We start from the raw sequence: 288,358 nt of genomic DNA, 5'->3' as shown, positions 1-288,358 counted from the left end.
TCACAAAGCATATAGTCACTTTTAAGTATATCTGACAAGTGCAGCTGTTTCTCAGATTGGCTCTCAGCAGATCGTGGTTCCATGCTTGAGTTGGAAGTCTAGTCCCTCAGCATTGCGTTTGGATATTGAGATGTTTCATTCAATTATGAAAACCTCATTGCTCACATAAAACATCCATAAATTCAATCACAGTCTGTCTTTAGGTTGTGTTGCACTACATCAATGCACTGAGACAGTTTTTTCTTATTCAATGGGTTGTTTGATCGAAAAAAGAATAGTCAAGAATAATATCTAAGCAGAGACATCCACAGGGGAAGAAGGAGACTTCGTATCTGAGCCACACTGGGACGCATAAATAAATTAGTAAATCGGCTCCAACTGTATAATTGGGATACAATGATATTCCCTTATCCAACCAATTCTCTGAAGAATTCCTAGAATCCATACTCATGGATATGGACTTGTTTTGAGCCGCAGAATAAATACACATTGAATAAATATGCCAATTTAAACAAAAAATATGAGGATAGAAAAAATCTATATATGTAAGTATTTATCTTATGATCAAAATAAGATTTTTAAATCTATAACGGTTACATCAGCTTCAGATGAAGTAACTTGACGCAAGGTGGGTGTCCCCAGGCTCATGCTCACAGATAAAACACTGAGTATACACAAAACAAATGTGTATACTCAGTCCATGCAAATAGATTAGGTGATTGTGACTTTAAAGATTTAATTTATTACAGATTGACCTTTAACTTCACTACACGGTTGAGGAGCTTCACCAAGAGGGCAACTAGCAGGAGTTTCTAGTACAACAACAGGGTCATGGTAGTTGACACTTGGCCTTCACTGGCTCATTTAGTTATGTCACTCTGCATTCATATCCCTGTAAAATTACTTAAAGGGGGAAAAAACAGAAGAAACTTACTGACCACTCACTGGTTTTCAAGCCATGAACACTATGTTTATAATGGGCAAGTACTTCTGGATCACTGTGGTTGGTTAATATCTGCCCCTGAGTCGTCCATGTACCCCACGACTAATATTTTTATAGAGGTATTTTAATCATTTTGGAGAAATATGTCAATGGCTCAAAATACCCAACCCGCACCTGAACGCATTTGGGTTCAGGTTAAGGTAAAAGGAGAATGTCTTTGTTGTTGTTAGTTAGGCATTATTTATTCAGGGATTCTCTGTGAGATCAAGATGCCTTATGTATTTACCTGAATGGCACTCCAGTAGACATCATCCAGCAGCACGAGCATATAGGATATCTACATAAGCCCATCCAGATTATTACCTTTTATTTTAAAAATGACATGGGGAAAGAAAACCTTTGTTCTACTGTGGTGATGATGAATTAACAACAAATCACTAAATTAGTGACGATGAAAGTGTTATAGTTGCATGTGTCTTTGTAGTTGGCATTTACTTAGCGATTTACCATTATAGACTTAGACTTAGACTTTAGACTTAGACTTTTCTTTATTTGATGCCCCATAGGGGGAAATTCTCATGTTACAGCAGCAACAATAGAACAGGGAGAGTGAAAAGAAGCAATAGTAGAAGAAAAAATAGCAATAGCAAAATAAATATAAATATAAATATATGGCTGTGATGAAATAAATATTTACACTATGGGATATTTACACTTTGGTTCAGAAATGTACAGGTATGGACAGGAATGAAGGAATGGAATGACATGAACTTATACTTAATATAGCACAAAAAGTATGATATAATTGTAGAGGCTGCCTAACATTAGTCTGTAATTATTAAATAAGGCAAATAACAGTTAGTTTAAAACTGAGTTTATAGTGAACCTGTTGAGTCTACAGTTCATATTTTTTCCTGTCTTTTTTTACATGTTGACCATACACTTAAATTGCCTCATGCGAATTGATTCCAGTGCAGCAGCACAAAAAGCCTGAGCGGAATGGTCCAGCTACAATATGCTTGAAAGATGAGTAACTCACCCTTTTCCAGCCATTTACTGCAAAACCTTTTCTACAAAGTGCTCCAAACGGAGCCATTACACGACTGAGGTGAAAATATTTGCTTTTATCACCCATCTATTTGAACACTGGCCACATTCCCAGCCAGCAAAATGCTCAGTGTGCAGCAATCAAAGTCTTGCTTTGCATGTCATCATTTCCAAATAATTTACCCGCTGCAATTAGCTGACTCTAGTTGTCATCCCAGTGCTTTGTGAACTCTTTGGAAGCGGAGTTAATGTATTGAAGAGACTAAAATAAAAGTCTTCATTAAAAAGTGTATATGCACATACAGTCTATATATGCATCACTGATGATTGCACATACCAATTGAAAATAAAAATGACCTCCGTCTGACAAATTAGAAATAAACCTGTTTGACAGGCCCCGTTTGGTTAGAACAAATGTGAGACATGAAAAATTGTTTGACACACTTTCATAAAAGCAAGTGGCGGCAGCCCATCCTTTAGCATGTGGTAATGGCCTCTCGTTGTTAGATTCAATGGAAAAAGCTATTCATACTGTTATGTGATTGAAAAGAAAATTGAATCCTTTTGATGTTATAAATGTGTCTATTACCGCATTTGCACACAAAATTTCTATGGAAATTATAGAGAAAGGAGTGATTCTCTGGAGGAAATGTTTGGGAATGACATATTGAATTCTATTCCTGCCTGAATATCAATATAGTGTATGCGTTATAAAACAACTTCAAAACTATATGATTTTTCACTGGGCTGAAAGGCTAAAATTACTATACTATATACATGAAAAAAGGTTAATGGTTAGATATTTCTTATGTTCTAATGAACGGCCTCTTCAGTTTACTGCTGAAGTTATGAGAAAGTTTCTACCTCTTTTACATGATGAGGTTTATCTGCAGCTACTGTTTGGGTTCAGAAAAGGTTCATACGAAGGATGGGTCAACTTGATGTTTGGTGCCTGAAAAATGATTTCAAAAAGAAATAATCCTTTAGGGTGAGAGGGTCTGCACACAGTAAGATAGAGCCATCGGAAGGGTTATTCAGAAAGTATCCGTCACTTGCCCCGAGTCTTGTGCTGGAGCCCGTTCCAGATGAATTGGATATGAAGATGTAAACAGGATTTGTTTCTATTAAGTTATGGATCCATTTATTTACCAAGAGTAGGTTTACTGAGTAGGTTGTTTTGGTATTGCCTTGTTGGCAGTACATTATTGCACACAGGGAAGTCTTATACTGCTGGCCACTGAGCAGCTCTACTAGAACAGTTGGGGTTTAAGTGCCTTGTTCAAGAACCTTCCAGTGGTGAGTGCTGAGTGTTATTCATTCACTTCTCCACACGGATATTTTCCTCTGGGTTGAGAGTCTGGACAGGTTAGCTTCCAATATCAGTTTAACAGTTTAGTTTTTAATTTTGCAGTAGACATGACTGTGGCCTTGCATGTACTACGTCAAAAAAAATGGTCCAGGGCTGCAACTACTTATTATTTTCAGCATGGATTCATCTGGTAATTATATTCCTGATTATAGATTTATTGTTTTGTCCATATCACATCAGCAAATGGGCCCACGATAATTTCCCAGAGCAGCTGGTGACGTTGTCAAATTGTTATATCTGACAAACAGTCCAAAGCTCAAAGGTTTTTATACTTTTAAGACAACGTAGTGAAATACTAACATTTAAGAAGATGGATGCATGGACGTTTGGCATTTTTGTTTGAAAACTGAAACTATACAATAGAAATAAAATGGAACATCAAAATTATTACTGGTTGTATTCTGTTGCTTAATCAGTTAATCATTTGAACTATTTATATGAAATGGTTCCTCCAGAGGTAAAAGAAATACTGACAAAGCCAAAGATATTATTTGTCAAAACTGCGTGTGATTAAGATGAAGGATTGGGGATATAGAGCAAGCTTATAGTAGTCAGACAAAGGCAAAGACAAAGGTATAAATATCTACTTATTTGTTGTCTCTATTGTCACAATTTTATATTCGTATGTAACTTTGATTATAGTGTATAGACTAGTTTAATGTTGATGTCTCATGTATGTGCTCATCTGTTTCAACTTGTACTATATGTATAAAAACTTCAAATTAGCACAGCATTTCAAAAATTGATAAATTAATAAATTATTAACAAAAGGGGAAAAAATATTTTTGCTCATAAATTAACCATTGCAGTTAGAAAAACTAGGAACATTAGGTAAGTGAGCATAATTCAGCACATGGTGATGCTAATTTCATACTGTACCATACAGTATGTCGAGCTATATTCCAAATTCCAGGCGGTATTACTAAATAATGTGCATTATAACTCCCCTCATGGACGATGGTGAAGCACTGACATCGTCTGACTATGAACAGAGTCGAGGGGGTCACCAAAGCTTTTAGCTTTTAATTTCTCCTCATAGCAGATAGAGGGAATGTTCAGTTCATATCTGAATGTGTATTTAATTTCACATAATTTAGACATTAATCTACCATTTTAAGATCTTGCAAATGGATAAGGTTATTGATTTGCTTGAATGTAAATTTCGGTCACAGTCTCTCATGATAAAGAACTCAATGCAATTCGTTTTATTTAATTTCCATTCATCCCTTTTACTGTCAATAACCCTCAGTCAACCTTCTTTAATAAAGTTCCTGGAGAAACCTTTCTAGAGTGTTTTTAATAGTGTGTGTAAAGCAATATGTGTCACATGTCGCAAAACTACTGACAAAACACACAAGAAACTAAAAAGGAATCTGTATTCAAGGTGGAACACCTCATAATTTAACCAGTCGTTGAACACAAGCTGCTTTCTGATCACTACACCACAACATTATTCAATTGCCTTAATGAGTGCATTTAAAGACTTTTCAGCTATGCTCATATTTGATGTTTCGGGCCTGTTGTAAAACATTTTGAAGTCTCAGCAAATGGTTGTAATAGCTTCCTTTCAAAATGGTGATAATGATTATGGATGTATTCAAATTAAATTAAATCTCAAAGACTGTGATGCAAGTCACTGTGACTAACTCAGGCGCATCAATCATTTTCATGAAGCTTACAGGAACACTGTCAATTCACTCGGAGGTACTTTTGATGTCAGACACAAAGGAATAATAATTGCTTTAATTCAAAGGTACACTTTATACTCACAATTTCAATCAAATTTCAATCTAGGATCAAAAGGATATGTTTGCATTATGCTCCGGAGCAATCCAATCCCCGAGTTTGAGGACAGATTTTCCCAGAATGTTTAGTAAATAGAAAAGCAGATGGCAGTTCGTTTTTTTTCTGCACTCATTACATTAAAAAGATGCACAAAGTTTCCACCCCAAAGGACATAAAACCAAAACATCATGATTAAAAAAGAGTATGTTATATGAGAGGTAGGGAATATAGCCTCTGATTAGTAATTTCAAATTAAAAATATGCACCAATTTTGGTCATTTGCGAGAGCATTTGATCAAAAGTGGTATGACGCCAACAGAAAACCTTTCAGGGCTGGACAGAAGCGGGCACTGCACTGCACATACACGGCGTCAAAACTGTCATACGTTTTCCAGATTGTCACAGAAATGGCGAGGAAGTCAAGCAAAGTGGTGGATTTTGTTGTTAACGTGATGGATGTGATCCGAGGACAACGGGATATTAATTTGCATGTGATTAGCAAGACTGTGATTGAGTGGATACAGAAGTGGCATGCTGTGGTGTGTTGTTGTAGTGTCATGAGGTTGTCATCCGGTGCATGTGTGCGTGTGCGCGCAAGAGAACGTGTACTGTATGTGTGCATGTGTGTGTCTGTGTGTTTGAGTGTAAAACAAGCTCAGTGGCTGCAGGTGTGAAAGTAGCCCAGGCTGTGAACTCCACACACTCCCTCATCCTCTCTCACTTCCTCTCCCACTCATTTATTTTTCTTTTTCTCTGATTTGGTTTTACACTGCTGCACTCTCCTCATTTGCATCTGCTCCTGACACCCTTGTTCCAGTCACAAGCAGCCCTTTCAACACACACACACACACACACACACACACACAAACATTAAAACTACTATCATCATTTACAACTTGTCCCATCTTCAGAGTGTGATGAGGAAGAAACTCATGGTAAAATGTGTGTGAACTGGTGCACTTTCTGGTGGCTCAGAGGTTTCTGTTGGAATTTAGACTCACAATTTATGCAACTTGTATGAATATTCATTATGAAATGATTGGTTAAAGAAAGTTTCCATACAAGTGTGAATAGGATCTATGGTTTGTGGTGTAAATACCAGAAGAACTTTTAAGAGCTTGTGGGCTTCTTTTGTCTTTTATTCAGCCTGCTGAGTCTGTGTTTGTTGGGGCGAGGGAGTTGGAAACATATGTTTGTATTTATACCAATGTGTTTACGGCAAAGATTCAAGCATGGATGCACAAAGGAACTGATAATCAAATCTTTAATCCAATTAATTTATCCAAGCAGCAGAATGAGCTGAATATATCAGGCGGCTCTGGTCATGGAGCTGTGCTGTTGAGAGCGCTGTGATGAAGTTCAATTAAGACACAATATAATAATTATAAACTGACTCGAGAGACAAGGCAGGGTTCATTTCTCCAAGCGCCATTCTTCTGAGAAACAGCCTGTTTTGTTAATCACAACTTATTGGATAAGTAGGCACAGAGATCTGCCTTCAAGCTTTGCCCACTGGCTTTTGTAAAGTAAATGAACTGTTCCTATTTAAAATGTTTTTCAATGCCACAAAACATTCTGCGCAGTAACATGAGATAACACAGAGGCAAACGAGTATCAAATTAGATTTAATATGTTATAAAGCCTGCTCTGTTTCTCATGCACTTCTATAATCCTGAAAAGCTTTGTTTCATTAGGACCTATTTTAATTGAATTTTGCCAGTAAATTTATAACTGTTACTATGAACAAAGGATTCTGACTGTGCTTTGGTACCTATAAATTACTAATGATGCTTATAAAGCATCTAATTTCTTATTTTAATATACGATGATTTAATTACACCAAGAAACTATAAGCTGTCTTAAGCTCCTCTCAAACATTGCATTGCATAGCGTTTGAGAAAATGGTTAAAGTAACAGTGCGGAACAATCCTAAGCATTTGCAAGTCACAGGTCAGGCTAATTATGTCGTCTCATGAAAAATAAGCCTGACCCTGTGCAATTCATACAATCATGCATTGATTTTCTAAAGAGAGCGCATTTAATAAATTTAGCTACAGTAGCAGGACCAGGTGGTCAATCATTGTCCCATTCTCAAAGCCCTTGATGAGCGCCGAGAAAGATGGCAGAAATAATACATCATTGTTCTGCCTAATTACAGCATGTCACAGACAAGAGAGGATTTACATTTTAAACAAGGTTGATTGTTGATTGAGGAACAATTGTTATATATTTCATTAAACGTGCGCCATGTAGAGGGCAGCACACTCCCTGCAAACATGCTTTACAGCTACAAGAGATGAAACCCACAAAGCATGTTCCATCGGCGGTTCAAGATATACTTTAATATATGTTTGTTTGTTTTCATTTCTTTTACACTTATGCATACTTTAGTGATATTTTTCCTCCCACCAACGATTAATTTAATCTCGCAGCCTTCTTCAAGGTCTTTTTTTCTATCCCCCCACTCCCAGTTCAAGCAGAAATGAGAGAGGGTCTGAGGAGAAAGGGAGAGGAAGAAGAACTAAAACAAGATGCGAGAATCAAATGCGCTTTAACAGTTTTTGACTGCTTTTGCACTATTTTCTTAGAGTGGATTTGAAGCAGGGCTGGGCTGCTTCCTGAATATCTTACAGCCTCCTCAGTGTCTTTATCTACAATTCCACTTATTTACAGATCACTGGAGGAACATCTGCTCCAACACTTGCCCCAAATCTAAGAAGTGATGTTTTGCAATATACCATTTAATTTTTAATGCAGAAATTCAGTTCTCCTTCAAAACAGAAGAACTTTCATAGATAAGCTCCTTTTGATGACAACTAAACAACATCCAATAGCCTGGAAATATACTGGAATTCAAGGGATAAACAAAACTGTGGCAAACAAACAACTACAGTAACTGTAAACACTGCAAAAGTTGACAATATCACTGCAACATAAAAGTGGCACCACTGTTTTATCTTAGTTATAAACAAGTCTAAATGTAGCTCATCAAATGGGATGCGTCACAATGTGTCAGAGAATGCACAACAAATAAAAATAAAAGATGAAAAATATGTTGTTTTTTATGGAATTTCCTAACAATGATAGGTCATGAATGCTCCAGTATGTTCAAAAAATCAACCAGAAATATTCAAAATGTAATACAAATAGGAGTTTCTAAGCAAGTGTAGGCTCAGAACACCTGCTTCACAGAGAGGTTCAGAGCGAGCCATCTTGTACAATTACTCTGAAGTAGATGCCTGCCATTGTTGCTGATCCATTTTGTTGCCCTGACAGGCACAAGGAAGTTGTGATGCACCTGCATCTGTTCATTTGTACAGCAATACAGGCTGGCCTCATGCCAGCACTCCCCACTCCAGCTACTGCCAGATACTACACATATTTGATTTGCAATACAGCATAATAGGCCATCAGCTTAATTATTACTGCGGAGTTATCATCCCGAAGCTTTCTGTGCAGAATTGCAGGAACGACAAAGAATGGATCATAATGCCAACATTTACATGTGGTTCAACAACAATGTAGTTTTTTCTGCTGCCCATTGAGAACATACTTCAGTTTTCTTTCTTCAAAAATGTTAAATCTATTATATTTGTGAATGCAAGCGAGGAACTAGACTGCAAGGAGCACAACAGTTTCACAGACATTTACACAGTATCTGGGAACAACTGCACTGGGGTGCATTGATAATCCTCAGCAGGCATATCTTACAATATGCTGCACTAATTACTGCCTCTGTGATAATAATTACATTATATTATTTAGGGTAGAAATCTATACTCAGATCTTATGATATCGTACCATGCTTTCCTTAAGTCAAACAAAGAACCCTTAATCTATGGGGAACTTTCACTCATATCAGATCATATCAGAGTACATGTATATGGAGTAGATGTACACTGTTGCCCATAAAGTTGGAATAATTGTTCAATACCCCCAATTTTGTTAAAGCCTGAATACACAGTTTGCAAAGGTTAATTGTGGTTTAAGTTTCACTGTGATATGTTTGGAAGTCGAGAAGATATCCACTTTATTTATCAAGAATAAATCACATTGTCACAATCATTTCATGAGAAGAGGTAAAAAAACATTTTATTCCAACTTTATTGGCTACAGTGTATATGGCTGAAGGAAATTTGGAAGCAATGTATAGCAGATGGGGAAAGAATGACAGTGAAGTGAGAGAAATGATCAAACCATAACTTCTTAACTGGACAGAAAAAGACACCAAATCAGCATTTATATGCTACCACATTAAATATAGTCAACACATAGTCATTATTATTTTGTGATCGTTCTCAGTGGAGCAATTAGCCTACTGTTTTACCAAATGAGTCCAAATCAATGATTCTGCACAAAATGTAATGAGAAACAAACACAAAACAGTTATTGAAATATATATATTTTTTGCATAAAAAGATACACTTGTAATGTAATGTGACATTGGTTTATCAATTTTGTAAACTTTTGCTTATATCAGGAAAATATTTCTAATTATTTAATACATTATTGGAAAAAAGTACAAAAAAGACAATTTAGCTTAGAAATAAACAAATATCTGATGTGAAATCATTAAAAACATTATTAAAATGTTCTGCCAGCTATTTATTGGTTCTATTTATTGATATAATAAATTGTCCATTAATTACTGTATGGCCCTGTTGTTTTTTTAACACACCTTTGCAAAAAACTCAAAGTTGTGTATGGCATAGTAACCTACTTTTTAAACAGTTTACCAGTCAGATCTAATGTTATTGTATGGTGTGAGTCAGGAGTTACACCCTGACCAAACTGAAACAGTGAATAACGTCCTTAGACTAAAGTCTGCCAAGCATGTATGGGACTGTTTGTATTGGATGCAGGTCGTGGAACTGATTTCATAACAACACGCAGTCTGTGCACAGCACAGTGCGCTGTTTCTTCTACTAAATGTGATCATCATGCCCAGTTTGACTACAATTCAACAGCATTTATATTTGGACCAGAGCATTTTCAAACTGCAATATATTAGTGCCAAATAATACATGTTCCCAACAGCTGTTTTATGTCGATATGGTACCATGAACCTTAATCCTGTTGTTCAATCGTCATTTTGTTGTCGTAAGTAATCCGAGTAGCCTTCTGACACAACATGAAAGGTTCACCTCTGTTTATGAACTACAACTAACCACTACGAATACTATCACTACTATCAGGTAGTCTGATGTGATCTATATTTCTGCTTTATTCCTGGCATTTAAAACCTCTCTAAACCCCATTTTTACCACTGTCAATTACTGATTTCTGCAACCTTTGGCTGTAGAAAGGGCGACTTTGAATGGGTGACAGTTTTTTTTCATTTGTTCGCAAACAGTGCAGTAATTTTCCAAAGAAATTAGCTTCATAATCATGCATATTCCCATGCAAATGAGCATTTCAGAACCCAGAGATTCTTTCCTTCTACTTCTGCCTTGTAAGATCTAAGCACAAGTCAGCCCATTCCCACTGTACCTGCCCCAGCCTGGCCTTCTCACATGTTTTAGTTGGCACAGCTCAGACAGTATATCCATCATAGTTGCTGTTCTCTGACTGTAGTTATGTAGAGGAAAAGTTGTCAAAATAAAGACTAATGGGTTGTCCACACCAGGAAAGATGACTATACTTTTAACAATCGTTCTAACTTAAGTGGATGTCCACACCACAACTATGGCGACAACGCCAGTAGCGCCAATATTAACGATAGAAACACCGACAGCCAATCAAAATCCTTCCAACTTCACAAGGCGTCACGGTAAACGCTTATAGGCTGCAAATTACACATACAAAACATAATTCTTCCTGAGACATACTGCCAGACGGTTTTTGACACTGATGGGATCTCATGTCAGATTGCAAGATTTTCCTAACTCCTCTCGTCTTTGAAGAATTTTGTGAAACCGCTCACTTCTGGTATCCACTTCACTAAGCTGCAGACACAGCGTCACCGTTTACAGGATGTTATCATTTATCAGCGTGAATGCTCACATCGTCATTGTTATCGTTATTCTTATAGTTAAAGTTATCCTACAGTTTGGGGGTTTCTAGCTGTTGTGGTGGCAAGTTTACTGACACTATTCACTAATCAGTATGTTTCACACCAAAATCAAAATCTTTTCCTCCAACTTATGCCACCTTAAGCTATCAAGTACCACTGTATTGAAGGAAATGCAGATATCTATACAGCTTGTATCTCCAAAACTCTGAAACTCACATCAAAACTGAGATAAATGGATAAATATCATTACAGGTAAATGGAAAAGTGGTCACAGGTGTTTCTGTAGCATATCTGTAAAGAAAAATGTTGTCAAATAAAATGTCGGAAATGATCACAACACCCATAAAGAAACTAACTGTGTACTTAAATTTGCTTGTCCTGTCTCATACGTTATGATTGTGACCTCCATTCGACCTCTATATGTCTGACATGAAACACACGATGGTTCATCGCTCCAAAAGAGTTGCATTATGTTATCATCTACACATTGCTATAAAACATTTAACATGAATGGTTGTGTGACACAATACTACAAATTACTGGAAGAGATTTACACAGTTTACACAATGAACATTCAACAAAATGTGACACTGTGACACTTCAGTAGTATTTTTGTCACAGTTTTCTGCTTAAACACACTGGGCTTGTTGCAAAAAAAAAAAACGTCTGAGTTTGGATTAACCGAAGAAATCTTCCTGGACTATAAGTGCAGTTTAACTTTTGTGGAATGAGAAAAAGTCACTGCTTAAATAGCACAGACTGAGACATTTTTACATCAACTCAGAGAAATCACAGTAAGCTCTCAGTCTGTTTATACAGACCACCATACACAGATACTTGCATATAAACATACAGTGCTTTCTAAAGGCTGCCTCTCTGTGGTCCTATTTCTCAATGAATACACATCAGCAGTCTTGCTCACTCTCTGGCTGTGAGTGATGTCATTGTCAAGTGCCTCATGTTGCTTTGACAGCTCCTAATGACACGTCTTGTGTTGTGGGGACTAGACATTCGACATTGCAACAACACTGCTTCTTCTATCTGTCAATCACTGTCAGTGGGTGATACTTTCCCCGGGGTGTGGTTGTCCATCAGGCCACGGCTGGTCACCATGTTCACATGTGTCCCATCCACCTCTTTTAGATTGATACCATACAAACCTGACTGGCCCTTCAGTTTTTTTTTTCCTCACTTCGGTTCAGCTCCATCAGACTTGCCAGGAATAGGCTGCCGGCCTTGTATTGACAATGCAACAACATGATTCAAACAAAAAACCCAAGTCTTTCTACTTTCTCTTTTTTCAGAAAGTGGGATCAATATATTGTGCAGCAGAAGTTGCTCCCACAAAGGCAAGAATATGTAAACTTTTGTTTTACACTCTCTGTCTTTGGAAAAAACTTCAAATAGAGGATACATCAAACAGAGAACCAGAACACTTTGATCTCACTTTGAATGCAATGAAGTTATGTTTCATTAAAATTTAAGAACTGGACTTGAAAATAGAATACTGTAGAGAAACCTGTATAGTAAGAGACCTGTGTATTGAAAAGAATATTGTACAGTACTTTTGGAGAAGGCAACCTTCAATAAAACCCTTGTATCTTTAGATGATAAATTGTGGACAGATTCACCCCAAGGTCCTGAGAGGTGAGAGTCGAGGTCGGAGACCAAATTTTGATAACGGTCTCCATAAGACAAGCCTTTATAATTATGTATTTCAGCGTTGCAATGTTTTAATTGGTCTACATGGATAACACAGTGTTTTTTAAAAAGTCACATTGCACTTCAAGTGTAAAGACCAATAAAAAGAACAATGGTCAGACCTTTTGATATGAAAACATCCAGAGAAGCTATCGAAGCAACAATGTTCTTACCTCCGCTGCTTGCTGCAAGCATCAGTATGCGCTGACAAATGACCATCGCAGGCAGGACAGTATAATTTACCACTGATTAAACAGCAGGGCTCTTAACAGAGCCAAGGTTCATACAGTTAACACAACTCATCTTTATGCAAGCATATTTTATTATATATTTATTACGTTACACGATTGACATGCCCCAGCTGCAAGCACAAGTAAATACAGTTTTTTTTGTTTTTTTTTTTCTGTCAAAGGGATGAAGCATATATTGCAATTATCAAATCAAAACACAATAAGGAAAACGGCAGAGAAGTGGAGATGCTACAGATAACATAGAATTCTGACTAGTGTAAATCAGTCTTCACACATCAAACAGCTGAGACACAATAAACATCATGAGAAAATGCTATAGTAAAAAAGAAATCCCTCTAAAATAATATCACTATCACCCAACTTCATTTCATGTACTGTACACTGTGCTTTTCTTCACTGTCAGATTAATTTGAATCAATTTTTTTTAAATGCACTTTGAAAGTACCAGTTTACTGATTGAAAAACTGCCTGCGCTAATTAATTCCTTTGTAATTCTCATATGTATGTATTTAACAAAATATATTTGTGACTAGTAAATCGATTGCTCTTGAACAGTTACAGTATTAGATCAAATCTTCCACTGCCCTACGTACAGCAGCTAAGGTGAAAGGCAGGACAGGCACACTAACTGTATGAAGTTTACAGTTACAGCTGTTAACATATTTGAAAATTATTAAGTTTGGAGGTGGGTCTATATTTGGGGTGGAGATCTTTTCCATTAGGGGATGATTAAATAATGATAAGCTTGTGAATATTTACTGTGATATTACAGTGAATGTAGCGTGTGACCCACTTTAGACTTTCACATCTGAAAAGGATAAACCCTTTGATAATTCTTTGACTGCAGACACTATTTGACAGTCAGTTTTGGGTAATAAAATATGCTTCTTCCCTGTTTTTCCCCCCCTCCTATCTTAGTTCTGTTGAAGATGCACTTGTGTTAGGCCATGAGATGTGCAATGTGAGGTAAATGTGACTGAGTGATGTGTCATATAATCTCTTGGACATATCTAGAAGACGTTATTCCAGGAGAGGATATGGGGGCTGCCTCATGAAACATTTATCTGGAAAGAGTAGCATAGCGATGGCAGAGAGATGGAGTGACAGAATGGAATGAGGTAGAGAGGGGAGAATAACAAGGAAAGCGTTTGTATGCGCATCTGTCCATGTGTCTGTCTCTGTCATCCCGTTTAACTGGTAAAGGTAGAGATACTATGGAAAACATACATATTTTTGCCACTGCAAACCTAATTTACATTGAAAATGAACAATCTTACACCCAGTGGACTAGTATATACATCAACAGATGATAGAAACATATATACTTCACAAGTACTCACACACACATACACACACAGTTTTGAACATGCTCAGAGAGCTTAGAGAGGCTTTGAGCGTGATAACTCCTAACAAAAACCCTGAGGCTGCGCTCTGACACAAAGCTTATAATCTGGCCAAGTGTTCCAGCGGTCAAACTTAGATAGATCACTGAGGAACAAAATACAGCAATGGACATATGTTGTTCTACAGCTCACTTTACAGCTCATTCTTCATAAGTGACTGATCCATCTTATAGTGACCAGAAATGTCACGTGGCAGAGTAATGTTTGAGTCATTTACAGTGATAAACAACTATATTAATCCCCCAAGGCAACAATTTTAATGATTGTTTGCTTCAGCCGTTCATCAGGCAAAAATAGTCCTACCAAATATTTAGCTTATTCCAACTTTTCCATTAAGAATGGTGGTGTTCTTCTGTGGTTTATATTATTGTGAAGTGAATATCTTTGGGTTTTTTACTGTTCAGACAAAGTAAGCAATTTGAGGATGTGACCTCGGGCTCTCAAAACCTGTGATGGGCATTTTTACACCAATTAATAAAAAAAATACGTTCTCAACAGATTATTTGATAATGAAAAGAATTGGTAGTGTCATCCCTACTTATTTCCCTGATTTAAAGGTAAAGTAAAATTTGTCTTTTGCGTGTTCATTTGACACTTTTAGTACTTGTCCAGTATAGACCAGGACTTTGAATTAAATGACTGTGGGCAAAGGACCCTGGGAAAGATTGTTCATCGTTCTCTGTGCTCCCAGCAACTCTTGGTTGTGCTTGGCTGGCCTGCTGCTGTGCTACAGCACTGGATCTTCAGAGGCTGACAGATACCAGGGCCTAGTGGGAGCCCGGTGGAGTGGCCTCTCTCAGAAGGAGGAAAGCTGCTCCCACCCAGACAAGGTCATGCTGGCCTCTTGTCATTATCCTCTGAACAGACAGGGGAAAAGCATTCCTATCCAGCGGCCATTAGTGCCAGGCAGAGACCAATTACCACCAGTCAAAGGGCAAACAGTAAGCAGACATGAATGAAGCCAGATGGGTCAGAATGGTCATACATAGCAAAGGTCAGTGTTGTCATAATTTCAGACAAGTCTAAACTGTAAATAGCTCCGCAGATAAATACATGAGCAAGAAGGGTTAAATTAAGTACACATTTCCTGAGTGCAATAATGCTGTCCATTAGGGATCTTCACTGCCGTAGAAGAGCATTATTGTCATTATCTGAATTGTCTTTCTCTAATCTCATCATCAAAATTCTTTTGCATTAGCAATTTATCATACAATAATGAGTTGTAGATCAATAGGAGCCTTTATTATTAAGATATGGTTGACATTCTCCTTGAATTCACAAAGGGGTCATAGGATATCTTAAGAAAACATTCCGAATGGCTTAAAATATATTCTTTACTCAGCATAAGTGATAGCCATAGCCAACACATTTATATCAGACCTTTCCCAGAGTGTGTTGAAATACAGGAAGTTCTGCAGAGCCTCTATACAGTATGCACTCTATGCACATAGCAGTCACACCTCTCAAAAGGCTTCCTTTGTGATGTACACATGTACTTATATTCTTCTTGCAACGTAGAAATACAAACTAGAAATACTGAATTTTTGACACGCAGCACTTTGGGTCACTTTGGGCAGGAAATAAAATTATTTTTTTCAATATACAAGGGTCCTTGCTCTTGGCTGTGGGATGCTCCAGAGAAATGATAGTGTTTTTCCCAACTCCTCCTTATTTAAACTATCCTGAAGTGGGGAAAATTTTCCACATCTCCAGGAAATGCTCGGTAAATCTCCTGCTGTTTCACAACTCTAATCCTGTCAGCAGTGGCATGTTGTCACTTACACGTTGTTGGGTTTGCAGGATATTCCCCAGGTCTTTGTTACTGTTAAGTCACAGTGGGAAAAAAGGTGGAATTATGTTCAACAGTCTGTTAATGATATGCATTAAACATCTTGCCCACCAGCTTCCATGTATATGCTCTGCGTACTCTCTGCCGCTCTTGGAATACAAAAAATCAGTGGCCAGATGCATCACGCACAATTGCAGTATGCACTCTTTTCTTCAGATTTACTAAGACATTAAGACACTGTATTTGTCATCATAGGCTTACAATGAAATTATAGAGAGACCAGCAGGAATAGAACACAAGATGAAAACAAGATAACTATAAAACAAGACAAATACGATGAGAGATCCTTGTGATGTGGCAGGTAAACAGTGACAGTGCAGTATAAATGGGTATTGCACAACAAATTAAGTGGTTAAAAACAACACAGTCTTAAGTGCTCAATAGCTTTGGAAGCGTGTGTGGGGGGGGTGGAGGCAACAGCTCAGGGAAGAAGCTGTTCTTCAGTCTGTTAGTTAGGGCTTTGATGGCTCTATATCTCTTCCCCATTGACAAGGAGACAAACAGACCATGACTTGGATGGGTTGGGTCCGTACCGATGCCACCCGGACCAAGTCCTGTGCCGTTCTCGTCAGTGCTGCTTATGAAGCTCTGCAAGGTTGCATTTAATAAATGTCAGTCTCTGTGAAATCGTGCATATGCACAATGATTAATTCCACTACAACAATTACCCTTCAATGGAATTAGGAACATTCAATCAACTGTTTGCCATTATTGACAGGTGTCAACAAAGGTACTGCGCATGCAAAGAAATTACTTTTGCAGTGCCAAGATCCTTCACCTACTCCCGAGTAACCATTCTTATACGAGGCCATGGTTATTTTGTAGCCCTCATAGTGTCATTAATTTGTTACACATGCACTTGTAAACCATCAGAGGCGGTGATGACTGATGACACTCATGAAACATCAGAAATTTTGATTTACAGCGTTGTTATAAAACAGTTACTGTCACTATCCTTCTTGGATGAAGGCACTACTTATTGGCTTCATCTGAAATTTGTTGAAGTCATTTAGGGTAGTAACTAGGGTTGGGAGATATGTTGAAATTTTCCAATCAGCTACCATCAGGCCAACAACTGTTATTACACTTGTGCAGGTCTGTGTGCAGACACTCACTGCCAAAAAGAATACAAATTCCCCTGCCCCTACCCCTTGCCTGTTGGAGACGTATAACTGGGGAAACCCAAATGATAAATAAATTTAAAAAATATATTACGGTATATTACAACAAAGTGAAACACAGAAATTAAAGCGTTATTAGTGGTGCCTTGGACACTTTCGGCCACTGCCTCTTATGATTGTTGTCGTCGTCATTACTGCATTGCATTGTGAGTTATGCTGGTCCAGTGCTTGCGTACTGTAATATTTCCATGCAAATACAATGCATTTCACATAATAAGGTTTTGGACATTCTATAATATATATCATATTCTATTTTAGAGTACTAAATCGCATGTTGATATGGAATTTTGGATGCAGCCTTTGTTTTAAATCAGACACAACTGGCAAGCTGAAGGGCCTTAATACAACAATTTGCCATCAAGAAATTAGGCTCTAAAGGTTAATTATTTAATGAATAATTAATGTTTGAATTCTCCAAGAGGCAGACCATTAAATTAGCAAAATAAAATGACAAAAATCGCCCCCCCCCCCTTCCAAAAAAAAAAACAAGGAGCAAAAATCCATTGACTTCAGAGAAGCTGAGCAAGCGCTTACAAATGTTCTCGCTTTTTTGTTTTATCAGTACCAACTGTTCAGTTGGAACTGTTTCAATTGGACCGTTATTAATTGAATTAAAAGAAACATGCAAAAAGAGAATTTGTGGGCTCACTCTACTAATTTGTAAAACAGAAATGTCCAATTCAAAAGACAAAAGTATTATAAAACTGAAGTAAATTCATTTTCCAAGATTGCATATGCATAGTTACTGTGCATAAGCAGCATTTCTACATCTGGCCTACCTGGTTTGATGTCAATGGCTTAAGCATCCAAGTATGAACGCCCACCCCCGCCAGTTGGGACAGAGGGAAGAAAGTGAAGAAAACGCAGGAGATTATCTTCTAGAAAGAGGGACCAAACTCCATGAATCTATGATCTTAATGCATTTGGTGAATTTTCATCCCCTCCTTAGTGTTAGATGTGTAACTAGAAATTTTCACACACCTCCTCCCACTCTGTACTTTCATGCCACACAGGGGTGATCAGCTGGAGGAAATCAAGCCCCTCTCTAAATTTCCTCTCAACTGATTAAGATAAACTGCTTTTCAGCCATGGTTACCCCCCCAACCAATCAATTAAAGTAATCAATTAAAGGCCTGCCGGCTGAGCCTTTGGTAATTGAGGGTTGAATAAACACAGGCTGCTGATACTGATGATGAAGCCGTAACAAAACCATGGGCATGAAAAGGGCTAGAAAAATGTAATTTCTGGGATTTTAGCTAGCCTTAATTGTAAGATATCTAAGGGAAGCTATGTTTAGTTATTTATTTCATTTCATACCAACACAGTCCTGGCTGTTTATCCCGCGCTGCCAGAGATTCTGCCCTAGGACGTTAAATATTGAATAAAATCATAAGCCAGGCCTTTCCAATTGGCTGTGGCTACTATTTGAAAAAAGTGCCAGTAGAATTCAAACATGGCACTGTGTTCCAGCATGTCCTCCAGTGAAAACAAATCCTCAGAGGAGGGTGAAAGAGACTCTTTGGACAGGCTTGGCCTCTCCACTGCTGGCTTCAGGACCAAGAGGTGAGGAGGCTGTCTGTACTTCAGGGATCCTAAAATATATCCACAAAGGGCTCACTGACTGAGCCACTTTCACTTAAATATGCATTTTCGTCTGTCTTCTATTTAAAAATTTAAATTAGATTTTGATTCATAGACATTGCGAACTTGGCACGTCAAGATAAATAAAAATTTTGATACAAACTGGACATATCAACAAGAATCATTAAACCTCCTTGCAGCATTGATCCTGTTCTCAACAGTTTTGGGATTTTTTAATTTTTTTACAAACTCTCTCTCCTGCAGGAGGGCTTATAACAAGTATGCTGTCCATTTGGTTTGAATCAGTCTGCTTTTGTTGAGGTGAGGTGACTGTCAGTCTAAATCAGACGAGCTCCTCCTTCTCTGTCTGGCTTTGTGAGGTGCTTGTCTGCTGGGCTCCTCACTAGAGAGTAGGGGCATCACAGACGGTGTGATAGGTCCCTCTTTAAGATTTGTGTGACCCCGCGTCTTTACGAGGTCACCATTTACATGTGTGCACTGTCGGAGCACGGATCTAATAACTTTGCTGGTTGTGAAGTCAGGCTTCCATGTTTTGATGACTCACAGCACGACATGTGGCCTGGAGTCTGTGTGTAAGACAAAAAAAAAGTACAAACTTGTAATAAATGAAATGAAAAAAACAAAACAAAAACTAAAGAAATAGACGCAAAACACAAGAACAAAAAGATGATATGAGACATAGAACGGCAGTCTTTTTAAACACGCTCCTGGGTGTGAAAACCACAGGAAAAAAAAGTGTTCTCCCTTTCTAAGGTGTGAACAACATTTATAGTTTATGTATGGGCTGTGCATGGAGGGAAGTGCTATGCCTGCTCCAGCTCATTATCTAACAGCCACATAACATAATTTAACATTTCCTTTGTGTTCAGGGACACCACGGCAATTAGCTAACAAGTGGGTCATCCATTAACCAGGCCCATGGCCCTGGGAGAGATATAAGCCTCCAGGGCAACACTCAACAATTCTCTGTAATAGAATGGCTAAGAGAGAGAGTCCATTAGTAAACATTTAGGAAATCAGTGAGAAGGCAGGTCTCCACGGGTAATTATATTACTGATTATTTACAACAAATACACTCTCCAGTTTATTGTATTTTGTCCCTTTATCTTTTTCACGATGTTGTTTTCAACTTTGTTCTTCTACCATTCGCAGGTTCACCTTAATGAACCAGGAGGTCATAAATAAAAGTTTGTTGCCTCTTATGTTGAGACTGAAGCCCGATCCTACATACAATTTTTAACTGAAATACAGAATTCTCGCCTCCGCTTATTTGAATGACATAAATAATGAAAGCCTGTTGATTTTCCAGAGGTTGCAATTGTATGATCATGCAGTCAGAGGATTCAGACTGCTCTATTTAGGAGCCCGCCTCAGAGCCTAAAGCACTGGTGGACGCTTCCTGCTATTGAGGTCCTCCTTAACTGTGATTCCTCTCTCTCAGCCCCAAACTGTAGGTATACACAAAGAATAGGCTACACTGTTAGACCACGATCTCAACAGGGATGATATAGTATGGACACCCCTTTGAAATAGTTTACTTCAAAATAAATACTTAATGCAGCGTGCTTTTTCTGATGAAATAATTCATTGAACACACTAACATTTGTAATAGCTAACCAGCCCCTCACAACGGTGTTAGAGTAAGACTCAAGGTTGATCAATAGAGGCCTTAGGGGTTTTATTTTCTGTTCCTTGATCAAGGCTGTCAGATTAGTATAGGTACAGTGTAAATAGGACCGCTCCTTGAGCATAGGCGGCGGCTCTGCAGCACAGGTCGGAGCATCGCTCCCTCATTAATATGATTAGGAAAACAGCCTTCGGGCAGTGAGGATGCAGAGCAGCCCTCACCGAGGCTTAGTGGGTACCGACAACGATACAGAGGCACAATGGCAGTGTCAGTGTGTTTTTCATGACCCTTCTTCTGCAAAACAACTAAACTGAACATAATGTGTACAGAAAATGGAGCACAAAAAGAAAAGACATTTCTATGACCATGGCCCCGAGTGAGATTTTATTCCTTTAATTGCATAATTGGTTGATGTTGTCTGGTCTGTGTCGTGGAATTTAATCACTGCAAGGAGCAAAGAATTGGATATTTTCTGAAATCTAGCAAATTCACATTTTAGTTATTGATTCATCATTTTAGTATGTGAACAGCATTGTTTAATTAGTTTTGTCCTTTGCCTCTCTCTGTCTCTGTCTCTGTCTCCCTGTCTCTCTGTCATTGTATCGCCATCTCACTTACCAAGCCAGTCTCTTTCGCAGCATTCACTAAAACCTTCCATGTTGTGAAGCTTGTGTCATATCAGTTTCAGGGTGTGAGATGTGGGTGTGAGAATTAGGGACATTCCTGCCACTCTTTAAGCATAGATTTTGTTTTTCTTTTGCTTCATTAATTTTTAGAAATTAGCAAAGTTGTTTGGCATATTTTTTTAAGTCAGGGGAGTGAAATAAAGTGAAATACGAGTGATAATATAATTGATTAGTCGTAGTAATGCTTCATTTCTCATCTGATTTGCAATCCATTTAGTTTTGGAAATCACCAGACAAGGTTTTTGCTTTTTTTTTTTTTTTTCACAGTAGCTGTCATCTAGTGAGTAATTATCATTGGTCTGTGTGTCATAAGCCAAGAAGGATAGTGACACTTCTACTGATCTATTCATCTTTTAGTGCCGATGACATCTCCCTCCCGGCTTCAGAAACAGGTTGTCACCTCCTCAATCCAACAGACAGACAACACAAGTGTTATTAGTATGTGTTCCATATTCAGCAAAATAGGTGAAAGTGAAAACGGGCTTTACTGCTTAAATGGGCAAGTCACCTTTTGACGGCAGTAATTATGGTCAATCATAAAAGGACAATCTTGTTGATAATAAACAACATTTTAATGTTATTTCCGGGATAACATTTAAATAACTTGCATAGAAATAATGTTCCAACGTAAGTCAACATGAGTTTCTCTAAGTAAAGAGTCACTGTGTATTTATTATTATTATTATTATTATTACCAATAATAATAATTATATATATATCTATATATTAATTGGAATTATGATTTTGTACTGTAGTGCAGTATCTCTGTCTGGTAAAGTTGATGGATTTTATTTAGTAAAAATTTTAGTTTAGTGAAAATTTACAATGTATTTTCAGGATTTTTATTGTCTTTCAGCCCTTGTGTACCGAGAGTAATCATAGTGAGTCGTCTTGTCACACCCAACAGCACAAGTACAAAAAAACCCCACCAACAATACAGCAGTTTTCGTTTCTCTCACCAGAGTAAACACTTAACTTCACTCAGGCATGAATTTAACTGTGACTCCTTAATACAAGAGATGCTAGAGACTGAGTTCAAATTCTGCTCCATCACAAATTAATGCCTTTCAACTGTCAGATCAACTGTCAGTTCAACTATATTTTGATTTGTTACGATGAACATAATTTGCATTGTACACAAGTTAAGGATCTAAATTTGAATCTCCACAGAGGGTGGTTTTAAAAGTGCATAGTTGCTGTGGTTTGTCTCCTTGTGTCTGCTTTAAGAGACTACCATCTGATGACCTGCAGGAGCAGATTAGATGTGACTGTACGCAAGTGGCTGAGATGAAGCTGTTGGTCGTGTATCCAGTACCACAGACCGCCAGTAGATGGTACTCTACTGTGGGGCTAAGCAGGAAAATGCTAGTGTACACTACTGGTGTGAAAAGGGAAGGATAGGTCTGAGTCTGAATCGTATTAACTATCACAAGGTCATTACATAGAGCACATTTAAGGGGATTCTTAAAGAACCACCGCAATTCCCCACAGTGCACACATGTAATTTTTACAGAATATGCATATATAATGAGCAATGAAAAGCTGTGAAGTGACAACAAAAACTCAAGAATCAGTTTATGTAGAGGTTATCACAGGTGTACTTCCCCATACATGTCCAGTGCTGTGTGTAACAGACAACAGCAGATGGCACATGGCTGGCTCCCTGCATGGCCTCGTCAGCAAGAATGTTAGGTGGAGGTTACTTCGGTGGGTGATGGAAAAGCCAGATTATTCCTGTCAAAAAGAAGGCAACAATGCAGCCTGGTGCTTTGTTTCCCCATTTTCAAAGGCATTTGTTCTTTGATAAGGTACCGGAAACAGTTAGCGACATGCTGGTGGGAACCTATGGAAAAGAATACAGTTTCTATCAATTGTGTTTTCCTTATCCCCTGGTGCCGTTTGCTGGGTGTGGGAATAGGCAGCATTCTGGGCACTGCTGCTCTGAGATAGCATTCACAGACCAGAGCACAAGAACAGGTTGCATTCAGCCTGGGGAACCAGGGGCCCTCCGCTGCAGAATTGTACACAGGGATGGACAATGTACACTATCTTTGGGTTGGACACAAAAGAACCAAGGAAAGATTTTATTGTAAGGTTTGGCAGGTCTTGTTTGCAGACCCGCTCTCTCGTGCTCGCTCGGTCTCTCTATTTACTTGCTTGCCTTCTCGTAGCAGCAGTCTCATTATGTATGTATTATTTTACATTTTATGACTAGTTTGCTAAATGACAGATAGAATGGTAACTACTTACTCCACTCTCTCTCCCTCTCACCTTTTAAATACACTTTTTTTTCTCTTGATATTCTCACTTCTTACTGACACGCTTCCCCACATCATGCCTTTGTCCACGAATTCAGTCACTGCGCCCAATCTCTATCACCGAATTTGTGAAAATCTGGCACAAAGTGAAAGCTTTTTGTTTCTTTTAAAATGAGGAGATAAAATGAAAAACATATCTGCAGTAATTTTTTTGGGGGGGGGCTTTTTTGATACTCAGTCAAATGGTAAAAGTGAACATTTGTGCGGCACATGCTCTGAAACAAGCAGCAAAACATTGATATGATGATATTGGTGTAATTGTTTCTTGTTAATAATTGGCATTTCTGCGTGCTGAATGTCTCCACTGATTTGCAATCCATTCAGTACTGGAGCTCATCAGATGATGTGAAGGCTAAGCGTTTTTAATAGAAGTTGGACCCACTGCTGCCTCCCACAGAGCCACCACATTGCATTGGGTAAATTAGTATTATGATTTTAAGGGATAAATACCCGTTCCACCTAATTAATCCACCACATCACAGGGGGATATGACACCATGAGCCCAAGAGATCAAGGACCTCAGATCAAAGGCACCACCACTGTTAGAATCCTACACAGGCAAGAAGAAGGTTTCTTGTTTATTTCTATATAAAGATGGCCAGTGAACTAATGACTAAAGAATACAGCAATATACGCAAATTTGTTTATTGGTTGTTGGCTGAATGATGGTATATCGTTGGTCTACCAATAAACATGTCTAATTGGCAGTGTGGTCTCAAAAATCAAGACTGAAATATTAAGGCTTGTTGAAATTCCTTGTTTTTGGGGAAAAAACCATCATTCTGTCATTAGCATAATGTATGATTTAAAGTGTGTGCTTTGAATTAAACTACCATTTGTAGTTCAGTTGCTTATGATCAATATGGAGACTGAGATCTGATCAATATGTTAATCAGAAAGCTCTGCATTTAAAAACTTTTTAATGGTTCACACTCAAAGCTGGTAAAAAATTGATTGTTTGGTCTGGCCTACAGCTAAGGGGTAAGGCTGGCGTTGGCAAGGAAATATGGACTGAAAAGATGAGTAAAGAGGACAATTAACAGTTGCCTACTCTGTGAATGAAATTGAAAAGTCCCGTGACAAGCTTTACTGCATTTATTGAGGATGGCAATGATGAAATACATGTTTTCTTAAAATTTCTGGTACCTTTTTGTGATAGCTTTCCTTTAATATTTTTTATTTAGCATTTATGCGCTGACAAGTAAATAAAACAAGTCATAACTGACCCTATAAAGGACCCAAACCAGCACTGTGAAGTTGCTGTGACATCTTGTTATGGTTCATAATATTCAGAGCAGTGCACACACTTTGGCCCGTCCTCAAGCTGACATAAGAAAGGAACTAGCAGGGCCCTCTCTTTATTTAACACACTGGCTGTGCTCTAAAAAATGTCAGTGTTCTGCCAAGTTTACCACATATTCACTGTTTACTGATGGGTGTTACACATGTGGTTTTTGCATATGCTCTCCTCTCCCACTTAAATCATCTGCGGTCCCTGGGCTTTCTTTTGACATGTGCAGCGTTGGTGCTGCCATTGCAGCTTAAATTTTTCAAGCAAAGAAAAGGCATTTGTATGAAATAATAATGACTGTTTCAGACATTTATATTTCCCGCATCTGTCTGTCATCTCTTCTTTTCTTTCTCCCTGTGTCCACCACAATATCCCAAACCTCCTACTCACATCTCCATCATAAATTTTTTGTTGTCTTTAGTGTAAAGTTTTTTGATGTTTCTGTTTATTTTGGCCGCACATGGGGTAGTGTGCGGCATTGGGGAAATAACTAATAAACTGAACACCTCGATTTTCAACATTCCTCCGATTCTTAATGACGTGCAAACTAAAATCTGCAACTGCAGCCTCCAACAAAGCTGGGCTATGGACCTCCTCTCTAGGGACACACTCCCCAATGTCAGAGATCCTGGGTTTACTGGACTGACTGACTGACTTGGGACTACGGTCTTGTCTTCAATAATTCATACAACAGTATCAAGTGCTTCATTAATATACTATTACATTCCATGTAAAAAAAAAAACAAGACAGTGTATCATACAAATGCTGTGCTTTTGAATTGAATTGTTTGTGTACTTTAAACATTCTGCATAATGCTGCTCAGAGAACACGTTTTATTGAGGACTTACAACACAGTGCTTTTGTTTAGCTTAATCTCTAAGTGCCACTCAAAACATTCTCCATAATTCATTGAAGGTAGCATTGTGAGAATGTGCCAGACTACATCAGTGTAAATGATGTACACACGTCTTGTGGCATAGAATCCTTTTCAAAAGAAAGGCACTATTTGTTTTGCTGCTGTTCCTTTGTGTAGGCACGCCTCGCCTACAGTCTCAGCAGAGTGTGGATGTCACAAAGCATTAGGAAGTATGAGATTCAGGATGTTTCATTTAATCGCCTTGACTTCCCCAGTTAGCAGAGGAGCCAAGCAGCAGCTGAGGGAGCCCCGGCATCCTGTAGAACAAAGCTGGCTGACACGATGTTTGCCTGAGGGGCCTGCACTGACTCTCTCACAGGCATAGTCTGCGAGCATGTAAAACAATGAGAAACCAGTCAGCTGACAGTTACACTAAGTCGCAGTCACTTTGAATGACAACAGCGCATGAGAGGAGCAGTGGCAGCGCCGGTCTGGGACTCAGTACAAATAGCTTTGCGAGCAGACAGAAGGCTCCATCAGAGCCATCCGTCAGACCTTCTTAGATCACGCTATTGTAGTTTATTGCAGTGTTGGAGCACTGCGGGCTCATCCCTTTTTTGTAGTGACAATATTTTGCCCCGAACAGCAGCAGCCTGTGGAGGGAATATCTGTCTACATATGTGACTCTGATGTGTTCTCCTTGAATACAAAGTAAAGCACAGTGGTCACTCTGATAACCCAGAGTGCTGTTGGCAACCTGGGGTTAAACAGGAGCAGATGAGTACTTGGACAGAAGGGTGAGTGACTCTCCTCAGCTCTACACCCCTCTCAAGCATCCCAGTTCAGTTTTCCCTCCGTGTAATAATGATCTGCGGCAAGACGACACGCTTGAACCCCCATGACCCCAAAGGGTATAGAAATTATAATCAAGGGAGTTATTTAGATTGACCTGATTTGATGCTCAGCTGACGGAAAGGCTCATCTGCGCTGTGTCAGTGCCACGTTGACCCTTTCCTGTTTGCCGCCAGCTTTGGAATCAGGTTACTGCTAAAGAAGTGATTGAATGTGATAGACATTCAAAAGGCCACCCTGTGCTGAGAATTATGAACATTTTCTGCAAGGAAAAACTTTACAAAAGAAACATGTTCAAGGATTGCCTCATCAGTTACCGAAAGTAGACACAAGTAAGGAGGAAACTGCTTTGACAGTTTTTACATCCCTCAAGAAATCCATGTATATTCTCTAAGAACCATGCTCAGTTGTCACAAATACATACACACACATACACACACATACACACACACTGTCCCATGGGTGTGCAGGCAGCAGCACTACTGCTCCCACTACAGGTAAAGAGGCCCACTCATAAGGGTCATATGACTCAGCCTTTGGCTTTTCTGCCCGTCCTCCTGTGCATCTCTGGGGTACATGAGACTCCTCGGCATCCACCACTTCTCTCATTAGCACATGCCAGGCTGCTAGTTGCTGTAGCTGAATCCAGGGCATGTCAGGAGCCATGTCTAGGAGCCACTTGAAATGACAAGATGAGAATGAGGGCCAGGGGCTGGCATATGGTGCTGATTAGCAGTCAAGTTTACAGGGGTTCTCTATCCACAGAACATAATCAGACCTACTGCCAGCATCCTGCCCACTGAACATCATCTCACACACATCGATCTCCCCATGATGCTACTGATCCCTCTGAAAAAGAAATTATATTCCATTATTTCAAACTTCTGCTCCAAGAGGAAACGGTGAAGTTATTTCTTTTAAACTGGGTTTTACTTGGCTGATACAAACATGTGTTTGATGATTTTCTCGTAAACAGGTCTTTTGGAATTAATGAAAATGAAAAGCAAGTTCTCAGGCTTACCCTGAGGGACCTTGTCAAATGCTGATGGTTTTCTGTGTGCACTGACAAGTAAAAACTAATATCTAGAAAATAAGAAATCACAAAACTATTCTACATATTAATGAGTGATTTCAAACAGTCTATGCCTGCACTGGATGCACCTCCCTGCCCACCAGGCACAGGGCATAACTCCCCTCAAACAAAACTTTCAGTGCCACAGTCGAAGCAGCAACATCTGGCTCCTCATGTAGGCGCTTATTAGGATCAAATTAAGTAGAAATGAATGGGATGATACATGACAGGGTGCAGATGTTCAAAGCCGTGGTGTGAAAATCTGAGGGCAGAAAACAGCTTAATGAATTCTGCGTCTTACAGCAGGGGTGAGGCTTTGGGTTCACAGGTTAAAAAAAAAAAAGGCTAATTAAATTCTGAAGCAGGCGCACAAGAAAATAAATGTTTGTTGCTTGTCACTCCCCTTATTTACCCGTGGCACGCTTAGGGACAATGTTATGATTTGCAGTTAATCAAGCAATACAGGGGAGTGTAAGTGAGTGGTCTGCTCTTTTGTGATTTATGAGCAGATGCACACAGACCTCGACTGTCCCTGGTGACGTGCCTCACACATTAGCTGAGCTGTCACTCACAGAGCAGGTTAGCATCACAAGTGATCGAACATGTGGCACTAGTTTCCTCACAGCTGATTTTATTCATAAGTAACACATGAGTTGGAGACATTTTTTATCAGTTTGGCATTTAAATTACCAGACTAAAAGATTAGTAATTGAATAAATAATTTAAACGTTTCAAACATTTGTACTGTTTGATTTATCACTGCTAAATCTTGATTTAAAAAAAAAAAAAAAAAAAAAATCTATAAATGTCCATGAATCACATAGTCTGAAATCCTTGAGTTTTATTGATGGGACGATTTAACGCAAATTCCAGGTATTGTTCCCATTTCTCCCTCAATCTAAACATAAACAGTATACAGAAATAACTTTGAGCCACCTCTGGCAGGTAGACGGGCACAAACTCACACTGTGCTTTCTTAGTGGATAGCACGTTTCTTCAGTCATACAACTTTACAGAGAAAACTCACTCGAACATAAATGATGTCATCACACGTCTAAATGTGACTTGTAGCTGGCTGTCGCGGCTGAGCGACTTAATAGTTACCTCATTGTTGAATCACAATCCTCTTAATTACATCCTTGAGATCTATTATTTGACTTTATTTTCCCTCTGTAGTGTGAGACTGCTTCTCCTCTAAATCACTGAGTCTCCACTTCCTCGTTAATGTCTCCTCAGCATGCGTTGCGTACTGAGCTCCAAAGCTGCACAGGGCCAAGTCTAATTTACACATTTTCACTGGCATAATGTTAAAGGGTGTTTTACCCCTACTGACATTGCAGCTTTTGTGTGCGTGTGTGTGAAAGAAACTTATGAGGTTGTAGATGACAACTCTAAACTAAGGTTTAAAAACAGATGCAGAGTCCTGTAACCGTCTTATGGTTTGTGATAGATAGTTCGCTGATTCCTTTTTGCAGACAGAAATAGATATAGATAAAGATAGATGTGGATGTTCCTCGATTTGGACTGGATATTTTGATTTTGTTTTGATTTTTCTTTGCAACAAATTTCAATGCATCAATGAACAATACCTGTAACAGTAAGAACAGTAACAGAAAACATATGATTGTAATAGCAGGAGCACATGGAAAATTAACAGAATAGTTTAACTCAACAACTTATTAAAAAATTGTTATTTAATAACAATACATTTTTATTTGTGGTTGCCGGCACCATTTTAAGCACAGAAAACTAAGATAAGGGGGGAGAGATACTGGCACTTCAGGTCAACACTTGAGAAAATTCAAATTCAAATATTCTGTTTGCTCCCGCCCCTCCAGACCACACTGTAATTTCTACTTGTTTGTGTTATTCTACAACAAACATCTCCTTTTGAGACCTTACCTGTGATCACAAAAAATGTGTCTTTTATATCCACACCTTTCGTGATTCAGAATACAGTTCTGTATTGACCCGAGCATAATGCAAAACAAATATTAGGCTGTTTCCAAGGCCTTTCTATTGGTGGCATCCAGAGGGAGCAATTCTTTTTACAATTCCAAGTAGAGGGCAGGTGAGTTATTTCTTTGGCTGTGTTTTACGCATGACTGTGTTCATGCATAGCATAGAGCACCCTATAAAAATTTTAAGTGCAAACCCACTTCCCAGCACAGGAGATGTATCATACTTTGTTCCAAGTGTTCTGACACATAAACGCACAATTTTGGTAATTCACAGCTAAGGAAATTACCATTTCTTCTGTTTCTATAGCAGTATATATATACAGTACCAGCAGATGAGAGGAAATGCAGGTCATCAGAAAAAGTGGTGGTGCTCATGTACAGTACACACTAACATATACTGTACAGATAGACACACACACTTCTCTGACTTTGCAAGCACTCTCAATCTTTCTGGGCTGGCACTTCCAACAGGAAACTGACAGTATTATGTGACACCATGGAATGTTCTAGGGAGCAGCAGACTAGCAGCACTGACCTACACCCAACAACAATACCTCTTTTTGTCCTGCCTTTCCCTCAAATGCAGGTGTGGTGCTCTGCAATATATAAGCATTTTTTTTTTTTTTTCAACAGGCATAATTAAAAGAAATGAAGTCAGTGTTCCTTTGCAAATCAGAGGACACAGGGGAATGACACAATTCTTTCTGTACAGGGATTTACAAGAACAGCATGCTACGGTACATGCCAACTCTCAAGTAAGTTGATCGAAAATAGAATTTGATTGGCGAACCAATAAAATGGGGGGAGGAGTGCTGGAAAATAAGTGGGTTTAGGCATTTACTCAGAGTACAGACAAGTATGACAGAATTTTGGTTCCAGTGAGATCCTGCAGTATGTCTCAGTAACATTTACAATACACTGAATTAATAATTTTGGCTTCTCCATGGAAATTGTAAAATGTTTATTATGAAGTACTGTAGCAGGATGCTGCCCATCCAGCAGACTTTAAAGATCAAATGCAGTGGAAAAAATCAACCTAAAAGATGGCATATCACTAATTCATATTTTATTCCCTAATTATATTATGAACACTAATAATAAGCAAAAGCATATGTTGAGGGGTAAATGTGTTTAACCTAACTGCACGATAAATTAGTTGTAATTGTTTCATCTCAAATGAAATTATTGTCAAATATTCTCTCTGCGAACAGTAATTGAATTACAATAAAGTAACAGTAGATTGTAATTGTTTTCGATGTGTTATCTTTTTCCAAGTATTTTACCCTACTTCCCTGGAGTTTTAGAAAGAGGTTTAGCTTGGAGGTCAGTAAGCGTGACACTCTGCCAAGTTGCATGGGGTTTGAAGACCAATCTTCGTTCTTTGGAAACTTGAATTGCATCAGTCAGTTCCAAAAGCTGCACCAACGTCAAAACGGTTGTGCAGATTTCACAGCAGTGAGGTGCTGTCTTTAGATTGTGAGTGAATTATGATGAAACGTTTTCTTTTGAAATGATTCATATACTGTATGGCCAAAACTAAGACTTTGTTGGGCTCAAAACCTATACATGCAGAAAAAGTATCCCTCAGCCTTTAAGTAACCCATTTGGAAAGCTGTGTATGTATGTTTTCCTTGATTTATGCACTTTGAGGCCCATTCTGTCGCTTAGTTCCCAGTATTTCCCAGCAGCGAGTATACATCTTATGAAGTCTGTTCTTATGTAGTCAAATACAGATCTTGCACATTTATCTTTCACCACTTAACCATAAAGTAATCAAAAGGAAATGGAAAGTGTTACACATATTTTTAACAGTTGTTATACCTACAAACAATAGTTTACTTTATCAATTCAGTAATGTAACTATGCTATTTATAATGTGATTGAGCTGTATTTTCCTGTTAGTCCTGATGTGGGGGATTTGAGGCTTGCCATGGCTTCATTGGGGTTTCAGCCACACAGCAGGAAGAAGATAAAAAGGGGGGCTTTGGAAAAAGAAAAAAAATCACAGCGCATTAAAAACAAATCTACTGGGGGATCCACCAGCAGCTTAAGTGAGCCAAGATGATTAAAGGGTCAGTGGTCATAGACTGCAGGTTGAACATACCTGATGCCTCTAACCTTGGTCCACAAGAGGGTTTGCCAAAACCAATCTCTCAAAATCAAAAACATACACAGGAGACACAGTGAAGGTCAATTCAAAGTTACAGTAGATAATGACAACTAGCGCAGCCAATGTCTTGGCTTGTTCAGTCATTCTTGCTGTCTTCTGGAGCATTTTAGATATCTGAATTGTTTTTCCTAACCTCTAGACAGCCATTACTTTTCACTATGAAAATAAACATTGAGCTATCTTACTGTTGTATGTTAAAGTAGTTATATAAACAGATTGATTTGAAATGTCTGCATTGCATTAACACACAATGATAATGTCAAAAAATGCGGCTCACCGTCCAAGTTTTAAGTCTGCCATTTGATTTTCATATTCTACTGACATGAAAAGAAACAAATGGCTGCCTGAACTTAGATCAGATGTTTGCAAGTCAAACATGCGAGACTGAAATTATGTAGACTGTGCACTAAATGGGCAGTAAAATATGGAATGTCTTGATGACTGCCATGATTCTCTTCTTGAGCTCAGCAATCAATTCAACTCTGAAACACAAAACATGTATTTTATACATACCTAGCTTTAGTTTCTTCTTAATAGAGAAATAAGATAAATGATACAATCGAATGAGGCCTCTACAGAGACAGTAACGTTGTTGTAGCAATGTGGAGGATTTATGTTTGATTGCTAGGCCCGTTTGTGCGGAGTTAACATGTTCTCCAGAAGTGTTCCAAAGCTGCTTGTCAGGTGAGCTGAAGACTTAAAAGCAGTGCATATGTGAATTTGTTGTCTAACTGTAAGGTCTAAAACTCCAGATGGGTCATGTCAGTAGTGACCCTTCTCCTCCTCTAAACCCTTCTGCCTTGCTTAATTTTGAGGCCCTTTCACTGTGTGAAGCCCTTCAGATTTTATGCCTGCCAGCTTTCTCAAGGAGGTTTTTTAACAGTGTTGGTGCTGCTATTTAACCTATTGTAAATAGCTCTTCTCTGGCTGTGTTCCCTCCTGCCTTAAGCATACAACAGTGCACCCACTTCTTAATAAAAAAAACCTAGCCTTGACCCTACAGATTTAAAAATTTTAGAATATAGGAATAATAGAATTTCTAAATTACCATTTTTAATCAAAAGGTTTTTGTTTTTGTATCAAAGGAAGATTGTCTACCTGAAGGTGAGTTTTCCAGTCAGGTTTCCACGCACGTCATAGCAATGAAACTGGTTTGATTAAAGTGACAAACAACCTTTTACATTCACCTGATGCAGGTGATCATTGGATTGGGAAAACTGGGTTTGAAGCAGGGATGCTGCTCTAGACTGCTTTAAATCCTATTTATCAAACAGAACAGTAGTCACGGGTAATGCATGCTCTTATGCGGCCCCTTTGACCTGCAGTGTTCCTCATGGCTCCGTCCATGACCCCTTATTGCTCTGTGCATAAATAAACTCAAAATGGAATACTTTGTACGGTTGCAAATGACACACAAATCTGTGTCTCATTTAAGTAAAACAAACAAAAAAAAATTAAAAGAAAAACTTATATATTATCTTGCCTGTCAGAAATAAAGTACAGGATGTCCCAAAACATTCTCAAATCAGTCATAAAAAACAAAAACAAATCAGGAACAATTCTCCTGGTCCTCAGAAGTCCATCCTTGTTTTACAAAAACATCTTGGTTCCCTCTCTACAAATATCAAACCTGCAGCCAGAAACCCGTAGCTTAGTGTCTGAGTGTGACCTTTCATATGAAAAACAAATGACTAAAGTTCAATTATGTCTTTATCAATTAAGGAGCATCTCAAAAATCAGGTCTTTCTCAACCTGATCTTGAGAAGGTCATTCATGCTTTCATTTCATCTTGGCTAGATTATTGTAATTCAAAGTATTCAGGGTTAAGACACATCACATTTAAAGCATTTCATGGTTCACCTCCCAGTTACATTGCTGTATTATTGCTATAGTCATTATTGTTGATAGTAATGATAAGAATACTTTTATTATTATTATTAATCACCATCAGGTTTTTACAATGCCTGCACAGGCTACAGTTAAGGGACTATTTTTTACTGCAATACTACTGTATTCTTGTTTTACTATAAAGTTAAAAATCACTGAAGAACCCTGTAGAGTAGACATTTCCCTTTGGACTATTTCTTTTAGTGAAACACAGAGGGTGGACTGCAGTGACTCAACATTTCGCCGTATCAATAAGGGCCTCTCTCTTTCCTCTGTCTGGTGTCACTAGTGGTGACTCTGAGTGGCTCCCCAGCCAAAGACCTGCTTTATCAAGCAGCCAATTTAACAAGACAGCTCCTTTCATGCTTGTTGGCTTCTCCAGTGGTAATGGATTTCCTCAATAAGTGTCTCTCTTTCTCCAGGTTTCACACTTTTCCCTCTGTACTGCTGGGCCCCACTCCAGATCAGATCTTTTGCCATTGACTTTGATTTCTTAAGGTAAGTGATCCATCGCTCCAGGCCTGACCAGCATTGCCTGAAATGTGGCCTCACTTTGGCTCCCCATGCCTGATATTGTACACTCTAATGCAAAGTGAAGTAGCACGTCTAAATAGCCTGTCACTCCACCCCTTGCCCCCCAACCCACCCACCTATGCCCACCCCACTTCCAAGTCTCTCGTCACCTACTTTTGTGTCTTAGCTGCGCAGCTGGGACTCATTTTCCAGTGTGTGGGGAGGAATGTAAGCGATACAGTGATATTAAGGGGCATTAAACAAGTTGATGACATTTTGGTCACATTAATGAAGACTGACACTTAAGACAGGGAGGAGGGAGACTGAGGGTCTGAACAGACAGCTTCTACTGTACATGATGTCATTCACCCGGGGGTCAAAAAATGCTGGAGGGTGCTTCTGAATAAACACTTGCCTTTCATTTGAATTCTGTAATGTGAAAACCAGTTTGTAGCTTTTGCATAATGAATTCCATATGCTCTTTGTTTCCAGCTCTAGACATATATATCCTATATCAGTCTTGTTCTTTCCTTTCCGTCAGTACACTCATAAATCTCCCCACCACTGTAGCTGATTTCAGCAATCATGGCTGCTGCATTAATTGTAAATGAAACTTGTGTGGTTTCCTGCCTAAATTTTGATCATTTTCAGAGCCTGCATTCTTCCTGTTAAGAAATGCAATCCAAGATGTGTGAAAACAGTGTGTACATTGGTGTTTAATTGGCCTGCACTGTGCTCATCCTGGGTGTAGGGCAGATGCTGCTAGTGGGTATGCGTTTCACACCCAACTCAAACTCCTGTACAAATGTAACTCATCCTGAGCAAAGGGCATAATGAAAGGGAAAGGAGGGACCACTCTGGTAGAAGGACAAGAGGCTAAATAACCTGTTGGACATAATGTGCACCATGCTGGAGGATTCTGTATAAAACCTTTCCTTTCCTTTGCATTCCAGCACAACATGGTAGTAAAACAGTGGAAGACCACCTTGGAGGTGTTCAGTTCCAGTAGATGTAAAAAAATATTGAAACATTTGAACTTCTCAGTGAACAACATCCCCAATCCTGGAGTAGAACAAACAAGCGATGGAAATTAATATCTGGCATGTTAGACTTGAATCTTAACTGTAAGAGAGGAGGGCTCCTGTACTTTCACTCAATAATAACCCAAGGGGAGATGCACAACTCCTTTCTATGCAACTCTTCACTGATACTAACCATTATAGTATAAAACCTCTTTATTATGTGGATGTCAAATCAATGTTGATTGATTGAACACAATAAATGCCTCAGTATGTGCTATCTTAACGGAGAAAACTGTTTTCTTGTTTTTTGCTGAGCCATGCCGAGAGTACCTACATGTTTCACCTTTTATAAAAAAAAAAAAAAAACAAACAGCCATGTGATCTTTAAGATTCATTTGATAATATCAAGGTCTGGTTCATAATATCAACCAGCTGTTTAAATATCTGGAACTCTTCACCAATACTAGAACCAATGAAGCCTCTTGGGGGAGCAGTGAAATGTCTTTAACTCTATAACAGTCTAGAGGAAAGTTAAATCTTCAACCATTTTGTATTGGGTGGGCTGTGAATTAGTATGCGATATGTAAACACCTCAAGTATTGGGCTGTTGACAGCTTTAGCTCAGTAGTAGACTGGGTCGTCCATAAATTGGAAGATCAGCAGTTGGATCCCTGGCTCCAGTCCACATGTCGAAGTGTCCTTGAGCAAGACACTGAACCCCAAATAGCTCCAGAAGCATAGCTTCAGTGTGTGAATGTGAGAATGTGAGAGTGGTGTTTAAGTGCTTTGAGTGGTCGAAAAGAATATAAAGGTGTTATACAAGTACAGTCCATTTACGATTTACCATTATTATATTATATATTGAAATGTGAAAGTCATTCACACAGCATTTCCAGGTTGTTATTGTAGAGACCTGGTCACAAAATCAACATAAATATGGCTAATGACAACAGCTGTGTATTATTATCCACAATGACATTTAACGTGATTACAGAGAAAGTTAATGAGAGTTTTCATCTAAACCTTGCTGCCACACAGCCACTGCCTGTGATGGGCAGGATACATACACAGCTGGTTACTTTGCAGAGTCCTAAGCAATTAGACCTCCTCTCTGGGATCACCTAAATCTTGTCATAATGTAGCCGTATGTACAATATACTGTAGATGTACACATTTTCCCATTTCCATGGAGAAAAATATAATTGTAGTCTTGATGAAAGGCTGAAATGATGCGTTTACAAATTTAACGGACTTAGTGTCAGAGTTATACCTCTGCCATGTTTGTGAAAACAGTGACGTTTCTCATGTTTGACCTAAGTGGATACCAACACCGTCTCTGCACCAACTAACTAACAAAAGCAGCACATTGTCTAGGCGACAGTAGCAGCTTCATTGTCTACACAGGATACGTTCAGGCACAGTTGGTCCAACACACAATCACTGCAGTTATGAGCTCAAACTTGAAGAAGCATAAAAGCGGCCATGGTTACGCACATGTAGTGTTATTCACTCACTGCATTGTCAACACGTTTTCCTCTTCTGCTCCATGTTCTTCTGTGTGTGCTTCTTGTGCTTCTTCAGTGAATGAATTAGTGTAGCAGTGGAATAATCATCAGCCCATCCACTGCAGCTCAAGAAGATGAACTAATGCACCCCCTACTCCCCATCAACCAATCCATTGTTAGGTAGAATTTCAGTCGACCAAGCTGTAGTCAACCGTCCTTTGGTCTATATTTGGTCAGCTATTTCAGGTGTCTTCAAAATCAGATTCCTTTGGTTTACTACCATTCACCACCATCCCTTGTCCTCCCAGTTAACGCCACACGAACATGTTCTTGGTATACCTCGTCAGAGTAAATGCGGTTGAGTGGAACACAAGCTCATGGTTTATGCTTCTTCTTTTCTAACTACAGGGTTTATTCAGTGCTAACCCTCCGCCCTGATACCCACTGAGTCAGGGAGGCAACATATACTTCTGTGTGGTTCTGAGACATGCATTACATCACACAGTTTCCACTGAATTTAATTATTTGCGCAAGAGTTTCTTTAATCAATCTAAGTGTCACTGGTTGTGGGAATGGGCTCACTGTGGACCGCAAGCAAGAGACCTATCCCAATGTGTGTCTTGATCTGAATCTCTTTTTGAGACAAAAGACAAATTGTTTTTTTTTAATATGTAAATATAACCAACAGTAATCTCATGACAATAAAATTTGGGCCCATATCGGTTTTGCTGAGGTGAAATCTGCAGCTAACAACTTCCATTTCCTTTCACATCTCACTCAGAATGGTCACTCATAATCATACTATGTGTGAGGCCTTGGATAGGAAAGCGAGTCACAAGAAACCAGATGACAACTGTTCTGGGGAGCCAACATTATATTTCAAACCACACACGATTACATCCTTAAGTGTAGGAGTAACATTGAGAACACAGGCTCTGGAAAAATTGCATTACAATTTAGCAGACTAGTTGAAAGCTTTTAAAACGAGAGTCTTAATATGAAACAGACAGCAAAGTTTGATTTTGCTACAGTGATTCCAGAAGCGAACATGTGTCTCAACAAGGTGCCAAATTTCTGACAACTTAGATATTCAGGGCTCCAACACCATTTATCCCCCGAATTAACAACATAAATGCACTGCAATAATTCATTCAAATCTTTTTTCCAGAGCTGAGTTACTTTTAAAAAAGCGAGTCAGATGATTTTTTCAGACAAGGGCTTTTACATCTTTTAAGCACAAAACCACAGAGGAGATAACCGCCAAATCCCCAAATGAAATACTCTGTACTTAACTGCAAAACCAATAAACTGATAAATTAATACTTTTCAGTATGATCTCAGTTCCCTCTTTCTCTTTTCATGCGTAATGCACATTAGATTTGAGAATGCCAACAGCCTAAATAAATGTGAAACTTTACTCTGATGTTTATTATAAAGAAATTGCTCCAGCCCTAGTCAATTGGCACAGCATGTCTTCCTTCTCCTTTTTTGTCCTCTCTTTCCTTTTTTCCTCTCATTCATTTTATTTTACAGTGTATTAATAATACACTAATAATAATCTGTCACTGTAAACATCTAATAACAAAGAACTTAGAATCCTCTGACTTTTTTCCTGCTTGATGTGTCTTTCTTTTGCACAATAACTAAATAGTACAATTAGTCTATTTTCATTCAGTATATTTTTCAGAATTTTTTTTTACAGTTGAAATACATTCTAAGCGAATATTTCCTTGTGTTGATGATAAGCTGAATCTAATGATGTGAACCACTGAGGGATGCCTTTATTCTAAGAATAATAATCACATACTGGACATTGGAATGAATTGTGTATTTCAGTGCAGATATATTTGAATGAATTGTAATTGCACATGGGGCATTAAGGCTAAGTATTCTGGACATTCCTGTGATCTTTCTCAGTGTATAAGATTTACTGGCCAGTACCGCGGCAGTGGTACATAATGAGACATATTAGAATCACAGTGGATATTTAAAAGGCAGGGCAAATCAAAAGGCTTTGCTACCTCTGGGTGGAGGGTAATTGAGCTAGCTGGCTGTAGTCTGAAGCTCTGTGGGACTGGGAGACAAAGCCATACTAATCATGCCACTATAATTGATACTTAGACTACTTTCTGCTCCATTGGTCATGCCACGGGCATTGCTGAAATACTAACAATGGCATTATTCACAACTCCTGTTGGTTCTTACAATTCCACCGGTTCAATGCACGTTGAATATGCCATCTAATTAGATGATGATATTAAAGATCATGGATTCAGTTCTGAGACTTAAACTCTAATCAGCTGTTGGAGCCAGTGGGGATTCTCACTTGGCCTTATTATACAGTAATTAAGCTCCTCCTCTTCTTTGCTGAGTCAAAGTCCATTGTACAAAATATATTTTCACTTGATGCCATATCTTAGATGTTCTCCTTCCTAGTGTGAGTCTTGTTACCCATTTGCTATACTTTATTTTTAAATATTTAGCATCTGCCAAGTAGTAATTATCTCTGTGTTGAAACATAAAATACCTACACACTCTTTGTTCATTCCCAGTTCTTGTAGGTATTTTTGAACACACAGATGGTATGACTTCAACTGCATTCGCATAAAAATCTTTGATGTGTCAGACTGTCAGACTTAACATTAAAAAAGACAATTTTTAGAGGAAGTCTTATGCCAACACTCCATTACATTGCGTAAAGATTGCATGCCCATCAAGCAGTGGGAAACCCCCCTGTCATAGTGTCTGATGAGTGGGTAGATCTTGTGATACATGCACATGTATTTATCTTTTTACATCTGTCCATTTTGTTATTATTTCTTACATGAAAAGAGTATTTTTGGGCCAATGTGTGTGATGTGATGCTGCAATACCGTCCGTGGCCACTATGCTAAAATCATCCAACAGTCCAGCAGTTGGTAGTTGTCCACCTTATCACCACTGAGCATTACCACTTAGCTTTCTATCTATTTGTTACCACAAATATTTTCAGCAAATCTTATTTCATCATGTGTTAGAAATGTTAGCTGTTAAAATCATCATCAACGTGTGCAGGTCCGACTACGGCAAATTTTTTCCCAAACTATATTTAGTCATAGTGATGATGTGCTGATGCTGATGTAGAGGATGTTTGCTGGAGTAGATACAATGTGCTTTAGCTGCCAGTTTCTAGATAAATTAATCCTTTCCTTTACATTAAAAAATGGATTTGTGTGCCCCTCCGCTATCAAATCAATACAGGGAGCACTGCTCACTTGGGGCTCCTATGATGCACCCTCTGTTAGTTTCTGCATTAATCTGCACGAATGTGGCTTTACTCAACTTTCATAAGATAACAAATTGTTATTTACTATCATAGGCAGCACCTCAAGGATGCTAGCAACGTCTGTGACATAGAAATAATTCAGAACCTCCTCTTGTCTCTGACAAAGGCTTACAAAGATGGCCATAGATACTGTTTTGTGGACCACGAACAAAGCATGATTATGCAAACTTGCTATGTGCTAATTAATAGATATGTGCCAGTGTAACAGTCATCAGTGCGAACATCCCCTTTGATGCCTCATCGAGCAGAAAGCTCTTAAACAAAATGTTTGAAGTGTCTGCCTATGTAAGAATGATTTATAATTCTCTTGAACTAATGCAAAATTTGCTGGTAAAATTTTTTTGAAATAAAAATAAATTGTGCCCGGAGGGTCAGGCCAAGATTCAAAAGATGATCACCCAAGAGCAGCAAATGATTTAATAAGCCACCAGCTCCACAAGGGCATGGAGACTCACAAAATGGAGAATTTCAAAGTGTGTCTAATTAACATCAGTTTATTACTATGTCAATCTCTTCAGCTAGAGCCTGAATGAGGGGAGGGTTTAGAAATGTAGAACTGCTTTGCTAAAACATATAGTATTACACTTAACTCCTTAAGTTAATATGAAAGTCTCAACCCGACCAGCACACTGAGTAAAATGCTTTTGCATGTTTCTACCTCATCACAGCCAGCCAAAATCTGAATCTCATCTCAGACAAGCCTTTTTAGCTTTGTTGAAAAATCATTAAAAATGGAAAACAACTTCCAAGATTTTTCCATCACCATTATTCCTCAAGGAACGAGTAAATGAATATTTAATATCACTTGCATCTATATGATTGCATAGTAATTATTGGACCCCAAATGCTTGACAAGCTTGGTGTAATATGATTTGTAATATGTTAAATTTGCAGGGGAGACAATGTTGAATTCCTCAGACACCATGTTTTAATCTTATGTTGGTTTTTCATCACCACCACCGTGTCTACAGAGATAAGAAGTGTCCCCAACAGAGGGGAGCAAATCCTAAAGAATCCCAAGTAAAAGCATTGAGCAACAGGAGCAATTAACAGGTCTCTTCTAACCAAAATACAGAAAACAAAATGGTTTCTCGTGTATCAATCTCCCTCTGTCCTCTGAAGGTTCAAAACGACCACAACCTCCTCTGAAACAGTTGCAACATGCTAGTGAGCATTAAAATCAAACTGCACATCTTATTCTTTAGTTTTATTCAGTTCGATAGATAAATAACAATGGACTTATCTAAGATTCAAACACAAACATATAGGTGCAGGTCAGTTTAAAACACATTGACAAATGCACACACACATACTATTCAATTATACAATAACCAAATGTGAGTTTTTGGATGCAAAACACAAGTTGGTAATCCATCAAAATCACAAGACTCGTCAGCGGATGTCTCTTTGGCTTCTTTTTCAGTCATTATATGCCAAAATTGTAACGGCGCTTCCATAAAGGCATAATTTACAGATTCTCATTTTTACAGTGTGATTTTCTCCAAAAGTCTCCTATATTATCTTGGCAACAAGTGACCCTTATATCTTGAGACGTAATGGCAACACAGCCATGGTGGTGCAAAGGGCTAGGATCTTGCATCAGTTTATGGTCTGGACATTAAGTCATTTGTAGAGTCACCCACGTGTTTCATAACACACTTGAGTACTGTAGGTAATTCATCCATGAAATCATAATTGAAATCATTGAAGAAGCTGCATTTAGCACTTGACTCATGATCAACAACAGCAAAGGGAAACGCCAAAAAGCACGTGCAGAACTGGGTCCTTTAGCTACCTGCCAGTGTTGGACTCATTATTCAGTCAAGTAATAATATATTAATCATTATTCATTACTCTTTTCAAAAGTAATTGCTTTACTTATGACTTGCTGAGAGCAAATCTGTTTAACAATTTTGTCATAATGTCTTAATGTTACACCCACATAACTGGATTAAATCTTAGCCTCAAACACAACATTATATTGTTTACCTCTCTCAGTTTGTGTGAATGTGCAAAGATAACCACGTGTTATTGATATACAGTTATTTACAATCAGCTGGCTTAGAGCTGATGATCAATTTTGATCAGGTATGTTTAGACTGATAATTGAAAATATACAAAATTAGTAACAAATCTGAGAGGGACTGAGCCATTGGCTCTTTCAGTAAATGGTCCACATGTCCATGTGAGTTGATTCGCTGTCATACCTCAGAGAACGCCTTGAGTGAAAGCATTAATCACCCCACACTCCACAACCCATTATTCCAAACAAATACAGTTATTTTTTCTAAATAATCCAGATGAATGCTTTAATGTAGCACTTTTGAATTTTAAAGTGGTGTACATTATTATGATGACACATTTTCCCCCCTCTATCCCTTGACACCCTTTCCTCTGACTACACTCATGTTTACAACAAAGAACCCCCAACCATTAACATAAATATATTTCTGCACCAATAGGGAGGCAGGAACTAAGTGGCTACATCTGTAAGGTAGCAGACTTTATATCCCCAACAGAAAAGGCAACATCCAAAGGTACTTCTGCCTCTATACCATGTTACATTTATGGTTCACCAATGTGCATGGGCCAGTGCTCACTGAAATACTGTATTTGGACTTGCTTTTGGTGGTGGTGGTGATGTACACATTTCCTGGATGTGGTGATGATTTAACAGACGGGCTCATTTAAAACCGACGCATCCAGGAATCCCCAAGACAGTACTGCTGTGCACAGTAGTGTATTCAATTCAGGTAAATCAAGATCAAGTAAGATGCACACACATTCATAGACACAGACAGTTAGAATAACTAAGCCCACTCTGTGGATGTATTGTGCTTTACTAGTGTGTTGGTAGTCATTTACTACTGCTAGTTAGGTAAAAGATGTACATTTTAATACTGAGTAACTGATTTGAAATTTAAGTTTGCACTACTGTAATGCCTGTTCAGGGTGTGGACATTTAGATCATGTGTTCGTTCGGATCAGGCCGATTGCTTGGTTCCCCAAAGTGCTACTTGCAGCTTTGTCAAGAACCACGTTGTGACTGCTTGCAGCGTTCTCGAGGACTGCTCATCCGATCGACTTCATACTCAATACGGCACTCGCTTGGGTCCCCAGCAATACATCCACCAAGTGTGAACTCAATCAAATGAATCTTGAGAAGGACAGACATACAGATACTAATACTAGACATGCTACTCCCTCCCTAAAGGAATTCGTAATCTTAAATTTGTAAAGAAACGCACACACAAGATTGTGAATGATTTGTATTAGATACTAAGTTTGACTACTCACCAAAATCTTGTTACACAAAATGTTTAAATTCTATGAATGCTGACTAATTTTGGCCGTTTGCTCCGTTCATCTCCTCTAATAGTCTTAACATTCTCATATTGGAACATTTTCACTGGAGAAAGATGTGCAAAACGTCTACGCAAGGTCATATGATGCTTCTGTAAGGCTTGTTGGGTGTGTAGCACTTGTGCAGGTTGACTTCACTTTGATATAGTGTGTTGCCTGAGATGTTCTTTTGAAATCTCATCACTTTCCTTCATGTCTATCTTAAAATTACCAAAACTCGAGTTATTATATCAAATAAAACATACTGAGAAAAATAATTTGAGACGCTTGCATTTTAATATTTCAACCAGAGTATAATAATGTAAGCAAACATCTACATGGAGAAATGCGCCCGTTAACATTATAAGTGCACTTGCAGATTCCAAGTAGAAATCCATAGATCATATTATGAGACAGCTGCAACGATACCGCCATAAAAAGCTACGCAAATCATATTCATTGAATTACACAAATTACAGATGTAGCTCAAAATCTCTGAAAACGTGATGATGAATCCCTTTTTTAACTTCTGGCTGATAATTCATCAGACTACACTGGCAAAGTATTGGGCTTGTGAAAAATGCATGAATTACTAATTAATGAGGCATTCTCGCAACATTTACATATTCATAAAGGTGTGTAATTCACATATGCATGAGAGAGCTGAGTGATAGCTTTGAGAGAATAACACATATTCCGAGAAAGAAACCTTTTATTTTGTTAAATTCCTCAAAAAGCTGAAGGGAGCAGAGATGCTTTTAAAAAAACATTACGCATTTATTCTTCCCCACAGAAATGCAGTCAAATGCTTTGGGAGACAAATGCACAGAGGAGATGCAGTGATGTGAAACAGTATGCAAAATTACATTTTCTGAAATATTGTCCCATGTGGATTTTCAAAAGTTCATTTAGCAACCCAGCACTCGTAACAACTGGGCTCAGAAAATCCGATTGATTTACATAGACAGAAATATATTTCAGTATCATCTCAATTCAGCAAGGAGATGTGCAATGCACACAGATAAAATAATCCATCACATTTATGGTTTTTTTTTCCTTTAATCCATTTTTTAAATAAAGCTGATGCTGATTTTTTTTCTGAGGTCACATATTAAGCCGAGTGTGACTGAGACATTACATTATTCAGCTGTTGTGTTATCTTTGTTAACATACAGTTATCTTGTCCTCTCTTGTTACCTTTTTTTGGTTTCAAATGGCATTTAAAAAAAAATGCTTACAGAGATTTCTTATGCTTAAAGTAATGATTTAATAACAATTGCTAATGGAGTTAGTCATTTTTATTGTTATACGTTTTCAGGATAGTTAAAATCAGCCAATAGCTGTGCCATGATGTCAGCCTTGGAGACAAACCATTTCAGTGAAGCAGGTCCAAGATGGTTTGGCCGGAGTCAAGGCCTGTCCCTCTTCTGAAAGCGCCTCTCCATTGTTTCAACCTTCTCACAAGGGCTTTGTGAAAGCTGTCCCAAATATGGGTCAAAAAAAGCACAAATAACATTCAGATGGTTCCTAGGCTTTCCTCGCAGCTATGCACCAAAGAATGACAAGTCCAACAAAACCATGTCGAGTTTTTCACCCTGTGCCATTGTCTTTCCACATTAACTCCAAGCTGGGCCTTTTCAGCCAGGCCAGAGTTTTGTCAGGCCTGCTCGGACACAGCCCAGCTCTAGCAGCAGGCTTGGCCTCTTTGAAATACCACGCAGAGCCTGATTCACTCCTTTATTCCATTACAAAAATGGCTCTTGGATGCATTGTGGAAAACGTCTAATGAGAAAGAACACAAAGTAACAAGTAAGAATAGTCTCTGTAGCCAAGTCGACACATCAATTTCAAAATAAAATCATTTGTGCTCCAGGGTATTGTTTCAGCCAAGAACAGGAAGCAAGAAAGTTATACTTCACAAGGCCACAAATTTCAAGCTAGAAAATAAGACAAATAACTAAACAAGCACATCTGATTTTAACTGAAAAAAGAAAATGTGGATAGACAAAGGACAATGTTTTTAGATACTGTAACCAGAAAATAGAATTTGAAAAGGGCCTTAAATGTCTTCCAAAACGAGGAGAATAAAAATATTTAGAGATTAATGACACATTAACTATATGAGACACAGAACAACAGAAAAGTGAAGTTCATTGAAGATGCGGTAAAGCTAACAACAAGGATGGCGTTTCAGGATGCTTAAGTTTGAGTTTAACCTTGCTGGACTTTTGGAAGGCACTTCTGAGCATCAGGCGCAGGGTTTTGGCAGCTGCACAGGGAGCCTGGTGGGTCAGCCCTTCTCCGGGAGCTGCTTCTCCACACTAATCTATTTTAAACCATCTGTGAAATTAGCAAGATTTCCTAAGTCCTTCACCTCCAAGGATTAAAACATTGCTAAGGGTCTAGGCTGTTCTTACACACTGTTCTTGTGTACATGTTTGATGACTCCTGAGATCAATCCCAAATCCTTTCTTTCACCTGTGCTAGGAATAGATTGAAATAAGCTGAAAGTTTCATGCATGTAAAGAATATTAAATATCTGAGAGGTGTTTCTACGAGTGTGGAAACAGAAATGGATGCAAATTTTATTCCACATAATTTTAACTGATGGCTGAAAATCAGAAAAAGAGAAAATAGACAGGTGTTACATGTTCTACACTCTGGAACATCAGGGAGACCAAGTCACAGCTGTTTTAAGGAGCTATACCTAGGCACTGCAGTACCTCTGCCAAAGCCAGCACAATGAAGTCATGAGTCAACTCTAATGAGAAAATCAGATAAATAGCAGCTGTTCTTGGGGAAATGGTGCCGTCTGACAGATTCACTGGGTGCAACGGCTGTAGCATTGAGCAGATCCAAATGAGTAAAATATTGTTCCAGACGCCCCTCACTGCTCTCCTTCCCATCGGTGTTTAGTCATCTGAGTTGTGAAATAGCAGTCATGCCGCTACACGACAGCATTGCTATATTAATTATTATCCGCTGTTCAAACATACACATCTTTGTACAACTGTGACAGTTCATCCAAACAGGCCACTTACAAACAGCAGCATTACTCCCCATAGCTCACCAGGACCCCAATTATTCACCCCGACCTCTTTATTTCATTCACACAGAAATCTATGGGCACTGTGTAAAGCAAAAGCAGCTCAAAGAGGATTAAAAAATGTCTCCCATATCACCAACTCAGCAGTGTTATAATTTTGTGCACTTACTTGCACAATAATGCACAGACAAATACACAAAGCACAGAGCTTTTCTCCATGCCATTAGTTGTCATGCAGGCTTGGAAAATTACTATACGATTTATTGTGCAGAGGTATATGTCTAGTTTTCCATCTACTGCTGGAGAGCACTTACACAGTCATCTATTACAGACACTGCAGTTAAATTGTACCTTTCATATGCTTATGGGAAGGCAACATACAGTACAATTGTAAAAGACTTAGTGATTGATGAGGTCAACAAACGAAACGTGTTCCCCAAATAGTTAAAAAGACTCTAGTTCCAGAAACTCTGTTTTTGGTTTCCTCTTCTCTAGATAAGTGCAGCATATACGCTAAGCCAGTAGAACTGTAAATCAGCAAAGTGTATGCTGACTTGTAATAACGCTGACACAAATTTTATTTCAAATGTTTTACGTCGTGTTCTTGCGTCAAGTAGGACATTATTTAAAAAGGAAGCAGGGTGTAGAACTCATAATAATTATGATGATAATGAGCAATAGATGGCAGAGATCCAAAGACGAATGATGGACATAGTCTGGGCTTACAACTCTCAAGATGACCTTTGGGTCTGGCACACACACACACATACCTGTATCAGTAAGTGCGCACACACACACACACACACACACACACACAGAAACTGCGCGTTTACTTCTGAATGTCTTCTTTCAGGAGGTCAAAGATCCTTGGGACGTGTGCTTGTGATCTCCTGGTGAGAAAATCCACCTATTCGCTTGAATCTGCTAAAACTGCATGTTGTGTCTATCAGAAAGCAATATCAATATCAAGGTGCTTTGCAGATAAAATTATAAATAGATAAAAACCTCTGCCACTTTGCAATGTTTGTCTTTTTCATTTTTCATATGTACGGTGGGCAAGGAGGGCAAGTGCGCTACAAAAACATTTCCATTAGGAGAAGCGCACTGCAGCCTCAGAAAAGAACAAATAAAAAAGACATGCCGCAGAAAACCAAATACATTAACAGCAAACATCCTGCAAATGCAAAATTAAAAACACACTAAAGAAAACAAATGCAACTGAAAAACAGTACAACACAACCGAAGTGCTCCAGGCCTCTAGGGGGAGTGCAAAGTGGAACAGTTCGATTTTCAAGAGCGGGAGAGACCAGATGAGAGAGTGTGTTTGTTTCTGAAGCAGGGAGAAAAGTGGAGTAAAAAGGGAGCATGTAAAAAAATAACATGTTTCTTTTTATATGTCGTTTTTACACAGCTTTTCCCCTACTGTATCACTTTTCTGTCACATTTGTTTTCAGGGTTTGCATGTTTTTGACTTTGCATCCGTTTCTGTTTGCTGTTAATGAAACGGTTTTGGTCTTCTGCAGCACGTTTTTCATTTGCAGCACGTTTTATTTACTTTAGATTAGTGTGTTTTTGGATCGGCATCATTTCTGAAGCTGAAGCATGTTTCTTCTAATGGAAACGTTTCCAGCGGTTGTAACGCGTTTGCCCGTGTCAGCCACCATACATATGTTATCCCTCTGCTATGCATTGCACCATGGTCGTACCGGTCACGTCACAAACTTAAGCTTTAAGTTTAAGTGTTTTAGCTCACTTGACAACTGCACATGGCATACGAATATAGAACAACTGCGTTAGTATAACTTAATTTCAGTAGCTACAGTTAACATGTTCCCAACAATTAGTAACACGTAGTTTCCATTGGCTCAGCAAGGGTCCCCATGCAGAAGTTTCTGGCAAAACGCCACAGATTCAATTTTTGTTGCAACGAAATGCAACTTTGTTAAGCAATGCTGTGTGCTGGCTATTCAAATATGTATAAAGACATGTTCCAGAGCTGTAATTCGACTGTTCACCTCACAGTTGTTGCGATGATGATAATGATTTTCACTGTGATAACTTTCCACAGTTACTTACAAGATCCTTTCTTACAATATTATAAACAATTATGTCGTGTTCTAGTTATGCAGTGACCTCTCTCTGAAACTGGCCTTCTTGGATCATATTTCATCTTCTCGCCAGTACCTGTAGCAGCACTTCCCCTTTAACCAAGCATTACTTTTGGTCTGCATGCCATATAACCACTGAAGCTGAGACCTCTGCCGCAGACAATGGACATGCATATGGTTCCGTTTATACTGCATCTGAAGTTTGCGTACGTGGTTTGTTGGTACATATGCTCTTTGCAGTTATAATTTGTAGGGTACATGTGGAGGTAATCACGCTGACCCTTGCAAACCCTCACAGTCAAGGCAGAAATTATAAATCAAGCATTAAGTTGTAGATTGTTTGTTCGCTTACACTTGTTTATTTCAGTGAACTTTGTAAAGCACTATGAGACACTCTGTTGTGATATTGGGCTATACAAATAAAATTGAATTGAATTGAATTGAATTGAATTGAATTGATATGACAGCAGTATGACTACTAGTAGAAATAAAGCTGAAAATATGTAAATCGTCCTTTTCAGTCCTATACTACCAGGTGTAAATATGCACTTTGCCTGATAAATCAAGCTACGGTAAATTACCAGGTTACTACCAATGTGCAGTTTAGTGTATGATCAGATTGTACTAACAGGTAACAAATAGAAACAGAAATCAAACTTGTGGAATTGAATAAAATATTGTTTCATGAATGTTAAACTACAGTAAGATATTGATCTTACACATGCCTTTTTCAGTGTGCTTGAAAATATAAAACATCACCTCTTTGAAGCATAAACTAAAAAGCCTCATTCAGGTGGTCTCCATCATGCTGGGAATAGATCATACATGGGTCCAAGGGATTTAATAGAAGAAACAACAACTGTCTATTCAGAAATTGTGTAAATTCAGTGTGTGTAGCTCTGCAGTGAAAATTGCAAGATATTATTTGGATCTAAATATAGAAAAGACTAACCGTATAAAGCCTAACCAGTGATCTTGGGGTAAACAGAAATATTAATTACCTGCAAATTTTCTGGGACTTTTTCTAAATTAACACTACAGTTATATAATAGTATTAATAACCTCTAAATATATGAATAACCTACTGTAATGTAATGATGACATTTTTTCAGAAACCAAGTTTTTAATAATGTTATAGTACTAAAAGTAAATATGTTTGTGCTAAGTTGACAGAGTAAGTGGAGATGGTTGCTTCATAAGCAATGTCTCTATTTCAGCCTCCTTAAAAATAATACAAGTTAATGAAGCTATTTGTATTCTGTGTTCATAACATGTTTCATGAGCTTTATGTTCACTTTTTGGTCAGTGGCAATATTTATGAGTGAGTCAATTAAAAGCTCGTAAAATGAGTAAAGTTCAGAAAGTCATTCCATCTTTAGGAAAAAGCTAAAAGAGTGCAAAAGTACGTTAAAGGATATTTTCATGAGAATTTTAATGCTGTTACAGTATCTCCATTGAGCAATACTACGTATGTGATGGGTTAATGTTTGACTTATACTTTTCCAAGTATAAACTGCACACACCTAAACAAGAGGAAATAATATGATGAATGTCCACGCAGTAAGAATAATTACTCAAATCGTAAAACAAAATGTCTCTTTAATTTGTAAGTGTCAACAGCAGTACAAAAGATGGAGTGATGGGAGAAGTTTTCTGTAACACAATTTCTGTCTCTTTACAGAAAAGGAGGAAATTCTTGAGGTAAATGAGCTTAAACAGGCAGTTATTCATCCCACTGTTGCATTGTTACAATGGACTGAGACATACAGAAAATGGTGTTACATTATAATATGCCTGAATTGATCCTGTGGGGATAATTTAATCATATACAGTATACACATTTCTGTGGTGCCTAGATGCACCCAAATGTGTCACTCATTGGTTTGTTTTTACTTGATATAGTGTATTAATACTACCAAAGCCGAGGAGATCACTCTCCACACACACCACTGTAAAATTATTCACCTTAAGTTTACCTCACGTCAATACTGCACATGGAAACCAAAGACTTGCTGGTGTACACTTTGAAGCCAAGCAAAACAAAACAAACATAAAAAATGTAGTAACATTTTCATTTTTTTCTTTTTAGCAATAATACCCCTAGCAAATAATTGATCTTTTGTACTGTATAAAGAAGAATGTGTGAACACAAATGTGATGGGAACATTTTTTTTTAAGTTGAATTAAAAACTTTACATTGGACTGTACAAGATATTATGATAAACTATTTACATATTCAGACATAAACTTTTTTAAAGCAGCAACAGACACTATGTATTTCATTTTCTCTAATAACACCCAAACAATACTTGCCATGGGCCTAGGTACCTGCCAGGAGAAAACAAAAAAAAAAGATTTCTATGCAGAAAATTGTATCAGGCTGCCAGCAATTTCAAAACAACGGCTCCAGTGATAGAAGAGCCACACACAGTGTTGCTTGAGAGACAACTCTAAAAAGCAAAGTACCAAAGACAACTATAAATGTTGCCCTGAACAACAAATTTTACACTTCTGAACAGCAGCTAGCATGTCAGTCCAGCATGTCAGTGAATTGTGCTGATTAAATTAACAAAGAGAACATTCCCACCATATACATCACAAAGTTCAGACAGAAAAAAAAAAATGAAATTACAGTAAGAATTGTTGAAACAGCATACAAGCTTTTGTCTTCAGTTGTTCATTCAAACCATTTGCATGTCTAACAAGTGGATTAAGAGAAAACAAGTGTGAGGGCTACATTTGCAGATGGCTGGATAGTCATGACCATGTTCATTAAAAATCAGCAACATACAAAACGATGGACAACAAGGAGAGAAATTAACTAAGAAGAATGCACAATGTCTATGCATTTTGCCACATTGAAATAAATATTTGCACACTCCCACCTTTCAAAAAAAAAAAAAAAAATCCCAAAACAACAATCATTCATGAAAAAACACCTGTTTACTATGATGTAATGTAATATGCAAGCCAAATGCATGCAGACTTTCTTTTTCGGATGATATCAGCCCCTCATTAGAAATTTGCCCCAAACTATGAGTGCTGTAATAAACACAAAACACTAGTGAGGCTATACAGCATACCACTTAGATTGTATCATGATTGGAAACAAATTATTGAATAATTCTTTCACATCAAGTGCTTGTTGTTTACATGAGTACCTTAATTGTAATGCCTCCTCTATGTTAAGTCAAATGAATATAGCTTTTATTTCGATTGGTTCTTTGAATAGCCCAGGGAAGATTATCAGAACGTAAGCAAGTGAGGTGCTTCTCTCTGTCTCAGGTCCAATACTGCTCTCTTCCAATAAGCAGAAAAACTCAGCATCTACATGAGGTACAGTGACTTGTCAGGCTTTTAAAAACATGAAACCACGTACAAAAATAAAACATTAAAAAAAAAGAGAAAATAAAATAGAACAGCCAAATACATAACTTATACTTCACTAATGAACAAAAATATATTTCCTATGTTATATTTACAATAAAATCTAAATGAGATGGTGAATTCACTGAAAACCATTTTTAGCTCCAATTCATCAAACCGTTTTGTTTTTTTTTTCTTTTCTATTTCGCTGATTGTCCGCGTTGTTTTATTACTGACAATTTTAGAGCCAGCAGTGGCTAATAATAAATACAATATGTTGATACTCTACAGTTTAAAATACAATATACAATGCACTGAAGTCTGACGTCTGGTGTTTGGCGGCTAACCGAGCCTGCTGTTGAATTTTCTGCTCACTTTCATTTTACTGAGTCTCTCCCTTAGGCAGCCCTGAAGCTTAAACAAAGTGTTCATTCATCACATGTGTCTTTGCATAAATAAACAAAATAAGTAGACAAAAAAATGACTCAAATCTGGCAACTGTGAGAGCAAACCCACTTGAGTCCAACTGGGGAATTTTGTTCATTCATGGTGTTTTTCCTCAAACAGCTTCACATTAATCAGAATTGATAAAAATACAATTTATATCCAGTGCTTATAACACTTATGAAACATCGTCTCCTCGTGAGTTCTTGTCATTTTTTTTCTTTCTTTTTTTGTCTTTTTTGCTATATAAGCACAGTCAAGTTTCAGTTCTGTGAAGAGTCCTTTTTAACTACCAGCCAACTCAAGCAGTGTGGCACGGTCATGAAAATATTTACAATCACATACAAATCAATCTAACCACCAACAAACAGGAGCAAACAGCTTAAAATACCCAACAGGTTGACTTGGAGGGAAATCCACTTGGGTTTGTGTGTAGGACAGCATCCTTAAAATGTCTTGTACCTCAGAATGAGAACAATGTAGAAAAGATGTGATGGGGAAAAAAAACAAAAGAGGAATTATTAATGGGGTGGTTTAAAAATCTACAAGACTTAATATAAATGCTTCCAAAAAGTAGAAACAATGCAAGCCAGCACTGACAGTAAGAGTAAGACAATAAGAGTACAGAGGATATGAGTGCTTAAGATATATCAAGAGCCATCTGTACCAATTAGAGCAAGGAGAAAAATGCAGTGACCAGCAGTGCTGATCTTGACCAGTTGAAGTCAGTAACCAGCAATTCGGATCCTTCAAAAAGCTCTGTGCCTATCTGAAATGGACAGGTTCAAGGGCAAGGCAGGGGAATAGCTGGACTCATGCATTAATAATGCTGTATTTCAGATGATACCCAGTCGTCAGTCATTTTAATAATCCCCCACAGCTTGATGTACTTGTTCCATCTGCTCGCCAGTGCCTGGTGATTGGACCAGGGTGGGAGCCCTGTTGAGGCCTTACTACCAGCACTTTGATGGAGAGCACAATGAGGGACACACACCCCATTTTTATTGTTTCCCATCCCTCCCTGGCGTTTTCTCCTTCCCTGAGCCAGATGGCGCCCCCTGGGTGCTGAGGTTGCCACGGGCAGGGGTCAGAGCAGGGCATGGCAGGGAGGGGAGCCACTTAGACCTTCTGCCCTGTAAAGAGGATTCGAGTCTCAACATCAAGGCCTCGCTTTATCTAGCTGCAGTCTCCAGAAGGTCACCACTTGTCAGCTGTTTAGCTGAAATTAGGATAGAGACTCTGTGCCCCTTGTTTCTGAGTCATTGCATGCATTCCAAAAGCTGATAAGATTATTACAAATAACAACATAAGGCTCAAGGGTGACAGAGGAAGATTTGTATAAGTGCACTAATGCAAAAATCAGTGTTTTAAGTTACCACTGTCATGTGTATATGACGAGGTAATTTAAGAAACAAACATATGATTTTAGCCTTTCTCATCCATATAAACTGTCACTCCTTTTAAGACTACGGCAGTAATCACCTCATTGCATCAACCCGATGTCCATGCTCTGCTTTAAGACTTCTTAGTGTCAATTTAAGATTTACAATGTCTAAAAAGAATTAAGATTGAAAAAAAAAATGAAGTTCTAAGACCCAAGACTTTAAACTTGCCATCCAAATGGGGCTAAAGCGTTTAACAGAATGTACTGTAGCTGCACATTGTACAACATCAATTTGAGATTGTAATGCCCCCAAAGCTGCCTTTCGCTGCTGTTCCAATCCCACAGATTGGAGGCCTTTGGCCCTTTAGCGTTCTGGCCTGATTACAATCACTCTGATTAAGAACTTGGTGAGTTAGACAGGGTTGCAGAGCTGGAAATGACTTAAAGATGCCACGGTGCTCCGTGTAGACTGGGATGAAGAAATGAAAAAGCTGGCCGGTTTCATTGATGATCACTGCATTGGGCTCCCTGGAGAACAGCTAGCATCACAAGCTACCACCCAAAGATGTCACATACTGTAACCTCCTGCAGTGCCTGCTGCCTCCAAGTTCCTGAGTTTCATTTGTTTATTCTAGTAGGGTAAATTAAAGAAAGACTGGATAATGAAGCTGTATTAAGAGATCAAGAGATTGTCCAAGACTCACGAAGCCTCTCCCAAAAGACTTTACAGATTTTAGAAACAACTTGAAATGTTTGGCACTCCTGCATTAAATGATGCAGTTTGTGTAACAATAACAACAAAAACACAAATAATAATAATAATAATAATAATAATAATGTCATTTCCCTCTGTAATAAGTTGGAATCACTCCATCTGAATTTTGAGATATTTTGTACTAGTAATAATTGACTCTTAATTAAAAACATTCACAAGCTGTTGGCTGGCACACTATACCTGAGTGAGAATAGTATTCCAATCTTTAACAGTTATGCAATATATCAAAATCTCCTAATTGAAGAGGAAAACAAGATAAATGACCGTAAGAATTAAAGGATCATATCAAATGTTCAATTTCAAGTTCCATCTTTTGTTCTAGGCAACAACCTAATTGTGTAAATGTCCATGATCACAATGAAAAAAAAAATAAACAATGAGATAAAAAAAAAAAAAAAAAAGATTACCACAACAAAACTGCTTCACACACTTGAAGAAACACTTAAGACCAAATAGCTTTTGATTCTGATGAAGCCACATCTGCATGCTGGCTCCTAAATGATACATCATTGTTATTATTATTTTTTTTAAACATTTTTAAACCTTTGTGGTGAAGTTTTGTTTTCTTTTGCTCTTTCACTCCCTCAGATCAGACCAGCCCTCTGGGCATCCTCCTGTATGAGTGTTGTGTCTGCATCGGCCTCTTCCATCAAAGAGGTCTCAGTTGGCGCTGACTGGCTCTTGTGTGTCATTTTCACTACTATAGTCTGATTTGGGCTCATCCTCGAAATCCTCGTACATGTCCATCTCATCCTCGCCATTGACTGGCTCGCTGTTGTTTCCCATGTTATTGGGCTCTAGCTTCATGTTGTAGGTGCTCTGAATGACAGGAATGGATGGCTCAGGACTCACTGAGGCACTTGAGCACTCTGATGTCATCTGAGGTGAGGGTGTGGTGGTCGCCATGGTTATGGCCCCAGGATAGACCATACTGGCGCTGGTGGTGATGGGAATCTGCGGTGGCTGTCTGGATGTGGTAGAACAACAGAAAAAAAACAATCAGTCTACACAGACTCTCTCATAACTTACTGTTGATACAAATATGACTTTCAAAAAATGCTTAAAGAACAGATGGAAGAAAACAAAGTGTTGCAGAAAGAGAGCAGTCGTCTCTTTCTGCTCTCTCTCTCTCTCTCTCTCTCTCTCTCCTTTATTTATATATATATTTCCCACAGCAGTCTGCTTTAAGCCAGCAGCTCTGTGAAAATGATTTGGGAAAAGGGAGGTTCTCCTGACAGCTCCCGTCTTGAGCTATTCAGAAACACTACCCAGTTTATTGGTGACATAAAACCAATGCGTGGTTAGTGCTGCTCTTGTCTGCTGTTGAGCTGGATGATTGATCCTCCAGCCAGTGAAGCTTATGACTGACATGGGAACACCTGGAGAGGGGTTCTCCTTCTAACCACACACAGTAAATTAAAGTGTTAAGCTTCAGACTGCTGCCCTCCAGGCTTCTGTAATTCTATACCTACAGCATATATCCTGTAATAATGCCTGCACTTCATGCTCCATTTGGAGAATGCTATTGTCCAAAATGATTAAAACACAGCTATTGAAAAGCATTTTATTTTAATGCGGATGTCAGGCCCTTGTCTTAAAACCACTACGGTAGAGGTTAACTCAACACTTTCCTTTAGAAATGGTGATTATATTGTATGGAAACAAGCTCAAGCTATAGTACAGTTAGGGTATGTGTGTGTTAGTGTGGTTTGTTGAGTGCCATTTGTGACTGCGCACCTACCCTACAGTAAAGAACTGCCTCATCTCTTGTCGCCGTGAGCGCATCATCTGCTTGTACTCTCCAATGCGGAGTTTTTTTCCGTCGATAATGCAGGTCCTCTTAGGCCGTGGCTTGTACTTGTAGTTTGGGTACTTCTCTAGGTGGAGCTTACTCAGACGTGCCTGCTCCTCGTAGTATGGCTGCTTGTCCTGGTTAGTCATGGACTTCCACCGAGAACCTACACAATGTAGTAGATTCAGATTTAAGTATTTGAACACAAGCAGGAACAAAAAAAAGCAGTTTTCATTCAGTTAGGATGTTATCTTAAAAATGACCAATTATGTAATAATAGAGTTTAAGACAGTCCACTTCACTTGCAGTGAAGCATTTAAATTACATATCACAATATGTATGTATGTATGTAATACTTAATAATTCCATGCCAGCCTTTTGATAGCTCCGCATATGCACATTAGCTGAGATGAGAGTCATGCTTTGATATCAAACAGTAAGAAACAACAAGCTAGTGTAGTAAATACAGCAGCTCTGTGAAGTGTCCTACTAGGTGCTGGATGACAGCACTTTTAACAGCTCTGATGGATGGACTCCAATGCTGAGGGGACAAGACCCATTTAGCCTCTGTCATTTTTCATGACAAACACTTATGGTAGTGATGGGCTATAAATCCATCTGTATGCTGAGGTGACCTGATGCACAGCGGCCTATGAGATAACACTCTCCACCTCCTTTAGATACTAGCTACTTTGTCAGATCAACTACACTTATAGGAGTGCAAAAAACCCATACATTAATGTCCAAGACTGAAAATACATGGTTAGTCTGCAACACATTTCTGAAATTCAGATGGATGAAGGAAAACAGAAAAAGTGAGCTCTGTCTTATAATACTGTTGTACACAGAGTTTTTAACCATGGGCTCTAAACACAGCACGTTTATCACTACTGTCAACAAACCCAGAGTTAAATGCTTCTGTTCAGCCGGGGGGGGTGAGAGGTACAGAGGCTGGAATGCAAGATGCCAAGTGGATGATGAATAATGCCGTTCGGTTCATGACAACACATTTCTGTTAACTTCATTTGCCAATGACATAAGTGCAGATAGTGATAGAAATGTATTTAACATGGATGATAAAGCATTGAAGCCCTTACCGGTGGCTTTACAAAAGCAGTTTCATTGTCTCAGGAGACTGATACTTTAAAATATTTCCTGGAGTGTCTTGATTTTGATTTAAAAGGTCTTACCCAAAATCTTGCTTATGTTGGAATTGTGCATATCCGGGAAGGCCTGGAGGATCTTGCGCCGCTCATCCTTGGCCCACACCATGAATGCATTCATTGGCCTTTTAATGTGCGGCTCGTTGTTGTTCCTTCCTCGGGTTTCCCTGAAGACTCGTGCCTCAGTGCTTCCAGCGCCTCCTGTTGGCCAACAATAATAGGGTTGGGGTTTAAATGCAGATCCAATTACTTCCTTGGACCCTGGAGTAGCCAGAGCAGCAACAAAGAGAGAGATCGAGCAAAGACATTGATTAAATAAGAAGCGATGTTCAAACTCTCCTTCATCTACTGTCAGCACCGCTATCATCATCATAAACATTGTTTCAGATGAGTGCAGAGCTACAGAGACTCCTAGAGAGGGTAGACTTTCTGTTGAGTGGAAAACCTGACTTGACAGGCTTAAGTGCTATAAAAGCGAATACAATGTCAATTTAAGGGAGAGCCGTGTTCCTCAAATTATGCTCAGGCCTATCCAAAACCAAAAGAAAAAAAGACTTGAACTTCAATGGCAGTTACATATTTTGTCTTCTTCTCTACTCAGCAACATGCATTTCAATTTGACATTCATAGTGTCCATAAAAAGTGCAAGAGTGCCAAGATGAATAACAAATATGTGACTTGAGGTAGTCTCTTAAAAAAAAAACACACACAGGGAGGAAAGCTCGAACTCATATTAATAAAGCATTCTGCCAAAGTATATTTTAAAACATACATATATGCACAAAAAAAATCAGGCACACCATTCCCCTGGTTTACTTTTTTTCCTCCCTTCTTCTTTCTTGCTCTGTTTCTCTCTCTGCTTCAAGCACACACACACACACACACACAAATAAACCGGGCACACATCTGCGATGAGAGACTGTGCCGATTCTGCAAAGTGCTGTTTCTCAATCAGGGCATTCACAATCAGCATAAGAGAGTTTCTCTCAGTATTAAACTGTACATCAGACTGATAATGATTTCTGTTTGCATGCGCATTTGCTTCCTTTTATATGTAAGATGTGAAAGAATTAAATAAAAGCAGTATGAATATTTAAACAAACAAAAACATGTTGATAAACAAGGCTTGAAAAATAAGACAAAAAAAGCCTTCCATATGCTACGATACATCTTTAATGATCTCAAATCTGGAAAAGAAAGCTTGGGATGACTCATGCATATTTCATCATCCACATGTGAAGCCTTCTCATTAGACCATTCCACTAGCAGCCTTGGCACACGTTACCTGGGGTTTGATTTCTATTATTATTTCAGTTGATAAACAAAATCAAACTCTTAATGAGTAATGGAGGGCTGTGCAGAGACATTAATTCCAAATCCACAGAAACCTAATTCTGCTCTAATCACTGAAGATGCTGCTGCACCATTTTCAGCCTCAAGACTTTGAGTGTCTTCACTTTGGAAAAGCATGTCATCTCTTCACAAATGTTATAGGACACGAGAAGTGAACAGGCTATACATGTAGTCACACATATGCTGTACTGAAGGAGCACACAGCCACCTCCAGTATAATAGAGATGAATTTTTGGTGGTTGTTAAATGCTCACAGAGAATGTCTGAGGTCCAGCTGCCCAACGGCACAGCACAAAGGCCCCACAAATCAATTCTCACCATTTTGTGTTTAACAGTCAAACATCCACATTTAGGATCCACAGTGCCTAGTCTTAATCTGGGTAAGAAGGAAACCTTCTTTTGATGTTAATTTCTATAAAATAGAGGTTAAAATCAATGTATGCCCTTTAGTTATTACTATAATTAATCACGAGATTGACATAATCTTGTGTCATTCAATCAAATATGAAGTATGACTTATTCACCAAATAGTATTCATAGAAATATACACATACAAACACACAATACCAAATCAAAATGTTAAAGAGGTGTTTTGTGTCATTTTCAATAACACTTTCCAACTCTCCGAACACCATCTCTTGTGTGTGTGTGTGTTTGCTTTTTCCTCCAGGGGGCTGTAGGCCCCAAAGCCATCATGGATTCAGAAATAATACACTACCTTTGCTGCCACCGAACCCCACAGTACGTTAATTTCATTTAGCATGCACTCACTGTACAGGATGAATTGATTTCACTTTGTTTGGTTTTGACAACCATGTTTATTGTGCAATGAAATGTTGTGTGGCGGAGGGCTGACAGTATCCATCAACGCGGGGCAATCTGCTGACTGCCGGGGCCAGATGAAGGTATTCATTAGCTCAGGAGCGCAGCGCTCACTCAGACACGACAGCCAGTGTCTGCGCCCTGGGATCGCTTGCTGTAATTTACGATGCCTCCCGTGCCATTACTCTATCACTGACACTGATTCAGCAATTTATATACTGGTGTGCATGCATACGGGCAGAGGTGAGCTTCTTACAGGGTGGGGGACAAAACAACTGCCTGCCATCAGCTAGTGCCACATCCATAGTTAGCCAGGAAACCAGCCACGTGACTTGGTTCATTGGAGGGAAGCCAGATGAAGCATGGTTTTTTGCTCACATGATGGCACATAGAAAAGTGCCTGTCTGCTCTGTCTGATGCTACAGAAAGCACTTGAAATGATCAAGTGTTACATCATCCTCACCCGTACTGAGGCAGGAGCTGTGGCAGGAGCTGTGGCCCTGGATTTGTAAAGAAGGAAGGCATCAAGCTGACTCAGATTTAAGGCTGCCTCTGGGCAATCAGCAGCCTAACACAGAGTTTGACCTTTGACCTGAAATAATATTGAAGTCTTCACTGCAAACTAATTACAGTACAGTTGGAAGAGTGACTTTCTGTAATACAAAAGCGTGTGAGGTGTCAGGGGTAGATGAGTTTGGCTGTGTATTCAGCCCCTGTAATATACTGTATATGACTTAATCAGAGGCAGCCCACACATTAGCAGCCGGTCTCAGCAAATCCCCAGAAACTGCAACATGCAATTTACTGCAACATTGTTTCTGTCTTTTCATTGGGAATCATGACACTGCTCTGACACTTTGCAAATGAGCATTAACTATTTTTTTCCTGGAGGTGCAGGACATTTAGGAATCAGTTAGTTAGGTGTGTGATTGTGTAAATAAACACAGATGTTTAGCGGTGACAGGGGCAGGCCCCCTGGGTGGTAGCTGGGGAGGGAGCGAAACAGAGGGAGTGCTGCTTAATAGAATTTATTGTGATTCATGAGGCCCGCAGCTCAAGTGTGACAGAGCGATATGAGATTCCCCTTTTAATTTGTCTCCCCTGGAAACATTGCAGATGAGCAGCATGAATTACAGTGAGAAAGAGTGATTGTGTGTGTGAATGAGAGGCGTGGGGGGGTGGGGGGCATATAAAAATATGGAAAAGGGAGAGTGGATAAGAATGGAGCAGAAAAAAAGGGAGAGAAAAAGGGAGAGAATTTAGTGAAGCCCAAAAGCCTATCACACCTGTGAGCTACAGGCTCAGACTCGACCATGTACCAAGCCAGAGGGTAGCACTGCCCCAGCCATCCCCTCTCCTCCCCCCTTTTCTCCTCCTTACTCATCTTTGTTCTGCGGGCAGACACATAATGTCACCCAGGAATCCGCTCAAGAGGATGAGCCTCAGTGAGCAGGCAACAATCACGCAAACCTGCCAAGCCCTCCCTGTTGGGATCAAATCTAACACCTCTGACTGAAGGCATTTACTGCTGACAATAGAGCCTCTCCCTCAGAGCAGGATCAGGCTAGATTAATGTGTATGGACAGACAGGACACAGTGCCCAGTGGCCCTGCTCTGCCCTGAGCTCATAGCATGTTAATTAAACCATTACAAATTACAAGTGATATAAGCCCTATTATGACATGTCAATCCCTTTTTTTCTTTTTTTTTTCTGGAGCACTTGTGTGTGTCTGTGTGTGTGTGTGTGTGTTAGTGTGTGAGTGTACACACATGGGAACTTGGGAACAAGCAGCCAACCTGTTTGAACATGCAGGCTATGGCTTTTACTTTTGTCTTCTCAATCCAGTCTCATATTCGGCTAAAATGCGGAGTCTAATCTTTCACCCCAGCTTCCCAGCATCCCGGCTTTGCACAGAAACTCACAGAAATGTGCGATATTGGGGGTAAATTTGAATTTGCCAACTTCAGACCGGAACTTTCTTATGATCATATTGACCTATTCTGCTATTGTTGTTGTGACTTGATAAATTATTATGCCTGAACGTCCTCATCTAAGCTTTCTTCTAAGAAAACTCCTCAGCAGAGCCTGATTCCCACGGCCTCACAGTGGAAGAAAAACAACAACAAAGGCCTCTTCAAACAATCAGTTCATATAAAAGTTCATAACAGCTCTGAGCTACCGATGTAAAAAACCCATCGCCAATGATCTGTAACAACAATGCAACACTACTGTTCTCTCATCCTATTCCATGAGGACTTTGTTAGACACTGCTTGGCTAAAGCCTCATCTTTTCTCACTCTGTGGTTGATATTATCACACTGGGCGTTTTAGATTAATTCTGTTTCCTGCCTCCACACATCTCTCAACAACCTCTTTGTTCTCTGCGGACCCTCAGTGATGGGGCCGGTTTAGACAAACACACAACCTCAGCTACACAGCAACTCCATACTGCCATGTGTGAATGAACAAAGGGCCTGGCTGGGCTGAGACCTTTGTGGTATTTGCTAATGTTTTCATCAGAGCCCAAAAAGACCTAATGAATTTGCAGTGGGTTCAAGCGTGTGGCTCGTGGCTTTGTAAAATGAAGGAAGTCCTATCTATTTCCATTCCTATGCCACTTTTTCCAAGTCGTTAGGACTTTGGTTGCTGCATGCTTTGCAAATATTAGCTTAAGCAACCTAAAGCTTTCTGTGAACTGCTATGATGACAGAAGTCCGCTGTACACTGGGCCTGCTCTATGTGGCTGCTCTGTTCTGGAGGGAAACCTGCTACACACCAAGGGCCTTTCACACCCCATGTAAGGGTTGGGAGGTACGCCCAGTAATTTTCCTTTTCAGGAAACAACCGAAGTATATGCAGTGTGTTATGAACTAGTTGAGGAAAAATGTGATGAAATGCAGAGGAGATTCCAAATTAAATTCCCCTCCCCCCCTTTTGCACTAAAATGGTCCCTGAAATGAATTACATTTATGGCTTTCAAATATTTCAGAAGTATTTGGGGAGCACTGATTTGGAAATTTGCAGGTAAAAAGGCATTCAGATGTCTGGATTCGAACTGGGCCTTTGTATGGTTGAAAGGTAAACACAAGAAAAAATGACTAACTACATGTGGAAATTGAATCTTTATATTTAAACAAATTTAATATTGTTTTAAAGTTTGTTTTACTTCACAGTAAAACAAACTTTAACCTGGTTTTAACCCTGACGCCTGCACGATCTTTGACCTGTAGAGCACGACTTTTAAGTTATTTAACAGAGCACAAATAGACTGCAATTAGAATACTGTTTATTTCTATATATCAAGGTAGGCTGGGGAGTCGAGCTTTGATTGCTTCAGGGAGTAGAAAATCCTCAAAACAAGGGTTTCAAAAGTAAACAAGTTCTCAGAGGAGAACCACTTTGTGGTTCACATCATAAAACCCTGCTTCACATCGTTCAACCGTATGTGTTTTGCTGTTGGTGAAGCTGAAAGAGACAGACAGATATATTTGTGGTGGAAGAGATGAAATGGTAACTGTGTGCTTTCGGTTATGTGTACTGTCTTGGCTCCCAGCCATTTCCCCCTGGGAAGAGGACCTCTCCTCTCCTCTAACCTCTGCTTGCTCCTAATCCATAGCCCGCTGGGAACACTGATGTGAGGCGTCTGGCGCAAGCCTTTCCCTCGGCCCTGTGCAGGACTTAAAAGGACACAACTGCCCTGGTGTGCGCTCTGTTTCGGTCCCGACTCCACAGTAGCCACAGAGGGAAGGTTCCCGCTGTGAGAATGAGCACTGGAAGCACATCTGTCCGAGGAGTCAGACGGGTGGGATGGGATCTGCTGCTGTGGCTCACATGGGAAACATGTCAATGAATCCACTAAATGCACTTCTAATTCTCATCCTTACGATTGGGTGTGATGTGAAACTAGACATGATCAAAATAAGACATTTGCTTTGCAGTTGGTAAACACTTTTTTTTTTATGGGAAGTGAAAAACATATTTTTGTAGAAGTCTATGTGAACCAATTATGCAAGAGCATTTCTTTCTAAAAAATTATGGGAAATGTGTCTAAGATGCTATTAAAAGATGTTGATGGGTTACATTGTCCTGAGAAATATCTATCCCTCTGCCCGAGACTCTTTGAGGCATCAAAGATGAGTCAGAACCATTTTCCTCTTTGCTCTGGCTCTGAAGTGCCATGGAAACTGCCACAAATATTTATGTCGGACACACAGTGGTGCACTGAGGTAGTCGTTGCTCCTGTGTAGGAGCCAGTGCCACAAAGGGAGATGACGCTTTGTCATAGTGGTGCAACCCGAATTTACACCCCTGTGCCCAGGACCTCAAACAAGCACAACAGCAACAGGAGCCGAGCTTGGAAAAAAGCCAGCTTTGTCCTCAGGCACCCTTGTCCTCTGCTCACCTACCTGTGAAAACCTCAGAGCCATGGCTCATTTCAAACGGCATTCACCCCAACCCCCACATCTCCCTTTCACACACGCACACATTTTTGCACACACCCTTCCAAACCTCGCTGAAACTGAGACGCATAGCTACACGCAGTAGCAGACTTCATCAGCCATCACGACCCCATTTGCTTCCAAAGTATAGAATTAGTCTAGAGTGTATAAGGAACCCACTCAACATTGTTAACTCTTAAGTAGAGAATTCACTGTAACTTTTAGTGAATCTGTGCATGCATTATAAGGACACAGAAAGGAAAGTCATCTGATGTACTTGCAGTCAATTCCAAATATGTGTGATAAAAGAACAAAAAAGTCAAAAATGATCTTACCATCTAGATCCTCTGGCCTGGTGAGGTCAATAACTCTGTGGCCGATCTTTCCTTCCTCACCCAACTTGCCAAGGTGGTGCCCGATGCCCTCAAAGTGCCCCCTTTCCTACAGGGAAATACAAACAGTCAGGTACACGAACAAGCACATACACACGTCTTTACAGTGATAGAATTGTAAAAATAACCCCATCAGGAATCTGAAATTTTGAAAAGAAAAAAAAGTGTCTTTGATAAATGGAGGTTCTTTTGAAGAGCTGCTCTTTTGACATGAGCTAGATGTAGCTTTTTCCTCTCTCATCTCTCTATTCAGCAGCTGCTATAATGGATGACAGGAGGCAGAGAGACAGTGAGGGCCAGGGGTGCTGTAAATAGATTTACAGAAGGATACTTTGTGATCCGAAGCACACAATGGGGCCGTGGCCCTCTTTGCAGTGCTCAGATTTTCCTCTGTAATCTTCTCCTTACATCCTCCCTTCCAGTCTACAGCGCCCAGAGCTCAGCGCCCATCATTTATTCAGAGTTCATGCTTTGGAGAACACACCGTGTTTTCCCGTTTGTCATGTCGCTTTGTGCTCAGATTAAACTTGGCATCATGTTGTACTTGACGCACAATGAAACCCTGTCATTCAGCGCTCCGTGACAATATTAAATGTCATGTCCGTGTGCATTTACAGAATAAAATAACAGCTTTCGGGGGGCCTCTGAATAGTTGCTGCACATTACACTTAATGTATTATGCAAGGGGAGAGTGCCGACTGCTGCTGGCTCCATTGTTGAATGACCTACTTCCTCAGTGAATACACAGGGCATTAGCAAAGGGCTGTCTTCCTCTCTAAAGACTCAACTAGGAGATGGACACTTTGACTCTGCATGATACAAATAATCTCTCCCCCCTAGGTTTCGCCTGGATGACACTAAAAGCAGGCATGTTGCCACCATTCAGAAAAAAAAAGCATTTGTTTTACTCCCAGGGTGACCATTCAATCTCTGCCAAAGATGTACTGTCTGCATTGACCTCTGTCTCTTTCTTTTCTCAACATGCCTATCACATGCAGTCTGAGCAGATTCTCAGGTAAAGTCCCAACACAATACTAACAGCTCCCCTGCCACACACACCGACACCAGCACACACATTAATCTTTTAGCCCCTTCTTTGTAGTGCTTGGCAGCATTTTGTTGTTTTTTCACTTTTCCCCCACAGGGAAGTTTTTCTTCCACTAATATGAGAAGGTGTTAAAAAATTAAGCAGCCCTAACTGTTGTAAGTGAAAATATTTACTTTTACAGATGAATTTATTTTTCTTTTCTTTACCTGACAAATAAAACGCTGGCAACAATAGGCACCAGTAATTACAGCACATTTTTGAAAAATAGATATGTCTAATATATTTTTCCTTTTGTATAATAGTTTTTCTTGAGGTTTGAAAAAAAAAAAAAAGATGACAAGATGAATGATGAAGACAGTTCAAGTCCATTTGAGGCCTTTCACAGTATTTTGATTTTCCCCATGCTTTTATTTATTCAAGAACTATTCCTCAAAAGAAAGGACTGCTTGAGACAGAAAGAGCACTGCAATTTACCATCATACTTGAAGGAGCAGTCATTATTTATGGCCAGCTGAGTGATTCTGATATACAATTAACCACTACCTGCTTATGGCCAGTGATTAGAGCCTGTCTATCTGACAGCCCTTTGCTTACTTAAGTGTTTTCTAATTATGACATATGTGTTGGTCCCTGCTGGGCAAGAGGACACTTTGTAAAGAGAAGATGGAGTATGGTGCCTTTCTCAGTGTCACATTCTGCGTTAAGCAACACGTACGCGAGCATGCACGCGCTCACAGAGCCGTATTCATCACCCAAACACATTATTGCTCTTAATGAAAGAAGCTAGCAGCCCAATGACAAAGTGACTGATGTGTGATTATCTGGATGGGCAATGGTGCTGCTTCAGACGCTGCTTGGACAGTCCACTAGGAAGACACAGCGTTCATGGGTACTGTACGTCTGTAATAAAGTAGTCATCTCGTCCCTCTTCTGCGCTTCGCTGGTCCCTCCTGATCAATCAAGTCCTTTTATAAACTCATGATCATTAAGCATCATGTTGCGCTGAGAAGGAGACAGAACAGGGGCCATCCATCAATGAATTTAATTAATAACAAGCTTGGTGTTGAACTTCTTTCTCCACCGCACAAAGTCATATGATTAGTGAACATCAGCACATTAGATAGCTTGGGGAAAGGCTGAATGAGGCTCTTATTGGAGGATTCTTTGTGAACTTCACTTCATTTGACATAAAAAGGATCACATGGTTTTTTTCATGGTGGTTATATAGAAAACAAACATACTTTGTATGAGCCAGCATTTTACATTTGATATAAAGGGGTAGTTGCTCGCACTTCCTTGTGTTAGCTATGCTAATTAAATTCAGACTATCTTTGCAATTTGGTACTACAAATTTTCATAAAATTTTATATACTGAGCTTAATATACTTATTAGTTATAGGTTTGGTAATTTATATCTGTGAATTAGAATTATAGTTGAAATTAGGGCCATAAATTATCTGCACAGCACCAGGGTTTTGTTTTAAGGCTTGAAAATATTCAGTGAACTAATGCTTCTATACTGCCCACGCATCAAGTGCTGTGATAAATTAATGGCACTTTTATTATTTTATAGTGTCATTAAATTTTTACTGATCACTCTGACACAGAGAAGTAGCAAAGGACATGCAGTATCTAGAGAGGCTGGCCATCCTGCCAGGAAAGGAGAGGGAGTAGTATATGGCTGATATAAAAAGGTATTTATAATGTGTGGTGCAAGGGAATGATAAAAGACTTTCAACACAAAAATATACAGAAAATGAACGCTGCTGTGACGACGTGAAGATAAAGAGACAGGAAACAAAAGATGTAACAGTACACATTATTCCCCTCCTGTTCTGACCACGACTGCTGGCAAGCAAGCGGTCCCTCCCTCAAATGACTTCAGCATGTAGCTCTCCACCCCACAACTAAAATTATAGCAATGCGCTCTGACTGTAGTGGAAAACTGCCACCCACAATAATCTCATCTGCCCTGCCTGTGTAGTCTTTTGTCTTTTAAAGTTTGGTAACGGATGCTCTTTGTTCAGTTGCACATGGCTGCCCCGTGAAGTCATGAACCACTCCAATGAAGTCATGAGTTACTGAGGAAGACAGAGAAGTAAAAAAGAGGATAGATAGATAGCAAAGTCTGTGCAACTTCTTGGGCGAGGAAACCCAAAAGGGCCCTTGTCAATGTTGTAAAGAGAGCTTTAATCTGGCCGGCCACAGAACATGTGCTGGAGGCCTGCTGCTCTGCCCACAGGGTGTATTTCTGGGCAGAGGCGGGTGGCGGACAGCCCTATGCATTGTGCCTACTCCTGCCCTATATTTAGGCAACAGATTGCCAATCCTGACACTCCTTCACTCTCTCCTTTGTAAATAGCTCTAGGCTATAGGCAAAACCATATGCCCTCAGATTGTTCAAATACAGATGAAAGAAAAATAAACAGAGGAATAAGGTAGACTGTGGTGAAGGACGGCGTGCAGGTTTTATTTTTATTTTTTAGAGATGTCTTCTTGAGTCAGTTTTAGATGTGAAATAAAATTGTCTAAATGGTTTTAAAGCTTTCATTAATCATAAGAAATTGATACACTAATTAAAACAACACAACGCATGGTGTTTGGTAGTGACTATGCTGTTGATTTAATGAAATATTGCCAAGGCGAAGAGAGGTTTAACTGCACCAGTCTTGGAGAGAGAGGTTTGGACATGCTTCTCCTCACTTCCACTGTTGTTAATACCTCGATCAAAGTACACAAAGCAGGTCTTGTTGTATTCCATATTACTAGACTTTGGGCTAGGTCCAAAACCTACTTAAGTTTATTTTGTTCTATTCTAATGTATCATTTAATACATAAATGAATGATAATTACTTGTCATAATTGGTATTAGTTAACCAATTATGCTTTTTAGTCGATTTTGAGAAGAAAATAATGTACCTCCGTGTTGAAAAAGGAATAAGGTAAACCAGATGATCCAAGCACAGATTAAGTTGGCATATTTTCTCGCCAAAACATTTTGACATCAGAATGATTATTTAAAGAGAAAATTGCTTCCTTTTTTTTTCAAGCAGCTGGCAGGCATGACATTTAATTCCTTCCAGAAATTACCAGTTGCCAATTTACAGTCATATAATAGTCTGGTTATTTTTTGGCCATACACGTATGTACTGTATACCCAATAAATTGCATGTTTAGCCTTTTTCTGTGAAATTTCACATCAGTGACTGCTTCACTATCCAAGATCTCCAAACTATTGGTAAAATCCCCTCCCCGTCTCCTTCACAGTGGAAAGTATATGATTGCATATGGTTAAAATTGATCATGATTGGAACCTTTAGCAGCTGCAGGACCCTAAACAGCCACTTATGTTTGATAATGTGCTGAACTGGCTCTGGTTATATCACACACCTGGTATGTGGCAAGTTGAAGGCAATGGCTCTCTGACCACAATACAAGGCTTTGTGTATCAAGTGTCAGTCATCAGTGTGGTCTGTGGCCCTCAGAGTCTTCTCTCTAAGGGTCTCACACTAAACCCCCCCCACCAATCTGTTCCAGCCCTCTTGGAGACAAAGACTGCACTTTAACATGGCTTCAGCGCCTCATCTGTTTTGTATTTTTATTGTAAACAGTTGCAATGTTATATATAAGTCTACAGCTTTCCAGTAGTTTTTGCTAGTTTTGAACCATTTAAATGTTAAGTACATCCAGCCATGCGGTAAACCCACAGTTCCTTTCATGCAGACTGTTGCTGTCTTTATACCCAGAGCTCTCCCTTTGCTAAGGCTAATGCAGGCAGCAGCAGAGTCAACAGTAGCAGCCACAAAAGACTGGCATCTGTGCTATAGTATCCTCGACATCACACAGCGCAGAGATGGCCAGCTATTCCAGTCCCATTTGTACTGCCAGGGCATCACCTCATTTGTTTAAAACAGAGGGAGGCAAGGCCTTTAATTAAATTAAGGAGCCCAAACTATGTTAAAAAAATGGTGAGGTAACCTTAATCTGGGCTTTGTGCCAGTTTAATGTTTATTGTTTGTTTTTAATAAAAGAATATGCTATCATTATTCAAGGGGAGTTATTTTTTGTTGGGAGGGAACACGAGTCAAACCCACAAAATGTGACCCTTCAGTGTCGAATTAAAATGTGCTTTTAGTCTACATCTCCGTGTCTACTTTGGGACATTGTGTGATCATTTCTAATACGTTACACATATTTTGTGAAACGCAAAATATGGCAAATGTGTGTTGTTTTCAATAACACTTGGATGTTTCATACTTTTAGGAGTGTGTAATATAGAATCTTCTCAGCGCTGTGAAAGATTCCTGACACAGTGTTGTGTTATGTTCTTCTCCACTTCACTGCTGAAATAGTTTGTGTTGACATCATGTACTTTTACGGGTTTCCAGTCCTCAATGATCCAGAACTGTTCAGTGGGTCCTCCAGGGAATGTTAAGTTGGGCTGAAATCTAGTGCCTTATCAAACACTCCAGGTTGCAAACAGCAGGATATTAGAAACTGCTGCAAACCTCTTTCACATATGGACAAAACCTCAAGACTTGTTGGACACTGGAGCCATTATGTGTCTACTGCAACAATACCATAGACTATAAATGGTCCTTTGTGGCCTATTCTTTCCTCATCCTTTGTTGAATGTGCCTTGTGGTGAGTGTGGTATCACAGGTCTTAGCCACGGGGGCCAGCAGCATTTCTGAGCAACTGCTGCAGGCCAGAAATTCACCATGTAAAATGACAACTGCAGAAAATAATGGAGCCACCACAGCCAAATGGCCCAACCAAGATGCAGTGTTGATGTCTTTCTGGGGAAGAGGCGGACAGAGCAAAAGACCTGACCTGGGAAAGCAGCCTGCAGACACACACACACACACACACACACAGCACAGGCACATATTATCCAAAGTCATACATTATTTTTATTCTTTTGGCAAACATGAACAATTGGACAAAGCATTAATGTAAGCAATCTTCACAATAGCACTTGCTGGCTACAGCCAGTGTCTGGGAGCTGAGCATAATCTAATTTGGATGGGCAAACCCTTGTATGCCAAGGATTTACATTGCAGCCAAAACGCCTTGGTTTGCAATTTCCAAGACAGCAGTCGAAAAGGAGCAGAAAATTGCTTCCAGGGCTGCAGACCAGACAAGATTATATTCAAAGTCTTTGTGAAGGCTTTGCCTGAATAGAACCCTGGCATCACATACACACACACACGTGCATGCACATGTATGCACGCACAAACACAAAATCACACACATGCTCACAGGAGGGAACAGTGTAACCATTATAACCAATAGGTTAGGAGTCTGGATTTTGTGGAGCACCAGTGTAAGCTCCATTTGAATATTTACAGGCTGAGCTTTGGGACATGGGAAATGGACAATTGTAGTCATCAATACTGAGGATAGGAGGTGTTGCAGGGCAGAAAAGGGCAGTTCAATAGGTTAATACACTGGCCTTTCACCTTTTGATTCCAGTTAGGGACATGTCAGCAGAAGAATATATTTTATCTCACATAACCTCCAGGGCATCACATATAAAGTGTGTCGGAACTAAAGTAGGAGAAACTGATGCATCAGTGTAGAAATCTGTCATACCTACAGAGTTCAACAAGGCTTGGCTAATGGCCTGGGGACAATAAACTGCAGATTTGGGCCAGATGGACTGTCTATCAGTGGCACAAAATGGGATAAGACTTATCTCTTTTTCTCTGCTTGGTGTGCTTTCAGACCAGTCACACAGGAAACCACCTCAGTCAGTTGCTTCGTAATACATGTTCAGGACAGATGAAGGCTGGAAGTTTGAAATATTATGTGAAACCACTTTTTGCACCTCCTTTTGTCACAGAGGCAGTAGTATAAAATTCTATCAACGCTCTGCTATTTGACTGCAGTTTCTGAATAAAAGGAATTAAGGTACTCATTTATAAGCGACTTGGAGTTTACAGACAAGTATAATATTAATGTCTCCAACAAGGTCTAGTGGCATCTATTTTGTGTTCTGGCTACACCTGACCAATTCTGTATTGATCAGATAGATAAAGGACTGAGCTGTTTAATATTAACTCTGACTTTTGCTGCTTATTATGGCTGGCAACATTTACAGTAAAACTTGTACAAGATGTACACGACCATTGGGTGACAGGGGCTAAGGGGCAACATTTTTTTCCTAAGTTAGTTAATTTTTACTTTTAGGTTTTTGAACAATTGTACAGTACATTGTTTAAATTTCTCTGAAAATAGCTGAGCCAGCGAATATTTATTACCAGGAAATACTACATCTCTGATCTCCTGGCCATATATTTCAGAAGGCCATAAATGTCGATGACAAGATGCTAACATGGTTGAGTGTCTGCATGGACCATCTGAGTGAAAACACACAGATACAGATACTTGATATTTATTCACCCGTGACCCTGAAAAACAGCATGTCCAGATATAGCTACAGTGCATAATAGAGGGAAACAATTCAAATGGTTACAAATGGATTCATATGTACTGTATTTGACTGTAGGCATGCTGGCGCATTCTAGGTAAAAGCTTCCACTGGGTGAGGAAGAAACGGTAAATAATGGAACAAAGTAATTGCCCTCTGCAGACAATAATACCTTTAGATAAATATTTCAAAAAGGTAAATTGTAGAAGGGTTGTAAAAGGTTTTATTGTACTGATGGGATATAGTAGAAACAGACAAATAAAAAGACAAGCAAGAAAATCCGTTCCTGTAAAGCATGAATATTTTACATGTCCTCAGGTTAAAGGCTTGTATACTGTTGAACAGAGAGTCTGGTCTACACCGTGTTCTCCTAGGTCAATAGCCAGGCAATGAGGGAGAGAGAGAGAGAGAGAAAGAGAGGGGGAGAGAGAGGGAGAAGGAGAGCGAGAGTGTCCTGGTGATAAAGGTTACAGAGGAATGCATTGTACTGTTCAGACACACTTTGTATGAAAAGATGAATTGATCCATCTGTAAGCAGCACTTAGACCCACTCCTCTGGCCGGTCATTACAGTGGGATAAATCAATATTTAATATCCCTTCTAACAGCCACACTGGATGATCTTAACCTCTCCTTAATCCCCTTTATGTTACCTTTCCAGAATATTCCTCATGTAAGCTCTCACTATGATAAACTTCCAAACAAGAGACTGGGAGGGGAGCTATTAAAGACCACACCATATTTATGTCAGGTGTGGTGCTTTCGTGAAATATTAATATTCTGAAACTGACCAAAGTGAAAGCTTTTATCTGGGGCATTCAAACCTTTCTAGTTAGTTGGCTTGTATCAGCAAAAGACTCCCTCTCCTTCCCTCTCATTTCACCGCTGAATTACAACCCACTGTTCTTTATTGCAGCCAAAGGATGAAGATGATCGGGCAATTCTTTTAGCTGACTTGATAAAGCGTGCCTCTCATTTCACACCATCCTAATAGGGCCAGTGTCACTGAAACTAAGAGGTGACAATATCTCACTATGATTTGCACGAGCCAGAGAGTCGAGCACTAGCTCGGTTGAGGTGTCATTCAACAAGACAATAAATGGTGTTGAAATGAATGAAAACAGATGCACATTACCTGAGGTGGTGCTTTCAATTATTGATATTAGATGTCTATGCAAGAAACATGCAGGCATGTGTGCACATTTTCCACCTGAGCTTACTCTAATTGTTATTAAGTATTTCATTTTTGTGTTGTCAATACTATGATCCTATTGCTGTTTCTCAAATAGTATTTAAAATTATGGGGCTTTTATCATTATTTCACATTCACTTATCCTGTTCCTCCAACAGACAGTCAGTCTCTCTCTCTCTCTCTCTCTCTCTTTTCTGTCTTTCTTTCTTTCTTAAAAACACACTCTCTCTCCTTAGGTGGCAAACTCAGACAAAAAGGTAGATTACAGGTGAGGAGTGACCGACTATTTCAAGCTGAAGAATTCTTTAGAAAAAGAGGAGAAACAACAATAAAGAGAAAGAGCATTCTCCTCGTCTGAGATGATTGCCGTAACATGGGTTGAACAGACAAGTCCAAAAACTAAATCCTACAAAAGACTAAGCAGGGAGCATAAAAGGCGTTAAGCTCTACCTGCTAAGGACAATGTAGCTGTAGGTGTGTGCCGCCTGTTGAAAATGGCTCTTCACGGGCATTGTTCAGTTGCTGCTTTCATGTCATGGCACATTCGGCTGCTTGGTTGACCACAGCCTCACCTTAGTTGGGAGACAGGAAGCCAGCTGTACCAGCTCGTGTGACTGAGACTGAAAAAAGGGTGCTTGCATACTTTTGCTAAAAGCTTCACATGCTCTGCTGTAACTAAACAAAGTAAAACAAAGCTTACAATTCAATTTTGTGCAAAATAATGGCTGTTTGCCAGTTGAAATCTGGGAGACATTGTCACATGGTACCTTTGTGAGAACTGTTCTAGGAGAAAAATAAAACTATGGATGGATTCTTTTTTGTTCAGGTTAGTAAGGCCTAAAGGGGAAGCTCTGTCTCTGTCCTCTCTGTGGGCTGCACCAATTTATTTGCTTCACTTCAGTAAGAGCATAGTTGATTGCCACCTGCATAGACAGTGATCTCTTCCAAACACCAAATTAGAGGGAAATCAAAATAGATATTCATTGACTTTTTTACATATACATTGACCTAGTTGAGGCTGTTGGTTGAAAGTGTCAGGTGCTGAAATATTAATGAGCATCGCTCCCAGTTCCTGCCTGCTCCTCACAGCCAACTGGCAACATGGCATCAAGCTGAAGAGAGGAGGACAGCTTTTTTCTCTCCTTGATTGACTCATCGATTGAAGATATTTTTAAAGGGAATCCCTGGGAGTGTGTGCTCCTGGTACAAAGCAGCCCCATCCCATGTCAGGGGACGGAGAGGGTTGCAAGTCTGCTTTAATTGGGCAGAGACTTCAGAGTCTTCTTAACCCACACTGGGCACCGCCATGGCCTGTCACGGCCCTCACACCAACATCAACAACACCAAACCCTCTAAACACACACACACAAACATATTCGTACTAATTTGAGTAAACACACATGTACACAGCGAACTATGCCAGCTCTTATCAATACGACCACCCTGGACATGGATTAAAGAAAGTCTTAAGAATTACTGCTATATAAAAAATCACCGTGTTCTACTTTCTTTCATAGTTTCTTTCCTCCACTACTGACAGAGAGACCCGAACACTCTATGTGGTCAACTGCTTGTTTTTTGCTTCATGGAAAAAGCTTGTAATAGAGAAGAACCTGTATCAGGGATAAAACAGAGATAGTATGATGGTAGTCCTTACCTTGTCAGCTCTGCAGTTGTTAAGGCCCACTGAAGCCAGGGAGGACAGCTTTGCCTCCATGCCCTGCTGGTGATGTTGCAGCTGTTCCCTCTGGATCTGCTCCCTCATTTTCCGAGCCTCCTGGATGGCCTTCAACACTGTGTCCTGGTCCCCGAATAACGCGGTAGAGTTTAGGCTGGACAGAATATCTATACACACACGTAGTGGGGAGTTTGGACAGCAAAATTAGTCCGCTAGAACACACATGGCCAAAAAAGAGAAACAGCTTCACACAACATCCTGAGAGAGACATTTATTTATGAGATATCAAATACCAAAACAGCAATAAAACATTACAATGTGGTCTCCAATGTGGATCTGAGCGCGTACTGTAAATGTGTGTTTGAACAGAGTAAATCTGTGTGAATGTTTGTGATGTTGTTGGTGAAGTGGAGACACTCTGAGGTCTTACCCAAAGATGAGCCCCGGCTCAGGCTTCCTCCGAGTGGGCTGGGGATACCACCCTTGCTTATGAGACTGTTTGCGCTGCTTTTACTGCCGAGGAACAGGTTCTGTGTCGGGGATGTGGGGGATTTGATCATATCTGTCGTCTTTGGCCGAGCAGACAGGTTGAGCGGCTGCGTTCCCTCCTCCTACAGAAGCAGAGAGAGGAGTGTGAGAGAAGACAGATGTGAATATTCAGCCCCCTCCCTCTCCTCCATTTTTGGGGGTGTTCAGGATTCCCAGACAGCACAGCTCTCCTCTGTTCCTGGTTAATTATAGGATCCCTGTCTTGACCCACACCTCCTCCCTGGTTCTCCTTTCCTCTCCTCTCCTCTCCTCTCCTTTCCTCTCCTCTCCTCTCCTCTCCTCTCCTCTCCTCTCCTCTCCTCCTCATCCATCCCACCTCAGGAGCTGTGCCACTGCGATCTTTCTCACAGTTGCCCAGCGCCTTTGTTCACACTAATTAAAGCAGATTCTGTCTCTCTGTACATCTTCATCTGTTCTCCCTCTCCTCCTCCCTGCTCTCTGTCTGCACTCTGGTTCGAAGAATAAATAATGACCAGATAACGGCGGTGCCAGTGATCAAAGACAGCTGTTCCATTCATCAGATGTCGACTTACATTATCTACTTCATTAACTTGTTTTCTAATTTCATTCCTCATTTGTGCATACTTGGTTTTATAATGTGCTTTGATACCCTGAATAGTGTAGTTCTGAGATGAGGTCAGAGGAGGATGCATGTGTTTAGTGCTTTATCTGTGCAGGTTGTAGCCTATAGAGCAGTTACTGTTGTGAGATGAAGAGCATTATTCTCCAAGGTGCCACCCTCAGCAGCTTGTCTACAGGGACCAAACATATTTTATCTATCTGCAGATAAACAATGGACAGCACAGGCGAGGTATTTTACAGCTTGCAACTTTGCTTAAAATGGTCAAAAACTCTTAACAGGAGGATTAATGCACATAAAACCAAAGTAACCTTTATGAGTTATTACTGACAAACCGTGCAAAGATGTTGTTTAAAAGAAACCGACTTAATCTTTTTATTGTTTTACAAATATTCAAATAAATGTTATATTTAATTAAATTAAAATATAATCAGAATTGAATCATTTGAAATATCACCAATCCACAGTTAAATATTTGATTACCGTAAGTATACAAATATACTAGAAGAAGCTATGACACACCAAAATCAACATGCACACTGGCTTTGCTTAAATACAATGTATTCTGAATAGAAACAACTCAAACATTCGCATCCCAGAAGAGATGCGTCACTCCGCACAGTATAAATCGCCCTGTGTATACAGCAGTCTTTTAAATCAGATTAGGGCATGCTGTAGTTAACAGTCTTTTTCAAAGCCCAAGTGTCTCCTTGTCCAAACATATGGCTCAAGCATAGACTGCCCCAAGGCCTTGTTATTGCTGTGCCAATAACAGTTTGTCATGCAGTGAAGCTGAAAGCAGACAAACAAAACTAAAGGCTGTCTGATTCCATTGGACTGTGGATACAGATGGGAGGATGCCAGTATGTGTTTGCTTTCCATTTATGTATAATTCATTTAATCTAAAGTCCTTCATTTTGTGATATTTGGCAATATTTGTAATATTTTGACAAGAATTAGTGTTGTGTTACTACTGGCCTAACTTCCACCCATCTAATTTGATAAATAGAGAATCATATGTGATGAAATGACACTGTTGAGTCGGAACGATGGCAATCCTTCAGCGGAAATCCCAGGTGGCAGGAGACCTGAATGATTGTGTGTGGGTGTGGGTGTGGGTGTGTGTGAAGAGAAGCCAGAGTACCTTCTTACCACTTCAAGACATGATTTATAGTCTTTCTCCATTGTGATATTATTAAACTAAACTACTCCAAATGGGCGCATGTTTGTGATTATGGCCTTAGTGAGTGCGGATGATGTATATGGCCTTTCCTCTGCATGGAGGTCTCGTGGAGTCATGCCATACAGCAGCAGAAAACACACATCCTGCATTTGGTTTGTTTACAAGCCAAAAAAAGTCATCAATCCTACTTTTTACCTCACTTTTTTCAGCATTTGTGCAGCACATTTGTAATGGTTTTATTCCATTTCAGTCACAAAAAAGAAGAAAAAAACTTTTCATTGTGAAAAAATTTTTTGAAGCCATGTGTTCCACAAATTACTGGCTTGGAGCAGCCATAGCCATAGCAACCATGTCCACAGAGTTCTGGTTAAGAGAGAGAGGGCCTTGTTAAAACCCCACAGATTGATGGCCTGTTAAAGGCTGGGCTCAGCACCGGCCGGCTGTAACATTGAATCTGTGAAAAGTATAGATGCTATTTTATTCAGATAACACCAACTAGACTAGGATAGGTCAAGTACCACTCAAGGCCTGAGCTGGTGGGTGGGCAGGTTGATGGAGTTAAGGGTTGTACCTTGATTTGAGTGATGGGGCTGGAGGAACTCTTGTCATTCTTCAGAGAGGAGGGAGAAATGGGCCCACTAGCATTGAGGGGCTGGGGGAGTGGAGGCATCTTGGCTCCAGGAGAGACCTGCATGCTGGCAAGCTGGGCGGCATACAGTTGCTGTAGGGAGGTGGAGAAACCCGCAAGGCGTTAACATCCAAATCCAGCAAACATTCAAAGTTTTATATTCTGTCTTTTCCTCTCCCTAGAACTCTCTCTGCTTCTGTGTCTGCCTTCATCTCCCCCTCTCTCTCTTTTACGTCTTTCCTCTCTTTCCATGAGGCTGGCAGAGAACCTCCATCAAAGGTCTTAACTGTATTTCAAAGGCTGAACCCAGAGAGAGACAGCAGTCTTAAAAACCACACAGAGATGGCTTTCATTCAAAATACTTGGAGCCCCTATTTTCCACTCATCACAGAGAAAAGTTTGCCGACTGGATGCAAGTGTGTTAGCAAAGATCTCTCATTTCTCTAGATCTACACAGCTTCCTATTGAAGTTTCTGGCCTGTGATTTGTCTCCATACAGCCATGTGAGACAGTCCCATTCCACAATGTTAGAAACCCAACCTCAGTTGGATTGCCATCACAGAATATGTTAAACACAAGCATTATTAAGGCTTAGAAACCTGCACAAAGAACACTGATGTAATCTCCAATATTTTCCTTGGCGTTAAATCAGTAAGATGTCCAACTATTGGTGACATTACCACACAAGAGGGTGGTTCAAATGACTGGCGAAGCACTCAATAACAGTTGTGCCTGTAACGGGGTTGAACTCTGAAAGCTCAATTTACATTTCCACCACTGTGCTGATTATGTGGCATATACTAGAAAGGGCGGTTAAAGACGTTGATATGAGGGTTTGGAAATATTTAAAAAAATTCTGGTGAGCCACAGTCTGCTAATTGTCTGTTGGATCCGATTTTTGACATAGTTATTCATCCTTTATCCTGGATAAAGTTACAGTTTCATGTCTTGACATTAAGTTGTGTGCCTATTTTTTTTTTCTATCAGTAAAACCTGAAACAAATAATGCCAGACTGATTTGATTTCATGATTATTTTTGTGCTTGTTTTTCTGTACCTACAGAGCCCAGCACTCCCGCACTGCTGAGACTTCTTTCCACCCCAGGTCTGTATTGATTGGCCTCCAGGTAAGTGATGAAATTGGCTTTTGTCTCCTGCTGCAAATGGCAGGGGTCTGTCAAATAGAGCTACTGTCTGCGAAATAGTGTTACTCCATGTAGCCTTAGACCTCACTTCATCAGACAGATAACACCCCTTAACTCCCCCACTGGCCAGCTATCCTCAGACTAAGTCAACCTCATGGTTTGTTGTGTTATTCAGTCAGATTGTGCTGTCAGGGAGAATCTAATTTCTCTTCCTCTGGCCAATCAGCAAAGCCTGTCTCATTTCCTGGTTTAACTGGCCACATACAGACATACATACGTACTGCATTTGTGTGGATGTGGAAAAAGTGACCTGGCCCCACTGCCCTCACCTTCAGCAGTGTTAATGCAGACTAAAGCCAAACAAAGCACTTTATGTCCATGCACACATCTCCAGATATAAACACATATGTGCTCCTGTAAGAAACTTTATCGCTGCCACATAAGCGGCAGTACAAAAGGTCCATTCTTCCAGAGGACCTGGGGATAACAACAACACATGGGTAGCGGAAATGACAGACTGATTATGTTCCCACAATGATAGCACTGCCCCCACCTCCCTCACAAACAGTCTTTTGTGTCCAACAGGAATGGACACAGGAGCAGACCCAACTCTATTTTCTTCTCATCTGAGCTAGACTTAGTTAATGTCAGTGGTAAAGGTACTCTGTGTGTCGGAGTGTGTCTGTGTGTGAAGGGGGTTAGAGACGGGGAGAGAAAAAACTGTGACAGAGAAAGAGAGAAGGGATTCTCCTTTCACTGCCTGCCACTCCAGGCTACACGCAAGTCTGAGTCTGTTGGACAGATGTTTGCTAACAGGCCTGTCGACGGGTATGTCACTGACCTTGAGTGAGTAGAATTTTATTGTCCCGGAAAAACGGCACAATTAGACTTTGCCTCAAATTAGACGCAATCAGGATGTCCCCTTTCAGCACTGATTAGCAGGTCAGTGCCATGGGGTGAGAAGCAGTGGTTACCCTTGTAACCAGGAACACTGTGCCTCCGTGAGCCAAAGAACAATAAATACAATCAGGGGAACAGACAGATGAAAGGTGTGCTAACCCACCATACACTGGTCAAGGACAGATACGAAATACCTCAGCGCTCAATGTGTGTAGTCTTAAGGCTTTTGCCTGTTTTAACCTCGGCATTACGGTACATTTGGGTAAAATACAAAAAATAAATATATTAAAAGACAATAACTTCACAATGGATTAAAAAAGTATCCTTTGACACCAAGCACATACTTAAGTGCGGAACTACAACCACAGTGCAGTACAGGGAGTTGTTAATATTAACAGGCATTGCGGTGTCAAAAGCTGAGGGATGATGCATCCTGCCAAGGCTGCTTTCCCTCAGCAGAAGACATCTGCCTGCTTTCCCCAGTTGACCATCTAATAGCCGCCTCCTCATATCTCCTTGCCAGGTGGGGGCAGCAATAGGTTCATGGCATTTAGGGTCAAGCTGAAAGTCATTGCTCCAACTCTGGAGTATTGGATGAGTAGTTGAAAGCCAGACTGGAGCTCGGGATTCCTTTGCTTTTCATTTTCTCTTCCTTTCTTTTCATATTTATTAACACTAATTGTTTTGCTTTATTTGATGAGGGGAAAAATACATCTTACAGTACACAAATAATATGTCTGCTCATGAAAAGCTATAGAGCAGCACACTAAGGCACAGCTTGTAGCATGGTAGACGAACATAATCGCTAATGGGACTGCAAAGTGGGTGTAAAGAGAAATCTGTCAAAAGAGAAATATGTGTATGTTTTCGCTTAGTTTGAAGGCAGGATGAACTTCATGTCATTTTGCATAATCAAAAGTGTGCATGTATAACTTACTAGTAGTACAATACAGTATCTGTTGCTTTTTTTTTTTTATTCCTTGGTGATTCGAAAGGTTTTGCCATTTTCCTAAAAACTGTACTATCTCTTAAAACAGAAACAACAAACAAATGAGGAGACACACAAACACAAAATCTAAGGTCTTCCTTCTGACCCCATCAGTCCCTGTTTCCCAGTAGAGCGGAGCAGATCTCAGCAAGCATGGATTCAAAGGGAGTGCAGCACGCCCAAGGTCAGCCTGTTAGCCTCTGGTAATTAAAAACAAGCCCTCTGGAGGCAGCAGAGGTTAAACGGGGAGGTTCACTTTTCTGCCTGCGACATTAAACTGAGATTACACACTCTGCTGATGATGTTAGACATCTCAGAAGTCTGATGGTGGGCAGCCTCTGTTTGTTTAGTAAAACAACAAAGCTGACAATACACAACATCATCAATTATGAGATAAACATTCATTTACTCAAAACTTCCACCTAGGATTTTTTTTTCTTCAAACACTGGAGCCTTGTAGTATAAAGAGAAACTTTCTGTGGAAAAACAAATATGCATCTTGTTTTTCCTAAAGAAAGGCAGAGTTGCAACATGGCATATGTGCTGGAAATTACAGTGGCAGATACTTGTCAGATTTCTTGCTGCCAGCAATGATGGTGCATTGCACATTTCGAAGTGGAGCCTGCAAAAATGTAAAATAAAGACAAACCAATTAACTTAAAACCCTAACAGTTCCTAAATCCAATTAATATCCTCAGCATTTTACATGAAGTGAGCGTTATCTGATGACTGCCACACTCTCTTAATTGCACTTGTATCTTTGTGTGTGAGTGTGTCTGTCTGTCAATGTCTCATTCACCTCTGCCTGGCCTGGGCGCTGAGCACTGGGCTGGATATGAGGGCATTAACTGTGCTTCAGTGCACCACACCATTTAAAAGGCAGCACAGCGCCAGCTCCGTTTGCCACAAGGCTTGTACAGGCTCATTGCCCAGGGCGACCAGGCAGGCTGACCCAGGCTAGGCCCAGATGTCAGGAGTGGAGGAAGGCGTCCTGGTGCACTGTGCCGATGCTTTCCAGTATGGCCCAACATCTGTCTCATCTGCTGGCACCCAACCTGCTCTGCTCCAACCCCTCCTCTTGCCTTTCTCTATCTTACATCTACAGTATATATATATTTAAGTCCTTCTCTATCAGTTTCACTTTCTGGCACACACACACACACACACACACAGCCTGTCTTGTGCAAGTGTGTGTGTGTGTGTGTGTGTGTGTGTGTGTGTGTGTGTGTGTTCTCCAGGCCCAGGGGCCCCAGAGCCAGCCCTCCCATTCAGTGCAGCTCACTGCATTATCCACTCTATCTGTCCATCTGTCCCTCTGTTCACCACTGCCTCTATCCAGCTGCTCACCTAGCCGTCCTATTAGCCAGCCTTCCACACACAGCTAGCATTGCTGCACTGCTCTGGGTTACCTTCAAAGACCAAGCTCCTCTGCTCATAAACACAGAAACAGCTGCTCTCTACAGTATGTCTGTTCTCTCTTCTCTGCCCTCCTCCTCCTCTCTCTCTTTCAAAGTCAAAAGTGCTTCACTTGTTAATGATGGAAGCCGTTTCTTCACATCTGTACTACACAGGCATTTACATCCAAACAAAAGATAATATGCGGTTTGCTGCTCTCCCACTTTCTTCCTGTTTGTCCCTGACTGTGTAACACTCTTTCTTATCACTCCAGTCGTCTAAGCCTCTGAGTACTCCTTCAGATGTGTCTGTCTGCTTGAGATCTGGTCCGGGTTGTCGCTGAGCATGTGGGCTGCTTTTCATCTTTGCAGTAGTAGCATGAGCTGAGGCTGGGCCCAGGTTTATCATGGGCCTAAAGAGATGCCATAGCAAATGTGGTGAATGGTAATTACAGCGTTGAATCTTAATTCAAGTGGCTCGACTTCCAGTACTGTAAAACATAAGGATGTGATGGGCATGGACAATTCAGGGGGAAAAAAAAGAGCATGAGTAACACACTGACAGAATGAAAAAAAAGAGGATGGGAGTAATTCAGAGCGAAATTCACATACTAAGACACTTAGAGATGGCTTAAAATGTGAATGGGAAATTGGAAAAGAAAGATAGTGAGGCAGAAAGAGATAGAAAATGGAGCTTTGACTGAGGGAAAACAGAGCGTTTCTATTTGTTTAGCCCTAACAGTGATGCTGCATACAGAGAACCCAGATGTTTGGTTTTATCCAATAATGCTTTCTTTAAAATGGCTTAAACCCCAAAGTCTGCTTCCAATGATAGAAAATAGGACTTTCTCAAAGGTCCTCCTCCTATTTAGTGGTTCTGTAAAAAGGACAGGTGATGTATATTAAGTTCATATTGACCTTAAGTAAACTGTTTTTCACTTGGCAACTGATGCAAGGTATAGTGTACAAGCAGCAAATTAAGTACCATCCCAAATAGAAAATTCTTTTGTGGAATTAGGGAAATTCCGGTCTTGTCTCATCACTCAATTGAATATAGTAGGTGTCCGGACAGATTGGGGCACAATCTGAGCACAATTTCCTCTGTTCGGTGAGAGGTGTCAGTTGTAATCAGGGAAGGACAGGCAGGGATGGAGCCATTGTTTCCAGCAGGTCCAGGGCTCATCCCGGCTCTGTGTGGCCACTAATGAAGAGGGGCATGTCGCGCTGGGATAGTTTACCCGCCTCCTCTCCTGTGAGTTGAGGACGAGAGCCAATCTGTCAGGAAAACATTGAGTGAAATTGCCCTCTGGTACAGCAATGCCTGGTGACAGCCACTTGCAGACTGCCAGCCACCAGAGTGATGCTACCACCCTGTATTGACAAGCAAATTACAGTCTCCAACACTCAAACGCATCCTGGTAGATTCATTTACATCCATCAGCTCTAAGCCTTTGTTACCTTGTTGGGTTTTCTTCTCTTAGAGAGAAAAGGTGGGTAATGGTGGGGGGTGGGAGATGGGGGGGATGTGGGTGGGGGTCCCAGACTGTTATGACAGAGGAGATTGTGAAGAGGCTGCACGGCCAACATTAAGACTGACGGAGCGGCTAGCCTATCTGACTGGATGGCTGATCACATTACCTCTGCAGCATTGTGGGAATTAATTCTTCCAATAAGATAATTTTTAAGGTTCATATATTGCACAATCTAAACTGAGTCAATTGGTGAAAATTATACCTTGCCATGCAGCTGACAGGAGGAGATATTTTAATTGGGGGACAGCCTATTCAGCCGTGCGTGTGGGATTTGGTACGTCTGCGTGTGAGAAAGATGAAGAATGGGCGTGGGGGTGGAACTGGAAAAGCTCTGGATAGTTTAAAGAGTTAGTGGAGTATTGTGCTTGGTGATGCATGAAGAACAAACTACTAATAGGTAATATTTGCAGACGAGCATCATTTTAACACTAGACATAACTAATAATTTTAGTAGCCGTCACATTTGTTACTACAGGAGTAGAACGCTAGCACATCTGGAGTAGAGCCACAGGTACTTCACTGCACTAATTAGAAAATTTCTCTTTATTTAATTTCAACTCAAACTGAATAACCCCCTCTCTTAGTTTGCTGTTCTCTTGTGATTTGTTTTTTTGTATATGAGAAGAACATTTTATCTGCTTCTTTTGTACTCACGACTCCTCTCCCCAACACACACATAGGCGCTGGAGTATACTTTTCAATAGTTTAATTTTGAAGAAGAAGAAGCAGGGTGCTGATGCTATTATTGCTCTAAAAGGAAGGAGACTATCCAAACTTAATTCCATGTCTGGATTGATATGATGTTTTTAATCATAGCAGACTCCCAGTGCTTTGTAGAGGAAGTGGTAGCAGTCACATGGTTTGTTGATCCCAGCTATGTAGAAAAGGGCATGTTTGACTTGCCTTGCTGTTTTAAGGGGAGTCTCTATGCAGAGTAAATAGCAGCCAGCAGGCGGAATATGTGACAGGCTGACAGACTTCAATTAATGGAAAATGCACCTCTTTTTGTTTACTGTGTTCTGTAAAGGTCAGCCAAGTCATGGTCTTGGAGGCACTGTTTTTGCCCATTCCCAGGGTTAGATACATAATCAGAATTAATCACCCTAGACCCGTCTCCCCTCCTCACCCCAACCTTCAGATATATGACTGTCTCATCTGACCTCATACACCGCTATAAATAGACGCAGCATGCCTGTCTGAACCACCACTCCTTTCCAATGGAGTTCTCCATGATACACAAACTACATGACACATATACACTCCAGGAACACATTCACTTATACAGCCTCCATCTTTTACTCTCACGGACACACGTTTTCAAACATGAGCAGACTCATTTAACAACTTACATGCTTCTTATAGCTCCTGTCATGGCTGTATAATGACGCACAGCTCTTCAGAGCCAGCTGCATGCATTGTTAGAACTTGCCAAGGCTCGTTAACACTGATAGTGGTAGCCTCAGAGGGACAAACGCCACATATATCAGTGTACAAAGAGTTCCCCCCTCAGTCTTGAGCTCTCTTGTTTAATCTCGACATATTTCTTTCTGCTTTCGAGCGTCACATGTTACAACTTTCAATAACTTTTCATTGTTGTTGATAAAGCAGCAGTGGCCACTTAACCATATGTTTGCAGAGATGCTTTTTAATCCTTTGTTTCCTTCTTTTGTTTCCAAAGAACAGTACTGATTTCTAGTTTCAAATGGATCTACAATTACTCAGAACTGCAAAGGAAACTGGTAATTAGAGAAGCAATGCGCAGCACTGCAGCTGAATAGATCTGGTTGTTAGTCAGCTTCCCATTGCCACTTAAATGTTTTTTTATGTAAATAAAAGTCAGTAAAAATTTAGCAAGGGCATCATTATCACCAATTTGGAAACAAGGATCATGCACGGGCTGAGAGAAGCCCTGGTAACAGTAGTATTTATAATAGTAACAGCTTGAAGGATAGAGTGCAGATAATTATCTATATTAAACATTATGGCCTCAGGTTAAGCCCTGACCTGGGTTCAGCTTATTTAAATGCTGTATGAGAAAAATCCTGGAGGAGCCCGTAGGGCTTGGAGCCTATCCCAACATTTTCTGTGCCTCAAAACCCCTACTCAGCCTCACTATGTATAGTGTACCATTAGCTTAAGAGATTTTCATCCATTCTTTCTTCTTATCCTCACAGAGACAAAAGAAATATTAAAGTGGGTCTGCTAGATAAAAGGAATAGGAAGGAAATTCTTTGCTTACATAGTCAACTGTCTTCTGATGAATTCACTGGCAGGTGATTAAGGCAACCAAAGTGATTCTCATTCCCTCTAATAACTATTATCTTCCTAACTCCTCTGTCTGGCAGAGCTAGTGGGGATAAATCCTCTATAAAACAGGATAAATTACATATGTAAGGTGATAAGCGTATGTGAGCTGGGGGCCTCCAGGATTATTTAGTGTTCAGCTCATTACTTAGCGTACAGCTGCTTAGCCATCCTTTCTGCCCTGGGCTTGGCGGGCGTCCCTAGCATTCTTTGTCATAGTACTGTACATACCTGAAGCTGGAGGGGGCTGAGTCCTGACGCTGCTGCAGCTGCCATTGTGGATGGAATGAACTGCACCGGGTAGTTATCACCTGTCAGAGAGAGAGCAACAATGCATACAGGTTCAGACAATGAGTCGGCCCACAGCGACCAGGCAAGTGCCAACACAGATCCTGGGCCCTCCACTACTTTGCCACAGCAATGTGGCACATTGCAACGAGCCCTCGGCTTCAAGCCCAAACATCTGCATTAACAAAAGGCTAAGCTGGTTTGACTCGAGCAGGATTACTTAGGAACGTTTCACACCATTCCCTCCTTCCTCCACCTGCACAGTGCTCCTCCTGGAAAATACCATGACAACAATAACTACTACACAGTTAAACAAGTTGGGAGCCCTTTCAAGGTTTTTTTTTTCCAAGGTGTGTGTGTGAGTGTTCAGAATAAATGCTAAATATCTCCCCTGCTATTCACTTAGTAATTATGTAAAGGGACCAGCATGTTCTCTCAGGCAGTTCATACAGCTGTAGACTTGTCTGGCTATTGTTCAACACTACATTGTTTGTTTCTGAGTGATAGCTTTGGCAGCAGAGCAAAAGCACTTGTGTGCGAACTGGTTTGGACAAGTGTGCAGTCACAATAACAAGGTTAAAAAATCCCACACATTTTTTATCTCACATGTCACTGTGATCAAGCAAGAAGAATTGATGTCCAAATAGCACCGCTATTCATTACTATTCACTACTGTTGGCCTGCCATCAGCAACGTTTGTCAGACAGGAATATAAAAATGGCTGTTGTATAAGCGATATCCGTGGGGTGTATAACTGAGAACCAGACGCTTTCACACACTCAACCATGTGTGTTCAGATGGACGGAACAGCCCCAGTGAGACGGGGCAGTCCAGCGCTCATAGAGGGGAGGTTGGTTTTGAAGCATGTGTCTGGAGGGAGGGGAGGTGGGGTGCACAGTGGGAGAGGGAGGGGGTATTTGGCCTTCGCTCAGACCCCACTTCTGCCTGTCACTTCTTCTCACAAACATATGGTGCCATTAAGCCACAAGACAAGGTAAATGTATATACCTTCTCTTTCACTTTGCCCTCGCCCGCTCCCCTCACTTTGCAATCTTGTACAGCACAGCACAATGTGATACAGGCCATGGAAATTCAATCCCCATTTAGTAGCAAATAAAATCACACAGCAGAAGTGGTTTCAAATAGTGCTGGGTTGGATATGTGGGGGTGTGCTGTGGTTATTTCTACTCCTCTACCGTTTCGTATCGTTTTCTCACTGTCCCTCTCTCTCTCTCTGTGCTGTCTGTGACGTAGGATTTGGGAATAATAAATGGCTAGATGTCTTTAGATGTCATGTGAAACCTGCGGAGGGTCATGTGCTAAGTGAACACACCACTACTACTGGGGGTTTTCGGGCTCCAAGGTCTGGGTCTTGGGTGACACAGTCTGTGTTGAGGAACCAGACTCCAGCAGAATGGGCGCAGTGCCAGGTTAGCGTCACCGGTGAAAGGGAATTACGTTTAAAACAGTGTTGTTTTTTTTTTGTTTTGTTTTTTTTAGGCTGGTCCCATGCCCAGAGCCTGGACTTTGAATGCTAAGAGGAGGGAGGGGGGGGGGGAGTGCAGGTGACGCCATGGTCACAACAGTCTATATTTCCCTGCTCATGTGGTGCCGTGAAATATAAGTCATAGTTCTGCTGAGGGTTGACAGATGTTATTGAGAACCTTCTTAGAAAAGATCAAATGATGATGAATGACGTATATAACTATAACCCTCAAACTTGATCTTCACATACACAGCGTTATCAGAGAATCAGCTTAAATGTGACAACTGAAATTTTGGAAAAAGTACAAGATAAAAAATGAAATAGCATGAGGAAACTGTCAACTGTCAGCAGGATGCCTATGAGAAAGAGTGGCAAAGGAACCCAAAGACTATGGGGTCATGCTGCAGGTCCATTAGAGGCACATCAGACAGAATGCTGCCACAGTATGTCTGTGTAAACAGTGTGAACAGACATCCAACATGTATCTATTTGTTTAAAAGATGAGTTGGTGCTTCTATGACTGGGCTCGTCAACCATGCAACACCAGGCCATTGAGCACAGCCAGTGGATGGGGTGATGACTTACCACTATGGTGCCAGAATGACTCTGTTGCCATGTGAGCACCACAGGGCTTGGGGTCATAAGCAGTGGTCCCTGGGAGCTGTCTCATAATGATAACATCAGATTAGTGTGCCTTAGTCTTGGAAGTGAATGCTTGGCCACCCACTTCATGGAAAAAGGACAAGGCAGCATCCTGTATACCCTGCAGGTGGTCGTGATAACATTGTACTCTCTGGATATATAGCGTATATTGTGTTGGAGAGGAGGAAATAATAGAGGTTTTGAAATACCTCTCTCGACTACAAGAGTCATTTTCAGACCCCCTTTGCTATTTCTTCATGAAGTCATGAATTATGCAGGAACCATACACATGGCGACCCCTGACCATGATTCCATAATAGCTCCTGTTATTTGAACTAAAACATTTTCCGTGTCAAACCTATTGCAGAAAGCACACTGGTAAAAGACTCCCCCTCAGGCACTTTGTTTAAGCTGTCATGGCTCCATAGTTCCAAAATAGCTGACTTTCTTTTTCATCCTGTGGTTTTATAGTTAATTCATTAACTGCGCTACCACACCTTTTAATGTTCTCCTGTGAACCTGCTGACTTCCCAGTGTTTCTTTTTCCATCTTCAGTCCTCTTCCTTGTTCTGGTGCTGTTTTACAACAGACAAGAGGACTTTCCTTTTTCTAGCAGACTCTCTTGACAGTGAGGTTTTCATCAACACGACACTGTCTCCTTCGGCAGTATTTACGTGGGTGGTGGAGAAAATAGGAAAACGTTGTAAAAAAAAAATGGTTTAATTTGATTGAATAAGTAATGGAGAAGTCTAAAAATTGCTTGGCCCTGGGACCAAGTAGGTCATGTGCGGTGAAAAGCTTAGACTGAGACACAGGGAGCAATTTAGGCCACAGATCTTTTTTTTCAAATTTAACATGAGCACTGTAATATGGTGGTGGTGGCTTATCTTTGATTTTCACAATGATGTATGAGGTTACTGGTTTGGCAGGGCATCAGTCAACATGTTGCAACATTTCTTCAATATTTATTTTAAAGACTGTCAAAGACTCTTTTTCTCAATTCAAAAGACAAAGGGAAGAGGCATGCTGTTACACGTAATGAAAACAGTTATAGGGGAAGGAAAACCTGTTTCTGATCATCCACAAACTGTTCATTTTATAATTGTTATTTAATGACTTACTTTCACTATCAAAAGACAATTATTTCTGACTAATAGGGGAGTTGCCTTTTATGCATATAACAATAGGAAGAGTTTTTATGCAGGGCTCATCTCCTTTGTTGGATCTTTGAGAATGGATACTTGAAAAACAATTACAGCCGGCAAGGTCTGGAAAGATACTTTCATGTTGAAGATATGTTTACATTCCTCTGCTTCTCTACCCATATCTATTGTTCCACATGGACAAGAACATTCACAGGCTTTGCTCTCAAAGCCAAGTTGAGACAGAGCTGAGCATGCCAGTGGCCTCAAGTATAAGTCAAGCATTCGTTTGTTGCTGCACTTTTGTTATGCAAGTTTAACAACTTTAAGCTTAAAGACCTTAGTTATGAGTAAAGGTGCGAGGGGAAAGACATGGCAAACAGAGAGACAGAGAGGGGGGAAGGACAAAATCAAGACTTAAGTTGTGAGCATACCTGGCTTATAAGACATTCCCGGAGGGAAGAGAAAGCCTTGCTGGGCGGCGGCTGCTGCTGCCAGAGTGCGTTGGTCGTGTGGAAAAATGGGGATCATGAGCGGAGGCATGTGACCCTGGACCTGCTGAACAGATAGGGAGTGGAGATCAGAGAGAGGCCTAAGCATAGTCATGGTACACAGAAACACAGAGCCCACTCAGGGGGGGGCCAGATCACAGCTCTTCCTAACGCATGCTGACAGGGGGCTCTGCGGCAACGACGGCCTTCGTGTGCTCACACAATACCTGGTCGAGCTACGCCTGCTCTTAATCCAAACCACAGTTTCACCTCTGTACATCAAAGGCCTCACATATGCACATTGCTCCAGCATCAGTTAGAGGAAGCGACACGCAGTAAATACAACATGTTAGCAAGAGGATTGCTGAATGTGTCAGAGCTTCAGGGAGAGAATTGATCAGCATGTACTTAAACACAAACACGCACACTCACCATTTATGATGATAAAAGCCTAAAGACAATGCAGTAATTCACTATAACCGTTTTCAGCAGAGGAAATATAATAGCAGGCGGTTGAAAAGTACTTGCTGCTTGCTGTATTTCATTTTAATGTCATTCTCTGACTGTCTGTTGCACTCACACATTAACCTTCATCATCGAGTCTGTTGCTGACTTGCCTACTGGGAATATCAGCACAAACTCCCTGCATGTGTATGTCAAGGGTGGTTGAGTAGCTTATGTCTCAAAAGTGGCGTGTGGGGGTTTTGCACACATGTTGCAAGGTCCAATCTTACTGTCATTCTCTGCTTCCTGAAACTCTATGACGGGGAGCAGCCCGGCTACCATGGGACTGCGAGGGTTAATCTAGCACTGAGCCAAGCCACCTCAGGGGAACCTGCCTGGAAAATGGGTTAATAAAGGTCATCCCCCAAAATAAACACTTTACAGAATGTTTCTCCATTCATCCCTCCTTAAAATCAACTCGCAATAAAACGGGTCTGGGTGCAATTACTGCTGCTGCATTGGGGCATGAAATCAACCTGCTCTGAGCAATGACTTTTCGCCCATGTTCTGGCTGAGGACTGCTATGATCTCCACTTTTTCAGCCTGTGCTGCTCCCCCTGTAGACTCTTTACCAGAGTAGCTGCACCCAGTTTCACTCACAGCTAGCATGCTAAACCTACTTAAAACTACTTTTATTGATCTGTCCAGAGGTGCAGAGCTAGACTGAAAACTAAATAAATAGAACCATTTTATGTCTACTGAGCTTTTACAGAAGTGCAAGTGCAGAAAGTGCATTATAGAAGAATACAAAAGTATGTAATTCTTCCAAAAGTAATTCTGTAAAATGTGCTGTTGCTGAAGAAAAATAAATGGCCAAGGAGACTGCGACAAATGACCTTAAATAAAACATTGCTTTATAGGGATTTGTGTTCCAAGTTTCCAGACTGAGTGGATGAAAGATGGATCTTGGCCTTGCATGTATGGAACATATGGAAAAACACAATAATTAATGTCACAACATGAGGTAGGGCTAGTGACAGGCGGGGGGGACACTGGGGAACACAGCTTTTCTCTGTCTGTGTATTTGGACTGTAAAACCAGATGGAGGCTGTTGCTGAATGTGCGGTAGTCACAGGGCAGAAAAGGGCTCCCTCAAGTCAACATCCCTCCAAGTGTAGTACGAGTGAATTCACTAACATGCATCAGCAGTAAATTAAAAGTTATGACTGTCAAAAAATTTTAGCTTAATAGATAAAACAAAAACATGCCTCACTCCATTTCTATACACAATCTTTTTTTTTTTTTAAGTTTTACATGTTAGCAAATCATTCACAGCTCTCTGTCTGTGTGTGTGTGTGTGTTTTATTGTATTGGTCTAATCTAAAGGATCCTTTTTAAAATCGTACCAGAAGAACAAACTGAACCACAACCAGAACAACAAACACGTGAGGGAGCAATCGTCATGATGCAACACAATGAAAATTTTAAACACAAAACCAGAATTCATTTGCTTTGGATTATATGAAAAGGCTTCTTTGAAAAGAGGAAATGTGGCTATATTAACTCATATATCTGAGCAAGATACATATACAGGCTATATACTGTATATATACTGTGAGACATCAGCAAAAGGCATCAGATACTTGGACGTATTTTTCTCTAGCACTAAATGTAAATTATATCTTTTCATTTCATCTGGGATATTAGCTTTTATTGCTATTATTATTTTAAAATATGGAAGAGAATATACAAGATTTACCGAGGCAAGACAGAGTGCGAACATTCGTTGAAGGGGAAATAAATGCATTGAGTTCGAATGGCTGTGATTTGCAGTAATGAGCTCCGCGCATTAAAGTTTAATTTACGGCAACTAATGTCAGAGAAAGGCAGATCAAATTTTGAGGAGCTTCAAGGTGGCAACAAATAGTGGAGGTTAGTTGAGCTGTCAATTAACAGTTGGCATAGTGGCTGAGCAGATTATAACATTTTCACAAGTGCTTCTATTTCCTGTGATTGTTAAGGTAAAGTAGGAGGAAAAAATAAAGAAGTGTATTTTAAAAAAACAGAGACAGGAAGAGATTGTGTACGTGTGTGTGTGTGGCTTCCACTCTCCTTCTGTAACTACAAACCCAACCCTCCCCTTTTAAGAGTTACCCTCAAGTTCATCTATGTATGGGCTGAGTGCCCAGGGTATTTCTATTGCCAAGATGATCTTGAGGAGTTGGAGAATGAAGTGGAGCAGATGTGAGCGGGGCACTTGGGCAGCGTCCTCCCTTCTCCTCGTAAATACAGCGGCATTGTTGTGCTGGCACTGCTCTTCCTTTGTCTTAGCACTGCTAAGTACTGGATAATGTCATTTCACACCATCTGCCCCCAGGCTTCATTAAAGATACATGAATGGGCTATCTTATGAGGAACAGGTGCTATTGTTTGTCCCTCAAGACCCGGCACTAAGGATCTGAATCGGAATACTTGAAGAGGAGCATCTGTAGTGATCAGTCAGACAGACTTGGCTGAGGCCCCCGTCTCTGCCAGCAAGCACTCCAACAGAGGTTTCTGGGGGAACTCAGCCGCCTTGCAACATGTATCATCAATTCAGATGACCTGATGAAGTCTGTATCAGGCCAGCACGCAATCTGTTTTCCTCTCAAGGAGACGCTGGTATTTGATAAATAGAACCACACTGCAGTTCTGCTGTGAGTAGGATACCATATAGATGCTATATTATCAGGCGTGCAAAACCGTGTAACCTTTTGGCAAAAGTCTCTTTTTTGGAATTTTTTTAATTGGTTGGGAGCCTGAACTATCCCCATTACTTATGTACCAGTGAGATTAAATGAACTCTTGGGTGAGTTTTTTCCTACATCCTCATGCTAAAATCATCTGTTAAGCCACATTTTAAAGCAGATATTTAAAAAAGATTTCCTTCCCTGTGGGGCATCACCCCGGGGTTGGCATCTACGTCGCCTTTTTCACCCCTGCTGAGTTTGCACACGTGGTTGTGGAAGAGCAAATTAGGTTCGCTCAGTCTTTTTTAAAGGAAGAATAATTATAGGGCAACAACATTATTAGTTTTGCAATATTTGGTTCAGTCACACCTTTGCTCTATTGTAGTTACACGATTTGACAATTTTGCGTCATTGTGTTTTACTCAGAAAGGCTTTATTCATCCTTCTAAATTGATCATTCATTTCAGAAAGTAAAATTAAAAAGAGCACGAATTAGCCAAATTTAACAAGAAAGCACTTACAGGACCTCAATTGACTGTACGATGGTTTATATCAGCCGCCCATCCCAGGGTCAGACTGCAAAGGACGAGTTAGACGGCTCAGACAGACTCTCATCTCTGATGTGTAAATATACAAGGTGCAAAAGATGGGGTAGACTTGAAAGAGCTCCCTTTATTTCTCCTAGCACTTACAGTACATGCAGTATGCACATACACACACACACACACACACGTATGTATACACTCTTTAATACTGCATTAACCCATGAATGATGTGCTTGTGCTGCTACTAGATTTCTGTTAAATTTTCCCTATAAGGGTTTCTTGTGTTGAAATACAGATAGCACATAATGTAATTTAGATAAAAGATGCGTTTAATAGTTATTTTAACAGGCTGTGTGATTTAAAAAAAAAAACACCTACAGACAAAAAATGTAGATAGAAATATTTCTGCAAACCTGTGTTAGGACCCTTAATGTAATATCACAAAGTATTTGTGCCGATGTCAAAAGTGAGTTGTTTTGTTTTTTATTGACATATAAGCATCCATCCTACAGCACACAAGCGGGCAGCTCCACAACATTGAGTGTAAATGGAGATGTACAGCGCATTACAGCACTCACTAGGGCCCCTGTCAACACCCATGTTCCTCACTGTCTGTTATAGCCTCTACAAAGCACCCAGGAGACCTGAAAACTCCCGCTGGTTTCCCTTCTGAACCCCCTTACACTTCCATGCACTGATCCACACACAAGTTTGCCACTCACTATGGGCCTATGCGCTGTGTGAGGGGAAACTGTTTGAGCTTTTGTTTTTACTGCCAGAATCAGTCAGTATTAACAAGATTAAAAGACAAAAGGGGCAAAAAAGACAAACGTCTAGCTCATTCTCACAGTGTTTCATGGTTATTAGCTTGAAAGGACCTGTGTGATCCTGGGTGCAATATCCTGATTAATTACTACTTGACACCTTTTAACACACCTCTCACACATGTGCGTATCTTGGATGTCATCTGCATTCATTTGCTTTGAGGAGCCTTGTAAAAAGTGAAACCTTTTCTTCTATGAAAATACAGACAACAATACGACCTTAAGTAGCCAAAGATTTCCGAGGAGCTCATGGTGATGATGTTCTTAATTCTGTACAATCATTCAGATTATGATAAGCGCCTTTCCCATTAGGAAAAGATCACAATCACCAGTAATCATTTAGAGGAGGACTCGCGTTTTACTGACATCTCATTTTAATAAAATTACTTCCACACTTTAGTAGCTGTCAGATCCGCAGCTCTCGCTAACCTTCTCTTTCACATTTTCTATAGGAGGGGTTCTGTAATTTCACCCACGGAGGATAGACTCCAGCTGTTGCTGTAAGAACTGATAGTTCACACTTCGTTCCCCCCCTGCTCTCCACTGAGCTGCACACCAAACGTCTGCGAGCAGAAATCGCCTTTTGTGATCCATTTAAAGGGAAAGTGATCTTGAGGAAGCTGGCAAGTCTGGCTACATCCCAGTAGCAGCACACACAGTAAAACTGACACTAGACAGCGGGATATGTTTAACACCCGCCACTGTGTACACAGCCCACTGGGTGTACACTGTACTGGAGCCTAACCAGGAGGAAAATCACTCAGTGGAAGCACTTCTGGGCTGTTGCTTCAGGATTCTTTTCCCCCATGAAACAATCAGCGTTTTTTAAGCACATAACACTCCTTTACTACAGGTCACTTATCAGCTGGTTTAACTACTGCTGTACACTGAACAGTTACATCACATGGCAGACACGCACATTGATCGAACTGAGATGTGATGGTGTTTGGATTTGTCTGTAGCTAATGGTAATCAGACAAATAGATCAATAGATTTGAAGCAGACTTTGATGCTGCAGACCTCTGCCTTTGAATGAAGGTCTACATATTACTACCCATTAGACTAAAGCACATTATTCATGCTTGTCTGCTCTGAAAGTGGGCGATGGAATGGGAAGGGCAAACACACTGGAGGGGTTCAGGTCACCAACAAAAGGCTCTTGTCTTGGCCAAGCCTCTAACCTTTCTCTTTACTTCCCTCCTGCATCTAAAATCCCTGTACAGCATCCTTTCCTACAAAAGTCAAAGGCACAAATCTAAAGCCAACGACCGACAGTATACAAGCACGGGCCTGAAAAAAATCTCATACTCTTTTCTTTCTTTTGAATTGTTGGGGTACAGCTCTACCGCTGACAGCAGGCGCTGTTTGTTCAGGTTTGAGCGTAACACTGCACATCAGTCATGCCTGTGTGTGTTATGCTGAGTGCTGTTCAGGATAAAGTGCAGCAAATCCAGACACTTGAGTGAGGTCAGGCCATCCAGAGGGAATTACCAATAGATGGCTTCTTGTTCCACTAATTCCTTACACAGTAAAACAAGCCTTCTTGGAAAACAGCCATTCCAATATGTCTATATTAAGTCGATGGGAGCTTGAAAGCAGGGTAGTCCAGCCCTCTGACTCGCCTAACACACCCCACCCCAAATCCCTCTACTCCAGCCCTGCTCCAGCTCATCGTTCCTCCTGGCTTCCTTGGAATTCTGGATAAAACTGCAGGCTACTGTTTGCTTAAACACACTGCCTGGCATTTACAGGATTTCTGCACACTGCTCTAATTTAATGTAGTTTCAGGAGAAAATGTAGGAAGAGTAACAAAAGCTGGACCTGAAATATGACGCAAAATGATAGAATAGGCAAACAAAATAACAGTTAAGTCATGCATTGATACAAAAACAACAAAGACATGATGTGTGATCTGTGTAGGGTTAGTACAACTGTGTGCATAGAGCAAATTCTGCTAAGAGATTGGATTTAGTCAAGCCTTAATGTAATGTATGTTTTCATTGATGTATGTTTACGTGATCTTTCATGCTACAGCCCTATTTTATGTGGCATTGTCTGTGTTTGATTCTGAACATACTAAAAGCACACATTTAGACATTAGATCTAGAAAAATAAAATGCATTCCTAAAAGCTGACACAATGTTGTGTGCGCACAGCAACACAATCCTGCATTACACACTTAAAATACATTTACTACTGTTCATTAAAACAAATTCAGTGTTATATTTCCAAAGAATATGAACTTTTTTTTTGTGGATGGAGGCATTCATGGAAGTAAGAATGATTTTTTTTTTTGGCCATAAAATTAAGTTTCACACTAAACTGAGAAAATCCATGGGGATGCCCTCAAACAGCATGTGTAATGATGGAAAAGAAGAGAACAGACATAAACACACAAGTGGGTTTGGGGCTGGCATCATTATCCTGCGTATACATCCTCGCTGTATGGAAATGGGAATGAGTGAAATGCCTCTGACCCTCATTGCAGGGGAACGAGTGAGGTTCTAAAGAACATTGGGCACGGGCTACTCAGATAGCCAGCTACATCCATGTGATTTGAACAGGGTAGGGGGGATGGGGAATAGAGGGATTTAAGTGTGTGAAGCTTATGAAATAATGAGGCTGTAAAGGTTTGAAATATCACGTCTTCAATGCTTTGAGTATGCAGAGAGACATAAATGCTCTGTCTGTCCATTAGTTAATGGATTTATGTATCAAATAATAATTGTGAAAACATATATGCCCTTTAAACTTATTTGTCATTGTTATTTTGTTAAGCCTTATTTGCACGGGACTGGTATGACCAGGGGACCACATGTGATTTAGAAATCACCCCCCACAGCTGCGTTTCATGTAGCGCATTTACATGGGACAAGCAAAGTCTGTATTTCACTTGAATTTACTGGCATTAACCCCATTAATGTCAAAGCTCTGCGTTCCGCCCGCATCTTGATGTGTAGCGAAATTAGCCTCCTGAATTTCCACCCAAAATGCTGTCAAAACTTTCATTTATAATTGCCAACACAGCCTCTATAATTCTAGCCAGGGAAAGAGGCAGGAAAAAAAATGTAGAAAAAAGATAATACCACCGTAAAACAATGGCGTGCTAATTGTTAGTATGGTGGGTAATGTGCAATGGAATTGTTACTTTAAGAATTATGTCAATGAAAGATTCGCAAAAGGATCAAGATCACAGACGACCTCCGGCGTTATTACAAATTACTAGAGATCCCCAGGTAATACTAGTCTCATGTGAAAAGGGATTTAGATTTCAATAAGAAACATGTTTAATTCTGTCATTAAACATTTATTTAGAATTTGAAGGAAAAACTTATTTTTCAGTTCTGTAGTTTATGAGAAAACGTATTGTGTCGTATGAGTGTGAAAAAGAAAACCATCCCGTATTTGTGTGATGCTATTGTCCACACTACGGCTGGTGTTTTCCCCTCTGTCCCAGCCTCCAATCATAAACTGAGGCTCTGTCTTCACTGTTACCTCCCAGCTGCTGGGGCCACAGAAAACAACAGAGCCCATTCTGTTGTCCTGTAGAGAGCAGGCCTGCCAGGAAGGGGCAACAGACACAAGCGCGATGGGCAAGGAAAACCATGGCATTTTAGGAAAGATCAAACATGAGAGGTAATATGATGACTTGTTTGAAAATCACTGATTGGATTATAAATAAGATTTAGCCATGAAATTAAGGAAATGTTTAAAAGAAGAAAATACTTATTTTGAAGAACTGAGTTATGGGAAAAACAAATAAAAACAATTCTGTGAACTGTAAAACGGCAGGACAAAATAGCTCATTCATTGTGTTCTGCTGGGGAATGCTTGGACTCTCCTCTGCCCCAAAAACAAAAAGCTCCTTTTTTGCATCGGCCATGGGCTGAATGCTTTGCTTTGCCACCCCAGCCCTAAGAAAACACGCGCCCCTTTCTCCCTGCCGGCTGCCCGCACACAGTAGAGCCTATTAATGCAGCTCCTTCTCCTTGTGAGAGTGCCCACTGCTGAGGACGATGGCCACGCAAAGCCAACGCAAAGACAAAACAGTTTGCACAACATTAGCAGTGAAAACACAGTCCATGCAGAGAGCGAGAGGAAACTAAATCAACATCACACAGGAGGATGTGTTCTCCCCTCAACTGATATTTTCCTTACGGGGGTTGGGGCACAATGGATGTTAAGTGTAGACGATCTGCCTTCATCCATTCGTGGAGCTCTAAACAGGTGCTTTATAGGGATATTCAGAGAGAAAATAAACATGCTTCATTCATTATATATATGTATGTAAAGAATAGATGTTCAGTTGTCAGGATTATTTAGCACCATGATTCATTTAAAAGGTAAATTCACGTTCCCCTATGACTGGTAATCTTCTGTCTTGTGTCGATTATTCTTGTCACTTGTGAGAGCTGACAGAGGGCTGGTGGTTGGTGTCATAAATTAACCCGTCCCATGGCTGCTTTACAAACCCCTCAGGTGACTAATTTTAAGTAGACCCTCAGGTGTGATTTCACACATTACAGCCGTTCATGTGGCACCTTTCAGATGGAACCTCTTAATTATCGCTGCTTAAACTGCTGAGGTGTTTGAATACAAAGGGCAATTACACAAAAGCATGGCTTTATTGTGTAATTTACATCAATAATGGAACCATGTTTGTCTACATTCCTACCTCATTGGCAAAGACACAGTTCAAGCAAGCATATGTTTTCATTTGATTGCCTGCGAAGAGACTCAGTAAAGCCAGTAATCAGTTGTTACACCTTGAGAAAGGAGGATGGATCTGTCCGCATTTGGTTATTTTTAACACAATCTACTCTCCTTAGTTTAAAGCAATTCAATTCAGTGCCTGTGCATCATAACATAACGCTTCACACATGTTAAGTAAATACAAAAAACCCCACAGACCCGAGACCATTTAAACAGCATCTACTGTTAACATTTCTAAAACAAGAATTTGTTTTAACAGACAAATGGAATTACATACCAACTGTTCATCCACTTAGCTTCATTTGCAGACCATCACTGCCATCGCTGAAGTTGTATCCATTACACCTTTTTGTGCATCATTAAGTTTTAACGGGGCCGTGATGGCTTTATTGTTTAAATTGCACATGACTTTGTTTAACGTCAGCATTTCTTCTGCTTCCTGACAAGAAGTCACATTTCATAACTAATTAAATTGATCCCTCCCTCCCCACCGATAGAGTCCACTAACTGGAATTATTTGTATCCAAGTGTCAATATATTAAATCACAGGGGCTAATGAGTCGGGTCACCGCTTTCTTTTATCTTTAGTCTTGCATGTGCACATCTTCATCAGCTAACAGTCTCCTTAAATGGAGGATGAACATGCTGGACTGAGCCTCCCAAGGCGAGAGCCAAGCCCGTCTGACTAGGCTGTTAATGCCCCCACATAATCCTACTAGCAGGCTAACACAGAGCCCTCCAACACAAGGGAAAGCACTGGCGAGACAGCCGCTGCACAGACACGCATGTGCACGTAGCGGCACACGCTTCCACACACAATCATTTGCCTGCTCTATTATTCTCTTATTATCATGCTAACAGTTCCAGTCTAGCTGTGCTAATTGGGTGACTTACACATTCTCTTTAACAATGTCTATTTTTGTGCTTTTTTTTTTTTGTTTTGCCAGTGCATTAATAAGAGTCTCACACTGAGAAAATCATTTGTGTCTGGGAGACAACAAAAGCATCTGAGAATACACAAATTAGCGCCATTATCTTTGTGCAATTACCATACAGCCCTGTGTTTATTTAAACTCATTTGATTGATTTAAAATATTTACCATAATGCTGTAGTTTTGGAGTCTTTGCTTCTCTAAATTGGTAACCAAACAGACTCAGTGTGTTAAATTACCGCATTGGATTGGATAATATGCATATTCCTTTTTACAATAATAAGTGATTACAAACCAGTACTATTAAAGTCAATTTATTATACAAACCAAACAGCGATTTGACCGAATTTGTTCTTACTCATGCTGTTAGATCTGGTTAGATAACCATTTGTACAGTACTAGATAAAGGTTTAACGCTTAAGCTGAAAAGCTCTACATGGCAATGGTAACACAGTCCCTGCTACAGAGCATAATGGGAGAAGCATCAGGCTGCGTGGGGCTTGTGAGAATGGAGGAAGCAGTTAATACAGTCAGACCAATTATTATGGGGAAACTGCTTCTCAGTGATAAAGACCCTACATTGGTTTAGTGATTTATGTATGCAACAGGATCCCAAGCATCCTAAACATCCAGCTGAATCACACTGGAATGGCATCACAACAAGGATGTGAAAGTCCTTGAATTAGCTACAGCAGGGGCTACATTTTACTGAAAATCTGTGGAATGACTTGATGATAGCTGCTGGTCAAGCAAGATGTGAGCCATGACAGATGTTTCACATCTAGCTTGACTAATCTTGACCACATCTGCACATAAAATCCAGATTTGACATTTAATACAGATGTTTCCAGGGAACTTCAAGTTTGGCTTCTGCCAAAATGGCTTCTTAAATAGATGTAGTTAGTCAGATGACGGTATTGTTGAAGGAGCAATTAACGGATAATTTGCTAATACAGCTTATGAATAGGTTTGTTGATAATGCAAACTAAAGCAACAGTGACCTATGCCATCATTGAGGAAAACAGTGTTTAACTGTGCCGACTCTACAGCCACTGAATACAGACGACCCTTACAGAGCTTCCCCTGTGAATTCTCTGGTTTCTTTGTAATGGATTGAAATGGCAAATCCATGTGCAGCTGACTAAAACACACTGCTGTCCAGATTTCCTGTTCTAAAAATATATTAACTCAAAGTAAACGACAACATGTAAGACATGTAATTCTGTCTGTGTTAAAACAAAAAATACAATCATAGACAAATAAGCATCTATTCAAATGTGCATGATTTAATTTGAAAATGTGCAAATTGTAAGAACCTTAAAATTCAGGGCTTTTCAATAACCAGCGTGCTACGTTGTGTTACACATGGACAAAAAAGGAAGTAGATGCACTGAAGTTGAGAGAGAGCTCTGTTAGTCTGTTGTGACCCCTTCACTGAGGTCCTGGCTTCAGTGTGAACTATATGAAGAATTACTTTAGATCTTTGATCTATGAGACCATATGTCTGTCTGTGTGCCGGTTGTCCTCTGACTCATCTCAAAATACATGCCATGCTAAATGCTGAGATAATTGAATTTCATCTTTAATCTCTGGACCTTTAGCATCTAACAATTGAACGTCGGCCTGTCCCCCACTGTTTCTTTCCACCATTGAAGGCACATGTGAGAAAGCCTCTAAGACTTTGAAGTGTGTAGGAGACAACGCTGTACTGGCCTTTTTCCCTTTTAATCTCTGGTTTCTCATTTTAAATGGAAGACGTTCTGCTTGCGTGTTTGTGTATCTTTGTGGACACAAGGTTAAAGGTAGGATGTTGAGGCACAAATAATGTGCGTGTACATGACGTGAGGTTGGAATTTGAAGACAGGCCACGTATAGGGAGGGGACAGGTCGAAGAGTGATAAATAGAACCACATCTGCTTGACGAACAGATCTTTCAAGGTTTCAAAAACAGGTGGGAAAAACATGGTAGACAATGGCCTCCACAGAAATGTATTATCTCTCAGATCTAGCATCTCACAGTGTACTCAGGGTTGGCACATCAATGCCACGGCCAATGACAAATGACAATGTCATGATATTGTGATATTTTAATGGATACAAAATTGAAATTAAATGTTTTGGATTAAAAGTGCCCCTCTGTTTCATCTGGTGAGCTCTGCTTTCTCCAGCCTGTTTGTGAAGATAAAGTTCACCCTGACCTTTCCACCAATATTTATTCTCTTGATGTGTGTATCAATGCGTGGGTCCCTTTGTGCTTGTGTACTGTACACACTCACCTCCATGCATGCGTATGAGTATCTGCGTGCGAGAGTCAAACCATGGTTTGTATCTAAACAGACCCATTCTTGAGGAATGTGTGAACTGGGGTCATTGCCGTGTGAGAGGTGAGCGCATGAGGGTGGCATGGCTATGCATAGTACTGTCATTTGAGTTTCACAGGGCTCTACATCTCACGAGGGCACTTTATTTTATATCAAGAAAGACTCTGATACGCTATTCTGCTGTACCTCTACTGCTGCTCACTTCTTAGTAACATGTGCGTTGCCTTTCGCCCTTGTGCACTGTAACTAGAAAATGCATATGAAAGAACATGCCCCAGCTACATAATCAACAATCTGATGATCAGTGTGATGCTGTTTAGCTGCTCATCTGCAGCAACTGCTCATCCATTAGGAGCAGGAGAAAGTGGGTGTGATTATGAAAGAGAAAGTCATGAAGAGGAGACTCAAATAATGCTCAGCCTGCTGAATGACGCTAAGCCAGAACAAATAAGAAAAACAGAGCACTGTGCTCATTAGTTCTTTTTTTTTTTGTAATCTTCCAGTGCCTACACACGGTCTCAGAGAGATAAGGAACTTATGGGAAAAAAACCTGTTCTCTGCTAATATATATGTTTAATTGTCACATGTGTCTTGGTGGTGTTTCAAATTTTCAACTAAATCAACTCAAGAGTTAATCTAATCCTGGGATTGAATTAGTGCCAAGATGATTTCAACGATGAGGATGGACTGAAAGAATACAAACAAGCTGAGGGAAAAACACACAAAGCCTTGAGCTTTAACTTTTGATAAGCCCCTAACACAGCAATCAAAACATCTGCTATCTTAAAACAAGTGACATTGTAATCCCAAAGGACAAAGACTAAATCTCTCTCCCTCTCTTGTAGGAATGGAGAGAAAGGATAAAAAGGGAGATGGCTATTCAAAAGGGAAACTTGATTAAACTGCGTGCTGCCTCGCTCCAGACTTCTCTAACTAAACCTCTGTAACTACACACTTCTGACGGATTCCTTCAATCCACATTCAAAAGCCCCTTGAAAGCACACACATAACATGCCAAGACCAGTCTCCAGTTGCAGTCCCCATGGTTTTATTGTTTGGACAGTTTACAATGTCCACTGATGTGATCAGTTACATCATCAATACCAGACCTTAGCAAGAGGCTTTCACCTGGTTTTCTCCCTGAAGCCAAAACAGAAGGACTTTGATGGCCAGTAGGGTCTCCAATAAAGTTTAGTGCTCTCCATGCTAATAGCAGAGTAACTCAATCCCCCAACACTGCTTACCACTTTGCTAAAAGTCTGTGACATACAGGCTGGAAGCTTGTTTACAGAACTAATTAAGTCAAAGCTGTTATATATTAAAATGGTCAGGGCATTTTAAGAGGCAGCAGTAATGAAAACAGAGTGGCAAAAAATGCTTCACTAACTTGCCCCGGACTCTCCTTTTTCTACTCTTTGCTACTCCAACTGGAGAGAAGTGGCCATCGCCGGGCTGGATATTTGGAGGAACTAGGGAGAGTGAACATCTTCTGCTTTAAAGGACTTGCTCTTGGTTAAACAATGTCACACACGATCAAACTTATCTAAGTCTATTCTAAGTATTGACAGTGATTCCTCTTTATTTTTGGGCTTGGCTCTGTCTGCAAAGTACCGCCGGCAGAGGCCGATGGGCAGTGGAACAGATGGTGTGAACGTGGGACTCTTTTGTTTAATTGTGGATGTGGCATTTTTTTTAATCAGGGAAGATCTGTGGCACATTTGGTCAAGGGAGAGGCCAGCTAACTGGGCTCTGCAAGAAAGGACTTTACTTGTATCTCTGTTCAAGTGTTTGAAATGGATATTTAGAAGTATGTTCCCATACACACTTGACACGCCCACCCTCTCTCAAAACTATGCATCAAGGGGAATTTTCAGGTATCATTTGCCTTTAACTTTGTGATGAAAGCAAGGGCCTCTAAAAGTGAGATGCATTAGGGCTGTGCCCTTATGCTCAATGAGCATAAGTAAAGGGCCCTCCATGATATGAGTATTACTAGCCCCTCAGTGGTGTATAAGGTACTTCATTTGGGAGTGTTTTCTAGACAGAGTGTCATGCTCTGTGCTTCTCTTCAGTTGAGTGTAATATGAAATTATTTTTCCAAAAGACTGTCCACTGTTGAAGTGAAAGGTCCAGGCTAGTGCTTCACAAGAACATATTGACAGTACGGCCTTTCTCGCGCAAAGAGATCTTGAAAGAGGTATTTTAATCTAATGGCAGCAATTCTGGTTGTACCACTAACTGCTGTTTGAAACCAGAAGTTTGCTTTGCCTATTGCAAGAACAAGCTCTTTGATGTAGGGCTGTGATGTCCCATATAATACTCATAAGGAGAAACTGCTCTTGAGCACAAAAACTCACATACGATGGGAGGAGTGAGGAGTGTTCACAGATGCTGTGGAACAATTTGTTGCAAGTGAATGTTTGAGTTTGGACGAAAAGGGGAAAATGAAAATAGAGGATGGGGAGTTGTCGGTTTGAAGAACAAGCAGAGGAGGAGGAGGTGAATGGAGAAGGATGTGCCTGACACCCAGCAGGATAACGTTTGCTTCACACAGGCAGCCAGGCTCACAGCCTTGACCACTGCTAGTGACCAACCCTGGATTACCCTGTACTATCTCACCACGTCTGGCTACATGCTGCTTGGGTGGTCTTTCACTGCACACTGTCTCACATAGAGTACACACAAACACATACACTGATAAAAATGATGATATCCGGAATAGGTTAAAAACTAGACCATCATATAAGAAGGAATAAGAAACAAAAACATAATGCTAGCCACATAGCATGACAATATAAGTTTCAGTAGTTCTTTTGCTATGTGAAATCATGCCACGTTGCCCGTCAGGGACCGACTCGTTTCATAGGCATTTACCAGCCTCTTTCATGTCCCCCACCTCCAGGCTCTTCGCCATCAACAGGACTCATTAGCTGTTGTTACACCCCACCCCACCCCCCACCCAACCCTTTTTTTTTTTGTTCATTAAGATGTGCTAATTATTCTCCTCCATATTTTAAAGCCCTCCCAATTACCAACAGGCAATTAACATTTGATGAGAGTGATGAATGTTAGTGTGACACAAAAATTAAAGATAAAAAGACAAGAAATACAAAAAAGATGAGAAGGAGAGAGCTAACAGAAGTTAGCAATGATATTTACTTTAATGTCTAATTTTATTGATCTGTGCCACTAAATCCAGGCATTGGGCTCATGGCGACAGCAGTGGCGTGCCAATTACACTGAAGAGGTAGAAATGTTGTAGTAATCACTGTGGAAGAAATGAGAGGTGTAAGCTGCTGAGTGTTAGAGAGCTAACAGAAACACATTCACTGACCTGGATCTGCTGCTGGAGGAGGTTGATTTTGTGCTGCTGCTGCAGAAGCTGCTGCTGTTGTCTTGCAATCTGGTTGGAAACATAAGTAAAGATGAGAAATTAAATGATTTCAAGTTGAACCGACACAAAGAAGAGTTGGAATTGAAGTCACGTAATACGTTTGTTCTGTTTTTGCTAGACAACATTATATAGGAACTGTGCTGCAACTGTCAGCATACAAGAGATACTGATACTGAGTGCTATCCAGGCCGGCTACAGTGTATTAGAAGTTAAAGGAGTGATTAAAGGAGTAAAGAAAGTAGTGGATTAATGATGGAGAACAATATTAATGCGATTTTCATTTACAAAATATGGTTTTATTCCTACATTTCTGAAAAAAATAAACATATATCCAATTTTCCAAATGAACATGAAATAAACTGCGCTGAACCACACAGTAAAACGCAGTGGTAAAAGAGAATAAATGATTTACAGGACAGAGGAACGTGGTTATGATGGAGATAACTGGTGCAGGCAGTCTATTGGTGACAGAGGTCCCTGCCGCCCCCGAGTGCACACCGCAATCCTTCTCATTCCAGCAGTTCCCCTTTCTACATGCCCACTTCATTGAGCATGACAACCTAGTTTTAAGTGTCATTTAATTTTCATTTTTAAATATAATTACAAAGTGTTCACTGTAAGATATCGGTCGTCTGCAAATGTGTCAAGATTAATTTGTGCTGGCTTCCTCACGAGTGTCAACAGTTAATTACTGTGTTGTATCTTGATGGCTTGATGACATTCTAGCTCTCAGCAGGCTCCCTCGCTCTCCCTCTCTCCCTGTCTTTCCCCCTCTCTCTCTCTCTTCCATTTTATTAATATTCTTCCATTTTAAAATAAGATCAAATAATAAAATATCACTGCTCATTTACGCTGCAATGTCTACAAAGCTCACAGAGTTGAATGTAGTTTGCAAATGAACACCATTGATTGAAAAAGAAATCAATACTGTTAATGTATTATTAGTGTACTATGACCAAATGCATCACTCCAAGGTATATGGTCTATCTCTTCATTTACCACATGAAGGTCTGAGAGTGTGCTGAGAAAACTCTGAGTGAACTCCTTGCTGATAATTGACTCATAGCCATTAGGGTGGCTGGTGATAATAAAAGTGTCACCCGTGTGGATAGTTTGTGTCCTTATTTCTTCCCAAACATTAACACACTTCATGGCCTCTGCTAATTTGCTGATTTGTACAATATGGCTCATTGGCCTGATTCGTGCTGCAAATCTAATGCCAGGCTTGTTCTAATAGGAGTCGATTTATAAGATATAGAGGACTTCCATGTTTAATATAACGTTTAATTCGCACATTCCCTCGCATTTGTTAGTACAAGTCATAATAACGTTTTTCCTGCCACACAGCATAAATGTGGGCAAGAGAGCATGACAGAAATATCTAAGGTAATATAGAATAGAACATCTCTTAAATCTAATATTACTCCAAATTCCTACCGAGGACTAGGATTTTATTGGCATATTTCACGCTTGAAATTGAATATGAAATAGAGTCATGTGACAATTTGTTATAAAAGAAAGAAAGAAAGAAAGACAGAAAGTAAAAGAAAAATGTGTAGGAAATATGGAATATGGTGAATGGAAATAAGGCTATTACCTGGGGTACAAAAAGAAACAAAGAGAGATACTGTGCATTTGAGAAAAGAAACAGTGAGCAGTTACCTGCTCCTGCTGCTGACGAGCTAACTCCATTTGCTGTCTCTGTTTCTCCATCTGTGAGGCAGCAAGCTTCTTCTGTTCGTCGTGGGCAGCCAGGAGCTGCTCTCGCAGGCTGATCAGCTGGGTGATCATTGTAGAGAGCTGGTGTTCCTTTTCTGCCAGGCTCTCTGGAGTACCTAGCGAGGGGAAAGAGACCGAGAGCAATGTCAGGAGTGAAAAGGATAAACACAAGGTGGAGAGCCTGAGTCATAAACACAGTTATAGGTATGTCTTGCACAAACCTGAAAGAAGAAAGAAGAAAAGTACACAAAATGTTTCATAGTGGCCATGATTAAATAACCAGGGTGTAGGCATTTGTAAGAACGCCAGCAGAAGGCCTTGGTCATTGTATACGGCTAAATATAGAAAAGTGACCATGCTGCACACACCGATCATCATATTGTGCTATAGTGCTGTACACAATGCATCATACAAAGAAAAACCACACAGGCAGCAACCAACTGCAGTGAATTCAGGAAGTGTTAAGGTCACACACAGCCTGGAGTTGTCTATTTTGCTGTAGCTGGTGTTCACAGCTTTCACAGAAAGAAAGGGAAAGGATTGTTCCCGGCGAATAGACAAAGAGCTGCGGGGAGCTGTCAAACTGAGGTGGCAGCTTATATCAGACTACCAGGGGTGAATATAAAGAAAGTGTTGAGAGTCTGCGTTTGCAATGACCTCAAAACTACGCAAGTTTTCCATTATGTGGCCATTCTGGCAACACAGCGGAGGGGGAACTCATTACAGAAGGATCGTGCAAACTTGTAAAAAAGATAAATAAATGCACAAAAAAATGTGCGCACACCAAAAATATGCCGTGAATGCTCTATGGGAGTCTTTACTAAACTGAGATTACATGTGCAGTTACTGTATGCGTACTTCAAAAAGAAAAGCAATGACAGGCCAGTAGCCTGTCTCTACAGTCACATGTCCACGCTGTGTGTGATAGAGAGAGCGGCTCCGCTGCACTGCTCTCTCCCTCCGCCTAATCAATGCTAAGTGATCCTACCATTGACTTACACCGCCAACATAATTGCCAGTGAGAGGCTAGACAGTAACTCACTCTCCTCCCACTGCACTCCTGTGTGACAAGCTGATCTGGGAGAACATACAGAAAAAGAGATGGGAAACCAACAGAGAGAGAGAGAGAGCCGGCAAGAGATAGATAGAGAGAGAGAGAGAGATGGATAAAAGCATAGAGATCCACATAACAGTACAGTGAAGTCTGGCCTGGGGCCAGCAGGAGCTGAATTCTTTCCTGGGTGTCTTCCTCTCGTCTCTTGCCACATCTGTCTTGAGTTTCTCCGAGAGCTCCCAGGGGCCCTCTCCACTCAAACTATTTTAATTTGACTAAACACCTGATTTATTTTATCTCTCCGATGAGGAAAGCCGTTTGTCTTAATAGGGCTTGTCAACCTCCAGAACCCATTCACTGCAATTTACTGGCAGGCTTGTCTGAACCTTGGTTCGCCTCGCTCTGCCTCCGCTGTCTGCTGCAATGGAAGAGAGCTGCAATTCTCCATTTATCCTCCTAACGAAAAAAGCACCTAAAAGCAGCTATTCATTGGGCCTGTGTGCAGTTCCCTAGGCCTGAATTGACTTCTTATTCACCCGACTACACTTGTTGTGAATGGCTTATCTGTAAAATTGATACAATCAGCACCAATTTTATTAACCTTTGGCTGTGTCCATGAAGAAGCTGTTTTTTACAGGTCACCAGCAAGATACATCAGTCGCTGTCACAACAAATCACTGCTATCAATACCGTGGTGGGAAGGAGGGAGGGACTTAAAGTGATAAAGAAAGGCAGAGAGAAAGGGAGAAGAAAAAGAGAAGAAAATATAAAGATCATCGTCCAGATGAAGGTGAGGGCCATCAGGCCTCGAGGCCAGCACAGATGACCTTGAGTTTGGAACCAAACATCTGGATTCAATGACGCCCTCTCAGCCTGCCTAATTACACTTTTCTGATGATCACTCACATGTTTTGGAAAGCAAACACTGTAAAAACAAAACACAAAATTATATAAATTAGCTGGAATGTGCAGCATATATATTTTATGTTTGTGCTAATGTGCAGGGGGACTGGTCCATAGAGAGATCTGATGAGCCAGTCTGAGTGTGGAGAGTTCAGTCCTGCCGGGACGCCAAAAGAATACTAACAGAGTTCCCATTGTTTTGATGTTGAGCTGAATTGTGGGAAGGCCAAACTGCCCTATGTGCTGCAATGTGGGTCTTCCTTCTATGCAGATTTTAATCCTAATTATCTAACACATTCTTTTCTGTAATTTTTTTGTCAAAATCAATGCTGAAGTATCGGGAAGAATTCCAGAATTATTCAGATTAGTGGTGAACGCTGAAGACGACCATTTTAATCACATCGCTTAGCATCTAAATATCCAAATATGAAAACGTGGTGGAAGAATTTCACCTTAAAGACTGTACACAGCTTAGTAGAAAATCGGGCGCATATGTTTTTTGTTGAGTGGACAGTGTTAAAATCTCTTTCTTCCTGCTTTAAATTATGGATCAGCTTTAAAATGCAGATAAAACTTTTATTGGGTGGTGCAGAAGAGGAGAGTCGTGGTCTGTGTCTGACCAGCCTGCTGACAAAAGAGGCCGTTTCCTGCATATTGCATGGCTTTTAACAGCGGTGGGGCTGGGGTCTGCCCGTTAACATGTCTCCTCACATTGCGCTTCCGATGGCAGACAGACAGCACAGAGATGCCTTGGCGCTACATAAACCCCAGCAGTCGGCCCAGACCTAACATGTTGTGACATCCTCCTGTTAGATGACTGAAGCTCAGTAGGACAATACCAGCCTGACACAGGAAGAGGATCCCAGGAGTGAGTGGTCACGCTGCGCTGGCACTTTTCTTGTTTTTTCTCAGGCCACCCTGTTAACTTCAGAGATGTTAGATTGACACATTGAAGTAGGAGATGGTAAAGCTGTGTTGTTCAGTTTCAGCCCATTCAGCATTCACCTTTTGAGATTCCTGCCTCTTTTAAACGTCACAAAGTAGGGCAGAAAACATCAACGGGTGACTAAATAAATGATAAGAGGAAAACAAGCAGAGCCATGGTTGCTTGGGGAGGGATGGGGGTATTTGAGCCTTGGGGTCTTTGGATAAAAGGCACTTTGTAGGGGTGCGATTTGTTCTGTCCAATACCCACATCTCCCTCTCTCTTGGCTCCCTCCTCTCTGCTCTAATCAAGCAGTCTCTAATTTGGGTTCCAAGTCCAGTACCGGGGAAAAAGAAGGAGGCTTGTTACTTTGAAGAGTCCCGAGTGAATAACACAGATAAAAGATTCAGGCACAAAAAAAGAAGAAAAGCAAGGGAGGGTGAGGGTGAAAAGGGGGAAAATCACAAGGCACCCTATTCTCTTCCCTTCCTTTGGTTACGACAGCTGAGCCATTATGACCAGATCTGAATTGAGTTTTTTAGCGCCAGAAGACTGGAATTTCTTTGTCTCTCTATCAGTCAGCTATTGTGGATGCTTCCATATGCTGCAAGCCCGTCCTTAGTAAATTAAGACTTGTCTAAATGCTACGTTTGTCTCAAGCTGTATCTGCACACAGACCGCACATTGCTTGAATGCCTTGCGTGCTGAGGCTCTCTCTGTCCGTTCTCTCCTAAAGTGTGTGTAAACGTAGACATGAGTGTGTACAGATGTGTGTTGCGTGCTGCTCCAATCGATAAAAGGTACATGCCTTTGAGTGAATGCACACGTGTATGAACTCTGCGGTCATCTGACCCTTTGTCCACTTTTTCTGAGAAAAACACAAAGAGCCGATTGAGTAGCAGCTAATGGCATCTATTGGTACCTTCTTTAGTGTTCAAAATAGGATTTTTCTGCTCACAGACCTTTGTTCAAAACCATAAAACTGCTTCAACAAAAGCATGACATGCAAGCCAATCTTTGTACCAAATTCACTTTTGTGATATTGAATATGGCTGAAACATTTCATCCTTTGGCCAGAAAAACACGTCTTATTGAGGCTGTACATTGGCAGAAAACCAAGCCAGAATAACTAGAGATAGTTTTATGGTATCCCCTTGCTTTTAACTACTACTGTATATAAACTTGTTCAGCAGTGCTACAAGGCCATATGTATTTCCAGTAATATGCTGTTAACGCGTCTCAATGCCCTACAACCAAGACAATATGAGCAACAGCTGTTTTACCTGGCTTGCTGCCTCTGCCATGATATAAAAGCTGTTAATCTTGCCAGTAAAACCCCATTAACAAGCATGAGCAATGACTCACAAGCTCATGTCATCCACTGGCAGCAAAGACTCTCAGTCCCCAAGCTTCCCTATTAGAACGTATAGACTCGTTCACACTGACAAACATCATAATCATAATTTTCTTCTAAAAATTTTAAAACCATCTATGTGCTTGAGACTTTGAACAGCTGACTTTTACTTACTTTTGAAAATGCTAATGACAGTTTGCTATTACAAGCTTCTTACAGTATGTCTATGTCTATCAACGTGTGCGTACATATTTGAGTATTGGCTGATGTGATTTTAAGACACTTACAGAATTCAAAATCATTCAAATGCATCAGCAGACAGTTTTTTTTCACAAATGCTCTGATTGGCATATAGAGAGGTTATTAATAAAAGCACTCTTCATCTACAGTGGTTTTACTGTTCATGCTGAACACTGATGGAGACTAATATTTTGATGATGGAGGAAGTGTCACTCTTCAGTATAATTATGCTAATGTGAAAGCTCCAGCACTTCACTGTCTATCCATGACACTGTACAAGGTACTTCATCAAAGCCAAGATAGAGGCTTGACCTGAACATATCATTCCACAGGCAATACCAGTGACCCTAAAATTCACATTGAAGATAAAAAATAACTTAACACAGAAACTTTACTTCCGTTCTTTCAATAACTGAATACATCATTCTTTGACGCTATTATACAGTGCGACAAACCAGAGATCTTGGCACCATGGAGGTGGTTGTATGTATGCAAGGCTGCATATTGCAAAGATCATTACAGGAAAACAAAGTTTGACTCCAATCCTTCTATTCATCTCCTGTGGTCTTTATGATGATGAGTTTGACCCGCGTGCCCTTAAAATAAAAAAGCATATGCTGTTTTCAAGGTCTCTCTCATATGAAGCACTTAAAGTCTGCAAGACAGTGATCAAGGCAACAGCTTACTGTTTGCAAAACCTTGGAAGTGAATTAGGAGTTAGACGTTATCTCATTCTTTTCACAAAACGTGTATTCATCGGTTTTACCTATACAGCTGATAATTAAAGAAGAATGCGCATGATTCCTTGGACGACGCAAAAGAGATCTTTCAAAAGACTTTCAGACTGTTGTCTTTGGTGGATAAGTGCATCAACAATGCCTGTGTTTTGTCTGGGTGTAATCCAGATCACAAGTGACAGACTGAAATAGCTGAACAGGAACCAAAGACAGCTGAGACCAGTACATGTAAATTAGTATACCCACTTCGTTCTCAAGCTGTCAAGATGGTTGTCACGTAGTCATAAGACCTTGGAAAAAATGAAGTCGGAATTTCTTTGCGCTACAATACTTGATTTTTCTTTAAGACCTGGATGCTGTGTATATATTGTATACGTGAGGAGGCCCAATTGAATGTAAAGTTGGTCTGAAAACAGTCTATAATAGCTCATTGGCCATACTGTTTATGAGAACCGTTATTGAGAACTGAGAAAGCTATTGACAAAAATCTCAAATGTTCTTTTGTTAATTTTGAATGCATTTTTGAGACGGTCTAACTCCGCCCTTTGGTTCCCCGTTTGCTTTTAAGTTGCGCAAAGGTACGAGGTTTGAATATCGGATCATGAGGTAAAACATCAGTGAAACACCAGTTATGCTTCATTCACATTTTTCTTTAAAGACTGGAAGTTGTGTATGATATAAGGAGGCTCTGATGAATATTAAGTTTTTCTGAAGAGTCAAAAAAGATACTGAGAAAAAACAGGCAACATTGCATGATTTAAAAAAATTGGAATGTGTGCATGCAATAGAAGAAGGTCCCACGTGAATATAAAGTTAGCTTGAAGTGTTATAAAAGATGAGAAAGTGCTTCCAAAAACCTCTCTTGGCCATTTTGCATGCGTTTTTGACACGTTCCCTACAATACAATTGCTCTCATCTCTTCCGAGTGCATTGCGTGCTCATATTTGAATAATATTTTTGTATTCATTTACATCCTTAGTACTAACATAGTTCGGCTTTTCAGCAGCTTTTCATGGCTTTGGCGATGCATTTTGCTTTTCTAAGGGAAAGCTGATGAATATATAATTTTCAAATTGCATAGGTGCGTTTTTGTCAGCTCTGTGAATATTTTAAATGCACTTGTTTGCACAAAATCTATTAAACAACACTAAAAGTCATTAGTTAAACCACTGGAATATAATTCAAAACACAAACAGAGAATTCTATCCCTATCACATACACACACACACGGACACATGAGGACAGCACTTTCTTTTTTACCTCCTTTGCCACAAGCTAAATTCCTCAATTCATTAGAGGAGAAAAACACACAGTCCAACACTCTCATACATTCATCTGGCAAATGTGGCCTGAGGAATAATGATTTACTGTGGCTCATATTTCACCTGAGTGCACAGGGCAAACAGTTGACTGAAGTGTTGTGGAGAAAATGCTAACTGAGGCATTTTTGACTGGAGCAACTGGACAGATACCGTTTTGTGCTGTTTGTGCAAGTGTTTTTGTATGTTTGAGTGAAACTAATATACATGATATTTATATAAAAGTCTTGAAGTCCACTATCCTCGATTCCTCTCCTACTGGTTTCTAAAGCGACATAAGTGAGTGTCGCTGGGAGATATGCGCGCAGATATTTCGCTGCGTATCTCCAGTGACATCAAAACCTCACTTTATGGAAGCCTTTAAGAATAAAGTTAAAGTGAATAATAATGTTTTGAAGCTAACCCATATGGCTGAACAATATGGCTTCTGTGCTCACACAGTGGACTCCTTTCTGTCTGTGCGGGAGTAAAGCCAGCACAGGTAGGGCCAGCATCAAATCAGTCTCAGCTGCCGCCCTGCCCTGCCCTGTGTTCTCCTCCTAAAGAGCTTCCGCTTATCTGCCTGCCACAGGACTGTCTGTGTACACCCGACCACTGTCATGTCGACACCATTCTTAAATTGATTGTAACAGTGCAAGAGCCCCAATTTTTCTGCTTCAGAATTCAAGCTGCAATTTCAACGCTAGTGTACAATGCTAAGCTTTTTTTCTTATTTTCATTTTTTTTTTTTTTTTTTAGCAAATTCCAAGAGAATGAATACAGCTTGTGTTCCAATTTAGTAACTACGTAGTTTCCTTCAGTTTGAGTAAATGCTTGAGCATTTTGCTTTTTTTTTTCTTTTTTTCCCCTCCCAACGGGGAGCCGGGAAACTGGCACTCAGCAGGGAAACTTAAACAGCTCTGTTGAGTATGACGCTCAAAGACCCTGCACAGAGCAAGCATGCAACAGAGAGGAACCTTATCTGCCATAGGACACTGTGTACTATTTTTATATACATTTGATATAATATATGTGTGTGTCTATGCATACCCACATATATACATAGTGCAATAATGTATGGTATAATAAGTGTCCTAAATCATGTGATGAATGGGGGCTTTTATAGGAGAAAAATCTCCTTATGGTATGTAATTATAACTGTTGAGTCTAAGTATCCACGTTTAAAATCTCTCTCTCTCTTTCTCTGGCTCTTTTTCTCTGTCTCCCTTTTTCACTCCTCCTTCCACCTTGCCTCCTATTATCTGCTACTTTCTGTGGTTTGGAGCCCTTCCAGCCGGCCTCCCTTTCTTGCTCTGTGGTTTTGTTCATGAGATTTCATCTCTCTCTCCTCATCGTTCCTGCAGATTGACAGCTACGCTCAGGTATGAAAACAAATAGTTAGCTCTGGAATTGATTGGTGAAAAGAAATCCACCTCTAATGCTCCTTCACAAACTCTCCTTTTTGCCTGCCCCTGCTGATGCTAAGCCCTACCGGCACACAAAAAAGGCAGATGGAGATCTGAAATCATTAAACCTCGATTCTACATGTCTTAAGCACAGCACCTCGACTAGATTATTGCGCTTGTTTCTACTGATTCTAAAACCCTAAAAAATGTCTTTGCCTCGGAAACAACGCATTATGTGGCGAAACACCCTCGTGTCAATAAGCTATAATTATAGTGTCATCTGTAAGAGACAAATAGCTGGTTGGGTTTGCAGACCTTGAAAAGCAAATCTCTGATGTTGTTGATACAATTGTTTTGCTTTGTTTGTTTTCTGTATGTGCCTGTTCACTTCAACAGGATAAAGTATTCTGGGCATGTTTGAACACCGCTGCAGCAAAAGAATGTCTTTCTTTTCACTGGTAGAGCCTCGGGTCATATTCTGCCACATCTATTGTTTTTCATTGTTATTTGTTTTCTGAGAGTCAGACACATTTTTTGCTCGCCAGTCAGATTACACCACTTGCAATATCACAATTACTTGTCTTTCAAGGCTCTGGAACAGTGTCAAAAGGTAGCCCAAAAGGTGCTCAGTATAATTGGTTGAGGGATTGGTGAGAGATCAGCATAGAATATACAAGGCCACTGTGCCAGTAGGTACTGTACTCTTTATCTGCATGTCAGCCCTTAGTCTCTACTTCTTTTCATTGATTTAAAACCTACGGGCATGCTTGCCTTTTGTACTGATTTTAACCTAACAATTAATGGAACCTCTGATTCATCATAACTCTTTAGATCTTAATCATAAGGTGTTTTCTGCTTGGTACCTTTGTTTTTGTTTTAATTAGGCGGACCTTGTGCATCTCCAACCCTGGGCTTCTTTTTAATTGCCCGTATTTACATCAGGCAGACATCAAACGCAGAGAGAGAGAGACATTTGTAAGGGGGAGCACAAAGCAGCCCTTTGAAATGTCTACAGTCATATGAAATGGCATGCTAATTAAAAATCTAAGGCTGCCACTGTGATAGGAGAAGCATTTATATTGGTAACTGTGGTGTATAGACTGTCTCCATAACTCATCAACAGACAGAGGCCATAGTGTTTATTATCAGACTCCCTACCTGTTTACAGACCACCAAGTAACCTTCCCGTTCCCATTCATCAAACAGAAAAAATGCCCTGCCTGTAATTTAACAGACCAGCTTTCAAAAGGCTAAATCATTTTAAACATTTTACCCAGTGCACTTTGATCTACAGTGGCATACAGTATACCAGGGCAGGTACAATGAATCTAGTTTACCAAGCAATGATTTATCCTTCAGTTCATTAAGGTTATTGCCAATGAATATACTTATTAGAACACTCAACAGCTTTTTTTCCCCTTTCCTCTTCAAGTGTAATTCAATAATTAAAACCAAACACTCGTTTAATTTATGTATGCCATCCATGTTTTATCAAAAAGAAACAATTAAGCAAATCAAAAAAAATCACCTGAGTGGCAGCAACATAAGATCTCTTTATAGGTTTGTGAAATGTAAATAAGAAACCTTTAAGTGTTATATTCAGAACACACTGACTTCCAACTGTTGAGGTGGTGGAAGTTGTCTAATGAAGGTAATCGGTGAGGGAGCTTGCAGGAGCCAGTGACAGCCTGGTGTTATCAGCCAGCTGGCATTGTGCTTTCCTGTGCTGTATAAACACACCAGCTCTCAGTAACAGTCAGTGCAAAGGACTAAGCAGCGGCCCTGCCCATCCTCGGCCCACCTTCACCCTGTCATAAACACAGATTTTGGGGGAGTGCTTTGACGTGCTGCACTTGATATGCTGCGCAGGGCGTTCCCTGTCAGAGTCAAGGCATTCCACTCAAAGGTAGGCTCACTGAGGAGACGACTCTCTGCGTCTCAGCACCACCTCCTCTCCTCTCCTTAAGGTCTCTCTCCTCTCAGCTCAGCAACGCTATGTTTACATCAAGCACACCGTGGCTTCAACAATTACCAGAGCGACATGAACGTACTGCATGTGCCAGAGCAAAGTCGCTAGGCTCAGGGCCATCGAAAGGGACAACAACAATAAACTGCTGACAAGCACAGAGGGTCTCAGAATGGGTTTAAATTGGCTGGAATTTTGAAGACAGCACTTTGGACAGAGCCGGGCATTCCAACAAAAGATAAGGGAGGAGAGAAATGAATGAGGAGGGCAGCCAAAGGCCTTTGTTTTATTTCAGAGTACAAGGCTGTTTCTGAGATTGTACAGTACACAGATAATGTATGTCTGATAGGAATGAGGGACTTGTTAACACAGCTTAAAGTGATGTTTGTGTGGTAAATCTGCTTGGTCTGATGCAGTCAAACAACTTGTAGTCCTACCTTTGACTTCTGCCAGCAGTTCACTGGTGTTGAGCCTTTCCATCTTTTCTTTCCAGTCTTTAGAAAGAAGCTTCTCCATGCATGAGGATTCTGCAAAGGGACGAATGAAAAAAAATAAGTATAAAGTAATTTGAATTAGAAAATAAGTCCCCTTTTTCATAAAGGCTATATTTGTAGATGTGATAAATCTCTAAATCTATTCACTTAAATGAAAATTAAAGAAAGTCAGTGTATCAGATGAAGGAGAGGTATTTTATTGCATAGCGAACATTAAAAGAGACTCAGTCTGACAGCTGAGAGATGAGCTAAGGGTGGAATGAGGAGGGAAGCAGGCATTGTGGGGATAGCGTAAGGGCAGAGACACACATTAAGTGGGAGGCAAGGAGTGAGACTGGGTACGTCCGAGCGTTCACATAGCTGCCAATGATGAAAACAATTAACATTTGTCCAGCAGACAATGAATCAGAGGAGGAATGGCTGCAATCTGCCATGCTGTCGCTGGGGTAGCTGATAAAGAACACACTGGGCCAGCTGACCCAGGCCTTCACCATCCCTGCGCTGCTTAGGGGTCAGCCTGTTCCCATCAAACACCAGCAGTACGAGCATGCCTCCACCTTGAGCCACTGTCTCCACAAAGTGCCTCCAATTTCAACCGCATCAAGACATGCAATGTCCACTGCTGTTGAGTCTGGTTAAACAAGCAGCAATGCCGCACAATCCAAACGAGGGCGAACAGTTAATGTACTGTTCTGTTTGATTAATATAAAACAGCTGTACTGATTCCTATAGAAATTGTCATCGGGTTGCATATAGTGCCTGAGGATGGTATCATTTTAAAATACATGTTTCTCTAGTTTTGGAGCAAAATGAAAATACACACTTGATCATTTATGAAGTTCTGACAACAAAAAGGACACAATTCATAAGTGTGGTCATTTTTCAAATGATGCCACAGAGGAGGTTTGTCTCAGTTTGATGTAGCTGACATGTGTTTTTGATTCCAGGTTACACATAATGTGAAAGACTGAGAGAGACCTGTCACATGCAGTATTTTTGACTTTTCCAGTTTCACTATTATCATCCTTGACATCAAACAGAGAGGAGACACAGTTTAGAATGTATACAGATGTTGTCTCCTTTTATCCATCTGTTACATGGCTTCCCCTCTGCTTCCACAAACCAAACACCGTTGCTCCCTCTCACAAACACACCAACTTCAGAGGAACTGGGAGTAACGGGGAGTCAGTAGTTCTTGTGGCCTTGTTTAAGGATGGCTTTCAAGAGAGATCAAGCAGAGTGACCATTTTGTTTGATTGTCCACTTCCTCCAATGTGATGGGGGTCGACAGGACATCTTCAGCTCAGGGTCATTATAACATTACTTCTGCTTTATTGACTTTCCAATTCCCAACTCACAGTTTGTCCCCTTGACCCTAAGAGATGGAGAGAGAAAAGGCTGTGTGTGTTGTGTGTGTTAACTCCCTCCGTGGCACAAAGATCACAGATCTTAAAACAGGGGTTAAGGGCAGGGGGGAGTAGCAGAGCTCAGCTCTTCTTCCCTGCACCTCACCCCTGGGTGAGACAGCTTCCTCTCCTGGAACAACAAACTCCCCTTGAATCATAATCCTGAGACAGACAGAACAACATCAGTGCATGACTTTTTTTCCCCCTAAAGCACAGAAAAGGCTTATTTTGGAAGTGGTGTAAAGGGGAATTAAACAAACACAGTGAACATATGTTAATATGCACACATATGCTCCCTCTCTCTCACACACACTCGCATACATACACACACACACACACACTGTAATCACAGATGCTGCTCTAGCACTTGATCATTAAGGAATGCACCAACTGTTGGAGATAATATGGTGCCAGCTTCCATTCTACTCCAGTCCTCCCCCTCCTTCCCACCTCCCTCCCAGGAGAGCTGCCGCTCCCTCACTTCTCCATCCCCTCCGCTGGGCCAGACACGACCTGCCAAGTCCTCCAACAGGAGAGACTACAGCTGGAATGCACCGCTGTCCTCCCTGCCTTCCACCTGGGAGAGGTGAATAATGACCTGGATTAGTCTATAAAATAACTCTCAAACATCTTTCAGGGTTCGAACAACGTGGACAAAACAGGCAACCAAAAATGGATTTGGTGAAAGCAGAGTAACTGTTGCACAGGCGTACTCGACGAAAACAGTAAATGAGTCAGATGTCTGGCTTTTTTCAACGCACCCTTCTACAGCCTATTTTTTAAAAGAATTTAGATTAACAGAAGGAATGCTATTTCACTTTCTAAAATGCCTGTCTGTTTTTTTATGGAGAAATTGTAGATGCCAATGGAAACACTGGTTAGGATCAACATAATAATTACTGTCAGGTTATGACACAGAGAATGTCAAAAATTGATACACACTGTATTCACCATTAAATAACAAATTATTTCTGATAAATGATTCACACTTTGCTGCTTCCTCTGGATATCAAGTGCTGTGGATTTGTAAGTGAAAGGCAAACATAATTGTTTCAGACAGTTGGTGCAGAACTTCTGAAGTTCTCAGTGGACTTTTCGGCTCTTGTCCTTTTTAAAGTAGGACATCACAAACTGGGGAATTAGCTTAAACAAGAGAAGAGTCCAGTGAGTTTATTTTTATTTTCCTATGGGGGCTCTTAAATCTCTCACACCCCCACCCCTTCCATTTCTTTCCCTCCCCCTCTCGAGATAAAATGCTCTGTGGCTGGGGAGCAGGCCATTCAGCTGGGATGAGAATGGAATGAAAACAATAGCCCTTATCAGGCTCTTATTTACATTTTCCCAGCGTCCCTGCAGTAGACAGCTTGGCTTGCCACCAAGCCCAGATCGCCCCACTGGACCCAGACCAACTTCCTCCAGCCCCAGCGATTCCAAAGGTCCCTATGGACCCTTGCCTGGCACATACTCCCTCCACTCTGCAGCTAGCACAGATAGCAACATACAAGACAAAACTACTCGAGTGTGTGTCCAAGACATGTTCCCATTGAGAGAGGAATGGTTTCTGGACTACTAAGCCTGTCTGGGTCTCATTGTTTCTTTCCTGGGGCTGGTGCTGTATAGCTGGAAAAATGCCCTGAACCCTTTCCCGTGATTTTGTTTTGAGAGTTTCCAAGTGGCACTCAGAAGAAAGTGAATAGTCATCACTAATTCAATACTGCCAAATTCAATATGTTTATCTCTTATCAGCGCTGTCATCTCTGGGATACAGCTTTTCCCATGCAGGTATTCTGTGATATTATTGATGTGGGTGAACAGGCGCAGGGATTGAGACACCTAAAGCTAAGATGAGTTGGCTAGATAAGGCCACAGGTTTTTTTGGTTTTACTGTATTAAACAAAAAGCTAATGATCCTCATAAATCTCAACAAAGGAATGTTTCTAGGTTGATGTGTGACATAAACAAAGCTTTCAGCACCTGGCAGTCAGTGCTGCCAGACTATCATGTTCAGTATAAACCACAGAGCTAAAGTTAAGAGGCAGATTACCACTAACTATCTGTCCTGACACAGACTGACTCCTTGACAGTCTTTAAGGAACATTTCTTTCCCTCTCATATTTCGTACAGTATGCACTCGCAGTTGTTTCTCTCTGGTGTTCTAGTGCAGTAACTAATAATTACAATTTATTTTTTATTGTTCACACTGTAAGACAAAATGCTTTCATTAAATTGAGTGCTAGTTAGCTATAAATGCCTGTGGTTGAGAAGTGAAGGTAGGGGAAAGTCATTTGGTAATTTATGTTTTTATTGCTGCTCTAAACAGAATAGTTCATTCAAACGATCAGTGCAAACTGTAAAAAAAAAAAAAAAGGCTCAAATCACTGAGTGGAACACCAAATAGACAAATAAGCACAGCTTTAAACAAATCAAATCTTGTCACTTTAGAATTGGATTGGACAGTAATAAAGCAGATCTTAAAAATTCATGACACACTAATTTTCAAATGGCTCTCCAGATTTCCATGGAGATATGAAGTCCAGTGTTTATAAAAGACAGCAAATATACCAGCACTGCTTTGGCAAAAAAAAAGGGCCATCTCTCCTTTTACATGTCAATGTTTTCAATCTCCAAAAGGTTTAATTTACTAAATTTGTTGATGCAACAAAACACGTTTCAAAAGGCAGTGGCGGCCTCAAAGCTCAAAATGGTTTGTTACAACATGCAGCAATTGGTATTTTATTACCCTGTGTTGTCAGCAATGAAATCGTTTCAACTGTCTGCCACCACATTCTGGGCTTCTCTGTGTGCACTATTCTCCCGGGAGAAAGATGATACTTGTTTGAGTGTTTGTTGTGTTGAAAAGCCGTTGGCAGAGAAAAGAGGGCTATCCAGGAGAGTCAAATTAGCCGTAAGTCATGGATAACAGAAAGAGACTTCCCCTTTAGCATTGGCCTTGTATATCAGTTGTCCCAGCCTCAAGGGAAACATGTAATTACCAAATCAATGATCAACTGACACTGACCATATAAATAATTTCCTCCCAGAATGCAGAGGCCCGTACAGTGAAGCAAATCAGAAACAAATCAGTCTCTAAACAAGCTTCAGCTTGAATGGAGCACATTTATTCCAATTTGTCATAATCCAGTTATAGTTAGCCATAACCTCCACAGAACACTAAACCAGGCATTAGGAAGATATATGAACTGCAATAACAAAACTGAGAAGTGCACATTATGTCAAAGAAATAAAAAGTGGTTCTAAGCAGCAACGTCAAATAGAGATCATTTCTTGTTGGGGCGTAAACATATAGAATAGCTGCTCAAAATGTAACAAGATATCAGCGTTAAAACTACATTTGAAAAAAGAAATAATACAACTATGTAATACTGTGTAAGAGAGAATTGTATGAAGCCTGACCTACCAGTAACAATCATTTTCTTAAACAAGCTTTTTTACTGTTGTATGCTAAAGGCTGGAGGTCAGTAAGCTTATGAAAATGCTTACGCTTTGCTTGCTCCAACCAAACATACCTCAAGTGAGAATATCTTGAGAAAGGCTTTAGGCTGCACAGTCAGCTCAACACAGACAGATTTTTGGTTAATATCATGTCCTGTCACTAATTAATCACAATAATTATGTTGGTAAAATATGTAAGAAATCACACAAAAAAAAAAATTCCAGGAAATATAGTTGTGTATTACAATTTGTTGATGATTGTAGCAAAGCTGATGCTTAGCTAAAAAGTGTAATGAAGCAAGCAATGGAGGGAGGAGAATGCTCTGTTACTTAGTTTGAAAATTACACAAATCACTGTTATTTTGCAGTGATTTACATAGTCAAATCATGCATTAATGACTCCTCTATATGATATTAGTGCTTTTGATTTACTTCATTATATTGACTGTATCATGTGATTACACATGTAAAAATTATGCATCTAAATTCTAAGAGATGAAGATGAACTGGAATGTCTTAAATAGCTTTGGGGGAAAAAAGCTCTTAAATTTGACTGCCACATTCAGTGTTAGGTACAGTATATTTCTTTAATTCAGGCATAAATTTCTATCTCAGACATAAAACTCTCATCTCAGTCAGACAATGATGGGCTGACGTCTAATTTCCCATCCACTCTGCACTGCACGGGAAACAAATCAAAAGTCGAGTTTGATAAAAAAGAAAATGACTGTGACACACTCCAAGGAGTCCTTTGAATATCTTAATCACAGACACACTAAAAACAAGACCCCATCATCACACCAAATAAAACATAATAATTACAAGAGGCAGGCAGGGAAGTGAAATGCAGAGAGAAAACATGTTTTTGTCATTCAGCCGGTAGTCCCTGAGACAACAGCTGTTGGATGCTGCAAATACTCCTGAAGTCTCCATAATCATGGCGTTATTGAAGTGAGGACAAAAAGGGCACTAATTGCAAGGGAGCAATCGGAACGCAATAGGTTACACACCCGGGTGATGCTGCACAATACAAACGCTAAAGAGGGAGCTGGGGGGAAAAAAACATTCCGAGCACAACAGTGCGTTGTCGCTCATTTTAGGGCAATTACCTTTCCTCGTTGTCAACAGTTTTAATAACCTCTACCATTTCTGGAAGACTTTTCGGTGCAGTTAAATAATTCCAGCTTTTTAATATGTAATTGCTAGTGCTGGCATGCATAAATAAAAAGGTCCAGACATGTCAGTGTATTGTGAAGCACCTGCACCTCGTGGTGGGCTTTCTTTAACTGACACCTAATCATTATTCCACTTGGTGAACATCTCTGTTAGTCACCTTCAGACTGTCCCGTTTGGCCATGTAAACAGTTGCTATAAATACACTGTATGTAACCTGGATGAGATTTGCTTCATCTGAGGTTCTGACACATCTCCTCCCTCGTTGCCTTTTCCTTCCATCCTTATTTCCTTACTTCTGTGATGGGAATTTGCATGTCAGAAGACAAAGAAATGTAAATTCACAGTTTGATCCACCAGGGTGTGTCCCGACCAGACCGCAGAAGAAAGAGGTGTTAAAACTTTTGGTCTGTCAGGATGCATCCCGGCCAGGTATGAAACAAAAGAGGTGTTAAAGTAGCGTCTGATCAACCGGATGTGTATTCCCTTGCATATCCCAAGTCTACAGGCAGGCACCCAAACGCCTGCAGGTAAACCCCAGTTGACCCACCCCATAAATACCAAGAGACAGAGAAGGTCGGGGAACTCTGTTTCAGAACTGTTAGACTGCGTGACTGTCTCTGTAACAGCTGTTCCTTTTTGCAAAAATAAATGCGCACAAGAACTCCATGCAGCAGACTTTATCTCCTAGAAATTTCCACAACAATTTGGTGTCAGAAGTGGGATTCCACGAGCAATCGTCTGGGACGGAGCGCGGACAGTGACAGGCCATCCTGGAAGGACAAAGATTTCCAGCCTCCAACCTCAAAAAACTCCTTATGAAAGGAGGACTGCCCGCGGCCGCACCGGATCATTGCCGCTGGAATTCCAAGAACGCAATTCAGCAAAATTCATCTGGTGAGATATTGACATTTGAACCTTTTCTTCTTTAAAATTTGGGTTGTAATTTGGCATAACAAGTTCTTTTCTCATGAGACCCACAATCGATCTGCTTTTGTCACTTGTAGCCTAAAACGAAGTGACCTGCTTTTTCAGCCGTTTGTAGCGTAAACGAAATGGTCCTTACAGAGACGTCTGTATTGTAATAGTTGTGCACAACCTTCACATTTGGAATGGGGAGTATACCGTCGAGGCTGGGACCTCCGGAGGGGCCGATGGTGGATGTCATGGGAGAAGAAAGAAAAAATAATAAAAGGGGGGGAGGGAAAAGGTTTCACATGTTTGTCTGTATGGAGTTCGAAATATGGGTTCCCAGAGTATGGCTCTTAGTATGAATGAACTGAAGAAACTGTAGGAAAGATTGGAGAAGAGAGGCAAAGGATGGGAGAAGGAAAAGGAAAGTTTCTGTAAGGGATTTAGAAGATATGGAGAAACACATGAAGTGTCTCACAGTGTGGGAGAAGGAAGTGGAATGTAGGGACAGAAAGCGTACAGCAAGTTGTTAAAGTGATCGTATGAATGATGTGAAGCCTGACGATAAACCTGAAGTAACACAAACTTCGCACGCACTTAAATTGTCCTCCCCCATACTCGCAGCCTGTTTCTGCTTTGAATCCGCAGCTCACCGCTCTGAAGCTGGACCCCGACCTCAACACTGCGCCGCCCTGTCATCAACAACAAGCCGCCTCCTCCGCCTGCCCAGCCAGCTGTACCACCACAGGACAGACGTGACGGCATCCAACAAGGAAAGCCAGACTCGTCATTTGAGGGAAGTGAGGGAGCTTCAGGCCACTACATGTCCACCCGACAGAGAATGAAACACCGTGAACAAAACTCTGATGATGCTGTCTTCCAAGCACGGATGGTGGCAGTAGCGGGACCAGAGGGTCCTATTGTGGTTTACAGACCGTGGACAGACAAGGACATCATAGAAGCCTCTGAACACCTCCCTCCCATGAACATCAATGGAACAGTTTTTGTAGCTCAGTTTAATGACTTTTGCCATCAATTCCAGCCCACAATGCCTGAAATAAAACACCTTCTGGCTGTGAAGACCTCCTGTGTATGCTAGCAAGATTAAATGAAATCCGCCGACAGCTGATGGAGAAGAAACGAATGCAGGAACACAAACGTCAAGCTACAGCGCAAGCTGCAGAAGGCCAAGGACAACATTCACAACACTAGGAGACCTACGAGACCGAAGGTCCAACCCAGCTGGGCCCCCACCCAACATTGCTCATGATGCCTGCACCACCAGCAGCGGCAGGCACCTCACACATCGGATTGACATACGGACGCCAGTGGAGAGGGAGGAGTTCCAGAATCAGACCGGGGAGGGCGAGCCACAGAGACAGGTCACACACACACACACACACACACATACACAGTACACACACAGGTACACACACAGTACACACACACACATACAGTACACACACACAGTACACACACAGGTCACACACACACGACACACACACACACGTCACATACACACACATAGGACGCACACAACACACACGACACACACAGGTACACACACAGGTCACAACACACAGGTCACACACACACTGCGTTGCAATGGAGAATCTGCCTTTGCTATGTAACATCTTAGACAACAGCTGACACCTCCTATAGACACACATACAAAGTACAATAAGGAGACATGTTACAGAAAGCCGATGTAAACATCGACCATTTCTGGACATGATTCTCTCATTGTTAGTTGACTTGGGTGCCACATAGTGTTTTGAAAGTGTATGCTCTGCTAAGCAAATGATAGATGTCTGCTAAACAATGTGAATGTGACACTGTTGAAACACCTAGCTGAAAGAGACCACGAAGCTAGTCAATCAAAACTTCAATTTGTGAAACAAGAAGTAACATTTCTAGGACATGTTATCTCTTCCACAGGGCAAAATCTCTCTCTCTCTCAAAAAAAAAAAGAACTGAAGCCATTCACAGGCTTCCCAAACCACAGACTAAAAAATCAAACGATGTCCTTACTGGGAATGTGCTCTTACTGTCACACATTCATTCAAAACCATGCCATTGTAGATAAACCACTCCGTGAGCTCACGATAGGCCTTCCCCACGCGCATGCGCCCCTGACCTGGACTGACGAAACCAACAGCTGACTAGGTTTACCTGACTCGACTCGACCCTTCATACAGACTGTAGACCAACGACGAGGTTGCATAACTTCTGTGCTTTTGCAGGACCATGGAGGGAAAACTGCGCCCTGTGGCGTATTTTCTCTGCAAAACTTGACCCTGTGGCTGCAGCACTCCCTCATTGTCTTCGTGCTGTTGCAGCAGCTGAGAAGGCTGTGCTGGCATCACAGGATATTGTGTTGTATGCTCCTCTCACCCTGTCTGTTCCTCACTCTGTATGTAAACTCCTGTACAGAAAACATCCCAGCTACTCTCCCCCCTCTTCCAGATGATGGCGAGCCACATGACTGCGTGGCTGCAGCCCAACTCTGTACCCCTCTAACTAATCCTGACTTGATTCCTTTGTAGATGGCTCAGCTTCCCGGGACCCCACTACAGGACAAAACTGTGTGGGTTTTGTTGTGTGCTCTCAAACTGAAACTCTTGCTTCAGGTTCTTTCCCCTCTCATTTCTCTGCTCAAAAAAAAAAAACAAAAAAAAAAAAACAAAAAAAAAAAAAACAAAACAAAAAACAAAATGAACTTGTAGCGCTCACCGAAGCCTGTAAAATTGCAAAAGGGAAATCTGTTACTATACATACAAATTCCAGGTATGTCTTTGGAGTTGTTCATGATTTTGGTGCCCTCTGGAAACAAAGGGACTTCATTACCTCCTCAGACACACCTATTTCCAATGCTCAACAGGTATCTGACCTTCTCAAAGCCATTCTTTTGCCTTCCTCTATTACTGTCTGCAAGTGTGCTGCTCACACCAGCAACTCTAACCCTATTTCCACAGGCAACACTCGTGCAGATGCAGCTGCTAAGGTTGCTGCAAAGAACAGTGGAAGTTTCCCCTCCATCTCACCTTCTGACATTTTTGTTTCTCTCCCTCTTGACTGATGATCCACTTCTCTCCACACAGCAGTTTGCCACTGGAGATGAAAAGGCATTGTGGCGCAAATGCAATGCTTATGTTTCTCCCACAGGTGTATGAATCTGCCCTGACAGCAAGCCATACCTAACCAATATTTCTTTCCACATTATGCCCATTTGACACACGGTTCTGACCATGTGTCAAAAAGGGAGGAATGTTGATCAGATTACACAGTCTTGGTTCACTAAAGGATTTTCAGTTGCAGCTCAAAATTTTTTTGTGAAAGTTCCTCCACCTGATGGCCCTTTTTGAAGACAGCCCTCCCTCAACCTAATGATCACACGCTGCATCATTTCAAGCCTGAAGACTGGATAGTCATCAAGGATTTCCGACGGCGTCACTGGAAACACAAGCGTTGGCTAGGTCCGTTCCAGATCCTCCTAACCACACACACGGCCATAAAGATCTCCAAAAGAGTCACCTGGATCCACGCTAGCCACTGCAGAAAGGTCCCAACTCCACCTGAGGACATCTCTCCTCCTGTGCACCAACTTGAAACCACAAGAGAACGCACAGGAGTGAACACTCGCTCTCGCACGAGACGAGGCTGCGTTGATTCTTCCCAACACTAAGTGCGAGCCAAGCGCCGCTTAGTGTTGCACCGGTGAAACACATAACACACATACACAATCCAGAGAATACACATACATGAGTAGACTCGATCTGCCAACGTTGGACAACGGTGGAACACGGACGTGGACTCCGAGGGAATTCGTGTGAACAGCCTAGGCTGCATGGACTTCATTACACCCCCCAACTCTTTCCAAATGTGCCCATACCCCAGAAAGACAGCATTATTTTCTCATGAATACCTTATGATGACAAACCTTAAATCTACCTGAGGTGGTTTTGTTTGATGTAATATTCTTGATGTTAATATTGTGATTAATGTATAATCAAAAGGGAGGAATTGTGATGGGAATTTGCATGTCAGAAGACAAAGAAATGTAAATTCACAGTTTGATCCACCAGGGTGTGTCCCGACCAGACCGCAGAAGAAAGAGGTGTTAAAACTTTTGGTCTGTCAGGATGCATCCCGGCCAGGTATGAAACAAAAGAGGTGTTAAAGTAGCGTCTGATCAACCGGATGTGTATTCCCTTGCATATCCCAAGTCTACAGGCAGGCACCCAAACGCCTGCAGGTAAACCCCAGTTGACCCACCCCATAAATACCAAGAGACAGAGAAGGTCGGGGAACTCTGTTTCAGAACTGTTAGACTGCGTGACTGTCTCTGTAACAGCTGTTCCTTTTTGCAAAAATAAATGCGCACAAGAACTCCATGCAGCAGACTTTATCTCCTAGAAATTTCCACAACACTTCTTACTGTACCTTTTCTTCCTCAACATCTCCTTCAAGATGACATTGTGTCTCACCTGTATACATGCCTGTTTGCATAAACTGCCAAGTTCACTTGGTAGTGTCCAGAAGGAGTAACGGGTCAGCCATGCAGTCACGGGTTTTTCTTGATAAGGCAAAGGTATTTTCATTATTTGAGTTTGAGAAGGTGCTTTGTGGGAGCTGCACTCAGCGCTGTTTTTGGATCAAAAGTCTTATACAAAGTGGTTTGCATTCAAGGAATAAATTCAATTCAATTCAATCCACTGGTCTATTTTCTGCTGCTCTGTTTCTTTGATATTCTTTGATACATTTTGTGGTTGCTTACAGCTAATTTAATTCTATTCCTTGTATTTATCCTATTAGCAGCTGAAGGTTGCAGAGCTAAATGCCAAGTGGAATGAAAGACCTCGACACATGCAAGCACAGGTCAAAACGACTACAAAATAATTGCAATTTTAAGTGGGAAAAGCAGGTAGCTTTTTGATTATTTTTTTTTCTAGCTTATTCTTTCTGCAGCTAAACATGCTGGTCTTTGTGACCAGGAACTTCTCCCCTGTCCCTCGCCTTTATCTGCACTGACCAATGCGTTAATCTCACAATGTTGACCTGGCAATTCTGAGAAGACGTATACACACACACACAGCACCCTGACCTCTCTAAATAGGACACGTGTCTATCAAGCATATATGAATTAACCATCCCCAAGAGGCTTCACCTCCTGAGCTGAGTAGCATGTGACCTCTCCCAATCCATTTTACTGCGGCACTCTGTGGCAATCACGCTTGAATTATTAAAGTGAGCAGTGAGCAATGATCAATTCATTGCGGCCCTTGCTCGCAGACTGCCCGGCCGTACTTCAGCAGAAATGACATTGAGAACACTTGAGTATGCTTCCAGACAATGCACATAAATGTGAAATATGTTAGACCCAATATGTCAATAATCATAACTGTACAGGCTGAGGCCATGTCCAGGCTAATCCTAGAGAAATGCCGTTAGATGACTGTGGGGTTGCCAGGTTTCAGCGCTGTGAATCGTTACGAATGCTTTCTTGAGAGAAAGCGTGAGAGAAGTTGAGGGGAAGACGAGAATCAAGTTTGCTGCATGCTGAGAAATGCTGTGCATCACCAACTTCTGCACCTTACTTCATCGGAGGAGGATTTGATATTAACGTTTGTAATAAATATTACGTGCACATTTTTTGAACATGCATGAAACACAGCTGAAGACCTGCAGGTCTTGCAGAGGGCATGGGCCAGAAAGATTCAAATTGCAGCCTTAACCCACTCTTGTCTGCACAAAAATTAGAGGGAAGAAAGACAAAAGCAAACAAGTTGAAAGAGAGAGAGAGAGACTGAGGGGAAGTATGCAACTCAAGGAACCTGGAAGTAGGAGGAGGGCAAGGGAAAAAAAATCCAATCACAACTTCGTGAGGAGCAGATGAGGAGCCAAGATAAACCAGTACTCAGAGCCCCCAAAACTGCAATCTCCCCTTAAGCCGGAGAGTGGCAGCTGGCAGAACAGCTGGTGAATAGGATTAATGTCAGAAGAATGAAATAAAACTCAACATATGTCCGAGCCTGAGGTGTTGGGACTGTGCGTGATTGTGCCCCCGATGGATGCCATGTGTGCATCTGGAAGGAACTGCTGTGCTGCTCCGCTCTCTACCCCACAAGGTCACTTTTAAGAACTAGGACCATTAAATGCTTGGATAGCAAAATGAACTTTTCATTCCCTCTTCTCTCTGCCTTTGCCTCTATTCAGGCAGCAGAGGGAGTCTATTGTCCACGGCTATCAATACATTGCATCCTACAATTCATCAGGGATGCAAATGATTTCTAATTTGATTAAATTAAGGAAGACCAAATAGTACATGTAAAAAAAAAAAAGCAGACAAGGTCAAACCGAAGTGGAGGGTTTATTATAATCAAGCAAGAAAAAAAACACAAACAATTTATTTCAATCCTGTTGTGTGTTGTACACAATTGTTGATAATGTAATAATAATCAGTCAAATAACGCCTTTAATAAAGCACAGTGCTTTAAAATATCTCAAATGCAAAATTATTATTATTATTTTTTTTTTAAGATCATTTTTGGCATTTTTATGCTTTAGGACAGTAGAGAGTCAGTGTATGAAAGCAGGGTAGAGAGAAGGAATGGCATACAGCTAAGGGCCCAGGCCAGATGCGAACCTGGGCCGCTGTGTGAAGGACTCAACCTTTATGTTACACGCTCTAGGTGAGCTTCCAGGTTTCCCCATTAATTCATCTTTTTTTAGATAGACTAGAATAGAGGCACTAAGAGAGATAAAAGAAGAAAAACAAAGATATAGTTCAGTTTACTAGAAAGAAAAAGTAGACATTACTTCTGGAACCTCAGCCGACGCTGATGAGGGGATCAGCACTTGTTTAGATGAACGTTACGAGGAGAGATATGTGGACTTGATTTCAATTTATAATTTCCATTTGATGTCGGCAATCATTAGGGTCCACACACTGTAATAAATCATAATAATTTCACACAAAAATTAAATTACTGGGTACCTTGCAATGGAGAGATTTTTTTTTGGTTACCCTGCAATTTAACTGTCAGATACAAACTTGCCTGCTAATCAATGCTCGAAAACATTCACATTTATTCATCTATGTTAAATTAATAGATGTGTGAAGAAAACGTGGAGTACTGTGATCATGGCTGTTCAGTGTGATTTAGTAAATTAATGGGTGTCTGACTCTACAAGGACAAAAAGAGACTAATAGGATCCACATGAATGCATTACAATTTGCAGTGAAGCCAAGTGTCTGGTATAGACATCGAAACTTTATTTCATCATAAACACTGGACGACAGCGATGTGCTTCAGCGACTGAGATGAGATATTAAAAAAAACACAAATTAAAAGAACAAGATGGGTATAATACTGTACTTTCGGTAATAGCATACTGTAAATGTGTTGAATTTTGCTATAGTGTGTGTGTGAATATCCTCCAACTGTATAATATATTTTAATTTCAGTTTAAGTGAATGACAAATTCCAACCGAGAAACTCTCTAAACTCACAGTGAGGATATTATTAATTTGTACTTCTGCAGTTTGGTTTCCTCGTTTTCAAATAGTAATTAAAGTCATTTATTGAATCTTGCAGCCAATGATGTTTACTAAGATGCCAGAGTTCAGGGTCCATATACACTGCTTACTGGACTGTAAGATCAACGGCCACGATTTTTAGATTATTTATTATTATATTATTATTTATATATCTTATTCAGTCTCTGAAAAAAAAAAAGATTAAACGGGGATGCATACACACAACAAAAAACTCTTACTATTAAAGTTTTTCGTGGTCTTTTGTAGTATTGTATCATCATACGAGAAGTAACATTTTTACAACTTGGTCGACACAGTGACTGAACAAATAAAATTCATGAGCGTTAAAAGTGAAATTTGAGTCTGGATAAAAAGATGATGGCTCCCAAAAACTCCCCTTTCATTTGCCAACAGTTAGTTGTCTCCGTGTGCTGTTGTTCAACAACAATAGAGGCTGCATTTTTCTTTTCAATGGGCCCATTCCCTTTCTGTGAGATACAGAGCCATATGGACCAAGACCTGCTGGGCAAAGATGGCGAAATTTGCTTCTCATGAGTGACTGAGCTTGTTGGTCCAGCTCACAACAGGGGAGCTAACAACAGGCTTACAGTATTGACTTTGTTGAGACAAGTGCCACCCACCCAAAAACAAAAACGATAAAAAAGAAGGAAGGAGAAAGATGAGGTGCACAGTAAAGGGGGTGTAGGAAGTCAAAAGATTGTATAGTCTAACGATCCAATTTTCTTTTTCTAATATTGTGCTGCTTGGGACTAGAATAACAAAACTGCTGCCCCAACAAATCCTCAATCACGACATTGTTAATTTCAACAATGTCAACTAATTGATTGAACTTAACAATGTGCGATTGACAACATTGTCTTATAGAATATTAACACCCCGACCGGTGCAGTTTTTAAAAAATTATCCTTGAGGTACATCCAGAGAGAGATGATGTTCGTCAAATAATTAGAACCATTGGCACTCAGGCTTTGCAGTGCAATAAAACACATTTCTATTCGTTTCTTCTGACATCCTCATCTCATCTCCTGGCACATGTAATGTTATTGAGGAAGGAGAAAGGAAAAAGCATTGAGTGGGAGGAAACATCCGTTTCATCACTGCTCATTAAATAGTCTCTTTGTTCAAGAGGCAAGCATCAAAGTTTGGTGTAAGACATTCATGCTTGCTGTTTGCAAAAACAATGCAAATATGTTAATAGGCTGCATCTACACTAGTTGTCATGTTTGCTTGTGTCAAGGCGGATCTCTTAGCTGGATGGCTGACGTACGTCTGACTTACAGAACAAGCCTGCAGTGTGCTCTGAAATCATTAGCAGGCCACAGAGGCCGTCTGTGCCCAGGGTGTGAGTTACACTCACACTATTTTGATCCTTGGTCAGATGACACCGGCTCTTTTGTCAAGTTATGTGTGGAGAATGCTTGGGAGCTGAATGCCACAGCTAGGACAGTGATACTGAGCTGGCACACAAGTCTCCCAGTGTAACCCTACAGCAGGCATTCAAGCACGCACGCATGCACACACACACACACACACACACACACAGACAGCAGGATACATGTGCCCTCCCTCTTCACCCCATCCCATTGTGGAATAGCCCCTGCTCTCCCCATTTCGGATTGCCTCAGTCCCTCCTCCTTCGCTGTCCTGACTATATAAAGTTTGTCTATATATGTCCCTCTTCATGTTCCTTTTACCCACATTTCCCAGGTCTTGGCTCCACAGCCCAATGACAGATATAGTAGCATTAATGGCTTCTGCCTTCTTATGTGTCAGTGTTTCACCATCTCTATGCCCTTCCAAATACTGCCGTGTCACATAAAACAGTCAGGCCATAACAAACTGCCGCTGATTTAATCAGCCAGTCACCCAAATACAGCTCTGAGGCCAATCTATTGTTTTTTTTTTCTATCAGCAAATCTAAATATTTGATTTTCCCAAATTGCGACTGCACAAGCTGTGATGTCACTGACGAGACATACCTTCAACCAGTGTGTGGGTGTGTGAGTTTGTAAAGACAAACAAGCCTCTGTGCAACCCTGGCTGTGATTTGTCTCTCAGAGACACCCATTTCCTCCTATCAAGGGGTTCCTGTGCAGCCACTAAGCCAGGATCACAATGGGAGTTTTGTGCTGCATGGGTGCAGGGGGACACACTCAACAGCTGAAACCCGGGAAGATGGCCCCTGGAATGCTCCACAGCAGTTGCTACTGTTGACTAATCGGAATATGAGAACTGGGGAAGGTGATCTTGAATGCAAAGAATGGCACATTGAAGAAGCAGCTGCTTGTTTTGTCATCTGAATGAGCAAGACAGCAGAAAGGGTTCCCGTTTTGAAAGGGGCAACAAAATCTATATCTTAGCTTGTGTAAAGTGAAACCTGTTTCGGCCCCTGTCGTCCTAAGGGGACTCGCCTGTGTTATGTGAGGGCTCTGTTTTGGAACAGATAGTAAATACATAATTCAGCAGAGGACCAGGCACTCTGTGCTCCCTGTTACCCTCATACAGCCACTCCATTTAGCCCTGGGCTCTGATCTCAGCCTGGCAGAGGAACAACTTTGTCACAGGAGGATAAGATGGGGTGGGAGACAAATATCATAGGGGGAGGGAAATGTTGATCTGAATCAGGTGAGGGAGATAGATGGTAGGGAAAACATGGAAAAGGGGAGAGAGGAAAGAAAGGAAAAGAGGCAAAGCAAAAGGTGGACAAGAAGGAAGAGGATAGGAAAGTGAGATTAGGGAGGAGTGAGGGGCAGGGTATCTTTTTTTGTGAAAGTTCACATGTCAGGCTGGCAGGCTGCCTGCGGCATACAGCCGAAAAATCTATTTAACGTCTGCTTCACAGGGTGACAAGAGGGTTGATTGGCATAGAGCAGAGAGCCGCTTTTGATCATGTGTCCTAACAAGCGATTCCAGCTCATGTCTCTTCAGCCTGAACAGATCTACATTACCTATTCAAACAAAAGTGACAGACCAGAGCACTGCTCCGCTGGGCTGGTGCACCACGCCACAGGCCAAGAGCGAACACACACACACACACACACACACACACACACACACACACACACGCACGCGTGGGCGCACACACACACTCACACACTCACACACACACACACACACAGGAGGGCCCCACTGACACATACAGTAGACGCAAGTGTGCACACACACAAAGCTATATAGGCTATTAGATCAAATAGATTACTTGAATCAAGATAAGTAGCTTGCTGAAATCATATTGACAGAATAAAGAACAGATTATTAAAGGAGGTGGGAAAATGGCACACGGGAGTGTTTGGCTGATGTTTGGCCTGTGTGTGTCCTGCCAGGAGGGTCCCAGACTTACACTATCCGGTAGGATGCTGCACTCAAAGGCACCGTAGAGCAATGTGTGATGAATGCCTCAAAATCTGCAACCAAGGCAACTGGATTTCCAGCCCTCATTGCATATGCATAGAGTCAGAGGCTCATGCTCAGATCATTATAACAAAGATTCCTATTAATTAGGTGGGATAAAGCAGAACCAGATGACATGGCAGCTGGGATGAGAGGAGAGGGGAGAAGTGAGGGAACTAAAAGAGAAAGTGCATCAGTCTGCTTGGGGGGAGGGAATTAATGTATAATACCGACTGTATTATAAGCAATACACCTTTAGAAAACCTTTCAAAATCTTTTTATTGCTACATTTAGACTAAATAAATAAATAAAAAAAACAAATCTGTTAGTCCCATTAAGCACCTGCAGCCAATTTTCAGTTAGCTTCCGTTTGGAGTCAGCAGGGGCTGTGACACTGACGGGGGACAGTGTTACAACAGAGTCAAGAGTTCATCAGTGCTAATCAGACCGCAGGCTTAGAGCTGATCCCATTCTCTTCCAAAGCTTTCACCCATCCCTGAATCTCATTACATGGCCTGTTGTAATAGAGGATAATGACCTGGGGCTACACACACAATGCTGATCACTCCCCCACACTCAACCTACTGCACAGTCATTATACAGTGATAATACACAACCTCACCAGGGGGATTACACTTCTAAATAGACGAGAGGTGATAAAGGCAGAGGGAGACGAAGAGAGGTCCAAGCGATAACGCAGGAATACACACAGTGCACACATATAACCCCAAGACCAAACACAATTAGTTCACAGTGCCACACCATGCGGTGCTATTCTGTGTTAGCAATGGTAAGGTTACCTGCCACTGTAATAGGGGAACTATTTTCCCAGTCACTATTAGATATCCGTCTACCTGAGATTAAAAAGGTGTCACAGTATGGCTGAATGGTGGTATGGCTCCCCTTTGCTAGGCTAATTAGCCATGACTCTGTCAAAGGGCTCCAGGTGTTGAGTATTCTGCTTGAGCAGCTACTGTATCCACTCTGACTGATCTAAAGAGCTGGAGTATTAAGGAGGGGCATCGTTCTTTTTTTTGTAGTTTAGTCTTAATATATTGTGACTGTGTGTCTGTTTGCCTATATTTTCTTGAATGATTGGTTATTGATATTTCTAGATTATAGCTATAGATTATATGCGAAAGGTCTCCACTGTTTTAATAGCTGCATCAGATGTCCTCAGACCACAGCTGTTCACTGGCTGGATGGCCTTCAGTCACATGCAGCACTGTTGTCTCAACAGCATTCAGGGAACTGAGCCTTGATAGTGTACTGTGTTACTGGATTCTATAGTTATTGTAGTCAGTAATGATGAAATGGTTGAGAAAGGTTCACTCAAGTAATAAGAAACTAAATCTGCAGAGCTCAACTCAAACAAGTTCAAAAGTACTAAACATATTAGATGTGAGCACCTAAAGTGCTTTTTTGTTTGTTTTGTATCTATACACCAGACAGTTTCTTTGCTCACCAGATCAAAAACAAGAATGAGAAAAGAATGAGACTCTCCCCGTCTCAGCGTACCACTCAACAACACAAAGATGACAAACTGCATCCAATTCAGTGCTTGTTTTACTGGCAAGGACTCAACTACTGAGATACTGAGGCCAGGAAAATCCCTAAAAGCCAAGACAGGAAGCTTAAACCCAATTACCCGTCCTTGTCTTGGGGACGATCATAAAGACTCAACACACAAAGTATTTCTGTGTTGACTTGCACAGTATTGATTCATACTTTAGTGCATTATATAAAACTGTTCTAATTGCATGTGAATCAAATCAAGGTCACCTTGGGTTTTTATAATGGTGGCTATTTTTCTTTTTCCCCTAATACTTTATACTGACATTTTTAACTCTTGACAAGTGCTGTCTGGAGACCTATCCATAAATAATGCATTTACAATACCTAGTAAATAAACATGGGGCACAATCGTTAGCCCTGCTGGCAACTCGGCCTAATAGAGCTTTTACAGCAAAGGTGACTATTCAGCTAAATGCAGTGCTTGCTGCTAGGAGGACATTTTCATTCATTAGCACAGTCACAAGCACTTAAAGCACTCTAAGGACCAGAAATGGAGAGGAAGGGTGGAAGGATAGAGAGGGTGAAAGGGTACAAATATAGAGATGGAAAGAATGGAGGGGTGATACCTACAATACTGAGATGGCCTCTATTGTTATAGTACTTATAAGGCATCATGATCAATGAAGGAAACTGGCCAATAATTTTATTTGAATGGAGACGGTATTAGTAAGAGAAGCCAAAATATGACTTTTCATTTATTTATTTCGTAAGATAGTTTTCACCTGTTTATTGCTACTTTAAAGGTCAGTTTATGAAAAATCATTTCCCCCATGTGGCCCGAAACATTCAGATACTATGTTTTTTGTTTTAATCTTAGTGGCTAAACTTTGAGACTTCTGTCACCATTTTGTGGTTCTCAGCATAAAACATTACATATGATAATTCAATAGTAAGACGTAAACAATATTTGGATATCATGTCAGGAAACTTTTAAACCTACAGTTTCTTCCAATGTTAAGTTTAAGTGGGATGTCATGTTCCATCTATGAGTAATGGACTGTGTAAGAAGTGCACCACAGACCATTTGTTTTCCCCCTACACTTAAGGTCACTGCGTTTATCCTCAGTCCGTCAGGACAATGAACTGTCTTGACCAGACAAGGAAGCCCAGAGAAGAATGGTAGCAGATGGCGAAGGCTCTCTGAGGACCTCTGTGATCCCGACCAGGCAGGCACCAAAGCAGCAGAATTAGACACAGCAGTTGTCATGCTTAGATAAGCGATATATTTAGCTCATCTGTTGCTTCTGCCACATTAGCAACATCATTAAGACAACAAATGGCTTCTCCAGCCTTGTTCTTTAATAGGTTAATCCTGCCCTTTGCAATTTCCAACGTTGTCTCTCCATAAACAAAGATATCAGATTATGATTTCTCTTAAGGTTTCAGTGAAGTTTTCCTCTGGCAGTTTCTAAGAGTCCCTCTCCCTCCATTTTACAGTAATCACTGATCATCACCACTGAAGCTTCCTCAAGTGCTCTCAAGAACAGAGTATCTCTCAGTTCCTGCAGCTTGGGGACAGCATACTGAACTTTGTGAGGCTCTTGTCTTCTGCTGTGTTCTCTGCTCGGAAACTAATTTCCTCCAACAAGGGAGTTTATTTAGGTGGCGATGATACACAGAGCATGAGGCAGACCAAGTCTCTATTATTAACAGGAGATTAAAACAGCTGTATGGCACTCTAAAGCACCCTCTCCTCCCAGCGCTAACATACGGCCCTGGATTACAAGATGCACTTGACCATTTAAATTACTGCAACAACCAGCCTTCACCATCTGGGGTTCATTACCATAACGCCCGTCGTTGCTACAGAGAGCACTGACAATCTTGCCCTGAAAATCAGCTCCACAAGAAACAAGTATACTCTTACCTTAGGGTAAAACCAAGAAGCAGTGGCAAAACCGGTTCATGTTTTTTTAGTAGCCAAATTTTGTCCTGGGAAGCACTGTGGGCAGACCTTCTTTTGCATGTGGGGAACTCCTCACAGAGGCAAATGTATCTGCAGTAGTGTATTGCAGTGTTAGACTTTGTTCATTATTCAGGGTGAAATACGCTGGCATGCTTATGTGCACCAGCATGCCTTGTGTGTTTGATTTTTCAAATACATCGTGACCTTTGTTGGTCATTCCATTTCAAGAATCTGAACTTTTCATTTCTCTAAATGATCTCCAATTTATTGGTTTTCAGATGAATAAAGACTAATTGTTGTGTCTTTTATGATCTGAACGACACCACAAATAATCAGTCCTCCTATCAGGACATGGCTCCGTGATTATGTGGTGAGAGGCCTGTGATGCTCTGATACAAAGATCACCAAACGAACACTTAAAAAAGAAGTGGCAAATTATTTTTAGGCTAACAGAGGTCTAATTTATTCGTCTGATGAAGTGCTTAAGCTAAGAGCTCCCCAGACACCAAATGAGACACATGCATTCCCAAGGGGGTTTAACATTTGATTGGATGTAGTTATATTACTACAGCCCTAATTAAGAAGGGGGATGTGTTTCAGCAGCTCTTTCAAATATTTGTTTTTCCGCCATACTCTTGATAGACTGGAGGCTAAGGGAGGGAGAGCCGAGCAGGGTGAAATGGGGTGCAGATATGGCATAGACCTAACCGACTTTTCACAGAAAAGGATTTTTTTCTTTGTGTGAAATTGTAGGAAAATAAAACCTCTGAAATCTTCAGGGTGTGTTGAAGATGAATTAATTAGGCGCATGAAACAGGTAAAATTTGTGAGAAGGGCTTGGGTTGATTGTGGGTAGCAAACTTTGATGAATATCTGCACTGAGTGAAAAGTGTTCTGTGTAGCAAAATAAAAAGAGGTAATGTTCCTGGCATCAGGTCAGCACTATGAGTTTTATAGTCAAAGAGTTTGCCTTGGCATGGAAGAAGACCACACTTATGCTGAGGTGCAATGCCACACAGTCTTTGTCACACTGGAAAAGGTTCAGAACAAACTGGAAACACTGTAACGTCAGTATTCCCAGCTTGCGTGTGCCCACATGAGCGTATGAGACAGAGAGATACAAGAGGAAAGACGTGGACAGTCAGGAAGCTAGAAAATTATAAAAAGAAAGAGGGAAAATTTGGGAAGATCAGGCGCACTTAGAAGGGAAAAATAAGAGGTATTCCTACGCCTATATACCCCAAACATGCATACACACACAAACACACATACCGTCTTGCTCTGTCTTTGTCATCTCCTCCAGTTTTTTCTGCTTCAGCGTGTCCACTACGTCTGCCAGGCTTCCTTTGCGGCGCTCCGGAGTTCCAAACGCTGATCCGCTCAGCAGGTCACTTCGCTCCCGGGCCCCCTCCTCCGGCTTGTGTGGGGAAGTAGAATTGTTCCGGAAGGAGTACAGGGAACATACTTTATTGCTGTCAGATTCCTGTAAGACAAACAAAAGTAGGGAGGGGTGGCAACAAGGGATGGGATTTATATTAAAAGATGAGTGTGTTTCTGTGTTCTGTCACGGCTCCATTGAGCGTTTTGACAGTTTTTCATTCAAATGCGGTGATTGCTAGGTTTTTGCGGCTGAGGGGCGATTTGGCCATATCAAATGGCTCCTCTCTGGCTTTCATACAGCAGCTTCTGTGTCCTCAGCAGAGCTAGCTGCGCTGGTAAATGAGACATGACAAGTGAAAAGCTGAGATGAAATGATGAGGTACACTTTCATAGGGCATATCCATAATGTGCTCAGGCTTTACTTTTCATCTGCAGAGACTACACAGAGAAACCTCCCAACTGTAATTTCTCAAATTGCTTTTGAGTGTGCATTTGTGTTAGGGTGACTGCTGTGTAATTTGTTCATTTTCTAGTGGAGACCCATTCTCAGCTGAGTGCCTTGAGCCGTCGTAAATCTGTGTCCTGTCTCAAGCTGTTGTTGTTTTTCAGTCCCACCTGTGTATGGTTTAGTATTTAACTAAGGGTCCTGTCTCTGGCTGACTGGCTGAGTGCTCCCAGTGCACAAACAGAGACATGAAGGAAATAGGGAGAAGAATGGGAGAGAGCTTGAGGGGAGAGAAAGGGAGAGAATACTCTGCACTTGGGAGTGTATAGTCAGCACACAGACCATGGCTGAGGTTTGTGTCTGACAGAAGGTGGTGTTAATTACGGTTTGCGGAGTCTGAGAAAGCAGAGGGAAGCTATGAAGCCAGGACTTTGCAGCCTTTAACGGGGGAACACTCAGCCCTGATTTAAACTTTGGCCTTCATAGTGAAGAGAATAAACATGACGCACATCTGTATCCAACACATGCAGCACACCTCTCATGGAAAAGTGAGCTTCAATCAACAGTGGTGTGATAAAGCAGGGTTAAATTATAGAGCCATGTCTGGAGCCACTGACAATCCTAAATAAAAAGTCAGGAATGTGGTAAACTGAGCAGGAATGTTGACGGTGCCAAATTCTCATCCCTGTGTTGCATGTTGAGCTCCAGGCAGGGTTGCAGTGGTGTGTAGGGTGGTCTGGTACCAAGCGCCAGGGTGGCACGACCTACCGGCCGACTCTGTACCTCCCAGCCCTGTGTTGGATGATTATGCAGTGTGGCAGAGACAGTGGAGAGTGCTTGAGGGGAGTGGAGCAGTGCTGGGTTAATCAGCTGGCGCAGGTTCAGGGCACAGCCCACACAGACGCATGGCACAGCAGTGGAGTCAGGTAATCAGCAAAAGCAACACTCTCATTCCTTTCGCCTTATGCCTTTCCCTTTTCTTCTCTCAATCTCTCCCTGTCATCTGCCATTTTACCTTTCCTCTCTCTTTGATTTTTCTTACTTAGTCTTTAGTCTTTTTGGATCTTTTCTCTTATTTAATAAACCTACTGTATTATTTTTTTAAGTAACTTCTAAATATAATAAATTCATGCTGAGGAAATATTTTTTTATCATCTTACACTGTCCTTATGACCCAACATAAAGGGTATAGGAGGCAATAATATATAAGCGTGCTCAAACATTTATCCTTTGCCGTGTAGAATAGCCATCATCCACCTATTCCTGATCTGATGAACTCAAATCAAACTCCTTTAGTGGTTTTCAGACCCTTTCGTCTTTCTTTCCGTTTAATGGCTTCCATTTTAGTTTTGTTTACCTCAGTAAAAGGTCTACCTTAAAGTATGACATTTTGACCTATATTTTCTATAATGGTGTTGTTGACTCTGCTGCACTAACCTAATCAATCACACCACTTTTTTCTCTCAAAAGATTCATATTCCTATTTTCTGAAATTTAATGGATGTTGCACAGCACTACCTCGAACACTTCCCGCCAGCCGCCACTGTGTTACAGCACAATATGCAAGTTGTCAAAACAGAAAATTACAAATGCATTTAATATTTCAAATATAATTTCATCAAATGTGATCTATCTTTATTTCCATTTTTTGCTGTAGATTTCTACATCTTTTTTTTTTTTTTTTTTTTTCCATTTTGACATGACTTGACTTTTGTTGCCATTTTTGGAAGGCACTATTTTACACAGAGCCTATGAAAAATGAAAATGAAAATTAGGCACTGTGCCATTAACTGGTTTGGAATGAATAGAGTAGGCTATGCAAAGCATAGTTTCATTGAAGGTTGGCAATATAGGCCATGCTATGAATGACTGTAATAAACAGAGTAGAAGAAGTGGATCATACCAGAAACAAAACCAGTTGCTGCAAAATGTGTAGCTGTTGTGTTGTATGTTTCCATTTTGCACTTTGACTCTTTTTTGAAAAAGGACAAAAAACACCTCAAGCAAGCAAAAACCTTAATGCAAAATTGAGGATGTTTTTTTTTTGTTTTTTTTTAATTTTTCATCAACCTTTTTTAATGTGATACTTGAAAATGCGCATAAAAATACATTGATGGAAACATGACTACTGTCAGCATACACACCCCAGCATCACAAGTAGCAGTCTGCTACAGAGGCTATTCATGTGTCTGCATGGGTGTGGGTGGATGTGTGTGTGTGTGTGTGTGTGTGTGTGTGTGCGTGTGTATCTGTATGTGGTGCTGCAGTGCTGAGGTGTTGAGGGTCTTAGTGGCCAACTGCAGAGCTACTTCAGAGGCCCTCTGGGTCTCTTTACCACAGACCCGTCTGTCACAGACAACCACCTGCCTCCCATGTCTATAGCCCACAAGTGCCTGCGCTCTTCTTCGCTCCGCTCACATCAAAGCAGCTCCGCACTTAGAATGTACAGCGTTTGGGATCTGGCTGCAGATGTAGCTTATACACAACAAGAAAAACAGCACATGTGCACTGACTACAAGACATGTTTCTTTAATAGCAACAAGAATGCAAGCTAAAGGGAGCCGATAAAGCTTCAGGTCCTCTGTTTAACCTAATAATGGCGTATAGCTTGGTGTCTGGTAAAAGTCAAAACACCAGCAAGAAACTTAAACATCACCATTTATGCTTCTGCTCCTAGTATTACTATTCAGTTCTTTTTTTATTCCATTTTACTGCTAAGGCATCAAATGAAAGTGATAAAGGTGTGGAACAAACGTTTGTTTGGTTAAAATTCATTCTGAACACTCTGTAAATTAGTATTTCAACCCATGGTGTCATCTCATTCTGTCCTGCTAAATGAAAATTGACAATACTTTACAGTTGAAGAATCCTTTGACTTCAAATTTTTGGTTTGGCAAATAGATTTCAAAAGGCATACTGTGTGATTCGCACTCAATGGATTGTCTGATATTAGTGGTTATCCGGAATCAGTATTTTTATTGCATGCTTTTGCTAAGTTGACTTGTCTCACCATGCGCTGTTGGGCTGACACCAGACTGTCCCAATCACTCTCTGGTGGTACGCTGCTGAGCGGCTGCATTTCATCGGGATGGGCTTTTCCATGGAGCAGACTGTGCAGGGGCAGCTGTGGTGTGCCATGGGCCTCGGCACTCTCCTCTTTCTCCCAAGACAAGTGCTCCTGACTCATGGCATCATCCCCATCAACCACAGAGGCGAAAGGAGATGTGGCTTGCTTGGAAGACATGACTCTGCTGTGGAGCAAGAAAGGGAGAACAGAGTCAAGAGAGAACAGAGTCATCCACATTACATGGAGAGAAAAGTTGTTTCCTTGAACGTTTCATGGATGACTGGCAGTTATGTTTGACTGATTGCGCTGTAACTGGAATTATAAGTGCTGCGTCTGAGCAGATATGGACTGAATGCGCCACCTTATTGTTGCCTGTAGCTGCTCTGGCCTGTTGAGTTTGCAGCAGGCCGTGGGGTCCCTAATCCTTTGTTTAATGCAGATGGATGGCTTGATCTAGGGCTGGAACTGTGCCTGCTTGTGTCCTGGCCCAAAAACCAAGACAGTTACTAAGGCAGTAGGTCAGCCAGGCAGTGGGACTAACATCCAGATTCTTATTTCTGAACAGTCTCCTTTATTGTTCATGTTGTTTTGATTGTCTTATCATTTTTCTTGTGTGAGTCGATTTCCCTCCATAGCAATCTAATGCAAACTAAACCATCCTCGCGCTCTTTAGTTTCTACGTGTCGAATTAGGAAATTATTAATATTTTGGTGTGACACTGTTCCCTCAGGCCAACAAATCCTACTTAAGCAGCTTACAAAGCAAAAGCTAACAGTGGAGGACTAAATTCACAAATCTGTCACATGCTTTCATGAATATTACAGTGAAGAGTGTACTTGACATATCAGGTGCAAAGGAAACTCAAGTTAGTTCTTTTTTTCTCCTTTTACAAGCCAACTCTTTTGGTGTAGAATTTATACAACCAATTCCGCTTTTTCTCACAATTAATGAGGCTGCACGCATGCTGTGTGCTACAAAGAATGAAATTAAACACTGTGCCAGCAAATCTAATTATGCATTTGGTATTAAATTAAAAAGGGGATAATATGGCCTTCCTACTGATGTGAAGTGGAGAGAAGGAGCTGGAGCATATTTAACTACTAATCCGCTTTTCCCTGAGCTGTTGTTCTGCTTATTTTTCTCAACTACAGGACATTGACCATTAAGACTAGAATGACTACTCAGGGCTCAATCTTCTCCAGAGGATGAGGGTATGTGTGTATAACTGTGTGCATGTGAGAGGAAGAAGAAAGACAAATTGGGAAAGTGAAGGTATGGGCCCTTGCTTGTACGTGACAAAGCACTCAGGGCACTTCTTGTAGTACTTCTGATCACTGATCACCATCTGCCCCATTCTCCTGCTCTATCCACAGGGGTCAGTGTGACAACGCTTTAGTTCCACCCTCAGCTTGCCTGGGGGGTTTGAGAGGGAGGGGGGGGGTCTCAAGGTTGAGGCAGGCTGTGGTGCGATGGTGTCCTTGCACTTTTTGCTGAGAATCAGGCACTGAGAGATAGGGAAAGATATGCTCCTTTTAAGAAAGGCTTTTATGAGCAAGGTTTTTGGGTCTAATAGTTCTTGGTCTTACTCAAGGGAGCCTGTCACATGAGGTGTGTTGTCCATGTACACATGCTGCTGAATCGTTACTCTGTGGATATTCTAAGCAAATGTATTTATATACATACAACACATTCAAAAGGATAGAATATAAGAAATATGAAAGACAATTACAGTACAGTTCCATTATAAATAGCTGTGTTGTGTCTTAATTTTAGACTCGATTTAGAGGAATTTGGAGTTCAAGTTATTCTGGTTGTAGTTATTTGTAGTGCAAATTAAAGGCTGTGCCACCATGTTTTGTTTTACCCCATAAAACTAAGAGAGTAACCCCAGAAGACTTGAGAGGGCTGGAGGGAATTAATGCTGAAGCAGATCACACATAATTCTCTATTGAATTATTATCCAGACATGTGCACTGGTATATCCAAATAAAACAGTCTGTATGCATTTACCACACACTCTCATTCACTCAAACATACACTCACACACTTTGGCACATAGTCACAGATCAACCAAGGCAGTGAACAGGGACCTAAACAATGCCACTCTTAGTTAATCTCATGTGTCCCAGCAGCTGTACAAACAAGTCAGGTAGATGGCAGGCCAGGAGTGTGAGACCCGTTCTTGACTGCCTGTCTCTCCGCCAGCCAGTCTGTCTGTCTGTCTGCATGTTTGTCTGTCTCTCCCTCTGTCTTTTAGCCTCTGTGTCTGAATGTGTTGTCGGCTGTGTCTTTAGTGGGACTCAGGCCTCAATTTTAATCAGCCATTAAATTGTTTCCTGTAATTATATCAAATAGAAAGTGATCTCAAAATTGGATACTGTTAATTGAAAATCAAAAGTCAGAGCAAAGTTCAGAGCATGCATGTAATAGTAAGTGGAAGGGGCAGTAAGGAGCTTGGGGGTTGTGTGTGCGTGCATGCGTTTGTGTGTGTGCATGCGTTTGTGTGTGTGTGTGGTGGGAGCGGGTCGGGCATGTAGATTCTGACATATTTTTTATTCATGCACCCAAAAAGCCCAGGCTTTGAGCTCAACAAGCACCTCGTCCTCAATGGAGTGTGAGAGTGAAACAAAGCACTGCTTTTGTATTACACAGTAAATCAAGTGGTATTATTTTACCACTAAAATATTCAGTCTCTCAGGCACTTTTACTTTGGTCTCCAGCCATCAGTCAAACTGCTGAGGCGTGAGCAAGAGAGAGGGATAGGGAGAGAGAAAAGGAACGATGGAGACTCCATCCTCCTGTAACATGTGTCTACAGCAATCTTGTTAAAGAATGCAACAGATCTGCGGCAGGCTCCATAACAGTATTTGTCAGCAGGAGTTAATAATTTATTAGCAGTGCTGGGAGGGCTGCGCTCAGGCAGCTTAAGAGTGCGGAGAACCCCCTTTGCCCCACCCCCACCTTCGACAAGCCCCATACAATACTACCTCATATTATTGAAAGGGAAAAGGGGAAGTGCGGCAGTAATTCTCTGAAAATATCTGAGGGCGACCATACGGTATTTTATTCCTCATATTTGGAGCGGGGATTACACACAGCTGAGATCTAAAGGGGTTCGTGTGCAATAGATCAGAATAGAGACAACAAAGACATTTGATGAAGAGCAAAATAAAGAGCAGAATTCAGCTGAATGTAGGTACTACTGATGCTTATAGAATTTCATCGTATTTTCTGATAGAGTGACACCGTTTACAGCCGCGGTGGCTGCACATAAGTATAAAATCAGCAAAACAGCCCTGTTAGTACAACTACAGTGTATTCTGGTGCTTATTTATTAACTGTATTCACATTAATAATTGAATTGATTTTTCAGGAAAATCTGACAAAAATGTTCTTCACCATACTGAACAGTGTAACTATGGGGAGGTTAAGAGGTAGTTCAGAAATCCTTGACAAGCTGCCCTCCCTCATACATGATTACACAACAACAATGGGCAACTAACAAACCAAAATAATCAATAAGTGCATGAAACGCTGCCTTCCTGCCTACTTTCCCAAAGACAAAAGCCCCAGTGACTTTGAAGACTTGAGGCAGACACGGGGAAGGGTCACTCAGAAAAGAGAACTGGTCTATATATAGCTGACAATATTGCGCACATTTGAAGGATTAGGACTTAAGTTCTCCAGCCGCGGGCTCATATGGCCTGGAATGCTTTGAGTCATGAATTGTTCCCTGCGATTATGTTTCATCATCGTGCAAAACAACCTCTGCTTAATTGGTGAGCATTAGAAGAGCGTTGTGCACTGCTCATCTTTGGGGTCTTGTGACTGCGGGGCCATGTGTCCTCGGCTATCCCATTTCCTCTTTCATCATAAAAGGGTCTGACTGACTTTCACACGCTGTATCTGCTCTGTCACACTGTTAACCTTTTATAGACAATGGCGACACTCAACTCCACACCATCTCCCCCCCACCACCCCAACTTGCCCACATGCCCACTTGTCTGTCTCACTGCCGATTTCTTGCACCTTCTAGTTTTGATCACAAGTCCCAACAGGGGAGAATATCACCCCTTCTTTCCTTCACATATTATCAGCAGACAAAAGGAGAGAAAATCTGATCAATTATTTTTACAAAAAGAGCATCTTTTAAAAAAAGATTAGATGGGAACACAGGCAATAACAGAGAAAGGGCTTTAACTTTTCATGCATAACGGTGTTTAATCGTGCAGAGCAACCATACACATTCAAACTAATTAGATTAAATTCCAAACAATAGCAATGAACTTGAAACTAAGTTGTACAATGGGTAGTAATCTTTCAAAGTGATGTAGAAGCAGAGAAAGAAAATAATTTCTTGGCTTTAAACCGTGTCTGTGTGTGAATGTGTATGGGCGTGTGTGTGAATGTGTATGTGAGAGAGAGAGGGAGCGAGAGCGAGAGAGAGAAAGTCAGAGAGAGAGAAAATCATCTGCGTGTTTCCCTTCAGGGGTTCCTCCTGTTCTAACAGGTGTCGTGGTAGGGTTCCTCTGGGTTCTTCACCTGCCATAATGAGATATTACTACCTGACAGCTCCCAGCTGGAGGAGCATTGACACGGAATCCACCGTTTAGCACAATTAAATTATCACCCTCCATTGTGATTGTGCCATGCTGTGCAGCAGCCAGGTTTCTGGATACATAATCAACTCGTAACACAGGCTGTATACCGCACACAGTTAGTCTCTTTTCCACACACATGCACCGTGTATACACTTGGACACAGTGTGCCCACACATATGTTTGTCTGTTATATAATTCCTTTAGATTTAACAACAAATAGATCAGAAAAAAACATTTGCTAGACCTAATTTTTTCTTTTCCGTTTGAGTCAATGACACACTAATTGATTTAAATCTATTAAACCTCAGCCTACAAAGTAATTACAGATAATGATATTAAAATATAGTAAATGGTTGGGAAAATACAAATTTTCCAACAGGGTAACCCACTGCACGGTGACTGGAGAGTTGTCTAAATGAATTTGTTTAAATTGTTCCTCCATTATTGTTGACCTTCCCTTGCAAAAAGTCAACTCAATTACGGCTACACTTCATCCTCACTTCACACTCTCTCCTGATGCCTTCTCTATTAGAAACTGCCAGAGTTACCACAGCTAAAATCCACACTCAAATGATAGCCACCCAGAGCAAATTAAGCAAGCCACCTGAAGTGCACACTTTACATATTGAGCAGAGCATTGATAATTACTTTGCAGGGTAAATTATTTGCAATAATATGCTGCTAGAGGAACTGCCTTGTATCTCACTTTAAACACTTGTGCAACTGCCATGACAGCGTGGTTGATGTCCTTGCCCCCCATGCAAGGCAAAGGCAGATGCAGGTGTGAGAGTGCTTAAGTGTCCCTGTCTGTCTACTCAGGAAGGGTCGATGAGCATTCACACACTGAATCCCTCGTTGCCCCCTCCTCTTCCCTCTCCTCCTCCTCCTCCTCCTCCCTCTCCATCAATCCCCTGTGCCATTGGCCCTTTTCCTGATCCCAGGACACAAGCTCAGAGCTGGATGGCATAACAGCCTCTCAGTTCCCCAGGACAGGCACAAGTTCACTCATGCGTATGCTTTCACAAATGAAGGATGACCGTCCCAAAAATTCACCACTGGCCTTTTTTTTTTCCATACTTGCATCATTCTTAAACAGAAATTATCCACTAGAAGAGGAACATACTGGATGTTGTGAGTCAAACACACACACCAGAAGACACTAACAGTAGCAGGACAACAACTGCAGCAGTCTCCTTCATCAGCCAAACTGTTTCTCTGCCTGAGGGAGACAAAACTACTGAGACAAGAAAAGCTACTTGTTGTTTTACCCCTCTTTCATTCTTTTCTATCTCTCTTTCTCTGGGCCTGCTGGGGAATGGAGTGCCCAAAGAGCCTTCTGTTGCTGCTGCTGCACTTAAGTAAACCTCACAGCGAGTCAAGCCATCAACCAACACAACCCTATTTGCTGAACAACAGTGGAGCTTTGTGGCTTGCCTCATAGTTGACAGTAAGTTATGAGCCCTTTGTGAGCAGGAGAAGGAAAACAGAGATCGGAATTTGGCAGGAACATAATAATACAGAATTCTCCTGTTCATGGAACCTGAAATTTTCATGGAAACAATCAAGCATTGTTGAAGGAAAGAAAAGCAACGGTGACAGATGAAATATAGAGTGGGGCCCCCTTTTTGTTAAACACTAAACAAAGTGCTATTCAAGCCAGGTCCATTCTGTCATTTATAAAGATAACTTCTTCTGTGCACTGGAGAGTTTGCAGCAAATGGGTGCACTTCAACAAATCGAGTGTAACACCTCTCACAGTTGCCAGAAAAGTGAGTTGAGGAGCTGGCTGGGGGGTGCCAAACAGAAGTGAGGGGACACATCCCAAGTTACCAAAGGGATGCACAATAAATCTATAGGGAGTATAGAAATCTCAAAAGGGAAGAGAAGTTAAAAAGAGAAAGCACAGCTTTTTACCCAAAAAATAAATGGACCGCAGTCTTCGGCTTTTGGCCAAATACTCAAGGACAATAGCTAATTATGAAGGAGAAATTTTGGAAGGACAAGGAAAAGCATGGACCTTGGTGACTGTGAATAGTTTCTGAAATTGGGGGTGGGTAGGGGGGGGGGGGGGGGGGGGGGGGGGGGGCATTGTACAGTATTGTACTGTATGGCAGGGGAACTATGGTCCTCAGTTTTTGGTCTTGGTATCATGAGGTCATCACTGGCAACTTTAATGCCCAGAAGAACTGGGGTTGGTTTGGACATCTGGAATGCTGACACACAGTGGCCTACTCTCTCCGTCAATATCATTGTTCCTTTCTTTTTTCCTAACTTAGAACATGTCCTGGTCACCAAGTTGGCAAATTTGCAGTTTCTACGAAATAGAAAAGGTTTTTTGTCCCCTTTCATTCTCCTCTCATAAAAAGATTTCTGTTGGAGGGGGAACAGATTAGGAACACTGTTGTAATTAAGGTGCTCTATTGTTATTCAGAGGGCTATGAGGACAACAGCTCATTAGCTACAGTTTGACACACCTCTGATTCTTGAGTTTTTTTTTCCTTTTCTGCTATTTTTTCTCTCTTTCTGAATAAATTAACGGTATTCATTGAGCACTCTCTCACAAGGGAGGGCACACAAATGTCTCTCCCCTTGTGACAACTGGACTTCTTTTCCCTCTTTGTCTTTGGGCCCTTGTATGTTTTTAAGGGCTGGGATAGAATTGGGGAGGGGAGAGAGTAGCCACGTTTCATGTGACACGTCAATTGGAAAATCAAAACGGGTAGTTCATTTGCTCCACCCAGATGAGGCCATCTAGCAGAGCCATGATGAATAGGGGTCAGGCAAGCCACACCTCAAAGATTTATGATTAAGGCTTATTATGTTGGGAAACTGACATTGATTGCTGATTTAAACCACTGAAACCAATTAATTTGTCAGTGCTGAATAGAAAGCATGGTCAACAGTGTGTGTCATTCTGACAGGTTGGATGGGAAGAAGCCCAGCAAAAGCGAAGGACTAAATGAGTGGCTGGCACCCAGCTCTGTTTGGAGGTGGTTAAAAGTTACACGAGTGATTGACAGCTGATATAAAAAAAAAGAGAGAGACTGGAGAAAAATGAGATCTGAAGAGGAAAACCAGAAGCCCCAGCCACTGATCTGAGTAATTGCCCAAAAATTTGGTTCACAGAAGACATGTACAAGCTGCTGTTTTAGCAATGCTAAGACGGTTTCATTCATGGGCCGACACTGAGGAAACCCGAGTAAATGAATGTGAAACATAGCCCTAATAAAATCAGAGAGCTGACAGACATGGTTGAACAGAAAAATGTGCTGTATTTCCACTCCGGGGAAGCGGGCAGTGTAGTGGATTAGATGCTGACTAAAACTCAAAATGCCTCAGCAGCCTGCTGCTAACCATGTGTCTGACCACTCATACTGTGCTTCAACTCTTCTCTGCATTTGTCCACAGCAATGCATACAGAGAAGCAGGACTCAAGTGATATACCTACCACATCCATTATCCAAGTGATTTTTGTGCTGTGTTCACAACAAATGCCACATTACGCTCGGTTACATGTTATTTTTCTCTGTGGTTGTTGGGGAAGCTTGTGTTTACTAATACCTTTTCCTCTGTGTTAGTTTATTCTCCTTTATTCTTTTGCTGGCTCGCTCCAAGGACACATGCATCATGACAGTGCTTCAAAATGAAATCATTAACTAAATTGCTTTCTTAAAAAGCCACAAGTGTGCGGCAGGATTTGTGTGTGTGTTTGGCTGTGGGCCATGGGCCTCTGGTTCCCAGGCAGCCTCTGCCCCGGCTCTGTTGTGGTTCCCTGCTACCACACTCATTATGCTCAGCCTCAGCACAGCACGGTGCAGGGCTGCAGCTCGCCTTGCCTCACTCACAGGGCTAGTAGGAAATAATCTGGTAATCTCAAACTACTCCTCCATTTCAACTGGGGCCCCATTCACACAAAGAGACCCTTTGTCCCGAAACATGTATGACCACCCTTTGAATCGCAATCAGGGAATCAATCAAAAACACATTAAACAAATATGGTTTTATATTTGATGTTTAAGCCTGAAAGAGAATTTTCTGTAGAGCTGATTTAAGATTTTATACCCATATTTTATCAAGCAACAATTCGTGCTGTGACTTGTCAAAATGCTAACAAAGTGAAAACTGGCACAAATACACATGTCAGCATTAAATCTCTGTGAACATAAATGACACACGGAGGCACACCTAGATAAATGCATGCCGACATTATTTTGCATAAAAAAGCCTTTTTGGAAACTTTATCAATCTGCCTGAGATAGATTTCAATAAACAAATCAAACAGAATGGAAGGTAAATAGGGACGAAGGCCAGCCAAATATTTGATAAGAGGAGAGGGACTGTATCTGAGCTGTTTGACAGGGTAGCTGAGCCCCACCTACCCACGCATACACACACAAACGCACCACACACACACACACATGCACCTAACCCTCAACCCCGACTGTCTATCTGCTCTCCACTGAGCTGAAGGTAGCAGATGTGTCTTTCACAGCCTGTAGAGTGTGTAACCAATCTGCAAACAATAGCTGGAACTTGACAAAGGTCGTTGCACTTGCAACACACTTTTTACAGTAAAGGGCAGTCTTATCCCACTGGCCAATTAGGTAAACCATGCCCTTTAGGCTTTTTTAACTTTATAGACCACTGAAGTAGTTAACATTGAACACTGAAGCTCAGTCCATAAATGTGGTCTATTCTGTTTTAGTGTGTAGGCCCATTAGACAGCCACTACAATGGTATTTGTCCTGTTTAGCTAGCAGTTGATGTAAACATGTTCAGTCTTATCAACCTAGTGATATTCATGGGGGTAAAGTGCCACAGTGCCATGTGTCTTAATTACAACAGACAGCCATGACAGTGAAAAAGATCCAGTGTCAGCCATGCTGTCTGCTACCGGCTACAGTGACCACAACAACAAAAGAATTCTTACATTTCGCAGCATGCCAGATCAGTTTTGATAACGTTTAAAGCTAATTCAAGGGTATCAGTTCAATAGCTAGAAATTCATTTAAAAAGGAAAATTATTGAAACAAAAGAACTTCTTATGAATAAACCAAATATAGTAAGGAAAATGCATGCCTTAATTAATACGGTAGAAAAGGTTTTCGCTCGAGTCCAAGAAACTTACCAAGAAATAGTTTCGGGTTTGTGTAGCCAAGGTGAACTGATCTCATCATTATAGAAAAAAGGCTTGCACAAAAAATGACTTCTGAGTGAAAAAGAAAGGTGACATAAAGGTGAACATTTTAAATATCAGGGTCATAGGACCTTTGTCAGCAGAACTTACAGAACATGCAATTCTAGAGACCTAAATAGAGTATTAGTAATGGCCAATCAGGAGAAAGGATGCAAGAGGTAGAGGGTGTTTTGAATTAATTCATCAATTAGCTGGGTGTGGTCAAAAAGACCCAGAGAGTATCTTGAATGAATGCCATCCTACACACTACTGTGCATCAGCATATGTAATTTCATTCCTGCGCGGTACATATATGTGTGCAAAATATCTTGTATGATATACTACAAACTAGATAAAAGTGACACTTATGGTAAGAGTGAAAACAAAAAGATTGAGGATAGAAACCACATACAAACATGAAGTCACAAAGGAAAGCCTTTTCTGCTGCTATGCAGAAAATCCCCCATTTCCTTTCTTGCTGCATATTTAGGTTGTGCCTGTTCTGATATTTGCATTATTTCCTGGTTTGAAGCGCACTCTTGTCTGTGTTTTTTGTCCCTTTGGGCCACAGAATAGATGGCAACCAGTCTGCACCTTGAGATCCCATCCACTGTGTGAAGACTGTGACACCACATCACACAAATCCTAAAATATAAAAATACCAGCCTCTTTTCATCAGTGAAATAGGTCACAATCAAATTCATCTACATTTGTTTTGCTTACTTAAATGATGTCGGTTACTTAAATAAATTGAATATGTGTGATTTGTGCTGTATATAACAGATGCCATTATTCAAAAAGAATCAAAAGCAATTTTACCTATTTTGTTTGCATGTCTGAGTACTGGAGATTGTGTTGTGCATAGTTTGTGCAGTCTATAAACCCTCCTCTCTGGTGTCAGCGGGCAGCCATCCAGCATCAGCCTGGCATATCAGCTATAAATGGCCGCTACATCACTACAGCTCCGGCTAAAAATACAGGACCTGGTTTCTTCCGTTTCCCTGTATTCTCAATTGTGTGTGAAACTTGAGCTAAGCAATCCTGTAAGACTAACTTTATGTGGAAAAAAACGAGTATTGGTTTTGGACTTGTTGAAGAAAAAGTAACAAATCCCCAGTTTTTGACAGCAAAATGCAAAAAATATAGCATGAGAGACCTTTTTCTCTTTGCTTGCGAGCCAGGTTTTTACGAAAGCTCTCTAAAAGCTATCAAAAGTTTCAAAATTTCCCACAACCCCCTCCTGTGGGTGTGCCTGTAAAGTGCTTCACTCCCTTCTCTTGAAAAGCTCCAAGGGATTGCATCATGGGACAGGGTGTAAGACGATGGTAGCAACATACTGTAACATGGGGGAAATACCTCATGTTGGTTGATTCATAAACACCTAGTGCACTGGCTCGCTTGCCTCTCAGACTGGTCTGTGCTGTGCTGTGTGCAATGGTAGAGCTGTACCTAGCCCAGTGCCAAGTCCCTACGCTGGCCTGAGTGCTGTTCAGGGACACACACACACACACACACACACACACACTCTCACACAAACAGAGTCACGCAGATTATAGCGTGGCTCTGTTTTAATTGAGTCTCAGCCTTTGTGGTGTCTGTTATCTCTCACTAATAGCATACATTGGCCCTCTCTCATTATCAGAGTGGGGTCTTTATCAGAGACCCTTGTTTGATACAGTTAGAGTTGATACATTATGAACCGCACACCAAGAGTCAACAGTGATCTGCATATTCAATAACTTCCATAATTATATGCGCAATTCATCAGATGGGATGTGATTGCAGGGGAAGTGGAATAGAGTGGAATAGAGAGGAGCAGAGAGGTCTGATTCCTGGAGGACTAAAGTCTAATCACAAAACTAACATGATAATTGAAATCTAAATTGAAAGGCTTAGCTCTCAGGGAGAGTATGTCAGACGTGGAGTGTAGAGGCGCTAGTGAGAGTGAAAGTGAGGAAGAGAAAGAGTGGCAGGAAAAATAAAATTTAAACTGTGCATGTAGTACACAAGCCACTAACAATGCCACATATAAAAAATATGGCTGCTTCACGCCAATATTATAACAAGCTCTGAAACATGTCTATGTAATCCAGTCAGGAGGTAAAACTTGCCAGAAGTAAAAGAGCATTGAGCAGCCTGTTGGGAAGCTGTGTGGAACATTTCCAAAAAAAAAAAACCCATGAAATTTGAAAAGATTTTTGAATATTTTAGTCGCTTTTCAGCACATATCCCGATCCTCAGTAACTGAGTAACACTAACATACTTTGCAATTGCTGATCGCTGGCTATTTCAGTGGTGTTGTCAATACTGAAAAATAGTGCAGAGTTAACCTTTACACGCAGTTACATTTGATAAGCAATTTGATTAGCAACTATCCAAGCTACATACTATAATATATGCATCTTGTTTTCCTCAGCACACTCGTAACCTGGTCCAGGAGAGTGTCAGAGGGCAGTTCAATAATGGCTCAATATTCCACACTGTCACAATCATCCCTCTTTGCTTGAGTAGACCATGCTACGTAGCATTTAAGTTGCTATTTTCAAGAGAGGTAATTGCTTTACAATTGTGTGAAAAGGGATATGTTCAGCACTGCATTGAACAGAATGGTCCTTAGCTTACACGAGAATGTCTAATCACTTTCCTTTTACACTGCTACATCACAGCAAATACAAACATACAAATACAGAAGAAAATGGAAGTATTCTTTTCTTTCACGGTGGAGTATTAGTATATTATTTTACCAAACTCATTCTGAGGAGTTATACATAATCATCCAAACGATTTTCCTTTTCTTGCATCTAATCAGAAAAAGTATTGTGTCGGGGCGCTGGGGTTACGCTGAAATGAAGCTGTCCTCCATTTCACCTCAAAGGCTGTGCTGTCCTCACATTCGCTCGTGTTTTACTCATAGTCGACGCAACCCAAAGGAAGAACTGCTGGAAAGAGCAGCAGAAAAGTCCTCTGTCCCATTCTCCTCTCCTCCCCCTTTTCCCCGCTCTCCCTCCCGACCACAGGATTCATATTCATCCCTCAATAACATTTAATTAGTAATGCCAAATTCATTAACCTGTACTGCTGTTACGCTGGCCTCAGCCATAAATTAGCTTAATGTGAGCAGACGTATTGCAGCTGTAATAAGGGACATAAAACTCAAAGAGAAACACATACTGTTCCTCCGTAGTCATGGATCATTATAATTCAGCAGTGTTTTAGAGCGGGAACATTTCTTTTCAGAGTAGGAGCTCTTTAGCAGCTCTTAACTATAAGCCCATCAAACATTTTTTTTTTTGTCATGCTTAAAAAATGTGTTTTAATTCTGGTTGAATTTTTAAGAATATTATGGAAATACATCACTCACAACAGCCAGTATTTTCATCCACTTATCACCTCAAGTTTTTAAGTGTTTAATGGAAATGAAAGATCGAAAAGAAACCATGGTTGAGTGAATTGGTGCAATATTAAGGTGCTTTTTCTAAGACTCATGCAAGAGTTCATGTTATTTCCAACTGAGCTGAGGTGCCAGAAACCAATGCAGAATTGCTTGTATCAGATGAAAGAGATGCAAGAGACAAAATTCCAGTAGCTTCTGACAGCTTCGTCTAATTGTTCCAACTCTTTCGCATCTTGTTTGTGTTTATCAGCTGAGGGTGTACGTTTTGGTTGTGGGGTATGTTGCCCCCTTTATCACGGGGAGACGTGTTACTAGCAGTCTTTTTTGTCAGTCTTGTTTTCTTTGAAAATCTTTGAAATGGACAAACTTGAGGTTTTGTTTCTTTGGCAGACAAACAAATTCAGGAAACAACCTGCTATTGTAAAAACCTTGGACGACCTTCACTGTCCTAGGATTACACGTTGACCTTTCTGCTCCTCTATCCCCCCAGTGATCTCGCCTAACAACTCGCACCAAAGAGCCTATTAGGCCTGGATCCCACTTTGTTGTTAAAAAGGGTCTTGTCCTTTCAGAACACTCACTTCCTCGCTTTCTGTTTTTTCAAGCATAGGTGGTGGAGGAACACAAGTTCATTGTTCCCTCGCAGATGGAAGTTGGAGTTACCAGGGTAACAGCTCTAATCCTCCTTTTTACCACTTTTTTCATATTAACAGCCTATCGAGTGCTACCTTTTAAGTCACAGGCAAGAGCGCTCGCTCACTTTTAATTAGCTATGATTCTGTTTGCCAGGAGACAGCATGATGAGCTAATCGAAATTTACGAAATAATGACGTACTGCATGCAGCTACTTCTTTCTCCTGAGACCTGCTCCAAGAATAACAATAATGAGGCCATTATCGAGGATCGCACTTTAAAACACTGCCCTGCCACCAAAACAGAGGACATAATAGTTCTGTGTTTTCCATACAATCAACAACCCATTGTTGATGACTTGAGAACTAAGGGAGCAAAGAATGGGTGCCATAATGATTGGTCTGTGCTGCCATGAAGATCCTGTACAAAGTGTCCTCTGAGGAAGGACCACGATAGACTACTGATTTGCTTGTAAGGGCTCTGGATGAAGACAACTGTCTCGCTTTGTAAAAAATGTCCTTTCTGCTTTTTGTCTGTCTTGCCGCTCAAATAGCCACCACGCCGCATTAGAGAAGAACCATTCACATGGTGAATGGCTGGGAGTCACACAGGCTCATGTGAAGGGGCCACATAGTTGCTGGAGAGAATGGCCATTTATATAACCTCCCTCCATTTCAGAAAAAAGATAACTGATGGTTAGCAGAAGATGATAAAAGATGTGTTTGTCATCTATAAGATGACAACAAGGTGTCTGCAAAAGGATGATGTGTTAACATTTGACCAATGCTTCTATACATATATATAAAAAGTGAATTTAGTTCACTTGTCCCGTATGTCAACTCAGCTTTATCTAAAATGTCAAGATGGCTCAATTAGATAATTGCAAATCTATGCTCCAAAACTAAATGCATTACGATTGCAGTCTAGCCATTTGGGAATGACAAAGTCCCAGTGAGACGATTATGATAAATAGAGGCTGAAAATACAATGTTTTGTCTGAAGTTCCGCATTTAAACCTACTGGGTGAGAGCTCAGCGGGTTTGTACAAGCATGGTGCTGCACCTATTAGCTGTGCTCTATTGTAAAGGAGTGAGAGAGACAGAGCTCGAGGCCAGGAAAATGCTAAATGGGCCCCTTAGCCTAGTCAACCTTCAGTGGGTTTCATTTATCTTCATCTTGTTAGACTAAATTAATTAACAAACTCTATGTTACACACTTTCTCCTTTCATTACATCAAATAATGGCAGAAATGTACGGGGGGATCCTGTCCGCTGGGAGTAGACAGACTGAAGACATCTCTCTCTCTCTCTCTCTCTTCTCTATTCTGTCTTTCTTCCTTCCCCTTTCTCTCCCATACTCACTCATTTTCTCAGTCTCTTTGACTGCACAAACAAAAACCTGTTAAACGTCTTCCATAACCGTATAAAAAATTTATCTAAAATGAAAACATATTTTCAACAAAGCCTCAACTGAGGCTCACAATAACATCAGCATGAATAGTTGTCTATTAAAGACGCTGTGCATATTGTATGCTGTAGTTCAGAGAGCTTTCGCTTTAGTTTCAGAAATTTTGAGAATTTCTAACAGGCTCGCATTATTTTTATGAGACAGAACAAAGGCTTTGACGTGTACGTTAAATATGGAGTTTAGACTTTTCCCCATCCCATCTGAAGAGTTTGATGTATTTTTCACGATGGCCATGTATCAGGTGCCAAAAGGCAGTGCTTTTACGTTATTAAACCTCACTGTATGTATGACTCAAAACCCAACTCATGACTCATTACAATAATGAAAAGCCCATCCGGTGTGCTACTGAGATATGCGCTACAGTATAAAAAGTCAACAACATCTGCACATTGGAACAGAAATGTATGAGCATGTTCAGAAAGCCCCCTTTGACCTACTTCAGTTGCTTGAGAAGAGATACTGGGATTCTTTCTGAAGGAATGTCTAACTGCCACATCCATCCACCCCTGTTTCTATCCTTTTCTCCCCTTTCACCCCTACCCCCACTCCAGGACACAAGTCTTATCCAAGCAAAAGGGCTAACCCTGAAGCAAAGCCTGCCTTTAATCTTGGCCTGATTGTTGAGACCTCCAATCTCCAGCCAGTGTGCATGATATCTCTCTACTGGCTCCTCTCCTTTAATTAAAACAGCCATTGACAGAAGGATGTGGATTAGCGGCACAATAACGTGTTTACTTAGAAAAATCAGTGTTTTCTCACAGCTATGAGAACAAAAGGAAATTGTTGAGATGGAGCCAAGGTCAAAGGTCATGTTTCTTTTTTTCCCTCCTTCCTTTTGTAGATGTGGGACAGGATGAAGAAATATTCCTAGTGAATTTGAGACATGCGTCTTCCAGACTGCTTCACTATACCACAGCACTGCAACATACAGTGTACAGTATATCTTTAATCAACCAGATTGGTTTCGACAGGTGCTGAGAGTTAAACGATGTCATCCACTTTGTATCATTACTCCAAAAAAAAAGAGAAAAAAGCGGAAACGAGCACAGGCAGTGTGCTCTCAAATTTAAAATGCTGTATGCCTGAATAACTTCTGTCAAACCATAGCAGATATACTACACTAGATAGACTGGCACCATGCCATGAAAGATAAAACAGATACTGTAAATTTTTACTGTGAATTTTTGCATTACATTTATTATTTGTTTACTGCAGCACACAGTTAAGTACATCAAGTACTTATAAATAGACACTAAATATATGCAATTTATATGTAAGTGATAAATGGTTCTTTCAATTTGTTAAATATAATAAAATCATAGTGATAAATGTGGAACTCAATCTTACTTTCAGTATAATTCTAAATTATTGAATTCTAAAAGATAAATAAAATTAATTTAAATGCATGGGAGATTTTTCTATTGAATTCCTGAAGGACATTTTGACTAGTGAGAGTAATGGTATCAAATTGTCCTTTCTTTTTAAAATGCCCCCAACAGTTCTGAGAGAAAAAAAAATGCTGTTAATTTAATCAAATAAGTGACCTTTTGAAAAAGAAATCAAAGAGGATTCATTAGCTTTAGTAAAGTTTGGCTGACAGCAGCTTTGAAAGGCAGATGCTGCTGCTGTGGCTTCTAATGAGCCAACCCTAATTAGGGAGCAACACTGGAGCCTAGAGAAGGTGGTTGACTAGGAAAGGAGCCAATGGTAAATACACTCTCTTATTTACATCCTCTGTGTGTAATGACAGCACAAATTTTTAATTAGAATCACAGGAAGGGTAAAGACAAAAAATATAAATCTTTATGGTAGGTTGAATACAAACACGGAACACAACAGGAAATAACAGTACATCACAAGACAGATATGCCAGTGAGTGCCTCACCCCAACATCCTTGATTAGGGTGGTTGGTAAGGGAGGGCAGATGGGGAAAGTGGTCAGACAAAAGCATGCAGTGTAAAGACACAGTCTGATCTGCAGGTCCTTTAAGCCGTGAAAGGTAGAGGAAGGGGAAAAAAAGGGGGGGGGAGGCAGCTCATCTGCATGTGTCCCTTAAGTTGTTGATGTGTGATTTCAGTCTGACTGGAGGCTATCGGGGTGAACATGTCAGCTACACACTACATGAACACAATCATAACACACAGCTTGGGTAAATATTTTAGAATCCATGTTTGACATTGTTCAAATATACAGACTCATGCGCACACACAGGACAAAGTCTAAAGCTAACAATGTGTCAGAAAGCTTAACCCCTGTTAGCCCAATACCACCCCTGCCCAACCTATGGTCCTAAATGGCAACAACATAAATGAAACTAACCTCAGTAAAAAGCTGCTACGAAGAAAGCCCTCCATGTCAGCGTGTGGGGTTCTGGCAGGAGAAATCACAGAGAACCATTTTCACTATGAAACGAGTGATAATCAAGCAGAAGAACAAGGAAGAAAGGAGGGAAAGAAAGAAAGAGAAAAAGAAAGAAAAACACATAGAGCATACATCTTCCTCCTATAATAAGGCATGCCTTTAATTAAAGTAGAAATATGGCTACGAACCCATCCTCTCTTTTTATGAACTGACATCATTAATTATACCTCTTTCCATCGAGGGAGTGGATTTGCATACAACATCGGTTTGCACTGAGAGCCTGATGATATGTTTGCATCAAATAAACTCTGCCTACTGATCTCTATACAGTCTTTTTCCACGGCTGTGTGCAGATATATACATGTACATCCAGCACTGTAACCACAGATCCCAGAGCAGCCCCAGTCTGTTCAGAGTAGCCAACGGTGGTCCAGCTGCAGCCCATGTGTGGCGAGGGTGCTGTGGCTTCTGGGAGCCCGGCCGCAAGGGACTCAAGCTGGGACTCACAGCATCAATGAGGCAAAAGGATGTGGTCATGATGTCACCACTTGTAGGGGTCGTTCAGAAGCCTTACCCACAAAATACTGGAGACACATGGCTTAAAATGACTTACAACAGGTTTCCATTAGCTTATGTTATTGGTCTGTATAATATACACTTTTATTGTGTTAAGATTTGTTGAAAATTGATGAGGACTTTGTTTTAAGTGGTAAAAACAAGCAGTGATTCCAGAGGACAGATTTGTGAGCGGGGCTTTTGTCAGTGGTTGAAATTTCAATGTCTCTCAGATCTCACAACTAGCCTTATAAAGATACTCAACTGCTGACTTATTGCAAGGATATCCCGCGAAAATATTTTCAGCATTATAACAAGTCATTTCACTTCAACATTTCATCACTCCGTCATCATTTTTATTCCATTTCACAACTTGTCTGCAGATCCAAAAGTCATGCTGTGAAAATCACTACTTTTTAAAACCAGTGGAAATAAAAAGTCTCTTGTCCGAAGTTCTGTTATAACGCTTCCTCATGCACATCATCATGAATAACACAAAACATAGCAGCGAATGACATGTCAGCCCTTAAACACCTTAACTTTTAGTGACATGGGTGTAATTTGGCATTTTCTCCCCTTGCTCTTGTGGCATATGAGACAAAGCCTCTGAGAGAATGGAAAGAATGAGCTGGGCCCAAGGACACTGTGCCTTTCAGTCTGGCCAGCACTTAGCGAGGCAGTGGATCCACAAGGCCCAGAGGGCTCAGCCGAGACTTTTCTCACAATAAGGTGTCTGGGGAGGCGGGAGTGGCATAGCTAGGGGCGCTGCAGCTCTGCTCTTTTCTCCACTCAGCTGGGCCCAGCGCACATAATACCGTCACCACGGCACAGCACACCAAGCCAGTGACAACGTGAGAAAACAACCGTCAAACAGTGCAGAGCAGATCAAGCGTGTCTCCTCACTTCTCTGAGTGCAAAAAGCACACATACTTTACAGCAGGCGCACACAAACAATTGCCAACACAAATGTGAATTCACTCTGAACTTGGAGTACATGCAAGCAAATTCACTGGTACGCATTTACATACTGCAAACTTCAGTTCAGAAATCAGGAAGAGGAATACAAACAGTATGAGTTTGATGAAGAAACTCAACAAATGTACACATTATCAGTGACAGTATGAACAGAGACCTCTTTCTCATTATCTGAATGAGTGTTTATTTTAACAGGACATAAATCCTTCCGCAGGCTTGCTAAAACATTTAAGTAGCAAAAGAGAAAATGAAATAGATCAGGTTGTGCTAGGTTTCTATCTTTATCTTTGGTCTTGTTCTTTCACTCTCTGTGTGCTTGTGTTTCCTCAGCTGTGCCTGCTGTCTACAGTCCCATTGTGGTCAAAAACAACTGAACTTAGCCTATGGAAGCAAAAGGTGCGGTTTGGAGAGCAAATGACCAAACTCAGGAAAAAGTGACTGAGCCACATTGTATTTGCTCTTCTCCGGACGCAAAAAAACAAGAACGTCTTTAAATTAAGGCTAGGCCACAATTCAAGGGCAGGCTTTTTGGTGAAGGAGAAACAGGGAGGATAGACATCACTAAGTTGGCCTGGACCAGTCCGAGCAGCACGGCAGCCCTTTCGAAGAATGAGCCTCTGCCAAAAGCTGCCTCTGCCTAACCAAGTCTCCCACCATCTGCAACAAATGTGCTCTATTAAAGCAGTACCATATGGACAACAAGCTAGCTATTAACACGGCTTCAGCACATCCCCTTAACCTAGCCCAGATTTCAAACTTCCAGTCAAATTGACTGCTGATTTAATGCACCGCCAGCAGCCATGTGGGTCTTGGCACGAGACGGCACTCTCAGCCTTCAGTCATTAACAGGCTCACGTAGAGCACGGCGCACGGCGAGACACAGAAGTTTGTTACACAAATCCTACCAGTAACTACATCCCAGGTTACCCGGTATATCCCTGAACCATACTCATATGAGAAAAAGCAGCAATATCCAAAGGAGTCTGTGCTGATCTAGAAACTTCTTAAAGCAAGTAAACCAGAGCTCAAAACATTCTGTTGTACAGAATGGAAACAAGCTTATGAAGCAGATCTACCCACAGAGCTGCTGCAGTGGCTGCCTAAGTGGTGGCTTATGTCTCAGTTCTTCCACAGTGATGGAGAGTGCATTTGCTCCCTCTGCATGGATCCAAAATGGCAGTGATTAACCCTGCAGGGTGTGTGGGTGGTGGGGGGGTTGCTTTAATCCCTGTGGGCCGGGCGGCCATGTTGACGCCTCTCCCCTCTCTGAGTCATGGGGGACCCACCCACCGTTCACAAAGCCATGCTCTCTTCTCCTCAACCATGACGCCACTGCTATGAGTCCTCTGTTCTCCGACCCAGAGACAACACAGGCGCGCGCGCACACACACACAGACACACACACACACACACCAAATCAATTACAGTTCCGTGGTTTGAACCTGATTCCAAAGTTCAGTAAATTTTGTTTGTTTATTTTTTTCTCCTCCTGTCTCGGCTGCTTCAGATACTGTACATAATTAGAGTGGAAACACATTTCTTCTGTCAGAAGCCTGAATGTATACAGAGCCATGGACTCAGAGAGTCTTAGTCCAAGAAAAAAGTCAGAATACAGTTTGTTTTTATTTTACATTTTGACTTTAACCGTGGTAATTATTTCCCCATGATAACAATATGTCTCTTTGTACAGAACATGTAAATGTTCATCTTACATTTTGGCAGATTGCAAATCAATAGCAAGCTTAGTTTTAAATTATAGAATTATTATGTCATTATTAGAGACCTGAGGATTTATTTTTAAAAAAAAAAAACACATGAAACATAAGATCAGCTTTCCACAACAGCTCTGACAGTAGTGTCCCTATGCAAATTGAAGTGATAAGCTAAAGACTGGCTGATGACAGTCTAATTAAATAAGCCTTTCAGGGCTCTCAGTGGAGCAGTGGGATGTGTGAAAAGGTACTGTTGGTTCGAGAGGAGGGAGATCCAGAGAAGGGGAAAAAAAGCTGTCCAAGCAATCCCAACATCCCAGCAGACAGCTTTACGCCAACTCAACACCCAGTCACATGAAATATGGTGATACCTGGTCCAGCACGTGTCCACACGCACTGATGTGTACGCACCTACAGCGTAATACACACACATGCACACACACCCACACCTTATGTTACCTTTACTAATGGCAATACTGTTCCATTGACCCTCTCCTCCCCCCACCCCCAACCTACGTACACACCACACATACACATATCCTTGCATGCACACACACACACACACACACACACACATACACACACACCTCAGTCAGAGCTGCCAGATGAGTAGTGAATTAATTTGTGTGAGCCACTCCAACATTAAGAAGGTGTGTTGAAAGGTGTCTGCTCATGTTTCAAATTAAACGCGCTGCTGGTCAGCATTAGCACCTCGCCACCCGTCGGCAACTGACACTTAGGGGGCTGGGGGGATGGGAGGAAGGAGGGGAGCCCATCCGCCGTTCACACTGGAATAATTAGAACATGTCAGGAAGAATTAATTTCCTCATTTTTCAAAAGGATACACAGAAATTACCATGTTATTATATGACAGGGTCCCTGGGAGGATTGGATTAAATTTGATTTCTTGCGCAGCCCACACAACAAATTAAAGTCATAAATAAGATGGAAAGAAGCGGGGCACAGAGCATATGTTTATGGCAATGAGTGAAGCCAAGGGACCAGAAACAACTATCTTCATTTCATTTTATTTAAATCAGGCCGACACCGTGTGTCTGAATGACAGCAGTTGCTAATGGGTTGAGATTAGAGGCTCCTTGATATTAACACAGAGATCAAACAATTTCCAGCTAAAAAGCAATGGAATGTGCCATGCTAATGCTACTAGATGAGCCTATTCTGCACAGAATGATGAGTTATTGCTTAAGCCATGTCTTACCACGACTAGACTTTATTATTATTTATTTATTTATTTGACTTTGTCCACTGATTTTCTACAAACATCCTCGCCTTTTCTTTTAAATACAGAGCGTAATGCCCATCAGCTTGTTTTTATAGCTGCAGGTAACGGAGTAACAACAGTACACCCAAATCATTCAAACCCCCATTTGTTTTCAACAGAAAGTTAATGGCTGAATTTTTTACAGGCACGTCATATTGATAGTCTGAGTTTAGAAGCAATGGCATTTCAAAACTGGCTCTATGTTAAGATATCTATCTTTACATTTTTGTTAAAAACAGATTATCTTGTTTTATGCCTTCTCAGACAGGATGAAAGTATCGCCAAGGGGAAAAAAAACAGAGCCTCTCAAAAGAGAAATTAAAAAAATCAAGCGATCCTTTATTGAGGTTGAGATATATCTCAATTTAAAGGACACATTCACATGACCCAATCTAACAATGCAACACTACACACCATCTCTTTTCTCTGGGCTGAGATTAGACTTGTTAGCTGACTGTTACTATTAAATACCGGCTTGCCTGGGAAGAGTTTTTCAACTCTTTTAAAATGGGCCGTCATTAGAGTCTAACACTCCCCTGGGCACCACAAACTTTAAATAATTTGCGAATCAATTAACTGGCTACTCTCAACGCAACAGGGATTTCACACTCCAGGGTCATGGTGCATTATCAGTTGCGGACGATTCATGGCGTTTTGGGAGAAAAGTTCATGGTTGAAATCATTAATTCATTTTACCGGACTTTTAGTTATGCATTACTTTCCACAGCTGGGGTAGCAAGAAGATTAACGGCATGTTCTTTGGTCCCGTTTTCTGCCGTATATAGCCACTAGGTGAAACTCTGTCCTACAGAACAAGGAACATACCTTGAGAAGGAGGACAGCAGCCAAGTCCATATTAGGTTTTTATTCTTCTGAGAATGAAATAATGCCCATTCAACCTTCAAATAATAATAATAATGATAATAAACTATGAGGCAAGGTCCTGTTCATGTGATTAAATATGGACCATACTTAATCGCCAACTGTAAAAAGAGTGCAGACAACACCCCACCTAATCAAATTGCCAACATGCATATTTTAGTTAAAGAACTTCAAAATGAGGTCATTCATGCGTGATACAGAGAGTGAGCTATTAATTGAATGCAGTGTTTAGGAAGATGGATAAAGACCAGGTGGATTTTCCCCATTCTTGGCAGATAATGACATATGCAACAATTAGTTTTCTAAAATCTCACTGGGATCCTCTGATGTGATCGAGGCTGATGAAATTAAAATGTTTGTTAGGCTGTCTTTGTCAAGCGGTCTCTGTTTAGCAACATGTTGACCATAATCACTGCAAGGTCAGTGGACTGAAGAGGCCCGTTTGATAAATAATAGATGAGGAATAACCATTCAAAAGGTTATTCATTTTCATTTATGGTGAAGTGCTGTTTATTTAATTTCTGACAAACCGGCTCCCCTGCATCCTCCCCTCGAGTGGTGCCATCGATAGTGTGAGACCATGTGGCTGCTGCTTACTAGATAAATGGCATATACTGGCAGAGTGTATATAACCTATTCTGATGGTCTAACACATCCTGAGGTGTTTCCAAATAAGATTGCATGAGTGTAATTAAACTTGTTCTATAAGCATCTCAGACACAAACTAAATTACTTCCCGTCATGTTTTGATATTAATTAACCCACGAGGTCAAATGATTTCGGATTGTATAAAGACCCAACTTAATGTCTCAGAAAAGTCGGATGGCAATGTGTGCGGTATTTCCTCTCAAAACAAATACTGAAAGGTACTCGATATCATTACAGTCACTTCATAACCATTAACCCTTTTTTTTGTCTTAATTATTGTTCAGCTGGACCCAGCATATAGACATTATTCATATCATGTTTATTATTTGCATTATACACTTAAACAAAGAAAACGTTTGGCTGTTTTTCGCTGATTTGCTGTAAGCCATGCTAACTCTCTTAGGTTCCTATGGATCCTTTGAAGTGATATGTGATCTAAACAAAAACTGGCATATGCTCACTGTGGTACATCTACTGTATTTCGGCGGAGAACAGTTTTCATGCAGCCAGTGTCTGTATTCATCACAGCTCCATCAACAATGAGCAATGTCCTTTATTGATGTTTATGCAGTACTTTTAATAACTTTGTCTGATTAATTAGACGCTCTACACTCCACATGATTGACTGTACAACCGTTTCACGAGTTCAAGCCATTCAAAACAAGTTCAACCAAATGAACATGCGGCAGCGGAGATCGCTCGCTGGTAGACAGGTGCGCGCTAATCTGAGCAGAAAACAGCATGACGTGAAATGGCATGATTAAACAATGGTAAATGGCCATGAACTTTGAATTCAGAGACATTTCCCAGCTGTTATTGAGGAGCTTCTCAACCACATTAATATGACTTCTATGATATCGCCAACTGACATTTGGAAGAAAAGAATAATATTAACTAAGGTCCTCACCTTTATTTGCTTAATATCTAAGACACATTTTTATTAGAAAACCTGCGTGAGCAGCAGCTGTGCAAAGATTGTATAGAGATATTTTTACTGATGCAGAGAGGACTGTAGTATTCTCTTTTATGTTTTTTTAAAGCAAAATGTCACATATCATAGCCACTGTCTCTCTGTATTGTCTTTTTCCCCTTTAAATCAACAAATTTCACTATACAACCACAAAGCTTGCTGTGTGACCTGCTTTAAATGTAGGTCTGATACTACTTTGGTGTAAAATGAGGAATATGCGCTATTTTACAGGATTTGTATGCAATTGGCATAAGAGTCTTAATAATTATCCACTATTATTGAATCAGGCTGTTTTCTTAGAGATACTTAAACATGTTTGTTGTCGCATCAACTTTTCATAATGAGACCAAATAAAGTTTCCATTTATTCCAAACAATTTTTAGTAAAGTATTTTCTCTATGTAGGAAAATAGTATTCTTATTGTTTGGCTTTAAATAGCCATTAAGATACTTACAATAAATTAATACTAGGAAGCCTCATTTGACCTTATAAATTGCAACTCCCACACAAGAGAATGGATCATATCACACAAGTAGTGATAGAGCATGAAAAAATGAATCCTGAGTAACCACCACACACAATACTGAAGCAAAGCAAAATCCAAGATAAATAAGCTGGAGCACCTAATGTTTGAAAGGTCTGTCAGTAACTTTGTGCCTACATGTCTAATTGTGCATACATTGTGTGCCTAGCCAATTGTCCACCTCATTTGATGCAGGTGTTCAGTGTGGGTGAAAGACTGTAGGTGTGTATGAGGCATGTGGCACAACGGAAGAAGCTGAAGAGGAAAATTGATACTTACAAAAACTGAAAGACTCAATCCCCAGCTTCCAGCGATCACTGCTTGGTTGATTTTGAATTCATGTAAAAACCTGAAATGTAAGCGAAAAGAAGACAGAAAAGGGCTTTTTAATGTGTCCTTGTACACAACATCACATCATTGTCAATAGCTGCGGTATAAATATATCTCAAATTTGATTAGAATTCCACAAAAAAATCTAAATTTAAATGTTGGTGTCATGAGTTTAAACACCTTTAATATGATTACAAAAGCCAGTGGATTTGGATCGTGGTTAAAATCAACAATGGTTTTTGATAACTGCATTTACCTCCATCTGAACAAACAGAGACGAAACAAGAGAAAGAGAATTGGGGCCATAGTGACTGTTGGCTGAGGGTCAGACTCTCCACGGCTGAGCTACTGTAAGACAGCTTTGTTAGTGTCTGACCTCCGGTCCCCACAGCTGTCATCAATGGGAATCCGTCCTAGACAATGTTTAAAATCTACTTCTCTGCTACCTCATTAATCTGTCTTCCAGCCGACAGATTTCAGTAATAAACAGCTTTCATATAAAGTGGTTGTTTTATTTAATTTTGCTTTCTCTTTTCAAGCATTGCCTGCTAATGATTTATTTAGGGGCCATGCTCGGCTAGTTTCAGCATGTTTTGTCAAAGTGCTGCAACTTAAGAGCTTTGTTAGAGAATGCACAAATAAGTGGAAAACTCCAGTGTAGCATAAGCGCGTACGGTTTTAGGCATCATTTATGCCAAATGCCAACTTAAAAGCACTCACAGTTAAGAATTAATGACAACAGAGAGAAGACAATTCACTGTTCAGACCATCTAGCCGGAATACTGTAAGCTCATTCATGTTCATTTTCTCACATTGTCTTGCGTTTCACAATAAGCCAAGATCTCATTACCAACTGATTTATACAATTAGTCTGCCTCAACCCTGCCAATTAAACAAGGCCAAGGGTTTTTTAAGGTCACGGTTAACTGATCTGTCACTAATTTGCTCTACAGCACCTCAGTCTGCTATTGCTGGGGCCAATAAGCTACCATTAACAAGACCAGATAAATGTACCGACTGCCACTGCATTGTTGTCAGAGCACAGCACGGAGTCTGCTACGTGGGAGGTTGTAGGGCTACCAGAATAAGCCAGATAAAGGCAAGAGTTGCAGACGGGTCTGAATGTGGTAGCCTTGAGGCTGGAGGTGACAATGGGAGAGAGGGGACCCAGGTGACCCCTGCTGAATGGAAAGCTGTTACATGAATAGCACCTCTCAGTTTAAGTCTACTCCTGCCTCTCAAATGATGCTAAACACGCACTATGTCACTGCTCTGAACTATGCTCAAGCCGCAACCACCCACACCTGTATTCACATGCACACACACTCACACTCACTTACACATGATTAACTTATATTAGCTTTTTGGTCTACTCAGAAATCCCTGCCTGCTGGATAAACCACATATTATGTGGATGGTAATTCAATAAACCAGCTTTTGTCAAACAGACTGACTATGGGCTTAATTCCTGTTGTGCCAAAATAAATGAGAGCTCTAATAATTACAGAGAGTAGACATTAACAAAGCTTTGAATTCGTAATCGTTGACGTTAATTGAAAACAATGAGGTAAATAATAAATGGGGAAATGCATTTCTTATTCATTGGTTATTTAAGTTAATTATTTGTCTGAAGGAAAAAAACAAAAGAATTTATAATTGCAAATAATGAGCGAACCCAAATGATATTATAATGATGCGAATGTAGTAATCCCTGTGGTGTAATAAGAGTCAGTGTCAACTGGCCTATTGTAGCTGCGTGTAGCAGCTTTTTTCCTGCTGTGAATTCCTGCTACAGGCAGGAAACATAAAACGAGCACTCCCCATTCCTAATTAGAGGATCTGGGACTTATTAAACACAATTCCAGTCAACCTCAAATTCAAATTATTAGTTTCACCATATTTCTATATACAAATTGTCAACACACTTAATGCAGTGTATTTTCCATTCATTTTTTTTAGCTAGAGACAGAAACCGTGAGGAGAAGAGATGCCAAGTAACTTTGGCCCCAATAGGCCACAGCTGAACAGTCAGGCTGAGGCGCAAATGCTATTTATCTATTAAAATAATTTCATTACGCAGCAAATACTGGAGGTTTAGCTCTCAGATACAAAAATCTAAACAAACTGATGGAGCTGACATCAAAGGAGCAGGGACAGAGAGCTCACAGCCACCTGTGGCATTTCTGTCAAAGAGTGGCCTTTTCTCTAGCCTTGGTAGTCATACCGCACACGGACACACACAAACATACACACACACACACACACACACACACACACACACACACACACACGGACAAACAGCAGAAATGCATGATAATGTACACATGCACACACACCCAAGTTGCCACAAAAGCTTTCATATGCAGTGAAGCTGAAAATGTTTGCATCATGTCTAGTGCTGAAATATTTGTCAGGGAACACACACTCACACACATAAACACACCCATAGCCTTTCGGTTTCTTAACAAGGACACAAATTATTTGGCTTGAGCTTGGTGAAATGGAAGTGAAATAAAACAAGGGACAAAAACTGGATAAGTTGTCCCTGAGCCACACTGGTTTGAACATTCAAACTTTTTCCCGCATTTTGGTAGGCTATAGTTCAGACACACATATATAGGCAAATGTGTGGGCACCACACTAGGTTTAAATTCCACATTTACAATACAGTGGCTAAAATATAAGGTTAACATTTATACTTACACATCCCACAAAGAAACTGCTCTGCACTGTGTCTTTATATTACAACTCAAACATGCCTGCTGGAATTGCCATTTGAGCTGAAGCTTCTTGTACAGTATGCAGAGGAGAGCAGTTTTACTATCACAGCTCAGAAAGATTCACTTTCAAATCAAATTCCAGACATGTGTTCATGTACGGTGTGGGCTACGCTTAATTTAATTTTCCCTGACCATAAGAGAGTGTTGTGTCTTTCAACCATCATGTGACAGTGGCTCAGTATCAATAGACAACATCACCACAACTGTATACAGCACAGGGGAGACCAACCACGACACAGCTGTTCTGACCATATTCAGGTTTTATGTTTCATGTGCGTAAACTCTGTATTGCATTAAAACTACTGAATGTGGGACATGTTGGAATTGTGTATGTGAGCGTCTGCATGTTAATGTGCCTGCTGCCTACCTGTATCTAAATGTGCGTTTCACTTAGTGTAGTATTGTGTGGATATGCATGGCAAGCCAAAACTTGTACTTCAACTTGGAACTTTGGAATTCACCCTAGATCTACAACATGTTAAAAAATATATATATATATCCTCAATCCTTCATTCCAAATCCTCACTCTCTCCTGCGTCCAAACACGCTAAAGTAGGAATTCTGCCGAGTTAGTTATTTTGACAATAGAGGTAATCTATGCCATCAGCAGACTGCTCCCTACCTGGGTGCTGTGTGGTTATCTCTACAGAAGCAGCAGCCACATAGTCAGGCCAGGGGAGTTTGGGATGCAATGAGGTGGGGCTGTAACAGTGGTCCCAGAGGAAATAGGGAAATGGAAGGAAGAAGGGGAGGAAGGCTGGTGCGGGGGTGGAGGGTGAAGCGTGCAACATTCTGGCACAGAAATGTTTGACATAGTAATTGAACACGTGTGATTGTCTGTTAAATATCCAGTCCCATAAAGTCAATCCTCTCTGCAGTAGCATCATCTGTGAAATATGAAACGACAGCTTCCATGCAGGAGTAATCACCTAAGCTGGGAATGAGAATGCATTGGTGGTCAGGAAACGGCTAGTGTTCAGCCAGACTGTGGACACTGTGGCACTGATCATTTTAAGGAGGTAGCATTTGTGGCATCATTGTTATCATAAACGTATTCATGGTCCTACTGGTGAGATCTCAAAAGAATAAAGTCCACTCCAGTGCTGTGTTGTGTTGTTTGACGGACAAGCAGTATTTCCACAAGAGATCCACCATATCATTGAGTTATTTGGTGTAGGAAACAGGTCAATCACGTGCAAACAGCTGTTTCATGCTCCATCACACCATTAACTGTCACAGCCTTAGAAATCTCTCTTTTCTCCTCTTTTTATCTTTGCCCTCTGTCTCTCTCAAATGGCCTTTTTCTGTCTCTGGCTGATCCTGTCCTGACACTGAACTGCAGCAGAGTAGACACTCGCAAAACGTCTAGCACCAACGTGTCAGGAATGACTACCAGAGCAGGGAACATCAGTTACAATATCTGTGTTGAGAGTAAAACAGTGAGCGGTATTGTGGCAGAGCTGAAGTGCAATAGCGTCAAATCAAGCATAAAAAGAAATCTAGCCTTGAACAACGGCTATTCTACCCAGAACTTATTGCAAGCAATAGCCTGATACAGACACGGTGCTGTGGCTGAACAAGGCTTTCGCCTGCTGCTCGGCAAATGTATTAACATCATTTCCTCTGCGTCAAATAACAAGAATGAAAGTCTATCTGCTGAGCAACTGGGTTGAGGCAGGGTGAAGGGAGAGAAACGACCAGCAAATAGAATGTTTTCCTCTACGGTGGATGGCATTCAGTCCCCAGTGCTCCTAACAGGCGGGCGAGCAACCTATCAATTCTCTTTGATTCCCTTTCACATATTCTTCACTCCAAAGACTGTAAAGACAGAGAACACAGAATGGGATTGTCTTTTTGCGCACTGATGAGACCTCTTTTCTTAACCTCCAAGATGTACCCACACACATTTTCTTTCCCTTTTTTTTTTTTTTTTCCTTTCTCCGTTTCTTTGTGGGGTTTGTGTATTTGTGTATGTTGGGGGCAGGGGTATGAAAACAAGTCTCTCCCTCTCTCCCAGGTAATGTGTTTATTTTCCTGGACCCATCTTCTAGTTTACTGCGTGGTGGTGTTTCTCCCCTCTTATCGCCTAGCCCTCACGGGGCACTTTAGCCCCTCAAATCCTGTTCACCACATACTGGTTTTAGAATCTGTGAAATGAGTGCTAGAGAAGCGTGGCCACAATGTCTGCCTGTGTTGCTACTGGACTCAAATGGGCTTGGTGCTTTTTTGTCCAGGGAGATGCATAAATGGAAGTTTTTAACACCTCAAAAGGAGGCTGGGCCTTTGTGGAGCCACACTAGAGAAGCCTGCCAGTCTCCCGAGGAGGCAGACACACTGAGTGCTGTAGGACAAAGAGCTAGAGGAGCAGAATCAGCAGGGGCATCACTCTGCTTTGGGCACCAGGCAGACACAGACATACACCCACATATACTGTATAACTGCACTTACATACAGAGCGCACATATAAACTCATGCACTCACACACAAATGTTACAAAAGGTTCAAATGGCATGTTCCAACTATCTCAAATATGTGTTAACACAATATTAAATATTAAACGGAAATATATTGTAGCATTTGTTAATCAACCAACAAACTCTTATATGTTTTACCCATCTCAAACACCTGAATTGCAAGCTCGTTACATGTAGAAAATCAGCCTGCAGCAGTAACCAAAGGATAAGGCATAATTCATCTAAATGTAAACAATGTATTACCACCAGTTAAAATACATACAGTAGCTAACTGTAAATAGATTTGTGTGTGATTGTACAAACACGCTCAATAAAAATGACAAATACAGCCAGCACAATAAACACCGCCATTTCCTACTCATTGATTTCAGCTCCACTGTTTGAAAATAATTTCCTCATTTCCATCCCAATTTTCCTTATTGAAATTCTTTTTTTTATTCCCGAGTACAGCTGGCATTTACAATCAGTCTTTATGCTGTTTAGATGTCTACAATAAGCATTTAGATGCAAATATCTCTGCCTTGTACAAAGGAGTTGCAACTTCTGTCAGAAGCAACATAATCAACCTGCAATTGTCTCCTGGCTCCAAGTGGTTTCCAGTGACAAGGCCTAAGCCGTAAGCATCTGTATTCAAATGATTCCCTATTTCAGGCACGGTTTAGTGTGGATATTTTCCAACAGTACTGCACTGAAAATCAATCACATGGTGAATTAAACCAGAAAGGAAACAACTGATCCATAAATGATCAGGTTACAACAAGGCATTGGTGTCCGCAAATTATTCAGTGTTTTCCTAGTTGGAGGAGAAGCAGGGACGCACTGTTTGATAGTGGCCTTTTTCCACCCATGACTTGTATTACTGTAGCCCATTTTTCAAATTGCAGGCTTAAGTTGACGAATATGTTTTTTAGCTGCGAGCTCAGCACAATGCAGATAAGACAACTTGACGTTAGAGGACATGTGCAAAACCTTTGTAGCATGTAATAGAGTAAAGACAGTCTAAAATGGACCGCAGTGTTCTGAGAAAAGGAAGGACTTGAACATTCATATTCAGTGTTGTAAAATGCCTCTGTATCTTCCATTCATACAACCCAGCACTGTACTTTACAGTATAACAGAATTTCACTGAATGTTTCTCTACTTCCTGCTGAAAACTGATGTCTAAAAAGTGATCCACTCTTTAGCCTTTCCTCCTCTGGTGGACTACTAAACCAAATGAATGACAGAAATCCTGATTAAGATTTAAGGGTCATATAAATTAAAGCCTGTAGTGTAGTGTTTGTGGCCATAGAGTAAATCTGATACTGATGGGGGCATATGCTTTGCTTTGGCTCCAATGGCCCCTGTACGGCCATTTTAACAATTAACATTATAACCTCTGTTTTTTCTCTTTATTTACAGTTGCAGAGGTCATTTGTCTTTTTTTGAAACCCACAATTAATAGCAGCGTTTGCAAATGCAAATGAGTCCATTTAGGGGGAGGGAAAATGATCAGTTTGAGAATATTTCTGCCTTCTTAATCTTCTTAAGAGGGAAATGATTTAAAAGGAGGACACAAATCTCCTGTGACATGGCAGGAACTGTAGGGCACTTTCCTCTCCCTCTCCCTCTCTCTCTCCCCCCCCCCCCATTCTCCCTTTCTCATCTCACTCATGTCTCCCTCCTTCCCCTCATCCCCATTTCTCTCTAGTCCTAATTTACCTCTCCCCCTTGTTGGTCTGTAGGGGTGGAAGGGCCAAGAGTAAGGGACAAGGAGCGGAGAGCAGAGGCTCTACTTGGCTTGTCCCCCCACAGGAAACAAATGTAGTGTTTGAGCCACTGATCACTAGTATAATTGAGTTTAACACTCCTTTTCAGAATTAAAAAAGAGCCTTTGAAATGAAAGGTCAAATTACCTCTACAGTCAGGCAATAAATAAGTCAAACAAGGTAAGAGGTTCCTGCCAGCATATGTTAGTGGCAAATTCAATTAGCGGAAAAACAGGAGGCTCTTCCATTCCATACCACACTGAACAAAAGCAATGTTGGAGTCCCAACTGTACAGCAAAGGAATAAAAATATATCAATCATCACTTAATCAATCTCATCATTTGAAGTCACGTTTAACACTAATAGTAATAATGTATGAACACCCTGTAATTTAAGAAATCCAGCCATAATATTATAATATAACCGAGATATCCACAGCAGGTTTGCAAATATTCAAATTGAATCAGGGACAAACTTGAGTCATAACATAACATTCTTGGCTATTAGTCTGCACACTTCTTAATGCATTATTTTTCCCCGTGATGTAGGGTTTCCTATAGGTCCATTGTCCATTGATGTGCATGAAGTGAGTCTGCAGTCTGGACTGGAGGCACAGAAGGTGGCCGAGCAATGCACAGAACAAGGGAAAGAGAGAGAGAGAGAGAGAGACACAACACTGCTCTACACCCAACTAGTTACAATGTGGCCTTTGTGACATAATGCACTCTGCACAGCAGATTGTGGAAAATCATCCAAAATTTACTGGTTCACATATCCAGCAATAACAACTGACATCACAACCTGTACCATATATCCCATGTTTCTGGGCACATTTTACATTTAGTGGAGAATGAGGGGGGTAAGAAAAACATCGTCAAGCAGTTATTATACTCCCATCATGTCCTGGGAGCCCATTACAGCATGGCACAAGCAACGGTAAAACTGAGAAACTCGGCGGGCTGAGGCTACAGGCAGAGGGCTGGGGAGCACTTAGACCCACAGTGCAAACCTATTGCACGCTGTTAACTGCTGGAGAAAGATGTAGTTCAAACAAACACTTTGCACCTACAGATTATGTGTATTTAAATTCTGGTAGTCATTAAGGTTTAGTTTTTCCCTTTAAGTGTTTAGTTGGCTTCTGTGTGCTACCATTAACATTAGGCCGAGCACCTTCAGGTGTCTTTTTAGATCTTCTTAAAAAAGAATGAGCATAAAAAAAACAGGAGGAAGAGGCTCTTCAGTGTGGTTGTCCAGACAATAGTAACATGAGACTGGTGTTAACTGTGCTGAAAGCACAACAGGTGGGTCACATGACAGATCACTATGTGTTTGCCTAACTTGCCTAACACATGCTTCTCATTATTCAACAAGAAAAACTGACACTGCTCCAAGCAAAAGAGAGAAAGCCCGCCATGGCCACTACTGCTCACCGCAAACTAGTTTTCAAGTATATCTTACATTACATATGAGTATACATTTTGAAGCTCAGTATGCTTTGAACATTCCATTGGGACAAAATGAAAATGTAAATAGATTAAATTGCGCGTCCAAACTTGCAATAAGTGCTGCAAGGTAAGTATGATCTGTGTAATAAAAGAAAAACACTTTTCAGGATTTCAATTGAATGAGCCAAGCAGACTTTTAAATAAAACTAGCAGGCTGGTTCCCACAACCTTTAGAAATGTGAGTTAAAATGTATACTGAATAAAACATATAAATAAATGTGCTGAAATATGTGACTTCCATCCAGCTAAAAAAAAAAAAAATCCACAGCTGTACCTTTTCAGTTTTTAAATGGTAAAAATAATATTTTTAAAGAACAGCCATGGACAGAGTGTGTGCATGTGCGCATGTGTGGGTCAGTACGTGTGCGTTCATGTATGTGTCCATATATCCATGTGTGTGCATGCATGCTCTCCAAAACAGCCCCCTAAACGTGGTTTTGGGCAGACTGTGGCCTAACAGTAAAATGTTGAAATTGGAAAAAATATTACCCTTCTTTCTCTTGAATAGCTGAGAGATAAGCACCCTTTAGCAATGAAGCCAGTGAAGTTTAAGCTTATTATGAATACCTCTCAGAGCGCAGAGGCATGTACTGTAGAAATCAAAGGGAGTAATAGGCAGGTAAGCCTGTGTCATTTTAAGGAGGAAGTCAGTTGTGAAATTGTAAAATCGCAAGGCCCTGCTGACAATCTCCTGCCCTCAGAACACTCCCATAAATGATTTCTAATGGCAGTGGCTATCACATATCTGCAAAAGTCAGAAGTTTGTGAGGCGAAAAGAAAGAAAGTCCAATGCTAATCTCTCCATTGATGGAGACTAGTAATAATAAGACCATTTATCTCTTTGATTAAACAGCACATACTCTGAAGTTCACAAGAATGTGTGATTCTTTGCAAGTACCCTAAGCTTCCTGAAGTAGAGCTGGCTTTGCAGAACATTCCTCATGGTTTCATGTTCAATTGGCTGTGAAGGTCCACAGCATAACTCTTACATGCCGAACCGAAACCATAAAAAACAAGCAACAATTGAGGTCGTCTTCTTTTTAAAAACAATTTTTTTTATTGATGTTTATAGTACAAGCAGCTCATCAAATGTTAGAATTCCTACATGAAGCAAGTCATTTACTCACAAAAAACATCAGATGGAGGGTTATTGTAGCAAATTTGTATGTGCATTTTCTGCCTAATAGTTTACATTGTAAAATTCCTCTGTTGTAGATCCGCTGTAAAGATGATGTCAACAAAGCTGCTCCGAACCAGCCCGAACGCTGCTCCATATTCCACACACACAAACACAAAACGCACACGGGCTAATACATACTTTGCTTTTTCTCCTTTGAATATTCATCCATGTTTCCACATCATCTGCAGGTCTCCTAATCACAGTCACTTCCCCTTTAATCACAGGGCTCTAATTAGGTCCTAATAAACCATTTTGCCATCCTCTTGGAGCGCCTCTGTGTCACTCACACATCAAACCAAGGAATACTATATTAAGGGGCTGTCAACCTCAAAGGAAAGCTCCTCCAGCAGCAGTGATACAGATACTGCAGGCACACCCTCTTACACTAATTGAAATTATCGAAAGCTCCGCTTACATGTGACACTTGGCCATGTCTGAAACCATGGCCTGAAGTACAGCAGTCAAAAGCACAACGGTTGTGCCAACACTGAGGCTCTATTGGGTTCTCTGATGTCTGGTAATTGTTTAAACCTGAGTGGATATGGCACAGGGCCTCATGCTGTCTGTTCTGCCAAGAGAGGAAAAAAATGTTCTTGCTAGCACTTTTCTCCTCTGTTTCTTCTATTCTAATTCAGTCCAACATGGGCTTCAAGGAAAGCCTCAATGATTCCATGTTCATCTTGGAGAACCAGTGTTGGGGATGATGATCACTGACCACAAGTTGATAATGATGACTGTTTAATTAGAAGCCTTTCTTTGGCCTGGCCATAACCCAAACTCCTCCACCCTGCAGATGTTAACCAATAAATTTAGCTTCGCTGAGGATGAGGAGGAACATTGTACCTCCCCAGTTCGCCCTCAACCCCACCCCTAACCAAGGATGTAAAGCCTCTCTCCTCGCTAACACAAAAAACGCAATTATAGTCGTGCTGCATGTGCCTATGTGCAAGCAGGCATCTTACTGTGATTGTAAAGCCAGTGTCTTCTATCGTCTACGTTTATATGCATCTTATTTGCATTTGCTAATATGTTTTCCAGGAAATGTGTGGCTGCCAGATTCCATTTTTCATTCATTCATTAGTTTCATTTAGTCTTTTTTGGGAAATTACAGTTTTTATCAACATAACAAAACCCCTACATTGAACATTGGTGCAACTTGTTTACAGTTAGCGTTTTTCCATTCGTTTTTGCTACAGTATCTTCTCCTTGCAACTAATACATGATTATGTTTTTATGGTAATATTTAGGCAACTCAAAAGCACATGGTTAGTGTTAGGGAAACACTGTGGTCATGGTAAGCACATTATGGTTATGGTTGGGAAGCTAAAGCACTTTGTTAAGGTTGGCAGAAACATCATAAGCATGCTAAATATTAAAAAAGTCAACTGTGCTGGGACGTAAACCCCAGTCTCCAGCGTAGAAGCCATGCGCTACCCTGAACTCCTCCCTATGACTTTACACTGCGGTATAAGAAAGTAACTCAGCGAGCACGCTTTGACAGTGAACGTAAATCGCTAGTGCAAATTAGTTGCGTATGAACGCAATACGTAGGGAGGAGTGCCATTTGTGTATATTTATATGCAGTCTGCAGGGTCATTAATTGTGGTCATATAACATTTCAGCAAAAGCAAAAAGATCCATCTTTTTCAAAATGTGAACATTTTCTGCTCTTAATACTTGTTTCCAAATGTCATTCCACTCTCCTCAGCAAAATCTTTGTAGATTTTACAGACCGTCCTGTCTAGTGGAAAAACTAGAGAGTATTTAGACAGGACAACCCCTCCCATCTTCCTCTGGTCCCCCTCAATCTAGTCCTCACCCACCTCCTGTCAATCATCCTCCCTCGGACAAGCCCCCTCCCAGAGGTTCATACACCCGCACTGCCTGGCAGAAACAACACTGTGTGTGTGTGTGTGTGTGTGTGCGTATTGTATGTGGGCGGGTGGCGTGTGCCAGAGTGGCTATCCCTTCAGATTGTCAAAGAGGCTCATGGGAAATTTACTGCATGGGCCAAACCACAGGCTTTCCTCTATCATTTCAGCAGATTTCTCTTTTTTAGTGCCATTCAAGAAAGTGATTATCACAGACGGTACTTTCTTTGGCTGTATTCTTTAAGCCCTGAGTCGGGCTTTCTGGGCTTTCCTCACTATAGCTGCACTTTGCTTATAAATGTGCAGCTGAGCCAATCAGGGGTTTCTTAAGTGCCATTTTAGACTGAACAAAATGTTTCCACTGCCGTCAACAGTTGTTTCTAATGCATGTATGTTAATTCATGTGCCCTCAAAGAAGGAGCAGATGACTGTTAATTAAAATTTGGTTGAAGTTCAGATTTTCCAACATAGTGTCTTTGTTCTGAATATGGTTATATTGTGGTACAGTGTAGGCAGAATGATGGATAATGTTGCTCCAGCACTCCATGTACCAGCACTGGTGAAAGTGGGAAATTGTGCCATTTGGAAACAAATGAAAAGGCTAAAGTCAGCCGATGCTTTGATGCTACTACTACACAGATTCCCGCAAAATAAGTACAATAAGTATTCTCGACCACCTTAAAAAATACAAGATTTCCCCCATGAAATATTCACTATGTGCAGGCCAGGAGAAAAATCAATTTCGTAGACTAAAGGGGGTGAGTTTGATCTACTTACATGTCATCAGAGGGGTGTGAGGCAACATCAACACTAACATCATTATTTGTGCAGAGTCTTTAGTCTCAGAAAGTCTCAGAAAATCTTCTCTTAGCCCATCTTTTCACCAACAGGGTCTAAACACCCCTCCTCCCCATTTTACTTTACTCAGAGAGAGAGAGAGAGAGAGAGAGAGAGAGAGAGAGAATAACAAAGACACTGGCAGAGACGAAAGAGAAAGCTTGTGGTCGGGTCTGGTGAAGCCATTTTCTTATAATGCACAGTAAGGGCAAAGCGTTGTAACACATCCAAGTCAGTGTAAAAAGAAATTATTCAGAGAGGAAACAAAAGACCTGGGCAAGAAGAGATGCTATGGTTAACTTCATCAAAACTTTAGCCACAAGACCCTTTCCATCTATTCCCCCACCCTCCCTCTTTGTCACTTTGATTTATTTTTGGCATCGTACGTTAGCATTTTCCAAAGGAAAAACTGTTGGGAATCTGATTTCTGGCCCAATACGTCCGTTCTTTTCCATAACTTCCTCGCCTGTTTTAGATGTCACAGTAGCTGCTCTATGATGCAAGTGGTTGATCAGTATTTGTTTCCATCCGAGAGGGCTGACCCACACTATCTGGAGAGCTTGAAATTCAGTGGCAGCAAAGTCGCAGTAGGTTTTCGTTTTGAGGGCCTGTCTTCAAAATTGAAATGAAATCAACAAGTCAAAGCTTAGTTCACATTTAAAATTGTACGGTGTAAACGTGCAAGATATGATGCCTGAGGTAGTTTTTGTATTTATATAATTACATGGTAATGTTCTTCCTGATCACGTTTTATTAGTGTACTTACACTCATACTTGTCAATCAAACTGGAGAACCAGCCTTCTACATCATGGATGGATGTGCCGCGTTAAAGTAAAACTGCTCATCATGGGCAGGTCACTTCACTACAACTCAGGGTAACATGTATCACATATATCTGAGGAGTGCACGCACAAGTACACACTGTGCACACACTGTGCACACAGAAATTAAGTTGCCAGTCTGATCCGAAAACAATCGTGAGCCAGCAAAACGGCTCCCAGCATCCTAAAGGCTGAACCGCAGAGGAAAGAGGCCAGGTTGGCTGGCTTAGTCACAACTATGGAGCATATTTTACATCTCATGTCAGATCAAGCTGGCAGATACCAAGCCGGCTGTCAACCTCCACCAACTGGATAATGTCAGTCGTTCAGCTTTTACAGACAGTGGAGACCTGTGTAACTTGGATATAAAGCTAACTGCTGCCGTCTAAGGCTATGGAGTGCATAAACTTTGCAAAATCGGATCAATTACGTTTTCAGTCACAACCTTGTAACCAATGCTCAGTCCTAAATGTTGACATAATTAATGAGTGATGTTTTTCTGCAATAGGATTATTCATAAAAAACGGAGAAATTCAAATACAGTATGTGCTCCATGCCATAATTGTGCCGTTTCTATCTTATCACAAAGAGCGAGACGTCTTTCACGTTAGTTGACATGAAAACTCAGTGTTCTTTCCCATGTTGGCTCAAGTGATATTTTCATAGAGTCCTTTAACGCCTCCTCCTAGGCAATGGCTCGCCCATGGGAAGACCTGATCCAAGCACAATGGGGGGGATCACAAGGAAAAGGCTTGTTGTGACGCTCTTGTGTGTGAGCAGCGCAAAAGCCCACATTACACTAATCTCTTTTCCCTTGTTCACTCACAAGACACAATCTTAGGTCTTCAGAGCCTCTGCAATTCTAGTAGGACAGAAATCACTCGGGGCAAAAGATCACAGCTTCCTCTTCTCCCTTTTTTTTTTTTTTTTTTTTTATATAATCCAAGCATTCTGCAGCAAGGTCACTCATAGATATTTTCCCATGTATGAAAAGAGGATAGACTGATTTCTGTGGTTTAAATTAAAGGCTAGTGTGACTGCAGCCTGTGAAAGCTGTTACTAAGTCAAAGTGAGGAAAAAAAAAAAAAATTAATGTACGACTCTCAAACTGTAGCTAACAAAATGGTTGCCACAAAAAAAAAATGGAATTGGATTCAGCAACCAAATGTCTGCAAAGGGAACATGGACCGACATGAGTGTTTGTTTAAAATTCAGTTTCAACCACCTGCACTCTTTTCACACAACCTGACAGTTTTCGGCCTTGGCCCATATGCTGTGTGTGTGTGCGTCTGTGTGTTTGTGTGTGTGTGTGTGTGTGCGTGTGCGTGTGTGTATTAGAGCATGTATGTGTGAGAGAGCACGTGTGTATGTGTACTCAAGCCAGTGTGAGGGAGAGAGAAAATGTGTGTGTGTGTGTGTGTGTACATATGCAGGGACTCCAAAATCCACCACATTTTAATTACTGCCCGGCTGCACTGTGTGCCTCTTTGATATGGAAATAAAGGCAACCATCTTCACACAGCCACTGTACAAATCTTCATCTGATTCATAAAAAACAATGAACTCGACTAATTCCTCCACCTGATTACAGTCCCAGACCTGTGTCAGAAATACGCGGCCACCAAGGCCCCTCCAATTAATTCTACATATTAATGTGTGATTTAAAAAAAAAAAAATCAACAGAGGCTACTTACCATAGCTTAGACTGTTGCATTTTGAAGTCAAAGTTAATTATGCACAACTATGCTATGGACTAAAAGAAAATGTCCAATTATTTTGAGAAAAACATTTTGGTGGAAGAGTGAATGATACAGATCAAAATGGGCCACTTAGGTTACTTGTGCAATTATGCAGTTGCTGTGAAGATACACATTTTTAGATTTTTTTTCATCTGTAATCCTTTAATGTCAGCAATGCTGTTCACTTACAGCAGCCAGAGGGACACAGAGATCTAAAATTGCAAAAAAAAAAAAATGCCCCTGGCCTTGTCAGTGTTCAATAAGTGTTGGCGCACATAGGTGCTATTTGTATCAAATTAAAAAATAACATGTACTCAAGTTTAATCTTTGACATTAAAGCAACTTGTGTTCAAAGAAAAACATGATCTTACGAAAAACACTCTCAATAAGATTGTGGCAAATTTACAGCCAAATACTGGATGGCATTCAAAATGCAAGAGAGGAAAAAAAAGTTGATTATTTTAGATGGTGTATTACATTGGTGTGTTACACGGTCTCTCATTAACCTCACTTCCTCGCAGCTTTTTATTTTTTAAAAAAAAGGTGACTTCGTTGCAGTGATGCCCCACTGTCTGCTCCTGATGACTCAGTTGGCCACTGATTTTTTTTTTTGTTCAACAGTTCTCCTCCACCAGAAGTGACAATGATGCAGAAAAGCCACTATTTCCTCCTGTGCGAGCACAGATTCACTCCATCCAAACACATCTGCGCCATTCTTGCTTTCTTTAAGCGATAAACCACGCAGTCGTCAAAAACCTGCTCTACCCAACCGAACACTGTGGCGTGTGGAGGAGGGCGATTTCTCCGTCTCTGGGTGCATCCATTCATTATACATAACGCTGTGCGATGAAGAATCACATTGTCCCATGACAGAAAATGAAGCATCATGACAGAAGTGACATGTTTCTAACTTGTCGGAAACTTCTTGTTGACGGGGATGAATTACAAAAAAGAAATGCTATGGCATATTCCCATCAGTTTTGATCATTGTTGAAATATTCTACAGCAAATTAGATAACACTTAGATAGACAGATGTCACAACATCTGCTGCCCCCCCTCCCTCCTCCACCTTTACCAGGCCTGCTGTTGTTTACCTCCTCTCATCTTGTTTATCATCAGGTCTCAGCCGCTGCTTCCATTACCACAAAGACAGGGAGACTAGTACCTGTGCACCCCTCGCCTCCCCCCCGACCCCCACCCTTCTATAGCTACGCTCTCCCTGCCCGCATCCCAGCGGCGTCCTGTCACTTGGAACCAAATAGCTGTCTTTCTGCAAAACACAGTATATATGGAAAGATAATGCAATGTGTAAGGTCTCAGTTATGCGCCTTAAATGAAATTTGGTCGGGAGAGACAGAGCCGCTTTTCGGATTTTGACGTTTCAAATCAAAATCAACAGTAGTGTTTACCAGTGTAAAGAGTGAAGACGTTCTCTGTGAAATATCTGAGAGAGAGAAAGTATCACTCATGCATACACTCATGCCAAGGCGTACAGGGACACACACACACACACACACACACACACACACACACACACACACACACTAATAAAACAATTATAGTTTTATTTGAATTTAAAATATCAAGGTCCAGATAGACTGATGCAGCCTCTTCAGGAATAATCTACATACAGTATTACACATATTTTTAATATTATTTGTAACACTGACTGCCAATAACAACACATCACTGTTATTTATAACCCCACTGCAGAATTCTGTCAATGTATGACTGTTTTTTTTTCCCCTTCTCTAACTGTGAAATCAGCTATCTTGAGTTAGCAGAAGAGCAAGGCCATAAAATGGAACCAACACAAACCAGCACTTTCATTTTGCATTAGTGTGAAAGAAAGAGAATAGACAATATTTGATTTTTAAGCAGTCAAATGAAGTCTGCACTTCACAGTGACTAATGTAGATCTACGAGCTCCGCGCTGATGACAGTTGTGATAAAAGTCTCAGTAAACAACGTCAGCCTTAACTTGAAATTATCAGATTCACCTTCTGTGTTAGTATTTGTACTCATATGCAAGGTGAGAATTAGAAATAATATTCAAGCAATATCACATATCTTTCTCAATCCCTTCCCCATTCACTCTTTCCAAACCACCCCCCTCCCTCCCTCCCTCATCCTCCCTTTCCCTCCCTCCTTCTCTCATGCCTTTTCTTTGATCCCACTAATTGCTGGCACAAGAGCTTAGTTTAAACAAATTCTACCTTTGGATGATGAGGACAGTTAAAAGTAGGGCTACAAGTAAATTTAGTTTGTGGCACTCAGTCTAAACAGATTTTAAGAGATAATTCACAACATTTCTCCCACAGTCAATAAAACAAATAATAACAAGGGCTCTAATAGCAATGTATAATGATGAAGACAAAAAAATAACTCTCAGCAGCAAAGTTGCTCTTGCAACACTGGAGACATTGGACTTGGACAGAGTGCAGGATATGTTTAGACAAGCCAGGCGGCTTCTGCCTTCATCCAGAAATGAAAGTCCTAAAATCTCTGAACTTACTGACACATCAGCGTCATGGAGTCTATATCTTATGCTGAGTCCAGGTGGGAAATGCTGCCTTTCTCAGTCTTGCAGAAAATAAAATAAAATTAAAAACTTAGATATTTTTGAGCCACCCACAGATTAGTCATTGAAAATAGAGAAAATGCCCGAGGCAAGTCAGTATGGAATGTGATAAATATGATATTATTGTTCTGCAGTATCACCTACCAACAAATTGCCAGTCTTAAGTTTTTAAATCATGTTAAAAGCAGCTACAGTTATAAAAGCACGTCTATACCGGGCAATAATGAGAAACCAGCAGAATTATTTGAAGGGATCACAAAAATTACAGGTAGTGACACTTGAGATTTCTCCAATTATTAAAATGCACATCAACTTGTATGTAGCAACGGCAGACAAAAGTGTACAAAAGGAAGGAAAGGACGGTGATTAATTAAGATGCCGGTAAGTCTTCTGCGTAAAGATTAGTGTGAGATGTTACTTAGAGCCAAATGCGGCTCTGTGGCATCAAAGGGCTGCAACGCCGCTTTTCACTCTTTCCCCTCTCGCTCTTTTTGTGAGCGCCACGCTGAGCTGCACAAGCCGTCAGAGACAAACTCTTATAGAGACAGAGCCGAGTGTCCCTGTATAGCAATCAGGACAATGTGCTGAATGGGCAGTCTAATTATAAATGTGCCATTTAGACTCGCATTTGGTCTCCAGAACCGCCTTACCTTATGAGGAAACCTGCGTCCACAGCCACACTCAGAGCAACTGTCCAACACAAAATACCACAAGGATAAAAAAAACTTTACTCCGACACCTTTAAAACAGCAGATCAGCCTCTCCTTTTCACCCAATTATGTGTGAATGTCTGAGGACTTTTAAGGAGATAATTACGTTTCCTTAAGGAGCCACAGGTGTGTTATTTGTATGGTCACAAAACTCCACGTGCTGGGTGCGTAATAATTAGGAGAAAGACACAACTGTTACAATTGGATTTTAAGAAAGTGTCCAGCTTTTGTCATCAGTGATTGTCTTCTTATAAAAATCTCATCACACGTCCCGCAGCCGTCTGGGAGGGCAGTTTTTTTTGTGTGCACAGGGACCGTGTCTAATTTTGGAAAACATCTTAAAATGAGGGGCCACGTCCGCGCTGCCAATATTATCCTCAATCAGTGTGATATTTCACTGGATCTTCCATCTATGACAAACCCGGAAAATTATTTATTAAGTGTTTACAACATAAATATTACCAGAATGGACAGTGGATCAAAGTTTTTAAAGTGATTTCCAAACACTCCAAAAAAAAAAGAGAGATTTTATTCTCTAAAAATATCTAAACAACAATTCCTCTATTGGAAGTCCAGGTGATTAATTTGCTGAATTGTCTTGCAGCTACAACCGGATAAATGCAAGAAAACAATTCGTCTTCATTAAGCACATTTGCACTTTGCACAAGAGAACCTCTGTCTGTTCAGTCCGGGTGCGCCGAGCTTCTGAGGCTTCGGCTTAAATGGAAAACTGTCTGTTCAAGTACATCTTCTCTAAATGGACAAGCCGTGTGATTGTTGAATTTAATTTATGGCTTATGCATTCTTTAGAGGTCGATTCCCCTGACCTCTCGAGAAAGTTAAGGAAGAGCAAATTCCCAGGCTTGCACGGCGGCCAGAAAAATGAAGGTTTCAGACTTTTTTTTTTTTTTTTTTTTTTTTGGTGGGGAAAAAATAAATCAGGCAAAAATCTACGGGTGTGAGGCAGCTTTGGGGGCAAAGAGCTGTGGAATGTATAAAGGTATAATGAGACATGAGCGAAAGCTTCAAATAAACTTGTCCACCACACATGCAGAGAGAGGAAACCTACCGGGGCGCACGTCATTGTCAATGAATAGTACCGCTTTGTGGACAGAAGTGAAACTGCCACCAGCACAAGAAAGTTACGGGACATGTAAACACAAACCCTAAAGCGCTGTCAACCTTTACACATTTAACAACTGACTAAGAATCACCGCTAATTCATGGTGTTTGATGAAAATGTTATCGGTGACAGCGGTCCGGGTTGGTCCTAACGCAGCAGTTTACTGTGCAGCCTGTGCTCCGCTCGCACGGCTTCACGCTGCTGAAATAAACAAAAGAGGGGAAAAAAAGATGATTTCAAACCTTGAAACGATGGCTCGGCTCGCTTCGGAGTTTACTTCTCGTGAACTTTGGCGTTGAATTTAGCGCGGATTTGCCGATTCTTGAGGTTGAACCTCAAGCGCCTCCGAGTCAGCACCGCGCCACTCTCGCCTCGCGTATATTCCGCTTGTTTTGGTGGAAGCGACGCGTCGGATAATGGCAATAATCAAAGTTTGACACTCGTTCTCTTCCCGCCTCAAAACGTGCGAACCCGTGTAAAAGCTGAACCCGTAAATAACTTTCCAAAGATTGTTTGTCCGCAAAAAAAAATACGCGCAATGTGCCGCAACATTTCACTGAGTGAGAGCGCGTTCGACTTCTGGGGAATCAGCAATAAAACACAAGGTGAAAATATCAGGAGAAGACAGAGAACAGAAAAAGTAGAGCAAAAAGTGTTGTTTACCTTGATGATCTCAGCCGTGGGTAAGATATTTGTGCGTCCTTTTCCGTGCGTAAAGACTGCTAGACTACGCTACACTTTGTAGAAAATGATCACTGAGCTATCTGTTGAGCGAAAACTTAAGTCTGCGCACACGGGGCCATACGAGGGGATCCCGCACACTCTTTGTGAAGTTCAGCTGTCCAAAACTACAAGTACCTTTTGTTGTTCGCCTATCTGTTCTTTATCTCCTTCTCTCTCTCTCTCTCTCTCTCTCTCTCTCTCTCTCTCTCTCCCTCTCGCACACACACTCAGACAAGAGAAGACGATGGGTAGAGCTGCTGTCAATCTTGGCAATCAATGCGCGCAGCCATGTCGCAAGTATTCAAAGCATTTCCCGTCGTGCAACATCAGAAAGTGAGTGGCCAGGGCATTGATCTGAGGAAGGCAAAGAGGCAGGACTCCCCCCTCCTCCTCCCAGACAAGAGATGCGAGAGAGAGAGAGAGAGAGAGAGAGAGAGCGAGAGAGAGAGACAGACAGACAGAGAGAGAGAGAGAGAGAGAGAGAGAGAGAGAGAGAGAGATTTGTGGTGAAATAAAAGTGGAGAAAGGGAGGATGCTTGTAACTGCCCGCAGTTTAGTCAGTTTAATAAGCTTATTTAAATGAACATCACTTACAAGCTGCAAAGTTGGGGATTTTTTTAACCCCCCTCGAAAGATGTTACACTTTTCCTTTTAGTGACATTTTTTTTTTTTTACATTTAATTTGCCAGGGCATAAATAACGCACTGACCTCTGTAACTTCAATGAAAGTGTTTGGAAATAACTGATTCTTCAGAGTAAAATAGGTGCAGCTGATATGAGATCGCGAGCAGGTGAGAGAGACCCTGTAAGAGGCTCAGGAGTTCAGGGACTAGTTTAGACTTGTGCGCCACAACAGCATTTATTTGCATAAATTAAATCAGCGCCTAAAATATTGCCCACGTAACCTTGGTCTTTCTTATGACTGTTATAAAATTGTCACATAAGTGACGAGACGTGTTGATTTACACACTCTCCGGAGGTCTTCACCTTCTCTTCAGATATTTGCAAATTCCATGGACTGGAAGTCACATTACGCACATCACCTCTTCTAGATTTTAAAACACTTATTTTGACACATTATCCTATAAAAAAAAAAAAAAAGAAAGAAAGAAAGTCCGTCCAACTCATACATTCATCTCATCCTGCAGAACGCTTAACATGTATTTCAACGCCGTCGATTTATTATTAGATCATTTTCACCTTCAAAGAATATTTAGAAAATAAAAGACTCGTCCCCACGACTTGATCGACTCTGAGACGCGACTGAATTTAAGAGACCGACTTTAGAGATAAAAAATGATTACTGTGCAGTTGTTTTAAAATGTCTAAATGTTATCTAGGCAACAGCACGAGAGAAAACGTTATTTTTCCAGCACCACATTTAACTTTGAGCATTCACAGCCTGATGCATTTTATTTTGTTAGTTTTTCTATAAAATTCTATAAACGGGCGTAACGCAGAAAATACGATTAAAATAACCAACATGTTTCAACAGCACGTTCCTGATATTCTCCTAGACAGATGACAATTATTGAATTAAACCATGTGTTTTAAAACAGATCCGGGATCAGCTAGAAATTAAAGCAAAGGTCCAGCGCCTGACCCAGGCAGCCCACAGGTTGAGATTTTTTTTTTTTTTTTTTTTGTACAATGGGTCCCTTATCTGCATTGAATGAGCATATGTTTTAAATTATCAGCTGAGCTTCGGAGGAGGCCCACAGATGTCAAACACGTAAAATAAATTACAATAGGAGCGTCGACAAAATCAGACAGGAGATAGTCAAGTGAGAGAGACAACTGACGGGAAAAGTTGTGCTCTATAAATCAGCTGCAGCCTTTTGTGACAAGCACAGAGAGGACATGGTGCACATTACAGCACCCATCAGCTGTGACTCCCCCGGTATTAAGTGTCATAACAGCGGACTATCGTGTGTTCACATAATAGAAAATAGGAAAGTTACTTACAAAGAGAGGAGACAGCAGGAGGAAATTCTGATTGTTAACTGCAGTCACATAGAGCTAAAAGAGGGAGGAGAAGCAGAGAGAGAGAGAGAGAGAGGGAGGGAGAGAGAGAGATTTGGCTACACAACTCATCCACAACATGGCATCAGCTCAGACTGCTGTGCGCCTCACTGTCCCTCTCTTTTTTGTTCAACGCTGAGCAAAACGCACCACACAGTCCAGGAGCATCACAATGTTGAGCCGCAGCCGCCCTGCTGCGCGCTCCTCAGTCATTCTCCTGTCTGGTGGTCTAAGTTTTAAGTGTCCCCCCCCCATGTGAGCGCACATTTCCCTGCTGAAATCAGCTTGAAGGAGGGAAGAAAAACAAACAAATAATAAGGAAAGACAGACTTACCTTTCCGAAAGAAAACTTTTTCTGTACTTTTGCGGACACTTTGAACTTGAGCGCCTCCTGAGATTCAACAACGTGAAACTGAAGGAATCTACAGCCTGACACCTATTCTACCAACAGGAAACTCACACTCAGTGGGGAGGGGGGGAGAAAAAAAAAACCCTCAGTGTGGTGAAATTATAGATAATCCTGCAACAATCTCACAGTGTGTTCTTAGGATCCACGCATGATGATTCCTGTGTGGCATCTGCTCTGTGTGTAGTCTCCTCAGCAGCGGACTGACTAACCGGGACTCAGACGTGTGTTTCGCGTGTCTCATACGCCACCTTTTGGACGCTGCGTGAAACGCCCACAGCTGCCATCCACCCCACAGATGACTGTGACAAGGACAGAACCAGAGGATTTGCACCACAATCTTTCTGCTTCTTTCAAAGTCAAATTTAAACTGTTTTTAAATTATGTTAAAATCAGTCAAGAGGACCCTGAAACGGGCTGATTGGAGAGATTACTTAGCAGTAAAATAATTTCCTTCAAACACGTGGCCTTGCTGCTTTTGGTCTGCATTTTTGCTGCTTTTCAAAAGACAATCTTAACTGCATCAGAGGAGGAGTGTGGGGGCGGGGGGGAGTGATGCAAAAGGACAGGACTCACTGTATTTGCTTAATGTGGTGTTTATCATTATTATTAATCTGTGCAGTAGACTGATGAATTCTTACGGGTGCAGCTGAGCAGGTGCCAGCGGGCGCCAGATAGTTCTCAAAACACAAATGTAGGCTACTATTTAGAGGTGACTGTAATGGCTTCCTCTTTATAGCTCAGATGGCAGTGCGTGATGCCTGCACGAAGAGCAAAAGACAGTCCAACTTGTTGGGGGGTAAGGCAGACACATTTGCATACCCTGTGAGTCTTTGATGCATCTTGAAATTCAAGTCTAGCCCATTAATATTTGAAAAGGAGAGTGCATGAAAATCAACATTTTTGTTACATTAAATTAACATGTGTTCTTCTCCTGTTCTGCATGGTTAATTAGAGAACACCATTCAGTCAGTGAGTAAGGATGGCTGGGTGGGGGATGAGAGAGATGGGTGGTGGTGGTGGGGTGGGGGGGGGGCTTTGATTACATTGCAACCAGAGCAGGTTTCAAAGGTGTGCAGCTGATTCATGGTTAGAAATGCAGTGGTTTGTATTCCAAATGAGGATTCACAATTATTTGTGTTATAAAAGAACAAGATTATAGAAGTTGTGCTTTAAACCTTTGAGCATTACATTAAACCAGTTAAGGCTGCCATGTGTCGCGACATGCAGTGACCCCTATAACAGTAACCCCCCCCCCCCATATAGCATCTATAAACACCATAATAACACTTGATATATATATATATATGCAAATATTTCGGGTACACACCACAACAGCCTGTGATGCAGTTGTAAGCAGCTATAGCAGCATTTTTCAAGTGTTCACTGATTAACAACAACATCTCCAGTTATGAAGCGGTCATAACTGATGTATAAATATGTAATATATGTTTGATAACACAATAAAAATAATAATTTATTCACAGTTGTAAACCTGCTATATATGTGAACACACAGGTTATAAATGCTTTATTACCTGTTGCAAGCCAGCGTATAATATCTAAGAATTGTTATCCGTTATATGATCCAACCCTGACCTACAAGGGATTGGTACACATGCATAATCTCATAATACATATTTATTATTAAAACTGAGCAATATCCTTGATTTATACGTGTGTGCTCACTATTCCCAATGTGTAGCTATCCACCCTGACTGTAGAAATGTGCTGGTGAGCTGACACACCCTTGTTGTTTGCTTTTACTTAATTATCAAGATGTTTACAACAGATGTTTTCGAGTGATAGAGTTTACTGTATTTTCAATGCGTAAGGGCACGCTGAAATGACTACATCTAGTAGCTCACCTCAGCTCGAGAGTCGACAGAGGGTTCAGGGGGAAAGAACATTTTGGTAGTTCTGCTCAACATTTACCCCACGAGAGTGAGCACAATAAATGGCCTGATAACGTAAGGATAGATACAGTACGTTTAAGTTTTGGTTGTGTGGTTTTTGAATATAAATACGGACTGTGTTGAGCTTGTTTTGTAGACAGTTACCGTGCTCATGTCCTGAATTTTTGCTGAAAAAACGTGAATGCATAACGTACTGTAAGAAAATCTACTGTGACAAGAAACATCAGAACCCTGCACAAACGTCTCTGACCCGCCATCAATGAGACGACCACCGGCGCGGTCCAGCTGAGGAGAACCGACATCCACAAAACCAACCCAACTTAGTCATTATTGAATGCCAAGTTATGCAATTAACTCAAACACTATTTGCATACATGCAAATCGTCTCTCTCCCAATTGGACTTGCAAAGTGGGACGCTCTGTTCTCATTAGTTGACCCAAATCTCTTACTTGTAACTCTGGATTTCATCAAAGTTTAGTCAGGATCTAATATTTCCTTTCAAGTTAACAGAGAACCACTGATTAATCATGTTGAAATAAGGAGTGCAACATGCCAATTCTAATTATATACTTATCAGGGACACCATCAAATAGCCTGTGCCAACAGTGCAACAAATATCAACCCTGTAGTACTCATAAATACACTTAAAACAATTATTTATGGTATTATTCATGTGCTGTATTTCTTGATAAATTACCTGCACTATGGTATTTTAGGTGCAATGACGAATCAGTTTAGATGAAAGCGTCTTGTTTTTCATGTAAGAGATGACAGTTAATGACTCACAAGTATGAATTTTTGTTCTGCAGCCACAACCTTCATGTTTCTAGGTGTGTTATCACAACACATCTTTTAAAGTTTTTTTTTTTATTATCTGACACTTGCAACATTATTTTTCTGTATTAATTTCTGTGTTCATTTATTACCGATGTATCTTAATAGCGCGCCGTAGAGCCGTAGATGCATTTACAGCCCTTTCATTTGAGTCGTTGAATGTGGTAAATTTCACTTAGATCAGTGTGTATGTGTGCATGGAGCTGCTAGATTAAAGAGGAGGCCCAGGGGCATTTGGTTCATTTACAAAGCAATTGCTTTTATGTACAAAAAGCCCAATTCGCTGTAGGTATTGTAAAAGCCTTCCGTTTAAGGGACATGAGATTAATTCATTGTTTAATGTAACACAGCACCTTCTCAACACAGACTTAATCATTTATGTTGAAGGAATTGTGTTCTCCTACCATTTAATATATTAATCCAGTAAACGTATTATTCACTATTTAATGTTTATCATCTCCCAAGTGATATCGCAATTGTAAAACCCGAACATAATGGATTTCAAATGAAAGACTGCACAAAAGGTATTGTTTTAGTTCCAGCAAATAGTTAAGTCAATGTGGTGCAGCATGACTGTAATTCAGCTTTCTCTCTATTCTTTTTATAGCACGCACGCACGTTGGGAAGAATATTCAGAATATTCCTAACTCTTCAATTATTCAACAAATCACCATTCCATTTCTTACATATTAAAAAACGTACCATATGTGGAGCTTGAAAATGATAAAACAGCATAAAATACTATTTTGAAATCAAAGCACCTATTGCGTCGGCTTCCTTGGTTTTATATTCGTACAATTGGACTACAATCTGGATCCCCACAGTGTGCAAAGGAGGCACCGGCTGTGTTTTCACTGTAGTCTAATCCTCAGACATTCACGGCAAGTAACAATAATATTTATGTGATGGAAATAGGTATCACTGGGAATCGATGTAGGATTTCTCTCTTCTCTTCCCTGTCAGGGGAAAACTCTGATTATGTTACAAATGCAGTGTGCAGTGCAGTGAACAATATAGACCTGAGAGCAAGGTCAGACTCCTCAGCATTGTCTCAATACGCTTGTTCTTTTAACCACAGACCTGGCAGAAAAGGGAAACCTGACAGAAAAAAGAGCAACAAAAGTCAAAGCTTTAACCTGATCAGCGTCATTTTAATCACAATTTTAACACTGATATGAGGCACTTTTACTTTAGGTTTAATTTGCTTCAACTTCCTTATTATGTTTTATTTACTGCTACAAAAACTACTCACTCACAAACAGTCCTGTCAGGAAACTGAGCAGTATGTGTCTTAGTTTTAGTAGAAAAAGCATTTCTGAAGCCAGCGAGTATTTAGTAAAGGATTAATGCGGGAGGCCTTGATTGCGTTTAACAGAACAGGACCCAATTAGCATAATAGGCCCTCTTTCATTCTCTTTGAAGTCCAGAGCATGGAATAACAAATGTATATGAACCACCAGCCAAACGTCAATACATGGAAATGCCACAATCCTCAGTGGAGGGTCTTGGGTGAATTTTTGCAGGAGGAGGGAAAAACATCCCATTTTATTGCAAAATAAGCAGAACCGAAGATGCGATGGGTACTCTAGCCACCAGGGCCAGCAGGCGCTGTGGGGCCCCAGATCCTGGAGGAGAGAGAGGATGTGGCTGCCAAGGGAGGTGCACACTCCTCTCTCAGGTGTTTTCAAAGCACACCAAAGATGCAGACGGGCGAAAGTAGTTACTCTCCAATTAAAGATAAAGATGTCACTGGGGAGGGAGGCGCACTGTCAGACAAGCAAAGTAAGGCGAGGGCGCGGTATCCTTTGTGCGTGTGCATCACACGGGATGTGGATGTAACATATCGATCTTATTATATTATTTATATTTGTGTTGCTAAGTTTGCTAATTACAGCGCGTTGCACTTTCTATTTACAAACATACTCTCCATATTCTTTCCTTATTGAATCAGAAGTTCAATACATGTATTTCTCAGAGGTTTCTTTTACAATTGCAATGGAGACGTAGTTCATGATTTAAAGATATGAATTCTGTACTTCAGAATCCACAGTTATTAGTATCCACCTTCTTGGTTGAAAATACATGGAATTAAAAATGCCCTTTTGAGATGGAAAAAGCTTTGAACTTAAGAAACGTTTCAAGAAGCCTCTTTTTTTTGTATTGAAAGTTCACCTCCTTTGAGCATGCCAGTTTGGTTCCCTTTTCAAATAATAGAATGAAGTTTAATAGGTCAAGGCAATCAATGTGGAGGTTCAAACAGAATCTTGGAGCTATGATGAGTGCACATTTTGTACTTTTCCTTTGTACATGATTAGAATAAAGATGCAGTCAATAAATGCTTCAGTGAAAAATAATAAATAACAAAGGGCGTTTTAGGTTACAAGTGAAGTAAAACTTGCTTATCTTTGATCACTTTCTCAGAGTAAGAAGAACAAACCCTAAATCTCTGGATGGGGTTTGGACATTTTGAACATTAAAACTCCCTAAAAGTAGTCCCAACGTAACTGCTGGGGGTTTATTTGCTGATTGAACACCACCAATAATTTCTGACTGCGAAAATGTGACTATTGCTCAAGTCAAGTATAAGGCAGTGTCAGCTGCGTCATCAACTTTTTTTATCACTAGTAGACGGTCAAGGACTGTTTAATTTTCCTTTTAAATATCATAGAATTTTATACTTTTGTCTGATTTGATTTTGTCATCGGATGGCTGAGCCTATAATGGTGTTTAATTCACTCAAATAATAATTATACATAATAATAATAAAAATAGATGAAATAAAAATGAAGCAGAATGAAGAAATACATGTGTGATGAACCAGATATTGTGTTAATATCTTTAATATTCACATTTTTATAAATTTCCATTGTGCAACCCCAGTCACACAGAAAATATGTTAAAGGTTATTTTCATCCTGATGTAAGCAAAAATAAAATTCATTTTGGCAAGCTAAAAGGAGGCTGGCAGTGCTACAGGTACATACATATGATATTTCAAGTGGTTTGGTGTAAGAATATTATCTGAGTTTTGACAAAAATACTACCATCATGACACATCTAGTACCTCTTGTTGTTAACGCTCTGTACCTGACGAAAGAACAAACAGAAAAACATACAAGTTCCCAGTTGATATCACACTGCAAGTAAAAGCAATTCAGTCATACCTTGAAAACATGATACAGTGTACAATTCAAAGTGCAATGACATGTAGAAAATATTCTTTTATTATTATTATTATTATTATCATGAGAGTAACATTTGTTAAACACTTCCATAGTTAATAAGCACAGCAGCTCCCATTGCAAAGTCTGGCATTTTCCTGTTGAGTCAATGCTGCGTGATCCTCAGAGAGCAGGTTAAATGTTAAGAACAGTTCTTGTACTGCTGTGCGGAAAGGGCTAATTGTCCAAAATCAAACAAAATCCTCTTTTCTTGTAGAATTCGGTTGTTTTATTGTCATCGTGGAGTAGCACCTCAGTGTCCAGAAATTGCTTGAGCTGAGAAGCGATAAGAGAGAAAGACAAAGTAAGTTGAAGAACAGTAAATATCAGAAAACAAGAAAATCGTCAGCAGAATTTATTAAGATTAAACAATTTCAGAGGTTTGCTTTTTATGTTTTTAAGTGTGTGAATCCTAAAAAATGTTTAAATACTTGGGAGTTCAGGTCCTTTAAGAGGTTTTTTGTGATGACCTACCCTAAACCTAGATCTGCCTTCAACTACGATACACATGCATTGCTAAAAGGAACAGTGGAGGATAATCATTTGAAAGTTATTATCTCACAAAAGGCAATGAACAGCTGCCACACTAATGTGAACGCTACATCCTTTATAGAGTACTGAAACGTTCACGATGTATATAGAAACATGTCTCATGTCTAATACTGGTCCTCAATGTGCAAATTTCAAGTTAAAACAACTTTACGGTGTATCACTCTTTACGCACTTTTGAGAAGTTTTGACTTCTTGTTGGTGAGCAGTTAAGCAGACGCACTACAACTGTTAACAATAACTTGTAGTAACTTGATATCCAATGTGCGCCATTCTGATCTTTAGCCATGGACACAAAACTGTTAAGTGTCGGAGCAACTTTTACAAACCAACCACACATCGCAGCCCACCTGAACATGGGGAGAAAGCTACAGAAAGAAAAGGTTGTGGGAATAATCAGACAAAGCTCAACAGTACACAGTAAAGCATGCAGTCACACAAGTTCTCAAGGAATGAAGATTCCTTACACAGTAGATTATAACACATTCAAGTCGAGCCATTTCATGCTTTTCCTTTCCCCATGGACTTATTCTAAAAGGTCAAAGGCCAAATGCAGCTTTGTGGACGTTTTGTTCCAGCGAGTGTGTTAATTCATCAACATCTAATTATTTTATGTGTGTGTGTCCATGTGTGACAACATTTTTTATAACTCCAGCCAGCAATTTCATTTCCATTTGTCTATGGGTGGTTGATGATCATATAGATAAATAAGTCATTAGAATGAATTTAGTGATCAAATATTTGATAGTACTGGCTGATGGATGGAAGTTTTTTTTGTTTAATTCGGCAGTAAAATGACACAAACCCTCTTTCTGCATTTACAGTAACAACAGTGATATGTACTGTTTTCTTTCTGACTCGCTGCCAGGCTACAGATGGGGAGCTAATTGGTGTTGTGCAATGCAGCTGTGCTGACTGCTGAACTGTCAAGGTGCTAAATCAAAAGGTGTCTCTTTTGTTAATTATACACAATGCTACAAACAGTCATGTTCGTTTGAGCTCTTTCTTTCCTCAACCATCCATAAATATTTTGGCAGTGGTACAAAAAGAAAAAAAAAAAAAACAATTTACACACAATTATCACAGTGGGATGAGCAGACTGCCTGCAGATGTTTGTTTGGATCATAATGGGAGCAGAGGCAGGGCTTCCCTAACCTAGACAAGATGTGTTTTCTACAATCACAACAGAGCAGTAAGCATGCAGTGAGGTGCGAGGGAGCCCGGCGTTAGAGAGAATTAGCGAGGCCTCGAAAGCATAAGCGCAGTCAAACATGCGGCTGGGCCTTACTTCACTTCTCGGATTAGACAAAAGTGTAGTGAATCCCGTTGCTTAGAGGAGAGGGAGGCGCCAGAGATACAGGAGGAAGAGGAGGAGGCGGAGGAGGGGGTGGGGGAGGAGGGGTGGGGACGCTAGCCTGTGGTGGAACTACGGAGGAGAAGACAGAAGGAAAACAGAGAAGGAGAAAATGACAGTGGTTGTTAGTGAAATATAAGGCCACAGTGAAGGCTGCAACTGGACGAGAACCTTGCTATGTTTCCTGAGAGGATAATAACTAAGAAAGTGTTTAAGCTCTGTCAACCACATTTATACTTCCTGTGTTTTGCATACTAATGACACTAGGGGCTGGGCATCATGGGAAAAGTCTAATATCACTATATATGTTGTCTTAATTTGATTTTTTTTTCTGGAACCTTTCCTTGGTTAAAATAACTAGATGAGAATTTTTGCATTTATTGTTGATCCGATGAATAAATTACCTGATAAATTAAGCTCCTCTATCACATTGGTACAAAATTCCTGTAAATTTAATATTGCCATGAAGCAGTCCTGCTCAGTAATCAGCAGCATTACCCTCTTTGGCATTAAATATTAGAGCTAGTTGATTAATCGCTTAGTCAGTTTACAGAAACTTAATCAGCAACCATTTGGATTTGTTGATCTTTTCGGTCAGTGACTGGGCAACAACCCTACAGATGTCACTTTGGACACAATCACAAATTGTGATAGCTTTTTTCACTATTTAAGTTTTACATACTGAAATTTTAATCTAAACATTGAATAAATAATTGATAATGAAAGTAACGTTAGTTGTAGGTCTAGTATAAAAGCAAAAAAAAGCAATATGCCTCGCTGCATATGTCATCATATCAAATTCAAGTTATATCCACTGATAAAAGAAACTTTCAAAATATGTATAACTGCGATGAAACATCAAAATGCAGTTTACATGAAATGTAATTAAACAACATAAATAATATACACCATAAGAACAAGATGTATGGAGGTTAAGGCTGCAACTAACACTTATTTTCATTATTGATGAATCTGCTGATCATTGTCTTTATTCAACCAATGGTTCTGCCTATAAATTGTTAAACAGTGAAAATGTCTTTTATATTTTCCCAGAGCCCAAGGTGGCATCTTCACATTCTTGTTTTGTTGTTATGTCAGAACGACGGTTCAAAACCCCAAAAATATTAACTTTACTATTATATATGACAAAGAAAAGCATTAAATCATTTCATCTGAAAAGCTTAAACCAGCATAAGTTTGGCTTTTTTACTTATAATATAACTTCATTGATGAGCAAAGTAGTCGACAAAGGCACCCTTCCCTTATTCCGGAATTTATGATATGAATGTGATTTCCAGAAACATGAGTCTTTGCTCGAGAATAGCAAAAGTGTGAAAGCTTTGGAGGTATTTGATAATAAGAAAGTCATCAGGATGGTAAACGTCTGTGGTCATTATCTCCTGCACCATCAGTCGTTTGAGGCTTATTGTGATCTGTATGCAGTGCTGTGATGTGTGCTTTACGTTTTCATCACTTGAACATTTCATCATCTTTAAAGAAAAAAAGCAATGAATAGTTGAAGAGGCACTACAGGGGGAAGTTTATTTTGTAGATCCTTTCTCCAGCAACAAAATTAAAGATTCTTTTCGAAATTACCGACACATAATTACAAAATACCAAACTATTATCAACTCAGAATAACATATTCAACAATCAAAATCACCTTTTTAATATATACTGTACGTTACTGCAGTACTGCATATTCCTGCTTTTATGCCGGCATTATTGAAGTGTCTCATGCATAATACTGTGAAAAAGACTCTTCTTTTAATTCAAGGATTTGAAAGTGCACCAGCATACCTTACTTTAACACCAAAGGGGGAGAAAGTCATTGATTCAGTCTCCACTGACAAGATGCCACCAGTTATATTCTCTGACATTTCTCTATGCTGGAAATAATGTTATAATTGTTGACTTTGCCTCACTGTGCATATTAAGCTTCCACACACGCTGACAGCTTGAGTGTTACTGTGTTTGACAGATATGCATGTGTGTGTGTGTGTGTGTGTGTGTGTGTGTGAGGCAGACAGACTGACAACCTGCTGCACCTACAGTGAAAATGAACTTGCCTGTCTGCTGTAGAGTATGAAAAAGATGAAAAGTGAGTGCAGTGTCTTTTATGCAGGTTCAGAGCTACGTTCAAAGCAGCAGCAACGGTATGCAGAAGGAGAGTAGAGTTTGACTGGGTCATTGATCAGCACACAAAATGGCCTCATCAAGCGATTCCTCCCCTGTTTGAAAGATTCTACACGGATTGCAATTAGAGGCTATCTGCGCTCCTAAGAAGGAATAATGTTCAGTTATTAGGAAATGAACAGCCTTATTGCTTGACTCTGCACCTTATGCCCTTTTCATCTCCACTCCATCAATCCAGAATTTTCCCTATTATGCTGTCTTCAACCAAAAGATGTCAATTTGATACTGGGAGAAATATTATTGAAACTGTCAGTGCTGATATGCACTATGAATGTATTTTTTTTAGATACAGTAATTATTACACTGTAAGTGTTTCTGTGGAAAAATGATTTTAAACTCCTTTAAAAAGCAAAGACATGTAACCTCCAACAACCTACTGGCTCAAACGAACAGGAGATAAATTCAAATTATACGATTGACGAACCTGCAACTAGTTTGCTCTTGAGTGAAGCCTCCGAAGCGAGAGCGTATGACATTGTGATGATCCTCTCCTGTTCCTGCAGAGCTGAGTCGAGTGCCACCAGCCCCACCTCTGGCTTGTCCACAGACACTGTCGGCGCCAGGTTTTGTACACTGTCCCATGCACAAAGAAATAAAACACCACACTGACGAAACATGATTCATGGGTAATAATGGGTTTGATTGCTGTGAGGGCTTTTCTGTTGGGATGTCAGAGAGAAGCCTGAGCTACAGCCCGGTGCCTTCGAAGGTGTTAGGGATTTAGCACTTTGCAAACAAAGGGCTTGAACCTGAGTATTTTGGTGTTATCTGTTGTTTGGCTGACTATTTCCTGAAAACCCCAGAATCAGAGATTTATCAGCGACACTTAAATGCAAAATCAGTATCATGTCATTTTATTTACCTGGACTTTGCTAAGATGCTCTTGATGCGCTCCACCTTACGATAGCGCTCCTCCACCTCCTGTGGACTGAGAGGCTCCTCAGGCTCCGAGTCCACATATCGCTCCGGAATCAACACTTTCTGGGGCTTAGAAAGCTAAATAAAACAGACATAGTGTGTGTTGAATACTTCAAGAGGGATATACAATGTTCACTAAGTTAAACCTATAAGGAGTTTGTTTCCTTTTGAACCTCTCCGATCATGCAGTACACTTAGTGTTGCATTCCCTACTGCTGTTGTTGTACATGAGCTGTTCAGCTCAACTCTGTACACACTCCATATTCATGATTAAACCCTTTTATGAGAGCTTGTGGACTGAACAGTAGTTTAACAATTTTATAGGTTTTACTTTTCATTAAACCACACTTTCCTGGTTGGTTGAAGCTCATTTTTCAAGGTAATTTCTTGAATTTTTGCTTCTGTTCGTATGAAAAAGGGTTTATACATCCAGTGCAGTTAGAGCTCAGTATGTTGAATTAAAGGATGGATGTACAAAATCTTTTTTTGTACCTTTTGGTGATTACACACATTTTGGCTCTCTTTTATCTACGACTTACCTCTTTGTTAAGGTCCACGTCATAATCTAGTGGTTCTAGGTCGACTTCATGGGCGGGAGGGGTTGTGGCCATGGAGCGGAAGGTCAGCCATTCGTCAGATTGTGAGCGGGGTCTCTCTTTGTGCTCGGGAGGTCTTTCCTCCCCCTGAACGCTCCTAACTGCCTGTGCCTCCTCCCCCTGAACAGCCCTCTCGAGCAACTGCAGGTCAAAGTCCTGCTCTCTCTTCCACTGGACAACGCACAAAGGAAAGAAAACAGACTGTGAAACAAGTTACAGGATGCTGGCATCAGGTTGTGTTGTTCAGCAAGTTAATGTGAAAGTGACTTCACTTGCCTTCACAAATAATCTAAAACACTAATTATCACTGGTGTGCCGACATGATGTGAAAGTCTGTAGAGATAGAACATGTGTGTGCGTGTAGAAGTGTGAAAAAAGAAAAAAAAAAGAGGGAGCATGCATCCGTATATATATGAAATACATATATATATATACATATATATGCATGCTTACATGAAGTTGAAAACTCTGAAATCACATCGCATGCTATAAATTCTCTACAACACTGATAAAGAGGACAGCACAATGCCACTGAAACAAACAGGAAAGATCACTCACACTGATGACACTTTGACCAAACACGACCATATTATGTATGTATTCCGATAAAAAAAAATATATATTAAATAAAAAAAAAACATGCCAATATGAGTTGATCAGAAAATAATGTTTATTTATTTGCAAACATTCACATTTGAAAAAGGAAAGGCTCTTATAACTAACAATTAATTAGCAGATAAAAGTGCTGAGCAAACACTGAAATCACTTAACCTATGTTGTGCTATGAAATCAATGTCATGTACATTAGTATCCTGTTGTCTCGATAAATTGCTTCGTCTCACAAAGACTGGGAAATGGGACAACAGCAGGCCCCAATCCATTAACACTCAGACCATCTTTATCTTCACTTAAGTAAAAAAAAAAGAATCCAGTAAGAAAAATGCCATGATTAGTTTGAGATGAGTTGATTTAAATAGGTATTACTGAGTATGTCAATGTTTTGGCCAGCAGAAAATAAGAAGGCTCTCTCTCTCTCTCTCTCTCACACACACACACAGGGTAAATGGACTGCTTAGAGACAGTAATAACACTTAATTGAGGAACAGCGGGCATTAATATCTAAAAAATGAGGAGAGACAGGACTACGGTGAACAGACCTGGGTACTACACTGACAGCACAAGCCACTGTAGAAAACAGTATGATAGTATGGTAAAAATATACAAGCCAAGAAATGGAAAGATCAGTGAGGAGAGGTGAGAGGGAATGGATAAAGCAATGTTAGTGTCTATAACAGACAATAATGGGAAGAAATACAAAAAAATTGACGTATGTGATGTGTAGATGGCATTGAAGTATCTGAGGTAATTAGTGTGTTATCTGTTTGATAGGTAAGGTGTATTATTTGTAAAGATTTTAAGCAAGAACATCATTCCTATTCAGTGTAAATTGAATTATTTCCACTTCACAATAAACACAATTATCTAAGTATCGCTAAGTGTTACGTGTAAAGCAGAAACTGTTATCCACTTTTCTGTGTAGGCATTTTTCACAGCAGACATTTTAACATGGCACAGTAGGAGAAGCCCAAGTGTAAATAATAAAAGCACTGATGGCTGAATTCCATTTAGTTGCTTCAGTTTAAGGGTCCTGGTATTCTACTGGCCCACTGTCGCTGCTTATTGAAGTAGCAGAATAAAACACAGCCATCACTAATGTTATTCGTAACACCTGAGCTTTTCCTACTACGACAAGTCGAAATGTCTGCTGTGAAAAAGGCCCGTTAGAGTCTGAAAACAACATTCACGTAATAAGCACAGTTAAGAGCCACACAGTGAATAACCATACTGTACTGATGTAATTTATTACTATCAGCTTTTTAGTGTCCGGAACAGAGAAAAGACAGACTACACTAAGTAGTCTAAGTAGTCAAAGGCACACTACAGTAGTTCACCACTCTCCGTTTGGTTGCTGTCATGCATGAGAGTGTGACGTATGATGTTGTTCTAGTGACATACTGATCCCAAGTCCGCTGAAAGTGGTCGCGAGGACGTAGAAGATGAGCGAGACGATGGAGAGGCGTGGCGGTCTCCGTGACTCAGGGTGCGTTTGCGCTGGCGCACGAGGGCCTTCTGGTGCCTCTTCATCCTCTCCAGCTGCTCGTCAGCACTCATCTTCCCCCTCTGCTGCTGCCGTGCCGGGTCCCCAGAGTACAGGCGCTCCAAGGCACTTTTTGGTCTCTCCTGAGAGGAGTGGGAGGAAAGAGAGTTGATAAAATGAGCAAAAGGTGCTGGGGAAAGCAAAGATGTGGATGAAAATAAAAACAAACCTAACAAAGAGGTAAAAGCTAATCTTATTGAGGAATAAAAAAAAAAATGAAAAAGAAAAATGGAACACAATATACAATTCAGTTTTCACAACTGAGACATTTCTAATGTAATGATTGAAACATACACCGAGAATGAGATGCACACTGCAAACAGTGTTCTCCAGAATAATGCATATTTATAAGGGATTTGAATACATTTAGAGGTTTATTAAGTTTAATATAAATGAATATAAATATTTAGAGCATAAATCTGAAGATCATGCTGTAAAAATGATTTTCAAAATTATCTTTTTTTAAATCATAAATTATACATGCTAAGCTTATCACAAACTTATCACCATTTGCAACAATTCACCACATTTTACTGTTACATTGTTCATTTTTTTCAGAACGTTGTATTCTTTAAAGTCTCTAGTGCAGAAATAATAACTCACCGACTTTTCACCCATGAAGACCTCCAGTTGGGAGGGTTTGATGGAGGACTTGGGAGAGCCAGAGGTATTAACGTGGGTTCCAAATATCAAAAAAACGTAACTCCCCGTTAATTCAATCATGAATTTCATTGATATCATCTAGAACTGGAGTTACATCCTACTGTATCTGTGCTGTCTCTCTGATTTGTGTCCAAGATTTGGATTCACCCCTTATTATTTGATTGTTAGTTACTTCTGAGCCTCACCTTGACACCAACAGCTGAGGCTGCTCTTCGGAGGGTCACATATGAGGAGATGCTTGAAGACTGATTTAGCCTAAGCGAGGAGCCAGCCACTCCTGATGGAAAGTCCACAAACATTAAAACGCTGGTCTCGACTTGGCAGTATAGCTAAAGGCTGGTGTGAGATTTTAAACATAATAAATATGATTTTAACTTTATAAAACAGTTTACTGGCTCTATTGTCCATGTACCTCTGCTGGGTAACGTCTGGTAACCATCGTGTCCAGATGCTACCACACTGATGTGGCTGGAGCCGTCTCCAGCGCCCATAAGCTCTGGATCGCTCAGGAAAGGCCGAAGTTCCACCTTAGATACAAAAACATAAAAAGATATTCAGACAGAGATTAGAAACAGACGAGAAACTGAAATTTAGGCTCTAAAATATAAACATACCGTGTGTACCTTACTGTCTCCATTAGTGTACTGGCCAATCTCTCTGTCCCTTTTGCGTTCATCTGACTGGCGTTTGAGGCCGCGCACGGAAGTGTGTCTGATCACCGTTGTCTCCCGGGGCAACGGGGGCACAGCAGGGGGATGCTCATCAGGACTGTAGAGCTGAGGTAGAGGAGGTCTGGGAGGCACATCATCCTCACCCTGCACACAGAACTGTTTGCTAGTGATAAATGACAAACAAGCACGGACCTCACATTGCTCTGACTAGTACATCAGTCCTTTTGTAAAAGACCACAAAACCACTAATGAATATCTGATGCTACATACAAATTTGTGGATAGTCACATTTAAGGTTCCCTCTGGAGTTTTTGACCTCTAAAATCACTATGGAGCTGTTTTTCTACGAGCGAGTCTCTGTTTTGTTTATGTCATGCATGGAGACTCGTGTGGACGCCGCAATACACAGGCAGGCAAATGGTGTCACACTATCCCACTGATTACCAGGTGTCAGTGACAGACTGCTAACCAGTAAATATGGATGCAAATGATGCAGGATTTGAAATACTTTATAAAATGGCACGTTTCATGTGAAAGGAAATGCACTTGACACATTTGTTAGACCTCAAGGACGCATCACAACAAGCTTTGGTGAGTAGCACTGAATGTAAACATAACTTATGTTTGCTCACAAGAAAACTCCACAGGGTACCATACAAGGTGGAGGGTGCATAACAACAAATCTATTATCTATTAAGTCTATTATCTGCTGTCCAATTCAGGCAAAAGTGCCAACAAAAGTGATCTTATAACAACAAAGCTTGTCTAGCAGGGTTAAAGGGTGTAGAATTTTCTTTTTTTATTGGACAGAATGTTAATAATATAATCTATTCCTGTTTTACATCACTGTAAACCAATGTTGCAAGCTTTAATATAGAACTGAAAAAAGTGTAGTCGAAACAATGACCTGAAAGAGTGTGTGTGTGTGTGTTTTTGACCAGTCACAGTTAGCCACACAGCTGTGCACGGCGTGTGAGAAATGTGACTAGTTTAGTCAGTGACATGAGCTGCACAGTCCAAACACTTGATGCAGCTTTGGCTTTCATATGAAGATGGTCTTTATGTCAAAAGAACCAGCTGAAGTGTACTTGTGTGGCAGGGGTCACTCACCCATTTAAGCCCACTGGTGATGGTTGTAGAGTGGTGTAAGGGCTGCTGGCTGGGGCTGGAGACAAGGGTGGGGGTGTGGCTACTGGGGCTGAGGTGGGGGCTGTGCTGCTGTTGCTGGGACAGTCTCATCTCCATAGCAGACGGGCTCCCAGACACAGAAGGCACTGATGACACCGATACTGAAGGCACAAATTTCCTCTCTGGGGAATAATTCAATGTATATGAACATGTAATGTAAATACAGCCATGTTGTTAAGACAGTGCTTTCTTCTCCCATGGGAAATGCTCTGTATTAAGTATATGATCAAGAGCTTTAATGGTGAGTTACTGTAGCATGACCACGTGACTTGTACTGCATCACATAGAGGGCGAACATAATTTGCTTTGTAAACATGAGACCTTCAGGTAGCACTTGTCTCACCTGGGTTGGTGACAGAGGAGATAGTGACTTTGTAGTTGGCTTTACTGTTGCTGAGGCCTGCGATCACGTCCTCAATCCTCCACAGCTCTTTTCTGATCTGGACTTTCTCTTGCTGCTCACAGAGCAGCACAAAAAACACACACATGAACACATAACACACACCGTAAAATTACTTATGTCCTCAGGTAATACACTACTGATGAATTTCCCCCCTTGAATGGAATTTCCCCCCCTTGGAGGATCAATAAAGGTGAATTGAAAAGCCATCTATTTTGTCTCTAAGCTGAGACGTGATCCTCTGACCGTATATCAGTTACACTGTATTCTTTTATTTGTCTGTGCATATGAAATCAGCGGTCTGTAGCTCACTCCTACACACACCCATCACACCCACTGTGCCACAGACCTGAGAGAGATCACTACGGTTCATCTGTCCCTGCAGGGCTGACTTTAGCCAGTCCACGTCTCTCTCCAGCCGGCTGTACTCATTCCACGCGTTCTCCATCTCCTGCAACACAACACAGAACACACTCCATGTTATAATGAGACAAGAAACAGCTTTCAGGTACTGTACTCATCTCTTGAGCCAGTGCTACTTTCATGGTTTCAAAGCTCTAGCCTGCTATACAGAGATTCACAGTCACAATTAACACATACAGTAAGCCCATATGTGGTGAGATGCTGAGAGACAAGTTGAGAGCAGCAGAGATGAGGTGTTTTCAGTCACTTCAGTTTTATAATGCTTTCTCACTTGAAATCAAGTTCTTTTTCATCTGAATTACTTGGACTTGATCTGTTATGTAAATCATCCAGGCAGCCTTATGTTTACTTACAGTGTCCACAGAGAGCGTCACAACACAACCAGTGTGGTTGAACTGTGCCAAAAATACTCTTGCGTAATCTTGTGGTTGATTGGTAAATGTTCTCATGAAACCCATCGTTATCCATTTTAAAACGGATTATTTTGGATATCAGTGAACATGTTAACTACAGCATTTTTCTGAGTAGTGGAGAAATTAACTTTGAGCTTCTTCGTGGCATCAGTATTGTTACTGAGCACTCATTTTGATAGTCACAGTCAACCTGAAACAGTGGGCGAGCTGCAGAAACCATCGAAAGGGAACAACTAAAATAGACATGAAAATCTTGTTTTCAACCAATAGAAACAAAATGCAAGTGGCAGCAAGTGCTTACAGTAGAAGAGGAGACAGTCTGAGTAGTATCTTATCTGCTGAAACTAAATTAACCATGTTGGCGGGGGTGGGCACAATGCATATTTCAACTTTAACAAAGAAGTCGAAGAAGCTGTGCTTTCCACTATGAGCATGATGAAATTGTGAGAGCAGCTTATCTCTTACTGTGGAGACTTGGGATATTTCAGCCCTGATGTGCACGACATCCTCTTGTAGTAATTTCTGCTGATAGGCAATCTTCTCAGCATGTGTCGGCTGATCTCTGTACTGCTCCATCTGCTGGTGGGAAACATCCAGCACAGACTCCAGCTTGTCCTAGATAGGGCCGCGAAAGACACGGTCACTACAGAAAAAGCATTTACAGACCATACCAATGCACCGACACAGGCTGACGCACACATATAAACACTGCATATACAAGAGAAAGAGTGGCAAATGTTGAATTTGTATAACACAAAAAACCTTGTCCTCCTTCAAAGTGCGTATTCTGGCCTCCAGTTCCTGTAGAATCTTGTCTTGTTCACACAGTCGACTTAATTTCACCTAAAAGGAAAACATATAGAATTAATAAGTGAAGGAAAACAAAGGCTGAAATCTTCCATGTATCTTGGTACCTCAAATAATGCAATAGAAAAACAGGAAAGAGACACAACAGTGACTGGGCACATGACATACAGTATCTTTTCTGTTTACAACAGACGTCGACTGTTCCAGTCTTCGCTCAACTATATTCACAACAACACAGTCAAATAAGACCAATTGATCGTCTACTGTAGTCTTCGCTGTCTGTAAATATGTCAATAAGGCTCATCTATGTGAAAAGCCCAGAGGAATTCCTCTCATCAGCGCTTTGAGAAATATCAAAAGGCTCTATACTGTCTGGTTTGGGGGCGAGATCTGGTAATACCCATTATGAGTAATCATAATCAAAAATCCATATTTTCAAATTCACTTTTGGAGAAAACCGTGTTTATTGAGAGTGACAGATTTGTTTTCCCAGAAATGGGTTATGTGTTTATGAAAACAACATAAGACTGCCTAGTTCACAGTCTTTCTCACACAGTGTATTTTTTCTCAGATCTATTTATCATTCTGTTCAATTAATAATTAAGCTGTTTTTATTTTGCTGCCGTATATTGTTGTTTTTAATTGCATGAAATATTCATTGTTCAGACAAATTTACTGGCAATAATTCTTATAAATTGTTAAAGTGGAACAATGCTAATGATGAAAAGCCAGGACATCCATCTTATTTACCTCTATTCAGCAGAAAACAAAGAATCAGAAAAGCAGGATCAGGCAAATCAAACTGAAAAATTTAACAGCTCAACATCTAAAACTCCCATTACATGTATTTTTCCCTTTAAATTGCAGGGAGGAAAATAAAAGCTGTGGTCGATACTCTCAGGCCCTCACTGTGCACTGTGGATGGGTGTCCCCACAGTGTTGCAATGTACATACGTTCCCTTCCCTCCACAGCCTCTGTTTACCACAACTTAGGAACACACACACACACACACACATACACACACACACACACACACAGTAAAGTCAGAATAAAGTCAGCTGCTTCTCTGTAGTGGATTATAAGAAGTCAGAAATGGAGATCTTAAAGAAAAGGAAGAGACGGATAAACAGGGTGCTTATCAGACTGCTTCTTTGAAACCTGAGAACATAATGATTCACTTACATCAGCATCACTTTCTGCTATTTTCACAGGCCTTGACGGTCTTTCTTTTTTTAAACTCTCACGTCCAGTAACCTGAAATTCCCAATAGCCACAAATAAAATAAAATGTTTAATATCAGTAATCGAATGACATATTCTGAATACCTTTACTTTAATATGTCCAGTAAACGGATAACAACAATACTGTATGTTGGATTTCCAACATACAGTGAGACTGCTAGGCAAATCAAGCAGGATGGATCTAGATAAAATAATGAAAAAATAAATTCACAGAACCAAAAAAAAAAAAAGTATGAGCTGGTATAACGAAACTTTGTGCAAAACATTTATGCAGTGGCAGTTTCTGCATCTTTGAGATCGGGGGAAACCCTAAAACCCCCAAAGCTGCTCTTTCCTGGCTGCTTTTTACTGTAAGTTAGTTAAACAATTTTATGAATTGGAAACATTCTTATTTCATTATTTCCACTTTATAAAGCTACAGCGTGTCACATGGGTGAATGTTAAACTCTAAGTTATCAAAGCCTCTAGTTTCATGGCGGTGTGGTCAGGCTGTGTGTGACTGCTGGGGGAGAGAACAGTAACATTATGTGCAAAGCCACTGGTAAGAAAAATAACAAATAATGTGCTGTGTGTACCTGCACCAGCTATAGCATTACAGACCTCATCTCAGTTTCACATAACTTTATTTAAGATCTATAAAATTGAAGTTCACCTCTGGGATCCATCTGCCTCCAGACAGATAAATCATAACTGCCTGCAACTTTGAGAGAAATCTGCAGAGCCATGCCAGTGGCAGGCTAAAAATAAGGAAATCTGCCTCCAAAGCTGCTAAATTAGTATTTAATTTCTTCTTAGTTAAAGATTTCATTTCCATGTGCATAATAAGTAATAACTAGCCCATCCTTGAAATTTGCCATTGATCACGCCTGTTGTATTTCTGTGTCATGAAAGTGGCAGAAGATGCATTTTTCTATATTAGTAATCAGGACTGCATGAATGATGAAAGAACTATGCAGGAGGGCAAGTACTGACTCATAACAGAAACTGAGCACTTGTCAATTACTTCCTTTTATATCCCTAAATCGACTGACATATCTGTTTGGGTTCAGTCTTACAGTGAGCTTAATATACTTTCTGCTTTTATTCTTCTTTTAGGTAACTTACAACATCAATATCAAAAAGTACTCTTGCAGGAACTTGTCTGTTTTCAGTTAGAAGTGACTTTATGATGCCACCAGTAACGTAATACAAGCACCGTCAGTCTGTGTGTCCTATCCAGAGGTTCTCAGGGTAGCGGGGGAGAAATTTGTCTGCTAGTCGTCTGCTGAAACATGTGGGCGGATCACCACACCCATCACAGCGGAGCAGACCAGTGCAAATGGCAGACTCCGTTAAAGGGGCAATCCACCTATTCTACATGTCACAGTCAATTACCCATCATGTGGAGTACTGCACAGCCTGTGAGAAAAGTTTCATAATGTATTCTGTGGTTCTGGAGGGAGCTTTGTCAAGTCTGGGAAAATGTCTCAAGTGAGCACCATGATACCTTAGCTTGGGAAAGCTTGTGTTACATGGCCGGGGAATTGGGTTTCAAAGACATGGGTGTTTATCAGTCAGGGAGGGTCAAAGGTCAATTGTCAAAATAAACAAATTCTGACCCCATTTTGAAATATTCTGTCTATCACAAATTCGCCATCTTCATGTAAGTGCTATACTAAGTTCCCGTGGTACTATTTCAAGAGCATGTTGTTGTCCGTTTCTGCCAGTTACCACAATGAAACTAGAGGCCCAAACGTGTAAGTTGTCACCCCATATCGTAATCACATTGCCAGTATATTTCTTAAAGAGCACCATTTGGGTCAACTCTAATGCTCCAACAAGCAAAAGAAAAGCAAACGGAAGACATCAAACAAACATTCAACACATTCAGATGTGCTCAACCGCATGCAAGGAAGTCCTGGCATAACAGCTTCCTTTACATCATCTCAAATCTCATAGCAGTGTTGGAGTATCATACAGTGAATGATTGTATCAAGGTATCCATGTGCAAAATCCTGCATAATTTCCTGGGATGCATCACATTCCTTTTGAGAAGCAGGGGAATGGTCTGTTTCACTTTGTATGCACACCATCCTTACATTCCAACAGTGCCCAAAACTCGGAGTGGAGTTTTCAAACACATTGTGTACTGAAACGATCAGCGGGTCAATACTTTGGATCTGTTTTGAAACAGGAAATGGAGTGGTGTTACAGGAAGTACCACAAATCGTTAGATGACCTCCCTCCATTCCAAAACACACCCCAGATTTCTAATTAATGCACTGTGGTGTTAAACATACAAATCAAGTAGAATCGAATGCTTTGCACAAGTGTAAATGGACTATATGCCGGTAGCTACCTTCATGAGACAGATGCTTAAATACGGCAGTAATAGGGCTTTGCAATAATTCTATTTGCAACACTCGCATAGGAATTGGAGTTCACATGACTAGAATATTTTAGAAATTCAGCCATGTATAAAAACTTCAATTCCCATCAGGGTAAGCTTACAATCAACATGTGTTAGGGTGACACCACTGCGTCACCCCACTGCATCTGAAAGGGCATTACTATAATCCAGCGAGAAACACTGTGACAAAATGAACATTAACTTCTACTTAAGTAAGAAGCCAAGCATTGTTATCACTTCATGTCAGTCACTTCACATTAGACAATTTGTTATCCTCAAATGGATAATTTACATCATAAGAAGACAGTTAAAAGACATGTCAATCCCATCATAAGGAGACAGCAGAAAGAGCAGTGCAGAAAACAGAGAAAAGACAGAAAAGGGAGAAACAGGGGGGCAGATGTTGGAGGCAGCAGCAGGAGAACAAGATTGCAGTCCACAGAGGGGAGATGGAGAAGAGGATGAAAAGGATAAAGTGGCATTTATTTTGTTGGGGCCCACCTTCAGATCTAGATACTCCAGGTCCTTCTTCAGTTGTATGTAAGTATCATCAGCCTTTAAATGAGCAGTGGAGAGATAAATCATTTGAAATGAAGCTGCAAAGGATGATGGGTGACCAGATGACTCATAAGGCCTTTATTTGCTGTTCAGGCTGTGCTAACAGAACTTTAATTAACTTGGTCTCGATTACAGTTTACGTCTACCTCTGTATTTTTATCCACAGATTGCAAAGCCAAACTGTAATTGGGTAATTGTGTAATTTTTGAGCTGGTTTAATGTCTCATGTTTGACCTCATACACAACTGAACAACACAGGTCCTGTGCATGAGATGTGGTCAAACCGAGTGTTTATGCTTCTTCTTAAGCATGGAGGATGGCCAGAGAATGGTTGGATGTTCGAAACTGGGTGGAGTCGTCATTACTGAGCACTGTTGCAGCTTCACTGTGGTCTGGCAGACTTACAGCAATGCACTGTTTGTGAACAGGCTCATAAGGGAGCCTGTGGCCTGATGGCTACTTCAGAATGACAACATCAAGAGCAAAAGATTTATCAGATGTATATACAAATGTGCTTTTCCATTACATACTATATTAGCGGCTGCACAGGGTTGGACATCTGTCAAACAAACGAACATGTAAATTGCAGGCACAGTCGACAGGCAACATGCATCAAATGTGGCATATTACTTTTTGCAGATAGACTAACACAAGCCCCTGAAAGCTTTTTTTAAAGTTTTGAACAAGGTGGATGAGATGACACTAATGCACAGATAAAAGGCATTCTGGAGAGTCTGGAGTGCATTACGGGCCATGCCAAAAATGGTTGACTAAACAAGACAACCAAGCAATGCCAACAGACTGCACAGTCTTATGAATGACAGGGAAGTAATGTATGGGATTGGCTGGGGAGAGGGGGGGCCACAATGCACAGGCAGGGGTTGTGGTCTGCCGTAGAGGAGGTTAGGGAAGTAGGAGGGCCCCTGACCTGCATGCTGGGGCCTAGAAGGCCGTTGTGCTGATGGTGCTGCAGGTGAGCGAACGCATCGCTGGGGCTGTGCACACCAGCCATCTTGGCCTGGTGCCTCCGAAGCTGAATGAGGAGCAGAGTCAGCTCCTCGGGCTGTTGCCAAGCCCGTGTTTAGGGGCCGGTGGCCAGTGAAGGCGCAGAGGAATAAGAGAAAATACTTGAGAACCATCTGGGCATTGTATTGTAGCTGAGAGAGCTGAGTGGTTGAAAACCAGTATACTTCTGCTTCATCAGAAGTCCTAATAACTTAAAATGTAAAAGCTAGAGCTGCGCTATGGAGACTGGGAGGGTGAGCTTCTGTGGTATCGGGGATTGTCTGAAGATACTGATAAAGATTGAAACAAATATCATACGGCATAATGTAAGTCAGCTAAATCAGTTCTAGATTCTACATCTTGAATGAGCCTTAAAAATAAAATGTTGGACTTATTCATGTTCATACCTGGATTGGCTGTCCTAGACTACTGGAAAACTGTGTTGCTACAATATGACAAGTATCTTTAACAATGAAACCAAGTATTGTAGTGAATTTAGTAAAGATCATACCGTTTTGCCATGCAAGCTGGGCGCACTGACAGTGTGTGTGATGTAGCCCATGGCTGGCATGGACCGTCTCTCTATTTGGGAAGTCTGCAGAGAAACAAAAATCAAACCAACTCAACTTGTTATTACAGATCTTATAGAGTAAAATCAAACAGAATGTCTAATTCACTAAGTAGTCTTCAATAGACTGTTGAAAGTGGGAGATATATATCACTCTATCACACTGAATCAAAGTTAAACCATTGCCTCCAAGTCTGCAAACAATTTTGACTACACAGCAAATTTATTTTTTCATCTATCCTTTTCTCCCTTTCATCACTCCTACTCTTATTCGAAACAAGGTGTGCCCTGAGTTTTAGACGCTACAGGGCTTAGAAAATTTGACGTTTTTGCTTAACACACAGAATTAGCGAAAACCAGGCCCACTACAGAACCTTGAAAGGACACAAACAACAAGAGATTTAATTAACTACACATAAATTATACCAAACCTGCTTTCTTAAAATAACATTTGTTTGCTACCAGCAAGAGAAGCACTGTAAGCCATTCCCTTTGAGATTCCCATGCCACTATTTTTTGCTGTATAATAGGTTTTTTATTTAAATGCGAGATCAGAAGAAAGAGACCGCTGCTGATGTTTGAGATACAGTAGAGATGTTTATAGGGTGCTGAGGAGCCCTGGGCAAAGTGGATTAGCTGCTAATAAAACATACTTCTTAATGATATTCCACAGTGGTATACAGATTGCTATTACTTAAACGCACTCCAGCCAGAGAGCACCATCAGCCTCAAAGATGCTGGGTGCACCGAAACGAAGTTCATTGCACGCTAAATTTAGTTACGATAAACATGGCTCCCTTGGATCGTCTTGCATAGTCACTGTGGCTCCTTTTGTTAAAAATGTATCTTCTTCTAAAGGACTTTCCATAATTGTGCGTCATTCTATATTATGGTATAATTAGTGTCTTGACACTCGGGTGAATGATGGAGGAAACAGAGCATCTGTAACACTTTGTTTACTTGTGCAAGGCCAACGGGTTGGTCGTGAGGCTTGTGTGTGTTGGCAAATGTGGTGTTGGTTTGGAGGGAGATCTTTTCACATGTGGAGGGTGTGGTGGGCAGACAGCGCAGGGTGTGGATGACAGCACGGCCCCTCGCTCCGTCTCCTGCGGTGGTGGCGGTGCTGTCTGAGTGCTATGACGGTTCGTGGGGCTGCGGAGTACCAGGCTTTCACTAGCACATGCTCACACCACCTGTGGAGCGAGCATGGGTGTGGACTGTGTGAATCTGCAAATGATTCACATGAGCATCAAAGTGTGTGCGCTACTAAGCGGGAGCCTTCTCATGCTCATCGTGCTAATCTTCCCATGGTGTCCTCATGAGCTCACAACATCCAATAGATACCTCACATCCACTGTCCCAAACTATCGTGAGAATGAGATCTTTCTCATTACATGTGAAACGTCAAATTTTACTTCCCATGCCAATGACAGGCTACTGACATTTACTTTGTTGCAGTGTTACAATGTTAAAGCACCAATGATTGAGCATCAGCACCCAAATTCATAGGGTTGGACCTCCATCCATCCTTTATCTGTATACTGTGTGGGGCTGAGTGGAACTGAGCTTATTACAGCACATGTTGGGAAAAAGCAAACCAGCCAGTCTATGCAGGTGGGATCTGGTGGGAATTATGTGTTTTATTGTAATTCACTCCAACCAGTCTTACGATGAGCATGATGGGGGAGTATTATACCATAACAACCCTACTGGTGCCTCTTGCCTTTCACCAGCCAGTTTTAGGGCATCCAAGACAAACTGAAAAGATGTGTTAGGTGGGGCTACAATTACAATTATTTTCATTAATAATTAATCTGTCCAGTATTTTCTCAATTCTCAATTAATCATTTGGGTTTCATGAATGTGAGAAGTTTGTGAAAAATCACTATTTCCCAGGTCCAAAGCTAAAAGATGTTCCGTTTATAGTGATATAAAACAAAGAAATCAAATTGGAGAATCTGGAACCAGAAAATGATTGTTTTTTCTCCTTGACAAACAACTTAAATGATCAATCAACTGCCAAAATACTGCAGTTGCTGATTAATTTTCTATTGATTGGCGTATCAATTAATCAACTAATCATTTCAGCTCTAATGTTAACCATGACAGTCCACCAAAATCGAAAGCGTGCAGAATTTCAGGGTTAATCATGTCCACCACCGCTGTCTTGGCCAACGGCCGGTTATCTGAGTAAAAACATTTTGATCTCCAGAGAGTAGCTTTGTGTTGCACATATATTACTGAGCAACTGGGACTGAGTAAACCACACTGACCATATTCATCACAGTGAACCAATAAGTCAGCCAGTGCACTGGTATCATGTTTTTTTTGGTGTTTTCATACTTTTTGGATAACAGTGCTCTATGGCATGTGTTCTATGTCATGTAGGCATAAGCTGTACCAGCCTGTGGATACATAGACAATACTTGTTATTAAATTCATGGTATGGCAATGGCTCAGGATCATGTTTTTATGTTTAAACTGTTGTCTAAATTGTCTGGAAAAGATTTCTGAGAGGCCAGTTTAGTCTAGATTTTGCATAGAATACTAAAAATGTCAGAAATGCCTCTTCTCCCTGAGTAGGTGTCTCACCTGGGAAAGCTGGGCACAAATATGGCCGGGGGAGCTGGACCTTGTGCTGTCCCCGGCTGCCATTTCATCCAGGGGCCTGACTGTGCGTCTGTCTGAGGGAGTGTGTGGCCTGCGCGGAGACAGGGGTTTGAAGGAGGAGGGGACTGACGGTGGGACTTCACACGGGGACGGAGGGACGGAGATGGAACGTGGCATCTCCACGGTGACTCTAAAAGATGAAGAGTCTGTGAAGTTAGGGCCAGTGTAGATAGGAGCAGTGGGGCTGCCGTGACGGAACTGCTGCCGCTGCTGCCACTCGTACAGCTGCCACACCATTCCCTCCTTGGTGGCCATACGCTCATCGGTGGACATGCGGAAGTGGCTGAGACGGTCATGGGCATACTTGTAATCACTGGGCAGGTTGCATGTTGCTGGAGGAGAGCTGCTGCCAGATGGGAGATGGGGAGACTTTGGCAATGACTGATAGGTGATATCCGCTGTGCTGGCTTTGGGCTTTAAAGGAGGAGTCCGCCGAGGGAGGTTGTACTCGGCAGAGGGAGCACTGAGACAGAAAAAAACCAGAGAAGTATTATATGACAGATAACACGAAATACTTAAGAATAAAATTAACAAACATCAAGCAATCCACATATTTGCCACTAGAGGGAGGCATTTACTCAAGGTTTTCTTCATGCCGCTATTATGGAAGAATGTTGATTCAAGCTGTGTGAAGTCAAACTGACCTCTTCGGTGGGTCCCCTTTTTGAACTTTGACCCAATGCTCCACCTGAGCCAGTGTATTCTTCCTCTGCACATGCTTGTCAGTGTCTGTCCGCGAAACAAAGCCTCTCTGATAGACAAGGTTTCCATTCTGTTCCGGTGGCAGAGCCACTTGGATTACAGTTTGCTGTCCGTTCTTGTGGGCGGCACCACTGACAGAGTCTGGAGAGAGTCGCTCCGCTCTGTCTTCTGTGGCTGACTGGCTGGGCCTCCCTTGGATCTCTAATCCATACCTCACCTCATCTCCATGAGCCACTTGGACACCATTATCCGGAGGTTCCTCTCTGTCTGTCCGGCGAAGGCTTTCTGACTGAGATGAGCTCTGGTTGATGTGGACGTGATTAGTCTGTGGGACTGCCTGCTGGACAGCTTTCTTTGGCTTCTCCACTTCTCTGTGAGGATATGAGACGGGATGATTACGTATCTCAACAAAGGTTAATTCTGTCTGTATTGAAATAAATTGCTTTCTACAGCCTTGTAATTACAGTGGATATACACTGAAGTGTTAAAGAGTACATGATTTTTCAACTTTTACAAATGGCAACTGTTATCTAACCATCATCTAATTCCCCCTCTTCACTGTATATTATGATGAAGTGCAGCACTATTCTTGAAACAATGGTAGAAGGGTTACACAGCAGTTAGCAGTGAATAAAAAGCGCAATGAACACTCCAATTAACCTTTCGTGACCCTAAAGTTAATTTCCCAATCCATTTGCAGAGACACTTGTACATATGGTCGGATTAATTGAGTGTCTGAGTTTCTCTCAGAGAAGATCAGAGACCATAGGGAGTTATCCACTGACTTTCCATATGCAATTTCTTATATTTTTAGAGAGGAAAAGAGTAGAGCCCTTACTGGAGAATGCATGCACGGCGAACCCCCAAAGAACAAAATGGTTAGCGTGATACGATACTCTTCTTACTGCGTTCAAAGGATAAGACTTGCAATTCATTAGGTTTCACGTAAAAATTCACGCCTCCTTTTCCCATTTAAGGGAATGAGACATACATAATGATTTTAAAATGTCTAATTTACAGTCTGCAATTGATATTTTTACAAACTACATACACTTAAAGGGTGCTAATGTTTCTGGAAATATGGAAAACATGAAGGTCACAGTAATAAAAGGTATATTTTAGGTGACTAGGGTACATGTTCTCATTGTAGTTAAGTGATAACCTCACACAGAAGTCAACGAAGGTGATTTCAAGGGACCAGACTACTGTCATGTTGACTGAGTGCTATTTCAGGAGTACTTAGATTGGCCTCTAGATGGTATTATTGTTCAGACCATTCAAACCTGCAGCACATCCAGCTAACCTTAAGTATCTAAATGTGGTTTGTAATGCATTTACCTCAGATACAGCAGTCACAGACTGTATTTAAGACTATTTCTGCCATTGATTGAAACGTGCATACACATCTGCTGTGTACATGATCACTGCTGCAGAAACACACTGTACAGTACAGCATTTGTTATGTGTGGCTTGTGAACAGCTGGCAATTGGGCTGCAATAACCCTCATCTATATGAGACGCAGTACAGATGCAGTGTAAGCAAACACGCGCACATACAAAAACACGCCCGAAAACTGCAGACATCTTTGTGCCCCAGAACAGACGGACAGGGTTGAACCGACCGTAGAGGATGGCTGATGCTGTTAAAATAATGGCCGTGTAGGAAAGAAAAAGGAGCAAATTTCTGTTGTGAAACTGATATTAAAGCAGTTAAACACTGTAGTTGATGCAGCATAACCTCAACACATGAATGACTACCAAATCTGATGATTAAAAAGTACTTTTTGGTTGAGAAATATGACACCCATGTTCGCTTTATGATATGATATCAAGACATATGCAGTTCACAGAGACTGCTGTGCTTTATGGAAGGCGAGATGTTGGTACTAGTAGAAGCCCAACCAATGGGACGAAAGCATTTTACTCTGTGGAGCAAGACCAACCTCTTTATAGTGTGACTCTGCTGCATCAGCGCAGCCTGGTTCATGGCCCGGATCCAGCCATTCATGTCCTCCTGTGTGTCCGCACTGAAGAAATATGTCCGCATCCCGCAGTGTTCTGCCTGTGAGCCAATCACAGAGTTCTTATTGTAAATGTAGGAGCGCATTCCTGTATGGCTCGCCTATCAAAGAGAGAGAGATTGAGAAGGGAGAGAGAGTCGACAGATATGAGAACTTCTACTGAAGACAGGAAAATTCTGTCAGTGAAGCTGATGAGTGGAAAACTTTGCTTTCTTCTTTACTGAGACTACAGCTTTCAGTGAGGACAAAGTTCGCAGCAGCACTTTACTGGAAAAAAAACAACTGAAAAGGGAGAGAGCAAAGTGCTGCAGCAGAAACAATGCAGCAGAAATAATGTAAACATCGAGCTGTTTCTGCCCACAAAAAAAGCACAACACAGGTTATATTATTCAACTGCTTTTAACAAAAGATAAAAGAAAATGACATATAATCTTTTTAGCACACAGAAATTAGACAGCAACTGCAGCAAACAACCATACAAGGGCAAAAGGCTATCAAGGGTATCGGTCACTGCACAAACATTACCACACATCATAAATATTAGCTTGTCTTTTGTCATGTGGTGATGTAAATCAATTCTAATACCTAATTCAGTTAACCAGCTATACCACAGTAAAGGAGCATTCAGTACATTTTTGCACAGTTTCATAGCTACTGAGTATTTTATGTCCCATTGTTTTCGCCCCAATATCGTTTTTTCTCTTCCTTCACAATCATATAGATGATCTTCTTATTTTAAATATGCAAAATATGTTGTACTGTTCTACTCAATATACAGTGAAGGAGTACGAGACATGTTTTAAGACATGTTTTAGTGTGAGATGCTACTTATTTCACGTTTCATGAAACTTCATTCTAACAAAATTCCTGAATAGTTGCTGACACAAAAGTTTACATTAAAACTTGGAAACTGTGTCATCTTCACTGAGTCCAGTGCGACAACATGCTTAATAAACAGAATCAAAATGTGGCAGAAAAAGGGCCCCGTCAGTAAAAATGAAGATACAGTCATATGTATCTTCATACATACAACTCCACCTATAATAAAATACTGTTTAAACATGTATAAGTTGTGCAAGGTTGACTTCATTGTAGTGGGAGCTCTGCCCTTCCATTAGTCTGTTAATAAAATAAAAATACAACAAAAAATCAAACAAAACGGTCACAGCAGGTCATAACAGATAGCAAAGTGAATAGATTCTTTAATCTTTAGGCAATAATGTGAGAGGCCAACAAGCAAACACTGCAAAGCAAACCCAACGAGGGACCTGCTTCAAAACACATGTAGAGAAACAGGTTAACAGTTTGTATTGTGGTTTCTACTGTAAAACAATATAAAATTCATGTATGTGCAGAATGGGGCAAATTGCTGATGGCAACAAACCAAAGAAAAGCAATGACATCAGAGAAGAGTGTGGGGAAAATGGCTGAAACCCTGTCGCCCCACCACTCCCATGATGATGAGAATGTGATAAGTGATCAGTTTGACAAGACAAGTACCAGAGCCACTGCGCATGTAAAGTAACCATGGCAATGTGAGTGTCATGCTCTACCCATTGATTTATACAAATTAGCAAGTTGCTAACTTTCTAAACATGCAGACATTCCACGTTTTCTCTTTCTCACTTTGTGCTCCGTTAGATTTGAAATGAAACATGACTTGGAAGTTAAAGTGCTGACTCTCGCTTTGACTTGTGTACTCCCATATTAGGTGAGCAGAGTGGGTACTGTATCCTTGTCGTCCTCCGCTTGTACTGTCCAAGAATTGGGGGACTATAAAAAGAGTTGAGTCCTGCGCTGAATGTGCAATTTTCTCTGTTTCATTTCTAATCCAATTTGCTGCAGCACAGTGCCAAAACAATAACAAATTTGTCACTGTCCAAATACTGTACATGTAAAAAACAAAATTTAGGGTTCTTTTTTATTTTGTTTTGTTTTCCAACATTCACAGCAAAAATTCTTAACTAAGACTAGCAGCCATATGTGCTCTGGCATTGTCCGTAGATGACTGTAGTCATGTCTGTACGTGATGAGACTGAAATGCACATTTAGAAATGTGCATTCAACAAATACTAGCATGATATGAACCAAAAATAAGCTGAGGATGGAGCTCCACTGATGAGGCTAAAGTGAAATCAAATACCTAGTCATGCAAGACAGGAAGCCTGTGTGATTCAGGCCGGCGCCCGCAGAGAGCAGTACTCACTCCGCCCGCGCACACACACCGGGTCACAATGGGAGGCAATTGACCAACAGGGAATGAGAGAAACACAGTGAGATGTGCAAAAATAAGAGAACAGAAAACAACAGGAAGTCACAGCAGATCAGCGCTGACTCAAAAAGAGAGAACAGAAATGGCTCCAGCTGTGCTCTCATCGACGTCATCATAGAAGCTAGACTGAGCAACAGTGACAACATCGAAAGTGTTTTGATTCTTTCCAATCACACAACATCATCATGGCATCACAGTACAGCCTGCAGTTCCTCAAGGAAGGTAAAAAAATAAATAAAGTATAAATATTTCAGAGAAGTTCTGCACCGACTTACATATGTTTCTTATATTTTCTCCATTCAACTGCTAATTAAAGTGATTTTGAGAATAATTTTAGTCACCACCTGTAGTCCATTATTTCAAGTCATTGTATCAGGCCAATACAAATTGTAGTCTGTACATGTCAGTAGCTCTAGCAGTCTGAAACATCCCATTGTTGAACAGCAACAGACACCTACTGAGCTGTTGTCATGCTTACTTAACAGTAAATGAAATTTTCCAGCACCTCAGATACACGTAAAGCAATCTCCTGCTCTTTAATGCATGATGGCTCAGAGAGAGCTGAGGGGAATACAGATCTCTTAAATACAGGGCGGTACAGCAGAGCAGGGCTCATTTCACCTTACATCTACTCCCCAGCAAGTGGTGGGAGGAGATGGTGAATAGGCTGAATGTATAATTAATATTCCCGGCAGCACAATTATCATACAAATTCCATTGTATGTAATATGATCTTTAAAAAGATTCGTAGCACACAAGCACACACATTCATACTTACACAGACATGCACACGGAATTCAAGAACAAAAGCCAAAGTACAAAGGAGCTGAAAGGATTGCAACAGAATGCCCTGAAGCTGCAGTGGTGCATCAAACATTCAGGCACTATTGGTCTTTGCAACAAGCTCTGTGTTTCCACAAAGGGAGGAGCAGGATAATGTTAACACACTCTTGCTGTAACCTAAAGATATAAATCCCGTTGTTATCCTCTGGCAGAATTCACAGAAGGAAAAGAGAAAAAGTTTAGTCGCACACTTTCAGATAAAAATTACATTATTACCAAATGCTGGCCAGCTCTATTAGGTACGGTACAACAAGCGAGTTGTGTGCCAGTCAGATTACAGTGAAAGCACAAAGCTCTTGCACTGTGCACATTATAATGAAAGCTGTGCTGCTGCAGCCTCTCAGCGCACTGGTAGGGCTACCGAAACACAGCGGAAAATATCCTTCTGCTCACTTTATTTTTTACTCGCTGCTCACAACAGATGAATAAAATCAGACCAAGCACAAGTCTACTTTATTTAAAACGTATGCTAATATAAACTGACCATCTATTCTTTAGAAAGTGGGACCAGAATACATAAAATGTTGTACTGCAGCCATCCACTATAACACACACCACTGGGTTTAAGTAATCAACCAGAAGGTCAGAGGTTCCATCGGACTTTAGAGAGAAGTCATCATGAAATTTGATAAGTGACTTGCATGCAGTATCTTCCTTAAACTAAAATTTGAACATATGTTGAAATTTTCCAAGCTGCAGTGCAAAACAGTGAATATTCACCCACCTTACTTTGAGAATTTGTTTTATAACAGTTTTTGTTGATTTAACAAAATAAGCCAAATGTCTCTTACTTTCAAAATAATCTATGAAAAGAAATTTTATCATTTAAATGAGGAAACATCTGATCCAACTACAAGTAAACAAAACTATGACCTGAACTTTTGATACTTGATAGTTTTGATGCTGTGCGCCACAGTCACATTTTGGTTGGTAATCAAGTGCTTAAGTTCAATACCCAGCCCCAATAGTAAATCATAGGCTGAAAAAGAAAACATAAAAGAGAAATGAAAATGCAATCTGGGTGCCCAACCATCCGTCCTGTGTATAGAGACCACAGTGGGGGAAACTAGTATGATGTAACAATGAATATTCTGAGAAAAAAACAAGTTGTGAACACTGATGTTGCTGGCTGCACATGCACACGACAACTTATTTAATAGATCTGATTCAATGCCACTGTCGAGTGTTACCTTGAAGGCGTATTTGCGGTTTATGTGGTCATCGGGCTCAACTGGTGCAATGACATAACTGGGCAGAGGGATGCTACCCAGCACCGTCTCCTCTCGGCTGTCTGTGAAGCAAGCACACGCAACACGCTGAGTATTGTTACAGGCGTCCAAAACAACAAACTCTAATTCTGCCAAGATCTTTCAGGATGTTTACGAGTGACTGCAGACTTATGAGCAGCAGGAAAATTAGTGAGGCATAATTCATGGGTGAGTCTTGTCTGGATGAGGCCATGTGGCAGCATGTGGCACAAGGTGGCATGTGGCTCATCTATTATTCAGTGTGATTAATAGAGGAGAGGAGGTAGATGCTCTGGCAACACAAGCATAGATTACATCCCACAATAAAACACTTAATAAGGAAGGAGAAGTGGGAGGAAGAGAAAGCTGGGGAGAGTTAGAGTTAGCAAGATATGTACTACATCCAATTCTAGACTGTCATTAATCGGGAAATGTATCCTCCTTCGGGAGTCTGATTACACAATCAAGACCATTTGAACTTTTGTCTGTTCAACCCTGGCCTAGTGCACTTTTCATAGACTCACCTTTGTAGTAAAACAAGCAGTAGTCTGACAAAACAAACCACTTCCGTTTCCACAGTCGCATTCCAGAGCTGTCCTGGAGGTGAAGGGGGAGACGCAATGCACAGTGGATTTAGAAATCATCCTCCTCCAGGAACACATTTTAATTCACACTGTAATTAAAAAGTCTACTTTGGGAATACAGTGGTTGTTAGCGGAAAGCAGGGCGTGGGCTTTGTGCATATCATTAGAGCAATAATTTAATTCCATGTGAGTCATTTTTTTTTCTTGCTACATTTGGCAGGTTGCAGCCTCTACATTTAACTCACGACTGTATGTCTCTGGCTTTTGAAAGGCTTTTGATAGGGCAGTCTAAGGATTCATTTTGTGAATGTTACGGTTCTAGGGACATCGGGTTCAGCACATAATGATAGATTATAGTTCAAATGAATTAGAAAGACACAGACTATACACACCGTGGGTTAACTCTTAAACTCACAATGGGAGCAGAGGAACCCCAGCTCACCTGTTTATACAGCCAGCCTCTCACCACCACTGGGATGTTGAGGTTTCTTTTAATAGCATGATCCCTCTTGCCAAAACTGTGCACTTTCCCCGTTCCTCTGGAGCCCTGCAGAAAGCAAAAAAACAAACAAACAAAAGAGTTGATTTTGCAGTGGTTTTGCTGGAGATCTGTAAGCTGATTTACCTGAGGTGGCATACAGTGAGTAATAGAGGGTAGTACTGTGTCTACTGGGAGGAGTGTAGATACATTGCAGGGGTATTCCCAATAATATCAAAGAAAGCAGCATTGTGATTTTTTGGGGGGGACTCAGAAAGAAATGAGTAAAACGGCCGTCTTTCCTGGAACGTCCTTCTTTTCACACCCATGAAGAAAAGAGGAAATACCAACTGGCTATTCCTGTGGATGCCTGCATCCATTTATAATCGGCATATTTTTAGACAAGGTCATTTCAGACTATATAGTCTCTGTAAAAATTAAATTGAAATACCTGGGGCTGTTGGGTTGACAGCTGGCTAAAAGAGGATACAAATGTTGAGGTCATACACAGTCATAGAGTCATAGAGTGTTTTCACATTATCTGTTGATCCGTCGATTATTTTCTCAATCATTTGATCAATCATTGAATAGTCGATTGAATCACTGGTCTATAAAATGTCAGAAATTTGTCAAAAAGCTTAAGTTAAAAAGATCAAAGGTAATGTCTTCAATATTACTTTTTTTGTGAGACCAACAGTTCACAACCCAAAGATATTTAGTGTCCTGTTACATTAGACATTTGTAGGACTGGAAAATGTTTTACATTTATGCTGATAAATGATGTAAACAATTATTCAATCAACAGAAAAGTTGCTCATCGATTTCATGTAGATCATAGACTAATGTACGCATTGAAATCTGTTCCAGTAATGAGGTGTATTGTGCTGGTAAACAGTCAACTAGTTGACTAGTATGTAAAAATAAAGTGGAACTTTGTGAGAAGTTCAACTGTCTTTCTGGCGTAGCATTAGCGATTTTAGATTTCTCTGTGAATGTATTACTGTTCTCTGTGGTGTGACAAAATATGTTTGCTGCAAAAATTTCCATGATCGCTGTGGAACAGTCTATCACAAAGATGCAGAGTGCAAACCACACCCCTGTCCAGACCCACAGGATGTGTGTTTAAGTTTTTTTGTGCTTGAAAAATCACTAAATTATTGCTCTCCGAGGCCATTAATCAGAATGAGATAATGTCTTCTCGAGTTGATTAAACCAATTCATCAACATGAGCATTAACAGCCATCAAGAGAGCTCCCAAAGCCTACCCTACCCTACCCTAAAAATAAATATTTGGTTAATTATGATAAATGTCAAATAAGAAAATTTTGATTTAGATTTTTTTTTTAGGATTCATTTTCTCTTTAAACATCATTGCATTTTTAAAGTTTAGTTTCCACCACAAAACTAACACAAGTAACATAAACAGCTGACCTCTCAGAGAGACACCGATGCTCACCTTTGACCCTGAGGTGACGTCCACTGCTGCTACTGTCACAGTCTTGGACGACTCTGTGACCATGCTGGGGGATCTCTGATTGGCCGCTGACTTGGACATACGGGATTCTATCCTACAGTTGAGAAGGCAGCGTAGAAGAAGATCAGTAATGCAGACAGCATGGGAGGCATTGGATCGTCATATTCCTTCTCTCCTCTTGCAAACTAAAGACCGACGGGGAAACAGAGCGCAGCCCTGTGCTGAGCTTTCAGATATAAAGGATATGACTATTTCCTGACACCGCCACGCGACCTGTCACACAGCCAATGGCTTTGCAGTGGATGTGTTAATAGTGGAAGCTTTGTGTTCCAAACACACACACCCTGGGGCGCACATCTTCTACACACACCCACATAACAAGCCAAAACAAACAAAAGCAAATGCTAACCATAACCAAAAGAGAACCGCAGCCTTGTGTTAAAGCTGTATATACAGATGACACACACACGCATACACACTATCTTTATATATACATTTATATTTATGTTAAGATAGTAATGCTAGTAACATCAGTTAAATAGTAGTAACAATGTCACGGTAGTGGTCGTGTTTCCCAATCTTGGGATTCAAAGTCAGCGTCAGCGTTGCCGTAATTATCAGAAAATCTCACTGTAAACTGTCACAGTGTTTGTGAAACTCTGACAGAGAGCAGCAAAGTACACCCCTCCTGTCTAACTATCATACTCAGAAGTAATGTCTCACTCTCCTGTGTGGCCTACTGTCGTCACTTTTGAATACTGTCTGCTGTTTTTTTTTTGTTGTAAACTCTTGATATAAACTCTGCATCAAAGGCAGTGGAGAGAGGGGATAAGAAATCATGTCAGAGTGTGCAACATTGTACCATTTATTTGCTGCCTCACCAAACTGCTAAAGGTTAATGGAATGAGGTAGTAAACAGCTCCAACCTTCAGCTCAGAATTACACAGAGAAAGGTTAGGATGAGTCGGACAAATGGGGCTATATCAGCGGACATTGAGGTGATTACTGCCATATATCGTTTAATACCAATGACGATTTTTTTTTGGTCATTGCGCTAGTACAATGACACAAAAGTAGCAGCAACTCATGAAAAGAGACATATATAAATAAAATCAATACGCTGGAAATTCATATTTTCACACCTTACACTTGACTAAAGGTTCATAATGCTAATGCTACATAATGTATGTTGGAGCCAGATTTTTTTCTCACCTGGTTTTCACTCTATTTCAAGGACTTTTTTCCATTCTGCTGCAGCCTTTGATTTGTCTTACATGCTCAAAATGAGCTGCATCACTGATAACAGGAAAACTGGAGATAGCAAGGATCAATTTGATTTAAGGTCCCAGAATCATTTCTTAGCAATTTAAGTCTGTGCTGATTAAGTAATAACATGTGGCTCCAGCAAATTTTTCAACCTCAAATCCCACAGACCTCCTGTTGCTGAGGCTGTGCAGACCACTGGATTAAAAGTCAAATGAAATGATTTCTCCATGCCCCTGGAGAAATCTTGAGGTGATGAAATATCTGTTTGAGGATGCCATATCAAACATTTTTTCACAATTCTGTCATCGCATTTTTGGTGACCACGTATTCACTGTAACCTCATCTTTCTGATGCTCCGCTTCTTTTCTTAGCCTAAAATGATCTGCCCACTTTTCTCCAACCTGATATTATACGTATTAAATGGCACTATTCTAATAAACGCGGCTATTTCTGGAATGCTGGAACCAGCAGGCCGAGCACCTACGGTCAAACCATGTTACATCACTTCCAGTGTTTAATTGAATGGTGATTTTTTTTCTCATATTCCCTTTCATGGACCTAGAAAATGATGTTTATCTCTTCTTAGAAAGGTATATTAGGCAGGTACTTGACAGAACCTCTTCCAGAGTGCAGGAATGAGCTTACAATAGGAAAAAATGTGTTACAACACAGCCACCAGCCCCCTGCACTGTTCCACAAAGGGGTTAAAAGGAGCTCTAACCCTGTTGTTTTTTCCTGCTTTGTGTGCCGCGCTACACTGAAGCTAAGGAAAGGGAGATAAGCTAGAGATGTGTGTGAGAGACTAAAGCAAAAAAAAAAAAAAAAAGGCTGGTAGAACAACAAGAGAGAGACCACAGTGGAACAAAACGTGCAGTGTCTGCACTCACAGCCTGGACTGTAGCCAGCCTTTTTACAGGATGTTTCTGTCTTATCAAGGGGACTCTGCTGCTTTATGTGAAGCTTTCATACTGTTTACCACCACTGTCATTGAAACAGTTCCCCGGGAGATTTGTTGTGGCATGTGGTGGAGTGGAGCGATATTTCACATCACGAAGTGTAGAACGGGAGGGGGCTCCGTTTCTCCCTGCTTCTCTTGCTATGGTGGAAATGAGGGTATATTTGACGTTTCCTAATCCTTTCAGGCAGTGGGTGAGCATGAGGGGAGTTGACGAATTGATCATAGTGTGATAATCCATAACAAAGTCAAAGCCTTCAGGCCAGCAAAGCATAAGCTGATCGACCTCTCCATAGGGAAGGGCCCCCTGAAGCTCTTTTTCCTGCTCTGTCCTCAATCCGATACGGGTCTCCAGGGAACACACCAGGGCTCTCCTTACTTGGAACGGAGTCAGTGATTCGCGGACGACTCCAACTTCCCTTTCAGATATCATTATGTGCAGATTGAAGCCTAAAACATCACCATGACAGTGAACAGAAACATTTTCCAACCACAGTGAGGTCATGCCTGTGTCGCACACGTCCGTTACCAAGACTGCACCCCAGCTGTCACACTCTCCACTGAACTCTACAACAGCATTATGAAAAGAAAGGATGGAAGAGAGCGGCACAGAAATACAGCTACAAAGAAAGTTTGTTTCGAATTATCCTTACGCAGCCGTGTGTGTGTGTGTGTGTGTGTACACTGCAAGGCTGAATAGTTTGGAGCAGATGCCAGAGTTAAAATAGCTAATTCAAACTCACTTCATGTGTATAACCTACAATTTTAGGAAATTGACTGACATGTTCATGTGTCAAGCTGCCTTCGTGACATCTCCTTGTCTAGATAACTTTACACAGACTTAGTTTAAGACTGAGCTGAAGCTACTTAATGGAAGCTGCTTGAGGGATAATGGATAATGTACATCGTGAAATACTGTAGTGTATGCAGCCAGTGTTTACAGCTGGTGTTCAACATGTGTTCACATGTACTGATGTGGCACCAGTTTCTATGAAAAACACTGAAGTCAGTTGTCAATCACTTCATTGTGTCATTCCATTAGACATTTGTGTGAAATCTTGTCATATTTAGCGTATTAATTCTTGGGTTATGGTCAAAAAAGTGTCTTAATAGGTCTCAGTGACCTTTGACCTTTGACCTTTGACCACCAAAATCTAATTAGTTCATCCTTGAGTCAAAGTGGACATTTATGCCATATTTGAAGAATTCCACTCAAGGTGTTTCCCCACAGCGTTCAGAAGGATGGGACATACGTATGTATGGACAGACAGACAGACAGACATAAAATTGTAGATCACATTTACAGTAGCACACATGTAGCCATATTTCCTGGTGTGTCCTGGCCAGCTGTGATTATTTGTTGAAGACATTAGGTGGAGCTGAATCTGTCTCTATCCTGATTTTAGTTGAACTCCGTCAGTCTGTCTCCTTCAGTGTGTTTGCTGAAATCCCAACTATTCTCTTGAGGTAATTGCCGACATGGAGGTGACTTTGGTGGCTTTGGTTTCTGGAGTTAGCAGGTACGTGGGACAGGAAGATATATGGTGGAGTGTAGCCGTGTCGTGACATCCTTGTCATGCTTTCATGAGAGGGGCATAAAGCTGGAGCTATTCTTACCGTAGCTTAAAGAGATAATAGCTGGCATTTCAAAGTAAAAGAATCATTCTACCGCTGTTGTATGCAAGTAAGGCAACTTTAAAGCCCCTTGATAATATACAAATCCATGGCTCAACACAACTTAAGTAGGGATAGTGGAGAGTTTCGGGAAATGAAAGACGGTGGAGAATGCAGATGAATCACAATCAGTCTTGCGTCGCTTTAACAGAACATCTTTTAATTAGAGAGAATGTGGAGGTCACGTTTGTCTCTCAACCTGCCTCTGCCTACAGTGGAATCCGTGCTATGCATGATCATCTTACACCCACCAGCTTAAATACGATCAGACACCTGCTGCCTGATATTATGCTCTAAACCTGCCATACAGCTTTGATGGTTTTGCAGGATGACATTCACACAATGACAGAAAACAATAACAATAAATCCAACCGGCATGCCATGGCCATATATATATATACTGCAGTAAATGAAACAACACAATGTCGTCATTCTAGCACATTTCCTATTCTCAAAATGTTGGTGACATGTTGGTCATTCTTAAAAGGAAAACTCAGTTGGCACATATATTTTTTTGGAAGGGGGGGGCTCTGTCAATATCCGTCATGAGGTTTCCATTTTTATGACTGCAACTAGATTGAGAAAAATAGCCCAGATGGACCAGAAAAAAAATAAAGCCATCATAAGCAGAATGTGGCTGATTAATGAGAGAGTTTCATGACTCCAGATGTGATATTAACATGGTCAAAATCATATGTGAGTGTCAGCTATGCCATTACCATAAATCCCATTACAGCAATAATAGTACTAATGAGTCTCTGGGATCCAAAGTGAGTGCATGCTGGTATTGAATATACTAGTTCCTTAAACAATTGAAACTGTTTTTGCTGTGCTCATTACTGCAGAAGAGACACCTCCCCCCACCTCCCCAGTCCCCTCATGATGTGCATCAGGGAGGGTGACAAGCTATTTTCAAGTCTATTCCTGGACTCCCACTGCATGACCTTGAACTATCTGTGCATTTAAGCATGCCACGTATGCATCATTCCAAGAAAAAAAAAAAAAAAAAAAGACGCGCTCACCTGTCTTGTAGTGTGTATTCTGTGTTTTCAGGTGAAATCTGTCCAGTCACGGGGTGCCGAAACGTTGTAGACCTCAGGTTGTGGCTGCAGGACAGAGGGACGTTGAGAATTGAAACGATGAGAGATAAAATAACACCAAGGGAGAAAACAAAATAACTATCAAGTCTTTAATCCTATTGTGTTGCTATACTTCTGTTTGGCTGCTGGTTGAGATTACAACACAACAAAACAAGTTTGGCTTACAACAAACACCTCAGTCAACTGTAAAAGAATCTGTGGTAGTACTGCAGCCAGGTGAGGAACCACTGCTCATATTCTATTACACAAAGTGTAGAGCTCAGCACTCTCCCTTAGCCAGCTCACCAGGCTTTATTGATTTCAGTTAGATGGGGCCATTCATTGCTGTAACTAGGGCATGAACACATGTTACTGTTGCAGGAAAGAATAAGAAACAGATAAGTGGCTAATGGTGCTGGTGTTGAGGAATGAAATATTATGCAGTGACTCTGTTACTCTGCTTTGTTGTTTATTGTATATTCACGTGCGACTATATTGTTAACAATATAATTTATTATAAACACACACTGTGTCTTGTAGTATCAAGTTCAGTCTACAAATCTGTTGTTAAATACACTATTAAAGAACAACAGCTTTGGTCTGACAGATTGAAACATATTCAGATGAATCTCCTTGTTTCTCATACTGCGCTTGGACAATGTTTCTTATGCGTTATAAAAAAGACTTAATCTACTGATGTATTTATCCAAAGTTCAACCTCATCATGGCAGCTTCAATCATTCATTGTGCTCAGGTGCCCATTTCATTTAGCCTCTCTCACCATCCACAGAAAATCCCACTACTGCTGAGGATCTATGAAGAGCACAGCTATCCAGGATTGGTTAGTTGCCACTGGTGTTATCTCCTCAAACTGTGACACATCCCTTGAGATGCTGCTGGGTTTCTGATGTCTATTCCATCAGCAACTTTTCCAACTGTGCTTTACATGCAAATATAATAATGTGCAGACATTACACAATGTAATGTTATGGAAGAATTTCCAGCATTGACAGCTCCTCTGCTGTTACTAATATCTAACTGCAAAGACCTGTGTGGTCTCTCTACCAAGGTGTAGATAGTAATGAGACAGCTATTTGTCTGAGTTTGAAGAAAACAGATTTAAAGTGCTGAAGTCTTTGTCCCTGTCAGGCTGGCTGGAAAAACTGGCAAGAGTGACCTTGTGATAATGTACTGAACTATAATATAATCCTCTTAACTTTGGCATTAGTATATTTAGTATTTAGTTAGTATTGTATTTTATTCCTGTCACCATCACAGACTATTACAGCAGAAAAAATGACATTCAATGACAAGAGAAGCTTTAAAATAGTGTGCAACGAAACCGTAGAGCACATACTGCTGTGCAGAAACTAAATCCATATGCTGCTTTTTCAAAGCCATACACACGGGTATACAGATAAACAGACAGCTAAGATAAACATGTTTACACTCACTATCCTAATTTAAAGTGCACCAAGGGTGAATACATGTTTATATATCCAGCAGTAAGGGTCTGAATCCTCTGAAAAACAGTTGCAAAACTTCAGTACTTTAAAGGTGCAAAGTGATGCGAACCGAGAGCGATGCCTCACTGCATCACCATGCAGCAAAGAGAGGGGAGAGGAGGGTGGGAAGATTTATGAGTTGACATTTCAGAAAAGTTCAGAGGGTGTATTGAACAGGAGTGATGCTGAGTGACTGTGCACACACAAAAGACATGACATCAAACATAAACAATACACAAAACCTACGCATACACTCGTGTAAAAACAACCCTTGATCACATACACATGCACAAACACATACACACAAACAGGCTTGTTCTGGGTAACAACTCATAATTTGCTGAGCTGCACTGGGCACACACAGCACTGCACCAGCATCCCCTGTTAATTAGGAATCTGCATTCTTTGAGGCTTTTGTTTTAGCCGCATTACTTCTGAACTATTTGTCACGGAATTTGCAGCATCCCCAGTTAGTGTACAAACACTGCAGCACAGTAGGTCTGTTTGTTTGCAGAGAACTAGCTTCCATCAATGTTTGTGACAACATTGTCCCGAAGGGGAAAATGAACTCCTGCTGCAGAAGAGCTGTAGCACACTGCCTTCTAGATTATGTTTAGAGAAGCAGCCAGTTGGAAGGAGTTGCTAGAATTTAATGTCACAAATGTAATTTTGTGTAGTGACTCATAATCACGACTGTAAATCATGGATTGTCACCATATAGTGCATGACTCAAGGTAAAAAGCTAGCTTGCAGTCACCCCTGCCTCTTTTTAAAAAAAATAATTTCGATCACGTCACATTTATTGGGATGCAGTCACTCTTTACAGTCACGGTAGTTCAAATCAATGAATTGCGTTCTTGAGTCAAAAATATCTTAAGGATACGGTGTAAATATAAACACAGAAATAGCAAGCTAGTTCCTAAACCTCTTAGGAATATGCTTATTTCTTAATGAATGAATAAACGGAATTAAACCAACATGCATGTAATTTTTGAAGTTCAGATTGTGTAACTTCAAATTCAAAATAAGTGTTATCAGAATAAAGCCAAGTTACACGCACCATACAGAAGATACTTAGACATTTTTTTCCATAACCTTACTTTACTTCACAAGCACTATAACAGTGCCTAAGTTCTACATTAGACTGAGATCAAAGTTCAGGCAAATCTTCATTCCAAAAACAGGCACTGCCTCACACCACCAGCATGTTGCAGGGCCCCAAGACACTAATCATAAGGTCAAGTAGAGTTTCTGTTTCCATCATGCTGGATAAAGATGAGAAAGTATGACTGGCATCTCTCCTTGAAGAGCCTCAACAGGGCTTCTCTTAATGGAGCAATATTTACATGTACAGTAGAGGTGCTAACGAAAACCTACCATATATGAAATAGAAAACACCAGTTTTGTGGCCAAACTTTATTCTTATGATTAGACTTACTTACAGCAGCAAATTTAGGATTCTCTATAACCTGGCATTTGATGTAAAGTAAGCAAACTTGAATGTGAATAGTGAGCAACCTGAGAAAAGACCGGTGACCTGGTTTGATTTCAGCCAAACCTTCTCCTACTGTGTAGAAACAGCAGCACTGCAGCTCAAATCAGCTCTCTCTCTCTCTCAATGCTTCAACTACTGGAGTCCATGGTTCAGCCCTGGCATGTCATACCGGGGTTTTTTTTTTTTTTTTTTCAGCAAAAACAAGAGACTCAGAGTAATCCCTGTCCAACACGAGGGCTAAGTCTTGGCAGCAGGAGCAGCAGGGGCACAGCTCTGTGCTTCTAACACGTCTCTCTCTCTTTCTCAAACGAAATGGAAACAAACTGAGGCTGCAAACTGCTCTGCAACACCCAGCAAAGACAGGGATCACACCATCCTCTTACAGTCTCAACTCTATCTATTTATATCACTTTCCCATAGAAGAAAAAAAAATCACAGTAAGAAAAACACAACTTCACCCACTGCTAGCAACTGTGTTTGCTGCCCATTCTGCTCTGCTGTATCATATGTTCTGTGGAGACAGTCTCACCTGCTGTATAAAAGTGAATCATCGTGAATCAGCTGCTAGACTTGCGGTGGTGCTGCAGGGTCATGGAAATCCTCCCGATGTTATCAGGGCAGGTGGAAGATGCAGAGAGCGTCTCTCCCAGCAGCTGGCATCCGCAAAGAGCAGAATTAAGTGGAGCCAGCAGGATGAGAGCAGGAGAGGGAGCTCTTTATCTCTGCTTTCTCCTGCTCAGGCTTGCTATCTGCGAGTTTCACCCCACACTTGCTGGGTCGATAGTAGAGATCTAACTCCCTCCCATCAGGGGAATACCTCAGTTGCTTATCAGATCCTCCTCCCTTTCCATTTTCTACATCCCTCTCACTCCCTCTTTCCCAGAACTGAATTTGAACATCATCTCTTTCACAGAAATAGTAAATTATGTAGCTGCTGTTGATGTAGGCATACTGTAGCTCGATCATCAACATATCTAGAGAATGTAGTGAATGTAGTGTATGTGAATGCACAATTTCTGATTTATCGACAATTCCTTGGTGTCGGGGCTTATTACTATGCTGTCAAAATCCCTTCAATACTGAAGCTGTCATATGTGTACATGCATTTTGGTCACTGTGCACCACTGGTACCCTCTGAGAGGCAGCATTGCAGCTAAAGTAATGAAGACTGTAATTTTGCTTTTTCATCATCAGTAAGATAACTTCCTTTGACAGGCCTAGTCATCCACATTCGGAAATACTAATTAGTTTCTCCGTGTGCGTTTTTAAAGTTCATATTAAAAAAGGGTAGGCAGTGGATTCTCTTAAACACACACTCTGCAGCACCCCTGCAGCATTCACATCAGCTTTTGTTAAATATCGCCTCTGCGGTCAGTGGATTGGTTTAGGATGGCATTGTTAAAACTATTCAAATAATGACCGCAATATTCATATTAAACACAAGGCAAACAGTGTGTTAAGTATCTAAACCATGTTCCAATATTGCAACTTGTTAGAGAGATCATCTCTTGAACGTCTCGGGCCCCCGTCAAGGGCACTTCAGGGTCATTGGTGTCTACTTTTTGAAGCACTGGTCTAACAGTAACATCGACGCTGTGACCTATCCTAAGAGGGAATTGAAACTAATCCTGAGGAATGCGGCACTGAGGAGCAGGTGGTACCAGCATACTGTAGGCCCATGGTAAATATTGAATCTGATGAGACAACCAAGGACTGGGGAGCTAAAAATGCAGCAACTTTAGAGGTCTGAGTTCGCTCCTTTGCCCTCGCTTTTGTTTCAATGTCTCAATTTTTAATGTAGAAGCAGTTAAATTTAATGCTACCTCTCTTCAGATAGCCAAATGGAAAAAAAAAGTTCCAACTCACAGAACAGTACAGAGACAAGAGCTCTCTTATCGGCAAGAGGAGCCTCTTGTCTTGCTCGTTGTAGCCTTCATAATAAGCATCACAGCATCAATGGGGTGTCTGAAAACTCAAGAAGCAGGAGGAATCATGTAGAGCCAAGAGTGGAGAGCACAAAACTTACATTTTGGACTAAATTAAACTGAACATTAAACTAATATTCCATTTATATTTGTAAATCTATTAGTGAATTAATCACTAAAAGCTTCTATAATCATTTCATAGTCACATTCCAATTTATATGATATATAATAAGCTATTATTGATTATAAAGGCAGAAAATGTCCTCTGTCAGATTTCAAATTTACAAGTTGCTGTTAATGTGTAATCAAGATAACTCTTCTATCTTACAAAACTCTATTTAAAAGAAGCATTACACTCCATGGTGTATCCACTGACAGCTTCAGGGACAGCTGAACACAAACTCATCTTTTGAACCAGTATGGTGTAATAGATATAATATAGTAGCCTTCCACTGTAGCTCTGAGTGAAGTAAAACATGAGTCAATGTTGTGTAACCGATCACTAGAGAACACACAACAATCATTTCATTTGGTTGGACTGCTGACTTCATTTCCAGACAAATTCAATTAGCTGTAACGAATGCATCATTAATATCAGCAAGCTGTTAGACGGCAAATGATCTGCAGAATCCAAAGAATAAGACAAAAGCAAATCAAAGATGAGCTGCACATATGAACACGTGAGAGGTGAAACGAGGTGTCATGAACCAATATTGAGCTCTGTAACACTCATTTCTGTGTGTACGACACCCCACTCTGGGCAGTGTGAATGTGTGACAGGACATTACGTCGTGTGGGAGAGATATCATGGATCTCCAGAAACACCCTGTAGCATCCCAGGCCTAGCAGGCACAATTAATTAGGGCTTAATAACAGTGGTTTGTGCACAGTATCCAGAAGCAGGGAGCCATTAAGGAGATAAGCATTCTACAGCAGGATTCGCACATGTTGACTGACCGTTATCAGTTTCATAGCAGAGTGCTGCAGCAGCCTCGCTCAGCTTAATTTCCCTGACATTAGTGAAGGAATTATCGAGGCAGCCTCTCCAAAGAGTTACTGGGAGACTCCATTGTCACTCAGTATGGAGATGAGGGAAGCCAACCAAACACATTTCACACTGACTAACTGGCCTTTCCCCGTCATTGCACTAATTCACTACTATCATCATCTTCTTCATTGTTTACAACAGCAGAATCTCCGAGCTGAGTTGACAGTGAGGACACAGTCCTTGCACCTCTCTATGCATGCACGTAAAGTAGTCTAAAATGGCATCATTGAAATGGGAAAACTCTGGTCTGCGCTCTGCTTTCACAGAGCCTGTAGCCATTCGGCAAACCACTCAAGCAGCACTGGCAAAGAGTGGTAAAGGCAGGTTCAAACAGGCCCAAACAGGTGCAAGGACTTGCCAGTGTCTGTAATCCTGTCAGACAGAGGGTTTGGCAGAAATTGAAAGAGCTGTCACCTTATTAACATTCAACACACACACGGTTCTGACACAGCACATTTCACTGCAGTCACAATGGTCCTTTAGGCCATGCTGTTCCAAAACATAAGCAAGGCAGCAGCTAATTGCATTGCAGTGAATGCACAAAAGGCCTGTGTTGGGCCAATAATAAAGAATTAGGATACAAGGAAAAAACTACTCTTCGTGCACAGAAACTAATTTCTTGAAAATGGTGACACCATGAATCCTGGTTGAGAAACTAAAATCTTTTGCCAAAAATAGCTGTTGCTCATTAGTTGCATCTCATCTTCATGGCTGCTCAATTGGAAATTCTATTTTTACACAATTTAACCTATCTCTAACCCTAAAAGAGAAATAGAAACAGCCAAAACCCACATTCATATCTTGTACACACAAGATATGAATGCAGTAAGAGAGAAAATGGCCGTAGGGAGAGATGGATACCTACAGGACTGTGACCACATCAGCACTGCCTCCATTGGCACAAATTTAGCTGACTAATAAATATTTATGAAGGGTGATTTGAAGTTACTCATCAAAGAAATTGTGGTTTTATCACGCCTCCAACCATGAAAACAAAATGACTTCCAAAAGCACTTATCTGAGGGATCAATAGCGACAGGGTTATACTGCCAGTCACAGCATATCCCTGCCGCTATCCTTTTTTTTCTTTGTCGCAGGCTGTGACAAAGAAAGAAATTAGGAAGTTTTCTAGAGCGAGCATTACTCTGGGGAATAAATCAACGGAGGGTCCCTGCAGCTTTGGGTCAATATTTAATACCACAGATTTATCCCGCACCTCACTCAGTGAATAATGATGACCCAGAGCAACCACAAGTCATCTTTATTTCATCTCTTCATTTGTGCTAACAAGAATTCAGAATCTGAAGCGTGCGAATGTGTGTGAGTGTCCTGATGAATGTGAGCAGGGGAAAAAGCCTATAAACTGTTTGATGGTGTTGCACACTTAATCAAAATTAAAATGAGGTAATCAAAAGGAGCTTCATTATTTTTCAACAAAGGCTTTATAACAATTTCCCATTGTTTATACTCAACCTTTGACATTTTTGTTTTTTTATAGAAAAATATTTTCATGGTCTAATCATTAAGTGGACAAAGTATGTTTTCTTAAAGTTTAAATTTACTTACTTACTTAACTTAGTGTTTCTGCCTCAAGAGAATTACATCATAAAAGCCAATATTAAGCATAATTTGTAGTTTCTTAATCCATAGTTGATGTCTACAAACCTAAACATTTTCAGTAAGGAGGAGTGGTGTACTTTTTTCTATTGCAGTGCTGCATTAGCCCTCAATCTGACAAAGTTGACTTTGCCTTGTGTAATTCTAAACATCACAGGACCATAATTGGTTTGAAAGATCTGACATTTGATCTAGCTTGGCAAATCTCTTCTTGGAGCACTGAAAAGCTATGGAGAGAGAAGATTTTGCAAAGCAAATTAGCTCTCACCAAGACAAAAACTCACAATCAGCAAAAGCATCACATACCTGACAGTGCAAAAGAGAGGAGAGACAGTCTGCAACGCTCATAAGAGGATGCTCTTAATCTCAACTGTAGCCTTACTTGCACATGGGTGATATTAGTGGAGCTCACCTATTGATAGAATTTTCTAATAAAGTGGCCATCATAAAATGTCCAATCAATCAGATAAAGTCATAATCTGCCTGGAAACAAATCAAATCTTCCTCTAATCAACTCTGACACGGTTGAAGTAGCCAATATCTCTTTTCTGTCCCACAACAGTCTCTCCCCAACTGTGATCAGCACATCAATAGGGAAGGTTCAAAGGCACTTTGCTTCCCTTCACTGACTCACACACACAAAACATACAGACACACCCAGACATTGAGTCAGGCTTTATCATCAAAGGTCCGAGCCAATCTCAGATGAGCTAAAGAACATGAGCCGCTTCCCTCCTGAAATCACAGGTTAATGAGAAGTAACACTATGAGCTTTGGCCTCCATCTGTCAGAGGCTTCATGTGTGCTGTGCATAGCTTTAAATCACTCTTGGACAGAAAGATGATGTAAATGAGACTGAAACTGAGGAATTTGACCATAAAAGGTCATCACAGTATGCGCGGCCGCAAAGCGAAAACAACGCATCAGCACTCAGCAGGACAACAGCAACAGCTGCATTTCCTCTGTTACAGTACTGACTGGATCTGTTAGGCTGCAGTGCTGCTTTACACTTTGGAGTAAAGCATGAGCACTGTAACCGTGCTCCGTACAATACCCACAGGGAATAACCCACAGTTTTAGGCTGCACCTCCTCTTCTTCTTCTTCTTCTACAATCATGCGAACGATGTGTGGCAATAACAAAGCATGGGTCGCTTGATTCCACAAAAATAAAACAAAAAATGAATATTCTAAATAATAAAACTCAAAGTTTGAATAGTTTTTTAAACAGAATCTTAAATTTTGCACTTATTATCATGCTACAGGGTTTCCTTCACCTGTCACCCACACATCATGTTACATTGTAGGTGGACCATCAAGTAACCAAAATCACATCTAAAGCATGCATTTGTCATCAGCTTAAAAGCTTATTAACACTTTTTCCCACAAATATGCTTAGCTGAACTAAGCATATTTGTGCTATTTATGTCAGCACGCCAACTTACTTTCGCGAGCAGTGATTCCTAATATGATCTACTTACTGAAAATATGGGGCGACATACTGTGTTTGACAGGAAAGACTATGCTATACTAGATGATAAATGATAGAGAGAAATTAAAGAGGAGGATCCCTGAAAAGTAGCATATATTCATGGCAAACAAATATAATGTTAATGTAAAGGAAGCTCTAGCGATACCTAAAAATGTAACAAATCCTGCCATTCTGTAAGTGACATTTAAAGAACAGAGGCTTGTGTATAAGGCAGAAGAAAAGAGGCCCACAAAAGGTGAGCATAGGTTTTTATTTGCCAGTCTAAAAGGTCTGCTAAAACACAGATTATCACAACCATCAAACAAAATGACCCTTTCAAATCCAAACATACTTAAATATCATATCTAAACTGGCTGAGCAGATCAAACTTGCTTCATTTACAACCTGAGTTTGCACAATTTGGCCAGTGGCTACTGAGCTACTGTATCTACAGTATACAGTAGATAAATGCAAAGTCACAAGACACATTGCAAAGCCACACACAGCTTATCGCTTAGCTGTGCAATGTAGCACAGAAGGGAGTGTGAAGTGCGGGGGAACGTTAAAGTTGAAAATCTCGGGCAGGAGATAGACAGATGGTTTGGAAACTGCTAGCTCCAAGCAGGAAAGACCAGTGGGAATGGTGTGCGGCAAGCCTTGTTGATAGTACTGACATCTATAGCTGGACTAAACAGAACCAACCTTACTGTACAGTAATAACAGAGCACAACAAAACCCTAAAGCATGTGAAACATTGTCAGATAATATCTCTTTCACAGGCCACACAACATCACAAAAATCTAAAATCAGTCACTTCCATTTTGAGTAAAAACGTAACAATGAAGATCATTCTTGTAGTGTGAAACAGTCGAAACTGATTAAACTTTTATTACATCCCAAAGACACTTAATAGTGGTTAATTTGAATTTGACCGATTCACCCATGAATTCCCTCAGGAAGCTCCACCCATGTGTAGGAGGCTCAACTTGCAAAAGGATCATTGTACAGTCAGCAAAATAAAAGCATTAGAGAGCTTGACGTTCTGAACAATAACAAGAAAGAATCAGACAAGATAAAAAGATGTCGGGTCCGGGTCCCCCACTCTCTCCACTCAACCTTATTGTTCTCATCCACAAGCTCCCATCTGGGTCAGCTAGTATGAACCAAAACAAGGCCATGCATAACAGCAACGGAAAGATATCTTTAATCCCAGGTCAGACGCATCCTGTGCATACCCAATATTTCCATGTAATTTCAACCAGAAAACACAGCACTCAAGCATAGCAAAGCACTACAACGTATTAATACTGCCCATTGACTGGAACACCAAAGATCAAGCCAGCGCACTGGCAGATTTTGCATCAAGTTATATGAGGTCATGAAGTTTAAAGAGGTAATAAAACAAAATACAATCAAATAAAATGAAATAAGAATGCCATTAAGTAACATTTCAAGCTGTAGACATTGTCCAGAAATACTTAACAGTTTTGTCATCTTGGGAGGAGCGATGATAAATACAAAGTGTAAAATATTCCTCAAGGAGGGCAATTACCAGCAAAATTGACATCAGAAAGTTAACGTTTGAACCCTGTAGTTACAAATTTTGAATTCAGTTTTTTTTTCTCCCAGCACAGCAGGTGATTCTCTGAAAGTAAATTAGAGAAACATAGACATTAAAATGTGCATCAACTGGTTAAAGCGGTGGCATTTACAAACCAACCTGGCGATCAAGAATAGTTGTGGTGTGCTTTGATCTTATCAATGTGGTTACTAAGTCCAGCAATCTACTCCAGGCGATCATGTGACGACCACTCACCATCTATGTTTACAGTGGAGCAAGATTATTCAACATTCACGTGCCCACATTCACATGCATTTACAGAGCAGACTTTTCTGCTCATCCTATCAGATTAAATATGTTTCTCAGCCATTTCTCTGATGAGTGCCAAAGCAATTTAAGGGAGAGGAGAGGAGAGGAGAGGAGAGGTTCTGCATCACACTTGTATTTAACAGCATTTATCATTTATTAACACTGTAAGAACTGTCACACCATCCTCCCTGTGTTAAAATGGATACTGCATCCCTAATTGAGATGGTGCATCATAGCCTCTCAGCTATCTTCCTACAAGATGCATGTGTGCACCCATGTGAAGTGCCTACTTATGCTGCTGTTTGGGGCTTTAAGAGAATTTATGGTGAAGCAGCTTGTCCTGCATGCTGCAGCACAGATGTCAGTGATGTTGGAGATGACAGCTTTAGGATAAAACAAGAAATCACCCTCAGCTGTCATTAAAAAGCCAAGAATGCAGATTTGCAAAACAAAAGTGAAGAATCTTAAAGTCAGACTATCTTTTCTGATCCAAGACAATAATCTTCCTAGCAAGTAGATATAATGCCATTTATCAAAAGAGCAGACCAAGACAAGGGCCCTGGCTTACATATGTGAGTCAGTATTGTTCACTAGACTCAGCATCAATACCTGAGTAGCCACATGAACCTTCTAAATGTAGCCCTCTCAATCTTATCATGAGCAAATATAACACACAGAGCAAGTGTACAAAAACAAAGATGACCTACCTTCAAGTTCTCAATTCAAGTCCCATGTAACAGCACTCATCATTTGCTAGACTAACTCCAAGCATTTTCAAAGCTCAAAAAGAGCTGTCTGCTCCCTGAGGTTTTACAGTACCAAATCTGAGTGATCTGCAGCATGACTGTGTCTGATTCAGCCAAACTTAGGCAATCTGTCATACCACATACACATTCCCCTGAGCACACTATGAGACATACACACAGACACAAATTGCATATGTTCGTGGTCAGATTATCCATCTGATCTCTGATCCCCATAATCCTGCAACATCAAAAATAAATCAAACATCACAAAAAAAACTCAAATTGTAACAGACAAGCATGGCAGAAATAGATCTTTGAGATGGCTACTCTAAATATGTTTGAACAAGAAACCATATGACCAGATCAGAGACTGAAATTCCAGTTCATCTTTTGCTGTTATGGAAGGATAACTCCGCTACTTTTCATCCTGGGTCCAATTTTTACACATTTTGGGTTCAAAATGGCTGGTAGGTACAAAACGTTTTGGACTTGGTCCAGTAGATCACCTCAGATATCAGCCGAGAATGGGCGAAGAATGGGCTACAATGTCTGTAATGTGATCCTTTTGGGCAACTGTGCCAGATGAAAGCACGTCCATTAAAAGTGCTTGTTTTTTCCACTGAGAGCCTCAAATTGTTATATGAGTGTGTGACAACATTGCAGAAAGGATCACTACAGAGATAGACCTGTAAGATCCTTTTTGTGTAACTGAAAATCACCATTACATCGCTAGGTTCAAAGCCACCAGACTCCATTGGCAAAAACAATAATTTTACACAGGAATTGCTACTGTCTTACTGACAGTCAGCTGCTGTCTTAATCAGTTAGTTTGTTTGTGTTATTGTGTGACTTTCATGTTTTAATGGGTTAGCCTGGATCCGACACAATATTTGTGCAACACACAATAACACAGACAAACTAAATGATTTAGGCAACAGTAGATCAAACACTCCTGTGTTCTAGATAAAATTACTGTTTTCGTCAAGGGAATCTGGTGGGTTTGAATAAGTGATACAACAGCTATTACTGGTTAAGCAAAAAGGACCTTACATGACTATCTCTGTAAGGAATCTTTCCCTAATGTTGTGAGACACTTAGAATAACAATCTGAGCATGTCCGTGGCTAAAACAACAAACATACTTTGATCTGGCACAGTTACCTTCAAGGATTACATTGCTGCCATTACAGCCCATTCCGCACCCATTCTCATTTGCCAGCTGAGGCGAACTGCTCGACCAGTTCCAACAGTTTTTGCATGTACCAGTCATTTCGAACTGAAAATGTGTAAAAAATAGTTATCCTTTAACACAAAAATACAGTGTTGTGTCTGGGTGACAAATAATGAAAAGACTAATACAGCACGGCTCTTGTTGTATCATTGACTATACAATAACTACACAGTGGGAGTCCATCCTATAAAGTAGTGATTAATAGATAAACAGGTAGGTGGGTAAATAGGTGGGTAGCTGGGTGATGACACCGTGTGATGGCATGAGGAAGTGTAAAAGCTGCTGGTAAGCACACAGATGAATATGGAGGGGCAGCTTATCCTGCTGTTCTGTTGTTATGAGGGGATCAGAGTTTACAGTTTTTACACATCAATGACGTGCTTTTGGGAAAACACCTCCTTAATAGGTGGATGACAGGGGAATTATGCTCAACAAGCTTGAGCAAAACTCATCTATCTTTTCTTTAAATATAATTGGCTTATATTATTACATAGTAAATTAATATAATAATAAACAAGAGACATCCACTTCAAGGCCTGTTAATGTATTAAGATAAAGTTCATGCCGTCAGCCCTTTAACCATATGCTGTTTATTATATTGTAGAAAAACCAAATAGGACAGGCGTAGTTGAATTTCATTGTATCCTTACGGATTACATTATTTGAACCAGGGTAATCCCTGTTTTCCAATACCATTACATGAAAGCCATATCATTTGCCAGTGCTTTAGTCCAAAAGCAGAGGGGCCGATCAACAGCCACTGGATCCTCTAACATTAGGATTCAGCTTACCCTCACACTGTGAAACACGTATAAATCCCTTACACAATCATGTGAGAGGCATTATTATGTCATTCCACCACTAAATACCCTCCTCCTACCCTCATCCACCGCACACACACACACACACAAACATTTGTTTAAACATTGGGAAGCAGCTTTTGTCAGACAAATGTACTGTTCAGACCCTTGATTACATTACATTATTTTTTGGGATATACAGTGGTAAATGATCAAGTCATCTCATTTAAGCAAAAATACTGAAGCTACTGCATTGGAGAATTTTGATTAGTCTGGTAAATCTTGCTGCAGAGAATCTTGGCCCTGAGGGCGTCCAGACTCTTATTGCACAGCACACTTCACTGCAGCAGGCCTGTCTTCACAACGGTGTTTGCTTCAGTGTGTGTATCTATAATATGTTATAAGGGGAGAAAAACAAAGACATTTCTGACGTATCATCCAGACTGAGCAAATGCCTTCGCCTCCACTCACAATTCCTTCATTGGAGGACATGCAGACTGAGTCAGCTCTTTATGTGTGTGTGTGTGTGTCTGTGTGTGATATCTGTACTCTGCTGGGAGCTAACTGTGTCCAGACTGGCTCCAGGCTTGGAGGGACCTCTCTCCTGCAGTTCTCATTATAGAATCTGAGCAGACACACACCACAGTACAAAAGCAGCCACTAAACACACTCCCAATGGGGAGCTACATTACAGTGGTACATGGGGTTAAGACAACACAGCTACTTCATGACTGCAATGCTCAGTGGCAAACACACGAGCACCGCACACGGAGGCCCCAGTGGCCCAAAAACACACATCACGCTGTAGTTATCTCTCACAATCTGCTCCTTCTAGATTGTATATTTATTCTCTGATATTCCCCTATTTAGATCACACAAAGAGTGTCATTTTATAAATATATAAATAACATAAAATATCTGATCATGACGTTGCATGATTAGACATTGAATAATGGTTATTTCAACATTGTGCACAGTGTTACAAAAATGATAAAAGCTGCTCTAATAACGTGGTCGAAGCCCACTCCCATCTGTCCCTCGTGGTTGCTAAAGCACGAAGGCCATTGCATTATCATTTTATCGAATAAATTAAACAGATGGATTAAATGAATTAGGTGAGGTTCCACTTGGCTGGCAGAGGGTAACTGAATTTAGGCTATTTTTAGATTTTTGTATCCTGAGAGTGTGGGGAGAGCTTGTGGAGACTTAGGAGGCTTATTAAGTCAGGCATCAGTGGAGGAAGGTAGGCCACATCTGGTGCACAGCTCTAAAACTCTAAAATTGGCCAGCAGAATCAAGATTTTACCAGAACAGTTCCCTCCCTTGAATTTCTAGCCCACTCATGGAAGCTGATCTAAATCACAATCTGGGGAATTTAAAAGGTCACAGTCTTAATACACAGAGAATGTACTCCCTTTTCAAATACCTCAACCTTCTGTTAGGTATCATCATTATGTCTATTCTTAGAAGTATTAAGTCTCCCTGGAAATGTGCAGAATGTCTGCGGTTAAGGAGAGGTCACTTCCTTTCTCTGGCACTATCTCTTCTCTATCCGTGGGTATTCTGTCCCCTGCACCAATTTTAGGTGTGTCAGCTAAGCATACAAATGAGGCACTGTGTCTTTTGGCCACATTTCACCCTCTGGCCAAGCGATGAAAGGGGAAGGATGAGCTGGGCTGGGTGTGACTGGGCTGTACTCAACTTTACTGGAACTGACTGCATGCACTAAACATCAAATCTGATGTTATCCAACAACCTGAGTAGAACCAGACCAAGCTAAAGCCGACCATTACATAATCCATTAAAAACAGACCACCACGCAAGACTGGGCAAGCCCATGAGAGGCTCGCTAGGCTTTTTAGTTTGAATGAGCTATATTTTAAATGTAGCTATATATATGCTGAAATTGAAATACTACTGATTAAAAGTTGACCCCTACTGCCAACTCCAGTTAGCTGCTGCTCATGCTGTAGCTGAAATCTTGCGGTCTAGTGTTTATAGCCCTCTGCCTCTGTGGCTGAGAGTACAGCAGGACGGCTGACTGATTAGGGAGCACACGCAGGAATGATAAATAGGTTAAGTAACCTTATCACTGCGGCTGACATCAACCCTGACAGAATGATAATACGCTTGATATCCTGTACATGGATCTATGCATGTTTATATCTATGGCATGGTGTTCATGTCACAACCCAATCAAAATAGGCAGAATCAACCAAAGAACAGCTTTAAAATCGTAGGTCTATGCTAACATAACACTTAACACCGGCTAGTGAGCTCACGGTGGTGTTGCTTAAGCGCAACCCACATACAATTTCAAAGTGTAATATGCAGCAGATGTGGCATTGCATGTGTAAGTCTGCATGTACAGTATATCTCTGAGGGTCTGTCTGTGTGTGGGCTGGGCCCTCACAGCAGCTGTGCAAGGAACTGAGAAGCAAACCCATGTAAACAAGTACATTCCTTTGAGAAGCGTATCACTGGCTCGCTGAGAGGCGGAGGGGACTGCATTAAACCTCCACTACAGTCTAACCTATAGAGGCGTTCCACACTACCACGTCTATAGGAGAGCATCATAATCAGCCTGAGAGATCACTGTTCTGCTGACATCAACACAGCAGCCAGTGACCTGTGATCATGAGGCACTGCAGTGAGCACTCTCGCTTCCTCCTTCTCATCACTGTAACGACTGCTCCGTTAGTAGACATAGTAGACACTGATATGCGCACTACCCAAAGGTTTGTAAAGGCAAAACAGCCAGCTTCCTCCCATGGCACAAAAACGAACGATAGATTCTTTTCAGCATGCATGTTAATTCTCCCGCCTGCACATATACTTTGTACAAACACTTAACGGCATTCGATCCAAAGCACTTTATCTCCTGCAGCTGCTGGAGAGCTTTAGCAGACACACCTCCTGAGTAGCTACGTAGCAATGCAATCCCCGATATGCATTGGGAGAGGGGCTGTGATACACACCTGTGAGCCGCACGGTACACTGGCTGCCTCTTGTAAGGGATGTGTAAGGATGACTGTCCTGGTTGGCCCAACATGTTAGCTGCAGGTTTGTGATTTGCTGTGCTGTGCTGTGCTCTGCTCCTCTCAGTGGTGCCTGTGCGTGTGTGTGTACTCCTCTCAGCTGGTAGTGCTGCTGTTGCTGACGTCCTCTGCTGTGCACTGAGGCGTCGATTCATTCAAAACATCCTCTTTCCCGCTACTCCTGCATTGGGCTGCTGAGGTGGAGCTAAAAATACATGCAGTCGCTGAACTGTCCCCTGTCTCCGAGAGCATTAGGCTTGTGATGGTTATTATTAAAGCCAGCCAACCTCACCAATACATCATGTAAGAGGCCCCAGAGCACCAAGTGAAACCACAGGTACAAAGCATTACCCATTACCCATATAATCATATTCTGCTCTCTCACCCCCCACCTCCCCCTCGTAGTGGTATTCTTTCTCTCCTCACCTCTCCTCTGCACTCCTCTAATGTACATCATCCTCAGCAGAGCTCTGCCGTCAGAGCACTTCCCTGGACTTGACGCCCTCTCTGCTCCATTCCCTCTGCAGTCATGCAGGCAATACACAGCATGCACAGCGTGCAAGAGGAGGCAAGACGGGGATGAGGAGGGAGAAGGAGAGACGGAAAAGATGAGGAAGTGATCGAGTGAAAGTGAGAGTGCGCCGCAACTTTAACATTACGCAGAACATAATGATAGATAACTGTATAAAGATAAAGTATACACTATGTCCTGATCTTTATACTCCACCCAGGAGTGTCATTATAGAGCATCACTTTGGAACTGATCTCAATTAAGATTTGTAAATTTAATTGATAGTAACTAAAATGATCTGCCAGTATTTTACTCAGAGATGATCTTGGACGCAGCCGCTCCTTTGTCTCCATTACACATCACATTGTGGGACAACAGCGTCCAACATCTAAAATGTAGTGATTTTACTGTGCAGGATGACTGTGAAGAGCTTAAACAGTAAATACTGTAACAACAGCCAGATAAGATGAAGCGGGGAGACTGTGAGTTGGAAAGACATCCTTCACAACATGAGAAATGGAAGTGAAGACTGGGCTGTGACCTACCAGCTGAAAAGACTGATGACTATGCCGTGCTACAAATGCACTCTATCAGCTAATAAAGAGAGGGGAGGGCAGGTGAAAAATGTTTTCTGCGCCAGCAAAGGACTGAAGAAGTCAACTCACAGATTAAACTGACAGTACCTGCGCACACACACACACAAACATGCAGGTAATGCATCCCGCTGCTGTTGCCCTCATCCCCCGGGTTTTATCCTCTGCTGCTCTTTCTCATCCATCTACACTCTCCCTTGCATCTCGTTAGCATACCCCAGGAGTGGAGGACACTCGCACAGCAAGCCCACTTCAATACTGCGAAGATGAAACCGGACTGATAGAGCTCTGGGTGTGACCACTATTAGTCACCTGTGTACATTAGTCTTCTTTCACACTAATTAATTTTACTGCATGTAAAAACTGCAAGATGCGTGCCAATTATATATGAAACAGCCATACAGTGGCAAACAACGGAACTGCAAGAAAGCAGAACAGTTCCAAAGTGTCTGCAGTAAAGAAAGGATGAACATAGTTACTCATTCTCTAATCAGTGCAAGTAAGGGTTTAAGGGAAAACCAAATGTTGGTAATTACTTGCAAAATGACCTAATGAGGAATGAATGTTTTGCAACACTAAGAGTGATCCAAACTGGAAAACTACATTACTAAAAACCAACACTCACCCTCAGTCAGTGGTAGAAAGTAATAAAGTATTGAGTACAATTTTAAGAAACGGGCACTTTGCTTGAGCATTTCAATAAAATGCATATAATAAAACTGCATAAGGAACTAAACAACATTCACATATTTGGAAGTAACGTTTTAGTTTTTAGAAGAAATGAACAGGCAAAAGTAATACTTTTTATACAAGCCATTCTTATTTTTTTTTTTACAAGACAACATGTCTGGCCTTGTCTCACTATAAATATACAGATGATTCATCCTCCTCTTTCTTCTCTATTCAGCATCCTCCCAGGACGTCTCTGATGGCTGCAAAGTCCTCTCAATCGTACATGTTGCTACAGGGCCACTCACCAGTTAGTGATCAGATGTGGAAAGAAATACGTCCAATTCAAATGTCTCAATCTGTCCTGATGCTGAAGATTTCTGATCTCTTGACGTAGGGTAACTGAGCCTGTTGTGACTGTGTGCACAGTGCTTTGTGGGTGTGCTAGAAAGAGCACAAAGTGCGGTGTCAGATAGGAGTATAACTGCTGTTTCAGCCCTCTCTCTTTACTCTCGATCACTCAGTAACACTGCCAGCACTTACAGTATAGCTCCACTTAGCCTCTCCAGGGAGGAATAAAATGATAACGTTCCATTGTTCTTTCTCTATATAGGTGATGAAGAAGGAGGAGGAGAGGGGAAAAGCCCAACTTGCTAAGATACTCTAAAGCCACCACACTTTCTGGTGACCACAGATAGGCAGTATTTAACTCACTGTGTTGTCCAGCCAATGTAGAGTGCTGACCTTGGTCTAGGACTGCAACCAGAGCCTTCCGTCTCACACTTCAGTCCTCTTTATCAGATCACATCCAGGTCAGTCAGGGAGAGAGGGATGGAGGACACAGGGCAGACTATAGCTGAGTGGCTGGCTCAGGCTGCTGCAGTGTCGGTTCAATAATCCACAGACAGACATATAGATAAGAGCAAAGGGCTGGAAGAGGGTGGTTTAGGTCGATACAGATGATGGACTGCCAGGTCAACATTCATACCTCACTCACCTTCTTCCACCGTTGCTCTCTTAACTGTTGTTTGACGGGAAATGAAGCTATAATAACACTGTATCAATCCCACTCAGTTGTGTTGGTATCAAACCGGAAACAATATACCACAGGTGTCATGCTGACACTAAAATGACTCGGAAAGGCAGGAAATATTGTCAAGTAGTTATGTGATATAGAACTACAAATTACTACAAATGAACTACAAAATATAGAGCTACAAATTTTTTGTCAAATACAGGAAAAGGGAAACATGGCTCAGAAATAATTAATATATCATGATGGGAGAGTAACATATTTATAATTAAAGCCTGAGTTTAAGTTAGTTAACATGTCAAACTTAATTAAACATTATTTCTTTTCAGCTTGGCAGGTAGTATACACAGGTCTGCATAATGGAAAAATGCTTGAGTATCAACAAAACTTAATGCATCACTTGTCTTGATATATAGAAAAAAATAAAGACAGAAACAAATGTGAAACTGCATCAAACTATCAAACAAAGACTCAATAGCAATATCTAGTGGCTACCCACAGAACAGCACTTCACAACGAAAATAAATGTACACGCTCCAATACATCTCAATGATGCACTGAAAGATAAGAGCGACTATCATCAGAGCTCGTACAGCGATTTGAAAACTTCCAAATCTAAAATGTGCTGTCAGAATCAGCACTACATCTTTGCTGCACAATCCAAGCTTTACCTCACTGAGCAAATTACAGGCGATGGATGGCTGGAGGTGAAGACTGATCACATTTTAAATAATCATATCACAAAGATGTGGAATAGTAAAACAGAGAATCAATCAGCTCATGAATAAGGAATCAGCCTCACATCTCAGCACTAAAGCAAATTAAATTGGATTGTTTGAGAGAACTCACACAGCTGTGTGGTCAATGTGTTCAATAAATGCTGCAGAGTGAAATTGCCCTACCCACCAGATCTGCTCTCTCTAGCATTGGCCAGATGGGCCTTTTCATTTATCTTTTTGACACTCAATATCCCATTAATGGGTACAGCAATATCCAATCAAGTAATAACATTTTTCAGAGCCCATGCACTCAATTTGCTGCTGAGCATGAGCTTATTGAAATGTTAGATTATTCAGACTTCAGACTTTACACCTAAAGGAATATGTATGGAGTAAAACACTACAAAGTCCCTTTATCGCTGCAAATCCTATAATCAATGAATAAACGTCAGAGTAAGGAGACAAATCTGTACAGATCTTCGAGCTGCAATGTTGGAAAAACATTGTGATTACAGAGGAGAGCTTGCAAACTGTCCGTTGATCCTAAGAAATCTAATTTATTTTCAATCAGGACACGGCACCATGTCCCGCTCTCACAAGACCATAGGGCACACAGAAAAAGTTATTTAGGTCCGAGGTCATCTTGTATTTAACAAGTCTTTGATTGTTCCCTGATTTCCTGCCCTAACCTGATTTCCCACAGTAACCCTGTTTCTTGTATGTATGCAAACAATGTTAGAATACACTGTAGTCGCTAATATGTCATATTCTAATTGAGATGCTGCTGACAGAGTCATTAATAATTTGTCAGACACATGGATCAGCTTATTAGCTGAAAAACCAGCACTGACATATTATTACCTTATGAAGTTGTTGTGCTGAACTTGTTCGCAAACAGTTTCCTAGTTAGAAATTGCAGTGGACGCAAAGAAACATTAGCAATCATAAGGAGTCGTGTTTCTGGCCACCTGATGAATTTAAGTCCAATATTCACTATCTTTATGGCTATTTTTGGCCCTCACTAACTCCTGATGGAAATGCTCTTCTCTTAATCAGTTCAATGTGCCACTATATTCACCAGCTAGTCACTAACTTAGTCTGCCTGCCTTCTCTTTGTTTGCTGAAAACAGCTGCCTGTTAAAGCTGGAAGCAACTTTGATGAAAGCACTGAGAGTGAATCAAGAGAGCAAAACCAACACGGAGACCTGAAATATGCCAAAACACTCATTAGAGCTGAGAAGATTGCAGATTTGGGTGATATTGTCTGTGGATTTGTCACTCTAAGTGTTGCCTTTCACATTACATTATTAATTTGATCATCCGCTAAAATAAAATATTGATGAGTGCAGCTTTACAACTGTTGTTTATACTATAAAATAGTACTTCAGATAGAAAAAGTTTGTAGCATGTATGTGATAGCTTGTGATTAGTGCTCAGTAGCAGTTCGTAGCGCTGAAATCCTTTTCATCTTAACTTTTACCAGATGATATCTTGTCTGAACCTTTTTATCTAAATGCAAATTTTCTCTGCTTGCAGAAAATCAATGTCATTACGCTATCATGTATTAGATTTTCTACTGGTGAGGTGCGCTTCTCACATTCAAATGGCCTATTTTATTGTTCATCACTTTTACAAAAAACACTTGAGTCTTCTGGACGAAATAAAAATGAGTTCTTCAAGAAAAAGGTTATGCCTGAGATTTGCTCTCTAAAAAGCCATTCTCTTTTCACACATCTATCTTCTGCTTTTGTGGCTGCTAACTAATCACTTCTCTTCTCACACGTCTGGTGAGATAAGAGCAGTGTGGGACCTGCTCCTCTCTGCAGTGGCTCCAGTCACACTCTGGCTCTGACAGAATGCGGCAGAAAGAGCTGTCATCTGAATTCAATCAGAGGGAGGGTATACAAAACTCTTTTTCCAGAGGCAGCTAAAATGACTCAGGTGCAGAGCTTCCTGCTTTAACAACATGAAAAGAGCGACAAATAACAATAGATAAACATAGAAAAAATTAACTTTTTTATGTAGATTTTTGTCAGCTTCTTGTTGCATGCCAGTTCTATTTAGATTTGCTGTAAATTACCATAGCATGTTATAGATGTCAGTATTGTAGCACTGATGTGTAAAAACTACTTTTACATAATGCCAAAGACAAAATTTCACTGTGATAAGAGTATTAAACCTGTGTTACCTTGTCTCAGTCTGCCTTTCCTCCTTCTCCAATCTGGAAAGCTCCAGCTCATCAAGCCCTTCTGTTTCATGATCAGCCGAGTTAGTCCCCTGGCCAAGGGGCAGACAACTGCAACAGCAGGTCCCCATCCCGGCTCGGGCATCTCCCCTGCCCTGTTCCTGCTCTGACTCCTGCTCCTGCTCGGACGGGTAAACCTACTCGAGCTGTCTGGACAGTGAATGACTCATTCTAGATAATGTATATCATCACACAAAGCACACCTCGGGCCCGCGGCTCCTAATGTATGCATTCATTGCAGATTCTTGGGTTAAAAATCGCAAGTACAAACACGGCCTGATAGAAAGCTTCCTTTCTATTCTGCAGCACAAGCATCCACTGTACCAGACTCTAAATCTGCTCTTTGTTTTCATCGTCTTTATTCAGTCCGCTGTTTTAACCTCCGACTCTATCTGTAGGCCCTGGCCGTGCTGTACAGTATGTATTGTTTGACTGTCACGGGCCTTGTAATAAGTCACCGTGGACATGATATTGACAAGACAGCTCTGTTTATAAAACGCTCTGGTCTCGAGTGAAGGTTCAAGCTGCCTCACAAGCACCGAGAGAAGATAGATGCACAAACATAATAGCAGGACACGATTTAAACATGATACAAGGATCTACTGATAATGACAAATGGTCAACATATATCACCCTACAAGAGTGAGAGGACTCGCTCCATCACAAACAGTCCATTTGCAATTCCCTGACCATATATCTTAATATCAATTTCAGTATCCCCGCATCTGCTGCTAAAGATGGTGTTAGCGTGTGCACTGTTGCCATCTTCACAGGATTAATGGTTCATGCTTCAAGGCAAGGCTGTGTGTCTACAAGTGTCTGTCTGTCATGGAGAATTGAAGGGTTTGTGATGTTGTAGTTCCTCCTCTCTGACCATAACTTACTTCTGTCAAAAAAAAAAGAAAATCAAGAAAATATCTTATTTTTGTGATGATGCAAAGACTGGAAAAAGAGCACTACATCACGCTGCTATTCTCTTGACCTTGAAATGCATTTAGTCTGTTCATTCAGTGTTTTCATTCTCTGCAGAGCACACGTGGTGCAGTGGTGGAAACAGAAGCACAACAAGCTGGGAGTTCAATGAAAACGGGGCAGCCCAAGCTAAGTTGCTGGAATTTGGTGAAAAACTACGACTTTGATGGTGCATTAAGAACGACCATCAGCTCATCGCTCATTTGATAATTTCATCAGCAAAACAAATAAAATAACATGACGAAACAATGGACCCTTTGAATACGCTCTCCAACCAGCAGGCATTTTTAACAATAAACAGAGGAAACCTGTCTAAAGTGACAAAGCATTCCCTGCAACATGGTATGAGAGTTTTTCATCCCATCATAGTAAGAATACCCCAAAGTCTAATTTCTTTACTTTGCAAAGATAAGGAAGGAGTAATCCGATCCATCAAGATTTTTCCTGTCAAGAATGACACAATGATTTCAGAGTATCTATTCTCAGCTGAAGGTCACTGTCTCAACACACAGCTTGAGGGAAGAAAAAGACTAAACTATGTTTAAATACAAGCACACATAAGAGTCTGCAGCAGTGATGTATATTTCAGCCAAATGGTGAATGTCTAGACATCATATTTATATGAAAGCATGGGGGGAGAAAAGGAGAATTTATCTGGTGATGATGATGATGATGATGGTGAGTGTTCTGGACCTGCCACCAAGTATAGATCCAATGCAGTAGAAAGTCTGCAAATGTTACACATGTAAATGACATATACGTATATTTGAACTTAATAAGAAAATGTCATCAAATGACAAAATAAGTCTATACAGTACAGTTATATATCTGGCTTATGACTTATATGAGAAATGAAACATGTCTTACACGATAAATATGTACCCATAATTCAGTATGATTCCCGATATCAAATCAAATCATAATGCAGCTTGGTTGCTAATCTGAATGTTAACATGCTTATGCTGATCCTGCTTATCAGGCATCTCTGCTGTCAACAGAAAAACAAATTAAATCATCAACTGTATCTCTTCTGTCTCTGCAAAGAGGCATAATGCAAATTCTACAGCCAAAGAGCAAATTCAGTGCTCAGGATATATCGAGAAAGTAAAAAGATTTAGGATAATTATTTATCCTGTAAAGCTTTAGAAAATAGCTCTTAGTGGTTCCTTCGGTGTCTTGGTGTCAACACCTTTGCTTTGTGATGCTGTAGAGTAAGTGGATCCTAAGCTATCCTGCAATTCAAGGGAGGCACAAACTGCACCGAAAGTGATGCTATCAGAGTCTGAAGACACCTCTTTGAGAAATACAGTTACTCTTTGGAGTAACACAGAGGCCCTTGTGGAGAAAAAAAGAAATGAGCTAATGCGACACTAGATGTGCCAAAGTTTCTCACAGCGACAGCAACAAATAAACTGAGAGAGAGTGAAATTACTTGGAAAAAAGTCTGTGTCACCAAGAGCAGAGTTGAGCCCAAGTATGAGGGGGCAAACTTATAAATATGTATATGTATACAGTAGGAGAACCGTTGGTGCTATGGGAGCTTATTAAGTGAAACATCTGTGCCAACTGGATGAATCTAATAACAAACCCAATTTAATCCATACCTGCTTGTCTGTAACATCCAAGCACAGCTTATACATGGACACTCTCTCAGATAGCACAATAGATTTATAGATATCAGTTTCTATTTTGGTATATACAGAGGACCAAAATGTTCATCAGTCAAGATGAGCAACTGCCTCGCTGTTTCTGTCACCCTCACCTCAGCTTTGCTGAAACATTTTTACTGATTCTTATCCTGTCTGCTCTCTGGAGAGGAGAGCTCCACCTGATTGGTATTCAGTGATGTGTTTCCAATTTTTCTTCATTACTTCACATGCAACTCAACAAAGATTTGCAGGAAAATGCCCCTTTACATCCACTGTCCATGAGGTTACCTAGCAAATCTGAATCTAATCTAAATAGTCTCACCTACAGCACCAAATGGAACTTAACATAATATAAGTGAAATATGTTGTAAAGCTTCAATACATTAGCTAAACATGAAGTTTGAGGCCCCCGGTCTGAGTCTTAATCTAAGCGTTTTCTAAGCCATTTCTGTAAGCAAAGAACTGTTTCTTTGCCTCTTTGGAAAACTGTATGTGTACTGTCTCCCTGCCTGAGCCCAAAGGAGGAGCAGTTGGAAAACACTGTGAAATGTCAAGCAAAACTCATACCCTAAATCCACTGTGGTCAAATTGGCTCACACAGAGTGGTACAAAGAAACATAAAAAGTTTTACAAAGTTTAAAAGTTAATGTCCAATGTCAAAGGTGCAATTTGACACAGGCACAGTTTGAAAAAGAGACACAATGTTCCCAGATAGCTAAGTTAAATACTATTTTAGTATTCTGGCATGCATTTTTTTGACAGTGTAGTAACTCTAGAATTAAACATTAATATCTTTCATGATAAAGGAATAGCTAACCCAGGAGGTTAAAGGTCATTTACAGGATCTTGTGGCTAATTTTTGCCCCATCGTTTTTTGGCACTGATGTTTTGAACTCGGCAATGAGATTTGGATTTGCTGTGTCTGCAGAAAAAAAAGCTTCATTAAGACAGCCTTAAGATAAGGGCCTGTAGGGATGCTAAACTTCTTTTTCATCCCTTATTAAAATGCATTGCTTCAGAACTCCCAAAACACCCCGTGACTAATTAACTTATACTGTCCTGATCGAAAGTAGTCAGCTTGTTGAAAAATGCAAGCGCAACCTAAAAACATAACAAGCTGTAGGAGAATGGAGAGGTAAACACTAAAAGTCAAAGATAACATTGAAATATCGCTGGAGTTATCACATCTGACGGGTAAATGAAGTTGCGAAAGAAGCCGATTAAATGTGAAATCTACAGTATGTGTGTTTTTTTTATCAAACACTTCTTCCTGGACGGTCCCACCGCATTGTAAGGCCACTGAACAATGTGAACTGTGTCCTCAACAGGACATCATTGTACCTCAGTGGGGTCATTTTTTCCCTCGGGGGGCTATAGAATTGCACATTTCCTATGCTCAGTGAGTGCCAGTGATATGGTGGAGAGTTAAACCTAACTGAACTCAGTTTTCCCAGCTTTCACTTATCACAAGCTCTTATGAGGATATATAAATATGACATAAATGAATGAAAACAAAACATAGTATAGTAGTATAAGTAGTATAATACTTAAAAAGTAGTACAATAATCGCATTGATTCATAGCCTTTAGTTTACCACCGTGTTCATGGATCTATAACTAATGTTCATAATCATTTACATTATTTTCAATTGTCCTTCCAGTCATACAATGTGTTACAAATAGATCTCTTTAACCATATGAAGGATGCATTAAGGTCCTTAACAGTCAAGGCCTCATACTATCCGAACTTGAGATGGAAGCTTAATTTAGTCGTACTGTACCTTATTATGCAGTTAGCTGTACACATCTCATTGCCACACATTTCGGCCGTCTTTTGATGTCATTTCAATTCCTTATTTAAAATGACTTGCATCCATTACAGAGGCTTACCTCAACACACAGGCCTGTTTCATCTGTGGCATATCATCTGCAGGGATTGAAATGGGATGATTTTGGAAGATGATTTTCAAATTGGGTCACTTCCTTGGAGATTTGCCAGAAGTATGACAGCCAGAGACACTCTATTTCAATCTACTGCCACAGATGACAACAGACAACTGACAATCTCCTCCTTCGGTCTATATAGTTCAGTCTATTGACAGATTAATGTCAGTGTATTAAAACACTGTAACTAAAGTGAACTAACACTTAAGAAAAACTTTTTATGTAAAATATATAACCCTTCTTAGTCTGAGCTAAGATATAAAAGATTGTGCACTCACACAGTCAGAGCATCCAGTGCACACGTAAACAGACAGAGCAGGTCATAGTTCAGGCTGGCCTACAGCAAGGTTTAAGTAAATGTACGTTGTGCTACAGCAGCAGCATCTGAACAATCCTTCCTTTGTCCTCCACCTCGGCTAAATTCCATCATCAACACACAACCAAATCTACCGTTGTCACGGCAGCACCACGTGGACTTCAGTTCAGCTTGAGTTTGTTGTTGTATGCTTCCTGCACAGCTAAGAGATGAAAAGCGAAGCGGGGTGGAAGTGGTTTAAATCCAAGACTCTACTTGTTCTGTGCTAAAAATCTGATTCAAGACGGCTCCTCATAAAGTCTGATGTTTAGTGTGTGTGTGTGTGTGTGTGTATGAGTGTGTGTGTGTGCGTGTGTGTGTGTGTGTGCGTGTGTGTGTGTGTGAGTGTGAGAGAAATATCATCAAACAAAAAGTTTTGATTGATTTGATTATTTGAACCCTAGGGCAGAAAAATAAACCCGTCTAAACTCGGTGCTAATGGGGCTTGTCCCTGCAGTATTAATGGGAATTTCAAACTACTGAGCTGTAGCCAGTTATAAACTAAAAACTAACACGTTTGATGATTTTAATGGTCTGAAATAGGGCCACAGTCCAAGCTGTCCACTCCCTTTCCAATTTTTTAAATGTGATTTTAAGGATTAATCCAAATGAGGTGGAGCCATCTTCACTGTCTTCATAAAAAACAGTTTTGCCAACTAGCATTAATAACCAAAGCATAACTTGCACCGAGCTGTCAGGCTATTCCTGGAGAGTGAGCTGTTTTTAACTTTTAATCTGCCCAACCAACTCGTGCTTTTAAGAGCAAAGTAGTAATACATTAACTAGGCCTATGTATCCGCTCATAGCTTCATTAGCATCACGGGACTTAAAAGCCAGGTGAGCTCGACAGAAGCGTCACCTCCTATAATTACCCTGTCGACACATGGGACAAATACAGAAACCTGCCGTCATCCCTGTCTGCAATAAATCAAAGAAACCACCAGAGATAAATTTCCTCACAATGAGAAAATGACAGTAGAATAATAAATGATCGCATCAACAGAAATTTCACCGACTCAGCTGTGCACCGATCAGCTGTTTCTCGAAGTAATTATCCATAGCAACATTAAACTGGACTTTATAGTTGTTTCAAGAATGAAACAAAGAGGCAATAAAATTGTCAGCAATTCATATAGCAGTTAAATCAATGCTGATTTAAGATATTTTTAGTTTTTACAACTATCGTTATATTCATTTACATCTGAGGAATACTGTGATCATTACTGCATCATTATCTCAATATCAATATGTTACAATTTACTATTGAATATCTATACAGTCAAAGTCACCATACAAGCTCAGATTTATGTTCATTTTGATGTGCATATCACAATCCACACAAGAAAGGTACACACACACTGTGTAGTTCTACCCACTCAGGCAAACACATAATGATCTGACTTTCCTTCACGCACCAAGAGAACATGGAAAGCTGTCAGCTGTGCTCAAGATAAGCTCTACAGTACAAGAGAAGGAGTCTTGGTGAGTTCCTGTCCACTGTTTGACTCCAAGAAAGTAGCCACGGAAAACAAAGAATAAAGCAGGGAGCAGGAGAAAAACAGGATCCTTCCACCAAGCCGACCAGGCAACAAGTAGCCAACTGATTTAACAGCCTTGACATTTAGGCTACCATACATCACACAAGTTCACTGCTGTATTGTTCTTGTTCCTTGCAGGGGAAAAGTGCATGAACGAGGTAAACACAATGACCGCTTTTATTCCGCAACACAATATCAGTGTCAGCGACGACAAATTTGTAAGTTGAAACCATTTTATGGGTCTCTTTTAAAGCCCACATCTTTGGATGCCAGAATGTCTTTCAAAGTGGCAATCCATTTGTTTAGCTCAGTGTAAGCAGCATTTACACTTTGTAAACGCCTACTGTAGTGTGTCTTTTATTACACTGTGTTGTGCTTATTTCTGAGGGTGGCAAGCATTGCTAAAAAATGTTGCAAACTGGTGTCTGCAGAGTGCTGCATGTCGTTGTTGAACAAAGACCTCTTACTACTAACTATCAGCTATGGGGATGTAAAACCTCTCCATACAGGCCCTCTGTCTGGAACAAATGGGGCAAACTAAAAGGGCCACGACAGGGCTACGGGTAGTGGGACTGCACAACCTTAAACAAGCTACGGTGGGAGGAGTCACCGTAATTCACCTCGATCCAGCGCCAATTAATAATTTGCCTCCACTTTGTTTTACAGTAGGCTTACTGTTTGTCATTGTTAGCCTGATTTATCTGATTGCGTTCAGCACGACTTGCTGGTCGCTTGTGTCCTGGTTTCTCTGACAGCAACCATCTGATATATACAGCATATTGACAACCACAGACACGAATCCACATAAATATCCATGGTGTAAAACTCTGCTGAGGGGAATGCAAATGCACAAAATCCTTGAGTTATGTCGATGGGATACTGATGCTGCGGTGCCTTACTGATTTTCAACCTATATCCAACACATTTGAATGGATGAAGGACGTGAAAATCTGACAAGAAAAAAAAAAAAAACTTCATATTTTGACTTTGGAAAATCCTGCCCTATCTGCTTCAATAATGCAATCGTGCCATACATCTCTGTCACCACATGGTCACACCCCTTTCCCTGCAACCTTTACATCTCTCTATCACACATGCTCTTTCACACTGCCACACACACACACACACACACACACACCAGCGTGCACACACCAGGGCTGTACACCTATCTAATGGAGAGAGTAGAGGTCCTGCATGGAGGATGTGAGGAGAATTTTAATAACCTTCTTCCTGTCCTGCAAGGCTCTGCCACTTCCCATTCACAATGCAGGCAGAAGTAATTGGTTTCACCTATCCGATGGGACCCCTGTGTGTTAATCCATATGCTGATGTGTTCCTGTGTCATTAGTCACTGATTTTATGTGAAATGCTGAGGTGAAAGTACAGCTTCTTTTTTTTAAAAAAAAAATCTAGTTAGAGTAGAGCTATCAGTGTTTGGCCAAAACGAGGAGCTACTCACTTGATGAAGTAGCTGGCCCCTTCGTCCGTGAAGCCCTCTTCCCATCCTCTTGGCAAATCTACAACACGAGCAAAAGCCACATTGAACGACCCGCCACAGACAGAAAACACAATGCAGCAAAAAAAAAAAAAAAAAAAAAAAAAGGGAACAAAAATGAGGGGGGAAGAAAAAGGTATCCTACAAATCGGAGAGTTTGTACCTGAACGTATCATGTGTCCCGAGTTAACAGGTTCACCAGTGCGTGGATGTAGCCAAGTAGTGCTATGAGTTTTATCACTGCAAGAAAGACACCTGTTACTGAACGATAATAAAACAATAAAAAAAAAGCCCTTCACGTTAGTAATGCCCCGTGCAGAGCCGAGTTGTTAAACCCGCTCACTTGATGAAGAAGACGCGGCCATCTCTGCAAACTCCGTACGACCAGTGGTCAGGTAGGGTGTCCCGTCCGAGCGGTGCCGCCATGATCTCTCGTCTCCGGCTTGGCTCGTCCCCCCTCTCCCTCACCCTCTCCCTCTCCCTCTCCGCAGACTTTTCCAGGGAGCCCAGATTACACCACCGCCAGGGCTGCATAGTTTTTTAAAGGGGAAGACTACCAAAGTCACACCACTTCCTCGGGTCTGTGTGTGTGTGTGTGTGTGTGTGTGTGCGTGTGTGTATGTGTGTGTGTTTAAAAATGTAATATGAGCTGACGGAAAGGGCGAAGCGGCTCCCACAAGTAACAGTCTGGTTAAAGATGATTAAAAGTAAGCTCAGAGCTTTTCAGAAGAAGAATAAATGAAGCCCACTGCGGAGAGAGGTAGGGTGTAGCCCCCCTGGGTGGAGCAGGAAGGCTCTGGATTACAAGGTAAAATAAATAAATAAATAATAATAATATAAAATAAAAACATTTTAGCAATCCTTAAACTTTCTCTAATAGTAATAATACACACATGGAAGCAAAAGAATGTAAGTTCTCAAAGGGATATTAAAGGATTACAGGAGTATCTCAGTTAAACCTAAAGGAATTAACATGTTTCATTTTTTTCTTTTTAAGCTGCCAGCCAACAGTATGTGGAAATGTGAGTGTGTGAGAGAAAATATGGAAAAAAAACCAAAAAAAACCCAGCATTCTCACTGACATATTTCATAAAAGACAAGATGCAGCCATGTCTGAGGAGAAAGTAATCGTACCAATTAATGTTAGTTTAGTCTAGCTGGGACTGAAAGACAGCAGCACCCTCCAAATGACTAACAGAGGAAGGTTGGTCTCTAATTAGGATAAAATTAGACAGCACAAAACATTTGCAGGCTCAAGGTGAGACTCTGGTCTGGAGGAGGCGAGTCACCATTTTAAACTGAGGTCACATCAGCTTAAACTGGATGACAATAACAGAAATAAACATTGCAATATTCCATCTTTTACTGACGAACTCTTTTCCTGTAAGTTCCTGTAATGAACAAAATGTTCCAAGTAGTAAAGTAATCTTTTGACTCAGATCAGATATCTTGTCTTTGCAATAATTCTCCAAAGATCCCTTTTTAGATAAAGTGAATTAAAGAAATAAAGTCAAATTTATTGTACTGTAATATTATACAACTAGTGCTTTCCAGAACCATTATGTGCATGGTTGCTATGGTGCAGCACAAAGATGTACAAAAATTGAAAAATGCATGACCATAGTTAAGACCCCGAGTAGGGAAAAAGGCTGGATAGGCGTAGGTGGCATCCATTTTTCAATTAGTCCTTTTACCTTGAGATAATGAAATATAAAGCATCTGAGTGACACAAGGTCTCTGTAAAACCACCAGTGTGTGAGTGCGTGTGTGTGTGTGTGTATGCGGAGCATGACTGCTTGTGTGAATTAATGTATGCTCGTGCATGATTTGTTCTGGAGGCATTAGATGAACTTTGTCAGCCTCACATCACCTTCACTGCATGTCTTGCTGGCCATGACACATTACAATAATGCTTACACTGCATCAAACAGAGCTGCCAGATTTACCAGTGCTGCCCATAAATTTTGCTTGGGCTTTCTGAGGGCAGGCAGTGTTCAAAGTCACAGTAGTGTTGGCACAGGAGTTATTTTGCTGTGCACCGAGCATCAGGAGACAAACAGAAAGGCTTCACCAGGCCGCGCTCTCTTATATAAATGCATTATCATTAATATGATCCACTCCATGCAGCAGCTGTAATTGGGGGAGGCATCCCACTTATCAAATCACCCCAGACAGACATGCAGAAATACCTCACTTACTCTTGTGTTTCCTGTGAGAGGTATATTACAGTAATCTGTATGTGTCCTTTATGAAAGGAAAATACTGCTGGATGGGGGTGCACATCAGTGAGCAGAGAGCAACACACATCTGTCAACATTATAAATATTTGATCTGTGATTCCCTTTTGGGGATGCTTTGTTGAAACATCCTCTAGTGGCTTAAGGCACTGTTCTTCAAAGGTAGTGAGAGGAGGAGAAAAAACCTTTCCTCTAAAAAAACATTATAGTACAGCTCACTGTGCAGAAACCAATTCACTGCGAGCTTTCTAAAGTCTTATCTGCTTGACAGAAGAGTCACAGAATAAAAGGATTTTCCCTTCTATAATATGTTTCCAACCTTACATATAGGGTCTCTATCTATATAGGACGTGTAGTAAGAAATTAATTATTAAGTAAATGAGATCTACAGACAGGTGACACATTAAATGAGATCTGAATAAATGAAGAAACAGAACAAATGCACACGTTAATATGGTGCACAGGGGCTCACTCAATGCTTTGTGAGTTACTTTATTAATCCCCTTTTGGGGAAAATTCATTTTTCTCCCTTCATTGCCTCCACCTCCATCAATAATGCCAAGGAGCATTTAATCTCTTTTAGCAGCTCATAGTGGCCCAACACCATACTGGTGACAACTGGTGCGTATGCTGGTTTTTCCTTAAATTCTGTCTGCACTCATCTGCATTGTATGTTAAATTTGCAAATCATAAAATGCACTATTACGTCTGTCATAATATGAGAACAGCACCACCCAGTTGCAATAGATTTTAATAAGAAACTATGCTGCATTTTGGGTAGTCAGTGTTCTGCATTGTAAGATCAGCGATTGGTGATCTGCAAAAGGCAAAAAATGTCTGGATTGATAAATAATACTGCTGATTATTGATATTGCTGTACTTAAATTTGGTGTGATTTGGTGCACATGTACCTTGTTGTATCTTCTGCCACTAGTCTGCAAAATGAAGCACAGGGTAGCTGGAATATCATACACACTGCAGTGTACTCATCTGGTATCCACGCTCAATTGCTGTGATTTGACCTTGCTTATGATTTATCATCATCCCCACCACACACACACACATTTATACATAGTAATTTACACGCAAATACACACATAGTTGATGCGCAGTCCAGTGCAGCTCTGCAGTCTGGTCTCTGCTGCCGCTGCTGCTGATTCCTGCCTCTCGGCTGCCAGAGGCTCACAATGCAGCAAGGTGACTCAATGTTATTGTCTTCTCCTCTGAGAGCCTCCTCCTGCTGAATCACAGCTTACCGGGGGTGCTGAGCAAAAAATGTAATAAAGATTCTCCTGTTCTCTTCTGACTTTCAGGTCTTCAGCTTACAATAGTTTGGGTCCTAATCTATCCGGCAGACGAACACATAGGAAATCAATAGCATCTTTTTTTTCTCAAATGATCCCTTAATCCGAGCAGGGTAAAGTATAGAAATGAATGTGTACAGGTGCCTCAAAGTGACTGAATTAATAACTACGCACAGTGTAGAGTAATATTTAGGCAGAAGTCTCCTGTTCGTAATGCGGCACATTTAATCATCATATAGCTGTTGATTAAAAAGAAGAGCTGATCTTTCCCATCTGCTCTAGCTTTCTTTCACTTTCTATGTTAGTTATGATCAAAGACATTGATTAATTACCTTCCAGCTCATTGAACTATTACACTGACACCTACAGGGCAAGGATGTTATATTTAGTTATAAGCCAGCTGATCCAGATAAAAATTAGATTCATTGTCTTGCTGTACCTGCCAAGACTCATAAATAGTCTTTTGGGATTTTTATCCAAGCACTCACAGTTCCAGTAGAAAGCCAATGTTTTTACAGCTCCTGGGCAACAAATTTATGCCCTCTATCCAAGCTGGTTCAAATATCGGATGTGAACACAGTTTACATTTTTTCTAAATCTGTAATTTTTAGTGTTTATACTAAAACTCAATGAGCAGAACAACTTTCTGCAGTGGCTAACAAGGATCAGCAAGGTTTTATTCATGCACTCATTACCTGCTGTGTCATCCAAGCATATTTGACCAGGTAAGCTAACATACAGAAGCTCTTCACAAGCACTTTACAATGAGCCTCTCATTCACCCTTTCATCCACAATCTGGGGTTCAATGTCCTGGACACTTGGACATGTAAGGCTCACACCACAGCTCGTGTACTTTTACAAGCAGTTTGCTTAACCCACTATCTGTCTCTGTTGTTGTGTCAAAATGCTTGTTCCCCTTATTACTTATACTAGAGAGAATATGTGCATATTTGATTAAGTTAAATTTGATGGCAGTGAAAGCTATATGTTTACAAATAGCAAGTGAATGTAATAATTTGATAAAGGGCTCCTCACAATCACAAAATACACAAAGCTTCAGTGAGATTCAAGGATGGAAATGTGCAGATGCTGTACATTACAACAATAAGACTAATTGATCACTGGGTCTGGGGATTTGTATGTAAAGCAGTACAGAGAAAAGTGTTGGCGTGTTTCAGATTACTTACAGTACACTTGTTTTTATTTGAGTGTCTTCAGAGAGCTCAGGGAAGCTCACAGAAGGTTTCAGCTGCCTGTGCAGACTGCAGTATAATCATCTGTGGGAACAGCCAGGAGGTTCCATGTAAGATCTCCCCAGGAGCGCAGTGAGTGGAGCTGGGGCACGAGGGCAACATGGACCCATTAATCACAGCCTGCTGCTTCCTGAGTTGAGTAAAAATTTTGTTTTTAGTCAAAAAACTTGAAAATGTATGTTTTCAAACGTATTCAAGTAGTGTATACAAGTTTCAGGTACTTTATGTTTCTGTGTACTTCACTATATTCATCTGAAAGCTATAGTCCACAAGCTCCTCTGAAGAGAAATATTTTGCATATATAATCAGCTTGTGATATATAATTAATTGTTATTTTTTTCATCGAGCATTATCTAAATTTGTTAAAATTAGCTCCTTCTTTACCATTTTGCTAAAGCATTAACATGTCAGTAATAATAAACCAATATTATGATGTAAAATAATACCAACAGGAGCCAATAAAGTTTTAGTCCCTTCCTGTGACGCACACATAGAACATATGACAAGTTACATTATTTGAACAGTCTATTTTTTCCACCACTGATGCAGTAAAAGAATAGTGGATGTGTTCATTTATTTGCATCTTCTTTATCATAAATTGATGATATAAAGACATTCTGCATTGGATACAGGTAAGCATGGGCGTCTATTTGTAGTTAAAAGTGGGGGTGTCTGATTAGTGACTGGCAAGGGGAGGTATAGCAGGAAAATGTTCATTTAATTAAGTCCTGAAAATGCCATTTCCTAAAACACAGAACCTTGAATAACCTAACCAATAACCAATAACCTAACCAATAAAGCTGCTCTTTCAGTGTGAAGCTCAATTTATATTGGACCATAAAATATTAGTTTTTCATTATGTTCTGAACTAGTTTCAGCAATGAGCAACCAATGAAATGCTGTCTCAAAGTGCACGTAATGCATATATTACATATACAAGAAAAGCAAGACAAATCTTCTTAACTTTTTTGACCATATTTCAATTTTAAAAAAAAGCTTTTGTTGTGTTTGTGACCTGATTAAACATCATGTGCATTTCAGTTTCTAATCCACATTAATCTTGGAATGTAACCCTAAACCCTAAAAAAGTAACTCTAAACCCTTAAGCACACTAGCCAAAGTCGAGCCCCAGTCTCCTGGGTAAAAGTTATATGTTTGACCCATTCACCCATCAGGACCTCATCTCATGTAATGACTTTTTTGGACTTTAAACTATGTTACCTGATTTTCTAAAGTCTTTCTAGGAGAAATCCCTGAAGGTAAATCAACCACACAGATATTCAGGGTGCAGTAAAGTAGTTAGTTAGCGTATCTTATGTAGTTTTGTTTGTACAAAATTGTTGGACGACAGCAGTGTAGCTGTTAGTCCTGGCTGAACGCTCCACCGTGAAGCCAGCAGTAAAGGAAGAGAGGACTTCCTGTGATTTCTGGTAAAATAAAAGCTATTGTGTTTGTGGTAAACGCTGAAAGACTGCAAATTACAACTGCAGAGTGTTTTAAGTAGGTGATAATATGGTGTGACACAGACAGTCTCCTGTTGTGTGCATAGACAGTGTGGTTGTGGTTTCATGCGTGAAAGGGCTTCTCTGCATGTCCGGACCTGGTTCTCCAGGAATCGTCCTGAGTTTATGGCTTAGGTAATAATAGCAATAATAAGCAAAGTTGTCTTATCAAAAAGTAGGGGTGCAAAAACACACATTTGCTCCCCCAAGTCTAATAGTGGGGGTGCAGCTGCTCCGCCTGCTCCACTGATCAGGCACCTATGACCATTGAATAGAATACCATAAATTACTGTAGAATACCGTACCAGTACTGTAGCATACTATAGATTACTGTAATCATACCATGCATTACCATAGGGTAGTGTATCATAGCATTAAATATCATAGAATACCATAACTACCATACAATATTGTACAATACCACATATTACCATAGATTGCGTACCATGCCATAGAATACCATAGAATATCGTACAATACCATACCATACTGTACCGTACCATACCATAGAATACCATAGATTAAGATAGAATACTTTAGATTACCATAGAAAACATCACAATACCATAGATGCCATACTATAGAATACCATAGATTACTGTGCCATAGGTAATTGATATGAATCGTTAATTCGTTAGTAAATTGTGATGAAAATTATTTGGAATTAAAAGGAAAAAACAGTGACACACCGCAAACATACTAGAAAATTGCTCATGAGAAGAAACAGGAAGATAGATAAGACTTTATTGATCCCCCATCGGAGGAAATTTGCATGTTACAGCAGCAACAGAGGCAGGGGAAAGATAGGTATAAATAGAACAAATAAACAATAGTTGGAAAGCAGAACAAAAAAGACTGATAAAATAAATAACAATAATTATTATTCACACTATGTACCCCTTTAAAACAAGAGGACATTACTCCAAAAAAGAAAAATACAGTGTAATTCACCTTCCCTGCATCATGTGTGTTTCCCATAGTCTGGTGTCTCCTGACCTTCACTCCACTGACTGACTATTAATTTGATCAGTAACAAGAGGTAACCGCCCACCCGCTCTGTCGTCATCTCGCCACGTACGATTCAGTGCAACGCAACTTGCTAGTCCGTTTGACGGACAGCTGAACTGACCACTGCCATTAACGCCATCACGCACGCAACCTAAATTGATGACTAGCAAGCTAGCTGTCGACATAAACTCCAGCTGAGGGGAATCGACGGGAGGAGAGGAGAGCAGAGCAGAGCAGAGCAGAGCAGATGAGGTCCACGGTTCATAGTAAAGTGAGTACACAAGTGACACATATCCAAGGTGCTTTTAACTTTACTTTTAATGTCGTGCAGATGTAAAGTTAGCTGACAGCGTATATGACTAGCTTTAGCGATTAGGTGCTTGGTTGTCATTAGCCAAACCTGTCAGTGGCAGTGCTAAAGCTAACACCAACAGCTTCCTCTGAGCATTATTAACAAGCCAATAATGGACAGCCAAAGCAGACCAGACGAGCTGTTTGAATAAGAAGAAACTGGCAACGCAGAGACACGTTTGCTTTTCATCTTCACATACAGAATTATGTAAATTCCACTGTAATATAAAACTGTTCTTAGGTTAATTGTCCTCATTTCCAGATGTGTTGCAGCCGGGCCCTTCTCACCGGCTGGGTCCTGCTGCTGGTCCAGCTACTGTGTTTAGAGGCAGTGCCCATCAGCATGGATAAGACAAAAGTCAAAGAGCCAGAGAAAAAACCTGAGGAGCCTCCTGCTAGTGTGGTAAGAAGACTCGAGCTGTATACACATGTCTGTGTATAACTGCATTAGTGGAACAGTTAGTCCAAAGCACAATTACTGTTGTTTTGTGTCACAGTCATTGTAGGAAGCCCTAAAACTGCTCCATCATTGTAAAGTATACTGACAAATTTTGTCAGTGTTACACATCAAAGTTTTGATCGGCGTTCATAGTAGATTCACTGTTCCACTTTTTGAATCAACTACAATCTCAAATCTTTATTCAGCTTCTCAAATATGGATTTTTTTTTTTACTGTTTTATATCATACCATCCTTTATGGGCTAGATGTCAGGCAGAGTGAGCACATACATGAATATATGTGGGCTTTAAGAACTTGTGATTGCCCTTTTTTATTGTGCGGGCAATAAATGAAGTAAAAAACAGCATGAATTACTTGTTTGTTGCAGTCATGTCGCTGTTATCAGCTGCTTCGTCAGCAGTGAACAGGAGAGAGTTTGGTAACAGCACCCGGGCTAATTTAAATGAGAGATGGCCTGATGTCTCATTGCACTTCAATTAGATTACCTTAATCAGACACTTCTCTCAAAACTTATGTTCCCACAAATCCATTTCATTATCTGTACAACTGATCCAGATGTTGTAGCTTGGTGAGTGCACAGTTTGGAGTCTCTGATTTCTGCCTCAGGCAGAGTTACTCCATGTTAAATGTTGACATATTGGCTTATTAGATGCAACACAACAAATGCCATGTTCTGTCTTGGGGTGAGAAAACATACAAATGCAGCCTCTTTATCTGAGAATAAGTAAGTGGTCTTTAACCAAAGAACAGCTGCTGCAGCATATGGCAGTTTGCAGAAGGCGCAAATATAGTTTATAGCCATTCATGACAAAACTTGTCATCTCTACATCAAACATCTGGATTCTCACTTACACAATCTTTAGTAAATTAGACCTCAACAAAGTGCTGATGATAATAAGTGACCAAAGAGAGATGATCACTGTGGGATTACTTGTGCTGTTATCTGTTAGGTTATCTGTAATACATTACATGAAGTGACATTTGATTTGTTACATTTTATAGGACACTGGACTACACTACGACCGCTACCTCAGGGAAGTCATCGATTTTCTCGAGAAAGATCAGCATTTCAGAGAAAAGCTCCACAATACAGACATGGAAGACATCAAGGTATCTTTGTTTTCTTTTGTTCGGTCTTATCAGCATGGCGGCTAGTTTTGACCAGCCCCGACTAAAGTATCAGTACATTATTACGTCAACTGATAAACTATGGGCTTTCACTTGTTCATGAATGTGATAAATCTTGTTTTAAAATCATTCCTCATATTTGCAAAACAATAGTTATCCTCATGTGCTAAATAACACTAACTTTTGCGTCATTCATGTATAATACAGCAAGGTAAGCTGGCTAAAGAACTGGATTTTGTCAGCCATCATGTCAGAACTAAACTGGATGAGTTGAAGAGGCAGGAGGTGAACAGACTCCGAACTCTGATTAAGGCCAAGCAAGACCTTGAAGGAGGGAACGGTATGTTGCACAATAACATTAACATTTGATTTTGATTCACATCTCAAGTGAGCTGCTACATTTTGAATTATATGTTAGAGGTAACATGCTAAGGAAAATGTTGTGTAACCCACCTATATATGTTTTTATTTATGTCATCAACTACTCCCTGAATAGACATAGCAGTGGATCACCAGGCTCTGCTGAAACAGTTTGAATATTTGAACCACATGAACCCACATACATTTGAAGTGGATGACCTGGACCGGCTCATCAAATCGGTAAATCTCATTGCTGCTTCATTCCATAAGCGATGTGACATGTTAGCACTATTCCACTTATTTAAAACCGTTTTTGAATTAAGTAAAAAATATAAAGGGTTTTTGCACAGTGGAGATCTGCAGTAGAGAGCTGTTCCAACAGGACCAAACATAACTACTTGATTTAACACCATTAATGGCTAAAGAATGACCAAGAGGTTTGTGGACTGTAGAGAAATATACATTTCCAATATCCAGGAAGGAAAGGAAGCAGTTGTGGGTGTAGAGAACAACAGTGTCATTCTGGCAGCCTGCATTACCTTCTCCTGCTCATATCATGTCTCCACTATACTTGTTTACATTTTTACACACACTCAGTTGCCACTTAATTAGATAAACCTCTACAGTCTAATGCACTCCAGTACAACTGTTCTGCCACTAAGTCTACTTTTATGATGCCTATAATGTTCAGATTTGGTTGATTTTTATTCAGAGGGGAGGACAAAAAATGAGAAACACCTCAATTTGATGCAGTGCAGTATGATGCCACCTTTAACTATGGCCTCAGTCATAAACATATGATTGAATTTACACATTTCAGACAGTTTCAGCAAAAACGGAATATCATGATCATCACAAGGATGCCTGTTATAGGAGTAATTGCCATAATTGTACAGGTGTACCTATTGCGAGGCCACTGACTGTGTATTTTTCTTTCATTTTTATTTCAGCCCCTAACAAGTTAACAGACTTAAAACTGACTTGACGATCCTGTATGTGCTGTAATTCATGACAGTGAATATCTTGCCTTAGTTTTGGTCAAAGCTATTGCACACAAATGTCTGTTCACTACTACTGAGAGGCTCTGGTGATGTGGAATTCAAAGTAGGAGAAGAAAATCCTACTTGGTAATCAGAGTAATGTTTGTATGTAGCCTTTGTAACAAAGATATCACCATTTTATCACCTTTTTTTTGAGGGTGGGGGGGGGGCAGTGCAAAGCAGTTGACCTGGATTTCCCAAATGTCAGCGCGTCCCAATGTCCAAAGATAAATGACTGATAAATTATTGCTGGTTTGGTGTTTATTATGAATTGTCTATATCCTTGAAAGCTTTACAAGTTTGTTTATATAATACAATGAAAAGCAGAAAATTAATGGAGCCAGGGAGGGGTGAAATCTTCCAGATGTCATGCAGTATAAGGAGTACATTCAGTGTAGTTTCCACATAGGCGAGCAAAATTATAAACTGTCATGGCTGCATAATTATTAAGTAGGACATTGCACCAAACTATTAATTTAAATCAAGGTGTATTTCCAGCCTTTGTAATTTTGTTCCCTCCTGCATCAAGGCCACTAAAGACCTGGAGAACTACGACAAAGAGAGACATGATGAGTTCAAGAGGTACGAAATGATGAAGGAGCACGACAGACGGGAACACCTGAAAACTCTGGACCAGGATGAGAGGAAGAAAGAGGAGGAGCACTATGAGGAGATGAGGAAGAAGCATGCTGACCACCCTAAAGTCAACCACCCGGTAAGTCTGACCTGTATGCACACAGACATGATGTGTTTTTGTTTCCTCCTGCAATTATAGTCCAGAAAACACTGTGCTTACTGTATTTCCAGCACTGACATGTGAATGATCTACCAAAATACTGAAATGTGTTGTCCTTTATCCAGCTGCAATTTAAATGGGATTTTGCTTCCATGTTGCAGGGTAGCCAGAATCAACTGAAAGAGGTGTGGGAGGAAGCCGATGGCCTCGACCCTGAAGATTTTGACCCAAAGACCTTTTTCAACCTGCATGGTAAAACCTTCACCAACTGTCAACCCTAACACAATACAATATAATATATACCAGGTAATTGTTTATTTGCTCACCACAGTCATCGTCTTCTTTATAATGCAGATACCAATGGAGATGGCTTTTTTGATGAACAGGAACTGGAGGCATTGTTCACCAAAGAGGTACAGTGACGCTGTCTGAAAATTTCTAATGCTTCGGTGAATAAGTCATTGTATTGACTGTTGCTGTCTGCGATTTTTAGCTGGAAAAAATTTACGATCCCACCAATGAAGAGGACGATATGGTGGAGATGGAGGAAGAGAGGCTACGTATGAGAGAACACGTTATGAATGAGGTACATTAAGTTACTCTCACCCATACCATGTTTACATGAAAGTGTTTTTGCTTATGTATATAGCTCTTTTATCTGTTATCTGTAGCTATGACAATAAATAAAAGCATGTATTCCTCATAGGTGGATTCCAACAAAGACAGGTTGGTCTCTTTAGATGAGTTTCTGGTTGCTACGAAGAAAAAGGAATTCCTGGAGCCAGATAGCTGGGAGGTGAGACACAATATATTTGTCATGTTGACATTATTGAAGAGTAATGCAATCCTACACCCATTTTCCTGATAAACGGTGTCACGTCCACTTTGTGTTCCTCAGACGCTGGAGCAGAACCAGGCCTACACAGACGAGGAGATGAGGGAGTTTGAGGAGCATCTTGCTCAGCAGGAACAGGACCTCAACCTGAAGGCTGTTGACCTCCAGAAACAGAGAGACGAGCTGGAGAGACAACAGGAGCAGCTTAACGCACAGAAAATTGAGCTGCAGCAGGTAAGTAGTGGTGCACTGTTATTTGAAATGTTTTTTTTTGCAGACATGGTTTGCTACGGTAGGTTTACTCTAACAGTGAATGTGGCAAAGCGCTCCCTTCCAAAGGTTTAATGGAGGTTTAATCTGAGCAAGACACTAAATCTCTGGGCGGAATCTCAGTGGGACAACCTTTTCTGACTTAACTCATACTTAATTTCCCTGAACTGTGTCTAAGTTTTATTAAAGCTATCAAATGACAGTGAATATCCACAGTTACTGTGTGCGCTAACCAAATATAAGAAAATCTGATATGAAACTCCATTATTACAGGCAGTTGAGCATATGGAACGGCTGAAATCACAGAAAGTAGACCCCCCTCCAGAGGTCCACGGTGGGTGTCGATTGCAACATTTTGTTTGCCTTTTGATAGTTGTTTGATTTCACAGGCTGACCTCTGAGAATGTAAAACTGCCTCTTTGTTGCAGTTGAAGGAAATGCTCTCCCAGAGGTGCATTCGTTTGACAACCAGTTGCATCCTGAACAAGAGGCCCAACTACAAGGGCATCAACCTGCACCCCAAGCTCCTCAAGATACACCTCAGGAACACCATGAACACCAAAACCAAGACCCTGCCCCTGCCCAGCACGGTCTCCCCCAGACACACCAGGATCTGCCACCGGGCCACCAAGACGCTGCACAAGGCCAGCATAACCTGCCATAAGCAATGCTGTCAGAACTCGAACCTCCACAACCAGACTTTTGCAGCACCTCCAATGCAGCGTGCAGAGGAGCAGTCCCTCCTGAGTATTAGGCCTCTTTATCCAGCATGACTTAGGGGTTTGGAGGACACTTGAGATCAAGGAGAGCTGGGCCCCGCTCTTCCTACATGGATCGCTGAGCTTTCCAGATTACATTGTTGATGATTTGACACAAGTGTGGATCTTTTGGTTCTTCAACGCCGGTTTAAATTCACCTGGAACTGCTGTCCCAGCAACAAGTCCTTACAACCCAAACCTGCAAAAGCGCAGGTTTATTGACAGTTAGTTAAATCATGACCAAGACATTTCAGGGGGTATGCTGTACGATACCTAACTTCAAAGACTAACGACTTTGTCAGATGTATGATGAAGCGTGTTCATATAAATATCATTTCACACGCTGGCTATCATAAAATCACTATGATCTGTCAGTGCAATTATCACAATTTTCATAGTTATTTATACATGATAAAACAAAATTTAAAAAATAAATACATTTTTACACTGAAAAAGAACGAAACCAAAAGACGCATGAGCAAAAAAGACCTACATTGAACTAAAATATTCGTATTTGTAAAAGATAAATGAAGCCAGAATATATAGCATAATTTGCAGTTAAAATGGGAATTTGTCATTTGAACAATAAAAGTTATTAAATTATTGACCGCAAAACTCACATTGCTGAAATTTGATTGTATAATTTAAGCTTTTAAAGACATTTTAGTGAGGTTTAACTTTCATCGCAGGTTTATGATTATCATTACAAAAATGCGTGTCTGTTGGGAACCTCCACCAATCCTGCACCCAACAGGACCACATTCACAAGTAACATCTGACTGTTAAACAAAGAGTAGAAACATTGTTGATGTCAGTGTTGAACAAAATGACATCAGCAACAACACAGGAACACATAAAGAGAATTATGTAATCTGAATTTATTGCCTCAGTGCATGCTGGAAGGGTTTCCAACACACCTACCTCATGTACCTGCAATCACATGATGAGCACTCAGCCAATCGTATGAATGCTGATCATGGTTTAAACTTTTCTCATTTTGACTTTATTTCAAATTAAGAGCACATAACATAACAGCGCGTTGGCCTGAATTATTTAAACCACGCTTGAAGAACAGGGCCCAGCACAAAAGGAATCCTCGTAGAATGAAACAAGTGTCTGATTTCACCTGTAATCCTTCAACAGAATTACAGTAAAATGACCAAACCAGGACATGCATCTTAAAATTCTTGCATTTTGTTTGGTAATGGGATTATAACAAATATAATTTTGACCTGCCGTTTCCTGTTCAAAGTACAGAGCTTCTAAAAATGACATCCTACTGGCTGTAAAACCTGATAGATTTGATGCAGGAGCCTGTTGAACGGTACAGTGCAGCTGCTGAGGGGGATTAGTTGTTAAAAAGTAATTTAAATTTTTATCATTTTGACTAATTTCTGACCTGACGATCAGGACACCCACAAGCATTTAAAAAAAAAAAAACAAATTAAAGGGGATTAGTTTACATGTGTGACTTGTGAAACATGTTTTACTGGACTGCGTCAGATATTTTCGAGACTGCGTGCAAAAGACATTTTTTTAGATTTTCTATTGTTGCGTTAAGAGCAAAACAGGCACTATAGCAGTTTTAACCAGTATACGGCATTTTGATGCCCTGACTGGAACCACTTCACTTAAAGTAAGGACTTCTTGATGCAAACAGGTACAGTATCCTGTAATCATAATCTACAAGGGTCCGGTCAGATCTTTGTAAAAACACACATTGTATTTCCATCATATCCAGCTGCTACTGTCACCACATATTGAGGTGTTTTAACATCTCACCATTATGAGCCCATGTTGCTCAGAGTCTGTATACTTTTGTCAAGGAGTAATTTCACCAACACTTCTTTATAGTGATTTTGGTTGCTGCCATGACCTGGCAAATGTTTACCTACCTTGAAACATCATCTTTTCATGTGTGTAGTCAGATTTTCTCAACTGTAGAAAATGTGTGTTCTGCCTAAAAAGACTTTGGGTACAGGACAATAGAAACTGGCCATTTTTGGGCCACACTGCAGCTACTCTCTGCTGACTTTGGTGTTAAAATAAACCTAAATAGTTACGTGTGGAACATCCCACCTTTCCACAAACATTTCCCCAGACTCCTGTGGATGCTTATTATTGGAGAGTTTTGGGTTACTTACTGTATTGGTGGCCACATTTGCTTCAGTCCACACAACAGCATTATTTTCAGTCTATTCATGCACAAAATGTGTACGTGACATTTATGAGTTCATCATAATTCTTAATTTAACACAGCAGTTTTGATGTTAAGATGCAAATTTTATCAATTAAGGTGAAGATTTTTTTCATCCGGTGTCCTCCATCACAATTTTCAAAGCATTTCGTTGAAGCAAATGCTGGATTTCTTAAATGAGGCCAGTTCATTTTTCAGTATCTTATCAGAAAAAAGGGCAAAGTGCTAAGTCGTTAAGAGCCGATTCAGATATTTCCAGTGTCTTTTTATTGTCTGATTAATATTGTCTGTTGAAGTTGTGCGTTATGATGAAAAAAAAAAAAGTTAATTTACATTCAGTTCACATCAGTATTTGGCACCAAATGTGTGCCACTCAGTCCTAATCTGAAAAATTTAAAAGTTTGGTGTGTTTGTCCCACCAATGACCAGTTCGGTTTAAGTGCTGTGCTATCCAGGTCACGTTTTCATGTAATGTTGTGGTTTTCTTCTAGCTGGCTCTGGCGATAACAAACAGTTGTGGATTTATTCTTACCTTCATTTGCATCCAGTGAAATAACAGTTCTGCCTTATAATGGTTTTACTACATACAAATTCTAGACAAGGAATACATACTGTTCTTTTTGCGTGGCGATATTTGTTTTCCATGTGCCAAGTGTTCCTTTGAGACTGCATCATAATTTGCACAATATGTACAGATTGTGTTTTCCGATGGATTGACAATACTGTACACCTCATTTCAACATAATAAAACAGTTTTGACCTTTCAGACCTGCCAAATTCTTACAGTAGTGTAAAACATAAGAACAATCCATACATACATGAAAAATGTAAAGAAATGGCACCTTTGACATAGAACGCTCCAGTGTGACCGTAGTAAAATGTACTTAATGGTATGTTTTCATTTATAACCTCGAATGCACACCAAAGCAGGAAAGTAGTATCATTAAACAAAAGGTAATAGAACACAACTTTATTGAAACAGTCTTAACCAATAACATCAGCGTACAAAGAGGTGATGGCGCAAGAGGTGACGGGACAAAAAAAAAAAAAAAAAAATTAGTATGAAAATTATACGATCAAGAGGAAAAAGTGACTGACAGCACAGGGCAGAAGAAAATCACTCTCATGGAATCAGATCGACAGTGGCAGGGTATTTTTTGCATTTATTTTGTACAAAAAATAAATTAATGAAATCTTTCAAGTTTACAGGAATACCTATTTGTTGTTTTATATCACACAGACTTGCTGATAATCCTACATGTGGTGAAGTTCAGCATTTTGTGTTAAAACATTAAGAGGATCTAGACAGACCAAAGCACGCTGACTCTGATAAGTAGGCCAGGAGTTAAAAAAATAAGATTACCAATGAGAAACAAAACATTGTTATAAAAGTGAGCTGGGGCAAACACATTCAAATATCCTGAATGTTAAACGTGGCGCGACTAGACGGTCCTCAGGATCCTTTAGGATCGCATTGTTTGAGCGTTTCCTCGAGACAAACCTCGGGGTCCCTGGGCAGCTCCCCGCTTGTAGTTTTGCTGATATCCCTCCTTGAGGAAACAACAGGGATTTTCAATAACTAGCAATCCTTTTTTTTTTTTTAAATGTAAAGACAGATGATAAAATAATATTCACGCTTTTTGGTACCTGAAGTACCTTAAGCATCTTATCTAAGTTAATAATGAAAGGAACCTTACCCGCTGGTAGGCGTTATTGGAATAGTCCCGAGACGTGTTGAATTGGGTTTGACCATAACCACTGCTGGGAGCATTTGAGAAAGGAGGGCGATAGCCTTCATATCCCCCTGATGGCAAAAGTCATTAGAATTAACAGCAGAACAATAGACTTAACAGTGAACATAAAATGGATCATAAGGCAACTTGACTACTGTATCTCTGTAACTCATTTATACCTCTAAATCCATTTGAGGAGCCCCGGTATCCGTTCATCATGCCGCGGGCGTTCCTGGGTCCACCCCTGGGCACAGGCCTACTGTTGTAAAATGACTGGCCCGACTGTCCAAACCCTGTGCCTGGAGAGGATTCTTCATGGCCTCCTGCCGAGGGCATAACCTGGTCTTGGGACTGGAACCCACCAACAACTGGGCAAAAAGCAAACGAGACTCAGCTTTAAAATACAAAATAGCTTTGTGCAAGCTAAAAAAAGTTGTTTTTGTTGCCTACATGGCATGCTGATCAACTATTAAACTTTATTGTTACCAAAGGTATATTAGGAAAAACTACGCAGCCAGCTGAAACCCCACACATATTATTTTTACCTTGTGCACACAACATATTTCATTGTACACTCAAGTATTACCATAACATCTTGTTCATGAAAGATAAATTATATCTTTAAAAGGTTTTGGGGGCTCTAAACTAATTCAATTTCATACATTTTTTCTCTTTTCCCTCTCGTCAGGTGGATGTAAAGGTGAAGCCAAACATTATCGACAGCTTTTCCAGTGTTTGGTCCGAAGATTCGAAACCAGCCAAAGCTCTATCCTCACCTGACTGTAATGTCTCCTGTGGGATGTCAGGCTGGTCCACAGTACTCTCTGACTGACTGCTAAAGCTCTGTCCGTAGCCACCAGCAAACTGGCTGGCCTGCTTCAGAGGATCTGCTTGGCCATCAGCGACCGGAGGTACAGGCGCATTCATGTTAAATACCTAGAGGGGGAAAGAGAAGGAAGAAGTTTTGTGTATTTCTGTCTGTGACAAACACAGTATCATAATTTCTACAGAATGTCTAGGGTGCAAGATTTACTGTAGGTTTGTCAGAGCTGGACGATACATCAAATGTATCTGATATATTCAAACATCAATTAGTGTACAATATGGCAGATGACCATATCGTCATATTGAGTTCATTGTCTCTGCTCATCACAGACCATCATGCCAAAAAAAAACAAAACAAGAAAAATCCCTTTTTCTCTACCTGCAGCTTCCAGCTATGAACTGTATATAAAACATAATCAAATATACTTATAAAATGGAGGGAATTAGAAATAAAGACCTGTCTCCAGTATAAACCTGCTTTAAAATGATGGCCCCTTTTATCCGCTGGCCTCTGGCCCACTTTTTGAGAATTTATGATATGTTATTTTAGAGAAAATGTGACAATACATTTTCTATAGCCTAAAAATTGAATAATCATTAATAAGCCTAATTGTTGTCGGTTCAGATGGTGCACTAATCAACCAGTTTTTTTCTGTTACTAATAATCAATGTTAACTGATTGACTGTTTGATGTAACCTTGCTGGAGTAGAGAGCCTGATAGCAGCAGCAAAATGTATTCACTAAGTCCAAAAATATTCACTGTTCTATTGCTTAGATGGACTCAGGTAGAAAGCATACCGCTTGCACTGACTGGAAGGGTGCTGCGTTGACATTGATGCCCCCACTGTGGGACGGTTTGGAGACAGGTGGGAAGGCAGAGGACAGGGAACATGGGGTGGGGGACTGCTCAGAGGACAGAGACATCGTGGCCTTGGGAGGGAGGAAGGAGGGAGTTCAGAGAGAAAGGAAACAAGGATTGAGGAGAGGTCAGTGGGAGAGACGGGATCAAAGATTCTTCACATGAAACTCCCTTCTACCTTATTATCATATGCAATTAAATAAAGCCCACACAGTACAAAAAATAGCCTGAACGACTCTTGCTACTTAATGAATGCACAACTCTTCCAGCCAGATCACAACAACCAAGTCTAACCAACCATTTCCTGAAGTGCTTCCACTTACTTGTGAGGATTCCTGTGGTCCAGACACTGCACTTGTTTGAGGAAGTCTGGACTCTGAGAGGGCTGTTTGGAGAAAAAAAAAAAGGAAGGAAGGCAAAACATAAGAGAACAGCGAACAGATTCCACTCAATAGAATCTGTAAGAGAATCAGTTTAGAGTCAAAGTAAATTAACTGGCACTCACTTGACGCGCAGCCAATCTGCTGCAGATCAACAGTCTGCACAGGCTTCATCGGCTGGGCAGACACAATGGCTGGGTCCAGAGCCTGGCCGTCAAACTCCAACACAGAGTCCTGGGAGAACCAAACAAGAGTAACAGTGTTGTTGAGTCATGGATCAGATTTAGGGGGACACTATCTGTTAACTATAAGATCTGGGTTCAATCTCCTGTGCCAGCAAGCATTTACTCAGGGCTTTGAAACAAGCCGATGAGAAATTAAGGCTGGCTGAGTCTGTATGACCTTTTAAAAGATAATTTTAACAGAGAGATGATCAGTATACTTGAGCTGGTTTATGATTTCTTTTATTTCAGACACTGTAATACATGTGGCTTTTGCAAAGTGCCCCACACATAAAGTATATTGTTGTTAGCAAATATTCTTACTTAAATCCACGCATCTCTAGAGTCCTTTCTCTACCTGACCACCATATGAAAGGAGACAACGATTTTAATGCATGAATCAATTCCGTGTTTAAATGTGTGAATAACACAATGAAGTGTCCATCTCAGCAGTAGCAGTGCTGAGCTGGACACGGTGGTGCATGCTGGACCTTTTTACCTGCATGAAGTTGTATGTCCCTTGCATCTGGGCCATGAGGTCTTGCACTGCCTGCTTTCTGACCACTGGGTCACTGACCGGAGTAGGAGAGGCATGGTTCACAGTAACGGCTGCTTCTGTAGCCAGCTGGACAGGGGCCTGGTGCTGGAGGGAATTCACCATCTATTCAGCACACAGGCACACGTGACAGGCATATTAGAGACAGGCAACAACAGCACAAGGTATAGGGAATATGTACGGTGCCTCTGGGGACTGTAGTGATACAGTAGTGCAGGGTACCTGAGCCTCCACTGTCCACTCCTCCAATTGGTCTTTGTCTGTACCGCTGTATGTAGTTTCTGGAATGAACTGTCTGTTTACAAACTACAAGACAAGACAACATACTGAGAATATAATACAACGAAAAAGGAAAACAAATTTCAATTGCAAAGTTGTAATCTGTCATGCAGCATATATGCAATACCCACCTCTGTGGTTTCCACTTTAATTGGTTCTGTGAATTTTTCAGTGGCTGTTCCTTCTGGAGAAAAACAAACAACAAAGGTGAGGTTTTCCTTATGGGTCAAAGACATATCTCACAAGCGTATCTGCTAACGTGTTAGTTACCAGGCTCTGATGTCTGATTCACAGCGTTGAACTCGGCTGCAACAGTCTGTTCCTCTCGTTCCTCCTCCCCCGCACACGTCCCATTCTGATGAGTTTGTACTCTGTCAAAGTAGCCACTCAGCAGCACTTTGTCCAGAGTGTCCTTCAGTGACTTGTCTGGAGCAGGGACAGCGTGACAAAGCAGAAAACAAAGAATGGATTAACGATATACATAAGCACTAATTAACCAATTGATTGCGTTTGTATGGTGGAGTATCGAGATCCAAGAAAATACTTACACGTGGTCCCTGCCACAGCCTTGTCTCGGCCCTCAAGCAGTTCCCACAAGTGTAGTGAGGCCTCTTCATACTGGTCAGTCAACCTAAAAGTTAAACAACTGGGTAAATGTACAGTTTGACAGTATGCTCTTGGGCCTGTCTCGATACCCTTAGTCACTGAGCAGGTTACTAAAATGCAGCTAATTATAGATTATGACTATACTTTATATAACAAATGTAATGTTCCAGAATTTCCCCCCGGGGATCAATAAAGTATTTCTATCTATCTATCTATCTATCTATCTATCTATCTATCTATCTATCTATCTATCTATCTATCTATCTATCTATCTAAGCAGTGATAATTACTGCACACAGTAACTACTGCACGTATCGTATGCATCCTGAAATATTAGTGGCCCTGAAAATCACAGGCACCCTCATACCTGACGTCATAGTTCCGATCAGGTCCCATCAGTTTGTAAAACTCGTCAAGCGATGTGAGGTCAGCGTCAGTGAGCAAAGGGGACCCAGTGGCATTCGGCCTTTTGAGGTCCTGCCTGACACTGTCTTCTCCCAACTGGTCCAGTAAAAACTGAAGCTCCAAGACTGTCTTCAGTCGCCGCTGTTCCATCTCTTCCCGCTGCAGCTGCTCACGTCTTGCAGACTTCTTCACTGCCTTTTGAACCTGAACACACACATGGCAGACATGCTTTGGTACGTTTGGTTTGGCAAGGTTTCCCCAAACAACTCGCAACCCCCTCCACATCACTCCACTCTAACAAGTGTTGCCGATCAATGCCGATCACTCCCCTGTTCTTTCTGTGACCTCTGATATTTCACGCTTTTCTAGGGCAGACTGTATTCTGTCATGCTGAGTTATGACATGCAGCTTCAAGTCTTGTCCCTGCAGGACGGTATCATTAACAAAGGGTTGCATCAACTGTGATAATTATATGCAAGATCTTGATATAGAATCTGCTTTTAAAAAAAAGAGTAGAGACAGAGAAGGACTACAGGTTGTCCTGATGCTGCAGCCACTGAATGTTACTCAAGAGTCATATCATACTGACAAAACCTTTAAAATAAATAACAATAACTGATCAGCATGTTATGAGAGGAATTCTTAGTCAGAACTCACCTCTTGGCCCAATGCCAGGAAGCTCTTCTGCAAGTCTCGAGCAAACTCGAGGTTGTTGATGATCTCTTGGTACTTCATCAAGGCATCCTTCAGACGCATCATGGAAGGAAAATTGAAATCATTTGTGTGTATAATAATTGTCTTCTAATACAACAGGATACAGGAACATACAGGAGATGAACCATTTCCCAGACTGTTTGATAGCACCAAAGGGATTTTCATAAAAGGTAAAAAAAGTATTCTGTTATCTGTCATTTATTATGTTTGTGTAGGCGTATACAATTTCATTGCATTTATATTTCAGCAGACTGCAGTGAAACAAAGCTGAACATCATTGTCTTATCTTACCAGCTGATCTTGATTCAGTCGTTCCCCCTTATTCTTCTTCTCCTCATAGTCATCCAGTTTGGACTGTAAGAATATTAAGAAATACAAAATGTAAAATGTAAGTTGAGAGAAACAGAAAACTAAAAAAAAAAAAAAAACTACATCCTTGCTTAACAGAATTTGATCTCTCTCACATGTGGGTGAGACATCCTTAATTATCAGTATTTTATATGTGATGATATGTCATGGCTGTAAGAACAAACAAGGGCAAAAACCTACGGTTGTAACCAAGAACGACAGAGGACTGGCTGCTGCTGAATACTATTTGTATGGAACTAGTGGGGGGACTCTCAAAGACGTGAAAACTGAGTCAGAGTTTAGGAGAATTTTTAGGTGAAATGAAAGATGGTTTTTGAGCATGCTGCTATGTTTCGCCACCATAAAACCCATGTAAAGGTTCAGTTCTGTTCACGGACAGATGGTTAATTACTTAATAAACCCACTGACATGCTGTTCCTACTCTAACATTTAAAATACTGTAGGCAAGGCTTGGAATTACGTCATTTTAGGGGTTAACAAGTTGTTTAGGGCACAAAGGCCACATTCCAGAGCACAAAGGCCATTTAGTGGAATAAGAAGATTTGGAGCCTACAAATAAATAATTTGACTTTCTAACTAGCCATACAAAGATTAACTGCAGTAACTATGCCAAGGGCTTTAAACTGACCAGCAAATTGGGTAAAGGGTATATGACTGATATTGCACTAATTGCGCATTGGGGATGTTACAGAAACATTCATGGTTCGGTACGTTTTTCTGTGTGGCTACGGTGAGAAAAAAAAGGTACAAAATAGCATTTTGGTCTTTGGTAAAAATCTCACAATGGCTCATTGGCCAAAAGGGATTACTACAACAGTTACGTTTTGCTGCAGTAGAAAAGAAAAACTAACTTTTTCTTTCTAGAAAGGAGTCTGGACACCTGCTGATTTATGGTCTAACTGTACATAAAATAGTAGAGAGTAGCTCCACTTCCAGCAGCTACACCAGTAGCATGCTGCTTGAACACTGCTACTTCAGTATTAATTATCTAATAATGTCACACTTACTTCACTTTCTACTTTAGTACTTTTTAACTACATTTTTCTCTGAGCTGGTTCTGACAACGATTTATTTGACCACGGCAGAAATCAAATGTGTTCATTTCTGTTCACTCAAAGCTGGAGTGAAAGGCTGACCGCCACAGAAAGGAGCAGGCGACGGCGACATAGTTTCACTATGGAGATTACGGCATATATTTTAATAATGTTGTTGTACTCGGTCAGTGTTATGGGTCTGTTTGTGATTCAGAGCGCAGCAACAGTACAGGGTAACCCGGTTAACAGGTTACATTGGATAAGCTGCTGGCTCCCATATCTATAAGCACGCTACAGCTGAGTGGTGCGCTGCCAAAATGTTCCAGGCTTAATTGCACTCTAGAATTACTGTTCTGGATATCAGCGTAATTGGATTAATAAACCACTTTGACAGTAACTGTTAGGGTCATACAGCATACTAAAGGAAAGCCACATACCGAACAATTTGCAATGTACAGCTTTACACTTCTATTGTATGTTTGTTCAAGAGTAGTATGTATGCCCAAACACCATCCTTTCAGCTTTTATATTGTGTTTTCAGTGAACAAAAACTATTTTGACATTGATTTTGTTATAATTGTA

The 288,358-nt window shown here is 40.7% G+C and overlaps 4 protein-coding genes across 12 annotated transcripts in view; 1 reads left to right on the top strand and 3 right to left on the bottom strand.

Annotated features, from left to right (window-relative positions):
• Positions 1-55,355: 55,355 nt before the first annotated feature.
• On the bottom strand, positions 55,356-190,107 carry sox6 (SRY-box transcription factor 6). Its single transcript, XM_070830491.1, has 16 exons — positions 190,069-190,107; positions 169,984-170,053; positions 144,468-144,708; positions 140,905-141,115; positions 118,200-118,289; positions 107,823-107,995; positions 106,101-106,169; positions 90,202-90,322; positions 86,441-86,520; positions 77,891-78,040; positions 75,438-75,618; positions 74,987-75,174; positions 64,601-64,706; positions 57,678-57,851; positions 56,437-56,653; positions 55,356-55,662 (listed from the first exon to the last, which is right to left on the bottom strand). The coding sequence occupies exons 3-16, from the start codon at positions 144,699-144,701 to the stop codon at positions 55,356-55,358; spliced, it is 2,301 nt and encodes a 766-aa protein (XP_070686592.1). The 5' UTR covers positions 144,702-144,708; positions 169,984-170,053; positions 190,069-190,107.
• An 8,054-nt stretch (positions 190,108-198,161) lies between these two features.
• plekha7b (pleckstrin homology domain containing, family A member 7b) lies at positions 198,162-264,780 on the bottom strand. Of its 7 annotated transcripts, none has more exons than XM_070833345.1 (28): positions 264,698-264,780; positions 264,518-264,594; positions 264,319-264,376; positions 233,833-233,916; positions 228,898-229,009; positions 227,406-227,510; positions 226,904-226,976; positions 226,323-226,423; positions 221,940-222,118; positions 219,939-220,367; positions 219,217-219,757; positions 216,568-216,651; positions 215,980-216,114; positions 214,995-215,048; positions 212,046-212,117; positions 210,818-210,898; positions 210,521-210,670; positions 209,569-209,670; positions 209,163-209,274; positions 208,742-208,941; positions 207,575-207,775; positions 207,373-207,487; positions 207,146-207,237; positions 206,156-206,380; positions 204,083-204,310; positions 203,488-203,621; positions 203,050-203,198; positions 198,162-198,802 (listed from the first exon to the last, which is right to left on the bottom strand). In XM_070833345.1, exons 1-28 carry the CDS (start codon positions 264,778-264,780, stop codon positions 198,780-198,782), a joined length of 3,999 nt encoding a protein of 1,332 aa, XP_070689446.1. In that variant the 3' UTR covers positions 198,162-198,779. The 7 variants fall into 7 exon arrangements, with proteins under 7 accessions (XP_070689446.1, XP_070689455.1, XP_070689463.1 ...); XM_070833354.1 differs by having other exon boundaries at positions 207,584-207,775; XM_070833362.1 differs by lacking the exon at positions 212,046-212,117.
• A 7,107-nt stretch (positions 264,781-271,887) lies between these two features.
• Positions 271,888-278,957, top strand: nucb2a (nucleobindin 2a). The gene is made up of 13 exons (XM_070828904.1): positions 271,888-271,930; positions 272,273-272,413; positions 273,473-273,580; positions 273,806-273,938; positions 274,095-274,198; positions 275,528-275,713; positions 275,896-275,986; positions 276,089-276,147; positions 276,228-276,320; positions 276,441-276,530; positions 276,633-276,803; positions 277,113-277,173; positions 277,268-278,957. The coding sequence occupies exons 1-13, from the start codon at positions 271,907-271,909 to the stop codon at positions 277,501-277,503; spliced, it is 1,497 nt and encodes a 498-aa protein (XP_070685005.1). The 5' UTR covers positions 271,888-271,906; the 3' UTR covers positions 277,504-278,957.
• A 1,976-nt stretch (positions 278,958-280,933) lies between these two features.
• The window catches only part of caprin1a (cell cycle associated protein 1a), a 10,210-nt gene continuing 2,785 nt past the window's right edge, over positions 280,934-288,358 (bottom strand). Inside the window, exons 3-17 of one of the 3 annotated variants that reach the window (XM_070852201.1) lie at positions 286,665-286,727; positions 286,317-286,403; positions 285,622-285,863; positions 285,197-285,279; positions 284,919-285,074; positions 284,780-284,832; positions 284,592-284,675; positions 284,313-284,474; positions 283,718-283,826; positions 283,536-283,597; positions 283,152-283,283; positions 282,304-282,463; positions 281,707-281,895; positions 281,492-281,598; positions 280,934-281,344 (exon numbers count right to left, since the gene is read on the bottom strand). In XM_070852201.1, coding sequence (XP_070708302.1) covers positions 281,258-281,344; positions 281,492-281,598; positions 281,707-281,895; positions 282,304-282,463; positions 283,152-283,283; positions 283,536-283,597; positions 283,718-283,826; positions 284,313-284,474; positions 284,592-284,675; positions 284,780-284,832; positions 284,919-285,074; positions 285,197-285,279; positions 285,622-285,863; positions 286,317-286,403; positions 286,665-286,727 — 1,776 coding nt within the window. In that variant the 3' untranslated portion in view covers positions 280,934-281,257. The remainder of the gene's footprint in view (positions 281,345-281,491; positions 281,599-281,706; positions 281,896-282,303; positions 282,464-283,151; positions 283,284-283,535; positions 283,598-283,717; positions 283,827-284,312; positions 284,475-284,591; positions 284,676-284,779; positions 284,833-284,918; positions 285,075-285,196; positions 285,280-285,621; positions 285,864-286,316; positions 286,404-286,664; positions 286,728-288,358) is intronic. The other 2 variants (XM_070852269.1, XM_070852337.1) reach the window with 2 other exon arrangements.

The sequence above is a fragment of the Pempheris klunzingeri genome, chromosome 1 (genome assembly GCF_042242105.1).
Source record: "Pempheris klunzingeri isolate RE-2024b chromosome 1, fPemKlu1.hap1, whole genome shotgun sequence".
NCBI lineage: Eukaryota > Metazoa > Chordata > Actinopteri > Acropomatiformes > Pempheridae > Pempheris > Pempheris klunzingeri.
This window is presented reverse-complemented; position numbering and strand designations above follow the sequence as displayed.

What these genes read in the sequence shown, in the direction of transcription:
- sox6 (XM_070830491.1), bottom strand. Translation starts at nt 144,701, where the DNA reads ATGTCTTCCAAGCAAGCCACATCTCCTTTCGCCTCTGTGGTTGATGGG. An exon ending in ACAACTGCAGAGCTGACAAG is followed by an intron (nt 64,707 to 74,986) that starts GTAAGGACTACC and finishes ATTTCCCTGTAG; the next exon opens with GAAAGGGGGCACTTTGAGGG. An exon ending in CAGGCCAGAGGATCTAGATG is followed by an intron (nt 57,852 to 64,600) that starts GTAAGATCATTT and finishes GTTGGCCAACAG; the next exon opens with GAGGCGCTGGAAGCACTGAG.
- plekha7b (XM_070833345.1), bottom strand. Translation starts at nt 264,780, where the DNA reads ATGGCGGCACCGCTCGGACGGGACACCCTACCTGACCACTGGTCGTAC. An exon ending in CTGCTTGTTTTACTACAAAG is followed by an intron (nt 226,424 to 226,903) that starts GTGAGTCTATGA and finishes CTTGCTTCACAG; the next exon opens with ACAGCCGAGAGGAGACGGTG. An exon ending in ACCGTAGTGATCTCTCTCAG is followed by an intron (nt 209,275 to 209,568) that starts GTCTGTGGCACA and finishes CTCTGTGAGCAG; the next exon opens with CAAGAGAAAGTCCAGATCAG.
- nucb2a (XM_070828904.1), top strand. Translation starts at nt 271,907, where the DNA reads ATGAGGTCCACGGTTCATAGTAAA. An exon ending in GACCTTTTTCAACCTGCATG is followed by an intron (nt 275,987 to 276,088) that starts GTAAAACCTTCA and finishes TTTATAATGCAG; the next exon opens with ATACCAATGGAGATGGCTTT. An exon ending in AGGCATTGTTCACCAAAGAG is followed by an intron (nt 276,148 to 276,227) that starts GTACAGTGACGC and finishes TGCGATTTTTAG; the next exon opens with CTGGAAAAAATTTACGATCC.